Raw genomic sequence first — 239,027 nt, 5'->3', positions numbered from 1 at the left:
TTGCCATTGTGCGATGGTTACTGAAAAGTGCTGCATTTCTCAACGTTGGCAATTTGTAGGAAGGAAATCCTGGGAGTTGAAGTCTACACATCATCATCGAGAAATACTGTCTCTTTTTCTATTACATTTATAAGTACTCAGAACAGAAGATGAGGCAGGTAAGAGTAGGATATACAGAATACTCTCTTTTACTTCATTATAGTTACACCCAGTGGTGGGATTCAAATAATTTAACAACCAGTTCTCTGCCCTAATGATTTCTTCCAACAACCAGTTCACCAAACTGCTAAGAAAGTTAACAATTGGTTCTCCCGAAGTGGTGCGAACTGGCTGAATCCCACCACTGGTTACACCAATTAACCGTTAAAGCTGATTAAGAATGGAACAGCTACTTAGCAAATGAAATGAAAATGAAAACAACTAAATACCTTATCCCACCAGACTTGAAATCCTAGGCTTAGAAAACTTGGAACTCCGTCGCCTTCGACAAGACCTAAGCTTAACTCACAGAATCATCTATTGTAATGTCCTTCCTCTTAAAGACTACTTCAGCTTTAATTGCAATAATACTAGAGCAACTAATAGATTTAAACTTAATGTCAACTGCTTTAATCTAGATTGCAGAAAATATGACTTCTGTAACAGAATCATCAGTGCTTGGAATACTTTACCTGACTCTGTGGTCTCTTCCCATAATCCCAAAAGTTTTATCCAAAAACTTTCTACTATTGACCTCACCCCATTCCTAAGAGATAAAGGGCGTGCATAAGCGCACAAACGTGCCTACCGTTGCTGTCCTATTGTTTTTTTGTTTTTATATATATATATATATATGTTTATTTACTATATAATCTTTTTGTATGATACCTACATATATTGTTGTGACAAAATAAATAAATAAATAAATAAATAAATAAATAAATAAATAAATAAATAAATAAATAAATAAATAAATTGATGTCCATTTAGATCACATAGAGAAGGTGGGGAAATAGTGCAGATTAAACTATGTCTTTAGCACTCTCCTCTATTATGACATAATATTGAGAGCTGGCCTACTTTTAGCTTTCTTCCTAGGATATTTTTAAATAGTTTAAGATGCAAAACAGGAAAGTAAAAGAAAAAAATGGAAAATCAATGCATGCATGTAAATCAGTTTTTCCCCACTGTTAAGTTTTTGCAGAAATGTAGGTTCATTTCTTTGCTGGCTCTCCCTTCCTACTCTGCATCCTGAACTTTAATGTTGTTTGCCTCAGAACTAGTAGAATAGGAGCCAATATTATTGGAAACTTGGGAAAAAATTTGGGTTAGAAATGTTAAATTCACGCAGGCACAGAATCTGAGGGAAAATTTTTATAAAATGTTTTATAGATGGCATCTAGATTCTAAAAAATTATCGTGTATGTATCCAGATATGCAAGCAAAATGTTGGAGATGTAATTGTGATGACGCTACATATTTTCACATTTGGTGGACTTGTAAGGACATAAAGGCCTTTTGGATAAAAATTTGGTGGATTTTACAAAATGTTTTGAAAAAGAAGATAAAGTTCCTGCCGCAATTTTTTTTGTTGGGAATTATTACGGATTGTACAGTAATTGAGACTAAATTGATTTTAAACCTAATAACAGCAGCAAGATTACTAATAGGACAATACTGGAAGAAAAAAGAAGTACCTACAATAGAAGAATGGATATTGAAGGTTGCCAATTTGGCTGAGATGGCGAAGATATCAGCCTTTTTGAAAGACAATACGCAAGAAAGATACTTAAAGGAATGGAAAAAATGGATTGACTATATTCAACGTAGATATCAGACTAAGAGTTATCAGACTGTTTTTGAATGATTATGATGTATTATTCTTGATTGTTTTTGGGGGAAGTTAGGAATTGATGATTGTAGGGGTATAATTAAGTTGGGATGAAAATTTTTTAGCATATGTTTGTTTTATTTTTAACTATACCTTGTGCCCGTTCCGGGAAGTCGGGGGGGGGGGGGGGAGGGGGGTTGTGAGGGGAGGGGAGAGGAGGGGGGGAAAGGGGGAAAAAAATTTTGTAAAACTTTTTGAATAAAAAAAAAAAAGAACTAGTAGAATAGAATAGAATAGAATAGAATAGAATAGAATAGAATAGAATAGAATAGAATAGAATTTTTTATTGGCCAAGTGTGATTGGACACACAAGGAATTTGTTTTGGTGCATATGCTCTCAGTGTACATAAAAGAAAAAGAAAAAAATACCTTCATCAAGGTACAACATTTACAACACAAATGATGGTCATAAGGTACAATTTAACTCTTAATGATAGCAACAAAAAGTTACAGTCATACAGTCATAAGTGGAAAGAGATTGGTGATCTTTTTCCACTAGCTGCTGTGAATTCAGAAGTGTGCTTTGGACATTGTTATGTGGATCTCTTCTTCCTTACCAAATCTTTTCTTCTGTTCCATACAAAAATTATTTCAAACATCTTTTTCATAAATGAGTTTTTCCTAACAAATTTTGTTTCAAACTCTGGACAAATTATACTTCAAATATTAAGTCCTGCTTCCAAGGGATGATAAATGACACACACCTATTCTAACACAACGAAACCCTGAGTCACAGTGCCCAGCCCTTCTGAACCACTGTTAGTACTATTTTTTAATTATAATTAACCAACTTAATTATAAACTTTCCTTGGGCTATTTCAGGACAGACTGATGGACAAATATTTGATTTATTTGCACCGACCTATTTCCCACCCCTTGACTCTGTCTACAAACTTTATTTTGTATTACCAGCCCCATTTAGAATCAGGCATTATACCCTGTCAAAACTGAGGCATTTGAGTGTTTTTTTTCCACTAGCTACAGATACATATTATAAAACCATTCAAGATAGTTATGACTTAATTATTCACTATGGTTTGTTATGTGAATTCCTTTTCCCTAGAGATGGTCCAAAGTCTATCATCATTTTGGATGTCAGAGTTACATTTAACCCAGGGTTTTTCAAACTTGGCAACCTTAAGATGTGGGGACTTCTAGAATTCCCCAACCACGATGGGCTGATTTAAACATATCATGATGTTTCAAGAAATCCTCATGAAGACCATATAGAGCATTAAGAAAAGTTAATGTTGATATAACCTGTCCTCAAGAAAAACATATTAGGGAACAAGACGTATTTAATAAATAAAAGGGAAGGAAGGTATTTATATCTGCTGGCCTAAAAAAGATTAATGGAGCTGTTCTATATATAAAACTCCAATTGAAACCTACTGATAAATTTACTTTTATCAGTTGAACATGGCAGATTTGTAACAAATTAAATTTAATGGAATAAAATCAATAGTCGCTGGACTTTATGTGCCAAATGAGGATAAAAATAAACTTTTTGAATATCTCATGGATCAGTTACTACCCTTTTCATATGAAAATTGACTTATTTCAGGGGATTGGAATGGAGTGATTTCCCCAGTTTTTGATAGAACATATACCAAAGGGATTAAATCTTTCCAGGGTAAACTACCAACTATTTTTTTTTAAATGATGGATAATTTAGCACTAATAGATTGGAGGCTCTGCTAGAAAATATAATTTTTTTTCAGAACGACATAAATCTTTTTCAATTATTATCATGATATGTCTTTCTAAATACCTTGCAAATAAAATTCTAAAAGTTAATATTTTACCTAAATCTTGTTCTGATCCAATCCAGTTTATCTGGTATTTAGAAAAAAAAGAGTCTGAGTTATAGGTGGAGATTAAATGAAACTATTTTATAAAAGGAAATAACTGTAAAGCACTGTAAAAAGAAATTAAATGAATACTTTGATAATAATCTGGGCAAAGGAACAAATTTAATAATAGTTTGGGATGCTAGCAAAGCAATTATGAAGGATTATTTTATATAATACAATCACCTAGAGAAGAAAAAATCCCAGGAAAAGATGCAAAAAATATTGGATGAAATTAAAGTCTACCATATCTTTCTTTCAACAATACTGGAGCATCGGGGAATATCTGAGGATTGGAAAAGGGCTGATGGTTTCCCATCTTCAAGCAAGAAAGAAAGAAAAGGAAAAAAAAGACCCAGGAGACTATAGACCAATCAGTCTAACATTAATACCTGGGAAGATTCTGTAAAAGATAATCAAAAAACACATCTGCAAACTAGAAGCAAATAAAGATATAATTAGTAGCCAGCATGGGTTTATAAAAAACAGATCATGCCAAACCAATCTTATTTAATTGTTTAATAAAGTCACTAAATCAGTGAAATGTTGTGGATATACCGGTAATATACTTAGATTTCAATAAGATATTTGACAAAGTAGACTACAACCTACTTCTTAGTAAGCTAGAAAAATATGGAATAAACAACTTCACCACCAGATGGATTTGTAGCTAGCTGACAAACTGCACTCAGCTAGTAGTCCTTAATGGTATAACATCCATATGGAGAGAAGTAAGTAGTGGGGTGCCACAAGGTTCTGTCTTTTTTTTTTATTATTTGCATTAATATCCCGCCCTTCTCCGAAGACTCAGGGCAGCTTACACTATATATTATATTTATATTTATTTGATTTTTATACCGCCCTTCTCCCGAAGGACTCAGGGCGGTGTACAGGCAGCTATGTTAAGCAATAGTCTTCATCCATTTGTATATTATATACAAAGTCAACTTATTGCCCACAACAATCTGGGTCCTCATTTTACCTACCTTATAAAGGATGGAAGACTGAGTCAACCTTGGGCCTGGTGGGACTTGAACCTGCAGTAATTGCAAGCAGCTGTGTTAATAACAGACTGTCTTAGCAGCCTGAGCCACCAGAGGCCCAGGTCTTAGACCCAGTACTCTTTAATATCTTAATAAATGGCTTAGATGAAGGAATAGAAAGGGAACTCATTAAATTTGCAGTTGACACTAAGCTGATAGGAATAGCCAACACCCCAGAAGACAAGCTCAGGATTTTTTAGAAAAAAAATGGTGGCAAAACCAGATCTGAGGATTTATGGTTAAATAATTAGCCATCCTAGTAATATCCCTACCTACTTGGGCTTTCTGGGCTCTTGCAGTCTCATCGAGAGACTGTGTCATGCTTTCCTCAGGGAGTTGCCACTCTAGGACAGCTCTAACTTTTCCTTGGTCCATTTCGACTCCCTCATTGGAGACCCGATATCCCAAATACTCTAGGCTGGTTTTGTGGAATTCACATTTGGATAATAAATACTATCCTACCTAGGTAGTGAATAAGTTCTGGCTGAGGCATATTTTTTTTCTCATTTCTCAGTTGCCACACAGATGCGGGGAGGATAGAAATTTGTAATGCTATTCTACAAGGTGCTAGACATAACATTTTGGTGATCCTATCATTAAGTTAGTGTCTATCATTGGTTCACATATCTACTGTTGAAAGAAAATTTAAATTAGACAAAAAGAGTTATGGGTTTGATTTTTTGAAAAATGAATTGGAAATCCTACTGCGTGATAGTGATGAATATATTATTGCTAAGGTCTATAAATTGTTATAGAATTTGAATTTGGAAAATTAATATGTAAAGCATTGTATAATTCAGTGAGCAAGGCACTTTGGATATAATATAATGCTTGAACAATGGGAGAATATGTGAATGAAAGGTTTAAAATTTACACTAAAATGTAATTTAAAAGAAAACTTCTATAAGATGATGCATCATTGGTATTTAATACCAGATAAGTTATCAAGAATGTATAAAGATATTTCAAATGAATGTTGGGAATGCAAAAATTAAGAAGGGACCTTTTATAGTGGATATGTGACAAAGCAAAGAAATATTGAAGTAGGATTCACATCTTATCACAGAAGATTCTCCAAGTGAATATAAAGATAAAATCAGAAAATTTTCTTTTGGGTTTAATAAAAAATGCCTTGGGGAAAAAATCTGGAACTTTGATGTTATATATGGTGATGGCAGCAAGGTTACTTTACGCACAAAAATGGAAGGACACTTTGATTCCCACAATGGACAAATAGCTGCAAAAGTTGAGTTAGGAGTTAGATGGCTAAACTGGCTGCTTGGATTAAAGAAGAAAACACAATTATTTTTGTTTCTACTTGGAAACCCTTCTGAACTTTGTGCTTGAGGTAGAAAAAAATTAAACTTTGATTTTGGGTTTTACTGATTAGATAGGTTTGTTGTTATTGAAATGGCTAGTTTATACTATTATGTAAAAAGTTGAGATTTAATGTTATTATCTTATTCTACTGTACCAAAAGGAGTTGGTAGTCAATGGCTTTTACCTCTACTGTGACTCTTCCCAACTCCAAAAGTTCTCTAAAAGTTGTCTTTGCATTCAAGGTCTTGGAGTATCGGTTGTGATGGGATATGGAATATGGGGAATTATATCTCCCCCATCACTTTTCTACTGCAATGAAGATGGTGATGATGATGATGACAGCAGATTATATCAGTACTTAAATATGAAAGCAACAAAAGCAGCAAAGTAATAAAACCACTGTCATGTGTTGATGAGTAACATAGAGAATTGACTGGGGTCTCCTTTTCATAGGGCTGGAAGGCACCTTGAAGGTCTTCGTCCAACCCTCTGCCCAAGACAGGAGTCCTTATTCCATCCCAGACAAATGGTTGTCCAATCTTTTCTTGAAAACCTCCAGTGATCTGAAGATGCTCCTGAAAATGGTAGTCAATGCCAGTCAACTACTTTTCTTGGTTCTCCAGATATCTGGCTCTTGCTTATTCATATGATTCTATCACATTGCTTCTCATCCTTAAATATTCTGAACAGTGCATTAGATAGTGGGGAAAGAGTGTCCCTTTTCACTAATGAGGGTTGATGGCCTATATGGATTAATTCTATTTCAAGACCATCACCACTTGCCTGCCTCTCATACTATCCCATGCGGGGTCAAGGATGTTTATTTCCTGTATAAGGACCTATCCTCCAAGGCACCACCACAAGGGCAGGACTTTCACCCTATCTGATAGCAACAGCCTTTAGGCAGGGTTTCCCCTCTTGCAGACCATGGCATGGTGGTTTGGGGCTGGGGAAGTGGCAGGACTGGAACTATAGAAGGCTTTTACCAAAGTTTCCTCTAAGCAGCTGGGGTGACGCTCTACAGATAAGTTTCCGCTACAGAGGTCCAACAGCAGAGACTCAGAGTTTTGGAGTTCAGCCTTCTTAACTGAAACAACAGATTGAACAGTTACTGCTCCCATCATGCTCAGCAAGTGTCCAGACCTCCTGTGCATTCAGATGTCCATAACCACATAATCAGGTTATGTGATCATACTCAGCTGCAGTTTAGATACCTAAACTGGTGATGGTTGATCACCTTTAGAATGGCAGTCAATTTTTGCTCAGTGACACCACTTCCTTTCCTTGTTATGCTCCTGCTCACCATTTTACGTATGTTCCACTTTGCCCTTGTTACAGATGAAGGTAAGGATAAACATTTGTTATACTTCCCTTTGTTTATGAGGAGAGCATAATTTTTGCTGCTTTTCTAGAGTTCTGCAAATCTAAATGTAAATATAGCCCAGGTGGGAAAATAACTATTATGCTGGGAAGGGGGATGAAAATTTATGGAAACATCTCAGTCGGTTTATTTGACATTGCTAATTTCTGGACATAACTCTGAAACTAGGAAATCCACTTGAGAGAAATTTTCTGGATAAACAGTCTATTAATTGTAAACTGAACTTAGGCACACTCACTTTTCAAACGTATCTGTATCTAGCAAAGAGGCGTCTCTATATCCTTTCAGCAATGTGGGAGAATTGAAAACAAAACTCCATCATTTTATATAATTTAGCTCTCTTTCCAATTTTACGACATCATCAACATGTCATTGTTCCACTCTGAGAGTTAGTGATAACTTGCAAAAGAAGTGATGCTGGAAGGAAAGGGTAACAAAGCCCAGAGAGGAAACAAAATCTCAGTCAATACTGTAAGTGCAAAAAGGTTATGTCTCAATGTGTATCAAGGCAGCATTTTAGGCTTTTGAATTGTTCCCTTCTGCATTGATGTGAAGTGACGTATGTGGCCTGTGGCCTGTATTTAGAGAAAGCAATTCAGAGATAACAGGAGTTGGATACTGAGCAAGAGAAATCAATTCCAGGGGGCCTTCCTTACTTATATCATAAGGCTCTCTTTCTTTAGTCCAAAGGAAAACCTATTTTGTGAATGAAGGTAAATATACTGTCTGTTTATTAAGATTAAGATAAAGATAAGGGATAGGACAATGTAACTTGGAGCTAATGGCTGATATTTCTATTAAAGCCAATTGACCAAAGTGTCTTAGACTAGTGTCTGGAATATGAAACATAATGCACTAGTGGCAAGTAAACAAATTTTCCCCATCATAATCCTGATTATTTTATATTGTACCCAAAAGGAGGGATTCTTTAGGATACAGCACTGTCTACTCTGAAACAAATAAATACATATGTTTCTTTATCTTTAAATCCAGTCCTTGTTTTTAAAAAATGCACGTTGCTTCTATAAAAATGCTAACGAAAGAAAGATTCACATAGATATTGACTCTGCAAATTAGATACTGTACAGATTTTATAAAAGAGCCTGAGTACGATTTTGTATGTGTGGCTTGAAGTTATATATGTAATGAAATACATTAAAGTTTAGAGTGAAAATAAGGTTTGCTATCAAAGTGCCTTGATGATTCTTTTCTGGTTTTCTGCATAGGTCCAGAGGTTGCAAACTTGTTATTGAGGGGCATCCCTATACTAGAATGCTCTAAATCAGGGGTGTCAAATTCAATTTCACTGAGGATCACATCAGGATTGTGTTTGACCTCAGAGGGCTAGGTGGGCATGACCAGCTCAATGTCATTCATATCAGGGGCGCTTGTGGTGAGCCAAGCACTCACGGCTCTCCCGAGCTCCATTTTTGCTGGCAGAGGCACCGCGGATTGGTCCTTCACTACCTCCAGGGCAGCCCCGCAGGCCAGACCTAAGCACCCTGCAGGCTGGATCCAGCCCCTGGGCCTTGAGTTTGACATCCCTGCTCTAAATGCTTTAGTTTATCAGTTAAATAGCTATATTTTTAATCCTACTTTGAAATGCTATATTTCCATCACATGTTGGATGGCAACAAATATATTCCTATTTCTTATTGTTTATGTAGCCCCACCAATCTGCCTCTGGCAAAAGATGCTGGAATTGTACCAGATTCCTTGCTGCTCCTGCCCTTTCTCTTTTGCCCTGGTCTTCCTAAATTACTCACCTGAGCTCAGATATATAATAGCCACTAGAAGAATAAAACACTGTCTCATCATCAACATGAAACTAAGTTCATACTCTCCATTCATAGCTGAAATGTAGGGTGGAGGAGAGAGATGATCTTGTCTTTCAGTTCAGGCAGCAAAATGTCTCCAGGCAGCTCTGCTAATGAGAAAGGAATCTGTTTTCTCTGCTTTCTAAGACAGTTTTTCTATTTTCAAAATTGTATGGGGTTTTTTTTTTTTTTTGGTCTACATTTACATGTAATATGTAATGGATCCTCTTGTTTCCTCCCCACTTCCTTGAGAGCTCTATCTCCCTAATGCAGGAAGCTTTCATCCCCAAGCCCTCAACAAACGCTTATCGCAAAACCACATGGTTATTTTAGAATGTTTGTGAACAAAGGGTCTCCCATGCCCTTACTATAGACCACGAGGGTTTAATAAGCAGCTCCTTTGTTTCATGTTTTCATCATCATAATTTATTTAATTCAGATTTCTACCTGAAAAAGAGAGCAAGTATACCATAAGACCAATGGCACTTAGGTTTATAACAGGACAAGTGGTCAATAGAAATTAAAATCATACAAAGCATAGATTTACAACCACAAAAAGAAAGTGATGCCGAGTATATGTCATTTCACTACATCACAAATGCAACGATATTAATATACTGTTCTGATGCTGCCAAATGCTCTTAATGTTTTCAACACTGCTGAATGTCACTATTCTTTTTTCCACCTTTAAAACAGGGATCTCCAAACCTGGCAACTTTTAAGACTTGTGGCTGGGGAATTCTGAGAGTTGAAGTTCACAAATCTTAAAGTTGCCAAGTTTGGAGATCCCTGCTTTAAAACAATATAAACAAACTCTAAAATGAGTAAAGCAGTTATCAGAAAAGTTTCTGAAGCTTTCAGTTATATATATTAATCAGAATTTTATCTGATTAATCTGATGTGACAAAATTTATAGCCTTTGAATTCAATCATTTCTTTTTCCATTTCCCACAAATTTCCATGAAAAGTAATCTAGTGATTAGCATCCACTTTATCAAGTTAGAATATTCCTATAATTTACAATTAAATTACACATAAAATTGACAGATAAAAAAGGCAGAAATTTTTGGACTCAATTACATAATATAGAATACTTTAAAACTCAAAAATTAGGGAACTGTTTTTATATATGATGCAACAATATTATTATATGCACAAAAGTGGAAAGATTAGACTTTACTGATAATGGAGGAATGGATAATGAAAATGATGGAACTTCTGAAATGGCTAAATTAACTGCTTTCATTAGGATGAACAGATAGGACGTTGTCTAAATTTAATGATGATTGGAAACCCCTTATTGACCTTTTGTGGGAAACATTATTTTACATTTATATTTATAAGTGCTATAAAAGAAAATCAAAAGTCACTTCTTTATAATGCTTTTTCTTTTCTTTTATTTGATTTCCACACTTTTTGTTCTTTTTTACTTTCCTTTTTTCCCTTTTTTCTTGCTAAATATTAGCCTTTGTTAATTTTTATTTTGTATTTAAAGTTTTAATAAAATTTTATATATAACAATAAATCCTGCTAAGTCGTGATATATTTTGCTTGCATATGTTTAATTGAATATGTGAACTCACTTTATGTGTAATATGTAATGGATCCTCTTGTTTCCTCCCCACTTCCTTGAGAGCTCTATCTCCCTAATGCAGGAAGCTTTCATCCCCAAGCCCTCAACAAACGCTTATCGCAAAACCACATGGTTATTTTAGAATGTTTGTGAACAAAGGGTCTCCCATGCCCTTACTATAGACCACGAGGGTTTAATAAGCAGCTCCTTTGTTTCATGTTTTCATCATCATAATTTATTTAATTCAGATTTCTACCTGAAAAAGAGAGCAAGTATACCATAAGACCAATGGCACTTAGGTTTATAACAGGACAAGTGGTCAATAGAAATTAAAATCATACAAAGCATAGATTTACAACCACAAAAAGAAAGTGATGCCGAGTATATGTCATTTCACTACATCACAAATGCAACGATATTAATATACTGTTCTGATGCTGCCAAATGCTCTTAATGTTTTCAACACTGCTGAATGTCACTATTCTTTTTTCCACCTTTAAAACAGGGATCTCCAAACCTGGCAACTTTTAAGACTTGTGGCTGGGGAATTCTGAGAGTTGAAGTTCACAAATCTTAAAGTTGCCAAGTTTGGAGATCCCTGCTTTAAAACAATATAAACAAACTCTAAAATGAGTAAAGCAGTTATCAGAAAAGTTTCTGAAGCTTTCAGTTATATATATTAATCAGAATTTTATCTGATTAATCTGATGTGACAAAATTTATAGCCTTTGAATTCAATCATTTCTTTTCCATTTCCCACAAATTTCCATGAAAAGTAATCTAGTGATTAGCATCCACTTTATCAAGTTAGAATATTCCTATAATTTACAATTAAATTACACATAAAATTGACAGATAAAAAAGGCAGAAATTTTTGGACTCAATTACATAATATAGAATACTTTAAAACTCAAAAATTAGGGAACTGTTTTTATATATGATGCAACAATATTATTATATGCACAAAAGTGGAAAGATTAGACTTTACTGATAATGGAGGAATGGATAATGAAAATGATGGAACTTCTGAAATGGCTAAATTAACTGCTTTCATTAGGATGAACAGATAGGACGTTGTCTAAATTTAATGATGATTGGAAACCCCTTATTGACCTTTTGTGGGAAACATTATTTTACATTTATATTTATAAGTGCTATAAAAGAAAATCAAAAGTCACTTCTTTATAATGCTTTTTCTTTTCTTTTATTTGATTTCCACACTTTTTGTTCTTTTTTACTTTCCTTTTTTCCCTTTTTTCTTGCTAAATATTAGCCTTTGTTAATTTTTATTTTGTATTTAAAGTTTTAATAAAATTTTATATATAACAATAAATCCTGCTAAGTCGTGATATATTTTGCTTGCATATGTTTAATTGAATATGTGAACTCACTTTATGTGTAATATGTGTAAATCAGGCCTTAGGGCATGTTTAACAAACTATGTTTTAAAAGGAACTGTAATGCAGAGCCAAAATCCACAACTCCTATTTTAAGCTGCTCTTAAAAAATAGCAGCATGCTCCTAAAAAACATTTTGTCAAGGATGTCATAATCTTGACTACTACAGTACCCTTGATAAATTTGGGAGTTATAGCTGTTGTTCTTTTCACCTAAAAATGTACCAGGAATTCAATTTATTTTTTGATTTTTTTTAAAAAAAAAACACGTCTCCCCTTATAGAAACTATTCTACTGGCCAAAACAGCTGAAGATGTCTTCTGCTTTTCTCGAACCTTTGAGGATCTCACCTGTTTCTGGGATGAGCCAACACATGTGAAAGGAGCCTATCGATTCTTCTATACATATGAAGGGTAGGAAGTTATTTTCCACATAGACTGTCCAAATTGTCTGAGGTGGAGGGTTTGCCCAAATACTTATAAACTTAGATGCCGATTCTAAGCAAATTACTTTGGTGTCTAGGAAATATGTGGGCATGATGGCTCAATAGTAAAAGATGTTGGCTTTTGTGAGTTCAAGACCTAAGTGCCACACGACAGAGTGAGCTCCCATTACCTGCTCCAGCTCCTGTCCACCCTAGCAATTTGAAAATGTGCAAATGCAAGTAGATGAATATGTATTACTTCGGTGGGAAAGTAACAGCATTCTGTGTACCTTGGTGTATGTTGGTCACATGACCACAGAAGTGTCTTTGAACAATGCTGGCTCCCTCAATGAAGCAACGAAGATGAGCACTGCCCCATAGAATTGGAATGACTGGACAGGGGAAACTTTTACCTTTACCTGTGTTTTTACTACATGTTTTTACTAGGAACTATAGGAAAGGGATGATTGAAAGTCATTTTTGCCATTTCAAAAAAAGATTAGGTTAAGTCACACTGGGAAGGTATCACAATCCTAATTATTCTATTTTACTCCTGCAGAGACAAAAGCCAAGAATGTGCTCTAATCTCTATGAAAAATACAGATGGAAGTTGGCGCCACATCTGCACATTTCCTGAAAACTATTATGGCATTCAGCTCTTTATTGAACTCAATGTTGAAGTGTTGGATAGTGTTAGTAATCACACCATATTCTCACATTATCTCAGAGTGAACACTGTTGGTAAGTTTCTTCCAACAGGTTATAAACTATATGTGAAGCAGAGAAAGAGAACAGGGTAAAGCTTTGAAGAGTCCAGCATCCTAAACACATTCATACTATGACCTTCCTTTGACCCAACAATTTTAGCCAAGTCATATACAAAAATGATTTCTATATTATAATTTTGATGCTTGCTGGAATGAAACTGTGAATCACAAAGACACTAGATTGATGGATTTAATTGAATTTAATTACCACTATGAGTAATTCGGCACCGACAGATAAGTTCTTGTCTGAAGTTAATAACAGACAGTTACAAACTATTTATTTATTTATTTATTTATTATATCATATCATTTCATGACATAAGCAATATGCAGGCTTTTATTTCAATCCATCTTTCAGGGCCTAGAGTTATCAGTTTCTAAGAGGTGTGACCGATCCTACTGATGTCCTCAGAAGACAAGATAACATTTTTCAGAGCAATCTGTCCCCAGAAGAGAGGGTAAAATTTTTGCAAGGAACCTGAGAAAATGGTGAAGCTCAAAATAGGCACAATGGGCCTTCAAAAGTTTAGCACATCTGTTTTGCATCTTATGTAGCACAGAGTTAGAAAATGATAATATCAAATGCTGTTGTTCACAGTCTTTTCAATATGATCTGATTGGTTCTAGAAAATGCAAAGGTTGGGAAAAAAAGGTTGGAGGATCGCATGCGGCTAAGACAGTGTATTTACCTACCAATGAATTAAACTTTTTTTTTAAAAAAACCCTACTTTTACTAAAAAATAACTCACCTATAGTAAAATACAAATGACTTTTGTTTTTCTTTAAAAAAAAAGCAGTAACAAGGCTTTATTTTTCTCCCTGGGAAAAGGAGCTCCAAAAATGAGGAGCCACTACTAAGAAATCCCTGATCCTAATATTCCCAACAGCCTAAACAACTTTTGCTGGTGAAATACAGAGAAAATATTGCCATTTACCCTAAAATGTAACTGTGTAAAGATAAGGCAGAAATGAAGAAGAAGGTGCTAAAATAAACATAGAAAAAAGGCCTTCATCTATAGAATGTGATTATAATTGTACAGCTGTACACTTCAGGGTATTTCTTCTGTCAATGGGCCTGGGAACAATGGTTGCATTGATTTAGGTTTTTTTTCAACCATGGAAATAGGATCATTTGTATGTTGTTGTTCTTTCCTTTATGATTTTTTTCAGAAAACTAATGAAATTATTATTTAATTTATTAAACACCCAGAGTAAGTAATGGACCTGGGATGAGTGGCCATATAAATTGAGACAATAAATTAATTAGTAGATCTTGTAAGAAAGTTCAGCTAGCAATTCTAAGAAAGGCACAGGTGCATTTGTAACAGACATTCCCAATTTCTGCTCTAGCAAATTAGAATGCTAACTCTATTGATCAGACTGCCTTCTGTTCAATCTAGAAAGGCTGTTCTTTCCTATTCAATCATCACATGAATGGCATAGAGATAAGCAAGAGCATTGATTTTTTTTGTTTTGCTTTGTTGTTGTTGTTTTAAGGTCTTATTGCTCCACCAACAAATGTAACAGTTGAGTGGCCAGGGATTGCCCAACAGTTGCTTGTAAATTGGATGCCTCCATCTATGAGCTACGCAGACTTCTTGATTTATGAAGTTCTTTATGGTGTTGAGGATTCCATTCAGCCACCATTCAGGGTATGGCTAATATAGGAAAAAATGGCTTTGCTATAATGGCTGGAGTATATTTTTGCTCTATTACTTTTTTGCAGTGGGGAAATCCAATTTTTTTTACTACCAGTTCTATGGGCATGGCTTGGTGGGCATGGTGTGGCTCGGTGGGCATGGCAGCGGAAGGATATTGCGAAATCTCCATTCCCACCCCACTCTGGGGCCAGCTAGAGGTGGTATTTGCCAGTTCTCCGAACTGCTCAAAATTTCCGCTACCGGTTCTCCTGAACCTGTCAGAACCTGCTGGATTTCACCCCTGCTTTTTTGCTAACTGAAGAAACATTTATACTCTTATTCTATTTTATTGTAGATTGCAGTGAAAAACACCTATATGTGCCAGCTTAAGAATCTACTTCCAGGACAGCAGTACCACATCCAAGTTCGCTCCAAACCTGATGGCGTCTCTCTTGATGGTTTCTGGGGACCCTGGTCTCCAGCAGTGACAGCAGAAACACCCCACCTTCCTGGTAAGTGGCCTGTAGGAAGCAGCTGTCAGTGGTACAACTTTAGGGTGATAGCATGGAAGGATACAGCATTTCTATATGGAAGTAGAACCTCCAGGTACCACAATTGGATGTATCAAGAGTTATATTGCCTCAATATTACTAATGCAAAATGAAAAACTAAAGAAAATGAAATTGTTGCCAGCATGGATTCTATAACCCTATAAAATCAATTTTTCCTCTTCAAGAGGCATGTCTATACCCGAAAGTAGACATATAAGGCTTGGGAATCCGTATTTCTGCTATAGTACTTGCAAATTTTTCTGGCCTGTAGATATTTTCCCATATATAAAAACCACGCCCCATGAAACAATGAATTGCAAATACATTTTACTCTCTCATTCTATATTGCTATTAAATAATTCAATAACCCCCATGGAGATGCAGTATTGAGGAATCTGAAATGATGGAAATGCAAATGTTGCATTTTCTTCAGGAACCATAGCATGAAACTACTGATTATCCTGATACGAAAAAGGAGAACTCAAATCTGCATTTGCATAGCTAGCATGACTGAAAGAAGAAAGGACAGAGAGTCATGAATATTTATTTCCAGTTCTGGAGTCTGTTTGGCTATTGTATATGGGCATGATTAAAAAGCATCAGAGAGCAAGGTAAAGGTTTCTCTTGCCCAGTTCAGAGGTGGGTTTCAGCAGGTTCTGACCAGTTCTGGAGAACCGGTAGCAGAAATTTTGAGTAGTTCGGAGAACCAGTAGTAAAAATTCTGACTGGCCCTGACCCCATCTATTCTCTGCCTCCCAAGTCCCAGCTGATTGGGAGGAAATGGGGATTTTGCAGACACCTTTCCCTGGATTGGGGAGAAAATGGAGATTTTACAGTATCCTTCACCTGGAGTGGGGTGGGAATGGAGTTTTTATATTTTCTTTCTCCTGCCACACCCACCAAGCCATGCCCTCCAAGCCATGCCACGCCTATCAAGCCACACCTACAGAACCGGTAGTAAAAAAATTTGAAACCCACCACTGGCCCAGTAATGTCCAACTCTAGGGGACAGTGCTCATTTTCATTCCTTAGCCCCTCAGTGTTGTCCAAAGACATTTCTGTGGTCATGTAGCCAAGCATGACTCTATGCCTAGGCATACAGAATGCTGTAACATTCTCACCAAAGTGATACCTATTTATCTATTTGCATTTGCATGCTTCCGAATTGCTAGATTGGCAGGAGTTAGGGAAAGTAATGGGAGGTCACACTGTCACATGACACTTGGGTCTTTAACCTAGGATGTCAGCTTTCCAGCTGACAAGCTCAGCATCTTCAACTGCTGAGCCATTGTGCGCCCTTTTATTGGAGAGCATATGGAGGGCAAACTCAACCAGGGCATAAGGTCTAACTTCTTTTCATTAATTCTTGCATGTGTTTCTGTTCAAAATTTGCTTCCCTGCTCAGTTTGGATGTTTACTTCCTAACAGTTCTGCTAGCACTTGACCCAATTAGATATTAATTCAGTCAATTTCCTTACAATGATTCTAGCAATACACAATTACATTAACTGAATCAAAAGGCACTTGTTAAAAAATATTGCCTAGCTTCTCAAATATGTGACTAGTTCACCGGAGTCCTTGTGCCAGGAGAAGATTTAGTAGACTTTTTAACATTACCATCCCCATTTTTATTGTCCAGAGCAAGCAAACAGCAGTTGGCATAGTTTAGATATTACAGCTCATCAGTGTGTAATATGCTTTGTGCCACCCAATTGTGGCAATAATTTTTTCAGTCATTTTGTGTCGGCAGCTTTTTTTCCTGGGAAGGTAGATACTGTAGGCAAAATGGAGCAATTGAATTTAATTTTATGTTCCCCCAAACATGGTGATGGGACAGACAACTGGCTCTGGTTTAGGCTGAATCTGGCTCCAAAGGCAGTAGTTGGTCCTTTGATCTAATTCCCTGCCCCTGCCCCTGTTAAGTGTATTATATTTTTCCTTGTCTGAATATTCTTCTAAATTTGTCATGCCTCATTTATGGAATTTTATGAGAAATCCCTTATTATCTTTCACTTTAAAAATCTGTGCCTTCAGAATAATAGAGTTGGAAGAGACCTTGAAGGTTTTCTAGTCCAACCCCTGCTCAAGCAGGAAAACCTATGCCATTTCAGACAAATGGTTGTCTTAAAAACTTGCAGTGTTGGAGCACCTACAATGTCTGGAGACAAGTCGTTCCACTGATTAATCGTTCTAATTGTCACAAAATCTCCTAGGTTGCTTCTCTCCTTGATAAGTTTCCATCCATTGCTTCTTGTTTTGCCTTCAGGTTCTTTGGAGACTAGGTTGACCCACCTCTTCTTTGTGGCAGCCCCTTAGATATTGGAGCACTGCTATCATGTTACCCCATCACTTCTTCTTGTCACTGAACTAGACACATCTAATTCCTTTACCATTCTTCATATAATTTAGTCTCCAGTCCCATATCATCTTCGTTGCTGTTCATTGCACTCTCAACATCTCAACATCTTTTTTATATCATAGTGACTAAAGCTGGATTCAATATTCCAAGTGTGGTCTTACCAAGTAAGGCATTATAAAGTTATCTTAACATTTCACATGATCTTGATTCTAGCCCTGTGTTTATGAAGCCTACAACTGTGCTGGTTTTTTTGGCAGCTGCAGCACACTGCTGAGTCCTTCGGGAGAAGGGCGGTATAAAAATCGAATAAAATAAATAATAAATAATAAATAAATTGTCTACCAGGACCCCAAGATCAGGGGTCAAATGCTCCTGGTTCAGACCTGATCACCTGATCCAGTAGCGATAGTGGCAGACGGTTTGGAGAACTGATAGCAAAAATCCCGGCCCCACCCCCATGGCCACCTGAGCTGTGCAATCATCAGAGGGTTTTTTTTTAAATTTTAAAAGCATTTTTTCTTCAGCCGAAAAAATGCTTTTAAAAGTTAAAAAAAAAAAACCTCTGATGATCGCGTGGCTCAGCTGAGATCATCAGAGGCTTTTAAAAGCATTTTTTTTACAACCTCTTCGGCTGAAGAGGTTGTAGAAAAAATGATTTTAAAAGGCTCCTCTGGCAATCCTAACTGAGTTGCCTGATCATCAGAGGCTTTTAAAAAAATGTTTTTAAAAGGAAAAAAAAGTTGGTCACACCCACCCAGTCACATCCCCCCCCACCAAACAACGCCCACAGAACCAGTAGTAACAAATTTTACATTTCACTCCTGCCCAAGATCCCTCTCGTAATTACTACTATTGAGCCAGGTACCGCCCATACTATGTCTGTTCTTTTAGTTTTCCTTGCCTAAACATAAACTCTTATTTTTCTCACCACCGAATTTCATTTTGTTAGATAGGGCTTGGTTTTCAGGTCATTTTTCTGCATCTTCTTACTTCTTTATTCGCACACACACAAACCAGAGGGGGAGGAATCTTCCATCTAGATGTGCCCCAACTTTCTACAAATTCAGGTTGGTCCTTTCCTTTCCAGAAAGAGTTTTGCTTCTAAGGCACAGCAATAAAAAAATCTAAATATAATTATTTTTCTTGTTAATGATGGTTTTTTTCACATTTTATAATAAAGAATAAATTCATGAAACATTTCTAAGGGGAAGGAGTTAGCAGGGGTGTCAAACTCATGCCATAATGGCGGCGTCACATGACGTGTTGGGACTTTTTCCCCCTTCACTAAACTGGGCAGGGACGGAGCCAGCACATGATGCATCTGGGCCAAGGGCCATGAGTTTGACACCTTTGAGTTAGAGCCAGTGGTGAGTTTCAAAATTTTTTACTACTGGTTGTTTGGGTGTGACTTGCTGGGCGTGGCTTGGTAGGCGTGGCAGGGGAAGGATACTGTAAAATCTCCATTCCGTCCCCACTCCAGGGGAAGGTTACTGCAAAATCCCCATTTCCTCCCAATCAGCTGGGACTCAGGAGGCAGAGAATAAATGGGGGCGGGGCCAGTCAGAGGTGGTATTTACCGGTTTTCTGAATTACTCAAAATTTCCGCTACTGGTTCTCCAGAACTGATCAAAACCTGCTGAAACCCACCTTTGGTTAGACCATGCAAGAAATGTTCTGAAAAGCATGAAGGACATCTTTAGGATAGATAGCTAGAGCTCTGCAGATGTTCTGAGCCACATTTCCAAGCAGCCTCACTCGGTATGACCAGTAGCAAGAGATTTGGGGAGTGTAGTTTAGTGGCATAGAGTTTTTAGAAGACAATTCTGTGGATAGGCCACTCTCTGCAAAGTGTCATGTGTTGCATGTGGGAACACAAAATAGTACTGAAAAAAGCTGCTGTCAAATTGTTCTGCGTCTGTTTTCCTTTCTGGACAGAGGCAATTGGTCTGCACTGCTTCACTCCAGACTTGTATCAATTGCACTGCCAGTGGAACAAGAAGCTCCTGAGGTCTGGCCCTTTTCACAGCCGCTTGTACTGGATGGAAAGCAACAGCAGCAGCAGCAGCACAAGGTGACTAGATGGACAAATGAACAGTACCGGGTCTTCTCTTTCCTGTTCTGTCCCAAAGTTTGTGTTTTTGCTCCTGTTCCAGGTACCATTCCAAGTAGTGTTCTTCAGTTTTCACATACGTATACAGTATAGGCATTTCTTTTTCTTCCGTTCAATTGTTTCTGATTCTTGGGCATTGCTTGGACAAGTCCCTACAATTTTCATGACAATGTTTTTCAGAAGTGATTTGCCATTGCCTCCTTTCTAGGGCTACAAGAAAGTGACCGACCCAAGGTCACCAAGCTGGCTTTGTGCCTAAGTTGGAACTAGAACTCGCAATCTCCTGGGTTTTAGCCTACACCACTACACAAAACTAGGCATACACGTATAGGCATCGCTCTGAGTCATATTTGATAGCTTAGGTTACCAAGCAAGGTTACGAACATTTAATTAATGCAAATCCCACCCTACTTTCAAATTGTTTTGATGGCATAGATAGTTCTCCTGTTTAAGTTACCTATTTAACATTAGCAACCCTGGGAAAAACATTAGGCTGAGTTGAAGAAGCTGACCAAAGCTTACTAGGCGAATTTCATTCAAGTTGAATGGCAACTTGAACCTGTTTCTCCAGTCCTAACACAGCAGTTAAAAATGATATCACATCAGTCCTGCTTCTTTGTTGCTTGACAGTGACTGGCTTTTTATTTTATTTTATTTTTTAAAATTTGAATTTATATCCCGCCCTTCTCCGAAGACTCAGGGCGGCTTACATTGTGTAAGGCAATAGTCTCATCCTATTTGTATATTTATATACAAAGTCAACTCATTGCCTTTATAAAGAATGGAAGGCTGAGTCAACCTTGGGCCTGGTGGGACTCGAGCCTGCAGTAATTGTAATTGCAGGCAACTGTGTGTTAATAACAGTTTGTGCCACTCGGACTTTGTGCCACTCACAACAACCTCACCTATTTAGTGTTTATTAAGTCTCAAACCATAATAGGTTTAGGAGGAGGCTCTACTGCAATGCCTGTTTCATTTCTCATTTCTGTATCTCGGCCCTGGTAATGCATCTTCTTCACAGGGCCTATATATTTCAAATGGCCTATGGCAGTGATGGCTAATCTTTTTGCCATTGCATGCCAAAAGCGGGGGGGAATGTGGGGGGATTGCACATGTGCATGCCCACACCCATAATTCAATGTTCCCTGCCCCGCCACACATGTTCACATGACCCCCTCGTGCTCCCCCCGCTTTTGGCACACGATGGCATGGTGGGCCCGGTAGGCCCATTTTTTGTCCTCTCCAGGCTCCAGATGCTTTCTAGGAGCCTGGGGAGGGTGAAAATGGTCTTCCTCACCCCCTCCAAGGCCGGTAGTGGCCCATTTCCTGACTTCTGGTGGGACTGGAAGGCCTGAAAATCAGCTGGCCAGTGCGCCCATGCACGCTGGAACTGAGCTAGGGCAACGCTCGCGTGCCTACATGTGCCACCTGTGGCACCCATGCCATAGGTTTGCCATCATGGGCCTATGGTAATCAATAGAAAGGGATGATGGGTAATTATAACACAACAGGAATGATGAATAGATGGAGTGATGGTGGCACATTTTAGATTTTTTTTTACAACTTAACAAATCTCGCTAATCATATTCATTCCAATATGGTTAGTGGGCTCGCCTAAATTGGAGGGAAAGCCTAAACAGAACTTGGGAGTAGAATAGAATAGAATAGAATTTTATTGGCCAAGTGTGATTGGACACACAAGGAATTTGTCTTGGTGCATATGCTCTCAGTGTACATAAAAGAAAAGATACTTCCAAGATGGCACCGACGAAGGCTGCCTCGGTGAAATGCTCTCTAATTGTTTCTTTATTTCTAATTGTTCTCTGTGACTCACTACGGATTTCCTACTCACGAGTACTAACTGTCAAGGAAAATGTAAGTGTGGTTGATAATTTAAGAACTGTTTAAAAGACAAATTCAGATAGTTCTAGCAATCAACTCATCATCATATCACTATCGTCCATTTTAATTTGCAGAGGGCAAATCTGGCACAAATGTAAGAAGAAAGACCCTGCTTCCTGCACATGCACCTTCCAGCCTAGCAACACTCAATACCTTTCGATCCTGGTGACTATCAACCAGAGTGAGCAAGAGATCAGCTACTTTGAAGAGCCATTCAAACTGTACCATGTGGGTAAGAATCTTCAGCATCTCTTGGCCTCAGCACCATCAGGACTTTCAGCTCAAAAGAGTGAGCTGTCCTGGAATGGTCTAGCATCAAAAGAACATCAATATTAGAAAATATGCAATACTGCTTCCACATGAAGCTAAGCTGACCTAACTAGCTCCTCTCTCCTTTTCTCCTGTTATAGTACACACTGCTCCCCCAAGAATACTGGAGGCTTCAATAGACAGAAATATACTAAGGCTGGAGTGGGCCTCCCCACTAGAAGAACTAGCTGAACACATGGTATATCAGATACGGTATACGGTACAGGACACCTTGAAATGGAAGGTATTTTTTCACCAGCAGATAGTCTTGTGATACCCAATTAGCAGTGCAAGATAGTTGCAAATAAATGCTTCTGTAATGCAAATTTAGAAGTATGGCTTCCAAGCTATAAGAAATTGCTACCTTAAATTTATTTTACTCTGCTGGAATGTTGTCCTATTCTGCAACCTCTACAATATCCTACTTATATCATTAAAAAAAAGGTTACAAAGAGTAAAAGGAGAGTGGGGATATAAGAGCATTCTTCATACAGTAGATCCAAATTAGAAACAGTAAACATTTATTTTTGGCTATTCCAAGATTTATTACTACAGAACAGGTTGTCCTCTACCTACAGCTATCAGTTTAGCAATGGAAATTACAGAGAAAAGAGTGACATATGACTAGTCCTCATGCTTACTATAATGGTAGCAGCCCTATGGTCATGTGACCAAATTCAGATGCTTAGCAACTGGCATGTATTTATAATGGTTGTACCATCTCAGGGTCATGTGATCTTCCCAGGCAACAAGCAACAAGCACAGTCAATGGAAAAATCAGTTTTGCTTCATAACCACCTGATTCACTTAACAACTGTAGCAAAAAGGTCATAAAATCAGGTGCAATTCAGTTATGGTAACTATTGCCTTGCCTACTGTTGACAATTATGGCCCCAATTGGGTAATAACTTGAGGATTATTTGTACAGCAGTATCTAGCTATTATTCTGCTGACTAGGTCACGGTTTTTCCTCTGTATGAGACACTCCCCATGCTGTACTTCATTTACTGTAGTATAAATTGTAGTAGTGTTGTCCCTTAGGTTATGGCATGTTTGAAAAAGGGGAGGATTTTCTTTTATGTACACTGAGAGCATATGCACCAAGACAAATTCCTTGTGTGTCCAATCACACTTGGCCAATAAAAATTCTATTCTATTCTATTCTTACAATAATGGTAGCAGCCCCATGGTCATGTGACCAAATTCAGATGCTTAGCAACTGGCATGTATTTATAATGGTTGTACCATCTCAGGCTCATGTGATCTTCCCAGGCAACAAGCAACAAGCACAGTCAATGGAAAAATCAGTTTTGCTTCATAACCACCTGATTCACTTAACAACTGTAGCAAAAAGGTCATAAAATCAGGTGCAATTCAGTTATGGTAACTATTGCCTTGCCTACTGTTGACAATTATGGCCCCAATTGGGTAATAACTTGAGGATTATTTGTACAGCAGTATCTAGCTATTATTCTGTTGACTAGGTCACGGTTTTTCCTCTGTATGAGACACTCCCCATGCTGTACTTCATTTACTGTAGTATAAATTGTAGTAGTGTTGTCCCTTAGGTTATGGCATGTTTGAAAAAGGGGAGGATTTTCTTTTTATTCCTAAGCTTTTTAAAACCTCTTTTGTTAAGCTGTTATACATTGCTGGTTGCTTTAGTTGTGTCTTGAGCCAAATACAAAAGTATGGCATGCATTCATCTCATTCTCTAGTAAAAGTTCCATTTAGACATTATGGCTTGCGCCAGAAAGTCAATCAGTTTTTCTATGCATTCTAAAAACTAGTAGATCAGCTTGTTTGAAGAGATTTCGTGTCCCGTTTCTGGAAATAGTCTTGTCTATTTCTGCAAGCATTGTTTAGAACTTATCAAGATGTATCTATTGTCATGGCTGTTTGACCAAAGTACCCAGTTCAAACATGCTAGCTATATATTTCATAGGATTTTTAAAATGCAATAGAGGAATGGCTCTAAAACAACTGAAAAACCTTTGAGAGAGTGGCTTGAGGCCCCACCTTTTTCTTTGTGTGGTGTGCATATAGAATACATAAAGAAGAGACAAGGTTTCAATCACAGAATTGCAGCCTTAATTGTAATCTTTTGGGACACCTTCCCCAGTGCCTTGAATTTAATGTTTTCCTTTTTTTTCATATCAACCTTCCATTGCAAATTTGCCTCATACCAAAAAAAAACAACCAAAAAAAAAAACCCTGTCAAAACATACAATAGAATGAGTCCAGAAATATTTTACTAGAAGAGTTCTTCACTCCTCCGAAAACAACAAAATACCTTATACCAACAGACTTGAAATCCTGGGATTAGAAAACTTACAACTCCGTCGACTTCAACATGACCTGTGTTTAACACACAAAATCATCTATTGCAATATCCTTCCTATAAAAGACTACTTCAGCTTCAATCGCAATATTACAAGGGCAAAAAATAGATTCAAGCTAAATGTCAACCGCTTCAAACTTGATTGCAGAAAATATGACTTCTGTAACAGAGTTGTTAATGCTTGGAACTCATTACCTGACTCCATAGTCTCTACTCAAAATCCCAAAATCTTCAACCAAAAACTGTCTACTATTGACCTCACCCCAATCCTAAGAGGACTATAAGGGGCATGCATAAGAGCACAAAAGTGCCTACCGTTCCTGTCCTATTGTTCCCTTCATTATATCAAATTAATATAGTTGATGCATATTTTTTTACTTACATATTTATATATATTTTTCTTCAAGATATGTTGTTTTTTCTATGACAATTGTTTGTGTATATTGTTGTGACAAAAAGAAATTAAAAAAAAAAACCTTTCTGCATTTCATCAGATAATTGCATAGAAATACCAGTACTGAAAAAAATGTGGATATGAGGTAGTGACAGTAATTTCCTTTATTTATGAAATGGGACCAAGAGTATTTATGCTAATATCAATGGGACAATCCCAGAATAATGTTTATTATTTTATTCGGTTGGTCATCTGGAGGAAAAGCATGGATGGGCTGATTGGTATTTTGAATTCTTTTCTTAAGCTTGGGAGACAAACTTTGTAGTAGGCCTGATTCCTGAGGAATTGGGGTATGAATCTGCCCTTTACTGCCCAGAAGCTTTTTTTTTTTTTAGGAGCAAAATTTTTTTATTTTCCATAATAATTCCCACAATTTGACCAGTGTACAATACAATCACTTATCCAACAATCAATCCTATACTCAAATTATACTCAATCAGGGCTGCTCGACCGCCACTCCCTCCCTTAATCCTTTCTTCCCTTCTCATCCTTCTTCAACTTTCCCCACCTTCCTTCTCCTCACTTTCCCACTTCCCCACCTCTTTCCCACTTCTCACTACCATCCTTTCTAACCTTCTAATCTTCTCCTTCTTCTTCTCCTCCTATCCTTTCTTCTCCCTCCCTTCTTTCCTACCTACCCACCTGCCTACCTACTTTCTTCCTTCTTTACTCCTCTTTCCTTCGGGAGTGGTTACCGAGCAGTCCCGATTTTACACCATTCCAACTTGTTTAATTCTACCATTATTCCTGTACAATGGCAACCAATCAATTTATAGTCTTCCCCTTCCCCCCCCCCATTTCCCCCGTCCTCCCCCCCCCGAGACTTCCCAGAACAGAATACAGGGTATTGTAACTAACAAACATAATCTAAAATATAACATAAAACATATTCCATTTCACACCATCAATTCCCTTCTTTCTTAAACTGCCCAGAAGCTTTTTAAAAACTTCAGTTGAAACCTTTTTGTAATTTAAGGCTACAGGTAGTCCTTGCTTAATGGCTGCTCTGTTTAGTGACTCAAAGTTACGACAATGCTGAAAGAATAACTTTGCAATTGGTGTTGACACTTATGATGGTCACAGTGCCCCTGCAGTCATGTAATTGAGATTCAGCTGGTTTGAATGATCATCAAAGTGTCCCATGGTCATGCAATTGCTATCTGAGCGCCTCACAGCAACAAGCAGAGTCAATGGACAAGGCGGCAAATCATGTGATTTGCTTAAGAACTATGACAGAATTGATGCGATAAACCTATCTGATCACACAATGTATTGTTTAATGACCACATTGCTTAGCAATGGAGCTGCTTGTCCCAATTGTATCAGTAATGAAACCCAGGAACCTAATTAGTAGAGTACAGATAGTCCTCAACCTATGACTACAATTGAGCCCAAGATATGTTGTTAAGTGAAAAATTTGTTAAGTGAATTTGTCCCATTTTACGACTTTTCTTACCACATTTGTTAAGTGAATAACTGCAGTTGTTAAATTAGTAACACGGTTGTTAAATGAATCTGGATTCCCCATTGATTTTGTTTGTCAGAAGGTCTCAAAATGACTCCTGAACACTGCAACCATCATAAATATGAGTCTGTTGTCATGCATCTGAATGTAAATCACGTGACCATTGGGATGTTGCAATGGTCATAAGTGTGAAAAATAGTCATAAGCCACTATTGTAACTTCAAACGGTCACTAAATGAACTGTTGTAAATGGAGAACTACTTGTACATGATGGGGCCATTTTCTGGGTAGATTCTACAGGTGCAGTACTCAAACACCAGTGAAATTCATCTGGCCATCCAGGATCGCTACTGCCTTCAGCTGCGTACCCAGCCAGATGGCCAAAAGTTCCGTGGGGACTGGAGCACTTGGTCAGAATTAGTGTGTGTTGAAGTCCCACCTGGTGCAGGTAAGCAACATCAGTGGTGTGTACTGGAGAGAGGTTGCTAGATATGGAGAGAAAATACTTGACAAATGAAATAAAGACTGCTGAGCCTCAGGGAAAGAAAAGCCACAAATTCACCACAATGTGCTTCTACTTCAGATTCAGTAGTTATGATCGTAGCCATTGCACTCTTGCTGTGTGCAGGACTTGTGCTGGGATTGGGCTTTACCTGCCTCTCCAACTACAGGTAACTGAGTTCTGTGCAGCTCAGCCATTGAATAAAAAACATAGTTTGGCATAGGAGTTGTTATCCTTTTGCGACCATCTGTGTTTCTTTGTTAATAGTAGTGTGAAACAAAAGCTCTGGCCACGCATTCCAGACTTACATCATGTCCTAGATGGATTCTTCAAGGATAATGACAAACAGCAGCAGCAGCAGGTGAGACTTTCTTTTTATTGTTGTTGGAAGAAATGTCCTTCTGGGTTCAGTTCCAGAGGGGGAAAAGACATGGATTCATGGAAGTTGCTTGGAAAGTGGGTTAATTGATGAACAGAATCACATGGCTTGAGTTCCTGAGCAGAAAAGGGCAGAGATGGTGAGAATGCCTTGGTTTTATGCCCTCTGTTGGGCTTTGAATTTAAGCTTGTATTCTGATTGGTTGTCAGACTCCCATGGAGCCATACAGGGGCAACTCTGTAGGCTGTGTTTTTGAGTCCCAAACTTGGTTGAGCCTTGCTGGGTGATGTAATCTTTCCAGGTGCCATGTGATAAAATGGGTAAAGGGCTAATCCTATCATGTCCTGAGAGCCATGTCTTAATTCCATCACTCTGGAGCTGAAGGTCTTTTGTGTTGTAGATAAGATGTCTTTTGTCTTCCTAACAAAGGTGGGGGCTGTTTTCCAAGAGCATGTTTATCTTTTTCTCATCCAGGAAGGTATAATATTCTACCTTTTTCATATTTCCTAGAATATTTCATTTTTCTAGGAGGGGGTGGGTACTAACTTCTTACAGTGTATTACTTCTAATGCAGTAAGTCAGTAGAAGCAGAATTAGGCCGTCTTTTGACTAGGAAAGAAGAACATTCCTGTTTTTTAACTCCTTCTGATATACTTTTTTGTGAGAATCTTGCATCGTTCTGTGAGCATATTTTCCAGATTTCAGGAATAATATGAACAAAACCATTTCTCATCTGATTTTTCCAAGATGCAGACTTTTTCAGTTCCATCCCATTTCTGAACTGTGATGTATGTGATGATAGAAACAGTATTATGTACAGAAATAAAATGAGGTAAAGTTAGCTTGTGCCTAGAAGTCTCCCTTATCTATAGTAAAGTACAAGCTAAATCCTGGGTGGAATTTTTTGTGATTTTTATCTTTTCCTAGTTGGAGTACATAGTGTTCTTTATTGTCTTTCACATTATTATTTCATGCAGATTCCCATAAAGCCAGAGGTGGATTTCAGCAGGTTCTGACCAGTTCTGGAGAACTGATAGTGGAAATTTTGAATAGTTCAGAGAACTGGTAGTAAAAATTCTGACTGGCCCCACCCCCATCTATTCTCTGCCTCCCAAGTCCCAGCTGATCGAGAGGAAATGGGGATTTTGCAGTAACTTTCCACTGCCATGCCCACCAAGCCATACCCAAAAAACTGGTAGTAAAAAAAATTGAAACTCACCACTGCATAAAGAGAATGTCAGGGAGGGAGGGAATAATTCAGAGGCCCTTCTGAATTTCTGATTGTTTCTTTCTGAACTTTTAGGTAAATGCTTTATTTTGCAACAAAATGTTGGAGGATGTGCCTTTGACTTGCTTGTTGGAAGTACTGTCTGAGAAACCCCTGGAAACACCCAGCTTTGACCCTTTGCTAGATATGAGTTCAGCGGAACAAGCAGAATGGGGCAGTCAGCCTTCTTCCCACCAGCACTACATGGTGCTGAGTACTAACAATCCCCAAAGCAGCCACAGTGAAAATGAATACTTTGATGACACAAATGATAATGGAAATGCTTTCCCACAGTCCTTGGAACATGATCTACATGTAACATCAGAGCCAATGACCGAAATAACTCCCTTTATCTTGTTGAACGTACCGTCAGAGATTAAAGAAGAAAGAAGGCAGGAAATTTCTGATGACCAAACCACATCTGTCACTGACATTTCAAACCAGACATATTTGCTAATGGGCTGATTGGGTCTATCATTTCTCATAGACACTATGAGAAATTATTAGGCCCTGTGGAAGTTTGTAATACAATACAAACAATTTTCAATTGTAAAGCAGGTCTTTAGCCGGCACTCTTCAAATCTATGGACCAACTGAAATTGTACTAGAGCAGATTGGGCAATTTTTCATGGCCTAAAGTTACCTTGAATTTTTGGAAAGCAATGGTGGAAAGTGACTAGAACTGTACTCACACAGGACTCATTTTGGTTTGAAAGGGGAAAAAATTACACTACAACATTTCTGTGTTTTTCATTTCAGAATGGCAGGCAATTATATTGCCAAATTCTGGTACTGATGGCCAAAGGGTACTCTGGTTGCTGCAAAAGGATTTGAGGATTTGTGGCCTCAAATTACCAACCCAGGCACTGGACTGTGAGGTGGAGTCGAATGTGGAACTTTATCCCAAGGAATAACCACATTGTATCTGGTAACCATAGATCTCCAAAAGCAAAGTGATTCCTACGCAGCTGAGTCCCAGTGATTTGTATGTCAGCTAAAAAAAAAGCAAGATTTTAAATATTTTTTCCATTTTGAAGAAATATGCAAAGTATGTTTTATGGAAAAGATGAAAGGGTTGTAGTAATGCAACTGCTTAGCATAACCAGAAATAGAGCTAAATAGAAAATGCACCATGCTGAGCACACAAATACAATTTGTGAGACACCACTCTATGTTACATCACTGTAATATCAGATTTATTTCACTGGTTTTAAATATGGCACACATTACTCCTGACTTGTACAAATTAGGATTCGCTATTACTATTTGTATTGCCATAGTTGCTTGTAAACAAATGTAATGTTATTTGAATAATGCAAGCACTGTAATTCATGGTAGTTAAATGAACTTTTTTTTCATGAGGATCAAATTTAGGTATTCATATAGCACTGATTTACTACAGCTTGTAGTGTCGTAAAAGGACTTCTTACCATCTCCAGAGAGATCTCACCAACCTTTTAAAATCCATTTTGCTTTAAAAGTGGGATAACGATGACCCAATATTTAACGGAATCATACAGTACATGAAATAAAGGATAAGTAAATTCTGCTGGCTTACTCTAGCCAGGACAAGAGGTACTTCTGTTCTGATGCTTCCTTGTAGCAAGCAAATTAAGTGCATGAGATGTATAATATAGCAATTAATGGCACAGATTCCTGGGCTCCTCAGAACTGCTTTCGGTCAAACTAACATAAAACCTCAGAGGGCCTTACATAAGCTCTACTGCTGATAGAAAGTCCAGAGAAAGGACCAAAGCAAAGGGTGTTTTTGAATGAAGTAAATGGACAGCTGAATCATTGTAGCCAATGGGATGAACACAGCCATTTGCCATATATAGGAAGAAAGCAAAACTGTTCTGACGGAAAAATACAAACGGCAGCTTTTTGAAGGTGTAATTGTATATATCACTTTTATAATAAAATGTCAGCTAGAGAGTTGGAGATGCCAATTCCAATGCCAAGTTGAAGATGTTATATTGAATATAAATATACTCTCTCGTCGGTTGGAAGAGAGATTGAAGCAAGGAAAGAAACTGGGATCTGAGACTGCATACTGTAATTACTTCTCATTTTCCTTGTATAAGAGATATATTCTGTTAGAACAATGGCAATTATATCTAGTGTAATAATAAATAAACTCAAATTTCTTCAGCGGAGTTGTCCCAGAAATGTATTTATTAAAAATATAAAGGTATAAAACCAATATAAAACCAATCAAACAGTAATAATCCCTCATTTCCCAGCAAAAACAATCAAATAAGCCATTTTATGGGCTCTATCCCAACTGGGGTCCCCAGGCCCATTGGCAAAGCCAAAGAGTGTCAAAGAGTGTCAAAGAGGCGTGCATAAGAGCACAAGCGTGCCTACCGTTCCTGTCCTATTGTTTCCCTCCATTATATCCAATTAATATAGTTACTACATACTTATGCTTATATATATGCTTATATATTGTATAGTTATTTCATGCTTATGCTTATATATACTGTTGTGATAAAATTAAATAAATAAATAAATAAATCATCTCTGCGGGGATGATGTTCCACACGGAGGCAGCCATCATGGAGAAGGCCCTTCTTGGCCCCACCAGATGGACCTCCTTAGGAGAGGGGATCCATAGCATTCCCTGCCTCCATGCTCTAGTGGATCAGGTAGATTTGATTGGGAAAAGATGGTCCTTCAAATAACCTGGTCCCAAGCCATGTAGGGCTTTGAAGTGACAACCAGCATCTTGAATTGGACTCCAAAATAAATCAGCAGCCAATGGAGCTCCTGCAGATGATGACACATAATGCACATCTAAGCCTGCACCAAACCATGCACGCCATCACATTTTGAACCAATTGAAAGTTCTGGATGTTTTTCAAGGGTGTTTTAATAGTCAAGATGGGAGGGAGATGACTAGGGCATGGGTGACTATGAACAGGGATTGTTGGTCCAGGAAAGGGCATAACTGGCACACAACCTGCATTTGCTCAAAGGGTCTTCTGCAGTGGTGAAATCCAAATTTTTTTACTACCAGTTCTGTGGGCGTGGCTTGATGGGCATGGCAGGGGAAGGATACTGCAAAATCCCCATTCCCACCCCACTCCAGTGGAAGGATATTGCAAATCTCCATTCCCACCCCACTCTGGGACCAGCCAGAGATGGTATTTGCTGGTTCTCCAAACTACTCAAAATTTCTACCGGTTCTCCAGAACCTGTCAGAATCTGCTGGATTTCACCCGTGGTCTCCTGGTCAAGACTGCCACCTGCTCTTTGAGCAGGAGTCATGAATCCAGAACTCCCAGATTATATTGAAATCTTTAAAAATGAACTTTGAAAAATGAATCCAAGATTAAGGTAAGTATCAAATGTACTAATCAACGCACAAAAGGCAGAACATGGAGCATTTTTGTAAGCGAATTCAGAATAAGGCTTTAAAAAGTAACATATAGCAAATAATAATCCTTGTTCATTTCAGCATCTCTATCAACCACGCTAGCAAAAGCACCCTGGAAATAATTGAGCAACATCTGAAGGACTGCAGGGCCTCTGCCTCAGAGGACTTTTTGTCAGGATCCATTTTTCAAATAGTTGAGTTCAAAACTGTATTTGATAAACAGCTTCTTTTCTGTAGGTACTCCCTATTTAGGTCCTTCCTGCAAATAGAGGGTGCAACAGATGCTGATGCTATTGGTTACCAAAAAAAAAAAAGTGTTGAACAAACTGACTTTCTGAATTAAAAATCTATTACAAGTCTCCATTTTAGGACATTATTTCGTTCCTTGGAAAACTGAAAAAATGTAGATTACAACCAGATTAAGGCTGGAGACCCACAATTTGAGCGAGAATAGAGTAGAGTAGAGTAGAGTAGAGTAGAATAGAGTAGAATAGAATAGAATAGAATAGAATTTTATTGGCCAAGTGTGATTGGACACACAAGGAATTTGTCTTGGTGCATAGGCTCCCAGTGTACATAAAAGAAAAGACATAAAAGAAAAGATGTGCTCCACTATCCATAGGGAGGCTCATCTATGAGAGGATGTGCAGTATCGTACGGTATAACATCTCATGAAAAAAGTCCGTTTCTATAAATCTTGCAGTTATCTTTTCTGGTCATATAACCTTTTCTCTGATTTTACCACTAGGATGCTTATCAGAAAGGTTTACAGTTACACCAATGTAAGCCCAGCTATCAAATAAAAAGCTACCCCAATGTAACTTCTTGCGGCTTCCGTTTGACCTGCCTCTCCCTAAGCATCGAGCCAAAGCTGTTTGCTTTAGATTTAGAACGTTGAATATTTTAATTATAGCGTCAAGCGCCATGGAAACGCCCCCCTCCCCTCCCCAACCCGTTCCGAACATCGGCAGAGATCTGCCGTACGCCACTTCCCCCGTTACGACAATGTAAATCATAAAGGAACCATCCAAGACAACTAACCATCCAGGGAAACTTTGGGTAGCAAAGCCACACCCATTTACACTGAAGAGCCAATGAAAGCAAAGGAAGGCGGGCAAGCAGTAAGACGTTAAGTTCGAAATGGGCCAATAGTTGATCAAAGTGGGAAGTTTAAATCCTGAATGGCGGAAGGAGCCGGAAAAGTTGGAGTTAGAGCAGTGGTAAGTAAGAGGTTCCGCCGACCCGAGTTTTTTTAGGATCCTAAAAGCATTTTTGTTTTTCTTCTGGTTCTCGATTTCTTCCCGTCCTTTAGCTTTTCTGCCCAATATTCTTTGCAATGTATTCTGCCGCGGTGCACGAGATGTTTCCCCGCTCCCCCCACCCCTGCCGCCCCCAAGTGTCAAAAACAGACCCGGAAATTGTATGAGGAAGAAAGCCTGCTGCTTTGAATCAGCAAACTTATCGCAGTAAGAGAAAAAATACTATTTTGTCTTGCGATAGTTTTGCTGGTTAAATCTTCAGAAATTAAACCGTTAAGTACAAAGACAGCTCCACCCTGTTGAGCTATTTTTGCCCAGATTGTGGGGACTTTGCGGGAGGGGGAAAAGCAAAATATTAAAGGAGGGTGGTCTTTTCTTGCCACTTGTGCTCATAAGGGCCACATTAATCACCTGAATCTTATCTGGTTTGTTATTCTGGAATAAGGTTTGTGAACCTATAGCTATCCTGTGGATGCAGATGAGTCATTTTTCTGATGTTCTTGTTTTACTCCTTCTCTGAGATCAACTTACTTATTCTTCCCTGGCTCTGATTTCACAGCATTGCATCCCTATGGCACAATTTCTGTTTGAGAGTGATTTGCACGGGCTGTTGAAACTTGATGCCCCGATACCAAATGTACCTCCTGCAAGATGGCAGCGTAAGGCTAAGGATGGTGCTGCACCCAGCACTGGATCGGCCTCAGATGCCATAGCTCCTTCACCTATGAAACCAGCTAACAGGCCTCATAGTACCAGCAAGACTCCTTCCAAAACACCAGGTAAGATGTGTTATAACCAGTAGATGGATAAACCTCACTGTATGTGATGAAATCAGTCATTAAGTGCCAACTTTTTGTTCTCTTCTAGTGTCCAATTTGTTTTCCAGTGCTGGAGACAAACATTAAGATGTTTATCTTAATGACACTGTGAGGAAAGCAATAAAAGAATCGTGCTTTCAGGCTAGCAATTATCCGAGGGGATACAGATTAATGAAATCTCTGTTTTGCAGGCAAGTCTGGTTCCAAATCACAAAATACTCCAAACAAAACTGGAGGTGATAGATACATCCCTAATCGTAGTGCTATGCAAATGGATGTGGCCAATTTTCTCTTAACCAAAGAGGAATCCTCTGAAGAGACACCGACCAAGAAGGTAAAGAGTTTAAATGTCTGGTACAGTGATGGTCACACAAGTTTGTACTTACTGAATTCTGTGATCAAGTACAGTATTATTGATTTCTTAGTGTTTTCTCCCCCTCCAAGGAGCATCAGAAAGCCTGGGCAATGAATCTTAATGGTTTTGATGTAGAAGAGGCAAAAATCCTGCGACTAAGTGGGAAACCTCAGAATGCCCCTGAAGGTAAATCTACATTGGGCTTATTTAACACAAGAGTAAATCGAAAAGTGAAGTGCATGGTGGGTTTCCAGATGCATCCCTTGTGGATAAAAGCTCCTACCAATAATATCTAGCTTCTAAATTGGTATTGCAACAGTGGTCCATAATCCAGTTCATTCAAATTGATTCCATTGTTCTGCTGTTTTGTTTTAATGAGAATTAGTTTAGGGATGTTCAATTAGCAAGCTGACAACTATAGACTTTTTTACAAACTTTTTTATTTTTTTTTATTTTGTTTCAAGTGGCTATTTAGAACCACACTGGAAAAAAATGCTTTTTTTTGCATTTTCTGTAAAACAGCAGTGATGCTAACTTCAATTAGTTTATGTTCAGCTTGTTTTGAAAAAAAGAACAAAACTTGACTTTCTCATAATGCAGTCCTTCACTGCCCTAGAAAATGAACTCTATAGTATCTCTTATATTCTTCTGTAACATATTACCTGTTGAATATGTTAAGATTGATGTCTGAAATATTGAAAGAAATCCAGCTAGCGCCCTCTAATTGGGAAAATTTCCCAAAATTTTCATTGACCGTTAGCTTGGAATTATAGGAACATTGAGTTTTTTCTTGATTTATGCTGATAACTATGTTACCTCTTTTCCAGGATACCAGAACAATCTCAAAGTGCTCTACAGCCAGAAGAGCACACCAGGCTCCACAAGGAAGTTAAACAGATACATAGCCTCTGTGTCAGAGCGGATTCTAGATGCCCCAGACATTCGAAATGATTACTGTAAGTAGCCATGGATTTGGAGTTTAATTTTAGTAGGACTGTTCCAAAGTGCAGAGGACACCTATTTCCTCTGCCATATTACAGCTTTTTTATGCACCTATATTGTAGATTCGATTTAATTCGATTCGAATTCTTTATTGGCCAAGTGTGATTGGACACACAAGGAATTTGTCTTTGGTGCATACGCTCTCAGTGTACATAAAAAGAAAAAATACATTTGTTAAGAATCATAAGGTACAACACTTAATGATAGTCATAGGGTACAAATAAGCAATCGAATCATACTAGGAAACAATATAAATCGTAATGATACAAGCAACAAAGTTACAGTCATGCAGTCGTAAGTGGGAGGAGATGGTTGATAGGAATGATGAGAAGATTAATAGTAATAGTAATGCAGACTTAGTGAATAGTTTGACAGTGTTGAAGGAATTACTTGTTTAGCAGAGTGATGGCATTAGGGGAAAAACTGTTCTTGTTGTTCTGGTGTGCAGTGCTCTATAGCGTCGTTTTGAGGGTAGGAGTTGAAATAGTTTATGTCCAGGATGTGAGGGGTTTATAAATATTTTCACAGCCCTCTTTTTGACTCTTGCAGTATACAGGCCCTCAATGGAAGGCAGGTTGGTAGCAATTGTTTTTTCTACAGTTGTAATTATCCTCTGAAGTCTGTCTGTCTTGTTGGGTTGCAGAACAAACCACAGTTATAGAGGTGCAGATGACAGTTTGAGCTTCCTGAGTTGGCGCAGAAAGAACATTCTTTGTGGTGCTTTTTTGATGACGTTTTTGATGTTAGGTATCCATTTTAGGTCGTGAGATATGATAGAATCTAGAAATGTGAAGGTCTCTACCGTTGATACTATGTTGTCTAGTATTGTTAAGAGGTGGTATTATTGGAAGGTTTCTCCTAAAGTCTACCATCATTTCTACGGTTTTGAGTGTGTTCAGTTCCAAATTGTTCCGGTTGCACCATAAGGCTAGTCGTTCAACCTCCTGCCTGCATGCGGATTCATTATCGTCTCAAATGAGACTAATCACTGTTGTAGCATCTGCAAACTTCTGTAGTTTAACAGATGGATCATTTGAGATGTAGTCTTTAATATATAGAGAGAAGTGGAGAGCACACATCCTTAGAGGGGTTGGGCTGTGCCGGTATCCAATGTGATTCTGCTTAGCTTCACCTGCCGCTTCCTGTTAGGAAACTTATGATCTACTTATAAGTGTGTTCAGGTACTGTTAGCTGGTTTAGTTTAGTTAGAACGTCTGGAATGATGGTATTGAATGCTGAACTAAAGTTGTATTGGATATGGCTACCGTGGAGAGGCAGGAAGGGATTGTATCTTTATTTGACTTGGCTTTATGTTTCCAAACTAGTGTGTATTGTTCTCATTTAGATCTGAACTTAGTTGATTGGAGCTCCCTCAATTTTTTGGCCGTGGCTCTGGATAAATCAGTGTATCTATGGAATTATGATTCCAGAGAAATAATCCAGCTCATGCAAATGGAAAACCCTGATGACTACATCTCTTCTGTTTCATGGATCAGAGAAGGAAATTACCTTGCAATTGGCACAAGTAATGCCGAGGTCCAGGTGAGGCAATTGAGGCTGTATTTAATGACCTAATATTCTGATAATGAGACAGAGAAGAATAAAAAAATAAATATTTTAATATTAAAGCAAGTTAAATTTCTTTTGGAGGGAAACCCGAGAGACATTTGATTTTTAAACCAATGTGGACTTGTTACACTTTGGATTGGAAAACTATGAGCTGCTTCCTTTGATAGTCCTTATGGCCATGATTTGATTGATTTCTCATTTCTACATGTCTGAGATGAAATACGTTCATAACAAGTGGGACAGCCTTGTGCTTGGGCTGTATTCCATGAGACAATAAAAATTAATAAAGTTGGGTATTTGGACTCTGTTTATATTGATTTTAGTTATGGGACATCCAGCAGAAAAAGCGTCTACGAAATATGGTCAGTCATTCATCCCGTGTGAGTTCTTTAAGTTGGAATAGCTACATCCTGTCCAGGTAATAATTTCTAACCAAAACTGGGATATCTCATGGGCACTGATGGGGAAGAGGCATATGGCTTATAATTTTTCATAGTGAAGAGAAAATATATTACATTGGCCTTCCAGTACATTTGACATAGGAGAATATGCTAATTTTCTCTTACAGTGGATCACGGACTGGTCACATACATCATCATGATGTGCGTGTGGCAGAACACCATGTGGCAACACTTGCTGGTCATACACAAGAAGTATGTGGGCTAAAATGGGCACCTGATGGCCGTTACTTGGCCAGTGGAGGCAATGACAATCTTGTAAATATATGGTCTGTTGCTCAAGGGGACAACTGGTCACCACGTCCTGTGCAAACTTTTACACAACATCAGGGAGCTGTTAAGGTGAGTACCTATCTGTATTTAGAGAGTAGCCATACATCTTGGTACAAAATTATATGGTATAAAGCTCAATTAATGGTCATTTGGGTAGCTCTTTAACCAAGTTCTGCAGCTTGCAGTGTGATCTGAATCCAAACCATGGCAATTTAGGTTCTCTTGGAAACTGGAATTTGTAATACAGTAAACAAATCTTGATTGTAGATGTGATTTTTAAAGTCCAAAATGGTAGCCATTTTTAAGTTCCCACAGCAGTTTGTAAAATAAACAAGACAAATTAAAATGATAGCATTTTAATAAAGCTTCTTAAATGATAGGTAGTCCTTGTTTAGCAATTGCCTCATTTATCAACCATTTGTAGTTATGACTGTAATGAAAAAGTAACTTTATGACCTTCACAGGTCTGTAAAACAAAGGAAAACTGAAGTAAGACCATAAGCATAATTGCAATTTCACTTAGTAATCTCTTTGCTTAATGGCCCAGTTGCCTCTGCAAAAATGAGGACTATCTATAGTTTGCAAACACAGTATTGCTAATCACAGATAATGATGACAACAGTACACTTTGCCCCTTAGGCTGTGGCTTGGAGTCCATGGCAATCCAATGTGCTGGCTACAGGAGGTGGAACAAGTGATCGCCACATAAGGATCTGGAATGTGTGTTCTGGGAGTTGCCTCAACACAGTAGATGCACAGTCCCAGGTAGGTTTGCTTAATACATTTCAAAGAATGGTAAGGATTATTTCAACACTTTAAATTTAACATGCTGCATTTTTTTCCACGTAAGGTTATATCCAGTCAATATTTTATTTATTGGACACTTTCTGGTGTTAATAGGTCTGTGCAGTACTATGGTCTACAAACTATAAAGAACTTGTGTCTGGTCACGGGTTTGCTCAAAACCAACTGGTAGTGTGGAAATACCCATCTATGTCAAAGGTCACTGAGTTGAAAGGTAAGACCCATTGTGAAAATACTGCAATTACATCAATGAAGGTACTAAGAAGCCCATGAACATCAATGTGTACCAACAATTTCTCCTGGCACCTAACGGCATCCCTGTCTCACTTTTAAAAGTTTTTTATATAATTACAGGACACGGACATCAGCACAAATCTTAAAACATACTTACAAAATTGTCTTTGGGCCCACCAAACTTCCCACAGGGATAGACTGCATGTTAAGGGCTATTTTCTTGCCTGGTAAATTGATGTTTTAAATCTGGCTGTGGAGCAGCTCTTTTGTAAATGTGTGAGATTTTTTGTTTTGCTCCTAAATACAAATGTGCCAGTGGCCAAAATGATTGCTTTTCCTGGATTGGATTAGTTTAATATACAGGTTATGGTGCTCTATTCCACAAAGAAAAATCCCTATGCCAACTCGAATAGATTACCAACTATCATTTAGTCATTTGTAAAATATCTTTCCTTAGGTCACACTGCTAGGGTGTTAAGCTTAACTATGAGCCCAGATGGAACCACAGTTGCTTCAGCAGCAGCAGATGAAACACTGAGGCTTTGGCGTTGCTTTGAGTTGGACCCAGCACGCAAGAAAGAGAAAGAGAGCAGTACTAAAACCAGCATTATCCATCAAGGAATTCGCTGAGTTTCATCTAACTCCCTTCCAATCTATTGCTTTATGTACAGAATTTTAAACTATTAATAAATATTTCGCTCTCCTTTAGAAATAACGTTGGTATATGGATTGATATATGAATCACAAATGGTGGGAATGACTTTAATTGATATTGGCTGTTTGCTAGGACTTGGCTTGTATACCATTGTAATAAAAATAAACTATCTATTGAAGAAAAATAAAAGACCAGACTCTCCTCCTGATGCAACTGATAGTGTTCCTTTTCTAAATCACTCTGAAAGCTTTATTACTAGGCAAATTGTCTTAGGTTTGGTCTTTTCTTGACTTTCGGGGAACAATTTAGCTTCCCTCTTCCACCCCTTGAGTTGTGGGACAGATTATTGTAGGTTTCAGAACTGAAGTTAACCTGAAATATTAGTCTGGGATTTGAAATAACGTATGTTTTCAAGTTGTAATTGAAGCTGGTGCCCTCATGCACCAATACAAATACTATGTAGGATGATTGTGACAGTTTATCAACCTCAAGATGCAACATCCTGTTACGGACCAACAATTTTATTGGGAAATATGAAACTAAGAATTTTGCTTGCCAACTATTGTTGCCTTACCAAACAGATAGATATTGCAAATTTGCTTAGCTGAACCCAGTGTTTTTACTGAACTATGTGTGCTGATATTTAAGTCTGCTCTTCCAAAACTATTTTCTTTGAAATCAGCCTCAGCAGTTATGGAATAGTTGCTTGACTGAACCTAGCACTTCTATGGTTTTTTTAGCCTCAATCAAATCAACTGTAACTTGAACAGTCTTACAAATGATTTTACTGCCTTCTGATTGAGTGGAAATTGTGAAAAGCCAAGCCTAATCAAGACCAATATTAGCCTCAGCTCATCTTTGCCAAGCACTGGAGCTTTTCCATGATTCTTGGGTCTTATGGAAAAAATGATGAAAATGATCTGCTCTAGGTAATCAAAATGATAGTAGAGGTTATTAGACAATTGCCATTTTAGCAGATAAAATCTATAGGGTAACTATTTTGACAACTGGTTGGGAATTGGGCTGTGTACAAATTTAATAAATAAAGCGATGCAGTAAGATAATTCAGATTACATGAATAAAATATATTTTAATATTCAGGAGTTGGTCCAATTCATCAGTAGGGCAAATAAAGCATTAATATTCCAGGCTTATTTTGAAGTGTAGCCTATTACAGTTATCTTATGAAATCTATCCATAGTTATAACTAAGTGAAACTGCTTGTGCCCAAGGAGGTGTAAACACTTCTCTTCCCATATGTGATAGAGTTCTCTTTTGGATTTCATACAGGTAGTCCTTGACTTAGGATCATTTGAAAATACAATGGGCCTGGAATGGGTTCTTGTTCTTTACGGCCTGTTAAGCATGTCTGCCCATCATAAAATATGCCATATACAGCCTTACAGTCACATGACCATAATTTGAGTACTTGGCAACTGGCTCAACTTTATGATCAACTGCAATATCCCACAATCATGTGATCAGTTTGCTAATTTTTCCTGCAAAAACATTCAGAGGAACAGGTTCACAGGACCACACTGTTCACATAACGATTTGTATAATGATGGTGATTTACTTAATGACCACAAAAATGTAAAATTGGGTCCAGTCACTGGGTGCCTCCACCTACAACCATGACAACTTATGACCGTAAATCAATCCCAATCGCACTTGTAAGTCAAGGACTACCTGAATGTCTACAACACCAGACCTGTAGAAAGCTAATTGAAACTATATTGAAGCCTTATTATCTAGTGTAAGCGAACAATTCTGATACCTACTCATTCAGAAAACTGCAGATAATCGCACTCAAAATTTAGAGCAGTTAACTACATCCTATTTAGAAGGCACGTGGCTATTCAAAAATGCACCACATCAGAAAGACACTAGGGTAACATGAATGTTATTTGACTGACAAGTACTAAAATCAGCACTTGTAAAAAATGCTGAAAATAATAAAACTCCATAAATGCCTGTTCATTAGATTGCATGCGAACCAATGATTCATAGGACAGAAATTTACTTCAGGTTTACAAAAAAGAGCATTTTAGAATGGGTCAGCTATACTGCCTAATTTGGGAACAGTGTCACATATTGATTTTTCGTCACCTTTGCATGATTATCATCGAATATTGATCCATTAAGTACAGCAAAAAATGTTGAGAGTAGGCACACATATAGGCGAACAAACAAGTATCTTTTACTTTTTTCCAAATTATACCCCTAAGTATCCCCTACATTGTAAAAGCTTCTCAGTCAAACATTGTATCAGTTTTAAAGGTTGCCATTAGCATTGTTTTAGGGTTTCTCACACACAGGTGGGGAAACAGTACACAGCAGGATAATCAGCAGTGGAAAGGCAAGTAGTGTTACAAAACCTATTTCAACCTAACAGTGAACTTAGCTTAAAGGCTTTTAAACAAGATTGCCTTATATCAGAATGGCCAATGAATGTATCAAAATATTCTGGGTTATACAAATCTCTTCAATAGTATATACAGCATTGTTTATGGCACATAATCTAGATTCTGGGTTAGTCTACCCCTAGCACTGAGGTAGAGAGACCAATACAAGTTTATTCTAACAACATAAAAGGTATTCTTAGTGCCTTAGCTTTTTATATTTGCCAATATATCCTTGCTTTCATATTTTGGCACTCTAAATTTAGGATGCAATACAGATCTAAGATCTGCTACTAAGATTACTTTTCCAATTTATTCTATTGCAGAATTATTTTGTATGCCCTACACACAGTATTTGTAGCTTTTCCACTTATCACACTCAACCAGACCATAGGCAATAGCACCAAGGACTACAGGTCTTTTCAAGCCCAGGAGGATAATGCCCAGTAGTTTGAGCTTCACCAAGAACCTAAGCCAGTGCAAAGAGGAAAGCATCTGGCCTGAAGGAGTGTCCATATAAGGAGAGAAAGAAATTAACACTGTCCTGCCTGGAATAGCAGACAGGACAAACCAGAAGCCAAGGACTTAAATGCTGTATTGAACTTTGAGCGAAGGTATTCTGTAGACCCAGAAAACTAGTAAAATATGAATTTCAATTCCTGTGTTCTTGAGCAGAAATAATCTGATGCCTGACACAATGCACTGTGGATGAGCCAGAACATAGCCATCACTCTATTACAATGCTTCACAGGACTCTGATCTCAGTTTTTCAGCTCCTCTCATCTAGTAAACCAACTTCAACTAAGACACCAATTCACTGCAAGAAGCAGTAGTCATTGGAACTGAAAATCAATATTAACGTACTACTTACAAGTAAAGTTCTTTTCGCACATCAGGCCCAACCAACCAATGATCAAGGCCTTGAAATCAAGAACAGAATGAGTATTCTCTTTCTATCCATTTATTTCTGTGAATACAAATGGAAAATTCAGGAGGGATATACCTCCTCTTGAGAAGTTCTCCCCAAAATTTAGATTATAGGGAGCCTCTGTTCTTTGGGGCAGATCCAATAATGTTTTAAAAGGCACACAGAGCAATGGCATACAAGCTGGACAATAGGGTCCTATTTCTTCTCCCTGGGCCTCAGTGCAATAAGAGCTTGCAGTCATCAAGCCATATGGAGATTGAAGTCCAGAGTTATTGCTAAGGTCCTGGGATCAAAGCAGCCGAAGCTGCGGAGCAATACAGGAATACAGCCAAGGCAGTAAGACTTGCCTAGTAGTACCCCATCTGCACACAGAGCAGGAAAAGTTATCTCCAGGAGGAATTATTTCCCACCCCCAGCAAAAAGGGACTACTTACATTCAAGTAGGAAAGGAGTAGGAATGGCAGAACACCAATGGTAAATAAAACAGAATTAATAAATGACAACACAAACTTAGGGAGAGCAAAGTAACAAAAATCCCCACCTAGATCACATTGTGTACATAGAATTAAGTGGATAAATGTGTCCCATCTGTCAGGGTTCTGCTTTGGTCCAGCTCTGAAGGGAGCCCAGCCCAGGGCAGACATAGGCACTTTGGAGGCCTTGGGCTGGATTCAGCACCGACAGCCCAGGCAGCCTGTCTCCCTTGGGGAAAGATGAAAGCGAGGCAACGAGGGAAACAGGGCAGTTGGGAAGGTGGTTTGGAACTGCAAGATAACAGTCTGTAGGCACTTGATCTGGTTAAGAAGCCCAGATATGGGGCTAGTTGAACCTACCCCTAGTTGGCTTTGACTTTGCCATTAGCAATGGCACCATTCTCATGGAAACCATTTTGCTGAGGTTGTGTCATGAACTTGGGCAGACGCTTGCCTTTGGTATACGACTGGTACCAGAAGTTGGAGAAGAGAATGAAGAATATAACTCCATAAATCCAGATGAGGTGGATGAAGATTGGGAACTGATATTTGCAGTCAGGCATGAAGTAGTACTGGGAGATGTGGATGGAGACAATCACAAACTGCAGCTAGAAACAGAAACAAGGCACAGATGAAATAAGTAAAGGTGACAGATAGAACTCATTCTACTCACAGGCAATGATGGGTAATCCTTAGAAGAAAAGGGAAAGCTCAACATAGGCAACAAATATCAAATTAGGTTATCAATTTTCTGTAATTAGCTATTCAAAAGAAACAGAATCAGACGAAGTGACCAAAGATGATTTGTATAACTGAATCAAAAATGCTGGCATAATTTGCCTGTCCTTTTCCCTTTCTTACTTACCAGTTGAATGGCAGTGATGTGCTTCTTCCACCAGAGGTACTTTTGGAAAGCAGGTCCTGCAGCTGAGAGCGCATAATAGAAGTACATCACAACATGTACCATACAGTTCACCATAGCATGGAAGGAGCCCATTCCTCCTGTAGAGTAACAGAGAAAAGGAGAAAGGCACACAGTGAGGATGAATGACATAATTAGACCTTACAGTCTATATTAGGGGTGTCAAATTCAATTTCATTGAGGGCCACATCAGGATTGGGTTTGACCTTGGAGGGCCAGGTGTGGGCGTGGCTGTGGCAATTGGGGTGTGGCCATGGTCGGTGTGATACAGGACCGCACCTCCTTAGACATGGTTTTATAAACTTATAAAAATAGGGAGGCGTACATTTCTGAGATTTTGTTTTTTTAATAATTACTTGATCTACTTGATAACCTTATGGGAGAGACCAGATCAAGAAACTGACTCCGTAGGAAGACTAGAACTATAAATTATTGACATAAGCTATAGTAGCAGAATCCTGCAAGCCTGAAAGGTAAAATATTTTACTTTTCCTCCCTTTTATAACCTTCTGAGTCAAGGACAGCCTCCTGGAGCACTCCGGAGGCCCCATTTTGGGCCTGGAAGGCCTCCTGGAGGCCTCCAAAGGCGGTTGCAGGGGGCGGGGGCGCATGAACCCCTCCCACACCCGATTTTTGCTAGCAGAGACACCCGGGGCCACTCCTTTGCTGTTTCCAGATGGGCCCTGCAGGCCAGATCTAAGCAGCGCACAGACTGGATGCTGCCAAAATTGAGTTTGACACCCCTGATCTATATAAATGTTAGAAAAACGAAGAAAATTCATTTGGGGTACCTGGGATCATGATCAAAATGGTATGAGAGAAAAAATGTCAGTAATTTGTATTTAGCACATACAATCAAACATTTTTGCCTGTTATTAGTGTTACATGTAAATGTAACCTAGCTTAGGACATTTAAGTGTTTTATTTCTAAAAAGATAAAAATAAATATACACCAAAATACATTCACAACACTTGAAACAGAGCCAACGGAGTATGCAAATTCTGAAAATTAAAACATTTGGTTAAATATATTGGACTGACTCATGGAGACCTTGTTTATAGATATGCCATTGAGACAGCTAGAATAAACAGAATGAATATATAAATAAATCAAACCAGTTTCCCATGGTATTTGCTTATTTGTGGAACTCCCTGACCTGAAATTACTCTTTTTTTTTTCTTTTTTGGGCAAATCTCAGAGATAGCATTCAAGCTACTTTGAGAAAAGTTCACTTGGTCATTTTTTTAATTCTTCTTTTAACTGTTAAATGTATTTTGTAATATCACTAAGTATAAGGTTCTACTTTTTTTAGATCTTCAGATCATTTTTCACAATTTTTTATATTCTGGATTCAATATTGCATTGTTGCATATTTATTAATAGTAGATTAGTTTGGAAGAACATTTACTGTTTATTTATGAGAATCTCATCTTGCCCTTTCTTCAGAAGGTCAAAGGTTAGGTATTAGGATATTCAATTTTTCCTGAAACAACCCTGTGAAGCAAAGACTAGGAGATAGTGACTGGCCTAAACTCACCAAGTGAACTTACATGGTTAAAGATAGGTTTAACCCTAGGACTCTAGTCTAGAACTACACCACACTGACTTTATTTTAGTCTAGAAAAGCAACATAAAATATCCTAAATAAGAATGCTAAAATCTTTGATGATGTAAGATTCTGTTTGAATTTTCTATAACCATTTATCATATGTTTAACTATTATACTGATATTTGTAGAAAAATTCTAGTATTCTGTGATTGTGTGTATGACTTTTTTATAAAAAATACATCAATTATACATACACACACACAAATATATACATAAATACACACGAATACACACACAGATCTTTCACGTGGAAGCATGGTAAGAAGGGCGGTATAAAATTTAAATAATAAATAAATAAATAAATAAAAAATACTGGAAATAGCACTAGCACTTAGACTTATATACCGCCTCATAGGTGGTTTACAGCCCTCTCTAAGCAGTTTACAGAGTCAGCATATTGCCCCCGACAATCTGGGTCCCCATTTTATTGGCCTCGGAAGGATGGAAGGCTGAGTCAACCTCTTCAAACACATGTAATAGCTAGGACTTTAATGATGACAGGAAAATAAAAGAAGAAAGACTTTAAAATCTACATATATCAAAACAGAAAGGTTTGAAAAGGTCCAGACTTCTACTATCTAAACATTACTTTAATAAAGGAAGCAGATGAGGGCAGATAGTTGAAAGTCCGAGACTGTTTTGTTGTTCCAATAATAACTTGGATAGATAAACTATATGTTCGAGTACATATACCTATAATGAGAAGATACATACACTGCATGTATTCATGTGAGATATCTGAAAATAATTATGGATGCAATTTTTTTTCAAATCTTGGAATCAAGTTCTGGAGTAAATCCTCCTTTAAAATCTTACCTGGACCAAATTTCACACCCCACCACCAGCTCCAAGGTAGCACTGAATGGTGGAAAATATGCAGAAAGGTAACTTGTTCATTCTTTTTTCTTAGGATAAAGATCACCTGGAAAAACAATGCATTGTGAGATGTAGGTTTTGGCTAGTAGCGTATTTCTACGTCTATTTATACCTGATCCATCTATACCAAATTTAAATTAGAGAAAAAAGTCCACAATGCAATCCTCAAAATATGGCCATCAAATTACTACTAGACAATCTTTTAGCAATAATTGTATTTATCAGAAAGCATATAGCCTGACCCACCCAGAACATCCTGCTGCATAAATGCAGCAAAGTGTGCAAAGATTGACCACTATAATTTTATGAGAATATAAATATTGGAAGAATAAGTAGACTTGAGTGGCCACCATGGAAAAATACTGGGTGAAAAACACCTATGCTTTAACTAGAAAAATAGGATCAATCATCAGAAGTTCAGAGTCACTTACTGTATCCATCAGTTCAATGATTTTGGAGAAAATGAAGATCCATGCTACACGGACCATCTAGAGACAAGGTAAAAAGTTAGCCATCACAAAATTAAAATCTCATCTTTCTCTCCCACTTTTCTCTCCCTTTATAGTCTCCCTTCTCAACACTCTTCCTAGAACACCTTCACCAAAGGCTGTATTAAAAACCAAAGAAAAGAGACTCAACATATAAGAGAAAGAGTACAGAGAAAATGAAGAGAGAACAAGACAGGAAAATGAAAAACAAGCTTACCCGAAGAGCCTTAGGATCCTGGGATGTATCAACAGGGTCACATCTCCATGTATAACCATTTAGCCAGCCTGACATTAAAAACTATAAAAAAATGCTGTTAGAAATCATCATTCCCAGACCTCTTCTTCATTAAAACTACATTCCAATAACATCACAGTTCATAGCAGCTTTCTTTTCTAGGTCTCATGTGGTGAGCAGGGTCAGACCAAACATTACAAAAATTTCAAATATCAATGCATTTAATAACTAATATGCACATGTCTTTTTACTTGAGAAATTTTACTTCAAATATTTTAGTGAAGCAATGTTTTTACATATTATACTGCTACAATGCAACCATTATACTTATTCTGTATTAACACCAAAGTAGGTTTTTAAGACATAATTGTCATGTACTATATTTATCTTACTGAATAACACTAACTGATATAATTTTGAAAAAAGAAAATGAAATATCAGAAATAACATTGTATTCTTTCATAGCAAGACAAATCCTGTTATTCTACTTGGGAAAAATGTGAATTCACAGTAAAACATAAAAAGGATTCATTCAGCATAACAGCTGGTAAAAATACGTGACCTTGTATGATAGTGGCCTATTAGTAAAAATTCTGCTGTCTAACTTATAAAATGAGCTTGCAAGATTGCCTATTAATAATCATTTACTTTTACAATGTCATTTGCTAGTACAAAAATTCAAAATTTATGGAAATAAGTCCTCGTATTGCATCAAATTTTAATACCTATCTCAAATATAAAACACTCTCATTTTGAGAAAACATTTTTTAAAAATTTGAAGAGCCTGAAATGTTCTGTTGAACTGAATCTTCTACCTAATCTTCACTGATTTATATGTCTTGGGGTAACTTTCACATATTACAGAAAAGTATAACTATTTATATTTCTCTTTGCTTATAGATCCTAGATGTGAAAATGTTGCATCTGTCTCTTTCATAGAGAAATTGTGTCTAAGTAAGAAAGAATAAATATCTTTCCAACTTATTGCTAAAGCAGGTAATTTGAACATGCAATAGTGAGCTAGTGAGATTTTTAGTCAGAAATTGTGTTTTTTAAATATAATTATTATAGACAATTTAGGTGTATGCTATATATTTCAAAACAAAAATAGGGGGCTGCATTTTTGCAAAACGTTTAGAATGATAAAAGTTTCATATCTCTTTTCTGAACTCATACTGATGTTGGAAAGTCAGTGTAAGCAACAATGGTATATCTAAGAGCTACAGATAAAATTTAATTCAGGGAGAAGCTTACCTCATAAACAATGTAAACTGATAGTGCCATCAAAAAAGAATTATAAAGTATCATGAACTTCTTAAGATTCACAGGTTTCCTGTTGGCCATGAGCCGTGGCCCCAGTGATAATACAAAATAGACATAACCTAGTAATATACCCATCATAGGCCAAGGAGAATCCATAAGTGGATATGAAGCAATCCGGGGGTCTGTGGAAAAAAATATATAAGAATCCTGCAACACATTCAATCTTTTTTTTTAATTAAAAAGTTTTACAAAAATTTTTAACAAATACATGCCCTTCTCCTCCCTCCACCCCCACCCTCTCCCCTCCACCCCTTTCACCCCCCCACCCCACCCCACCCCGGACTTCCCAGAGCAAAATACAGGGTATAACATCTAACAATCATAAGCTAAATTATGCTAACTATTCATAAACTCCAATCCCTCCCATAGAACCATAACTCCCTTTTCCCATACACAAAAGAAAAATATATACAAATACAATTATTACTTTCTATTCATTCATAAGCTATTTGATACTTTTTAGTCTGATATTTATTTTGAACATAATCAATCCACCTTCCCCCTTCCAATATATATCTTTCTTGTGAATGATCTTTCAAGTACGCTGAAATTTTTGCCATTTCCGCTAAGTTCGTTACTTTTAATGTCCATTCTTCAATAGTAGGCAAATCTTCCAATATTGCGCCACCAATAGTCTGGCTGCTGATATTAAATTTAAAATTAATTTAGTCTCTATTGACATACAGTCCGTAATTATACCCAAAAGAAACAGTTGCGGGGTAAACTTTATCTTCTTTTTCAAAATATTTTGCATAATCCACCAAATCTTCATCCAAATTGCTTTGATTTTTTTACAAGTCCACCATATATGATAATAAGTAGCATCATCACAATCACATCTCCAACATTTAGCTTGCAAATTCGGATACATACATGCCAATTTTTTTGGATTTAAATGCCATCTATAAAAAATTTTATAGAAATTTTCTCTTAAATTTTGTGCTTGAGAACACATTCAATCTTTTGTTATCAGTAGCCAATGCACTTGGAGTAGATGCTTTTTTAGCGATAGTGGTATTTAAAGAGTTGTGAATCCTTTTGAACATTTCTGCATAAATATGACCTAAAACATGATTGCTTATCCACACAAGTACCAAAAATAGATAAGAGAAATTAAAACAAATAAGTCAAAAACATTATACTTGCTCATTGATTTATTGAGGAAAATGATCCAAAGCTATGTGGCAAAAGTATCTGAACTTTTGAAGAATTCATTTCAGGGGGAAATTAGAGTCAGGCATTTCAGTCAATGGGACAATAATCAAGTGGAAAGGTAGGAATTCTTGTCTATTGAAAGAACAGAATTCTGGATATTCATTTTCAAAGTATGATCTTCACAACACAGAAATGTGGAAATGTGTCAAGGATCAAACAAAGGAGGTATCTAAGGAACTCCAAAAATAGCTGTTGATGCTCACCAGGCTAGAAGAGCTTACCAACTTTCCAAAGAATCTGGACTCCACCAGTCCATTGTCAGACAATATGTACATTGTCATTGTACAAATGGAAGTAGTTCATTACCACTGTTATCCTCCTCAGGAATGTTCAACTAGCCAAGTTCACACTAAAAGCAAAGTGTCTAATATGCCAAGAGATCTCAAAGAACCCAAGAGTAATGTCTAAGGAACTAAACGTCAGCATTCATAAGACCACAAAACTCTGGACAGCCACTACAATAGACAGTACCAAAGACATTGCTTTGATGCAATTAGTAGTAGTCTACAATTTCTTGCTATGCTGTTTTTGCCAAGGGAAGGCCAAACGTGTATTCTCATCGCGACAATTAGCCAAAGGTCTTGTGCCAGTGCTGGTTCGAGAGTGTAGGAGGCCCCCTCACACTGACTGATAGTGCCAGCTCCGGCTATTACAAGATTTGCTTTTTTAGAATGATTCAGAAGGAGGGTCAGTGTTGGTTCCCTCTATGCTTTGTGTACCTAGGACAAGTACCTATCAGCCTTAGCCTAAAGGTGGTCTTGTCTTGTGCTGTGCTACTCAGCTGTCACCTCCTTTTTTGTCTGCTAATTGTGCAGGTTGGACTGTTCCATTATTTTGTTCATGGATATTTCAAGAAGAGACACTGCCCACAGAATGGGCCAGGACCATATCTAGTATGAAAATTGTTTTTAAAAACCAACACAATTTTCCTATGTCATTTCATAGCTTCATTTTTCTACACATAATACATATACTTTGGCCAGAAAATTGTTTTAATTTCCACAAAGAAATGGTGTGCATCAAGAGATAACCAATTCTCTCCAAAAAATAAGTTGTTGCTCAGCTATAGTTTGTGAAAGACCATATGGATAATCTGAAAGGCTATTGGAAGAATGTTCTATGGAGAAATGAGACTAAAATAGAACTTTTGGGCTTGAATAAAAAGTATTAAGTTTTGCAAAAGACAAATGCTGCATTCTACCCAAAGAACCTTATCCCATGTGCGAAATATGGTGCTGATAATACCAGTTTGGGATTGCTTTGCTAACTCTGGACTCTGGCTTGCCATCATTGATGGAATTTTGAATTTTGAATTGTACTGGCAAATTCTACAGGAAAATGTCAGGGTATATGTGTGTGAACTGCGGCTCAAGAGGAAGTGGTCATGCAGCAAGACAACAATCCAAAAACTCAATCATATAACCAAAAAACGGTTACAACAGAAGAAAGTTAATGTTTTGGAATGGTCAAGTCAAAGTCTTGAACTTAAGCCTGTAGAAATATTGTGAAAGACCTAAAGTGAGCAATTCATGCAAGGGAGCCCACTAAAATCCCTGAGTTGAAGCTGTTCTGTAAGGAGGAATGGGCTAAATTCCTCCAAGAAAATATACTGAACTGATCAACAGTTATTGGAAACATTTACTTGTAGTTATTGCTGCTCAAGGGGAACACTCCAATTATTGAAATACTGAAAGCATAACCTTTGCAATACACAAATATGTAGCTTTAGATCATCTTCCTCAGTAAATTCAATTATCAGCCTAAACCTGTTTCCTTTTGGGGGAGGAAAAGGATTAAAAACAAAACAAAAAATAGTTTCAGTCATTCAACTAAAATCTGCTCACCTGCTCCCTTCATGAAGTCTCGATACCTGTTCACCAACACATCCATAGTAACAGTATTAGTCGCTGTTCTGCATAAGAAGTGAAAGTGTTAGTCAGTGCACTAGAACTGGACAACCTGCAAATCATGCTTTTATTTGGATGCAAGTAATGAATAGTTCTATATTATTACTCAATTCTCAATAAAGCATAATTATTTTTGGGATGAAATAAATGATTTAATTCTTATTTTTGCTGAACACATCTTTTTTTTTCTATAAATGATTTTCACAGTACTGATAGCAAGTACCCACAAGTAAAAAAAAGTACAAGTGAAACAAAGCTATTCAGATACATTCAGTCTGGAGCAGGCATGCCCAACTCATAGCCTAAGGGCTACATGCAGGCTACTAATGTGGCCCAAGACAATTTATCTTCACCCAAGCAAGCAAAAAGGTTGGATCCACCTGTTCTACAGGAAGCAGCTCTAAAGTCTCATTTAACCTTCAGTATATATAAACAATCAGTGCCTGCATGTGTTATACAAGTCACATGACCTTCTCAAGGAGGAACAGTAGGCTTAGAATGGGTTTTATCTATACTGCAATTGATTCATTTGAAATTGCAGCCCAAATTATTATTTGTGGATTATGGGTTACATCTCTCAAATCAAACTGACTGCAAACAGAAAGTACTTTCTAGCTGAGTAAGAAAAGACAACAAAAAACAATTTAGGCACCTTGGCTCCTTCAACAAAAAAATAATAATGAAGTATCAAATATTTCCAAACTAAACACCCTTTTTTAAGAGGAGTGCAGACATCCGCTTTCCCAAAGCAACCTCCTGAAGCAACCATGCCACTGTTCGCTTTTGTTTTGCAGTGGAACAAGGAAGAAAATGAACAGCAGCAGCACAGCGGTGCTACGGGAGGGCAGGAAGGACCCGAGGCAGAGGGGAAGGCAAGCAGGTGGCAGGTGGCCAAAGGACCCATGGAAGCCGAGCACGCCAGACCCAAAAGGCGAGCGAGCCTCGCCATGTCTCTCCGAGGAGCTGAGTGCAGCGGGTCTCCCTCCCCCTGCCAGCATTGGCCTTACCTTCTAGATCCTCCACTGGTGTATTCAGCATGCCCAACAGAGGTAGCGCATTGGTAAGGCTGATGGTGGGCGGCCCTTGGTGGAGATGCAGCCGCTGCTCGGGGCTGAAAGGGGTGGTGGCACCGCACTAATGATCCGGGAAGGCAGGCAGATGTCCTGGCCCCGGGGCTGCTGCACATGTCCTGGAGCAACGCAGCAGCAGCATCTCCACCAAGGGCTGGCTGCCCACCCATTGGCCGGGCCAAGCTGGACGCTGGCCTTGGAAGGCAAGCAGGTGTGCAGGACCGCCAGGAAGGCAGGCAAGCATGACAGGGCTGCAGGGAAGGGAGTAGGCTGTTAGCTCCTTTCCCCGCAGCCCTGCCATGCTTGCCTGCCTTCCATGTGGCCTTCCGTTTGCCTGCCTTCGCAAGCTGACCACCAGGACGCCGGGAAGGCTGCGTGGAAGGCAAGGAAGCATGGCAGGACTGGGGGCCGCGGACCAGTTCGGGGGCATGGCCAGCCAGCGATTGCTGCCCGGTTCAGTGAACCAACCCCAATATCCGCTACCAGTTCGTCCAAACCTGTCCAACCTGGTAGCATTTCATCCCTGCATATTACCCTAACCTGGTTCAAATGATCAGAAAATAATACATGCTATATAAATGGAACTATATGTTACCTTAGACATTGCAACAGTAAAACCAAAATAAAAAATGCTACTGTTTCTTTCTGAAATTTATTTGGTTGATCAACCAAACAGGTTATATATCAGAGTAATTATGGCTTTTAGGACAGCATATTAATTAGTACTCCAACATGACTAAAAATATGTATTTAAGTAGCCAACCTTAGAAACATGCAGAACAAGAAAAATCACAAGTCATTTCCTAAAATATTATTTTTGGTATAGTGACTCAACCTAGAAAGATGCCAAGAAAGACTAATATATCCAACCAGAATACAGATAATTCAAAATAAGGTGTTACTGATGGGAAAAGGATCAACAATATTGGTATACATCATGCAACAAGAATAAACAACGGAATTTAGAACAACCTCACTTTAAGAGGATCCAGCCTTTTTTTTTTTTTTAGAATTTATAAGGGAATGAACAGTGGAAGATCAAGACAAGCTTAGGACTAAGAAAAAAATTGAGAAAGCATACCAGGAGTCTAGGGGTGTCAAGTTGCCAATTGTTCTTGGCTTCTCTTGTGTTTCAGAAATTTGTCAGGCAAGACCAGGAAGAACAGAACAACCCTAAAAGTACAACAGAAACCGAAGATTAAGATAAACAGTCCACATCAATTATAGGTGGCTCATTATACAGGTATATAGGTATCATTATACTGTACTTATTGATCAAATCCCTAGTGCTGCTGTGTAACAGGGTGAGCTCCCATTACTTGTCCCAGCTTCTGTCAACCTAGCAGTTTCGAAAGCACATAAAAATGCAAGTAGAAAAAATAGGGACCATCTTTGGTGGGAAGGTAACAGCGTTCCATGTGCCTTTGGCGTCGAGTCATGCCGGCCACATGATCACGGAGACGTCTTCGGACAGTGCTGGCTCTTCGGCTTTGAAACAGAGATGAGCACCGCCCCCTAGAGCCAACAACGACTAGCACATATGTGCGAGGGGAACCTTTACCTTTTATACTGTACTTAAGAATATACTCTGACAGTGAAGCTAAGTTAGAAGTACAAATAAAGCTGCTTCAAAATATCTAAAGCAGGCATGTCCAATCTTTTGGCTTGCCTGGGCCACATTGAAGAATTGTCTTAGTCACCTATAAAATATATAATATAGCTAATATATATAAATGCACATAATAATGTTGTGGGGTTGCATTACTAGCTGTCCAGGGCCACATGTAGCTCACAGACTGTGGGTTAGACATGCCTGCTCTAAAGTATAATATCTACATGAAAGGAAGACTTAACTTTTTCCCCTGAAACAATTCACCTTTAAAATGGGAGGCATATCATAGATTTTGTGTGAATATGGGAAATAAGACTAGTTTTTTTCTGTCCAAACATTTATGATTCATCCATGTAGTTTTCTTGGCTGTGTTATGAAATTCCTTTAAGCCAAGATACATTTTTTTATCTTCCATCCTTTCCATTCCCAGGTGGCCCCTATACCTGGCTCTAATGCAATGCAAACTCTCCTTACTATTCAAATCATGGCAATTGATGTTGAATTGATGTTGAGGAATATTGTGGTTTCTTATAGAGAAGCCAAGTTTCCTGTCTTTCTGTCTAATCATCTGTACTCCACTGAAGCAATAGGGCAAAACGAGAAATGGCTACTCGTTGACTCACTGGTGTATAACGCCAGAGTTTACTTTCCTGAATAAGAGCTGAGCACAGCACTTGAGGGGTACATATTGCACAAATACTATAGGCATATTAGTTCCTTAAGAGTTTAAGGAAGCAGAACTTGTATGCTTTTGTATTTAATAGGAAACTGATTACTGAGATATCAGTAATAAGTACTCGCAGCATTACTTTTCCCCACTGGACATTCTGTACTATAATGTACATTTTCCTGCTTATAGATGATTACAAAAGCTAAGATTTAATCAGGTATAAATAATTCTTTTTTTACATAGTACACAGAGAAGGAGGGAGAAATGAAGTGTCCAATACACTTTCCTGCATAATCAGTAGAACACGGAGATTGAGCAGTCACTGTCCCTACATGGGCCCAACCTGCTCTGCCTGTTTGGGAGCTGGAGGGAATTCTGCTCAGCATTCTGCCACATAAACAGCCCAGCCCCATAGTCTAGTGTATGGTGCAATTGTTCCATACAAACACCCAGACCAAGAATACAGCACTTTTTTCTCATATCTTAAACAAACTGAAAATGCAACTGAAACCTGCAATATTCTCAAAATCCTACTCCTAAACACTATGGGGCCATACAATATTGTCCGGATATCATTCTGCCCTGGCACCAGTGCATACCAAAGCATTGAACAGGTCAGACTGGAACAGTGCGGTAGGAATTTTCATAAGCAACATGCTACAGGTTGTTAAAATGTCTTTAAAATTGAAATCCCTCCCTCACCCCTCACTGGTGTGAAAGAAAAATGTTTTAATTGGCATCTGCTCACTAAAATTAAACTGCCATCAACTTTAGGTAGAAGAAATAATGTAACAGATTTTTAGTATTATAGAATTCAAATGAGAGTATAAAGAATCAGAAAATCATTCTCCTCCCATCACTTGCAATAGAGCAGATCTGAATATCTACATAGGAACACATTCGCTATGCATTTTCCAACTGGAATCACAGAAATGTTAATTGGAATTATATATTGAAATAAAGCTCAGTTGTGCTTCATCATCTATTATTGTAATCTAATATCAAAATTCCAGTTCCACCCACCTGTACAAACAGTATTCTGGCAAAATTGTAATGTGGCACATCAAGCCCCTACCTTGGCCACACCTCCAACCCACTGACATTCTGAAGTCAACAGCACAAAACCCGACACCCACATGAGTTGCTTGCATAGAAGTGTTGTGCCTGGTACTGCCATGCACGTGGATGCAGAGAAGAATCTCTCAATAGCATATTGATGCATAGAGATGGAGGAGGGGATTGGAATCCTTCTATGCTTGCTCTGCCAAGTGAGGTTGTACAGAACATCCAGATCAGTGGGGAAAATACCCTTGAAATGGAGGACAACACTGAAAACAGAAGTTCTAACTCCCAATTTTATATTCAGAGCATTATGACCACGAACCATACATCCTAATTTCCACTAGTTCAACTGTATATCCATTAGCTAGCTACTTATTTTAGAATAAGTCAGGTTTTTTTAAAATAAATATTTTCCCTAGTTCAGTGAAGTACCATTCAGTAGGCTACAATAAAGCAGAACTGACTTAACAGTACAAATAGATTACAAAGGGGACGTCATGGTTCAAACAATCATATAAAATTATAGAATCTAAAGCTTGTAATAGATGAACAAACTGATTAAGTCAAAAGAACTGGTATATAACTGCCGTTTGAAAGACTGTTATGTCCAAAGGGAGAAGTAAATGGGCTCTATTTCAATCATATTCTCCTCTGGAACCTACACTATTAATAGTTCTTAGTAAGTCATAGCTCCCCACATTGAGATGACAGGTTAAATCCTTACAAATCACCTGCAGGCCAATTTTGATCATGTTGGTGACATCTAGTGAGATAGGCTCAGAAAGGGGATCTAAAATATTTTTTTGTGAAGGAGACAAAAACATTTCCAATTCAGTAAAATGTAATTACATTTGAATAAAAGTGATAAGCTATTATTTGCAATCATAATCAGGTCAAACTATCAAATATGAGCAAGAATCACTACTGTTGGCTTATTATTAGAAACCAAGCTAGCCTGATTTATTTATTTCTATTTGTTTATTTGCATCCTACCTTTATGATTTCTGCAAATAAATCCAAGCAGCAAACATATCCAACACCTCTTCCTCCTATTTTCCCCAGAGCAGCAACCCTGTAAGGTGAGTTTGGCTGTGTGTTTGTGACTGGCCCAAGGTCATCCAGCTTGCTGTCATGGCTAAGGCAACACTTGAACTCATAGTTTCTTGCTTTCTAGCCTGGTGCCTTAACCACTAGCCCAAACTGGCTTTCATTTAACTAGAGCTTGCTAAACGTTATTATAGCAACAACTATATACCCTACCACCCCTTCTACAGGTAGAAATCACAGAGATTGTGTCAATAATAAAAGTCACATGTGTTTCATCAGTGATAATCCAGAATTGAGCAGGCAGTGATCCTACCTGCCTTAAGGCAAACATCATTTCATTGTAATTGAATTGCTGTTAGTCCTGCAATTAAAACTTTTGAATTCTCAAAACACTGAGGTCTCTTTTTAAGTTAATGTTTTAGACAGGGGAAGGAATAAGCAAAAGCGATTCACTAACTTCATCCCATGCATTCACCTCCTGTAAAACTAATGACTTCCACCTAAATCCTAGGCAATATCTTGTGAATTAATAGAAGGCTGCAGTATTTAGAAAGCCGTGTAAAACACTGTATATAAACATAGTGCATATTGGCAGTTTCCTACTAATGACTGCTCCAGGACAATTAAAAGTAGGTCCTTGATTCAAAGAGGACAGCCTTGATGGGGTAGTCATATGAGTCTCTCATGGGAGGTTGAAAAAAACATATCTGCTCCAGGTAATCAGCAAAGCACAAGCAATAGACAGACTGAGACAGATTTGGAACCTAAACAATTGATAAAATCTCTAAGATACACAGAATATTTTTTCTGCTTTTATTTACCAACGTGCCAATTCATATTACAGTAAGTTCCTTGTACATAATGATTTTGACAACAAACTACTTGACCACATAATCTCCTAGACAAGTAGCATGCTTGGCTCCTTTCCTTAACCATTTACAGTCCAAGTGCATGCTAGGATCTATACATTCATATGGCAGATTGTTTCAACTATTAAGGAAATATCCCCTATGAGATACCCTGAGACTCTTATTTTGCAGAATTTAACATTTGCTCAATATCTGCACTTAGACAATCACCCAGAAAGTCAGAGTTCCCCAGTGAATATTACACAATTACAAACATCACTTAAAAATTACATGCATACATTCATCTGCTCTCTTTACATAAAACATAATTTAACTTTTTTTCAAAAGACTAATATACCTATCAGCTGAATTTTGATTTTTCTGAGCTTTCAGAAATGCATTTATGAACAGATGCATTTTATGAAGTTACATTTTAAGCCCACTATTCTCCACCAGTCCTCCACACTGCCATGTTTTTGTCTTATTTGTCATACATTATAAATAAATGAGGAAAAATTATATCCATTTTTCTTGCCCATACTTTTCCATGGCTTTTATTACTACTACTTCAATAGGCTCCTACATGCTACAGCATTGTAAAATAATAAAGGGACTGGAAGAAGTACATTTCTCTCAACTTCATGTTTCAGAAAGGTGAAGGAGGAAATGGTGATAGGGCATATTAGAATGAAATAGCTGGAACTGCATTCAAAACTATTAAACAGCAATATGTGCCTACATCAATATTAGACAGACAGGTGAACAGTGTCTTCTATAGAATGGTGATATTTAAAATGCAAGATGCATAACTTGAGTTTAGTAGAAAAGAAATTAATGGAAAGTCAGTGGAAGACTAGGTAATCAAAGTTATTTAAAATGCAAACTTTTCATTTCCCTGAAATACTGTCGCCATAGAATACAACTTCTTTGATATAACTGAGGTGTCAGCAAAGCACAGTAATGTGCCAGAAATGTGCCCTTCCGCACAACTACATTCCAGATACTCAGCTCTTGTCAGGAATCAGGCATACAAGCTGGGCAGAAAAGGTTTACAGGCCATCTCAATCAAAAGTAATTCTTTGTATCGGAAGAAAACTAATTGAATATCTTCTCCTTGCACAATCCATTCACTCATGATCTGATATCTTCATGAAACTTTAACAACTCCAAATGCAGGATAAAAGCAGCTCAACAAAGAAAATAATTGCTATTGTGCTTAGCTGGGACTTCGGGTAGATGTAAAACAGTTCTAACAAATCAACAGCAATGACATACATTTTAAATATTACATTTATTGTGAAGTCAGATTTATATGTCTTATCTCTAACTGAGCATACAACTGTCTTGATATACAACTGAAATAGAGTAGAACAATCAATGCACCTCTGCCTACTGAATCTAAAAATATAAGATTTGATTATATATTTAATTCACATACATTTTTCTCAGGTCTCATCTTCACTATTCCTAATATCCATAAACAGGAACTAACTTTGGAAGAGAAGGTCCCTTTAACTTTGTATGGCGGAAAGAATAGAAATTTAAGCAGACCAAAACAGAGGAAAAAAATTAAGCAGTCTATGAATCTTTTGCTTAGAACTTTTTAAAAACTCACAAAGAAACATGTGCATTTGATTTTGATTCAATAGTATGAATATTGCAAGAATAACTTTAAACTGAAAGATGAGTAGTGTTGTTATATCTAAATGTAAGCTTCATAAACATGTTTAATACAGAATGTTAAAAAATTAAAAATGCAAACATTTCTAATAAATTTTTCATGAGCCTGATTATTTTTTCAAATTCCAACATCAGCATCAGCTTACTAAGAAGGGAATAGCCCTTTCGTTCTGTTCCAATGAAAATATAGTGTTGCAATAAAAATTAATTCTTATGCATGTAACAAATACATTCATTAAGGTATAACTTTTCTGTACCTTGATCAGATATGATGAAGAGTCTACTCCATAGAGGTTGTGACACAAAATATTGTTAATCTTTATAGTATCATTACATTACATTTATAGTAACATTAGAAAATCTTCAACACTGTACTTTGAGGGAATCAACTTGGGTAATGACTTGCCAAGCAATTTAACACACAGCTGGTAATGTGCATATAGATATGAGAGATTACTGACTATTGCAAATTCTTGTCAAATGCATGCCTCAATAGTTGTTGGTTTTTTGTTCTAATGAAATTCTGGTTTCCTTATTTTTGGTGCTCAGAACATGTTACATAAATGTGTAGCCATATTAATAAATCATTTCCTTGCTTCCTTATCCCTAGTCCTTGAAAACAATGCTCAGATTATCACCCTACATTTGAAAAGAAAGGAAAACAAAGATGGAAGGGGAGCAGATGATTAACTTCCTTCTGTCCCTTTCTAACTGCATGGTGAACTATAAACTATTGTTTACAAATTCTGATATTGCTACTCCAACCCCTCTATTTTTACTGAAGAGTTTGTGCAAATACAGAAGACTATGTACAATAACTTATAACAGGCATAATACAAGTTTGACCGTTTCTCCTGCAGAAACGCTCTGTTTCTTTTTACAATTAATCCTATTTCCGGAAATGATTTTTCTAAGGATAGCAAACAAGAATGAAGAAGGGGAAAAAAGGGAGAGAAGAAACGAATATACAAAATATGGTTAAATTCAACTTCAGCATTCACCTAAAAATGGGGGGGGGGGAACCTAAAGGAAGTCTATGATGCCATTGGCACCAAACCCAAATCCTTATGCTTTTAACAGCTACATATCAACATTAGATTGTTTTATTATCAGACTGCAAGATTACGAAAAGCCTCCACTACTGAATATCTGCCTGTCACACTGACGTCAGAAGCCCTTGAGTTTGTGTACGCTGAGGGGGAAGAGGGGGAATTTCGATTAGCAACTGTGCCTTCTTCCCTTCTATTACCGTTCGACAGTTTTGCCTCAGATTAATCCGTTATGAAGACCGGGGCGAATAGTGGCGCTTCAGTCTCTCCGGCCCCATTTCTCTTAACGAATATATTCTCGGCCTCTTCTGAAGCAGCATGTCGTCGTCGTCGTCTCCCCCGCCGCCTTTCCCCCACTTTTTCAAATCATTGCGGTAGGCGAACCCGTGCTGGAGTACTTCTGAGAAAGGCAATAGCCTCTTTGCCCAGCTCCCGTTGCTTTCAAGTAGAAATGCTCCTGCCTCTTAAAAGACTCGGGGAGCTCTGCTCCTGTCAAGTCGGCCTCTGCGTCACGCGCGCTGCGGGCAGCCGGGAGAGAAAATCACTTCCCCGCCGGCTGAGCGAAAAGAAAAAGAAAAAAAAAGCTCCCGAGTACGCGGAGGGGGAGAAGGCGGCGAGATCGGTCTCAAGCCCACAGCGAATAGGGTGTGGCAGCCGGGGAATGCAAGAACGGGAGGGAGGCAGGCGCCTGAAGCCGGACGGGATGCGTGGCTCTCTCTCTTGCAGGCCCCGAAAAGCAACCTAAAAAAAGTACAGAAAAATTTTCCCCCCTCCCCTCTTTGCAAGACCGCACTCACCCGCCGATGGCTCGGACAAACGGGAGGAAAATGGCGCGTCCCTGAGAGCGGCTCGAACACGTCTTCCTTCTCGGTGGACCCGCTTCGGAGTCACCCCAGAGTTAAAGAGGAGCGCCCCGAGCGTTCCTCTGCCGGCGATTGGCAGAGCCGCACTGACTATAATTTACCTCACTGAGGAGGAGCCAGTGGTTGGACTGCCCCGGAGGGGTGCGCTCTGACAGGTTGATAGGCCAACAGCTCCCGGCGGGTGGTGCACGGTGGGGAGGCCGCGCTGCTGATTGGAGGGAGGTTTCTGTCGGCCTCTTAGCTGAGTCTCTCCCAGGCTCCGGAGGAGGGTTGGGAGAGACCTGACTGAGTCTGGAATTGGCTCGCGAGAGTTCTTGGTCCACCACGCCATTCTGGGCCGTTTGGGTAGAAATGTGACGGGAACTGTGCTGGGGGAACCGAGAAATAAATGTTTCCCGTCCTTACACTTCAAATAATTGCCTTCTCAGGCCAAGGACCTGGTTGAAATCCTACCTCACAGTCTGCCTCTAAACGTGACCATGTATGAAAATGGATTTAAAATAATAAAATTTGTATTATTCAACCCAGTTTAGCAATCTATTCTTTTAATGAATAAATGTGATGATAGATAACACTGGATGAGATAAATGTGATGATAGATAACACTCCAACACTGCAAATTTTTAAGAAAATGTTGGATAACCATCTGATTGAGATGGTGTAGGGTTTCCTGCCTGGGCAGGGGGTTGGACTAGAAGACCTCCAAGGTCCCTTCCAACTCTGTTGTTATATATTATAATGTACTATTAAGTTGACGTAGCTTTTTAGCAACCACATAGATTTAATCTTGGACAATATGTTCCAATCCTGGTCTACAGGTCTTTTTAATCCATTGTCTCTTAATTGATTCCATCCACCTTGCCTTCGGTCATTCTTTTCTTGTGCCTTACCCAATATTAAAGCCTTCTGAGAGGCATGCCTTGACACATTGGATCCAAAGCATGATAATTTGAGCTTGGTTCATGTGTGTCCTGAATCAGAACTCTCGGATGATTTGTTCAATGATCTGATTTCTCGGGTGCCCACGGTGTTCTCAGGATTCTTAAACACCAACACCAAAATACCGATACTCTTTCAATCTTGCTTCTTCAAAGTCCATCTTTGGACTTCCATCTTTCATTTCCATATCCTTAAGGGAAAAAGGTGACTTCCCTCCGTTGTATTATTATGACTGGTAGATTCAGCAAGGCCATTTATAGTACTACATTATCTTAATAGAATGTATACATTGGCTTAATAGAGTACATTTCGATTGCAGTTATCTAGAAAGGCTTGAAACAGCTCCCCCAATTAAAACATAATTTCATAATACATTTAATAATTATATGATTCCATATAAGGATTTATTAATATTTGTTCGTTACCATTATTGTCTTATCTTTTTATTAGGAAGAAGTTATACAGCACATGGAGATGTTCTTTATAGCCATACAGCAACTATCGTAGGTTGATATAAGACAAAGTGATCCAATGAGTTTCCATGGTTGATGATGGTAGATTTGAATATGGATTTTGAGCCTGCCTTTGACTTGAATATACCGGTAATCATAGACTTTTGGAATGAAGTGGAATTAAAGCAAAACTGCTAAAGGTAAACTGGCTCTTAAGGAAAAACCAAATCAAAGACAAAACAAGTAAGAAAAGAATGTAACATTATGAAACTACTCCCCATAACAAAAATACATCTGCAAAGAGTTATCAGTAAAAAGAGACTGATGTGACTGATTTCATTCTTTTAAGAAGCAGGATGGGAGTCAAACTCACCACAAGATTGTCGGGCCATGGCAGAAAGGGCTCTTCTCCTGGATCCCATCATCCAGAATTCTTTGTCTGACAGAATCTACAGAATGCCTCCTCTGCCAGAACGCATGGGGTGACCCTGTCCCATAAGGATGAGACAGTTCCTCAAGTAACCTGTACCCATGCCATGTAGGGCTTTAGAGGTAATAACACGTTGAAGCAGAAAAGTAGCCAGTTCACCTTGCAGAACAGTGGTGTAACATGGGCTGCAAAGTCTGCCCGCACTGCCATACTTTGTACCAGTTTAAGCTTACGAATGCTTTTCAAGGGTAACCCCATGTAGAGGGCATTAGAGTAGTTCAAGTGTGAGAAAACCAGGGCTTGAATGAGTGTGTGTGTGTATAGTATGTGCATATGGTGTGTGCGTGTCTGTGTATCTCTACAGTGTATATATCACTTCTTCATTACGAGAGGCCTCTGTTTTATATATATAACTATTAAATTTAAGAATTCACTACAATAAAATAACATGTCTAATATAAAGGCATTTAAACAACTTATTTAGTTCTTTATCATACTTAATAATTAGATATATTGGGTTTTCTTGTTTTTGTTTTTGTTTTTGTTTGGCATTATGGCACACGTTAGCCGGGAATCACCGAGGTGGCTGATTGCCTCTGTGAAAATAATTTTTTCGGGTGGTGTTACCTTTTACCCACAGGATGCCTGAATGCTGGTAGGCCAACAGGGGAGCCTCCTTTCATGTCCCTATATGGTTTATTTGCTCACGAGAATCAAGCCACTGACCTCAGCGGTGTGCAGGCCCAACATCTTACCATGTGAGCCACCGTGGCCCCTGGGTATATTGTAGTTTAACCTCATACCAAAAAAATAATCCTATTTATAAAATTAATAATAATTCTTCCTACGAAAGGCCTTTATGAAGGCAGATTATCATTACTAGAGAAGGCCTCTTTTTTGAAGTTTGTATAAATAAATAAATTTGGTATATAGGAATTCCTAAGATAGGAATTCCTATCTCAATATAGGAATTTAGACATTGTGGCCTAGCAGATGAAGTCGTGGTTTGATTTCTTAGATAAATCAGTAATAAACCTAATAACTGCTAAGCATTCCTGTCTTAGATCAACTTGGGAAGAGAAAAGGCTGCATTTTTTGCTTCTGTTACTGTAGGCAAAATCAGATGTGAAACGATTCTGGATCTGAAAGTAGCCTCTAAAGACAGAGGGAGTATTGTCCTCATACTGATTAATTTGATCACATAATACATTGCTTGTTTCTTTCTGAAATCAAGTTCTGGCAGCTTTGGCTTTCTTTAATCAGCCTATACAGCATTGCTGTAGTTCTGATGACAGCGTTCAGAAGAAACATACAAAATATTGTTCCAAAGGCTGCATGTAGCTCTCCAGAAGAACCCCAGATGAGAATCTTAAAGCAACATTTCATCTTCCAATAACTGTCCCCTCTCCCTCGCAAAAAGAAAAGAAAAAGTTGGTCCAACAAATCCTGCTGTTCTGCTCCTTAAGAGAAATGGAAATTTCATGCTCCTTGTTTAGGTGATGGCTTCTATAGTGGCATTATAGTAAAGGATTCTGCATCACTCTACTTAGCATATAAGGCTTGAAGTCTAACAAGTGAAAAACAGCGGGAAAGTATTATGGGATTTGTGGCTAGGACACAATGGGACCATATGTAGTAAAAGGATGAGCTTCAAGAAAGAAAAGGCTTATAGACTTAGAATTCATATGCTTCTGTACAGGTTTGATTTAGAATGACATCAATCATAGCCACGAAACATCAGAATTCCCATGCTTATGTGATAACAACGTATCTATTTCAACCTTGATCATGAAATAACCTAACTTTATATTCTTCCTTTTATTTTTAAGAATCTTGATGTTTAGTCCATTCAAATAATCGAGTTGTAAAACTTAATTTATTTTCATTTGTCCTATCTCACAAAATTCTTCAAAGTTTTGTTGGAAGAAATGTTCATCTGGGTTCAGTTCCCAAGTGGGAAGAAAGACCCTGGAAACATGGAGAGTGCTTGGAAAGGTGGTTTAATGGTAGACAGGACCACATGGTTTGAGGTCCTGGGCAAAAAGAGCACATGGGTGAGAGAGGGAGAGAGATTTATACCCTCTGTTAGGCTTTGAACTTGCCTCCTGTTCCTATGACAAGGAATGTATCCTGATTGGTTGTCAGACCATCATGGAGCCATGCAGGGGTAACTTTGTAGGTTGTCTTAAGTCCCAGGCTTGGTTGAATCTTGCTGGGTGATGTAATCTTCTCAGGTGTCGTGATGAGATAGGTAGAGGGCTAATCCTATTATGTCTTGAGGGTGAAGGACTTTTGTGTTGTAGATAAGCTGGCCCAGCCTTTCTATGGCTATTAGCAAAGGTGGGGGCTGCTTTCCAAGAGTATATTTCTCCTTTTCTCATCTAGGGAGGTATAATATTCTGCCTTTTTAATATTTCCTAGGGGTGGGTGCTAACTTCCTACAATTCCCCCTTTCGTGCTAGGGCAAATAATTTTTGCCAAATTATCAGCACAAATCCAGGGTACCGTCAAAGTATATTTGATACTCATGGTCAATTTGAACCAACATTAAGGCAAACTCCTGTTCTTCCTGTTCCTCCTCCTCTTCCTCTTCCATTTCCTAGCATTTTACCCAGGGGGGAAATCTAAAAATTTTCCCTACCGGTTCTGTGGGTGTGGCTTGGTGGGTAGGTGTGTCATGTGTCTGAGTGGGCATGGCCAACTCAATGTCACTCACAGCCATGCCCACTCAGTCACAACCCCCCCACCAAGCCACGCCCACAGAACCCAGTAGGAAAATTTTTTTAATTTCTATTCTGCCTTTTCCCTTTTTGCGAGATGCCTGCAGCTGCAGCCTCTCCACCCGCTTGCCAACCGCTTGCCCTTCACCTTGGGTTGGGGGCCAGGGCCCAGGGATGCGCCATTCCTTGAGGCCCCGGAGCTGCCACCGGCTTCAAGCGGGTCAGGGAATGCATCATTCCCTGACTCCGGCCTTTCCCCGGACCTGCTGCCCACTTGCCACCCGCTCGCCCTTTGCCTTCGGTCAGGGCCCAGGGACGCCCCATTCCCCGAGGCCCCAGAGCCGCCACCTGCTCTCCGCCTGCCTCAACTGGGTCGGGGGATGCACCATTCCCCGACACCAGCCTTGCCCCGGACCTGCCGCCTGCTCTCCCTTCGCCATGCTGCGTGTACTTACCTTCCTCCAGCGGCCGGCTTCCAGGAAAGGCAAGCGTCCGAAAGTTACCAGAGCTACTCTCCTTCTTGAATATGCCACCATCATCGCCGCCTTGTTCCATGTGCCGGCTGCGCAAGCGCACACCCAACCTGCCACTGAGAAATGAATGAAATAAATGGTATGCGCTTGCGCAGCCGGTGCATGGAACAAGGTGACGATGGTGGCAGCATATTCAAGAAGGAGAGTGGCTCTGGTAACTTTCGGATGCTTGCTTTTTCTGGAAGCCGCCGCTGAGAAATGAATGAAATAAATGGTATGCGCTTGCGCAGCCGGTGCATGGAACAAGGTGACGATGGTGGCAGCATATTCAAGAAGGAGAGTGGCTCTGGTAACTTTCGGATGCTTGCTTTTTCTGGAAGCCGGCCGCTGGAGAAAGGTCAGTACATGCTACGTGGTGAAGGGAGAGCGGGTGCGGCTCCGGGGCAAGGCCCGGTTGAGGCAGGTGGCGAGAAAGTTGTGGCTCCGGGGCCTGACCGAAGGGTAATCAGGCAGCGGGCAGATGGCGCAGCTGCCTTCCTGGTGTCCCAGTGTCCAGCTTGCAAAGGCTGGACTGCGGGCCGTGGACTGGTTCGGGGGAGTGGCTAGCCAGCGATTGCTACCAATTCGGCAAACCAGACCCAATCTCCGCTATCTACTCGCCTGATCCGGTTCGATCCCGTAGCATTCTACCCCTGATTTTACCACAGGTGCAGGATCCTTTTTTGGATTACCTGGATCCATGTCTGGATTAATTGTGCATGCCATCTTTGCTTTGGTCCCCTGCTTGGGCATTTGTACCTTAGTCTGTTTATAACTTTCCAAAATCAAAATTCTAATGGCCATTTGCAGTTTATTCCAAAAAAAAAGTAAGTAAGGCCTTGTACTTAAAACTTCTCTATCTAAGGATTGAAGGAAACTTACCTGGTGCTGTAAAACCTGTTGATCTAAGGATCCTAATAGCTGAAAAGCAGTTAAGCACTTTCTGAAAGTGATTAGAAAAGGAGGTAAGAAAACCTGTGTCCTTTTGAACGGACCAACCATGGTTTGAGCAATAAGATAGCTATTCCCTCATCTCTTACAGGCTCTAAACCCACCAGAGACCATGTCTTACAGTCTCCTCACAAGAAGTAGGTATCTGGAGCACTTTTGTGTGACTTTAAGTCATCTCTTTCTATGGAGTGGGATTAATGAAGAATCAGTTTCTTCATTCTCTTATGGTAATCTGCTCTACTGTCTTCAGTTTGCCATTTCTTTCCTGAAAGATCCTTTTCTATATGCGTTTATAAATGCATCCTAAAAGATCAGATATAGTTTGAAAAAGGAGGGAGGAAAGTTTTTTTTAGGTCATTGGTATCCTGATTAACACCTTTTTAAAAACAGAAACAATATGCAAGCAGCTTCATCTCTTGAGAAACGAATAGTTGATCAATGTAATCAAAATCTATGGTGGATTATTGCTATTTGCCTTGTGGTGTTGCCTAAGAAGGACAATTAGAGAATGCTAGTATGCTGAGGTGATGTTGCTGAGTTCTGCTCTTCTAAAACAGCAATTTAATATCTGTTATTAAATTCATTAATACCTGGGAAAAGATAATAAAAAAACAGATCTGCGAACATCTAAAAAAAAATAAAGTTATAACTAAAAGTCAGCATAGTTTTGTTAAAAACAGATCATGCCAAAGCAATCTTATTTCATTTTTGACAAAGTGAGTAAATTAATAGACCAGCGAAATGCTGTGAACATAATATACTTAGATGTCAGTAAGACATTCGACAAAGTAGATCACAGTCTACTTCTTGGTAAGCTAGAAAAATGTGGGATAGACAGCATCACCACCAGATAGATTGATAATTGGCTGACAAACCATACTTAATGAGTAGTCCTTAATGATACTACAGCTGTATGGAGGGAAGTATGCAGCGGGCTACCACAAGGTTCTGTCTTAGGCCCAGTACTCTTCAATATCTTCATAAATGATTTAGTTGAAGGAATAGAAGGGGAACTCATCAAATTTGCAGATGACACTAAACTGGCAGGAGGAATAGCCAACGCTCCAGAAGACAAGTTCAGGATTCAAAAAGATTTTGACATACTTGAACAATGGGCCCTAGCCAACAAAATGAAATTTAATGTGGAGAAAAGCAAGGTTTTACATTTAGGCAGGAAAAACCAAAAGTACAAGTACAGATTAGACGAAACCTGCTCAAAAACAGCAACTGTGTGAGAGATTTTGGAGTCCTAATGGACAATCACTTAAATATGAGCCAGCAGTGTGCAGTTGCAGCCAAAATAGGCAATACAATCCTTGGTTGTATAAACAGTAGCATAGAATCAAAGTCATTTGAAGTATTAGTACTGCTTTATAAAGCCTTAGTAAGTCCACACCTGGAATACTGCATCTACCATATTACAAAAAAGATGTTGACACTTTGGAACAAGTGCAGAGAAGAACAACTAAGTGGATTAAAGGTTTGGAGACTAAAACATATGAAGAATGATTTGAGTTTAGCTAGTCTAGAGAAAAGAAGGACTGGGGAGAGGGGGGATGATAGCAGTGTTCCAATATTTGAGGGGCTGCTGCAAAGAGGAGAGAGTCAGCTTGTTTTCCAAAGCACCCCAGCGGGCAGAACAAGAAACGATGGAAACTAATCAAGGAGAGACGCAACTTGGAATTAAAGAGAAACTTCCTAACAGTGAGAACAATTTACAAGTGGAACAACTTGCCTTTAGAAGTTGTTGGTGCTTCATCACTACAGGTTTTTAAGAAGAGACTGACAGTCACTGGTCTGAAATGGTATAGGGTCTTCTGCTTGAGCAGGGGGCTGGGCTAGAACACCTCCAAGGTCTCTTGCAGCTCTATTCTAATTGAAATGTAAATGTAAAAAAATACTTAAATCTAATTTAATATGTACGAATAGTATTTAATGTAATAATGGTGTAATAATGGTATTACACCAGCAGAAGGAGCATGCTGTGGATACCATTAGCCAAGGAATTCTGACTAACTGGATCCAGGAGAAAAATATTTTTCTGCCATGGCTCTCGCCCTCTGGCACATCATGCCCTTTGATGTAGGTTGCCTAGAGTCACCTGATGATGATTTGGGTAGCATATAAATTTAATAAATAAATAATGGGTCTTTAGTTACCCATTGTTCTTAAACTTGAAATACTCTAATTTATATATTTCAAGCTGTTTGGTATATCTAAATATACACTTTATTCAGTACAAGTATTAATGTTATGTATACACACTCTTGTAGATTTCCCAACTGTTGAAAATTCAGTACTGTTACTACAACAAGAAAACGATTTCCATAACTATTGGATTTTTCTCCCAGTAAAGTTCCGTTTTGATAGTTGTCAGTACATCTTTTCACCCCATTTCTTTAAAAATGTTATTTTAATTTAGACTTATGCTATTATTTATATTGATACTTATCGTGGATTTTGAGCGGTTTTATGAAGTCACAGCTTTGGTTTTGTTTCTTTTCATTGTTTTGGTATGTATTCAATGGTGGATTAAGGCTCACTGGTGCCCTAAGCACAGACAAATCTTGGTGCCCCCCTCCTTTCAATGAAGAACCAATCTTCATTGGGGGGGTTCTTTCTCAACTTTGTGGTGCCCCCTTTGGGCCTGGTGCCCTAAGCACGTGCTTAGTCTGCCTAATGGTTAATACACCACTGTATGTATTGATTTTAGAAAGTTTAATGTACAATTTCATTTTTGAATGGTGTGGGTTGATTTCATTTTTAAAACTGGAGGCTCATTTGAAGTCATGCTATAAATAGAAAGAAAAAATTGGAAACTTTTCAACTTAGCATTTACATTTAGCCACTACCCTATGGCCATGTTGAGTTGATATTTATGGTTTTATTTTAATGTGGTAAGCCACCCTTGCAGCGAGATAAGTGGCAAACAAACAAATTTAATAAATAAATAAATAAATGATACATCTGAATCAACTACTTCTTGGTTAATTTACTTCTCTCTGTTGACAGTGCACGATTGCTGATAACCCAGTCAATTGCTGAGTAATCATTTTCAGTGATGTAAAATAGGCTGAGATATTTGAAAAGATAAAGGTTTCCTATATTTGTTTTTTTTTAAATAAACAAGTGTAGCGATATCCATTCTTTTGCCCTCAGTGGGGAGGAAGGCAAAATATAAAATGGGTCAGGGACAAAAAGCCTACGAAGTCCCATTTTAGCATGGCCACTCTAGGTCAGCTGTGTTCCAAAAGCAGGAAGAGAGGACTAACATTTGGTTATTGCTATTCACATGAACAGATTGACTAGAGGTAAGGAAATTAGTTTAACTCAAAGAACTCCAAGCCAATTTATCCCCCATATCTTTGTTGACTGTATTAAATGTTCATACAAAAAGCTAATCTAATGGTCGAGATAATTGTGTATATATTTATCTATATGTATGTATGGCATACCACCCAGCATGATGTCGTATCTTTGTGCTTAATTTCAAAACAGATTTATCTGAACACTGTAATTATGTTACATCTAAAGCCCAAAAGAATAAAGCTTAATCTTAAGAGAAGAGAAACAAAATTAAATTTTGATATAATATTAAATTATATTTTTAATTATTGTTGTTGAACAAATTGTACCTTTGAATGATTGATAAAGTAAATAGAAACAAACATGAAAAAAGAAATAATATTTTATTTCCCAAAGGAGTTACAGCATGGTCTTATCCCTAAAATTAGGCTATTGCAGAATTACAGTTCAGTCCTATTCCAGAAAGAAACCTGCCTGATGGTGATGAGGAAGGGATGTCTATATAAAATAAAAGTCTACATTTATTGTCAGTATAAGCAATATTAGAGGTTCAGAGTTAATGCCACATGACATCACAAGGGGGTATAACAGTGTTTAAAGAGAGTTTAGGATTTACACCTCTGTCCCTTTATCATCATTCTGCTTGTAAAGATTGTAAAGGAGGAGGTCACTTTCTTTTGTTTTTCTTTCCAGAGATAAATGAGCCAAACACATATTTTTGGATTCTTCCGCTGGTTGTACACCTCTTTCAATAATGTATTTCCTTAACCACATGTTTTTTCTGTTTTGGTTAAAAAATCTGGATCACTAATTATTGCTGCGGCTAGATTCCAGCTGTCAGATAATGTTCACATGCAGACAAAGAAGTCTTTAACTTCAACAAGCATTGTCTAACCTGGCACAGTACTCACTCAGCACATTGCTGTGTAGAAATAGATGCTATGAGATGCAACCTCCGCATTATTCCAATTTAGCTATTATTATTGCATAAGTAAAAGGGATGGGCAAACACAACATTGTATGAGATTAATAAGAAATTACTGACACTACAAGTCCAGTGGGAAAGAGAATTATAATAAGAAGCATAAGGTGTGGGTGAGAATCTGGCATACTAAGTGATACTGATTTTTTATCACCTCAGCTGCAATGGATTCAACTAAATGTGACTGTTGTTGCTTCCTTATTCTATACCATTTAGTACAAAAATCAAATTCAACATTGCAATGATTTAGGGACATCTTCCTGGCCATAAGCATCATGTCATTCAATTTTGTACTTGGACAAAATAGTATATATTTCTGTTAGATAATACTTGCCTTGCTGTTATCATTATGAAAGTAACTCTCTTTTTTTCCTGTGGAATGATGGTATCATATCTATGCTAAGAAGCGCAGTGGCACATCTCCTTAGGACTCTGGGTTGGAGATTAGCAAGTCTGCGTTTGAGACCCGAGTGCTGCTGCATGGTGGAATGAGCTCCAGGGGTGGGTTCTAAATTTTTTTACTACCGGTTCTGTGGGTTTGGCTTATTTTGTGGCCGTGGCTTGATGGTCATGTGACACTGGACATGGCTTGGTGGGCATGTGACTGGGTGGGCATGGCCAATAACAACAAATAATAAAAATAATAAAGTATACAAAACAATAAGAGGTACCAAAAAACAACTTTCACACTTTACACCCACACAACACAACACAACTGACTCACACACAATGTAAAAGCAGCTACACTTCACCCAAAATGGCCCCTGCAACAAACAGGAATCTCACACAGCCACAAAAAGCTCAAAAATCAACTTTCACACTTTACACACACACACATACACAACACAACACAACACAACTGACACACACAATGTAAAAGCAGCTGCACTTCACCCAAAATGGCCCCTGCAACAAGCAGGAACCTCCCTCAGCCACAAAAAGCTCAAAAACCAACTTTCACACTTTACACACACACAATACAACACAACTGACACACACAATGTAAAGCTGCACCTCACCCAAAATGGTCCCTGCAACAAGCAGGAACTTCACACAGCCAGAAAAAGCTCAAAAACCAACTTTCACACTTTACACACAACAACACAACACAATACAACTGACTTACACACACATACACACACACACAAAATGCCACATACAGCTTTGTGAGATTTTATGTGTTTGTGTAGTTAGAGTGAAATACTACAGAAACACCCCAAATCTCAGAAAGCTGCACAAATATTTTATTTTATTATTTTATTTTATTAATATTTTTTTAGATCAGGGGTCTCCAACCTTAGTAACTTTAAGGTTTGTGGACTTCAACTCCCAGAGTTCCTCATCCAGGAAAGCTGGCTGAGGAACTCTGGGAGTTTAAGTCCACAAGCCTTAAAGTTACTAAGGTTGGAAACCCCTGTTTTAGATAAAAGCAGCTAAATTTAAAACTTCCTTAACTTTTAATTGCTGTCTAAAAACCCAACTCCTTAAAAAAAAACCTATTAACTATTTTTTAATAGTTTACTTACCCAATTGAGGCAGGCAGATTGAGTTGCTCACCGAGGAGATGGATTGCAGGTAGGCAGATTGAGTTGCTAGCTGATGCAACTGATTGCAGAAGCCATGGCTTTGCGAGCCCGAAAGGAGCAGTAATTAGGTAACTGAGGAGGGGGCAATTGGATGGGCATGGGTGGGGACTGTTGTAAGAGGTTGTAAAAAAAGTGATTTTAAAAGCCTGTGGTGATCAGGAAACTCATCTGGGATCACCAGAGGAAAAAAAGATTTTAAACGGCTCCTCTGACGATGCCAGCTGAAGTTGCCTCATCATAGCTCAAACCTCTTAAAAGGATGAAGAGCTTGTAGAAAACATGTTTTTTAAAGGTTCTACAGCTGAAGAGCTTGTAGAAAACATGTTTTTTAAAGGTTCTGGTGATCAGGCAATTCAGCTGGGATCGCCAGAGGAGCCTTTTAAAACCTTTTTTTTACAACCTCTTCGGCCAAGGGAACCGGTTCGGGGGCGTGGCCAGCTGGGAATTGTTACTGGTACTGCGAACTTGGCCAGATTTTTGCCAACGGTTCTCAAGAACCGGTCCGAACTGGTAGCAATCCATCACTGATGAGCTCCTGTGATTGGCTCCAGCTCCTTGATGGAGATATGAAAGGAGCCCCCACAGGCATCCCACTGGCAACAGTTATGTCACTTGCAACCCAGAAATGCCTTAAAATGTGCCTACAACACAAGCGGGAATGGGATTCTCTATGCTAGCAGGAGAAGAGGATACCGACTTCCACATGGATGTATGCTCACCTTTCTTTTCTTTGTTCAACAGCTAGGTCACCTTTCTTCCAAGAAGTCAAGGCAATGTACACAGCGCATCCTCCTTCACAGGTTTTGTGCCATAAGCCTGTGAGTTAATGATTATCTCAAAATCATCCAATGAACTGTCATGTCCAAGAATGATCTTGAGTTTAATACCTGAAGTACAGGTAATCCTTGACTTATGACCACAATTGAACCCAAAATTTCTGTCGCTAAGAGAGACCTTTGTTAAGTGAGTTTTGCTCCATTTTACAACCTTTCTTGCTACAGTTAAGTATATCACTGCAGTTGTTAAATTAATAACACAGTTGTTAAGTGAATCTGTTGCCATTGACTTTGCTTCACTAAATAAACTGCTGTAGGTTGAGGACTACCTGTATTCACCACCCTACTGGTTTTCTAGACATTAACTAATCTAGGTGGCTGGAGCTGCATTTAACATTTTGGAGATAGGACTGTTTCACAAATGGGTGTACAACATCAATTTTCATTGGTTCTCTTCATTCCTTTCCATTACTGAATTTTTTTTAATGCTTAACTATTATTTTTATGATTTGTGTTTCAAAATAATGAAAAAACATTCTATGACTTAATTCTGTGATCAAATGTGACATACATGGTATAATATATAAAACCTAAATCTCATAAAAACATAAAGTGGTAGGGTTTTATCACTTTACTTCGTGATGTTTACACATTGTTGAGCATACAAGTGGAAACTGATGATAACAGATTTTTAAAATGTACAAATATTTAAGGAGAATAGTAAATATTAGATGCCCAGAAATAATAAATGCCCAGAATTCCAGGTTCATATTGTCAGAATCATATTCTGCCTAAAAATAAATGCATAACAAGAAGTGACATACAGTGGATATAGAAACTCCTATTAAAATGGCAGGTTTTTGAGATATAAAAAAAACATAGATAAATCACTTCAGAATATTTTCCACCTTTAATATAACATATAAACTCTTAAATTCAATTGAAAAATGAACGGAAATCTTTTTTGGGGGGATGGGGGATAAAAATGTACAATAACAGGATTACATAAAGATGCATACCCTTAAACTAATACTTTATTGAAGCACCTTTTGATACAGCATTCAGTCTTTTGAGATAGGGACCTATCAGCATGACACATCTTGCCTTGGGAATCTTTGCCCACTCTTCCTTGCAAAAGTGCTCCAAATCTGTTAGATTTGCAAGGGCATCTCCTGTGCACAGCCTTCTTCAGGCCACCCCATGGATTTTCAATTGGATTCAGTTCAGGGCTGGGCCATTCCAATACTTTGATCCTCTTCTGGTTAAGCCATTCTTCTATTGAGTTGGAGGTGTGGTTTGGGTTGTTGTGTGGTGAAAGCTGAAATTCATCTTCAATTTCAGCATTTTAGCAGAGACCTGGGGATTTTATGCCAAAATTTATTGATATCTGGAACTGTTCATAATTTCCTCTACCTTGAGTAAAGCCCCAGTTCCAGATGAAGAAAAGCAGTCTCAAAGCATAATGCTGCCATCCCCTGCTTCATTATGGGTATGATGTACTTTCGGTGATGCACAGTATTGTTTTTGCACTAAACATACTCTTTGGAATTATGGCCAAAAAGACCTGAATCTTGGTCTCATCAGATCATGACACATTTTTTTCACATATTTTTGTCAGACTTGATCAGCCCAAATATATATGGAGAATATGGGAGATTTTTGACATATGAAGTATACAACCAGAACTTACCAGAAATTCCCCACAGCTCCTTTATTGTTGCTTAAGCCTCTTGGCAGCCTCTTAGACCAGTTTTCTTCTTGTTTTTTTGTTTCGTTTTTTTGTTTTATCAATTTTGGAGGGGCATCCGGTTCTTGATAATGTCATTGTTATGCCATATATTCTTTACTTGTTAATGACTCTCTTCACTGTGCTCCATGGTATATCCAATGCAGGGGTGGTGTAAAATTTGTTACTACTGGTTCTGTGGGCATGGCTTGGTGGGAGGGATAATGTGACTGTGTGAGCGTGGCCAACTTTTTTTTTTTTACTTTTAAAAGCATTTTTTCTACAACCTCTTCAGCCGAAGAGGTTGTAAAAAAATGCTTTTAAAAGCCTCTGATGATCAGGCAACTCAGCTGGGATCACCAGAGGAGCCTTTTAAAAGCATTTTTTAACAGCCTCTTCGGCCAAAGAGATTGTAAAAAAAATGTTTTTAAAGGGTTCTGACGATCCCGGCTGAGTTGCCTGATCGCCAGAACCCTTTCAAAGCATTTTTTACAGCCTCTTCGGCCAAAGAGGTTGTAGAAAAAATGCTTTGAAAGGTTTCTGTCGATCCCAGCTGAGCCGCATGATCGTCAGAGGCTTTTTTTTTTTTACTTTTAAAAGCATTTTTTCGGCTGAAGAAAAAATGCTTTTAAAAATAAAAAAAAACCTCTGATGATCGCGCGGCTCAGCTGGGCATGCGGGGGGAAGGGGAGGAAGGGATTTTTGTTACCGGTTCTCTGAACCACCCTCCGCCATCACTACCGGATCAGGGAATCCAGTCCGAACCGGGAGCATTTCACCCCTGATCCAATGCCTTGGAAATATTTTTTACTCTTCTTCTGAGTGATACCTTCCGCCAATGAGATCCCTCTGATGCTTTATAAGCTCTTTGCAGAGCATGGCTTTTCCTGTAAGAGGCAACTGAGTAAATGTCAGAAAAATCTGACTAGAATAGCTGAGCTTTATATGAGCTTCAGAGTCACTTTAATTGATGGTGGGTGTATATTGACTACTATTTAACATTAGTTTGAATGTGATTGGTTAATTCTGAACATAGCCACATCCCTACTTTTAAGAGGGTGTGAACACTTATACAGATCACATTATTCTAGTTTTTTATAGTTATTTTTCACCTAAATTTTCAATGTGTTTTTCAATTGAATTATACAGCTTATATGTTATATTAAAGGTGGAAATAATTCTGAAGCAAGTACGAATTTTTGTCAAAAACCTGCCATTTTAACACCAGTATATAGACTTTCTATATCTACTGAATTGTTCTTCTAACTGATTATTATGAGGATAAGATGTTCTGCAAAGATAATGAGGAAGAGAATTACATCTCAAAATATTTTATGTTTTTTTACATCTGTTATTGTACCAAGAATTAAATCAGAGTCAAAGTTATTGATCTAAGATCAGAATTTTAAATATCAACATTAATTATATTAGCAAGAAATAAATGCCTATTTACAAAGTTATATTTGAGGTCCTTTTTGAAACCTAGCATTCATCTTTTTTATTTAAAATGTTTATATGGCTGTCCATCTTTCAACCAACTCTGGACAATCAAAATACCAACCAAACATAAAATAATTTAAAACTATAAATCTTACTAATTAACACATTAAAAAGTAACAAAAATCTGGTGCCAATCAGTTCTAATGTGCCTCTAATCATCTCTCAATGCTTTGAGGTGGGGAGGGAAGCCAGGTTTTTAAAATCTCACAGAAGAATAAAAGGGTGGAGATTTGCTGAACTTCAAGGAACAAATTACTCCATAGAGCAGGGTTGCTACAGAAAAGGCCTACTTTCTAGATCCTATCAATTGATAATATTCAGGAGAAGGAACTATGAGAATGCCCATCCTATCTGACTTGGTAGGATGAATAGATGTTCTTAGAGAAAGATGGTCCCACAGATAGCCTGACCCTGTCCCATATGGAGCTTTAAAGATGATGACCAGTACCTTGATTTGCACCCAGAAAGGAACTGGAAACCAGTGCAGTTTGTACAACAGAGGTGTTAAATGGGCAAACCTATTCTGGACCAGATGGATTTTCTGGATGGTGTTAAGGGTTAGCTCCAAATAGAGTGCATTGCAGTGATATTCAGTAAGCTCAAACTGCCCAAGGAGCTGCTGATTCAGATCTACAGAGGAATTATTGAGTCTGGCATTTGCACCTCTATAACTGTCTGGTTCGGTTCTGCAACCCAACAAGAAAGACACAGACTTCAGAGGATAATTAGAACTGCAGAAAAAATAATTGCTACCAACCTGCCTTCCATTGAGGACCTGTATACTGCACGAATCATGAAGAGGGCCGTGAAAATATTTACAGATCCCTCACATCCAGGACATAAACTGTTTCAACTCCTACCCTCAAAACGACGCTATAGAGCACTGCACACCAGAACAACTAGACACAAGAACAGTTTTTTCCCGAAGGCCATCACTCTGCTAAACAAATAATTCCCTCAACACTGTCAAACTATTGACTAAATCTGCACTACTATTAATCTTCTCATAGTTCCCATCACCAATCTCTTTCCATTTATGACTGTATGACTGTAACTTTGTTGCTGGCAATCCTTATGATTTATATTGATATATTGACCATCAATTGTGTTGTAAATGTTGTACCTTGATGAATGTATCTTTTCTTTTATGTACACTGAGAGCATATGCACCAAGACAAATTCCTTGTGTGTCCAATCACACTTGGCCAATAAAAAAAAATTCTATTCTATTCATACAGATCGGAGGTGACCAAAGCACGTGAGCAAAATCTCCTAGTCCAGGAAATGGCGCAATTGGTGCATCAACACAAACCTGTGCAAAAACATGCCTCCAGCCACTCTGCCACCTGCTCCTCAAGAAGGAGCCATGAGTCTAGGAGGATTCCCAAACTGCACATCAGCTCAGATTAGTGAAGTACTTCCCTGTCCAGAGTTCAAGAGCCTGGGGAACTCCACTGCCAGTTGCAGGAAGGAAGGTAAGTGGGTAATCCCCACTGGACTCAACCTTACAAAGGAAGTCTCACACCTAGTGATTTCTGGGCAGGTCCGCTAATGGCCAGGTAGTGATCATTTCCCTGAGTTTAGCAGAGTATATGCAGCAAAGACTAAGTTACTGCAAAAGGAACCCATGGCATCTATAGTTAAACCTTTTGAATTATTTTAGTGTACAGAAAAGACCACATAAAAGATTACTTTTTAAAAAATAACCTGGGCCTGAGGTGTTACGGCTTTAAACCAAAACTGTCTCATTCTGTCTGGAAACCTATTAGCAGTCAAAGTGTGATTTAGACTACAAATTCTTGTAAAAATGTCTTGTAAGTTAATATAGCAGAACCCCTAAGTATTATCTTTGATAAAGCTTTCACTACCAGTTCTCTTCCCAAACTTTGGTCACTAGCCACAGTCATCCCTATCTTCAAAAAAGGAGACCCCAGCTTAGTCGAAAATTACAGACCGATCTCCCTTTGCTGCGTCACCTGCAAAGTCATGGAATCTATCATCAACCAATCCATTACCTCACACTTAGAAACTAACAACCTACTCTCCAACAAACAATTTGGTTTCAGGAAAAAATTATCATGTAACTTACAACTTCTCCACTGCAAAAACATATGGACTTCAAATCTCGATCAAGGCAAATCAATAGATGCAATCTACATAGACTTCTGCAAAGCTTTTGACTCAGTAGTACACGATAAACTTCTCCTAAAACTAACATCCTATGGCATCTCAGGACCCCTCCACAAATGGATATCTGCTTTTCTGTCTAACAGACAACAAGTGGTCAAAATTGGCAATGCTTTATCAAATCCTGTTCCTGTCAAGAGTGGCGTTCCTCAAGGCAGCGTCCTTGGACCAACACTCTTTATACTATACATTAATGATCTCTGTGACCACATCTCAAGTAATTGTGTTCTCTTTGCTGATGATGTCAAACTATTTAACACCACAGACAATACTTCTATCATTCAAAACGACCTTGATCATCTAACCACTTGGGCTAAAAATTGACAGCTCCAAATTTCAACCAGCAAATGCTCAGTCTTACATATAGGAAAAAAGAACCCAAAAACTAAATACATATTAGATGGACATTACCTTACAGACGACCCCGTTAAAGACCTTGGAGTTCTCATGTCAAATGATCTAAGTGCCAAAGCCCACTGCAACTACATAGCAAAAAAAGCTCTAAGAGTTGTAAACCTAATTTTGCGTAGCTTCTTTTCCAAAAACACCACACTACTAACCAGAGCATATAAAACATTTGCTAGACCAATTCTAGAATACAGCTCGCCTGTTTGGAATCCTCACCACATCTCTGACATCAATACAATTGAACGTGTCCAGAAATATTTTACAAGAAGAGTTCTCCATTCCTCTGAAAACAATAAAATACCCTATCCCACCAGACTTGAAATCCTAGGCTTAGATAACTTGGAACTCCGTCGCCTTCGACATGACCTAAGCTTAACTCACAGAATCATCTATTGTAATGTCCTTCCTGTTAAAGACTACTTCAGCTTTAATTGCAATAATACTAGAGCAACTAATAGATTTAAACTTAATGTCAACCGCTTTAATCTAGATTGCAGAAAATATGACTTCTGTAACAGAATCATCAGTGCTTGGAATACTTTACCTGACTCTGTGGTCTCTTCCCATAATCCTAAAAGTTTTATCCAAAAACTTTCTACTGTTGACCTCACCCCATTCCTAAGAGGACCATAAGGGGCATGCATAAGCGCACAAACGTGCCTACCGTTCCTGTCCTATTGTTTTTCTTTTCTTTTCCTATATATATGCTTATACCTCCTTATACCTCCTTAAACACATATATGTGTTTATATACTATATAATCTTTTGTATGATACCTACATATATTGTTGTGACAAAATAAATAAATAAATAAAATAAATAAATAAAAAGGGACCTGAACTGTTGACAAAGTGAAGTTTCTAGAGTAGATCCAAAAACAGTCTATCATAGAGTATATAATAATAGTTAAGCCTGGAGGATATTAGCATGAGTACAATAGTTTTAGGATATAATCTGAATCAGTCACTAGGACCAGATGTTTGTTCTTCCAAGCTTTCATGCTGGAACCCATCCTCAGGAAACTTCTCAATCTCTAGGATGCACCCTGAGGATGGGCTCCAGCATGAATCTGAAAGCTTGGAAGAACATATCTGGTACCGGTGACCAACTCAGATTGCATCCTGCAATATTATCCTGGGATACATTTTTTGGTTTCGTTCATAATAGTTTTAAGATCATTTTCTTCCAGAAAGGAACAGATTTGGCAAATTGGCAGGAATTGATAAAATATATGCTTAAATATTACTCTCTTTGGGAAACTAAAGAGAACGAGACTGAGAACCAATCTCAAAGTGTGCACCTACTCTTTTGGGAAACTGTAACTCTACCTTCCTGTTGTAACTATCATTCCTCCTAATAATCATTTCCATTCAATGTCAGCATATGGCATTATCTTTAATCCGATTTAATCTGGATTGCTAGCAGTCATTAAAGCAAATCACACCAATACTTGAACTTGCATCACCCTTACCAGACAAGACCTGATAAGTTAACTTGGCTTTCTTGTAAAGCTACATTAATAGAAACTTGCAAGTCTGAGAGCACAATTCTCCCACTGTCTCTTTTATAACCTGAGAATCTAGGGACAGTCCCTTTTGAGGCTCTTGCCCTGCCCACTATCCAGTCATGGACTATGTTGTCCCTTATCTGACTATTCCCTAGACAGTATATCTTCACCCTGTCTTCCAATACCATTACATCACTCTCCCCTTCAGATTCATCTTTCCCAGCTGAAAATGATTGTGGACTGTAAGTACAAAATGAAACTCTGTCATTCCTCTCTTTGGCTGGTAACTCCTCAAGATCATACAAGGTATCTTGTAAATGAACTGTGCCTGTAGATGGGGTAGCCGCCCCTTCATTGGGAATCTGTGTCCTCCCCTCAAGTCCTGAATGCCTGATATGGAAGTAGCTAGATTATTTCTTTTGTCCCCTACTTGGTCTCTTGCTATCCTTGAGGTGCCCTTTACCCCATGGAAAAGCTATTCCTGTTCATCTTGGTCAACACCTAACTCGTAAGGCTGGTAGTTGCCTAGATGTTAGGAGATTGGTCATGAAAGCAGAGCACCAATTGTGGCATGTGCACATCTACAGTATTGCTGCCTCCTAAGACCTCTCCAGCTCTGAATAGCCATTCCAATATATCAAATACTTAGCCATCTTTCCTCTGTATGTAGGAGTCTAGCACTACTTCTACCTCATAGTCTCCCTCCCTGTTTATCAGTATGGGAGGGTTGTCATTTGTAAATGCAGAATGCAGGGGAGTGCCTTTTTTCACAAAGACCAATAGAAGAACTTTCACTAATGCTTGCAATTGCAAACAAAATGTTTCTGTGTTATTTGCTTAATCATTAGGAAACAAATTTCAAGTCTCGTTTCTCATGGTCAGAAATTTTGTAGAAAGCCACATCCAATCCCATTCTGTAATTTTAGCTCTCTTGTCTGCATGGAACTGCTGGGTTTTTTGGTTTTTGGTTTTTTTTTTGGTATGTGGCCTTTGCTACTTTGAGCTATTTCTGTGGGCTGCTTGTTTCTCATGCAGGAAATCTACAACACAAGGACTGGAGCTTTTTTGCCTGGCTGTTGGTAAGACCCATGGATGGAATCCATAAGTTGCCTGTAACAGAGACAAAGCAAATGTGTTGCATTGTTGTAAGCAACTTCAGCAAGAGGTATGAGATCAGTGTGAGATCACTAGGAACACTGGTGTGTTCCAATATTTCAGGGGTTGCCACGAAGAGGGAGAGGGAGTCAAGCCAAAAGCACCTGAGAGCAGGACAAGAAGCAATGGATGGAAACTAATCAAGGAGAGAAGCAACCTAGAACTAAGAAGAAATGTGTCACGTGACATATTGTGATGTATCATGTTTTTTTGCCTTTGAAGAGCTGGTGGCCTGCACGTGACCCATTCGGCCATGGGCTGCCAGGACATGCCTGGTATAGGGTTTACTGTTTGAACAGGGTGTTGGACTAGAAGACCTCCAAGGTCCCTTCCAGTTCTATTTTATTCCATTCCATTTCATTCCACCAGTCTTGTTGGTATGAAATATAGAATCTTAAATATTTCTGCGACAGTTAATTAACTTTCTCAGATTCTTCATTGGACTTCATTGATGTGAGGAAGAAAATGATTTTAATATTTAATAAGTGCAAGAAGGCCTTTCAAAATATGGAGTGAATTATTTCCTCCATCTCCGATCAAATGACTGACTTAATATTGAAAGATGTGATTCAAAAAGAATTGAGAAAAAGAATCGATCTGTTTCCTGGGTCATTGGGAGGCAGTTGCAAACAAACAAACAAACAAAGAAGAGCCAATTTGGTAAATAAACCAAGTATATCTCATACTAGTATATCTCTGCACTGGGAAAAGATCAGTGATAAAATCTAGTGAAACAGTGTCCCAGAGCTGCAATGGGGTGTCTAGTTGCTACAATTTCCCAGCTGTCTAACTAGGGATTGGTTTTGATCTATGACTGACATGACAAGAAGAAATACAGTGCCTTAATGTTGGCACAGATATGAAGCCATAAAAAATTTCTGAAGTCTATGTTGGGATCTCTGAAGTTTATGTTGGGTTTTAAATATCTTCCTGTATCCTGCTATTTTGTTGCTGTGGCACAACCGTAGTACCTTAGGGAAGGGGAACATATAAACATCCATTGTTCAACAGTTGTCCTCCCTCCACTATGAAAGGCACAACAGCATTTTGGAAGTCATCCATCTGGGCTATGGCATATGCATCAGCCCTAATCTGATCAAATATATCAACAGTCTGTCTTCCTACTCCGAGATTTTCATGTTGGTTCAGGTTTATGGTGCAACTCAAAAGTTGTATGGATAGAGTACTTTTGCGGGGTGGAAGAAGAGGTGACTGGGGCAAATGGCTTATATTTGTGTCTGTCTGGAACTTTGCTTTGGGAGCCTGGGATATATGAGATATAAAAACCAGAGGCCACCTGATTTGATACAAGATGAGAGATTACATGTTTTGGAATTTTTAAAAATGCTTATGGTCTATACTAATTTGTATAGGATGGATTGTTCCTTCCATTAGATGTCTCCATTGTTTAAAGGTATTTTTTTAAACCACCGCAACTCTTTATTAAAAATTCCAGAGTTCCTTTCTGCTAGGAAGAGCACTCTTTAAAGGTACACAGTAGTAAATCTGTCCCTTCCACTTTTCCACTTGGAGCAGGACTGCTCCTATCGTTCACATCTGATGCACTTGTCTGCACCACAAAGCAGCAGGAGGGATTGGTGTGACAGTGAAGAGAGTGAGAAGAAAGGAAACATCACTTGCTCTTGGGTCAGCCAAGAGAGTCACTGATGCTTTGTTAAGAGTTGGGATGTGGTCAGCAAAATTAGGGATGCATTTTCCTATAGAAGTTAGCAAAGTCTAGAAAGCATTGCACATTTTTCACATTATGGGGAAGAGACAGGTGCCATGACAGAATAGATTGTACCTTTACTGGATCCATCTGTATGGCTTCTGTGGAGATTCTGTAATCCAAATAGTCTAATTGTGGAAGCTGAAATGTATATATTTCTAATTTAGCAAAGAGCTTGTCCCATATTTTTTGCAATACATTTCTGACATGGGTGACATGCAGGGAGAGATCTTTGAAATAAACTAGTATGTCATCTAAGTATACTATCATGTACTTGTGTAACATTTTTCAAAATAATTCATTCATGAATATAAAGAAAACAAGTTAGCCAGGTCAAAAAACATCACTATGGATTTGAACTACTCATTTCTTGTATCAAAAGCTGTTAAATACTTGTGTCTTTTATCTGTTGTAAGAATTTTTCAAGTTTTGTAAAAATGTATCTTGATGGAGCTATTAGGGACATCATATAATAAATAACGTATTGAGACAAATATCTCAAAGTAATACTATTTAAAATCAATAAAAAGTAAGAACTAGAGCAAAATCATGTTTCTTATTCACAAACCTCTTGGGTGATCCAGAATGGTATGATTAGAAGTCCATGTTCACAATTCATAGTCTTGAAAGCCATTGAGAGATCCAGAACCAAAGAGTCACATTCCCTTTGTCAACTTCAACCATTTTTTCAGATGATCAAAGCAGTCTTGAAATAGATTGAAATCATTTGTTTATTCCGGATCCCTGCTGCTAGAAAACTATCACCCACTTGAACACCTTATTCATGGGAGATGAGTCTATAATTGCTAATCTTTAAAGCATCCAATATAAGCTTCTTAAGAAAGGGTTTACTATTGCTTTCATAACAAGAAGTTATGCTGCCACACCTAAAAGAGCATCATCATCATCATCATCATCATCATCATCATCATCATCATCATAATAAATAGGACATCTTTATTAAATTCCAGATCACAATTTGAACAGGGACTAAGTGTTCTAACATATTGCTCAGTATGCCTTTTTATATCATAAACACAAATGAATATAGTCTAATAATATAATTAACACAAGCTGCTATATATTTGTCATGTTTCCTTTCTTCACTCAGTGCACTGTGGTTATTTTAAAAAAGCCTAATAACCAACTGAAGTTCCTAAAATGAATACATCTGACTGACCAATCCTTACGTGGCTAAAATAAAAAGTGAACAGTCACAAAACCCACAACTCCATCTGCCATCCAGTAGGGTCTCAGAAAAATTTCTTCACTATTAGTTTCAGTCTTAAGGAGACCTCTACTTAAAACATAAACTTTGGGTCTAAACCTGCAAGCTTTTTCAATTTCAGCCTCCCCTCTAGTTAGGGACGGCCCTGTAATTGTCCAAACCTGAATCTCCATTTCCTGAGCTTCTGTTTGAGTAGGGCATGCAGCATATCCAGTGGTTCATTCTTAGGTTCTGATAAGATTTCTTGAAGAAGAGGAATGGCATCCTTGTATTTTCCTATTACTTGAAATTCCCCACTAGCCACAATAAATTACCAGATTTAAATTCCAGATTGGGTACAGCTTTGGGCAAGAATTTCCCAAACAAAGCAAGCTGGAAAGATAGTAAAAAGGAACATGACTAAAGGTTTCGAAAAGAAGATGGAGGCAGATCTTTAATGCAAGCTGATAAACCTTCAAAGGAATATTAAAATGTCGATTAAATCTCAAAAGGAAGAAAACCAGGAATGTCTAAACATTCATTGTATAGTTTATTATTCAAATATTATAAACATTAGATTCCATATAAGCATTTCTTACCAAGGGGAAAAGAAGCAAATGCAGTGGAAAAACAGAACTGAAGAAAGAGAGAGCTTAAGCTAATCTACTTCCTTTATTTTAGCAAAGCCTAATTATATGGTGTCAAACAAAAAATAATTTAAAAATAACCTCAAGTTCTGAGAAACTTAAGCAACTATTCAATTCTAAGAATAGAAAGGATTCAAGTCTTTCAATTGTCACCTGGGACTCAGAGAAATTGTTACACTTTTAAACCAATTATGGCTACTAAAGTTGAGTTCATAATTAGAGCTTCAACTAAACTTCTGATTAAATAATTACTAATAATTATAATTAATTAAATAATTACTAATTTTCAATAATGGTAATAATTACCATTTTCAATAACCATTTGAAATAACAAAGCACTCATTACCAGATTTTAACTGACTAAAAAGTAATGCCACTGCCTTAGTTTAGATATTTTAATAAATAAGAAAATAATCTTTGAAATGAGCTCTTTAGTAATTGTATTTACTTTTCTACATAATCACCATCATGCTCTATACATTTCAACCAGTGATAGACAAGCCTCTTCTACCAATGATGGGCAAGAACTCTACACTTAGTTTAGTTTACTTTGTCGTTGCACCTCATACAATGAAATTAAATGCCATCTTCAGTGTACATTATTATAAAAATAAAACAAAAACATACATCCTTCACATTCTATACAATTGAACTGAAAACCCAATATTGCATTAATATTGCCCTATATAGCAGAATTCAATATAGTTACTGCCCTGGAATAGAAGCTGTTTTTCAGCCTATGTGTCCTTGTTTTTATTATCCTGTACTGTCTGCCAGATGGTAATAGTTCAAAAAAAGGGTGCCCAGGATGAGATGGATCTTTAAAAATGTTTTGAACTTTCTTAAGGCAGCGGAAGCTATAAAGCTCTTCCAAAGAGGGGAGAGGGCAACCTCTGGGCAATGATGTTAACCCTCTGGAGTGCTGTCCTATCTGCCACTATGCAATTGGCAAACCATACACAGGTACAGTAAATTAAAATACTCTCTATGGTGAAATGATAGGTCACCAGCAGTTTTTTGTTCAGTTGTTTCCTGAGAAGTCTCAGGTAGTATAATCTCTGCTGGGCCTTTTTGATGAGTGTTGCAATGTGAGTGCCCCCAGATCAGGTCCTCTTTTATGATAACACCCAGAAACTTAAAACTAGCCATTTGCTCCACTTGGTGTCCATTGATAACCAAAGGCTGGATGTCTGATCTATTCCTTCTATAGTCCATTATAAGCTCTTTGGTCTTATTGGTGTTAAGTACCAAGTTATTGTCTCCACACCATTAAAGCAAACTTTGTCTCTTCAATCAGCTTCTGACAGTCCTTTTCACCCCTTCATTTGAATCAAATAGATGCTCATTAAATTATCCTTTTCCTTTTTCAGTGTTATGTTCTGAGGTATTAGTGGTGCTAGGTTCAAGAAATCCTTGTCCATAACACAATCTGCACCCCCAAAAATGTAACACGAGTTTTCCTACCGGAGTTTTGATTTTTTTTTCCTTTTGCAGGTGAAGCTTTTTGATATTCCATGGATTGATTTTTCATTTCTAGGTCATAATGATGAGCCCATGTTTCATCAGCTGTCAAGATGCTGTCAATAGATACCTTAAGTTTTATTCTTAATAATAATAATAATAATAATAATAATAATATTTTAATTTGTATACCGCCCTTCTCCCGAAGGACTCAGGGCGGTGAACAGGCAGATAAAATATACATACACACAATAATTAAAAACATCCCTTAAAAAACTAATTTAAATGCCCAAAATATTAAAAAACGTACTTCCCCGTAAAATCACAGAATTTTAAAAACCCATCCAATAAAAATAAGAATCAGGCTAGTCCAGCCATACAGAATAAATAAGTTTTAAGTTCGTGGCGAAAGGTCCTAAGGTCAGGTAATTGTCGAAGTCCGAGGGGAAGTTCGTTCCACAGGGTCGGAGCCCCCACAGAGAAGGCCCTCCCCCTGGGGGCCGCCAGTCGACACTGTTTGGCTGACGGCACCCTGAGGAGTCCCTCTCTGTGGGAGCGTACCGGACGATGGGAGATAGAAGCCGGCAGTAGGCGGTCCCGTAGATAGCCCGGTCCTAAGCCATGGAGCGCTTTAAAGGTGGTAACCAATACCTTGAAGCGCACCCGGAAAACAACAGGTAGCCAGTGCAGTCTGCGCAGGATAGGTGTTATATGGGAGCTCCGAGACGCTCCCTCAATAACCCGCGCAGCCGCGTTCTGAACTAGCTGAAGTCTCCGGGTGCTCTTCAAGGGGAGCCCCATGTAGAGAGCATTGCAGTAGTCCAGGCGAGAGGTAACGAGAGCATGGGTGGCTGTGCATAAGGCATCCCGGTCCAGGAAGGGCGCAACTGGCGGATCAGGCGAACCTGGTAAAATGCTCTCCTGAAGATGTTTGCCAACTGGCCTCCAAAGGACAACCGACCACCCAGGAGCACGCCCAAGTTGCGTCCCTCCTCCATCGGGGCCAATGATTCCCCCCCGACAGACAGCCGCATCTGCAGCTGACTGTACCGAGGTGCCGGCATCCACAGCCACTCCGTCTTGGAGGGATTAAGTTTGAGCCTGTTCCTCCCCATCCAGACCCGTACGGCTTCCAGACACCGGGACAGCACTTGACAGCTTCACTGGGGTGGCCCGGGGTGGAAAAGTACAGCTGGGTATCATCAGCGTACAGTTGGTATCTCACCCCAAAGCCACTGATGATCTCACCCAGCGGCTTCATATAGATGTTGAACAGGAGGGGTGAGAGGATCGACCCCTGCGGCACCCCACATGAGGCACCTTGGGTCGATCTCTGCCCCCTGTCAACACCGTCTGCGTCCGATCAGAGAGGTAGGAGGAGAACCACCGATAAACGGTGCCTCCCACTCCCAACCCCTCCAACCGGCGCAGCAGGATACCATGGTCGATGGTATCAAAAGCTGCTGAGAGGTCTAATAGGACCAGGGTAGAGGAATAACCCCTATCCCTGGCCCTCCAGAGATCATCCACCAGTGCGACCAAAGCTGTCTCCGTACTGTATCCGGGCGGAAGCCGGACTGGAGCAGGTCTAGATAGACAGCTTCATCCAGGTACTGGGGTAGCTGACATGCCACCACACTCTCAACAACCTTCGCCGTGAAGATTGGAGACTGGCCGGTAGTTCCCTAAAACAGCTGGGTCCAGGGAAGGCTTCTTGAGGAGGGGTCTCACCACTGCCTCTTTCAAGGCCGCGGGAAAGACCCCCTCCCGCAAAGAAGCATTTGTAATCCCCTGGAGCCAGCCTCGTGTCACCTCCTGAGTAGCCAGTACTAACCAGGAGGGGCACGGATCCAGTAAACATGTGGTGGCGTTCAGCCTGCAGCAACCTGTCCATGTCCTCGGGGTCACAGGATCAAAGTCATCCCAAACCACCTCAACAAGACGGGCCTCAGAACCCTCGCCTGGATCTACCCAATTTTGATCCAATCCGTCCCGAAGCTGAACGATTTTGTCGTATAGATAACCGTTAAACTCCTCGGCACGCCCTTGTAGGGGGTCCTCCCGCCCCTCCTGTTGAAGGAGAGAGCGGGTCACCCGAAACAGGGCGGCCGGGCGGTTATCTGCTGACGCAATGAGGAGGAAGCGTGAGGCAACCGCAGCCCTCATTGCCACTAGGTAGGTCCTACTATAGGACCTAACTAGTGTCCGGTCAGCCCCAGAGCGGCTGGACCCCCAGGCACTCTCTAGGCGTCTTCTCCGGCGCTTCATCTCCCTCAGCTCCTCGGAGAACCAAGGAGCTGGTTGAGACCGACGCCGGGTCAGAGGCCGCAAAGGCACGACACGGTCCAAAGCTCCAGCCGCGGCCCGTTCCCAGGCCGCAACTAGCTCTTCAGTCAAGTCGTGGGCCAGGTGTTCGGGAACCGCCCAAGCTCCGTCAGGAACCTCTCCGGGTCCATCAGGCGCCTGGGACGGAACCAGCGCATTGGTTCCGTCTCCCTGCGGTGGTGGGTAGCGGTCAGAAAGTCTAGACGAAGGAGAAAATGATCTGACCATGACAAAGGTTCAACAACTAAATCATTTAAAACCAGATCATTAGACCACTGGCCAGAGATAAAAATCAGATCTAGGGTACCTCCCCCGACGTGGGTAGGGCCGTCAATTAACTGAATCAGGTCCATGGCCGTCATGGAAGCCATGAACTCCTGAGCTGCCGAAGATGCTACGCCGGCTGATGGCAAATTGAAATCCCCCATGACCAACAGTCTGGGGGTTTCAACTGCCAACCCGGCCAGCAACTCCAACAGCTCAGGCAGGGCTGTAGTCACGCAGCAAGGAGCCAGGTACGTGATCAACAAGCCCACCTGAGTTCTACGACCCCACTTCACGAAGAGGGATTCACACCCAGCTATCTGAGGCACAGTGGTTTCCCTCGGCTCGAGACTCTCCTTAATGATAACCGCCACCCCTCCACCCCTACCCTGGGCCCTCGGCTGATGGAATGCTCGGAAGCCTGGTGGGCACATCTCCACTAGGGGGACCCCCCCTTCGGTGCCCAACCAGGTCTCCGTAATGCCCATAACGTCCGCGGTCCCTTCCTGAATAAGATCTGCAATCAGGGGGGCTTCTTGAGTGACAACTTGAGTGACAACTGCTGTCAAATTTTAACTCTTGAAGCTTTAATACTTTGCTGTCATACAAAAAAACCTACGTTGTACAAGCCTTTTGAAGAACATCAATTATATAATCCACGTATTCATGTGACATGCCAGGTTTGACAGTAATTTCCCTTCAGGTGATCTACCAATTATGCCTAATCAGTTCATCAACTTTTCTTGTGTAAAACTCAATGGTTGCTGTCATCCATTTTGTTTTCATTGCACAGACCAGCTGTTTCTAAGTTTATCTTTCTATTTTTACATTTTTGGCATAACAACACACTACTCATGTTACCATAATCATCAAAACAATCTACATTTGCTGGTGAATTTCAGATGGAGGTATTCCTTTGCCATCAAAATCCAGTCATAGTACACTAAGGAATACTTACTGCATGATTCCATTCCATTTCATGTTATGTAACTGCCAGCTGAAGTGAAATAAGACTGAGCTTTAAATGCATCAATACATTACTCTTAATTCAGCTCTTGTAGAATATATTTATTAGTACTATTTAACAAGATACAACTAACTAATTAACTAAGGAGGTGGGGAGAAACGGTTCTGTTGTTTTCCAATGGATATAGGGAGTTAAGAAATATGTAATACAAACGAACATATTTCTTCATATTTCATCCCATGAAGATGGTCACCCTACAGCTCCAGAGAGCCTTGGAGGACATTGATTATCTGGACCTCATTCAATCTGAATCATAATACTGACATCAATATGCCAATGAACTTTGATGGGCTTGGGGTGGGAATAGCCCATCTGGCCCTCCTTGAACCCTTAGCAGCTTTTGATACAACTGATTACAGTACGATGCTGGCTGGCTCAGGTGGTTGGATGTGGACAAAATGGTCTAGCGGTGATTCTCCTCCTTTTTCCAGTAGCTGGTGAAGGCAGGGAGATCAAGCCTGAGGCTGCTCCTTTTTTTTCTACTTCCACCATGTAACTTTGCTTCTTCAGAAACTGAACTGGTTATCTTCAGAGTATGAAGTGAAGCAATGGTTATCTATAGATTCAGATGTAATGTAAAATATTCTAATCTTTTCTGTATTATGTATGTCGTGAAACTCAAAATACTATTTAAAACAACTACAAAAAGTTTAATTTAAAACTCACCATTTTATTCAATTTCTAATAGAAATACAATATACCGTAACTTTTAATTTGGAATTGTATGTCTTTGTCATGGCAATCAAAAGAAAAAATGTTAGAACGGGGAAAAGCATTAAACTCTTGGAGAGAGTTAAAATGATCTTTCCCAAATTACTATTTTACTACAAGTGATTCCTCCATCTTCAGACAAACTTTCTCCATAGCAAATATAAACAAATTCATTAACACAGTAAACCATTTTAGATTTGTCATGTTATGTAGACTGAAACAACAGGGAAACATTTCTGTATCTAATTTTGAAGTCTTATATAATGCATATCAAGTAAAATAGTTAATTCATTTTGTATACCATAATGGGTCACAGCAGATTTGATTATGGATAGAAGATATGCCATTTACAATTGTAAACTGTATTTTTAATAAAAGACATTGTCAATTCATTTTATGAGGCAGCCTTAATGGTATGGGAATTGTGAATAAAATTTGAGTTTAATTTCATACAAAATTATTTTTAAAAGCACACTTAATAATAACAATTTGCAATATAATTTGACCACAATTAGTTCATCTAGAGGAATTGTTAACACCCAATTATAGAAGTCTAATTGATAACATTTTTTAAAAACATATTACTGAATCATTATAAAAAGGTTAATGTTGTCAAGCTTGTTTTCTGGTGATTAGAGGGACGTATCCATGTAGGGATGTATAAAGGTGATTTATCACTGCATTCTTTCAGGCTTCTCTCTCTCTCTCTCTCTTTGTTTACTTCTCATCTACCATAGTATACAGTTTTTTCTAAGTATTTTCCCATGTTAATCAGTGTCAACCATGTCAAGGCTCCAGGATCATTCATGATCAGTTGTCCCAATAAGATTAACAGTTGTCCCAATTCGTTGAAACATCAAATTCATTATCACATAAACGCAGACTGAATTCCCATGGATGTAAATGTATTTCTTGTATACTTTTAATTTCTGTAGAACACTGTATTAGTGGCAATTTTCCACTATTGTTGTGATAGTTGAGGCTGAGGAAGGGCTATTTCCCAGTCACAAGAGGTTGAACATGAGGCTCCTGTCACAGCTGTTGCTGCTCCCTGCTGCTGACCCAGAAGATCCAACAGGATATCTCTACCACGATCACCAACACCAAATAGAACAAGTTATAGGCCACCAGCATCCCTCATTGGGAATAGTTGAAAGCTTGAGCTTGAAGATCAAGTTTGAGCTCAACCACTGCTAGGAATTAACTCTGTTTCAACCTTGAAAATGTTTAAACATATGTTTAGGTATTACCTAATTTCCTTTCTACTGCTAGCAGCAGTAGATACTCATGTTGTCACTTAATAGTGAGTTACTATTCTTGAACAGAACCTGAATCCAGTTGCTGAGACAACTAACAGATTATAAGTGATGGCTTTGGATAATCACAGAGTAATCAGGTTGTTTCTGACTTCTAGGTCCCCTCACACATCAATTTCAGCAAAAAACAAAACAAAACAGTGCCTTTCCTTTGTCACTGACACAAAGAAGATGTGTCAGGACTATTATCATCCACTTGAGAAACCCATTGTAATATTTACCATCTACCACACTTAAAACATTTTCATATGGTCATATTAATAAAATTTGAGCATTTTTTATCCATTGTGCCTGCCCAGTAGTTGATTATTTGACCAAATTTCTATAACAATAAACCAAGAGCTAGAATGTTACCCCTCCCCCAGTCAATGAAAAAAGGAGTTGAACAGAAGAATCTCAAACAGAAGTCAAAATAGATTATATGTTGGCCTATCTAATGGTACAGGTTTTAAGCACTGTATGAAAACCAGCCAAGACAAAGCCACCAATTTTCCCATGAGCCACCAAAAAACCCTACATGAGAAAGAGCACTTGAACTTTATTATTTTTTTAAAAAAATGTTATAACTTGCGTGTCTCATATAATCTCAGTCACCAACAGGCAATTCCAAAACAGGTGCACCACCTCAAAGAATCAGGTTGCTTACATTAGTAAAAAAGAAAGTTGTTTACCATCTTGATTTAGCTATCTGAACTGGTCTCTTATCTCAAAATTGCCTCTATCATTTGGAATGAAAAATACACGTCTATATTCTTGTATCCTGGATCAATGCAGTTGTATTAATAAATGATCCAAGTGATCTTCAGAGAAGACTCCAAGTTTAATTGCTGAGAACAACTTGAAGAAGTGTTGACTTGGAAATGAAATCCAGGACCAGCAATACACCAGAATACTTCCCACTCATCTTTGATAGGGATGCATTGAAGCAGATTTGATATTCGTTTTTATGCCACTGGGCATCTTACCTGGAGAGATGAAAAAAGCTGGGGTTAGTAATGTAATAAGAATCTGACCAATTTAGGGGGCAATATGTTTCTAGCTCTTCCTTGTACATATTTTTGAGGGAAGTACATTTAATCATTCACTCAAACTCTAACATCACTTTGTGCAAGTTTCTCAGGCATTTTATGCACTAAACAAGAAATCTGATGAATAAGAAAAAAGACTTAACTTCCCCACTATCATATTTTTCTATGGTAAGTAAAAGCATTTTGAAAATACCATCCAGCTGGACATATTGAGGGTAGCCTTTCCCTGATTTAGATTACTAGCCACTTATTCTCAGTATAATGGACATTCCTATATTTAATACAATCCTATCTCATTTCCAGGCTCACAGACACCAGGCTAATGTTAATATAAATGATATGCTGCCATATCCCTTCCTAAAATGATGTGGAAGAAACAGGTATTGCATATCTTGTCCCAAATAGCTGTCCTTTCCTAAAGCCTGTCTGTTTATACAAAATGTCTAATTTTTGTGGGACAACACTTCCTATTGCCCTAACAGTAGCACTACATATTTGTCTCTGTGATTCTTTTTACCTGGTTGCCCTGCTTGTGGCATCTGCACTCCTCCAAGCATAGGCTGCGGCTGATTTGGTGCGCCTGACATTTGTACTTGTTGCATGGTAGAAGCACCAGCTATGATGGCATTGGCAGCTTGCTGACTGGTTGGAACAGAACTTCCCACTCCTGGTGGACGTCTGTTGGACAATCCTTTTCCAAAGGCTACAGCTGCAACTAGGGCATTGGTATCAGCAGGGTTGAATGTCTGCTTGTTCTGGCGTAAACCTATAGGGTAGAAAAGCATTCATACTGGTCTCCAAATTTTCCAGAGGTGTAGGTTTTACTTCTTACCATACTTTAACCTCTGCTTCTGGGATTTCTGTCTCTCAATAGTGTTGTCCCCACTAAATTTATTTGGTTCTCCTCCTTATCTAGAATCATACCTCCACTTTCAGATTCTCGATCTTCTTTGTTGATTTTCTCTAGCAAGTTCGAACACATTTTGTTTAGGCTTTGAATCTGTTTCTGCAATCATAAAAACCATATAATGTCAGAATTTACAAGTGTTTCAGGTTGCCTGGCTTCATGGAGATGAAACTCATTAAAGCTTATACCCAGATATTCTGGAAGCTGGAGACAGTTTGAAACCTCACACTGCCTGGACAAAATCAGAGATAGGCATCATTTTGGATCTGAGAACTCACTGGTGCCAAATAAGGCCCGGGAGTGGGAAAAATTATGCCTATTAGAGTGTATATGAACCTATGTAAACGAGCAATTCGCATATACAGACATACATATCTGTCCACAAAACAGATATATACTGACATAAAGAGAGGCGTACAGCTGCTAACAAGGATAGTGGAATGTGATGATTTCAAGCAACCTTTGCTGCAAGGAAATGTGGTGCAGTAGGATTTGAGACCAGTGACTATCTCTCAGTCCATCCTACATTAAAGAGCTATTATGGGAAAAGTACACGCAGTACATATATATTATATTATCTTGAGACCTGGAAGCCAATGTAGATTAAAGCAACAACAGCACATTAAGTACATCTTGTTTAACATGTAATAGAGCTGCAATTCATTTGCATATTACCAAACAGCAATTCCTGAGAGAGAATTAAAATTAGTGAGGGTAGCAAAATTGTGGTGGTGCAAAACCATGCCTATCCATATATACATTTATCAAGAAAAGATTTTAGATTCTAAGCGTGTTTATTCAGTATTCAATATTTTAGATTTTATTAAAAAAATGTGCTTTGGGGTACGACACGTAAAGCCGACACATTTTTCCCCCTCCTGGATCATGAAGCAACTGCAGAGGATAACCAAACAATCACAGGAAAAGACCCTGTCGTTTTATAGGGCTAAAGACAAGTGCTATGTTTGTGCTCCCTCAGGTTCCAAGTTTGTTTTTTTCTTCCTGATCCTATTAATCAGTCATTGTCCTACCTGTGCCACATCAGTGCCAATACGAGCTGCATCTGTGCTTAGCTGCTTCTCTTGCTCCTCTACCTCAGGATCAGGCTTAGTTCGCAGATGATCAGGTACAACTTCATGGCTGAACACTGGTACTCGTCCTTCTGTCTGCCGCTGCAATATTCAGTCTATTAGAACTCATATCTTGCAACAAAATCAGACAATACAAAGCTAAACTCATAGGTCTCAGGTTATTGGAAATGTACCTTCAGAACATCTACTTCTGCAAGTTTTTAATCTTTCTCTCTTATTATAATAAAATGAAGCAATTAAAATGAATTTCTAAGAGTTAGCATCTTCACCATCTGCAAGTCAGCTGTTATGAAGGAACAGCTTGAAACCTGAACTATAATATCAAACTGCCATAAACAGCATACATCAATGTACATTGTACTACTGTACAATGAGTTTTGATTCATCCTGAAAATAATATTGACTGAAATATAGGGAATGAATGAGCATCCTCTGTTCAGCTCCATGTTCATTTTGGAAATAAGCTTTGGAAAATAAGTCGACTCTTTTCTTTGTGGTAGCCCCTCAAATACTGTTCTGAATTAAAGCAATTACTTGAGAATATGTCTTTCCTATGACACTTTCTCCATTCATGTTTATAATTCTGTCACCTGTACATAGCCCAGCTTCAGAAGCAGGCCCTCCATCCTTAACTTGTTTTAACAAATATGGTATCCATTGGCCCTGGCTTCCTTGTAGTTTTCCTGGTTGCAGTTTTCTGGTTGGGGAGGGGGCATTTTTCCCCTGGGTGGCCCTGCTGTCCAATGGGTTGCCATTATTTTAGTCTCCAGTTGCAAAGAAAAAAAATTTGCCAGAGTCCACATGCAAGGGAAGTGGCCCATGGCCAAAATAAATGTAAAGGGAAAAAGTGAGGAGGGAGGATATATTATAATATAATGATAGATTATAGTCTCTGTGTGTAATATATTACATTATAGCTTGGCCATGTTCTTGTTTGCGTGCAACTGATAGGCTGCCAAATAAAGATTTCAACGTAGATTTGATTTGTTGTTTGTCATTATTTTATTCTAGAACTTTTAACTGGATACTCTTTGAGAGGTTTTAATTGTACTGGTCTTTGACTGTAATAAATATTTGATATTTAAAAGATAAGCAATACATATAAAAGCAATTTTTAAATTTTGTATTTTGAGGAGGAAAAGAATCAATGTTTTAATTGATTAAAGACTTATATTCTGTAATTTAGTAAAGATCTGGATTTAATGTCTCTTGCTTCCATGAAAATCAATTTCAATGAGTTAGTGTCTTCACCATCTTCAAGTCAGCCATTATTACGAAGGAAAAGCTCGAAACCTGGACAGTAATATCAAACTGCTATATACAGTATATACATCAATGTATTATTAATTACATTGTACTTCTATATGATGAATTTTGATTCATCCTGAAAAAAATATTGGCCAAAATATAAGGAATGAATGAGCATTCTCTGATCAGCTCCATGTTTCAGGACTATCTGATATGAGTTGCATAATATGAAGAACTCATTGGGCAATAATATTTTGAAACCTGTCCTAGAGGTGTCAAAAGCAAGTCATTAAACATAGAGTCTAGTTTATTGCATTGCAATGCAACTAATCACAGGACCAGATTAAATGCTAAAAGATATAGGGCAATAATGCTCATTCAGTTTCCCTATTTCAGGGACTAATTAATTGTGCTTTACTGGCCTAGTTTACTGACTTTCACATATAGAAGAGTAGGCAGAATGTAAGTAAAAAGTACCTTTCCAATGCTCATCTCATAATAAAAAAACTGAAAGCATATACGAAAAAATTAGACTGCAGTGAGTTTGGTTGGAGTCCAATCCATTTCCACCTATGCTATTGAAGCTTTCTATGTAAAGCGTACTACACTAGATCTAAATGGCTTCTTTCCTCAAGGCCTTGCACCATTAATCCTCCAAGATAAATTCTGCTCTTCATGGATCAAAGCTGTTGAATCCAACCTTCCTAAACTAGGCTTTTCTCCATCCTCAATACTCGAGTTGGACTATGACCAGGAAAAACAAACGCTGAAACAAAGGATAGAAAAGTAAGCAGACTTAGAGAACATCCATTGTTTCTGGCTCCAGATTCTATTAGATATACTGTCACTCCTGCCAGTTATCTTAGCCAGTTAGAGATAGTGAATCATCAGAAAGTCTTTTGCTTGCACGATGTCATATGCTCCCCACAGCCGTCTTGGATGGCAAATATAAAGGGGATATGGTTGGCTGAAAGAGTGTCCCTGTGATTCTGGAGAAGGGGAACCTCTGGATACATCCTCCTTTGCTGCTCTTTTTATAGAGACATACAAACAACATTTATTTTCCTGATAATTAATAGGTATATTGGCCATTCTGACATCATTTATCTTTAGTGGTTGCTTAAAGATGAATGGATCATAGTCACAGTGCAGGTAGATTGATTCTACGCAGTAGTACTAAAGATTCGCCGGAACTTGATAAATAAACCAGTATAATCATCAATCCGGGTGCGCTTCAAGGTTTTGGTGAACATCTTCAAAGCGCTCCATGGCATAGGGCCGGGTTACTTACGGGACCGCCTACTGCTACCGGATACCTCTCACCGACCCGTGCGCTCTCACAGAGAGGGACTCCTCAGGGTGCCGTCAGCGAGACAGTGTCGTTTGGCGACACCCAGGGGAAGGGCCTTCTCTGTGGGGGCTCCCACCCTCTGGAACGAACTCCCCCCAGGACTTCGTCAACTTCCGGACCTCCGAACCTTCCGTCGCGAGCTTAAAACACATTTATTCATCTGCGCAGGACTGGATTAGTTTTTAAATTCGTGGGTTTTTAAGGGGTTTTTAATGGGTTTTTAATGGGTTTTTAATGGGTTTTATTATTTGCTAAATTTTAATTGTGGCCAAATTGAATAAGTTTTTTAGTGGTATTTTAATAGTATTTATTTTGTAATAGTACTGTTTATTTTATCTGCCTGTAAACCGCCCTGAGTCCTTCGGGAGAAGGGCGGTATAAAAATTTAAATAATAAATAAATAAATAAATAAAATACAATTAATGCACCAAATCTTTTGATATTATCAGCTTGTTATGTTTTAGTACCTAATAAGTATAGGCTTTCACAATTTAAGGATTAAGAAGCAATCAATCAGAATAGAGCTGGAAGGGACCTTCAAGGTCTTATAGCCCAGCCCCCTGCTCATGTAGGAGACCCTATACCATTTCAGACAAGTAGCTGTCCAGTCTTTCCTTAAAAGCTTCTAGCGAAGAAGCACCAACAACTTTTGAAGGCAAGCTGTTCCACCAGTTAATTGTTGTCACTCTTAGGAAATTTCTCCTTAATTCCAGGTTGCTTCTCCCCTTGATTAATTTCCATCCATTGTTTCTTGTTTTGCTTTCTGGTCTTTGGAAAATAAACTGACTCCCTCTTCTTTGTGGCAGGCGCTTACCGTTCTGAATTAAAGCAATTACTTGAGACTATTTTTTTTTTTTTGTTTACATTTATACCCCGCCCTTCTCCGAAGACTCAGGGCGGCTTACAATGTATAGGGCAATAGTCTCATTCTATTTGTATATATTTACAAAGTCAACTTATTGCCCCCCCAACAATCTGGGTCCTCATTTTACCTACCTTATAAAGAATGGAAGGCTGAGTCAACCTTGGGCCGGGCTCGAACCTGCAGTAATTGCAGGCTTTGTGTTCTTAATAACAGGCCTTACCAGGCAGAGCTAAACCGGCCTATTTCCTATGACACTTCCCCCATTCACGTTTATAAGCTTCAAAAGCAAGTACTCCATCTTTAACTTGTTTAACAAATATAGTGTCCATTAATATAATATAATATAATATAATATAATATAATATAATATAATATAATATAATATAATATAATATAATATAATATAATATAATATAATATATTATATAGTATATGTATAATAATAGGATATTATAGCTTGGCCATGCTCTTAAGTGCAACTGCCAAATTATGAGAATTAGATTTGATTTATTTGTCATTATTTTATTCTAGAACTTTTAACTAGATACTCTTTGAGGAGTTTTAACTGTAATGGTCTTTGACCAAATAAATATTTGATATTTAAAAGGTAAAGCAATACATATAAAAGCAATTTTTAAACATGTTACAGGAAAACTTATATTCTGTAGTAACTGAGCTAATTTAGTAAAGATCTGGATTTAATGTCTCTTTCTCCCATGCATTCACCCATAGACTCACAGACTTACCACATGAATGTGTATATGCACACACACACAAGGATGCATATATCTTTTTCTATTATCTGACTCCATATAATGACAAAATGGCTTGACTTCACCTATAAACATATGCTGGCCTCTATTTTAAGGTAACTATTCCCTATATACAATTTTGTTGTGCAACTGAACCTTGAGCTATATAGCATGTGATAATTGCTTCCAGTTTAAAATCCAATCCTGTAATTTTAATGCTTTCTTTTTAGCTGTAAGAGCTTATTCTTAAGCTTTGCAAAGCATTTCTTTAACTGCTGTCTAAAATCTACTATTATTATGATATTCCTTGTCAGACAGAATTGAGTGCTATGGGCAATCTACAAGAGTGGGTTCTGAAATATAAAGTTGCATTTAGATCTGCAAACTATCCGTTCAATCTGGTTTGCACAGCATACTGTAAAGCCTTCATGTTCTATCTTTAGCAAAATTGGACGGATGGTTCATAAAATCCCATGCAACGAAAGAAATTGTTCTTCTTGCCATAATGAACCTGGGACATGAATTTCTTCATTGTTCCGTCTATGTGCCGGCATACCAATACAACCTCCGAGTAGAGATCAAATTTTCAGGGTGGGAAACTCCTATTACAGAGTTGCCAAATTCTTATTGGTAGCTATTGCTAAAATAAGTCTTCAGATGTCCTAATCCTGGAATAATGTTACCAAGAAGTCCTTTTATTCTTTTATCTAAATTTTATTCTATTTACTCACTTTTGCTTTATTATATATTGTTCTCTTTTGCTTAATTCTTACACTTGTAAAGTTTAATTGGCAGTTTATATAGTAATTTTATGGTATTTAAGCCGGCTTTTATGCATTATATTTAGCTACTTAGCTTGTCACTGATCAAAAATAAACTTTTCATACTATTACTATTCAATAATAACATATTTATGTCTTTTTATTCTATTGTCATACAGAGTAGTATCCATAACGCCTATTTCTATTAATCAAATACTTTAGTTTGTAGGAACAAGAAAAATTCTCTTGGTTTCCTACGCCTATATATTTGTCTTTGTGAAAGTTTGCAAGCTTTGCATTATTCACTCAACTTTTTCTTCACTGATAAAAGATTCATTGTTCAGTACACATAGTCCTTGACTTATAGCCATTTGATTTGACTGTTTGAAGCTAAGTGCACTGAAAAAAGTGATATGACCATTTTCACACTTCATACATCCCCAGACACATGATCGAAATTTGGATGCTTAGCAACCAGAATGTGTTTATGTGATGGATGCAGTGTCTGGGATCATGTGATCACTTTCTGCAACTTTCTTACAAGCAAAGTCAATGGGAAAGCCAGATTCACTTAACCACCATGTAACTAACTTAACTGCAGTGATTCAGCTGTGACAAGAAAAGGCAAAACTTACTGAACAACTGTCTTGCTTAGCAAGGGAATGTTTTTGGCTCAATTGTCGTTGTAAATCAAGGACTACCTATATCTTATTTTCTCCTAGAACTAAAATATAATTATTGTGGTCAAGAAAAGGTACAAACTGAGGTCAAATTCTTACCATTATCTCTTCATCCCGATCTGGCGATAATACTAAAGGGATAATAACCTGATTGCGCAACAGTGGAGTCTTCTCATGCTTCAGCACTTTGTTCAAAGTATTAAGTTGCCCTGAGAGCAGAGCAAAACTATCTAGCACAGAGGGCCTAAGGCAGAAAGATGGAAATAGAAATACGTGAATTATATCAAAAGAACATCTATGGATACATTTGAGGGAATTAGATCAGAATGCTGTAACAAAGAAATAGAACTCATTGAGCATAACCACTCTAATTCTAACAGATGTCATGTACAGATTTCCCTATAAGGAATATTTAGTTATACAATATATATTCTGGTTTCTACACATTCAAGGCAGCTAACAATTAAATTCAAAACACAAAACTTAGAAACTCAAAGGCAAATTAAAACCAATGAAAGCATTGAGGACCCAGATTGTTGGGGGTAATATGCTAACTCTGTAAACCGCTTAGAGAGGGCTGTGAAAGCATCATGAAGCAGTATATAAGTCTAAGTGCTATTGCTATTGCTATTGCCAATGATAATTTTGGTGAAGAAATGTGTCTTGCCTATTTTTTAAAGAGACACGTGTACCAAACACTGCTTCTGGGGGAGTTCTTTTTATGCTTTTCTTGTTGCAACACAGGAGAATGCCTTCTTCTGTGTGTCAGATAAATGAACCTTTGACAGCCAGGGAATTTTCAAAAAGATCTTAATAGAAAGACAGATCTTAATGTGAATACTGCGTAGAGCCAAACAAATCTAACTTTGACCATCTTGTTAGGTCAAAAAATTAAAAATGATAACTTGTTCAAAGCCCAGTGAATTCTGAGCAAGTATACTGATTTTATATTGTTATATTTAAAAAAATGTTCCAAAACAAAGAATAGTTGTTACAGGGATCGTTTGTTTACAGCCTGAACCTTTATATTTATTCCAGAATAACTGCCACTCAATTTCATGAAACTCACACAAAGATAATAGATAATAGATTTTTTTATTGGCCAAGTGTGATTGGACACAGAAGGAATTTGTCTTGGTGCATATGCTCTCAATGTACATAAAAGAAAAGATACCTTCATCAAGGTACAACACTTACAACACTTAATGATAGTCATAGGGTACAAATTTAACACTTAATGATACAACACTTAATGATAGTCATAGTCTACAAATGCCTGCCCTCATTCGGGACTACCATCATTCTGGACAACCATCATTTGTCATCATTCTATGCCTGCCCGTATTCAGGACTACCATCATTCTGGACTACCATCATTTTGTCATAATTTTTGCCATTCGGAGATGGACCCCTTTATCGCCGGTTTTATCTTCAGTTGCTATGCGATACTCCTCTTGTGAACTCTTGCACCTGCGAGGTGCCCCCGCCTCGCAGGAATGGCCCTCCACATTACCGAGGGCCGGCCTCTATGACGGGGTTTGGGACCCACAGAGGTGGCATGCGAAAAAAAAGAACCTGTGGGGTTTTTTAGATAGGGAATTTTTAAGGGGTGGGAGGGTAAGGTCGGGTAATGGGGGTAAGCCGTCGGTGGGGGGCTAGTCCCTACATGTGCTCGCGGCGGCTCTTTATTAGGTTCGGAGGTCAGGGGGGAGGACTATGTTCCTATTGATGAGGGTGGTTGTATTGAGACGGTAAGTGGGAGGGGCAGGTATGGCGGAGGTGGGGGGTCATATCGATTTTTGGGAGCGCGTGCTCGATGTTTGAAAGCGATCACGTGCTCTGACCCCTCAGACCTCTCCTGTTCCCCGGATGGTCAGGATCCTCAGAGCTTGGACCTTTGGTTGATGTTGTGCAATGCACGGTCCGTGGTAAACAAAGCCCCCCTTATTTGTGATCTTATACAGGGGGGCTCCGCGGACCTTATGGGCATTACGGAGACCTGGTTGGGCACAGAAGGGGGGGTGCCCCTTGGAGAAATGTGCCCACCGGGTTTCCGGGCATTCCATCAACCGAGGGCCCAAGGTAGGGGTGGGGGGGTGGCGGTTGTGATAAAGGAGAGTTTAGAGCCGAGGGAGACCACTGTTCCTCAGATTGCCGGTTGTGAATCTCTCTTTGTGAAGTGGGGCCATAGGTGTCAGTTGGGCTTGTTAGTCACGTACCTGGCTCCTTGCTGCGTGACCACAGCCCTGCCCGAGCTGTTGGAGGTGCTTGCTGGGGTGGCGGTTGAGACCCCTAGACTTATGGTCATGGGGGACTTTAACCTGCCATCTACCGGCATGTCATCGACGTCGGCTCGGGAGTTCATGGCCTCCAGGCCTTGCACCTGACGCAAGTAGTGGATGGCCCTACGCACATCGGGGGAGGCACACTGGATTTGATTTTCATCTCTGGACAGTGGATGAGTGATCTGGTTTTGGGAGATGTAGTCATTGAGCCGTTGTCATGGTCAGATCACTCTCTCCTCCGCCTGGACTTTCAGACCGCCACTCACCACCGCAGGGAGACAGGACCAATACGGTGGTTCCGTCCCAGGCGCCTGATGGATCCAGAGAGGTTCCTGACGGAGCTTGGGCCATTCCCTGAGGATCTTGCCCACGACACGGCTAAAGAACTAGTCGCGGCTTGGGAACTGGTCGCGGCTGGGGCTCTTGACCGTGTTGTGCCTTTGCGGCCTCTGACCCGGCGTAGGTCTCAACCAGCTCCTTGGTTCTCTGAGAAGCTGAGGGAGATGAAACGCCGGAGAAGACGCCTAGAGAGTGCCTGGAGATCTAGCCGTTCAGAAGCTGATCGGACACTAGTTAGGTCCTTTAGTAGGACCTATCTAGTGGCACTGAGGGAAGCGAGGCGTTTTTACGTCTCCTCCCTCATTGCGTCGGCAGATAACCGCCCGGCCGCCCTGTTTCGGGTGACCCTCTCCCTTCTTCAACAGGGGATGCGGGATGACCCGTTGCAGGGACGTGCCAAGGAGTTTAGTGGTTATCTATACGATAAAATCGCTCAGCTTCGGGATGGTTTGGATCAAAGTTGGGTGGATCCAGGTGAGATGTCGGAGACACGTCTTGTTGAGACTGTTTGGGATGGATTTGATCCTGTGGCTCCCGAGGACATGGACAGGTTACTGGGGAGGTTGAATGCCACCACATGTTTACTGTGGTGGGACCCGTGCCCCTCCTGGTTGGTGCTGGCCACATAGGAAGTGACACGAGGCTGGCTCCGGGGGATTATAAATGCTTCATTGTTGGAGAGGGTTGTCCCTGCCGCTTTGAAAGAGGCGGTAGTGAGACCCCTCCTCAAGAAGCCTTCCCTGGACCCGGCTGTTTTAGGTAATTATCGTCCGGTCTCCAACCTTCGCTTTGTGGCGAAGGTTGTAGAGAGTGTGGTGGCATGTCAACTTCTCCGGTATCTGGATAAAACTGTCTATCTAGACCCGTTCCAGTCTGGCTTTCGACCCGGATATAGCACGGAGACGGCTTTGGTCGCGTTGGTTGATGATCTCTGGAGGGCCAGGGATAGGGGTTATTCCTCTGCCCTGGTCCTATTAGACCTCTCAGCGGCTTTTGATACATCGACCATGGTATCCTGCTGCACCGATTGGAGGGATTGGGAGTGGGAGGCACCGTTTATCGGTGGTTCTCCTCCTATCTCTCCGATTGGTCGCAGACGATGTTGGCAGGGGGGCAGAGGTCGGCCCCGAGGCACCTCACTTGTGGGGTGCCACAGGGGTCAATTCTCTCGCCCCTCCTGTTCAACATCTATATGAAGCCGCTGGGTGAGATCATCAGTGGCTTTGGGGTGAGGTACCATCTGTACGCGGACACTCAGCTGTACTTTTCCACCCCGGGCCACCCCAACGAAGCTATCGAAGTGCTATCCTGGTGTCTGGAAGCCGTACGGGTCTGGATGGGGAGAAACAGGCTCAAGCTCAATCCCTCCAAGACGGAGTGGCTGTGGATGCCGGCACCCAGGTACAGTCAGCTGCACCCACAGCTGGCTGTTGGGGGCGAGTTATTGGCCCCAATGGAAAGGGTGCGCAACTTGGGCGTTCTCCTGGATGGACGGCTCTCTTTTGAAGATCATTTGACGGCCGTCTCCAGGAGAGCTTTTCACCAGGTCCGCCTGGTCCACCAGTTGCGCCCCTTCCTAGACCGGGATGCCTTATGCACGGTCACTCATGTGTTCGTGACATCTCGCTTGGATTACTGCAATGCTCTCTACATGGGGCTCCCCTTGAAGGGCATCCGGAGGCTGCAGTTGGTTCAGAATGCAGCTGCGCGGGTGATAGAGGGAGCCCCTCGTGGCTCCCATGTTACACCAATCCTGCGCAGACTGCACTGGCTACCTGTGGCCTTTCGGGTGCGCTTCAAGGTTTTGGTTACTATCTTTAAAGCGCTCCATGGCATAGGGCCGGGTTACTTACGGGACCGCCTACTGCCACCGATTGCCTCCCACCGACCCGTACGCTCTCACAGAGAGGGACTCCTTAGGGTGCCGTCCGCCAGGCAGTGCCGACTGGCGACACCCAGAGGAAGGGCTTTCTCGGTGGGGGCTCCCACCCTCTGGAACGAGCTTCCCCCAGGGCTGCGCCAACTTCCCGACCTCCGAACCTTCTGCCGCGAGCTTAAGACACATCTATTTATTTGCGCAGGGCTAGCCTAGCGTTTTTAGTTTTAAATTTAGTTTTAATGGGGTTTTATACTATTTTAGTGATATTTTAATTTTGACCTAATTAATAAGTTTTTTAATTGTTGTTTTTATTTGTATTATTCTTATGCTTTTTATTTGGCTGTACACCGCCCTGAGTCCTTCGGGAGATAGGGCAGTATAAAAATTCGAATAAATAAAATAAATAAATAAATAAGCAATCAGGAAATAATATCAATATAAATCGTAAGGATATAAGCAACAAAGATACAATCATACAGTTGATTGTAACAGTTGTAAGTGGAAGGAGATGGTTGATGGGAACGATGAGATTAGTAATAGTGCAGACTTAGTAAATAGTTTGACCGTTTTAAGGGAATTATTTGATTAGCAGAGTGATGGTGTTCAGGAAAAAACTGTTCTTGTGTCTAGTTGTTCTGGTGTGCATAGCATCGTTTTGAGGGTAGGAGTTGAAACAGTTATGTCCAGGAAGGGACTGAAGGCTTTGCTAAAAACATAATAGGCTGTTACATCCTGAAATCAGAAAATTTGCTTCATTCTCCAAATAAACTGGGAACTAGTAAGGATTAAGTTTTGAATTGCAGCATATTGAGTTCAATGTATGTTGACAGATATCCTAAATAAGGTGAAATGTTACATGAAATACTGTCCCCTATCATCAGTACCAGCTGGCTATGAAACCTTACCAAGTGAGACGGTCATATTCATTCTCCAGCTTGTAAATGAAACTGACCAAGGAGTTCTTCAGGTCAGCCACTTGACTGATAAGACCCTCCAGGGATAGCTCAAGCTGCTTTTCCTCTCTCTGGAAACGACATACAATACGATTGAATGTATTTTAAAACAATAATCCGTCTGTTGTTTTCAGCTACAGATACGTCATGACAGCTAGCTTCCCCATGAAAACTTAAAACAACAAAAAGAGCTTTTTTGGCTATATTACTGTAGTAGTAAAAGGAAGAAAAGGGAGAAGTGATGGGAGAAAATGGAAGACAAAATAATAATAGGTGCTGAGGAGATGGCAGAACTCTTCAGTTCTTACTTTGTTTTCTTTGTTTATTGGAATTGTGTTCCAATAGACCTAAATAGAACAATTGACAGAAGGAAGAAATGGCAATCCATGGAATATAAATAGATTGTTAGAAGCTACCTGGCTACCATGATTGAATTTAAATCTCTAAGACCAGACCAATTATATCTAATAGTTTTGAATAGCTTTTGGATCTCATGTTATCAGTAATGTTTCCAGATACAGTTCAAGCCTATGATGGCGAACCTGTGGCACGCAGTGCCCTTTCTGTGGGTATGCGAACCATCACCCCAGTTCAGCTCTGCCACGCATGCATGTGCACCTCCCACTGGCTAGCTGGTCTTTGGGTCTCTGCCGCACATGTGCGGGTGGGGGGTGCATGTGTGGGGCACGTGTGCATGTGTGGGCAGTGGTGCACGTGCAAGGGGACCACACGTGGTTGTGTGTGGGTGCAGGGTGCATGCATGGGGCCCACATGTGTATGTGCGTGCAAGTACGGGGGCAGACCATATGCGGGGGCGTGTGCATGTGTGGGGGCAGGGCACATGCACGGGGCACACTGCATTTTGGGGGTTCGGGCGCATGCATGTGAATTGCGTACTTGGTCCAGAGAAGGTTAGCAATCACTGACCTGGTTATTTGAGGGATCACCTACTCTAACAATTTCTGTCTGTTTTATATTATAACAAAGTAAGCATATTCTGGGTCCCATTAAATAGTGTCAGCTAATGGGACTCATAAAAACTTTTTCTGTTATAATAATAATAATAATAATAATAATAATAATAATAATAATAATAATAATAATAATAATAATAATAATAATAATAATAATTATAATTATAATTATTATTATAATTATAATAATAATTTAATTTTTATGAATTAAAAATTATGAAACCTGCCCACTGAAACAGCATTCCTCTTTTTTTAAAAAAATTCTTTTAAAAAAATTCTTGTGAAATAATTTTTTCTTAATTAATTCTTGTGAAATAATTAATTTTTAACACTATAAAATTAGAAAAGAAACAAAAGAAATAATGAAGAATAGTGTAAGAAAGAAAAAAGAAAAGTTGTTAAGGAAACAGCTTTTGATCTTTTTGACAGCAGTTATAAATATATTTATATTTTACTCCCTCTCCCTCTCCACCATTATAATTTCCTTTCCATAAGCTACCTTTTCTAATGTTCAAATCTTTAAAACCCAAGCTCATTTTTCTTTGTTGTCATAAAAAAAGGCTTATAAAGGGTTTCCAATCATTGATAAATGTAATTGTTGATCTTTTTCCAATCAAATTAATTTTGCCACTGTGCTACCTTTGTCCATCTTCATCAACCATTGACTACTCCAGGTATTTGCCAAGAGTGAACACTGACTGAAAGAGACATACCCACATATAAACACAAACACACAGCCCCTCCCCCCCAAATTGGTAAGGTACCTTTCTATAATTCAACGGTTATTCATGGTCAAATTATCACAATCACATTCAATTGCAAAAACAGCAGGAATTCAGTAATATGAAGTAATAAATTACTCAGCAATAAAACGTTACAGGCTGAGTAGCTGTCTTAGCACTTACCCCCAAGCAGTAATTAATAAGGAACTTTAGTTTTATAAAGACCAGCAATCTGTAAGCTATGTGTAGCAATGTTGAAATTAATTTAATATTGGTTTTTTTTTGCTTCTAAATGTACTCTCCACACTGAGGTGATTGATGTTAGAACATTTTCACCTCCATTTGCAACTGTGTAATCTTATACTCTGTATTTTTCTGTTTGATAATATAATGTGAGACTGATTGATTAGATCTGCATCAATACTTTCTATAAGTAAAATTGTTCTTAAGCTTTATTATTATGTCTTACATTAGAAGTAAATTTGTTTTGAAAAAAATGAAGTAATTTGCAGCATTTCTGTTAAAATCCTGAGAGCTAAAGATAAAAATAAAAATCAACTAGTGATTTATCTATTTTCAGCATCTTTTGGGGTTTTCCAAATTACTATGCCTGAAGTTTACTCAACTGTTCATCTTAACTACACACACCAGAATATGACATCTTTTAATGTTCTTTCTTTAATTTAGCCAATACTATAAACAATCACATACTAATGATATTCAGGATACACTATAAAACATGTGATGTACTTTTTCGTCCCAGGTCAGGGAGGGCAAGGTACAATAAATAAGATGGTTGGAATAGCAACTGATATATTTGGTCCATGTGTAGGAAAGGGAAACACGGAGATTTGATTCAGTATATCACTAGATATATCATACATTATTCAAGTAGCCATGAGCATTTGGTTTATGTTAATTCCCAGAAATCATGATACATAAGCTACAATAGTTCCAAGTCAATTTAAATCATATTTTTAAAGAGCAACTGTCATCGCTGTCCCATAGCAGCTCCTCCTCTTACCCACCATTGACTCACTGACAGTCCTATTCAGTAGTTGTGTGAACAGAAAATATTAAGCTGTAACTAAGCAAACTGTAAACAGTATGAACCCAGTCAGTATTTGCGTTTTGAAATATGTCTTCTAATGCACAAGGAATGTATTTCAAAAGCACTTGTAATCAGGGTCACAGTATTTTCAAGATAAGTGCTGTCTGTCATGTAATCTTCCTAGCAAGCAGTGATGAACTTGCTGGAAAAGAGTCTTCACTTTTTCAGATTTAAGAAAGGCGGGATAAAACAAAATATTAAAAATGAAGATGTATGGCAAGATCACTGAATTGTGAAAACTTATTTAGAATGGGAAAAAGATCATTCAGAGTGGGACTATGTTCTGGAATAAGATTTATGAAGACCTAATTCTGCCAGCCTGAGGAGTTGCCAAGTAAGATGAATTAATGTAGAGTTAGTATGTAACTCTAAGAAAAGAAAGCAAAGGCTAGGGGAGGTCAAAATTGTTAGGTGGCAACACTTATCCATGTAAAAGCTCAAAAGATTTTCCAAGCAGGACAATAATTTACTTAGTACACTGAAACAGGAATAGTTGTTTAGATATTATTTCTATGGTGGAGCAACTTCCCCAGAGGGGGACTAGATTTAAAAATATTAATATCCTGCTAAATTAAATCCCCAAATCTAGTATTTGTCCACTTATTAAGAGATTTAGACATATCAAATTGTCTTGAAAGAGTATTGGCAGATGGATATCAGGGTACAAAGACCCAGAGGATTTCTGGAAGAAGCAACTTGGAACTGCCATCTTTTCATTCTGTAAGCCACAATAATTTGCTGCATGGCGAACCACAACACTATGTCAAAAGCCAGCTGCAATATTTCAAATACGACCCAACCTATTGAAGTGGTAAGCCTTCAATGGCTTCAACTGCAAAAAAAATTGAGTTTTTCAAGACTATCTCCAAGTGAAGACCCAAGTGAAGAGGTCAAATCTAAATGAAATGAAGAATTTTCCAATAAGAGAGCGTGGATACTCTTTCACCAAGCAGTAAATAATTGCAATAGTAAATGGATATTCAGTAAGGGCCCGGGGGGGGGGGGGGAAACTGAAATCATGATTTCCATTGTAAAGGCCATATTCCTTAATGACCAACATTTGGCTTAGGCATCACAAGTGCAAATGCTGTTTGCCTAAGCTATACAGAAAGTGCAGGTAAAGCTACATTTTAAATGGAAAGTGGGAGCCTGCTGTGCTACATAGAGATGATCTAGCAGAACACACATGGAAGACAAATCAGAAATGAAAGAGGATTAACAAAGATGGATCTGCTATTCCTGACTGCAAGCAATTCTTCAAAGTCTTCTGTAGAAATCAGGGACATAGCTGTAGTAGACACAATGACTATAAAGCAGCAGAATCAAGTTCAGGTCCAGACTCTGAGAAAATTAACGAGGTGGCAAAGCAAGTACTAAACTTGCCCACCTAAGTTGCTGTCTAAGAAGTAGACACCGTAGAAGAAAGAAAATCTGCATAGATGCCAGAGAACTGTCCTCAGTTGCAACAGAGTAGTTCAAGACAAAGCAAGAAGAGGAACAGAGTCTGTAGATTATCTGGGAGAAGGTGGAATGCAATCCCACTCCCTTAGGCAATTTCAGATTTTGAATTTCATCACAAACAATAGATGATTGTATCACGAGTATTTTTCAGAAGGACAGAGGGAGAAGGAGAGAAAGAGAGAGACAATGAAACAGCTGGTTATGCTCAGATTTTGCAGACTATTTTAAGCTTGCAAATAACCATCCACATGGCCATATTAGAAACAAGGAAAAGTTCAGACAAATTTTTTTAGGTCTGGAATTGGTAGGAATGTGGCCAAATATGCACAATTCTGAGGTTAAGAAAAGCAAGAATAAGTTGAATAAAGGCAGATACTTAAAAGAAGCCATTATTAAAATGTTCATAAAAATTCACATTTTTAAATAAACATATTGAACATAGAACTAGGAATTCTATGAAACTCAAGGCAACTATTAGAGTTTATTAAAAAAAATAAAATCAGACTATAAAAAATGAAAAATAAAGTTAAGCATTTCTTGAATAATTATATAACTCACCCAAAATCATATAACAAAATTATGATACTGATCTCTTACAGTATCTGTTAAAATGGAACTCAATTATTTTTAAAGACCTGACGTTTTTTAATGTTTCGTGAGCAAAGGAAAAATCAGAGTTGATGGACTCAACTTTTAAAAACCATTTATTTATAAATCACCAAATGATAGGTTTGGAAGGGTAAGAGGTTTTCTAGTTCAATCTCCTGCCCATAAAACAATCCTCGTACAGATAGTCCTCAACTTATGATCACAATAGGGATTGCCTAATTTGTTGTTAAGAATGTAGTTGTTAAGTAAGGCATCATGTGACCACACTCAATTTTACAATCATTTTTGCCATGGTGGTTAAATGAATCATCCATAGTTGTTAAGTGACAGATCACATGATCATGACTTGAAACCTTCCCCAGTGACTTTGCTTGTTGGAAACCAAACTGGGAAGTTTTCAAATGGCGATCAGGTGATTGCAGGTTACTGCAACTGTCATAAGGAGTGCAATCCCATGACCATTGGGGCACTGTGACAGTATTAAATGTGACGATCAGTCACTATTTTTCAACACTGTCGTAACTTCAAATGGTCATTAAAGAAACGTCATTAAGCAAGGACCACCTGTTCCATCCCAAATAACTGACCAATTTTTTTCAAACCAACTTTAGAAACAAGTTGTACTACTGATTTACAACTGTCAAAGTTAGGAAATTCCTCTTCATTTCAAACCTGGTTCTGCTGTAAAGCTTTCAGCCACTTTGGAAGCTGTAATGAATAAATCTGTGATTTGGTGATCACTAGGGATTCTGTTTCAGAAATTACCATAACTGAGGCACTCTATTAGAGATTAGGATGTAGGGGTCATTAGGAATTGCTGCTCACTTACTTTTCTACCTGCAGCATAACAGCATCCCTGCCTGTGCCACTGGACTGCATTCAGGTTGGCATTAAAGTTCCCCAGGCTTATGGTTACTGACTTGACTGGAAAGAGGTGGGTGGTACTCTCTTCTCAGAAGATTATCCTTGAACTCAGTAGTTTTAGATAACTTTCAATCAGTTTCCAACTTTGTCTTTTAGGGAAGGTTGTTGAGAGGGTGGTTGGCACTCAGCTATAAAGGGTCCTGGATAAAGCAGGTTATCTGGACCCTTTCAATTTGATTCAGCCAGACTACAGTACTGAGATGGAATTGGTACTGGCCTCTGGTCTCAGGACAGGGAGGTACAACTATCCTGGTCCTTCTCATCTCTCAGGGACTTTCAATGCCATCAAACATGGTGTCCTTTGGAGCCAGCTTAGGAAGCTAGGAGTGGGAGGCACTGTTTAGCAGCAGTTCTCATTTCTCTGTGGCCAATTTCAGTCATTGCAATGCAAGGTTCCTTAGGGCTTAGATCTATCTCCTCTCCTCTTTAACATTTACATGAAACTGCTAGCTAAGGTCATTTACTGGTATGAGGCAAGGTATACATCTCCATCTTCTTGCTGAGCAGGGGATGCTTCCAGAATCTGAATAGGAAGCAACTGACTTCAACTGAACACTCTCATGGCAGAGTGGCTTTTAGTCTCCCAGGGTCTGGTAAGATGCCATTTTTGACTCTGGACATGACGTACATTTTGGGGGTTCTTCTAGACAAGGGGTCTCCAACTTTGGTCCCTTTAAGACTTGTGGACTTCAACTCCCAGAGTCCCTCAGCCAGAAAAACTGGCTGAGGAACTCTGGGAGTTGAAGTCCACAAGTCTTAAAGGGACCAAGTTTGGAGACCCCTGTCCTAGACTCACTACTCAATGAGCAGGTGACAGTCCTGGCAAGAGAGAGATTCACACAAATTTGTCTTTTCTTATGTTTATACTTAATCAATACTCTAGGGACACCCAGATTCTCCTCATAAGTACTATTATTAAGCCGGATATCGCCTATCTTGTACTTGTGCATCTGGTTTTTCCTGCCTTAGTTGCAGAATCTTATATTTCTCATCACTGAAAACATGTTGTTGAATAGGGCCAATATTCAGGTCTATCGAGATCCTTTGGAACCTTGAGACTGTCTTCTGTCAGCAGTATCCCACAGGTTTGTGTCATCCACAAATTTTAGGAGCATCTCCTCTATACCTCCATTTAAGTCATTTATGAAGACATTGACCAGTATGGGATCCAGGAGATAACCCCGAGGTACCCCACTGCATACCTCCCTCCATGGAGATATAGTCCACTATGGATCACATGTTGGGTTATAGTGGTTCTGCTAACTGTGAATCCATCTGGTAGTTGGACCATCCATCCCATAACTTCCCAGTTTATCAAAAAGAAGGCTATGGACTACTTTATATAATGCTGTACTGAAGTCTACTTCATTCACAGCATTATCCTGGTCTACTAATCTAATCACATTGTCAAAGAAAGCAATAATATTTGTCTGGCATAACCTGTTTTTAATAAATCTATGCTGACTTCTGGTCATCACTTTATTTCCAAATACTTGCAAACCCAGTGATTGATTATCTTTTTAAGATTTCCCCAGAATAATATTCCTGGCACTGGAAATAATGCAGCATTTAAGTCCAAAACTTTCTGGAACAACCAAGCTTTTTACAAATTACCAAAAACCACAAGTAGGAGATATCCTTTTTCCAAAAAGGGAAGCCTCATGAAAAATACCCACTGGGAGGGAGGGCTTATTGACCCTTGAATTTTCATTTTGAAATGTATCATGAGTTAGTGCAGCTCCCACAGCAAAAATGTCATTGGCAGTAATAGGACTGTGCAGTAAACATACTAAAGTTTTCAGTGGTATTTGAGGACAGTTCTATGTAAAAAGAATTATAGCAAATGGACATTGTAAGATGACAAAGCTGTGAATGAACTAAGATGTTAAGACATTCATAAAAAGATTAATTTTCGTGATTTTCATCTATACTATTGGGCTTATATTTTAACATCTATTATTTCCTAGAAATCAAAAGAATTACTTCAAAGGCCATTATGGGCACAATTAGAAAATTATTATTAAATAACCGGTACTTAATTTGTTACATGACTCTAGTTTTACAAACAGTTGCTTTTCCTATATATAAAACTATAGAAATTTTTGGAATATGCTGCAAAAATCAGGTTTTATCTAAATTTTCACGAGACTTTATAAGGAAAACAAACTTTAAAATGCCTGCAAATCATATTTCTGAATTGAAAAAGGACAAACATTTCATTAATAATTTAGATTTGATAGTTGGACAGTTTTTCAAAATGTTTGAGACTTTGCAAAAACAAATAGACTATGCAAAACTGCTCATAATATAAGCAATAAAATATATCTTTATTACATATTTTGCATCATATTCATTATTCTACTTAGAATATGTTTTAATTACCTTAATTACAGTTAAATTTATTCAAATTAGAAAAAATTGAATTGGCAGATCCATCTGAATGAACTGCCATTAAAATTTGAAATAAGGTAGGATATTCTATTTCAACAAATCAGCTAGGATTTTAAAGAACGTTGAATTACTATTGCATGATCTTGAGATAAATTCAACAAACAGTTTTTGAGACTATTGGGCACTTCAGGGGATATACAATAATGATTGGCTTTCAAATTTTGTATTTTGGAAATGTCATATGCCAGAAGGAACTCTCAGGTGTTTTGGACTTGCCCTCACATTGGCATATGTTGGGTTTGTAAGGTTGTGAATAGGATGTTGGGAAAAACAAAGGTCAAAGATGTAAATGTGTCGGTGATTTATACTGTGAAAATTTGAACCCTATATAACTTATAAGAAATATTGTATGGGCAGCAATTAAGATAATTGTGGGGTTCTTAGTGTTCTATGAGCTTATTTTCTTGCAAATATTTCCTTACCCAACTAGGTAATATCATCAGTGGTCAATGGGAGTGGGATTTACTCTCTATTTATATATGAGTGGCTTGTCCTATCAGTGTTAGTGGGAGTGTTCTTGGTGGTTCCTTGACTAGGCCATTGTTTACTACTTGATTGTTGGTCTAATATTAATCTTGGTGTCAATCTCTGTTTATAAGCAGAAATTAAACCTCACTCCCTTCCCTTCTAATCCAGATGATATTACCTAGTTGGATAATGACATGTCTGGAAGAAAACAACAAGCTCAGAGAGCACCAAGGACGCTGAGTGAAACCTTGAACTATAAATATTTTCTTCTATTGGCATTATGATGATTGTCCTACTATAGTAGAAAGAATGCACCCCTCAACATCCTGGATGGAAGACATACTTATATTTTCTATATATGAACTGCTTTTCTATGGGGTCAAAGTTTAATTTATTCTTTAAGACCAGACACTCTCGCATGTTTTATCGTTCTATGTATTTCTATGTACTTTCTACTATGCATTAACGTTTAATTACTATATTTTTCGGAGTATAAGACACACTTCACCCCCCCCCACAAAAGTGGGTGGAAATATTGGTGCGTCTTATACACCGAATAAAGCCATTTTTGGCCTCCTAAAGCCCTGCCCCGCTTGTCCCATTTTTGTGAAAAATGGGCCTGTTTTTGAGAAAAGCAGGGTGCACAGAGGTTTGGGAGGCCTGCAGAGTGCTCCTGGGGCACGGAGAGCAAAATCTTTTTTATCTTGGTGTGTCTTATACACTGGTGCATCTTATAGTCTGAAAAATATGGTATTTTTCTTTGTACTTTATTTTTTGGCTTCTCTTTTTTCTTCCTTGTATTATCATTTGTTCTTGTGTCGTTATTTTCCTTTTTTATTTTATTACACATTAAAAAGCAATAGAGATAACTCCATTGCAACCAGACAATTGTGGCCCCTACCCCTAGGCCTTTTTCTGATTATATTAAATAACTCCTGTAATTAATGGGTGCCATCTAGTGGTACTCTAAATTTCTGCAACCCGGATTGTGGAGTGTGGAGAGGTACCCCTAGGTCAGTTTACAGAACGTATATAATTTTGTATTTATTAAAAATGTCTCAAATACAGTAAAATATATTTTAAGCACAATTTGAAATTGGGGGTTTAACATTATTTTAGTTGCAGTCATTTTTCTTGGGCAGTTCTTCCCGCATTTTACATAACTCATCAGCTGTCAAAATCCTGCTATCGTTAATTGAGCATTGCTTGTACCTGCAGTTACCTAAAATGTATGTATTAATATTCAGTCATCCCAGATGGCATACAGATTCAAAATGTCTGACTTAAAATAGCTCTTTATATTGACTATTTCAAAAGACATGTTCTAGGATTCGGTCAGCAAATCCTGTTGTAATTTTCTTCAATCTGATAATAGCTGTTAAGAATTAACTGCAAACCAATCAGTGATATATCAACAAACCAGGCTAGAAATTCTTAAAGCTGTCTATTGCCACACAAAGGATTTATGGAAAATTATTATAGTATATAGCCTTTATTATTGAACATCATGTATACAATGAAATTGATGCAATCCATGCCTCAATGATGCAATCCATGACAAAAAAATACAAACAACATAAATAGTATAAAGAATAATCCCTATGCAAGTGATTAGGGAGAAAAAAGAAAAAGAAAAACTAGTCATACGTTTCCACATGTGTGTGCAGTGATTGTGGTTGTGTTTAAAAGTCTGACAGCCCAAGCATAGGAACTATTTTAAACCTATTTGTTCAGCTGGCTATGCTTCGATATCTTCTGCCTGATAGTAGAAATGCAAAGAGACACTGACTATTCTAGTCTGTGTGGGATTCTTACTTTCATCTGCTGTTAGGGAATGCAACCTAGATCCATTCAGGCAACACTGGCAAAAGACTAATTACAAGGTCGGCTAAGATTATAAAATAAATCACCCAAAAGGTCAATGTACTAACTAACTAAATCGAGCAAAAGCACAGCCAACAGGGTAGCAGCAAACCAATAGACAGACATATTGCTTCAGTTTTCTGAACCAATAGCTTTCACAGCTATACTGTCAGATCTCTTTCAAGGTTCATTGTGGTTGCCAGTTCTGATCAGCGTTGTGCTCTTTGCACGATTGGACCTCAGTGTGTTGTTCTAGCTCCCAAATCCTCTGCCAACCCCCACCTCAATCTGCTGCTACAGGAAGTTCCTACATCATTTCTGATCGACACTGTTAATGAAACAATCCATTACCCTCCACCTAGAAACAAACAACCTACTCTCTAATAAAACCATTTGGTTTCAGAAAAAATTATCCTGTAATCTACAATTCCTACACTGCAAAAACATATGGACTACAAATCTTGATCAGGGCAAAGCAATAGATGCAATTTACATAGACTTCTGTAAAGCCTTTGATTCAGTGGTACATAACAAACTACTTCTAAAATTAAAATCCTATAGCATCTCCGGACCCCTACATAACTGGATAGCTGTATTCCTGTCAAACAGACAACAAATGGTTAAAATAGGGAGCACCCTATCAAATCCTGCACCTGTTAATAGTGGTGTCCCCCAAGGCAGCATTCTAGGACCAACATTCTTCATACTATATATAAATGACCTTTGTTATCATATTATAAGCAACTGTGTTCTCTTCACCAATAATGTAAAAATATTTAACACCACCGACAATACTGCTACCCTTCAAAAAGACCTTGACTTTGTGTCGGAATGGTCAAACAATTGGCAACTCCAAATCTCAACCAACAAATGCTCTTACACATTGGCAAAAAGAACCAGAACACAAAATACAAGCTGAGAGGACACGACCTTGTAGATGACCCTCACTCTGTCAAGGACCTTGGAGTGCTCATATCTAATGATCTAAGTGCCAGAGCCCACTGTAACAACATCCCCAAAAAGGCATTAAGAGTTGTAAACCTAATCTTGCGTAACTTCTTCTCCAGTAATATCACACTACTAACCAGAGTATACAAAACATTTGCTAGACCAATTCTCGAATACAGCTCATCTGTCTGGAACCCACACTACATATCGGACATTAATACAATTGAATGTGTCCAGAAATATTTCACAAGAAGAATCCTCTACTCCTCCGCTCACAACAAAATACCTTATGCCACCAGTTGAAATTCTGACCCTTGAAAACTTAGAACTACGCCATCTTCAGTATGACCTAAGTGTAGCTCTAAAATTATCTGCTACAATGTCCTACCTGTCAATGACTACTTCAGCTTCAACCAAAACAACGCAGCAGGAGCACACAATAAATACAAACTTAAAGTGAACAGCTCCAAACTCAATTGCAGAAAATATGACTTCACCTATAGAGTGGTCAATGCCTGGAATGCATTACCTGACTCTGGGGTTTTATCCCAAAACCCCCAAAATTTTAACCTAAGATTGTCTACTGTTGACTTCACCCCATTCCTAAGAGGTCTGTAAGGGAGGTGCATTAAGAGCACCAGCGTGCCTACCGTCCCTGTCCTAATATTCCCTTTAATTATATTCATTTTATGTATTCAATTCATGCTTATACTTCTATATATTACCTAATACATACTTGACAAATAAATAAATAAAATAAAATATTTAGGACCAGGCTGGCGAAGCCCAGTGGCTCAGAATGTAACATATGATCAGTGTGTGTTGAAAAAATGCAGGGTAATAAAAAGAAACCGCGGATTACCGCGCTCCCGGAGCCTAGATCGTTTTCGGATCGGATCTTTTAAATTACTATTTTTTTTTAAAGCAACCCCAAACTCTATTCAATCTTGCAACCTCTAGGAGAGCTGGGTCTTTAAAGAACGCCGGCGTTCCCGTCCACTCTCCCCCTCCCCTTCCCCCCACAAGAAAACCAAACCCGGCGCGGCCACTTCACCTGCATGGCAACGAAATCCGAGGTCAGCGATTAAAAAGCAAACACGGGCGGTTCACGCCATTTCCTTTTTTTCTCTTCCGGGTCAGAGCATCACGAGGCGAGGGCCAGGAGGAGGGAGAAGAGAAGGAGGAGGAGGGAGTGAGGGAGGGGCGGTCGGAGGGCCAGCGATGGCGGCTCCAGAGCAACCGGAGGCTGAGGTACGTACGCCAGGTTCGCACGTGCTGCGCCCGCGGGAGCATGTTGTGGCAAGGGTGGTGGTGGTTGCGCGCGGCCGGCCGCGGGGCGTGCCTTCCTTTGAGAAGCTCCGAGCCTAATTGGTAGAGATGCGGAATGAGAAGAGGGGTCGCCAGGGTTTTTTTTCTTTTCTTTTTTTTTTTTTTTTTTTGCGGACGCAAAGGACGCCGCTGGGAGTAGCCGCTCGGTTTTGCAGACCGAGGGAGGGTTGCAGCGGGGTGCATTTTTCCCAGGGACCGATGCCAACGCCAGCGCCAGCCCTGCTGAATGGGGAGGCAGTTGCACACCTGTTGCATGGAGAAGGTCTGAGGACGTCCGTTTTAAAAAAGAAAAAAAAAATGCAGTTTCCAGCTTTCCCAAGCGAAAAGCTTTTTGTAAGACACGAGTTGTGATGCCGTTTTCTATAGTTCCGCAACTGGGTTTGATACAGAGCCTGTTGAGAGGAAGTGTTAAGTTAGATGGACTTTTCAGAATAATTTGAGCACGAAAGATGAGCGGACGGTAAACTAATTGCAGATTGGACTTTCCAAAGAAAGTCCATTTGCCTCTTGAAAAAGCACCTTTGGGACAAACATGACCCGGATGACTTAGAATCTCCATAGACATTATCTGCAGATATTATCCTGTCCAAGTCAGAAACTGTCACTTCTAACTGCCCATCTTCCCAGGGTCTTGCTCTCCATAGTGCGGTGTTGTATATCATTCACTTGCCTCCTGTTCTTATTAGCTAAAAAGTTGTATGTAACTTTACTTGGAAATGAGTTTGTCTATGTCTCAGTTTACTACTGCGAAGGGGAAAAAAGGTGCTTGAATAAAATTGTCTCATTTAAGCCAGTATATCTGAGAAAATGTTAGCATGTATTTGCTTGATGCTCTTGGCTGTCATTAGATCATCTTCTGTCACTTGTAATGTGCAAATGATTCCATGGAACATGCTTGCTGGAAACCTGTTTGCAGCAAAAAGATTTAATATGATTAATTTTATTAGCATTTTAGAAATTATTATTGAAATGATTTTCTAAGTCATTGACATAGCAAAGCAATAGAAACCATTACTTATCACAATTAGCCAATTAAATATACCAAGAGCCAGCCTGTTACAGAAGGTTTGTGTTGGAGAAGGATTAGAGAAATTTGGGTTCTCATCCAGCCTTACCTGTGGAAATGTTTTTGTTTTCAGTCAAATCTGTTTAAGCCTCTAATCTCTGTGAAATTTTCCAAAGCTAACAATCCTTTTGTATATTAAAAAGAAAATACAAATCCAATTTACAGCTAAACTCTTTTTAAAGGATATTCACTCAATTTTAATAACACTTGCCAATCCAGAAGATCCTGATCTTTAAAGAAAGCCAAAGAATAAAAAGGTCCAAAGTGATTAAGAGATGACCTCTTTAAGAGTCCATATAGGCAAATTTAATACTATAAGCACAATGGAATTCTGTGATTCTGAGCTGATTAACAAACTGATTGCAAAGACACAGTTCCCACCTCCTCCCCCAAAAAATACAGTTTATGGGTAATCTATCTTTAACTCAGCCACCCAATTCCTGAAGTTGGAAGCTCTTTTTTTGGCTACAATGTGTTCCATTCTCTTCACTTCACCATATATAAATAAAAAGGTAGGTTAAAAAAAGAAATAATACATGGTCCTGAATGCTCAGGTTCCTCATGCAGTACTCTACTGTCTTTGTCAAATTTTCTACGATTTAATGGTAGATATCATTTTCAATCTCATTTCATTTCTAACTTGATTAATTTTTCACTTTTTTTAATCCAGTAATTTACCTGCGGTTTTTTGTTATATCTGTCAGAATTACTTTATAAAGTGGGAGAAAAAAGTCCAGTTAAATACATTGTTTTATACATTCAGTAATCCCCCCCTTTCAGCCTTAGAGCATGAAATTAAGTATGAATCATGTGATAACTTCTGTCATATAATACAGGTAACAATTTAAATACTAAATAGCTTTTTAATTATTGAAAAAACAGATGGGCATATTTCTTTTCCAAAGGCCCAGATAGTTGGGGGTAATATGCTGACTCTAAACCACTTAGAAAGGGGCTGTAAAGCACTGTGAAGCGGTATATAAATCTAAGTGCTGTTGCTAATGATTTTTTTTTTAATTTGCAGGTAGAGGAGGCTGGACAGGTGTTCCTCTTGATGAAGAAGGACTATCGGATTTCACGTAATGTGCGACTAGCCTGGTTTCTTGGTCGTTTGCATCAGGTTATCTGCTCAATGTCTGAAGCTGAATTGGTGAGTAAATTTTACTGCAAAGCTTCTAAACTTTTTTGTAATGTGAGAGAAGCGGAAAGGGGTTGTTCTTGTGATTTTAGGAAGAGTAATTCATGTATGGAATTCTGTGATTTCTTTCAATTTTTGTTCTTAGCTTTGTCTCTATTTGATTTTTTTGTTTTGTTGAAGGTAAAGTCAGACAATGAGTTAGATATTCTCAGCATCCTGCCAAACAGCTGGCAACCTGATGAGCCTTTGCAAACTAAGCCGTACCTCCTAGTGCCTTCAACACATGTCACTTTCCTTGCACACCGGTACCGTTTTGTGATTGAACTGGATTTGAGTCCATCTACAGGGATTGTAGTAAGTATATTAATCTCTCCAAATTGTAATTTAAGTTTCTCCATCCTTTTTCTTTGGCTGAGAGTGCTTCCTGTTCATTGTCTCAAATATATCCTCTCTGAAGAATAACCTGCCTACTAGCTCCTATTTTTTAAAATCTATCTTATATTTATGGAGATGTTTAATCTGCATATCTTCACTGGTGAAAATTATTATGAGTTCTAAATATTTACATTGTAAAATTCTTAAGACATACTTTCAAGTGAGTGGAGATAATTACCTCTGAGGCAAATTAAGGAAAACTTGCATATCCTCTCTTTTTTTTCCAGGATGACTCTCCTGGGGAGATAATTTTTGATGAAGTGTTCTATGCTCTCTCAAGGTGTTTAGGAGGATTGTTAAAGCCCTTTAGAATCCCAGGTTCTGATATTATATTTCAGCCTGAGATTTTCATCACTATCCAAGCATATTCTTCTATCATTAGCCTACAGATGCATCAGGTAATTCTTACATCTTCAGTTTTGAGATGTGTAGGTGAAATGCTTAAACTGTTTAGAATTAAAACTACTTGTTGCCAATGAATACAGTGATGGACTGTAATCTGCAACATTTTAAAATGGGCTAGGTAGCCTGAATTACTTGTGGGCATTTTGAAGTTCATTTTCCACAGTCTGTAACATTGACAATAGTCAGTATGTTTTATGAAAAACATAGTCTAAAATATTCAGTTTGCCTGTCTGTGTTGTAAAAAACGTTTGTTGACTAGAACATGTTGCATGTAGATACATCTTCTGGGTAACCTTTTTATATGCAGTTGGTTTGATCAGCAAGAAATTGACCCAGGTGAACTTTACATCTTTGGTCTAATTATATCAAATATAGATGTAATTTATGTTTTTGAAAATAAAAATATTTGTTGTTTAATCTAATATAACATGTGAGTTCTTTGTGTTGGAGTACTTGTGCAAAATAGCAAAAAAAATGAAACCACAAAGAGGTACAATTTGCCAAGAAGATGAACACTTTAGTTACTGTTTTGTATGTATATATGTTTGAATCTGCTTTTTAAAAATGTTCTTTGTTAGTGAACTGATATAGTTCCCTTTTATAATTTTTTTGGATTTCGTTAGTATAGCATTTGCAGGATTTCATTGCCGAATAAAACTCACAGATTTTTTTTTCCATGGCCCAGGTGCTGTTCCAAGGTTGCCTGTCGAATGGAACAAAGACAGAAACCTTTTTGAACCAGGTTTATACACAGTTGTGCGCCTTTGAAAACAAAGTGGCTGAGATGCTCCAACACCAATATGAGGCCAAAACTCAGGTGAGAAGCCATAGTAACTGTTTTCTTCTTGAATCAGTGAGAAATATCTTCATATTCTTTCCTGTTGTTAGCTCTTTCTGTTTTTCCCAGCAGTCCATGCTAGGACTTTCCCCTGGGGGGGGGGAACTAATTTTTCTACACATAGGGATTTTGTTGAAGCTGACTTAATAAGGCTTGCAAAAATGGTTTTGCTGTATATTCTAATTACCATAATTTGCTTGTATATCCATGGCAAATTGATCAGCTAAAAAGGAAAGGGAAGAAAACCAACATATAAATTCCAACTCAAATTAGAAATGTATAATTAATAAATAATTATTATAAATACTATAATATACTATTTACATACAAAATAGTATAGTAAAATGTGTTTAAAAAATACATTTATAATTATACATTATATAAATTGAGACTCTATTTTTGTTCCTATTCTGTTTCTATTTTATTCTATTCTAGAGCCTCTTATGCAAATTATAAGCCTATGATGTACAGATGACATGTTCTGCTTTAGCCGTTTGCAGAAAGGAATACTGAGATACTATGTTTAATATGTTGTGAATGTATTGAAACATTATAGAATATTAAATCTTTTATGACTTATGTAAATTGTCTTAATTGTATAAAAGAAACTGGCTTTAATTATTTCAATACTTTATTGGAATATAAAACTTGAAGGTACCTGGAGTGGATGACAATGTGCTTTGTATGCCTTGGAGTTCAGAGGTAATAATTGTTCGTACTTAATAATAGTATATAAAATTGTTGCCTGAAAGGGCAAGACACATGAATGTTAGAAGGAACCCAGAGGTGGGTTTCAGCAGGTTCTGACCAGTTCTGGAGTAGTTCTGGAGTAGTAATTTTGAGTAGTTAGGAGAACCAGTAAATACCATCTCTGAGTGGCCCTGTCCCCATCTATTCTCTGCCTCCCAAGTTGCAGCTAATCAGGAGGAAATGGGGATTTTGCAGTAACTTTCCCCTGGAGTGGGGTGGGAATGGAAACTTTAGAGTATCCTTACCCTGCCATGCCCACCAAGTGACACCCATCAAGCCATATCCACAGAACCGGTACTAAATTTTTTTGAAACCCACCACTGAAGGAACCTAATAACTATAATCAAGGGCATATTTGGAACTCTAAAATAGAGATTTGGAAGTTGAAGTCCACAAACCTTAAAGTTACTAAGGTTGGAGACCCCCTGGTTTACAATATCAGAAGGATATGGTCTCAAACAGCTGGCAGAGCCCATATAGTGAGGAAGGTTTCAGAAATTTGTCTTGCAAGGAAGCTAGGTAAAAGGGCAAATCTGCTTTTTCCCAACTCCCTCTCCCTTTGAAATGCTCACCCAGAGGCAGGATAATTAGCAAGAAGGAAATTAATGTTTGAGTTTACATTAATTGGTGAGGGATTGTAAAAATAAATAGGCACACAATGGAGAATGCACATTGAAAAGAATGTGCTAGTGCTCAGCTGGAGAGTCACAAATTACTTGGGCAAAAATAGCCTTCATTGTGAAATCGATTATATTTGTCAGAATGAGGCAGCAGGCTGAGCCAGCCAGGGAAACTAACCAACTAGAGTCACAGCTGAGTTTGTTAGTTTGCACTGGGGACAAAAGCAGCTCAGGAAGAGAGAATTTATTTGGACAGTGTTTCTGTGAGAAGGGAAAAAATGGGTCAGTCACAGGCAACACGTACTAACTTAATGGCAAATGTGTGACTACTGTGAAGATTGTAAATGCAGGCATTGGTTGCAAAATTACTTTTACATCGTTATAATTTACAAATGGTTGCTGTCTGAAGCAGTCACTGAATGAGGACCACTAGTACCTTCATTCTTAAAATGGGTAGGAATCTGGTGAAAGAAAGCTGGGTTTCATGGCATATTCGCAAGTATTTACTCTTTCCTGCTGACTGTTGTTCTATATTGTTGATTTTCCTTTGCAATTTCTAGAGCATTTTCCCATATTTGTTTAGAAAGCTGAAAACCTTTCTCAGCAAAGGATCAGTAACAGTGAATGGGAGACAGCTGCTTGATGGAGATGAGCTCAGATAGGAACTATAACAGTAACTAGCAAAAGTTGATGACTCTAGTATTTCCTAACTGAAATCCTACTATAATTGTTCTGTTGCTTTTTGCTGACATCTTAGTTCAAAGAGGTTTCAAAAGAGGTATGGTTTTATTAATATTTATATTTGGCAATACTATTTTTTTAGGTATCTCAAGCATTTCTTAGTATAAAGACACTTTGGCTGTCTTAACTACAGGCTGTGGTCCAGCCAACATTGTGCTCAGGCAAGCTTTCCTCTTGGGAATAGTATACTATAAAATTTTCTTAGTGCTCAACAAAATAAACGGAAATAGATGCTGCTGAAAACTAGCTGTACAATATAAGTACATACCAACCCCAGCTACTAAATCTTTTTTTTAAAAGTAAAAAATGTTATTCATTATACAGCAGACAAGGTTATTGAAGAAAACAAGCAAAGGCTGGGGAAGTTCTGAAACAGTTATCAGTTCAGAGGAAACCAGCTTTAGCCAACTAAAATTTATCGAAGGCAAGAAGCCTGGTTTAGTGTAAAAGCAAGCTACTCAAGGTAATATACTGTATTGCAATCACAAAGCAACAAAATTAGAACAATCAGGAGAAAAAGGAGAATTGAAAACTATTTCAGCTGATGAAAAATCTAGTGAGAAAATACACTCCTCATTTAGCTGTTTTGTATCCATTCACAAATAAGAGGGTATTGAAACATTTTCTGGCCACTACACAAACTTGCAACCAAATTTTGTCTGCCTGACAAACACAAGTTGGGGTGAAAGTAATGCTGGAAAAGGTGTACGAGAGACCTTTATCTAAATGAGATGGCAGCAACCAGTAATCTTTGCAATACATCTGTGTGTCACATGTTTGCTTAACGGTCATTTGACTTCAAATTTAGGGAACAATCTGGTTGCTAAATGAGAGAATGTGTATAGTTTTGATTAATGATATTATAACAGATTAAAATAGCAAACTTCTACGTAACATGACAAATTAGGACAACAGAAGTATTTTAAATAAATTTTAAACCATCCAGCCCCAACTATTCTAAATGCTAGCATTATTTATAACTTCATAAATAGAAAAACTAATATATTCTATAAAGGTTCACCAAGCCTGGAAAAATCCAAAAAGCCGTTAGATTGTTTGAAATATGGAAAGACATTAGATCAGATGAACTTGGTCCAAAAATATATTTCTTCAAAAGATATCCTGCCTGGTATCTTGATTTCTGTATTTGAAGTTTTATTCAGGAAAATATGGGAAGCTGAAATCTTGTCAAAAACATAAAAAATGGTGGTTTCCGATTACACAAGAAAGAAAAAACATAACCACATAGTTATTTCTCTGCTGGGTGCTGTATTGGTTAGAAAATTATTGAAAAATATTTCTCAATTGTCATTTGAAAGTGATAAAAGAACTAGAAAAATCAAGTTCAGTTTAGATCTGCATGTGTAGTTGCAATGATCAAGTAAGTATTAGAATTGCACTTTACATTTTGTCAATAAATTTATATAGTATTTATTCAAAGTAACAGTTGTTAATATGCCCTATGACAGCATCTTGGGTCAAGTTTCTAGCATATGGAATTACACCTAAAATATGCTGAAGGTCTTTTTTTAATCATGCTGCAAACTGTTAGTTAAATGATAACATATGGAATCCACAGTCAAGATTTCTCCATTAAAACTGAATTCCATTAGGATGGTATCTCCTCTTGCTACTTTTATTCAATATACACACGGATTATATTTTGGGAAAGCTTATTGCCTGGAAATGGTGGTGGCACTCTTATGTATTAATCTAGTTCAATAATTATAAATTTAGCCTCTATTGATAATACCGTCGTCCTAGCCAACATTTGAGAACTACAAGAAAGTATTAGTCATGGTCTGTATATAAGAAGGCAAACTGTTGCACAGGAACGAGTCACCATTGAGAAGGTCTGGTTCTGCTGTTCTGATCAGGTTCTGCTGATGGAATTCTATAGAGGACAGCAGGACCTGTCTCCTCGTTCTTACTGGAAAGCCGGACCTTGAGTTTTAAAGACTTAAAGATAATAACTAGCATCTCAAATTATTCTTGGAAGTTGACAGATAGGTGAAGACATGTTTTGTAAGTAAAACTAGATGTACCCATCATTATTTAGACCATTGACTGCTGATCAGGTTTAAGTTGTTGAAATGATCTTCAAGGGCAGCCTCAGTATAGAGAGAATTCCAGTAGTCCAGTTGTATTTATATGGACCAATGGATCAGTGAAAACTGACTTTTGAGAGGAATTAATAAAAAAGGCTTGAGGTACTTGTAATGAAAAACATATACTTCTGAGGTATAGTTAATAGAGTTTCTTCTGTTCTTGCAGGCGGACTTGTCATCCCTTAACCAGGAGCATGTTTGTGACTCTCAGGAAATGCCAGGGAAGAAGTTGGGGGTTTCAGTGGTTACAGCTGATGTTGGACTTGTCAGTATGATTCGACAGGGAATTTTGGCATTGCAGCTGCTTCCTTCCAACTCCACTGCAGGTGAGTGGGATCTTTTAAAAAACTGTTTCAGAGTCCATCTCTTATGTTTATTAGAAAAAGGGAGACAACGAAGGGAAACTAAGTTAGTCTTGTGTACTCTTGTCTGGAGTCAGTTCTGTTAAATTTATATCCTATCTTTCCTCCAAGAGCAGCAGAATTACTGCAGAATTACTCTTCTGTTTTTCCTCTGTAGTAATAACGTCATTTGCAACATTGCAAGGTTTTGCTTTGCTTCTCTGAGCTTAGAAGTAAATTAACTCCAATGTAGGGAGTTGTTGAGCTCTTTGTTTAGGAATGCTTATTGAGGTTTTTCTATAGTTTCCAACCACCTGCAACAACCACCTGTACTGAGCACAGTACAGATTATAACTGCAATTGTCTAATTGTGAATGAATAATAGATTAACAAAATTGGAAGGGACCTTGGAGGTCTTCTAGTCCAGGGGTCTCCAACCTTGACAACTTTAAGACTGGCTGGCTGAGGTATTCTGGGAGTTGAAGTCCACAAGTCTTAAAGTTGCCAAGGTTGGAGACCTCTGTTCTAGTCCAATCCCCTGCTTAACACTATGCCATTCTGGACAAATGGCTGTCCAGTTTTTTCTTGAAAACCTCCAGTGATGGAACACCCACAATTCTGGAGGCAAGCCGTTTCTCTGATTATTCTCACTGTCTACAAATTTCTCTTTGTATTTATTGTAGATGTAAAAGTAATAAAACTACGGTTGTAGTATTATAAAGTGCATAGTGGAAATCAGTAGAGTTGGGGGGAAAACTATTTACTGCCAATAATTCTTTCGGTGCCATCAGCCCTATTTAATTGCAAAAGGGTTTTGCAATTAATAATAGGATCAAATTTATTTATTTATTTATTTATTTTATAAAAAAAGTTTTATTTTTACAATCTTATCAAATAATTCATCCAATGTACAGTTATATACAATTAGTCGGGCCTGCAATAATAGGATCAAATTTAGAATATAACAATTACAGTGGACCAACAAGTAGGTTTTTTAAAAAAAATTTAGATTGGTCTTGTCATCAGTTTTGTTTAATATGTATCTTGTTATAGATTCAGGAAAAGGGCCATTGCTGTTTTCTAGTTAGTTATTTTTCCTCAGCACTGTCACTTGCAAATCTCTCTCAGAATTTAATTCTTGCCTTCCATGATGGAATGTTCTTGTCTATTTAGTGCTGATAATTGTTTTTTGTTATTTGAAGGGATCATTGTGATCACAGATGGTGTCACCAGTGTGCCAGATGTAGCAGTCTGTGAGACTCTGCTCAATCAACTACGCAGTGGGACTGTGGCCTGCTCTTTTATTCAGGTGCTGTTGAAAGTACATGGGCTATGGGCCCATGATTGCATATTTGTGAATGTACTGTAGTTAGGGCCATCCTAATACTAAAGACAGAAGCCATCTGCCTCTAATGGCAATATGAAAGTTAGTGCTTGCTTATTAAATATATTGACCTTTTCAGTATTTGGTCATAACAGAAGGAGAAATTATTTATGATGATACCAGGAGTCTAGTTGTAGTACTTAGTTCGATGAGCAAAATGCTGATTCATGGCTTGATCATTAAGGCTGTAACTCACAGTTACTTAACCAGGAGTAGTTCCTGTTAAATTTACTTCTGAGTGGATATCTGTAGAAGTGCACACAATGGTTTTGAATTTAAATAGTGACATAGCTCAAGTCTTGGCATATAGTTTGTTCATATGTGTGTATGTTTATTTGCAGGTGTATGTGATATGTGTAGAATAGAATAGAATAGAATAGAATTTTTTATTAGCCAAGTGTGATTGGACACACAAGGACATATGTCTTGGTGCATATGCTCTCAGTGTACATAAAAGAAAAGATACGTTCATCAAGGTACAACATTTACAACACAAATGATGGTCAATATATCAATATAAATCATAAGGATTGCCAGCAGCAAAGTTACAATCTCTTTCCATTTTTCATAAGTGGAAAGAGATTGGTGATGGAAACGATGAGAAGATTAATAGTAGTGCAGATTTAGTAAATAGTTTGACAGTGTTGAGGGAATTATTTGTTTAGCAGAGTGATGGCCTTCGGGAAAAAACTGTTCCTGTGTCTAGTTGTTCTGGTGTGCAGTGCTCTATAGCATCGTTTTGAGAGTAGGAGTTGAAACAGTTTATGTCCAGGATGCGAGGGGTCTGTAAATATTTTCACGGCCCTCTTTTTGACTCGTGCAGTATACAGGTCCTCAATGGAAGGCAGGTTGGTAGCAATTATTTTTTCTGCAGTTCTAATTATCCTCTGAAGTCTGTGTCTTTCTTGTTGGGTTGCAGAACCGAACTGTACAGTATATTCATGTATATACATTATTTGGCTGAAGCTTCAGTTTTTATCAGTTACAAATAAGGTTTGCATTTAGATTTATGCAAATATATAAACCCATTGGAACCTTTGCACATTTCAGTGGCAGGGCAATTTCATGCAGCAATTCAAGGTAGAGGAAAAATACTGATGGTAAGACTTGCTTCTCTCTTTCATGTTTTTCTGGTTTAGAGACCAGACCCAAAGATGCTTTTTCAAGAGGCAACTGGACTTTCTGATTTGCCTTTAAAGACGTTTCACTTCTCATCCAAGAAGCTTCTTCAGCTCTGACTTCTTGGATAAGAAGTGAAATGTCTTCAAAAAAAACCTCCAGAAAGTCCAGTTGCGTCTTGAAAAAGGACCTTTGGGACAACCATGACCTGGATGACCAAGAATCATTTAGAAACCGTAGACATTTAGAAACCAGAGTAAAAGTATCCTATGTCTAGAAATATTTTCTGTCACTACAACTACATCATTGAAGATATCCCTAATATCTAAATTGAAATAGAGCTAAGTTCAACATAAGAGGGAATCTGTTTTTGACAAATGCTTCTGTGCATTCTTTTTCTCTTTTGTAGGTGGGAGGAGTCTATTCTTATGACTGCAGCTTTGGTCATGTTCCTAATGTTGAGCTCATGAAGTTCATTGCAATGGCAACATTTGGCACATACCTTTCCACATGTCCTGAAGTTGAGCCTTCTAGTTTAGACATGAACGTCTACCATAAAGCTTTTCTCCCATATTCCTTTCTGCGCAGTGGGGAATCCTTGAATCCTGAATATTACTGTGGTAAGTTTACCTTCCGTGGACCTAGATGTAGTTTCTCAGTTTTATTTACCCTAGCTTCACCTGTGCCAAGAAAACAAGAATCTTGGGCCAGATTGAAATGTGGGACTAAACAGTAGTCCATTTTTGCCAATATTAGTGAGAATAATGGGTTTTGCAAGAGGTAAAGGAATAGATGGGTTTTTATAATTCTATGAGCTCTTCGCCACTTGCAAGTTTTGAGAGCTATATTAACTAAAGCTAAATAAAAATGGTAGTTAGCTATAAGCAGATTGAAGGGATTCAGTTTTCTCTTTAGATGCTTTGAGGGTTATAGTTATATTCCTGGTGTCAGTTTTGGAAGGCTTTTTTTTTGTTTGGCTGCTTAACTGCCACATATTTTAGCTGGGGAAGTTGGGAGGGGGTTGTTGTTGGAGCGGTAGAAAGTTAGTCATAACAACATTCCGTATTCAAGGACATCCTGCGTCTGATGGAGACTGCCTGAAGATTGTATCCAATTGAGTGTGAAGAGTTGATTGGGCAATGTGATGAACTTGTGGGTGTGGGGCAGGGCTGTGAACTGTTAACTGGGTGTGGAAAACCTGGAAGCTTTCAGTTTTGGGTTTTCCCAGCTGTGCCAACATGACATCTCTAATAAATTGGAACTTTGAGGAACCTCAAGCCTCAGAGCTTTATTTCGTTGGGGGTGTTCCTTGGAACCCTGACACCTGGCCTTCATTATTGCTACAAGTGATGATGTGCAGGATGAGGAAAAATAATGCTATATTTACTGTTTACACAGCTACATTTGTCACCCATGTGCAAAGGGACATAATACAATGCTTGAATTCCTGCATTGAGATTCCTGAAGTGGCTCATGGCCTTGTAGGAGGAAGAAATAGTTTGCGGGATAGATCAGTTTGGAAATAACACTTGCATGGTGTTTGCTATCATTGCAGTCTCCCAGCACAGATTATTCAATGAACATCTTGTTTCTGCAAGCAGCAACCCAGCCCTTGCCTTGAGACGAAAGAAGCATACAGAAAAGGAGGTCCATGCTGATCTTATTAGTATAGTCTCTGTGCGGCTACGAGAAGGCTATAGTATCCGTGAAGTCAATATTACAAAAGGTGGTTATTCGGTGTTTTCTTAGTCCGTTTTGGATAGTGTATGTTGCCAATTATGCATTATTATGTCCCGGTGTTTGGAAGCTGTACGGGTCTGGATGGGGAGAAACAGACTCAAGCTCAATCCCTCCAAGACGGAGTGGCTGTGGATGCCGGCATCCCGGTACAGCCAGCTGCAACCGCAGCTGACTGTTGGGGGCGAGTTAGTGGCCCCAAAGGAGGTGGTTCTCAACTTGGGTGTCCTCCTGGATGGACGGCTGTCTTTTGATGAACATCTAGCGGCTGTCTCCAGGAGGGCCTTCCACCAGGTTCGCTTGGTGCGCCAGTTGCGTCCCTTCCTTGACCGGGATGCCCTATGCACAGTCACTCACGCTCTGGTTACGTCTCGGCTGGATTATTGCAATGCTCTCTACATGGGGCTGCCCTTGAGGTGCACCCGGAGGCTGCAGTTGGTCCAGAATGCAGCTGCGCGAGTAGTAATGGGAGCCACCCGAGGCTCCCGCGTAACACCTCTGCTCCTCAGTCTGCACTGGCTTCCTGTGGTCTTTCGGGTGCGCTTCAAGATTTTGGTTACCACCTTTAAAGCGCTTCATGGCTTAGGACCCGGGTACTTAAGAGACCGCCTGCTGTTACCTTATGCCTCCCACCGACCTGTACGCTCTCACAGAGAGGGTCTCCTCAGGGTGCCGTCCGCCAAACAATGTCGGCTGGCAACCCCCAGGAGTAGGGCCTTCTCTGTGGGAGCTCCGACGCTCTGGAATGAACTTCCCCCTGGCATACGTCAGGTGCCTGATCTTAGGACCTTCCGTCGTGAACTAAAAACATATCTATTTACTCAAGCGGGACTGGCATGAATTGGTTGATTTTATTGGGGGTTTTAATCTATATTTTAAATTTTAAATTTTAAAATTTAAATTTATTTTAATTTGTCAGCCGTCTACTAATTTGGTCCATTTTAAATATGTTTTAATTGTATATATTTTGTATTTTACTTTGGCTGTACACCGCCATGAGTCCTTCGTGAGAAGGGCAGTATAAAAATTCAATAAATAAATAAATAAATAAAATAAATAAATTTTCCCTCTGGGGGCTGCACTTTTCACAAAATAGCTTTTAAGACCCGTAAGTAATGGCTGGCAATGCACTAGAAGTCATTGAAGAATGTAAGGCTGAAAATAACTGTTCTTTTTGGGATTGAGAAGTTATTTTAATGCAAATTAGGGGGTGTTGCAGAGGCTTTAAGCACCCAACACCCCAGGGGTGGTATTTATTTACCTTCGCTACCAATTCGCAAATGTGAGCGCAGGTGCCACCTCCGGACATGCGCAGGACCTTCTGCGCATGCGCAGAGCATCAAAAATGGGACGTGATTACATCCAGGTGGGTGAGCGGAGCCTCCTGCCGCTGCCACTAAAGGTTCACCTGAACCGGATAGAACCGGCTGAATATCACCACTGCAACACCCCTCCCAAACACAAAGTCTAGAAAGAACCATGTGATCTGAAATCAGTGATGCTGAATTTCACAGTATTAAGCATTCTGAAGGTTGTAGAAATATTGCTAAGAGATGATCCCACTTCTAATCTTGAATATAACTCGTTTGTGCAGTAGCTTTTAAAATTATTTCTGTAAAATTTATTGTCAAATTCCATCTCATCTGGGAACTCCCAATTAATTTATCTTAAGCTAACAACTCAAAAATTACTGTGAATACAAGCAGTGCTTTGAGTTCCATAAAAGAATAGTGGGATAGAAATGTGCCAAAACAATTTTTTGCTTTATGGGGACTGACTTCCAAATGCATATTTTGTTTCTGAATCCTTGTGGTGCCTGATTCATGCTTAAAATATATGGGTAGAGTAAGCAAAATTCCATCTTCTTGTTCAACAAATGCCATTTAGTAGGATTCTGCTTAAGGGCAGTATTCGTCTGTTAATATAGTAGCCTGTTTATTGGTAGCTTTATTAGTTACTGTATTGAGTTGTAATTGCTAAAAGCCCCATTGTTGATCTGCATTTCTTTAAATCTAGTGTATAAATGTAACATAAAAAATGAGAAATCTTGTTTTAATCTACTTTTCATAAAAAAATATTTCATAGTAAAGATGGCAAGCAAAATAGATCATAAGCTACACTGAGATTGAAATTGTTACTTTAGTTGGTTTATAAAAAATGACTGCCATTGCTGTGCTTCCCATCCTAGAAAACATTAATAGGCTGTTTTCAGAAAAGCATTTCATAAATATTAGCTAGGTATTGGAACTCCCAAGTTCTGAGATCAACTAAAAATAGAAATATTAAGTAAGTATGGAGTGTATTCCTTCAGAGTCTTCTCTGGTTCTTCCAACATCACTATTCACTGGAGCAATAACATTAGAACAACCTAGTTAAATAGACATCAAAAACAGAAATAGGCAACAGAATATAGAAACTAATCAGGCATATAAATGTGCTGATTTTAGCACAAGCTGTGCCAAAATTTTAATATTTTACAAAGGCGGACTTTGTTAAGGAGAGGGGCTAATGCTTTTCTATTAAAACACATTCCTCATTCCTCTGGCACATTTACAGGTGGTACTCAACTGGAAGTGAAGCTCATCTTGCTATGGAAGCACAATATGAGAATTGAGTATTTGGCTGTGGCCCCCTGGCCCCTAGATCCTTCGAAACGTAGCACATGGGTGGAAGTCACTATGGAGGGCAGCTATGACATTTTGCACGACATCAGCTGTACTGTACGGAAGCCCATCACGAGCCTCTATCGCACCACTGTGATACGCCGCTTCTGGAACACCCTACAAAGGTGAAGATTTGGTGTGCCTTTTCAGTGGGGCTTTCCCACCCACCCCAAGGACTAGGGGCCATATGTAACACTGCCCTTTAGCTTGTTTAAATGTTTGTTCAGTCCCAATATGGAATGTTAATGTGAACAGTGTTTATAAATTAGGAACTATTGTTGATCATGATCAGTTTCCTCATTTCTGTTTGGACATTAGAAAGAACTTCACTGTAAGGCATAAAACACCAGTTTATTTCTAGAGAAACCTCTTTAATGGGAGTTAGGAATTGTCTTGAATTGATCTCTAATAGGATACAAATTGTGACTTAAAGATCCTTGAGAAGGATTTTTGTTGTTGTTGTTTATTTTTCAGTATCAACCAAACTGACCAGATGCTGGTTCATCTGCAGTCATTTGACAGTGTCCCAGAGCATTTCACCATTCCTGAAAGCACTCGAAATGGGGTGCCACTGTTCTATATTCCTCCAGGATCTACTACACCGGTACATTATTTGTATATTACTAGCCAATTTGCACTCAGTTGCTGCCTTTTTAGCAGCCTTTATCTAAGTTGCTGCCTAAGCTGCTACATTCCTTTTTCTGTTTAAAACTTGCTGTATATTTATCTCTGTTAAATCTCAAGTTAGGAAAATAAGGCAGTTGATTGTGTGACTTAATGAGGAAAGGGTGAAAGGATGAAAGAGAAAAGACAAGTCTATTTCAAATATGTGCTGTGTCTATTCTATATCTTCAGCTCTGAGTATGTACAGTATTCTAGCTCCTCAGCAATTCTATATCTTCAGCTCTGCTTTCTCACTTCTGGAGGAAAATGTATCTGCTGTTACAGTAATAATTAAACAAGGGTGCTCAGATTCTTGATTATTTGGAATCATACCTTGGCAGCAATAGGTTAGAAGCAAGAGATTCAACATACTTGCTGTTACCTTAAGTTAATGTAGCCAAACGTTGCAGTAAGAGCAGCTATGCTAAATTAACATGCCAAACAAATATATGTATCGTTATTTACTCTGCTCTTTGTGTTGCTCATTAGAGCTATCATGACTGGCTATTGTAGTATGCCATTAGTTAAAATGAGGGAAATGAGATTATACAGCTTATATTCTTTTTTTAAAAAAATGGGTGGACTTCAACTTCTAGACTTTCCCAACCAGCAGAGTTGGGATTTCATAAACTCATAAACAAATGCATTGAAAATACTAAGATACTAATAACAATAAAAATTAAATATAGGCTATAACAGTGTTTCTCAGCCTTGGCCACTTTAAAATGGATAGACTTCAGCTCCCAGAATTTCCCGGCTAGCAGAGCTGTATAATCTCATAAATAAATTGCAAATATTAAGGTACTAATAACAATAAAAATTAAATATAGGCTATAGCAGTGTTTCTCAGCCTTGGCCACTTTAAGATGGGTAGACTTCAGCTCCCAGAATTTCCCGGCTAGCAGAGCTGTATAATCTCATAAATAAATTGCAAATATTAAGGTACTAATAACAATAAAAATTAAATATAGGCTATAGCAGTGTTTCTCAACCTTGACCACTTTACGATGGGTGGACTTCCAACTCCCATAATTCCTGAGCCAGCAGAGCTAATGACAGGTAGTCCTCGACCTATGATCACGATGGAGCCCAACTTTTATGTTGTTAAGTGAGACATTTGTTAAGTGACTTTTGCTCCATTTTACCACCTGTCTTGCCGCAGTTGTTAAGTGAAGCACTGCAGTTGATAAGTTAGTAACACGGTTGTTAAGTGAGCCTGGCTTCTCCATTGACTTTGCTTGTCAGAAGGTTGCAAAAGGTGATCACATGACTCTGGGACACTGCGACCATCATAAGTATAAACCAGTTGCCAAGCATCCGAATTTTGATGACATGATCATGGGGATGCTACAGAGGTCATAAGTGTGAAAAATGGTCATAAGTCACTTTTTTCAGTGCCATTGTAACTTTGAACGGTCACTAAATGAACTGTTGTAAGTTGAGGACTACCTGTAGCTGCCTAATATGGTTTTTCTGAGCTAAAATGTTTAAACCATCAGTTGCACAGATGCAACCAGATTCATGAAATACGATTTCTGCCATTTTCAGGTCTTGTCTTTGCAGCACAGTAGCTCAGACTCCAGTCACTCACAGTTTGCAGCCTACTGGAAGCCCATCTTGTCGATGGATGCCAATCTCTGGCAGAGATGGTTGCACATGCACCGCATTGTTATCCTCTTGGAACATGACATGTACGTACAAGAAAACATAAATGTATCATGGCACGGTATTTAACATTTCATGGTTTCAGAGTTTACCAGCCATTATGTTTTTTATTGACAGCTGAGACAACAGTGGTTGAGCAATAAGGTCTTGCATGTGAACTTTTCCTGGGGTAGGGATAATGGGGGATAATGATATAACAGGCACTTACTTATTGTTTGATCTGTTTGACAGGCCAGTCCCAAAGCATTTGCACACCCCAGGCAACAATGGTCGTTACAGCACCATCCAGTGTCGCATTTCCCATTCAGCTCTGACTTCTTTGCTGCGTGACTGGAGTAGCTTTGTGCTGGTAGAAGGCTACTCTTATGTCAAGCTCATGCACAGGTGAGGGAATTCAGGGGCAGAGGGGAGAAAGAGCTGAGCCTGAGCTATTGAAGGCCATGATGATGTAAAAGATGTAAAATTTAATGGGGATAGAAGGTTTTTGCATAAGATTGAGCCAGTCGTGTTGAGTAAATAAGAGGAAAATCTCATTGAGCATTTTATACTCATTCATTGGTACAGATAGTCCTACACTTGCAGCCATGACTGAGCCCAAAATTTCTGTGGGTAAACAAGACATTTGTTAAGTGAGTTTTGCCCCATTTTACCACTTTTCTTGCCACAGGTATTAAGTAAATCACTGCAGTTGTTCCCAAAGGAAAATCCTATGGTTTCAAGTGATACTTTAATCTTTAAATTCTTCTGAATTAGTGCATGTATTTGTGTCCAAAAACTCTTGGCTTTTTTTACACGTGTCCCAACAAATATGATAAAATGTCCCGTCACTTATTGTTGGTACCACAATAAATTTATTCCGTTTGCTATTTCTTTCTTATTCTGTAGCTCTGAAGATCTGCCTCCTTTTTCATTTTATGTGGTGAGGATTATTTCCAAAGCTCCCTGCATGGTTCTTCGGCTGGGTTTCCCCATTGGGACACTTGCAAAACTCAGGAATAAAGTGAGTGCTTAATAAGTTTGCCTGAGTCACTGTGAACATTATTTAGAATTGCAAAAAATACACAGCTAAAATGTGGTTGGTGGATGTCAGTCTTGGAATAAAGTTTTAGGATTGCCAAGAAGCATGTTTCACATCTGTATTTTTAGGTTGCGTACAAAAAACTTGGGGTCACATAACAAACTTTTCTTCCAGACCTTAAATAGCATTTAGGAATCACTACCTGAAGGTAGCTGGATGAAGCATTTTCCCTATGATAAGATTTTACAAAACAGGTCATTTGTAACTAGAATGTGTTAGGAAGAGACAGGATTTGGCCTTTTAGGTAAGTTTTAAGGTTCCATAAGAAATATCCTTACGGCACTGATGAATTTATTAACAAAACATTTAAGGCATTGTTGTTGACAAGAGCAGTCTTGCTCCTCTGGGGGAATTATGGGACTGAATATGGCTACATTGCTTTTATTATTTAAATTTATTTTCAATATATGTGCTTTTCTCATTATTTTTACAACATTCAAACTACAATTTAACTTTTTAAAAGCAAAATAAAGTTCATAAGATAACGAAAGCCTAGACCAGTGTTGGCAAACCCATGGCATGTGTGCCGGAAGCGGCACACAAAACCATTCTACAAAGAATGCGTGGCCTCGCAGACTCCTCTTCCGCATTCCTGTGATCACATGCACGCCGGTCAGCTGGCTGTCGTGTGTGTGGGAGCATCGGAACCCGAAAGAGCGGCATTCCGGCAAACGTGCAGGCCGGCACCCGAACTTCTGGGTTGACGTTGCTCACATGCTGTTCGTCGGACGCTGTTCCATGCCGGTATCCCGGTGTTTGGGTGCCAGCTCACGAATGTGCGATGGACTGCCGCTCTTCCAGGTATTGGCGCACCCACGTGCGCGAAGGCAAGCGGGGCTGCACATACCTCGCAGGATGGTTTTGCGTGCCACTTACAGCCCACAGGCCGGCACGTGGGAACTTCAAAAGTTCACCATCACGGGCCTAGACAATAAATACATGTACATGTTACAAAAATTAAGCCACTACCATAGGAATGCATTAAAATATGTGATAAAATGTTGGAATGCAGGAGAATGTGTGCGGCAAAGGAATTTGGGGTCTGCAAAAGTTGCTGTTCTTATAGGTGGTGCCAATTCCTTATATAAACATGATTTCTTTCCAACTACTTACCTTTCAACAGATAGTAGAAGAACTGAGAGACTGTATCCTTCAGCTACGTTTCCCCCACAGAGTACAGAGCAAAGAGGCAACTCCAAAAGTAAAGCGAAAGGTCCTTGGCAGCAGTTCCCCATCAAAATCATCTTGTTTGCCTTTGGCCCAGCCACTCCTCTCAGACAGACCTTGCCTTATAGTATTGCATAAACCTCTGGAAAAACTTCTTATCAGGTATTATGTATGGAGCAGATGTACATGCACACTTACTTATATCCCTATGGGGAGAATGTTAATTCCCAGAGATGAAGTTGCTTTAGCCTAGCTGCTGTTTTCCAGATGACTTCGGCTGTAGTTTTTGTATTCCTTTATCCAATGGACAATGGATGGCTGTGGGTAATGGGAATGTCTTGGAACATTGCCTAGTTCAAAAGAAAAAATGTTTGAGAGCTTCCTCTGTGCTATGACCTTAATTCATTCACATAAATGTATCTCAAGATATTATTAAAAGGATTACATACAGCATGCACTGCAAATAGACCACTTAAAATGTCTCTGAATTCATAAAATGTGTTTGCGGTACAACATTTCCCTGTACACATAGTGTGCAAATCTGGATTCAAGCATGCGTGGAGAGGGACGTTTGTTTTCTCTGCATAGTCCCTTTGATTCTTGAATCTTAGAAAGCTAAGTACTTTTTAAATTTTAAAATAAAAAGGAGGAGATTATGCAAAAAGAGACAGGGACAGATAGTATAAAAAAAACAGTAAATCATTTTCTGGTCATGCTGGTTAGAGATACTGGGAATAATTCAGAAACATTCAGCTCACAAGTCTTGCACAGGTAGTGTATTAAGCTTATAATGAGAAATCCAACTCCATGGTTACCTGTTGTCTCAATCCTTCTTTCTCATTCTCAGATATGAAAAGCTTCCCTCTGACTATCATGTTCCATGTCTTTTACCCTTGGAGAATCCCATGTCAGGTCCGCTTACTATGGTGGCCACCCGCACAGCTTCCTCTACCCTGGCCTCTTTATCTCGCTATTTTTATCACCAGCGCTGGATCTGGTGTGTACAATCAGGGCTGGTCCCGGCAGTGCCCATCACAGCTGTGGCCCAACTACTGTCCACTCTCACTGAGTAAGTACCTATTTGGTCTTGAGATACATTGGAATCAACAAATAGGGGAGCTATAAAAGTAAAAACAAAACAAAAAACAATTACATCTGAGTCACTTCTTTCTCTGAAGATCAGTTGCTTTTACCAGTACAGGTAGTCCTGAACTTAATGACCACAATTGAGCCCAAAATCTACGGTGCTAAGTGAGAAATCTGTTAAGTGAGTTTTGCCCCATTTTACGACTTTTCTTGCTGCATTTGCTAAGTGAATCACTGCAGTTGATAAATTAGTAACCTGGCTGTTAAGTGAATCTGGCTTCCCCATTGACTTTGCTGGTCAGAATGTGGCAAAAGATGGTCACATGACCTTGGGACACTGCAACCGTCATAAATGTGAGTCAGTTGTCAAGCATCTAAATGTAAATCACGTGACCATGGGGATGCTGCAGTGGTCATAAGTCTGACAAATGGTCATAAGTCACTTTTTTCAGTGCTGTTGGAATCTAGAATGGTCACTAAGTGAACAGTTGTAAGTCGAGAACTATCTGTATAAGAGTTAAAGTGGAAAGTGGGTGGGTGTTGCATTTTCACTGTGGGAAAAGAACATTGTGCTGGGTGAACAACATTTCTGTCTCGTGGGAGACCAGGATGCAAAATAGACGTGTAATTTATTCTTCTCTTCGGAATTATGCAGGATACGCTTGTCTGAAGGCTTCCATTTTGCTTCTAGTGGTGAAGGCATTGTCAGTATGGTCCAAGAATTACCTATGAAGGTAAATCCTGTAGCTTGTTTTATTTTGTTATCTTCTGTGGTGCCACATTTTCCTGTTCACGAGGAAATTGGTAATAGCAAAGTGCATAGAAATATGATATATGTGCCTTCGAATCAGTGTTGACTCCTGGTAACTTCCTGGACAAATCCATGCAGTTTTCTTGGCAAGATTTCAGAAGTGATTTATGATTGGCTCCTTCCTAGGGTTGAGAGAGAGTGATTGGACCAAGTCATCCAGCTGGCTTTGTGCCTGAGATGGAACTTGAACTCATAGTTTTGTAGTTTCTAGCCTGATGTCTGAACCATTTCTTCAATTTGGCTCTTTTAATAAAAATCTTAGCACTTGGTATATCAAAATGTATTATGGTATATCCTACCCAAAGTGGTATAAATATTGCCATACATAGAAGATCTATGACAAAAAATATTTATTTAGGTATGATAAAGGTAAGGAAAGGATGAGGGAAGTTTAGCAACAAATGGGTGTAGAGCAGGCCTGTCAAACTGGCGGCCTGCGGGCTGGATGGGTAACGCGCAAGCCAGGGCCACCTTGGGTGTGCAAAGACAAAAAACATCGTGATACATCACAATATGTCACATGATGCGATCGAGTTTGACACCTATGGTGTAGAGGAATACTATGAAAGGGATATTCATAGATAATTATCAAATAAACATGCCCTTTGTTTTTTCTCCGCAGTCTCTCATCCAAAAAAGGCATATTAAATTACATTCTGAGAAATGTAATTTCATTCTGTTCTTGATTTGACCAAGAATTTTATGGCAAATTGGCACTCCTTCGCTTCTAGCCTGGGAACCTCATTGTGCTAGGAAAGAAGTGGCAAAGGAGCATGACAAATTTACGATTGGGTTTTTTCCACAGAGTGATTCCACCAGAGTGAGTGGCAATGAGAAGCACACCTGCATTGTCCAATATGTGATATTCCCGCCACATGCTACATCTACTAAAGACAGGTAAGAAGTCCTGACCCTAAAAGAAAGCACGCAAGGAGTAGAATCACCCAGGTTCTGTGATGTCATGATAAGAATGTGCCTGCCTAGAAGTCTCCCAAGAGGAAACTAACTGTACCAATCAATAGCTTTTATCTACTGCAAAGGAGCCTTTGGTGCACACAAGATTAACAGTAACAGAGTTGGAAGGGACCTTGAAGGTCATCTAGTCCAACCCCCTGCTCAGGCAGGAGACCTGTACTAGGGATTCAAACCGCCGAACACTGCTGATCTTTCCGATTGACAAGCTCAGTGTTTTAGCCACTGAGCCACCTAGTCAGGGTATTCTCCACCTCACTCCTCCCTAGAAAGATAACACTGACTTGAAGATCCCATGGTTCTTTATTTGTTGTTTTTATTTAAGACAGTGCTGATTTACAGAATTAATATTACCATATAATCCTTGCAATAAATAACTAATATTTAGGTTCTCATATCATCCATTCTGAAACCAGTAAATGTCTATGAGTATATCATGAAGTATAAACTTGTGATGATATTCACATCTTAGTTTTTATTCTATTGATCAATTAGGCCCCCTCTTCGTTGCAAATCCGAGGTTTTGGTATTTACAATTTTACTCACATTACTGTACCAAGTTGTATTTGCTTATATGCCTTTCTGAATTCCAGACTCTGGATCACCTCACTTCTCTCCACAATGAGCACAAATGAATACCTATTTCTTTGTACCTATGGACTAACATTCCATAGGCCTCCTGAACTTGAAGCGTATCCTTGGGTAATCTTTGCCAAAGACCCACGGCTGTGTTTCTTCAAAATCTGAAATTAATCAAAGTGCTTTAAAAATGAAATCATCATTGGATTCATGTATAAAATTGTTGATTGGCTTGTCATATTTTGCTTTATTTTATTTATTTATTTATTTATTTGCTTTTTACATGGCGCTCTGTGCTAATTCCATAAAATGAATTGGGAAAACATGATGCAATAAAGAATCTATAGAAATTTTATAATGAATATGTAATAACTAATATACTGTATATTCATCCTGCTACCAATAAATTGGCCAGGAGCACAATTGCTTTATGTTTTGTGTTCTATAAACCAAGCAAGCTTGATATATAGCCTAAGACTGCTGAAGTTAATTTATTTTAGTCTCAAGCTCAGAGGCAAGGAGGGTTGGAATTGAACTGGAAAGCCAACTAAATATGTTTAATATTTAAGAATGATTTGGGTCTTTAACTTCTAAAGAATAGAAATACCTGTATCAGCCTGCTGAAAATGTGGGTGAGGCTAGAGCATACTAGATTTGATTTTATCTAAATTGCATTAAAGTAATTAAATATAGTTATTATGACTATTCCTTTTGTATTTAATGCCAATTTCTCCCGCCTATAGACTTAACAATGTTTAGCAACTTCTGGAAAAACCTTTTGTGATTCATTCCCCTTTTGGGAAGTCTCTCACATTACTTGCTTGCTTTCAAGTTTCTCTACAGATGAAGATAATGATACAGAAGTGGAGGCAATTGAGGTGGACATGGAATTGAACATTGTAACAGAATGCTGGGTTGAACCTCAAAGCGGCTATGTGGATGGTGTTCAGGAGAGTTGGCAGTACCTACACGGCTTATCCTACCAGAAAATCCCCAAAGCGGTATGTTTTTGTGCTGGGGAGAGGCAACATTTGCAGGATGTTTGACTGGCAGCCAATCTGCTGGTTTCTACTGAATCCCTTTTGTTGAAAGGGATTAAGACAGGAACTGCTTCCTGTATATGGGCAGCAGGTGAAACAATTGCCAGCAACCTACGCATTCAAATGATTGGGAAGGTTTTGTCTCACTGAGGAGTGAGACATGGCTTATGTTTGTATAATTGGCTCTGAATTAGCCTTGTATTACCGGTATCATTTTGAATGCATTTTTGAAACTTGTTTTGAATCCTTTTGAACAGGTTTTCCAGTCTATTTTATTTCAGATTCCTTTTTCAGATCTATCCTCGAGATCAGTCGTGTATCCATACTGTGCTTGCTTTTGAGTATATCAGCCAACTTTGCCAAAATAAGGACTGGGTTTTCCCAGCATGTGATTCAAGGCCCATTGTGGTTGAAGGTAATTGATTGATTTAATGCTTTCTAGACATTCCTTTATTAGGTCCTATGGACTTAATTCTGAATATGACATTTTATTATTATTTTTTTGCTGTAGGTCGTGATGCTCGAAGTGGGTCCCGTGTACATGAGATTCCTTTCCAGTTTGACCTCATGAAACTTCTACCAAAATGCCAGCAAATTGAGATGGGTTTTTTGATGCTGGCAAGAGGCAAGTTGTGTGTATATGCATCAAGGAAAGGATATCAGTTCATTATATCTTCCCAGAGCACTTCTTACAGCGCACATCTGTAATGTGTGTCATCCTCTTTTGAACATCCCCATCTCACCAACATTTGGCCTTAATAAGAGTTTTCTGTTCAAATGTGTTTCTTGAACAAATTTGACATTGCTGTCATAATTTGATGTTGTTGAAAATGTAATGATGAGCTTGATGGGAAGATCTCTACCAGTCAATATTTCTTACTATGTAATTTCTATTGTGTGGGATTTATTTTTAATTGGGTAAGGAAACTTTAGATGTTGTTTGCAAAGCTAGGCTATCAGTTCTAGATAATGTGAATTGCTATATTTTCCTAGCAGCAGGAGAAAAATTTACTCATAGTTTTTATCGTCTTGTAGAAAACGATGGAATCATAAAGGATTCTTCTTTCTTGCCCAATGAAATGCTTCTTGGCCTTTTTCATGGCTGTCTCCAGCATGATCTCAGTGACAGGGAAATTACATTGTTGGACACAGATCATGCAACTTTCATGGAGCAGGTGCTTCAGCGAGACAGAGATGGCCACCCACCCCCATTTAAGCTCTCTATGGTCCAAGGTAAGAGAGACACAGTAGCTAATTTTTCCTTGAGCCGTTCCTATGATGGTTTCCTCACCAACGTGTTTTTTCCCAGAAGAACTCCCAAAGGCTCCCATTCCTTCTGAATGCCAGAATCCGAAAAATACTTATCACTCTTTTGGCAACAAAGATACAGCTTCCTCTGCAAGTACATTTCAGGTACAATGATCTTTTGAGCTCAGTGTCAGCATTCCAAATATGTCACAGAAATTCTAGGCCTGTAAACTTCCTTGCTTCTTGCAAGTTGAAATTGGGGGGGGGGGTGTTTGAAGTAATCTAAAATAGGTCCCCAAACCCCGGGCTATGGCTCACTACCGGGTCGTGGCTATTTGCAACCGGGCTGTGTGAGCGGCGATTCAACCTGCGTGAAGAGTGCAGCTCAATTTGCACAACTTGAACTGGGTGTGTGTGCATTGGCCTGCTGCTCGCACAGCCCAGTTCCCCTCTCCCCCGCCCACTTGGCCACCAAGCTGCAAAGTTTGGGGAGATAAGTGAATGGAAGAGTCTGACTTATATGTAGAAGTCTAGCAGTTCCTTGATGACTTAACGTTCTGCAGCCTGGCCCTTTTCAAGATGAACATATTTTAGTTACAGAGGTATCCCAGGTTGGATAAAGCTATGTATTAGTTGAAAGTGATCCCTTAATTTTTTCCAATGTAATATCTTAGTTTTCATAAGACAGTATATGGGTTCATCTACCATTAAAGCCTCAGCACAGTGTACAAGGTTTTGTAGTCCAGGTTCATTTTTCATGCATAATATTAAATCATTTGTGATTTGCAATCTAGCAACTGAGTTCATACAATATTAAGCCAAAATGAACCATGATAGCTTTATGTGATCTGCGAATGTAGTAGTTACTATGTTCATTATGTAGGAGGGATGAAGAATTTGTGACCTTCGGATATTTTTGTACCACAGCTCCCTGCAGCAAGAAATAGAATAGCTAATTATGAGTCACATTTAAATGCATAATTCAGCATCTGGAGAGCCACAAGTTTCCCACTCATGGATGTTAAGGTCTAAATGACTAAATGATGGGAGCAATTAACTTCTGGTACCAAAAAATAACAGTACATTTTGCTTCCTGATTAGGATGGAGAATGAGACAGCCATACCTGAAAGCTATGTCATAATCCAATTATGTTTCCTTTTTTAGACTCCAGTTAGTATAAAGGAGTCAAAAAATGATATCTCACCAACATCTGTTACACTCTTTCCCCAATGGAGATGTTATGCCAAGCTGGTAAATCCACAGCATCTTTTCCTTACCTTCTTGCCAGCTATGTTCTCAGGTAAAGGATTCTGCTTTTAAAGCTATCTAGGGAATGCAAGAGAAGTTTGGTGTTGGTTCTTCTGTTGTAAAGAAATGCAACAGGTATTTGCCTGTATATTGTAGTGAATGATGTGAACAGAATTTAAGCTTGCAAGATCTACTTTGCTTTTTAATTATAAGCCTAAAATGCTTCAGGTACAAAGGATGTTCTTTTTATTAAAGAAATTGGGGCTAGATAACTTTATTTTTATATAAACTGGGCTCATAGAGCTCAGCAATAACAGTCCTTTCCTTATCTTTTCACTTCATTGAGTTTTCTTCATTTCAGCAATGAAACTAGGTTTGATAGCAGAAATTAAATAAATGTGGGGGCAGTGTGTAATTCCTTTCTGGTTAATTCAGATTACACATATTTAAGTGCATGTGTGCTATACATTTGCTGTCCCGCTGTGCTACATAGTTTCTATTTAAAAAAGGGTATGTTAATCAAAGCTAATCCTGCATTCATATAAACAATGCAACCTGTGTTGCTGAATTTACTTTGTGCTTCAAAGATTCCCTTTTCTTAGTGGAATGTTCGTGCTTTTTAAAGATGTATCTTGCCCTTTTGATTTACCCTCAGAAAGTGTTTGTATATGTTACCTTGCAATATAAGTTATAATATAAATGGAATCCGTTAGGCTGCCTAACAAATGAGTAATGATATGTGAAAAGCATATATATACCAATTGCCAAGAATTATAAGTTTAAATAATAAGCCAATTAAAAGCCTGCCCAGAAAAGTATCACAGAGTTACTACTTTCCCACTTATAGCCCTATGGGGAAAAGGGACTTTCTTGTGGCTAACATTTCCTAGCTGCCTAATAATGATGTTCATTTCATCCATTTCTAGTGGCAAAGACAAAACATCAGTTATATCCCATGGATCTATTTTGGTATTGTAATCCTTAACAATTATTTTGCTTTGCAGATGTACAGAGATTGATGGCTCCTGGGCCAGACCAAACCTCAAAAGAGACAGACCTTACATTGCCCCAAGAAGCACAAGAGCTGAAGCCTATGGCCTTGCTTCCAGCTGTCAGCATAACACCAGTGGATGGTATGAACCTTCTTTGCCTTGTTTGGCTGTGCTATAAATGCTGGCTTGGGAATGTTGAGTGGAGAAAGCACATTAAATTATAAGCATTCGTGACTAAATACTAGAGTCTAGTACAGCTATTTATATGAGCTTGGAACCTCACTCTTCGTGTCCTGGAATCTAGTCATGCAGACACTAGCTGCCATGAGGCAAACAATAGTAGACCATCAAAGGCAAAACAAATCAGACAGTGCAAAGGCATGGTGCCATTTTGGGAAAGCTGAACTTAGACTAGATCATGTTAAAGCAGGGAAAGATGCTTTAATTAAGCATCTCTAGCTATCATACTTTTGACCTGTGTTGATGCTTGGGCTTATTTGTTTAAGACCAATTTAGGCATGAACTTCCAGTTACTGATCTATAATGGCCAATTATTTATTTCTCTTATATACTGAGTCATACTTGCATGTATACATTTATAAGCAGCTCAGGGAAGAGGAATAGTCTTCAGAGTTCTCTCTTCTTCCCTCCTGTAGGAGAAAGAGCAACAAATCAGCCTTCTTCCATTCCTCAGAGGAACTGGAAGCAGAATTGATGGGCCTCTGCAGTTCTTGGTCATTTGCCATAGAAACTATATATTTCTGACCAAGAATGATTATGGATTTTATCTCTTTAATTCACATAATCTCATGTGGTTTAATAGCAAAGACCTTTGTTGTCACCTTTTCATAGTAAGCCAGAATAAATCTTTGTGGTAGTTTAGCATATATTCTCTACCATTGCCCAAGAGTCATGGCATATGAAGAGTGCTTCCTGCTACAAGGGGTCATTTTTTCTAGCGCTATACAGCAGTCACCAGCAATAGTTACCTTATGGAGGTGAATTTAACTTGCAGGTAATTGTAAATACTAGTACTCATTTTGGTATTTATTTAACTAATGAGTATAATTAAGCAATAGAAAAGGAAATCTGCCTGAGACCAAACCACACCTGGCTTGGTCTTCTTTTCAGTCTTCTTTCACCCATATGCTTAGTTGACAATCAGACCAAGTACAAATTAAAGATTCAGCCTTCTCTTTGACACTTAACATGATGGTTTGAAGAGCAGAAGTTGCTTAATATCCAGTCCAATGATTTGTCAGTTTAGATCTTTATTGGCTGACTAGAAGTAGCTCTCTGTGGTCATAGGAGACGTTTTCTCTATCACTTCTTTGATCTTCTCTGGAATAGAATAGTCAAGAGATTTGACCTAGGTCCTTATGCTTGGAAAGCATGTGCTCTGCTACTCCTAGTATTTTACAGTGGATAACAGATGTTGAATGTTGGGCAGGATAAAGAGATTGCACGGCTGCCATGCCAGGTCACAATTATTTTCAGAGACATCAGGTAAGAGACGCATTACTAGATGTTTGGGGGAAAATAAAGAGAAATCATTATACAAAAATCCTGAGATGGTTATCAACCATGGAAGCCATGATATACCCCAACATCTTAGACTGGAATAAGGTGGTGACATATAATGAGTTATTGGATGGACAAGGAGTATTAAAATCTAATCAAGACTTAAACTCACAAGGATTAGAAACAGCCATATTTACAAATTCAAACAAGATATAAAAAAGATTTAGAAAATTATGGCTTCCAAAGAGAAAAAATAAGAATTGGATAAAATACTATTAGGGACAGAGGAAAGAATGATTTCTAAAACTTATAATTGTCTCTTAAAATTCAAAATGGAGGAGGAAACAGTGAGAGAGACGATGATAACTGTGCCAAAAATTTTGGATACAATATTGATTTGGAACGTTGGGAAAAAATATAGGAGAAAAACTATAAATTTACGATGTTGGCATCATATAAGGAGAACATTTATAAAATGCTTTATCGTTGGCATTTACCACCGGCAAGGTTAGCCAAAATGTACCCCAACAGATCACCAGAGATGCAGTCTCTTAGAGATGCAACCACCAACAAGGGACATTCTATCACATTTGGTGGACCTGCCCGAAAGCCCAGAAATATTGGATGAAAATTAAAAAATGGTTAGAAGAAATTATAGAACAACAAATTGAGATGAAGCCAGAGCTGGTCTTATTGGGTATTATAAAAGGAAATATAAGTAAAAGGACTCAATATATTATACTTCATATTATAACAGCAGCAAGAATTACATTTGTCCAGAACTGGAAATGGGAAAACAAGTCATCAAATGCAATGATAATGAAGTCCTCAATTGTGCAGAAATGGATAAATTAACCATGGAGTTAAAAGATAGAGAGGAATCAGAGTATTACAAAACTTGGAATATGTGGTATCAATTGCTTGAAACGAGATGTAAAATTAATGCATAAAGATAATATAGAAAGTACATTAAATTGAAAATTGTATATATTATGAATATGATAAAATTTGTTAAAGGGTAAAATGAATATGTAAATACATATATATATATATATACTACATATATGAAGAATATACTAAACTGATGTTAATGAAGAACAAATGTAGAATATAGCAAAAGATACCATATATTTAAAGGTGTACATAATGTATAAAATAATAGATCACAAATTGGAATTATGAAATTTGAATTGTTACTGATAGTTGAAAGCTGTAAACTAAAATTTTATCCAACATTTTAGTTTATTCAACTAAAAAAGGTTGAATAAAGATTATTTTTTAAAAAGTGACCATTACGCCTTAATATTAACTATACATGACTGCCATTTTGCTCTGAATGCCTGAGGTTCAATGTGAGTTTTATCCAGGTTAAAGCGAGAACACTTTTTATTTGTATTTTAAACCATTGCTAAAAGGGTTTTTAAACCACTTGTATTTTAATTGTTTCATCCCAAAGATATGTTTAATTTGCAGAAACTGACCAGACTATAGGAGATCCAGATGCTGGGTCCAAAAAAGAAGGACGCATCTCCTTCGGCCGCCAAGCATCTCAGCCTGACCTGAGTGAGAACTGCCGAGTTCGCTGTCCTATCTTTGTCTACAGTTGCTCCTTGGAGGTGCTGCGGGAGCAGATGATAAATTCTAGGACAGAGAAATCTCTACGGGATATCTTTTTCAGGTGAGGAAGCATGCAAGAAATTCAGGAACATCTATATATGTAGCAAGTAGATCTTGAACTGAGGTAAAGGAAGATGTAATCAGGACTCAGTATCCTAAGAGTGGACAGAAAAGCATGTATAAAGCTATGTATTGTTAACTGAGTGCTTGCGTTGAAGTCAGGACCATTAAAACATGAATACAACATCTAGAGATCAATCTTATCTCCAGGTGTTGCATTCATGTTTTAATGGTCCTGACTTCAACACAAGCATTTGGTAGACATTTGGGGCCTCCTTTAGATTATGAATTTCTTAGGCTTATTGGGTACTTTTTTCCCCCAGAAGCCAGTCTATGGAGCGCCCCACTAGTGCTCCTTGGCTAGATTCCAAGCACAAGGAAGTGGTGAGTTACTGCACTTTGCTACAGGAACATTCTCACCAGTGCTACGTGAAAGGTAAGGGACAGAATTACCCTGCTGGGGGTGATGAGGTTGGAAAAAGTGGGATGTTGCACTTTATGTAACAAAGTCACCTTACGTTTGTCCTGGGCTTAACCTAGTGCCTGGGGTACCTGTAAAGACTGGACATTGCCATATTAATATAACAAATCTATACTCCAGTAAGCCTCAGACAGTAACCCTGGGATGCCTTCTCTTTAATGTTTGTCCTTCCTGCTGCTTGGTTGAAAAACTATCAGAGGCACATTTGCATGGCCATTTAATATTTATGTCCCTCATTTGACAGGACTATTTCGGAGTCTTCAGCAGGGTCACAATATTAGCTCTCCTGATCTGCTAATAGCCATGGATTATTGTGAGGAACTTCTGCAGGAGATCGATATTACTCGCTTCCTGTTGACACTATGTAATCATGTGCGCTTCTTCTGTGAGCGCCACCAGCAGCAACTGTTTGTCAGCTTAGAAGGAAATCAAGCATCCAAACCACGTGGTGTACTAACTTCGGTTTCCAGGTAGAATTAACATTTGATATAAAGAAGAAAAAAACAGAAGGAATTGCTTGTAGTCTTATACTAATAAAGGTAAAGATAAACATTCCTCTCGCATATAAGTGCTAGTCGTTCCCGACTCTAGGGGGCGGTACTCATCTCTGTTTCAAAACCAAAGAGCCAGTGCTATCCAAAGGCGTCTCCGTGGTCATGTGGCAAAAAAATAAAATGAAATAAAAAAATACCTAGTCTTTTGTTCCTGAGCCAGAGGCCACAACACCAAAGCTCAGGAACAAAAGACTAGGACCACCCCCCCACAGGATGCTGCAAGGCAGCCGACCAATCTGCAAACACCCACTCCATCTACCAATCAAGATGCAACCACACAGCCAACCAACCCGTTCACAGCAACACGCCCCACCTCGACCAATCTGCAAACACCCACTCCATCTACCAATCAAGATGGAACCACACAGCCAACCAACCCGCTCACAGCAACACTCCCCACCTCCCCACCAGTATTTATAGAGAGATGGCAGCTCCGACCACGCTTTGCCCACAGAAGCTCGAAGCCAAAAGCACTAGCCTAAAGATGATGAGTGAGACCTCATCGAAACGTCGCCAAGATACTCTCAACCTTACACGGGAAAAGACCCGAATATGCCAAGACCTATATACCTATACCCGTGAAAACCTACAAAAATATATGTGTGTGTGTGTGTGTGTGTATATATATATATATATAAAATAGTATATAATATATACTATATTGCTTATACATTATTTATTGCTTATGGGGACACAGTGGCTCAGTGGCTAAGATGCTGAGCTTGTCGATCGAAAGGTCGGCAGCTCAGCTGTTTGAATCCCTAGTGCCGCATAATGTGGTGAGCTCCCATTACTTGTCCCAGCTTCTGCCAACCTAGCAGTTTGAAAGCACGTAAAAAATGCAAGTAGAAAAATAGGGACCACTTTTGGTGGGAAGGTAACAGCATTCCATGCGCCTTTGGCGTTTAGTCACACTGGTCACATGACCACAGAGACATCTTCGGAGAGCGCTGGATCTTCGGCTTTGAAATGGAGATGAGCATCGCCCCCTAGAGTCGGGAACGACTAGCACATATGTGCAACGGGAACCTTTACATTTACCTTTTTCTATTGCTTGCAGAAATAGCATCAATTATTAAAATATATGTATGCATAGCTTTTTACTCTAATATTTGAATGATATTAATTTATAACTTGGACATTTTTATGTGGAATTCTGTATTTTCAAATTGCTGGGGTAAAAGTTATTCAGAACTTTGTGAAAAATAATTATTTTTTTAATTGATACCTAATCTTTCTTCAGTAGGAAAAATTGATTCATTGCTACATTCCTTAACTGTGGTTTAGCACTGTGTGCAGAGCAAAGAGTCCATGTACTTTTCACATTTCTCTTCTTTATGGTGCCAAGAAGAGGAATATTGCAGAAGTGAATTTCCCTTTAGCAGATCTGTAAATCCATGTTGATAAACAAGCCCGAAATAAACTGTTATGCTGTTTTATTTAACAAGCTAGAGTTTGACCAAGTGTTTGATTATTCCTCCTCTGAGTTCTGGAATATGGAAAATGCATGAGCCCAGGCTTTGCACAGGATGGTTTCTAGGCTCCATAAAATAGGTTTTGATTTAGCGTTATATGCAAATATGGATGGTTTTCAAATTATCTTAGAAAAATATACTAAGTTTTATTTATTAGATTTTTATCCCACCTTTATTCCTTATAGGTAACTCAAGGAGGTGGACATACTTAATACTCCTCACTCCTCCTACTTTCCCTACAACAACAACCCTGTGCAGTGGGTTGGGCTGAGAGAGAGTGACTGGCCCAACGTCTCCTATCCAGCTTTCATGCCTAAGTTGCACATTTGAGGGTTTTTAAAATGATTGAAGATTATAGATGTGACATGTTGTGGATAAATTAAACTTTCTGGGACAAAAGACTATTTTATGAGAAATAAAAGGAAGTGCCTCTGTCATTTATAATTTCTGATCAGAAATTTCAGGATGTCATGCTTTTTATCAACAAAACAGAGAAATAGATTTCATATAAATTGAGCTTCTAAAATTCATATTTCATTACCAGTGATAACTTTCCAGGCCTTTTAGAAAGATTTTAGAAATAACTCTTTGGTCATGGGAATATATATATATATTAATTTTAGTTGTATTATTTTATAACTACAATTTATTTGGTTAACACCTGCGTGGATGGACTGCCTAAGGTTCACATCTTGTGCTAAGCTTTCATGTGATCTGCTTGTTTATGTCTTATGAGAACCAAATTAAGATTAAGAAGAGTTGAATTTCAATTTAGTTTGTATTAAAGTAAGCAACTAATTTACCATGTGTTTGACTGACAGATAACTGTGTCAACACCGCATATGCTTGTTCTATCTTTAAATCTTAATATTTTAGCAACACATGCAACTGTAGTAGAGAATTTTTTTCTAATTATGGATTCCCAATCTCTTATTATTTATGACAACTTATTTGGTACTATATTTGAGATACTGTATAAGGAATATAGAGCTAGAAGCAATATTACAATATTATGGCTGCAATGTTCCTTTTCTGACTCCAAAGAGACAGCTGGCTCACATAATAAATGATATTTTCAGGGCTACAATTAAGATTACAGTTTCCTAAATACTACAAGCAAGTTCTAGTTTAGAGAATTATTACAAATAGATAATGAAACCATTAAAATACTGACAATTAGAACAAATTAATGAGGAATAGAAAAAATAAATAAAACATGTATCTAGAGAGAAAGAGAAACTGTCAATAATTAAGAGTTCTTGAAAACATATTTGAAGAAAAATGGCTTTCTTTGTCTGAATAGGGAAGAAATAAAAATAAAATAAATGAATATTTTTATACTGTTTATAAAATAGTAGCATTTGTATACTGCTATTATTATTTCAAAATAATAGCACTGTTCAGCAATGACTGTTCAGTCATCGCCTATGCCCATTACTACCCACACTGCATTCTGGACCAATTAGAGCTTCTGCATTGTATTGAAGGGCAACCCCATGTAGAAGATATTGCCAAAATCTAACCAGGAAATAATCAAAGCATGTGAGTGCGTCTTCCAGCAAAATAGTTTCCCTTAAAGCAATCCTGTAAGCCTCTGTGGGTATACTGTTATGTCTTAACTACTAAGAAAAGTTATGCCGGGGGAATGGTTCTTAAGAAGGGCTACACAGACATGCTGGTGACCGGGTTTGTTCTTCTGAAACCTGCCATAGTGTTGAAACGGAGGATTTCAGTGAAGCAGATTCCCACGGCTCTGCCTGTCCTTCCCAAGAGCCCCACCAGAGCTGCGACTCAGAGTTCCCTCTCTCGCTACTAGACAGCAAGCAACCTTGCCAAGTGCAACCTGATTTACAAGGGATCATCCAGGTGAGCAGAAGGCAGGTTCATTTGAAGTGAGGTAATATTTTAAAGCTTTTTAATAGTTGAGATCGCTACCTTTATTTTGCTTTCTTCTTTTCCACCCAGGAGAAATTCTTGGAAATTAACAGCTTATATTTTAAACCAGTGCCATCCAATCCTCATTACTATTTCTATTGCCCGCCTTCCACCAAAAAAGAGGTAGGAACATATGTTTATAGCTTTGTCATCATCCCCTATTCTGGGGAGAGCCCTGTGAAACTTGAACTTGAAAGAAGAATTCAGTACAAAGACTTTGGATATGTTACACAGACAGATTTTCTTTTTTTAATTTTAGGAAGAGGTTTCACGGGACCATCAAGACCGAAAAGGCAGTGAAGACGTGGAGAGTTCAGAAAATGATCTGGTAACTGATGAAGGTACTAAACTTTTCTGTACCCACTGATGTGAGATTTGAAGCTGGAGATGGTGTGCTTGGTGCACTGTGATAGTTTGATCAAAAATATTGCAGTTGTGGACATGTGAAGTAGGGCAGCGGCCGCCCAGATTTAAGTGTATCTTTCAGTCACAGAAGCTCCTTTTGCATTGGTGACTACTCTCAGCCCAAGTTATATCACAGTGTGGTCATTACGGGGAAAAAATGGAAGAGTTAACAGAAAAGAGATGGAATATAAATTAAACAACTAAAAATAAATATAGGGTTTTCCCATCACCCCCTTGATTGAATGAACTTTGCTGTGAGAGAATGTCTGACTACCCAGCATTGCTGAATCATATTTTTGTTTGAGTAAGCAAATTAGCTGTAGAGAGAAGGATCCTAGCTGAACAGTGCTTTGGAAGAATGAAGGCAAAGAGCCAGTAAGAATACCCCTACCTGACTGTTTTCTTTGTCTCCTCAGCCATACTTATATTTCTTGCTTTTGGCCACAATATGGTCAGTGAAGGTAGCTGTGTGTTTCAGTTTTCCTAGACTAATTTGTTTCTGAAAGGAAGATTCCTAGTTCATTTAACTCACGTAAATTATCTTGGAAGCCTGTAGCAGAAACATTGCCCGACATAATCTTATATTAATAGTGAGAATCTGTAGCCTTGCAGATTGGATTGCAGAGCTCATCATTCTCTGCTATCGGCTGTGCTGAATATGGCTTATGGCCAATGACAGCACCCAGGGAGCAACCCATTCCCTGCCCTTATCTTAAAGGCTGGAACTCAGGTAAGAGGGCTCCTGTTACTCTGAAGCAATTATTTGTGTGTATCCATAGACTTGCAAGGGTGCTTTTGATGAGTCCAGAGAGCAAATGTCAATCATAACTGATTTTCTAGGACACATACTCTCCATAAAGAATCCTGTACACATCCAACCATATATACTTGCTGGTTTATAAAAAAATGAAAAGCTAGAGTCAATAGAATAGAAGTGGGCAAAATAGTACAGAGAGGATAGATATGGCCAGCTGTACTGTATTGTACTGTACTGTACTGTATTACACTGGGAAATACAAGCTCTCTGGACTCATCAAAAGCATGTTAATCTCATTTGTAACAGAATTACATGCCATGTTATCAATCACTGAGTGGCTAACCATACAGACACTGCTGGGCTATTGTTTAATCAATCACTGTAATTATTTTAGTTCATATTCACTTACAACTTTATATTTTTGATATAAATTACGGTTTTGTGTACTTTTGCATGTGATGGTTAGTGCTGTCCTTTTTTATCCAAAGCCAATTTATCTTGCTAATGTACACTGTTTGTTTAAACTTTTTAGGCTACACTTTTAAAAGAGGACTAACCCAGTTTTATAGAATAAATCCCTTTTGGTACTTTGACAACTTCTTTTGCATTTGATAAATGATTTCTTTTTAAATAGGGAACACATCCAGCTATGCCATTGGCACTGAGAGTGACCCAGAGCTGGAGGTAGAATATCGGGAGCGCTTGGACCAAGAATTTTTAGAAGCCGGCTCCTTGTCAGACTCCAACACTGTTAACCAGGATGATGATTCCTTCAGTGTCCTGGGAGACTCCCTGGCAGAACAGGAACTCCTGGAGCAAGACATGCCTCCCCTCTTTATGCACTTGACCTGTTCTGTGAAGCTACGCAGCCAGCACTGTTCCATGCCTGTTTCCTCGCTGCCCACCTGCCTAGGTGAATAAAAATGAACAAGATGAAGGTTTGGGGGTGGGAATGATGGAAGTCTAGTATGGGAGACGTTGCTTGTGGCCAGATAGAAACTCCCAAAAGAAATGTGGATTGATGGAGTCCTATGATGGAGTCCGATGACATCCAACTTCTCCCTGAGCATTTTGGCAAAGAAGCATAAAGAGGGGTCTCTGTGAGTAATATCTGCTGCTTTCTGTAGGAGATGTGCTGGGCGGCCTTGAAAGCTCCAAGGCACTTCACACAATTGACCTTTCTGACCTTTGTGTGACCCTTGACATTTTTGTCCTGACTGTTCCTCTGGAGATCGAAATGGTGAACGATTTACATCACAATAGGTGGGAATTCATGATTATCAAAGGGTTGTGGAGTTTTGAAGCCTTGGAAAAAAGTTCAGACGTTATTTCCTCTCTTTCCACAGATACACCTCTGAGAGCAGCATCTCCTTCACCCGTTCCCCAGGACAGCCCTCCTCTTTCCGTTCAGATGATGAGCTTATGCACACCTTGGACAGAATGCCATCCTCCTCCACTGATTGGTATTAATTTTTTTCTATCAAATGTCTGTGCCGGGATGTACTAATTGAAGACTCTTAGGTTCAGAATGTGCATTCTCATCTTATTTTCAAGGCATCCAGCACTCTCCAATCTTCCTGCAGTGCACAGGCAAGCTGTTGAAGCCACTATGACAGAAGTGAGTCTATCTGCCCCTGGGATTGGGGCAGCTGGAAACTTTGGGCATTATCCTTGTTCCTCTGCCTTCCTCTGCTCTTCTGTATTAGAGCAAGCCTTACTTACTAACCATTCTTGGTAGGAATGCAGTTGCTAGAAACGTACTCTTACTTGAGAGTATTCCATTCCATGATATGGATTTTCCTCTCTCCTTTCTCAGATCCGTTGGCTCCTGGATGACGAGATTGTGTCAGCATTACGTTACTCACAGCCTGTTACCACTAGCATCTTGAGTCAAGCAGCTTCTCACATCTACAGTTCCCAGGGCCGCCCAAGCTGCCATTGTGAGGTGGTCCCTCTGCAATTTGTATTTGGACCTGAGAATTCTCTGGAAAGGTTTCGTGAGGTAAACAAGATTCTATCCGTTTGCCTTTTCATAGTTTTTTGGATAGATTTCATGTGATTTCGATAGTCTGCAATCCTTAAATAATGATTGAACAGGCTCTGTGATTACACATAATCCCTAAAAGCCTGAGCTACGATCCTAAGGAAACTCCAAAATGTTCACCAGCAAATAGTGCACAGAATCCAGATCACAGTATCCAGAACAAGCAGGGGCATTTGAATCCACCTGCAGTTCCTTCTCTCTGCCCGGTGACTGCTGCTAGAAAAAAATCTTCCCTTTTCCAGGGCATGCATAATAGTTGCATATGTTAAAGAAAATAATTAAGTTGTATACAACAGAAGAGAATAAAGATCAAATCATCACAAAGAAGAGGGAGTCAAACTATTCTCCAAAGCACCAGAGGGTAGAACAAGAAGCAATGGGTGGAAACTAATCAAGGAGAGAAGCAACTTAGAACTAAGGAGAAATTTCCTGACAGTTAGAACAATTAAGTGGAACAACTTGCCTGCAGAAGTTGTGAATGCTCCAATACTGGAAATTTTTAAGAAAATGTTGGATAACCATTTGTCTGAAATGGTGTAGGGTTTCCTGCCTGGGCAGGGGGTTGGACTAGAAGACCTCTAAGGTTCCTTCCAACTCTGTTATTATAATATAAAAATACATGGCAGGCTGGAGTATTTTATTTTAATGAATTGTAAATTAAATTAAGTCGAATTTAAGGACTTCTTTAGGTCTTTTTTTTTACCCCAGCCCTGCTTATTTCTGAAGTAGGCATTTGGATTTTAAATGCAGCCTTTGGTTTGGAAAAGTTACACATCTCTGCCTTGGATGTTAAACCAGACCATGGTTGTCATTTCACAATAAAAAAAATTCAACAGTATACATGGACTGATTAATGTACAGTAATGTACAGTAATTTTCGAAGATATGAAATTAAAAAATTTAAAATGATATTGGGGATGCTCAACTGCCATTTCAGGAAGAAAAGGAGAGAGGAGTAGAAGGAGGGAAGAAAGTAGATAGGAAAGTATAGAGAAGGAGGAGGGGAATAAGAGGGTTAGATAGGGTGGAAGAAGGGAGGAGTGGAGAAGGAGGAGAGGAAGTAGTAAAGTGAAGGGGATGAAGAATAAGGGAAAGCAGTAGAGGGTAGAGAGGGAAGTTGTGTAGTAAGGAAGTGGCAGTCGGGCAGGCCTGAATTAGTAATAAATAAAAATGAATGATTAATGATGGATAATAGTTTGTACATAAATATGATGTTGAAAAATGGAAATAAAAAATTATTTATAAAAAAAAAAATTCAACAGTACATGTTACAACTGTAAGAAATAATACAATGAAACGTCCCAGGCCAAAATTAAAATTACTGAGTAATAAAAATAAAACAAAAACCCAAACTTATCTGCAACCAAAAAAAAAAAACCCTGATGGAACTACTTCATTCAAAGAATCTGTAAAATAGATCTGTTTTTATTAACTTATAAAAAGCAAACAAAATGGAGCACAGATTTCCAGGGGAATGCTGTTCCATAACAGCATACCCACTGAAAAGCTACACCTGTTAATTTCAGTTCCTCTTCACTTCAGAGAAGTGAGGAGTGATTGTCAATTTCTCCTGGGATATATGAGCGTGACAGGTTGACTCTGTCCAGAGAAGATAATCCTGCAACTAGCATATAGTTTAAAATCAGCTCTTTGAATTATACCTACAAGCCAATGCAAGCCCTGAACCAACAATCTAGTACTCTCATGCCAATATATGATAATGAATGCCAATTACCAAGAGCTAATCTTCTGAATTGGTGGCTTCTTAGGTCTCCTGCATGAGCAGTGGGATGGAGTAGATGACCTCCAAGATCCCTTCCAACTCTGTTACTGTTACTGAATTAGTTGTAGCTTCTGAATTGTCTTCAGAAACAGCCTCACGTGGAATACATTATTGTAAGATAAACAAATAATACTGAAAACACAAGCAACTTTTGTAAGGTCCTTTACTTTATGGTTGCAACTGTCATACCAAGCAGCTAAATGAAAACCTCCATCTGTCATGTGGTAATAAGTTCAGGAGGACTGCTCTTTCAAGGGTAGCGGTGCTTTACCAATAGACAACACTGCAATTGTAACAGTGCCTCAGTGCACTGTACAAAGCCTGTTTTGCCAAGGTTTTGTTAGCTGCCCAGAATCACTTCAGTGAATATAGAAAATAACTGGAACTTACTACAAACTCTTTCAAAATTGCCAGCATCACTTTCTCCCATAATGAGCCCTACAAAACTGTCTGGATCCCTGGAAGTAACTCCTCACTTCCGTCAATATATTCCCAGACATTTTGCTATTTGTGCCATAACCTCAGTAGCCACAGCAGTACTAGCAGTTTGACAAAACTGGCTTCCCAACCATCCACCCAACTATGCCCTTCCTTCACTTACCTTAGGCCTACAAAGTAGATTCCCCTCCGGCTCTCTCTTTTTTGTTTGGATGCTTCTAGGAGTTCCAGAAAATACCCTTGCCTGGCTATGTCCTCAATCCTGAGGGAAGTGATTTCTACTATGCCTCCGTCAGTCGCATACACGCCTCAGTAAGTGGACCCAGCCCTTCTGTTACTCTTGAGAGCACTATGACAGGAGGCAGATGTGACAGCAGCAGCAAAACAGAAGGCTCCCTACCCTGTTCTACTCCCCCTGTTGAAGCTCAAAGTCTCTGGACATGGTCAGCAAATGAAAACAAGACTGGAGAATGTCTGGGCATAAGTAACCAAGTACCTGTTGAGGTAGGTGTTAGACATGATTGAAACAGAGGAGAGATTTAATGGTCATTGATATGGGACCAGAAGGGTGACTATTGAGGAAACATCCTGGACTATCTTATCAGTAGAACTTTGCTCTGCATCTTTTCTACGATGCAGGTGTCAGACCAATTAACATCTGTGGATCAGCAGACCAGTATTTTGGAGCAGGGTTGCCCAGGTGAGGAAACTACTTTGACGCAGGCACAACCTCAGGCTTCCTTTACAGACAAATGGAGCAGTGAGCAATCTCCGTTAGCTACACCATCTGTACCAAATCCAACAGAATCTGTGATCCCCAGCAAGGAAGGTGAGAAACTGAGAGAAATTATGAAATGAATTCCTAAGCTTTTTTCAAAATGAAATGTAGTCTTTTGAAATAGGCATGGTACTGAACTTTTGCAGCTTTTTGGGCTGCTCTTTTACTTATTTCATTTATTTGTACTTACCTTTATTATTTTTACAAATAATATTTTTACTTATCCAACACACCTTCCTCCTATTTTCTTCACAACAACCACCTTGTGATGTGGGTTGGACTGAGAGAAATTGACAGGCCCAAAGTCACCCAGCTGATTTTCATGGCTAAGGCAGGACTTGAACTCATGGTCTCCTGCTTTCTAGCCTGGTGCCTTAACCACTAGACCAAACTGACTGCTTTTGTTCTGCTTGTTTCAGTAGAACTAATTATAATCAATGTGAGCTTGGGGTTACTTTGATTTTAAAGTATAGTAAATCTTTTATCGGTTGGCTTTATTCTTGATGTACTACTATATGAATGACAATTAACATTACAGATCTGGAAGGCTTTTACATGTTTGAACTGTTTTTATACACTGAAAATTCAGTTTTCAAGTCAAATCTACTTTTGTGTGTGTGAGAGACAGGATCTAGCATCTTTATGTTTTGCATTCATATGCTGTTGCATGTCTGCATTTCTCCCTAGTATTTTATATGGCTTACTGGAACTCTGAACAAAAATGTGGCATTTCATGCGTATAAAAACTCCATATTCAGGTCATCATCTTTTCCTTAGTTCTGACTGTTACAGCAAAAGGTGTGATCTTCAGTAGGTGTCCGTTAAAATGCTTTTCTTCATAACGTTATTCCAAGATTTATTTTTTTAATAATCAAAACCATTTTAGTACCATTGAGCTCATGAGACTGCAGTTCTAGAAAGCTACTGCATGTCTCGCATTTCAATTTTGGTATGAAGTGACTCTGCTTAATTTCTGAAATCACACAATCTCTGCAGCAGTCAGGATTTTTAAAAAAATAATACTTTGTGTACTTTTAGTATGCTTGCATCCTTTTCTTTTCAGGCTCAGTTCTTGATGCTTGAGATGCCAGATTGTCAATTTTGATGCTTGGGCCAAAGTTTTTCCTCAGGGATGTGAGGAATCTTTCACCTTGGGAGAAGTCTCTTAAGGGCATCTGGCTCTTTCTTTACAGGTTGTTATAGGAAGCAACAGCTTAGTCAAGTTCAAAGTTTGGTGTCAAGCCAGGGAAGCATGGATTCTGATCTTCTTGGTGAGTGGCTGGGTTGCATCTTTGGGGAAAGTCAGTTTTGGAGATCTGGGGAAATATCCATCTGGGATTTCCTAACAACATAGATGTGGACTATCATAGAACCATTGGACTGCCCAGGAATCTTCTGATATGTTTAGGAAGAATTGACTGAACCCTTCACAGTTAGCAGGATACATTTTCATTTCCCAGGATATGATGGAGGTAGCAGTGATTCTGGAGGCGAGGAGGCAGTGATGAGTGACCTAGAATCCAGGTGCCCTCTGATACCTGACTTCTGGCTGATCATCAAGATCCATCAGGATCGGATTGAAATTTATTCCCATACGCGGTAAGATCCTAATCCTCATGGCCCCTAAGCAGAGATGAGAAAGTGATTCCCCTGAATGATTTTTCTGACATGGAATTGGACTATCTGTGAATGAGTGATTTGGGGAGCTCAAATTGGGAAAGAGAAAAGGAGATAAGCTCTTATTGGCTGTTAATTTCACACCCAAAATCAATTATAATATAAGCATCTGTAGGTGTGCTTCTTTCCTATCATCCTTGTTTTACATTTATCATATTCATTCAGTGATTTAATGAAAGAAAGTGGTGTGTGTGGGTGTTGCCCAAACTTTGTGTGTGTATTGCCCAATCTATACCAACTATATATTACTTTAGATAGACTGTAATTCGTATAATTCTACTGGGCCGAAAAATTAAGTAGTATAGTTTAGTGGAGTTCTGCTGACTGAGGAATTCTGGGAGTTGAAGCCTACACTTCTGAAAGTTCTGATAGTTGAGAAACACTAGTCTAGTTCATCTAGAGGACACCAAAGTGGAAGCACTTTATGCTTGGAAATGGAAGTTACCTCATGAGTCAAGTTCTAAGACTTCTCTTTTCCTCTCTATAGCAGCTACAATGCAGTAAAAGCAACACAGAATGAGGAAGGAGAATGCCTACAACTTCACCGGGCAATGATAAAAAAGGTTGGAGAGATTTGTCGTGTTGTTAACCAGGTAAGTATGGCACATTCAAGCTATAAAGCCTGCTCCTTAAATGATAACAAGCTATCCCATAGTTTCCTGGAGGAATAGTGCTTTCTTGTGAGTAAGAAAATGTAACTACAAGCTTCTTTTTAAAAAAAATTGTCCCACAAATCAGTTAGAAACTAGAAACCAGATTGAGAAATTGTAGGCCAATCACCTTAATGCTTTTTCTCAGGTAGAGGAAAGGGAATTCAGCATAGATTCTGCAAGAACAAATCCCATTGGGGGAATGACCCTATTGACACTGTGTACTTAGATTGTGCATCTGTTGTACATATTCCTGGATTGGTGGGGCCTGCTCATAGTCACTTATGCCCTTGTGATCTCAAGATTGGACTGTTGCAATGCAATTTATATGGGGCTGAAGAAACTTCACCTAGTGCAGAATGCGCTGGCATGGACAGTTACTGACACAAGTTACTTGGTGCCTGTGATAATACTGGTCCACGTGGCTTCCTGCATGCCTCCACATATCATTCAAGATGTTAGTTATCACTTTAAGTCCATTTGTGAGTTTTGACCAGATTATTTATGAGTCCAACCCTCCCCAGTGTACTCTACCCCTGAACCCGGAGCCCTGAGCATGTGATAGAGTTCATCTTTTGGCTATGTGGTACTTACTTGGATAATGCTCAGCTAGTATGCGTTTTATTTTTATTTTTTATATTACATATTTTATGTATTTTATTGTAAACTGTCTAGAGTAGTGTGTAAAATGGGCAGCTTTATAAATCAAATAAATATAGAACAGATGGAAAGGTTAAAAAAAATACGTTGCGGAAGAAGAGAGTGCAAACTACTTTTAGCGTCACCAAGAATTGAATTCAACTTAAAGAAAACTTTATTTATTTATTTTTACAAACGTCTACTTCTTTGAGAAGTTTTTAACAAACAACACTGAGGGGGGGGGGGGGCCAAAAATTGTTTCTGAGGTGAGGAAACAATTAAATTAATGCTTCTTGCCCCATTCTCTTTAAAGCGGTTGCTGCTACAAGATCTGCATGATAGCCACATTTGTAATTCTCTGTTGGTCGCTGAGAGTGAGGAGGATATCTGGAAAAGTGAAACACCTTATACCTATCGGCAGCGCACTGGACCTGATGGTAGGAGCTTAAAGATGATTCTTGCTTAATGACTGTCCTGTTTAGCAACCATTCAGAGTTATAACAATGCTGGGGAAAAAAGCTTTTATGAGGGGTCCTCCTTCTTAACAACCCTTGCAGCAGTCACCTGATTGAGATTCTGGCACTTTGAAACCAACAGACATTTATGACCATCACAGTATCTCACAGTCACATTTGCCATTTGCACCGTTTACAGCCAGCTTCCAACAAGCCGACTCAATAAAGAAACCAGCAGTAACACTGGAAGTTGTGGTCTTGTGACAGCTGATTTAATTATTGCAGGTGATTAGGTTAACAACCATAGCGGAAGTGAGGTTGTAACTCTGTTCTGGTCACATGATGTCTTGCATTTGAGCTTAATGAAAGATTCGGTGGTCCCCCTTATGGTTATTAAACTAGGATTACCTATATTCTACCTGTATTCTAGTTGCTTACATCAACAGACTTCTCATCAATAACAGAAGAACATAAGTCCCCTCCCCCTCCCTTTTTATTCTGTAAGATTTATGGCAGTATCTTGAGTTGAAAATCTTGCTTGTTTCCGTTACTGGTTACATATTTCCATACCTTTGTGCAAAGCTAACAGTATCTATTGTATGTTTGGGTTTTGATTGAGATTGGCGTATGTGTAGAAAATTTTTGGGCTATTTGTTGAAAAGTGGGGGAGAGCAAATCTGTGAAATAATCTCTCTCCCCCCCTCCCCCTCCCCGTTCAGATTATCCTGGAGAGGAAAGCTACCAGCCCCGTGACTATCTTGCAGCCACTATGCAGTTCATACCTGGACATTTTGCCTGTGAAGCAGTCTGGAGTACCACCATCCATGTGCATTCAAGGCTCAAGATGGGGCCCAATATGGGTGTTGCACGTGGTAGGTATTTGAAAGAAAGCTAGTCCTAGACTGTCCATTCTTGGACTAGGCCTTGTATCCTAACATAATAATTCTCTCCTTCCTGTTAGTTGGCAGTCCCTAGGAAATAGGAAAGGTATTGATAGGGTAGGGCCAAACAGGATAGAACTTCATGCCAGACAAGATCAGGCAGCAATACATCAGTCTCTTGAAAAGAGTGGGCTGCCGATATGGAATGTGGGGATGGTGGTAAGTGGTATCTGGGAGAATGCATCATATAATTTTAAAAAATGAGTTAATTTTATAGGAGGGGATTCTGACATTAGAACTAAAATGTTTTAGTATCATGATTTGAGCAAAGCAATTGGAAGAAATCGAAGCAGTGAGATGAGGTTGTACCTCCACAGTAATTAAAAGAGATGTGTTAAAGTACTACTACTTTTTAAGAAATAACTTCCGTTTTTAAGATTGTATCTGCTAAATACTGTAGATGTAGTTAGCATGTATTTGAAACATTCTCTAGTGAAGAATTTTGTCCAAATGTTCTGATACATAATACCTTAATTGAAACTCTGCTGGCATTTACTTTTTTTTCACATATTGCTTCATGCCTATTAATAATATCAAATTAAGACAGTTTTCAAATATTTGTGGACACATCCAGGAGATTGGTAATTAGGCAGTTGGATTTAATGAGCGGGCTATAACCCTGAGAGACTGGTGGGTCAGCTTCTGAAAATTCCTACAGATTAATTGGGCATTAAACTAAATCTGTCTCTTCATAAACTTGTGCTTCTCACTCTCTCTCCGGCAGCTATCCAAGCCCTACGTTCTGTGCTCAATGCCTTCTCAGTTGTGAACAGGAAAAATATGTTTGTTTACCAGGAGCGTGCAACCAAGTCTGTTTTTTACTTACGGTAAGTTCATTAGGTCCTTGGACATGCCCACCACATTGTTCTCAAAGTTCAGAGGAGCCTGCTTGAATCATAGCCTATTACTGACTTGGGTGCTGCCTTCCTTTTGCCTCTCAGAATGTTTTTCATTCATTAGAGCACACTTTTTTCCATTTGTTATTCTAACCCAGGCTCTCTGAAACTACTTCTGGTGGGAAGACTGGGGAAAATGAAATCCAAAGTCTTGTGTACCGTTCACTGGCACTTTCACGCAGCCAGGAGCCCATTTACAGTGAAGATTTGAGTGTAAGTATCTGTTACATTCACATGGAACTGTGTGTTCATGGTGCTAAGACAGAGTACAGGTAGTCCTTGACTTACGGTAATTGAGACCCGAATCTCTCTTTCTAAGCAATATCGTTGTACACTGCAATCCTCTTGCTTAGTGACAACAATCCTTACAGTTATGATTGTTGCTGTTAACTGCATCTAATGACTGAATGGTCATTAGGCAAGGCAACTTCCCACAGCCAAAGAAGGAAGTTGCAATCCTGCTGACAGGTAGATGACAGCTACCAGATTGAGGGGAGCACAAGGTGGGGTGGCATGGCACGAGGGTACAGGGGAAAGTCAGTCAGGGTGCAAGGGGGTGCAAGAGGCATCTTACAGGTCAGGGAGGTTGCACAAAGGTGTGAGGAGGTATGTGAGAAGTATGGGGTGGGCGCACAGGGATGTGAGGGATTGCATAAGAGGCACCATTGCAGAAGTTGGTGAGAGTGTGCAAAATAACACCATGAAGGTTTGGGAGGGTGTGTGAGGGTACGCAAGTGGCCAGCACAGAACAAGCACAGAATGGCTATGGAAGGGTGCACAGGTGGGAGAGACATGTGACCAGGGTTGAAATCCAGCCGGTTCTATCTGGCTTGGGTGAACCGGTAGTGGCGGCTGCAGGAGGCCCCGCCCACCCGCACGGACGTCAAGCCGTCGCTTTTTTGCAACATTTTAAGCCTCTGTGGATGTATGGACGACAGCGTGTGCTAGCAGAACAAGCGCGTGCAGTGCACACACATTGGTGAACTGGCGGGAAGGTAAGTGAATTTCACCCCTGCACGTGACCTTTCCTGCCAGCTTTCCAACAGACTTTCTGGGGAAGGTAGCAGGGAAGCTGACAACTGGCAATCACTTGAAAGCGGTGCCCTTGGCATCTAGTTGTAACTCTGAGATTGGTTATAACCACCATTGGTTCAACACCATTGTAACTTGGAAGGGTCAGTGGCCAAATGGTTGTAGGTCGACGACTGCCTCTATACTGAATGCTTACAGTGGGAGCTTTGCTCTCTTCCCACCCAGGCATTGTGATGTTGCTTTTCTTTAATAGGGCTCTCACTCATCCTTGGGAACAGCCTTTTGCCGCAGTGTGGATTCAGCTCGTCCTGTAAGCCAAATTGATAGGCACATCCAACTAGTGGTTCATGGAGTAGCACCAGCAGGTAGGTTGGGCACACACTTCTAATCTGGTAATCGATAAGACAGAAGGAAGAAATGCCTGTGGAGATGCTGCTGTTGCTGGCAGAATAAAAGACACAACTAGAGAAGTTATATTCTTTTATTTTTCTCCTTAATTTAATAACCTCTTGTGCATATCTCCATTGTAGCTTCTTTGTTCCCACTTTTCCTCTAGCCATCCTATAAAGGCACTTTGGGGATCATATCACAAGTCACAAGTCACTCCTCACTCTAATAAATGCAACTATTTGATCTGGAATTACAATTAACATAGCAACAGCAGATGAAAGAACAGAGGAATGGCAGGGCAGATCTCAAAAACAATTAAATGGGTTAATTGACGGGCACTATAGCAGACCCAAGAGCTGTAGTGGAGTTCAGGTATAAGAAGCTCAGACTACTTCTCCTTTCATAGGACCTGAGATCACGGACGAGCTGGTGAAGGTTCTGCGTAGGCGTCTGGATGAAGCCACCCTGGATATCATCACAGTTATGCTTGTGCGGAACTGCAAACTCACTCCAGCTGATGTGGAGGTATTGGCTGAAGGAAGTACTGAACTTGCTTCCTGAGATGGTTGTAACTTCCGACTGAAACAATTTTTTCCCCTTAAAATAAAAGCTTTACTCCTTTTTTTTTTAATTGAAAAAGTTTTACAAAGTTTTTTACCCCCCTTTCTCCCCTCCCCCCCTTCACAAACCCCCCTCCCCCCCCCCGACTTCCCGGTACAAACACAAGGTATAGTTAAAAATAAAACAAACATATGCTAAAATAATTTCCTTCCTAACTCAATTATACTCCTACAATTTTCATCAAATCCTAACCTCCCCCAAAACAATCAGAAATAATACATCCTAATCATTCAAAGGCAGTCTGATAACTCTTAGTCTGATATCTGGTTTGAATATAGTCAATCCATTTTTTCCATTCATTTAAATATCTTTCTTGTGTATTGTCTTTCAAAAAGGCTGAGATTTTTGCCATCTCAGCCAAATTGGCAACTCTCAATATCCATTCTTCTATTGTGGGTACTTCTTTTTTCTTCCAATACTGTCCTATCAGTAATCTTGCTGCTGTTATTAGATTTAAAATCAATTTAGTCTCAGTTACTGTAGAGTCTGTAATAATTCCCAGCAGAAAAAATTGCGGCAGGAACTTTATCTTCTTTTTCAAAACATTTTGTAAAATCCACCAAATTTTTATCCAAAAAGCCTTAATATTCTTACAAGTCCATCAAATATGGAAATATGTAGCATCATCACAATTACATCTCCAACATTTTGCTTGCATATCTGGATACATACATGATAGTTTCTTAGGATCTAAATGCCATTAGTCAAGGAGCTTTACTCCTTGACTAAAATCTCCCACCTTGGGGACTTTGAGATCTCAAAAATATCAAACTATTGATACCTATTCCTTTGGCAGTTCATACAACCTCCTGGCAGCCTGCCCACTGAGGTACTGCAATTTACTCTTCCTACTTCATGCCTGCCTTGGCTTCCAGCTGTAGCCTGCTATCTGCGACAGAATCTGCTGATCTTTCTACACACACCCAAATACACAGATAGCAATGTGGAGAACCACTTCAAGGTGAGTGTGTGGTTACCTTGAACTGCATGTTCAGTTTTTGGAGCTGAGTGGACCTTTTTAGGTTGCCAGGTTATTTTGGTTCCAGTCACTGCAAACAGTTATGCTGGAAGGTAATTTTATGTCTAAAAGTAAATGTTTGCTTCATTGCTATATAATCTCACATTAGACTGAAAATCATCCCTGTGATCTGGTAATACTATTGTATTAAAAGGAGCTACAATTATATATTACTATACTTTTAACTTCTGAAGAATCAAGCTGTGGGATAGAATCAAGATCAAATGAAGTGTTAATACCTTCATCTGGTAAGTGTAGCCTTACCAAGGCAAGTATAATGCCTTGGTAAGGCTACACTTGGAAAACTGCATCCAGTTTTGATCGCCACGATGTAAAAAAAGATGTTGAGTCTCTAGAAAGAGTGCAGAGAAGAGCAACAAAGATGATTAGGGAACTGGAGGCTAAAACATATAAAGAAAGGTTGCTGGACTTGGGTATTCTAGTTTAATGAAAAGAAGAACTAGGAGTGACATGATAGCATGATATCTCAGGGGCTGCCACAAAGAAGAGGGAATCAAGCTATTCTCCAAAGTACCTGAGGGCAGGACAAGAAGCAATGGATGGAAACTAATCAAGGAGAGAAGCAACCTAGAACTAAGGAGAAATTTCCTGACAATTATAACAATTAATCAGTGGAACAACTTGCCTCCAGAAGTTGTGAATGCTCCAACAGTGGAAGTTTTTAAGAAGCAGTTGAACAACCATTTGCCTGAAATGGTACAGGCTTTCCTGCCTGAGCAGAGGGTTGGACTAGAAGACTTCCAAAGTTGTTTTGTTCTGTTCTATTATTTTCAGCTTTTTTTTGTAAGGAGGCATTTCTGAGCACTAGCTTGAAGTAACCACTCTTTTCTTGTTTTTCAGCACTGCCTGAACCAGAATAGCAGCAGCAGCAGTCCTGAATTGGATCTCTATTTATATAATAAGCCAGGAGGTCAAGGCACTGGTGGCAAAGGTACTAAGCATATCTGCTGTGTTGCAACAGGATAAAGACTAAACACTCTAGCAATACACTAGAGCACTTTGGGACAGTCTTAGATACCTGAGAATAAAGGCTAGTTGGGCTACCAAAAAATAGAAGATTCAGTGAAGAGCCATCTGTCTATTGTTTGGTCCATATGAACCAAATTATGAAACATCCATGCATCTATATACTGTATCTTGCCGCCTTTCCAAAATCTGTTGTTCTCCAGATGTGTTACCCATTCTTTTAAACCAGCAGAGTCCATAGCCACGTTGGTTATCTGGGTTATTGTCAGAATGGAAGTATAGTGTAACTGGAGGATTAGTAAAAGCAGCTCTAATGCTATGTTCCTATTATGATGTAGAGACACTACTTTTTTTTTAAAATCCCTCTCTGCCATTTGTGGGTTGTAATTTGGTGAAATTTGTTGTTCATTACTGACTGCACATTTTTTGATCCATGGTGATTAAAATGAAATGACATGTAGAAGTCAATACTGTATTCTTGAATAGGGAGCCAGAATAACTAGAGATTAAAATATCTGCTTGAAACAAGACATTTTGGGTTTTGGCCCATTCATTTAGCTGGTAATGTTGATTGGTGTTGATTGGTGTTGCCTATATGCAGAGAGAATAATGCATGTACTTTGACATACTCTTGCCTCCTTTTCCACCTGCACTGTGGTTTGGTTGTGTGGGTAATGCATCACATCAAAGTGTGTCTGACCATTCTTCTGTCGTGTAGGTTCCATGTTGGATCTTGTGCAGCACCTGCTTCCACCTTCCCAGTTTCAAGGTAGCTTCCTGTAGATTCCAGTGGGCCACTGAGTTTTCTTCTAGTGCTGCTTCCCATCCTCATTTTTGATCCTATGCCTGCTGTGCTGTTGGCTTTTGCTCAGTTGTTTACTGTGTCACCCATGTTTCCTCTTCAGTGTTATCACCCAGACTTTTTTCCAGCTCTTATCCTTTCTTCTTGGTTCCAAGGAAAACCTTCCCCCCCCCCTCCCAGTAAGGATTATTTGTCAAAGTTAAAGAATCCACAATAATAAATGCTAAGCTTGGGCAAGAAATTTTCCTGGTGACATGTTTGTTCAGGGTCTTAAAACTGCTGGATCAGTGGAAATGGGACTGGAACACTTGAGTGCCTTCAGTATTGTGCATCTTTTGAAGCAGGTTCTTTACATGTAGTTTGTCAGATGGATTTCTAAATATTTTTGGCAATTTTGAGCTTTATGGTTCTAAACCTAACAGAGAATAGATGACACTACTAGCTCTTCCTTTATCTTTGTTCTCATGTGGTTGTTGAGTCAATAACAGGATTATGTTTCAGCCGCGCTGGGAGTCAGTATAAACTTAAAGGATCAGTTTGCTTCCATAAGAGGGCTTATTGCATGCCTGGAATAGGCTCTCTTTCTCTTTCCTAGGCATGGTTTAGGAGACATATCTCCACGCGATCTATTTCTTCCATGCAAAGGCTCCATCAGGCCAAGGTCATGCTAATAGGAGGTGCTGAGCATGTTATGATTACCTTTGACGATGGGGTGCATGATTGAGATAGTATCTACAGTGTCTCTACCATCATGCATCTTCTGCACGGAGGAAACTCACTACTTCTGTCTATAATTGATGTCATTTTAAAAACCTGGACTGCTAGTGTCTGCTGATGCTATCTGTCGAGTGTGTCCTTACCTTTTTGCACACCCTTCTTAGGAACTTTGGCATGCAGATATTAATAAGAGATTTTGCTTGGCAAAGTGTGATTCCTATAGAAATACCATTTGTCATTATCTTGGTTTTTTTTCCATGGGTACTAATTAATGTGGTGCATTACAGGCCAGAAGAAGGTTAGAAAAACTGAAAGAGTTACCACCACAAACCTTGATCCCCAGTTTTCAAGGGATCCTGATGCAGTACAGGAAAGGAGCTGCTTGCTTGCTTGCTTGCTTGCTGCTGTTTGCTGGAATAAGTAAAAGTAATCTAGAGAGGGCTGATCTGTTGTCTGGTGCTTTTGCTGGCTGAATTTTGCTAAACCTGTAATGAATGCCACTGTTTTGTAGGTAAGCCCATTCCTAGTGGGAGCAGGTCTCTTTGTTATCCAAATGTATGTTGATTTCCTTGTTCACATTTGTTTCACTCTTTCTCTCTGCACATACTTTTTTTTTTAACCTTGCCAAGTAGCATCCCAAGGATGCTGAGTTTCTGTAGCAAGTAACTAGGGTGAATGGACTCAAGCAGGTCTTCTGTTTCCCTGCAGGTGTCGCATGCATTGCCCTGTCCTTTGTGGATGACTGTGGAAATCCCATTTCACTGGCTCGCTGGGTGAGGCCCTCCAGTGTCCTGCTGAGCACTTCATTTCTTCCAGAGGCGGACTTTGAGAGCTTGACTACAGCCAACAAGCATGAGTGTGAACCTGGCAAATCACAGTCAGGTAGGAAGGCAAGATTTCTGCTTCCCAAAAAAGTTCATAAGCAAAATAATGAGACCTGGTCCACAGTCCAAGTTCAGGGTTCATTTGGGAATTGCCGTAGTTTTTTCTAAGAGGCATTCTCTTGAAACAGACTTTTTCTTTACAGCTCTCTCTCCTCTAGTACGCTTTGACATCTGGGAGAAGGGGAACATCAGCTTGTTGCAACTGTCTGAAAGACTACGCCATGCCCTGCGCCATGCCCTCTGTGATGCCCTCATGGAATTTCATGTGCTCCCCAATCCGTTGTGTGTTGAGACATCCACTGAGCTGGAGGATCCAGATAATGTTGGTAAGATCTGTTGCTAAATTCTGCAAAATTATTGCAGCCAAGGGTTTCCTGGATCTCATATGACTGTTCTTAGGAGCAAAGGAAGTTGCCTTTGTGAATTTAATTCTGTATTATCTAAATGTTCTCGAGGCTTCGGATAAGAAATGGCTTCCGCCATTTCTGAACTTTATTGAATATAGCAGGGCTTGTGCTTAGGAATAGTCACGTGCAAAGGCACACAGCTTACCATGGTGTTATAGCTCTTTTTGGAGATTTATGATTGCCTTTTGTGGAGTTCTTTTTCACTGGCTGTCACATAAAACAATAAGAGATTCATTAAAGCTAAAGCAGCTTCTAAAAGACATAAAACCATGTGGCTTCAGACAGTTCTTCCTATGGAGAAGAGTTGTGACTGGAAAAAGAGGCAGTTTCTGATTTGAGTAGCGTGGGATTTTCACTAGCTGTAATAGAGACTGTACTTTCAGGAGGCCTGCGGCGGACAATGTCTGAATCAAAGGGACTGACTCACAATGCCAGAGGCAGAGCATGCCCTCCGCCTCTGCCCTTCTCAGTGCCCACCACAAGTTTGGGTGAACCTGTCACACCTACAAGCAAGATGGGACGACGGAGCTTCTGGGATAAGCTGGTAATGACTATGGAAAATGGAGGGGGAAGCTGTTTTGAGTGCGAAGGGGAAGGGTCAAAACTCACAAACAGAAACTAAATTGAGGAACTGTTACAGCAGAGCGCAAACCTAATAACTTCTTAAGATAGTCAGTACTCTAGTCATAATGTTATTATCCACTACATGCTTTATAATTCAATATTATAATTTTTCAGCCCCAGACTTTAAGAAGTACTTTTCAGCCTAATGCCTCATAGTTCCAGGAAATACTTTGAAATTTACCCCGTAAAGCAGGGGTGGGCGACTATGGCAACTCTGGACTTCAACTGCTCCATGCTGGCTCAGGAATTTTGGAAGTTGAAGTCTACAGTTCGTAAAGTTCACTTAGTTGCCCACTTCTGCCATAAAGGATCTCTAGAAAAGGCTTCTGGCCTGGTGGCGTAATTGTATACCTGTCAAGTTAGACCAGGGATATCCAAATTTGGCAACTTTTAAGACTTGTGGACTTTTAACTCCCAGAATTCTCAGCCAGCAAAGTCTTAAAGTTGCCAAGTTTGGACACCCCTGAGTTAATCCAACAATATGTGTTGAGTGCTATATTATTATTTTATTATTATTTTTATTTTTATTTTTATTATTATTATTATTATTATTATTATTATTATTATTATTATTATTTATTAGATTTTTATACCGCCCTTCTCCCGAAGTACTCAGGGCGGTTCACAGCCAATATAAAACAAAGACAATTTACAACTAAAACATAAATTAAAAAACTTATTATATGTTTTGGCAAAATTTAAAACAATTAGACCTAAAAACCCCTTAAAATTTATGTTAAATATAAATTAAAATTCAAACCCTATTAAAATATAAAATTTAAAATTCCTAAGCCAGTCCTGTGCGAATAAACAAATACGTCTTCAGCTCGCGGCGAAAGGTCCGGAGGTCAGGCAATTGACGCAAGCTAGGGGGAAGTTCGTTCCAGAGGGTAGGAGCTCCCACAGAGAAGGACCTTCACCTGGGGGCCACCAGCCGACATTGCTTGGCGGACGGCACCCTGTGAAGTCCCTCTCTGTGTGAGCGTACGGGTCGGTGGGAGGCGTGTGGTAGCAGTAGGCGGTCACATAAGTATCCTGGCCCTAAGCCATGGAGCGCTTTAAAGGTAGTAACCAAAACCTTAAAGTGCACCCGAAAGACCACAGGTAGCCAGTGCAGCCTGCGCAGGAGTGGTGTTACATGGGAGCCGCGTGCGGCTCTCTCTATCACTCGCGCAGCTGCATTCTGAACTGACTGGAGCCTCCGGGTGCACTTCAAGGGGAGCCCCATGTAGAGAGCATTGCAATAATCCAAGCGAGAGGTAACAAGAGCGTGAGTGACCGTGCATAGGGCATCCCGGTCAAGGAAGGGGCGCAACTGGCGGACCAGGCGAACCTGGTAAAAAGCTCTCCTGGAGACAGCCGTCAAGTGATCTTCAAACAACAGCCGTCCATCCAGGAGAACACCCAAGTTGCGCACCCTTTCCATTGGGGCCAATGATTCGCCCCCAACAGTCAGCTGCAGCTGACTGTACCGGGGTGCCGGCATCCACAGCCACTCCGTCTTAGAGGGATTGAGCTTGAGCCTGTTTCTCCCCATCCAGACCCGTACGGCTTCCAGTACTTCGACAGCTTTATTGGGGTGGCCTGGGGTGGAAAAGTACAGCTGTGTATCGTCAGCGTACACTTGGTACCTCACTCCAAAGCCACTGATGATCTCACCCAGCGGCTTCATATAGATGTTGAACAGGAGAGGCAAGAGAATCGACCCCTGCGGCACCCCACAAGTGAGGCGCCTCACGGTCGATCTCTGCCCCCCTGTCAACACCGTCTGCGACCGGTCAGAGAGATAGGAGGAGAACCACCAATAAACAGTGCCTCCCACTCCCAAACTCCCCAACCGGTGCAGCAAGATACCATGGTCAATGGTATCAAAAGCCGCTGAGAGATCTAATAGGACCAGAGCAGAGGAACAACCCTGGCCCTCCAGAGATCATCCACCAACGTGACCAAAGCTGTCTCCGTACTATATCCGGGTACATATATATAGTTGCAGAATAATATATTTATATCGTATTATGTGTGGATTATTAGAATGCTCTTTGATTTTTGAAAAAGACCATATCAAAGCAGAACATGGCAGTATCAAAGCTTGTCTAATACAGAAGCTTAATGGACATTTTTCCCTGTGCTCTGTCTTAATTGTCAGAGCAAACCAGAGATGGCAGACCAAGGAAGCCCCAAAACTACAGATGACATTGTGTTGGAGCGACCTGAAGAGAATCGCAGTCGCCGTCGCCATAAGACTGAAAGTGTAAAGCAGCACTCAAGCCAGGAACGTGCTGCTTCCGAGCAGGAGCAGAGCCAAAGGAAAGCATGATATCAATAGCACTTAGATTTATATACTGCTTTACAGTTCTTTACGGCCCTCTCTAAGTGGTTTACAGAGTCAGTTGCCCCCAACGATCTTTCTCCTCATTTTACCCACCTTGGAAGGATGGAAGGCTGAATCAACCCTGAGCCTGGTGACATTCAATCTGCCAAATTACAGGCAGCCAGCAGAAGTAGTCTGCAGTTCTGCATTCTAACCACTGGGTCACCACAGCTCTTTTGATAGCTTCCATCCACATTATAATTTAGGAAATTGTGGGAGGGGGTTCTTTCTTTCATGCCAAATCCTTCACTTTTTTAATGTACTGGGGTGCATGAAACTCCCACATCATTAAAAGGGGCCTAATCTGATAAGTAATAGGACAACCAGGTGCTAGTAGGTACAGATAATAGTGTCAACCTTGGGCACAAGATGATAGTGAGCAAGAGATCCACTTCTCCCTCACTCAATTATTTCTCCTCCCTGGGATCTGTTTTATCTTTCAACCATTTGGACTTTGATATTTTCTCTTCATAGACGTCGGACTTGCCAGCTAGAGGAGGGAGATGTTGGAATTTTGCACCCAGTTTTCAGTCAGACTTGCCAGACCTTGATGGCTTTCATGAACCGTTTGGGTATGTTTATAGTTTTGGATCCTGATCATTTCTCTTTTCCCTGGTTTCAGCTTAGCTTGGTGTGGGCAAAGAATGGGACGTGGTGGCTAGGATGGTGAGCTTGTCGATCGAAAGGTCGGCAGCTCAGCGGTTCGAATCCCTAGTGCTGCCGTGTAACGGGGTGAGCTCCCGTTACTTGTCCCAGCTTCTGCCAACCTAGCAGTTTCGAAAGCACATAAAAATGCAAGTAGAAAAAATAGGGACCACCTTTGGTGGGAAGGTAACAGCGTTCCGTGCACCTTTGGCATTGAGTCATGCCGGCCACATGACCATGGAGACGTCTTCGGACAGCGCTGGCTCTTCGGCTTTGAAACAGAGATGAGCACCGCCCCCTAGAGTCGGCAACGACTAGCACGTATGTGCGAGGGGAACCTTTACCTTTACCTAGTGTGGGCAGATTCTGCTTTTCTTTCTGTGTTGATATAGTATTTTAAATCTGGATCTCCATACAAGGAAAAAAACTCCCCAATAGGAACAAAACACAAATCTTGGATATTGTTCCTTGAATCCAAGTCCCCTAGTTGGGGAAAAAATAGCTTGCTGTCATGTGAATGATAAAGTCCCCTAGTTGGGGAAAAAATAGCTTGCTGTCATGTGAATGATAAAAACTTAACACCCAGAACAAGGTTAAATAATAAATAAAACTTACTGACGGCCACAAAGCATCTTGGTTTTTTGAGAAATGTTCTGAGTGAATTTTTTTCAGATATATGTTGGTTTCTTCTCTGTACAGGATGTCCATCAGTGCAACAATGTGTCCTGGAAAGTGTCTCCCGCTTCCTGCTGCCTTCTATCATGCTGCAAGTAGTGAATCTCGTTACTACTTTAGCAAGTGACACCACTATCAAAGTGTTTGAAAAAGTCAGGTAAGTGCTCAACTGCCCAGATAATAGGGAGATGCTTACGGTTTAAGAGCTCCTTTACGAAGTTGGGAATAATGTATGTGGGAGAGGAAGATGGAATTACCAGATGAATATTTGCATACCAACATGTAACATCTTACCTTTTGCTGCAGTGGTCCTCAAGGCATGTCCTTTGCGCCATATTCTCTGACCCCAGGCACCAGTGCCCGACCAGCTGTTATTCGACAATTTACTCTGCTTGGACGGAGTTTCCACCAGTGGCGCTGCAGCACAGAACAAGGTGAGTGGCGCATCGTAGGGAAATGAAAAAAAAAATAGCCTGATTCCTTTTACTGCCTTTGGGGTTCAGGAACTATATTTCATAATGCAATCTTCCTAGCTGTCAAAGGATTCCAGCGTTTCGAGAGTACTGAGCTTAGCTCTGCAGATAAGGGTTGTGATGTTGCTCCCCGACAAAGATTCCTCTTCATGGAAATCATTGACAAAAAGGTATGTGTTTATGAGTGAAAGCTAGGAAATAATAATTTGGTGGTCTGAAGTCTGATCCAGCAATGCTGAAAATGAATTTTTCTTGTCCCGTTTTTTCTTTCCAGTTGGTGCTGTACACTTACAATTGGTCCGTGGACCTGGGCAGTGCCCTGAACAACTCTCTCACTCGCTTACTACAGTGGCAAAATGCCCGAGCCCACGTAGTACATTGCCTGCTTAGCCAGAAGCTTGGGCTGTTCCATCATTACTGTTATATGGACACCCCCTGGCATGAGGACAGCAAGCAGGTATTTGCATTCTTTGCTTCTGTTTTCATGGATATTCTGCAGCCTCTAAACTAATGCTGCATCTCTCTTTGTCCAGGAGCAAAATCCCTTCCTAAACTCTACCCTGGAAATTGACGCCCTGATCCGGAGCCCTAGTGTTCCTCCAGGGAAGGAGCAAGGTCGTCTCAGCAGTTCTGCACGCATCTTGCAGCCTTTGCACTTTCCTCCAGACATGGTGCCCTTTGACGAAGCTCTTCGAGATGTTTCAGTCATCCAGCCTATTGTTCACAACCCAGAACAGGGTGTTCATGACCCTGTAGCCCAGCATGGAGCTCAGTTCCTAGAGATCAAGAACACAGAGAGGAAAGGTAAGTACAAAGTTAAGTGTAAAGGGGAGTGATAAGAAGGATCTGGCATTATTACAGTTCTGGGGCTATCCTGAGAATCCCTGTGTGAAAACTGGCCAAGGAAGAATTCATCAAGGCAATAAAAATAAAGCTATAGAATGCTATAGAGCCAGATTAGTTCCCATTTTTGAAGATGTCAAACCTATAGTACAGGCAAATGTGTATGAATTCTTAAAAGCATAAGTTTTCAGTTGGGAATGCTCTGGCAAAGAAGACCCTGATAGTCCAAGAATCTCAGAGCCCTGCTCTCTTCAGCTCCTGCTCCTGTTCCCGTTCCACAGAGCTGGAGAAACAGATGAAGATTGAGAACCTTTTTGTGACATGGCAACAACGTTCTGCTCAATCCAACATGCCCATCAGTGTGAGTTTGGGGCTGGGACATGGGGCTGGGATGTGATAAACTACAAGAATGATGATGATAATCCCATAAAATGTTTTTCACTATAAGGAAAGACTGTAAATTAAACCAGTGAAATCTTGAAATATAGTTCTCTGAGGATCACTTACATTGCTGGAGTTCTCATGTTGGTATAAATTCATTTTTATTAATTACCAGTGTTCATCACTTGTTTGGACATTATTAGCTGATAGACTATAAACTAGTTCATCCATAGGAATGCTCTCCTTTCCTGCCTCTTATACTGTTTCTAGGTGTGGGCATTGTGTGGAGCTTATGATTCTTGTACTTCTCTTGTAAATTGTGTGATCATAGTGATTTTAAAAAGTGCCAGTGTTTTTATGCAAATAATAATACTGTACAAATGTAGAAATGAGTCACTCACCCTTAGGAAGGAGGCTGTGGCAAAGAACTTCTGAATAACCTTGCCAACAAAACTACAGGACCTTTTCCGGGCAGTTACCAGAAGTCAATAGTGACTGAAAAGCACAAAATAAAATATTAAGGACAGCCTACCAGAAACTATAGCATACCAGGAGGTCACCGTCTCTCTGTCCAAGAGCCACAATAGACTTTAGCTGCGTTTGCAATCTAGAAGCCAACAAGAATAACTATGTTCAGAAAAACAAATGAAATGACTTTCAACTGCTCTGTTTTAATATATTTAAAAGGCAAAGAAAAGCCAGAATAATAACCCCAATTCAGGCTCCATTATTAAATCTTACATGCAAGAAATTAGTTTTTCATTAAATATTGACAGATTGTTGCTTGTTAGGTTCTTAGTGCTCTCTGAGCTTCTTCTCATTTTGCAGATGTTTAGTTACCTTACTCAGTAACACCATCAGCACATTAATATACAGTAGGGTTTGCCTGTTTTTATGTAGTTTATAGAACACCAAGAACCCAGCACCTGAGCTTACATATATTCACCACTAGTGCAAGGAAAAATAATTTTCATACACTGTCTTGGCTATGTCAGAACAGGTCTGATAATCGTTGATAGTTTTTCTTTCCATTTGAAACAGCCCTTTTTTGCAAGATAAGTACGTTTCAAGCAGCAGATAAATTTATTTCTTGTTCCTGTTTGGTTGTCTGCATACATTTAATAGAGCATACATTCACATAAGATCAGTGGTACGCCATAGCTCCATAGGTTGCTTGTTGTCCAGAGAAAAATGCTTAAGAGGGAGATTATGGCACCTTCCCCTTTGAAACCTTCCCCTTTGTTCTTGTTGTGTCTTGCCCGCCCTCAGAGCAGCCGGGGCCTTCTTATCTGCTCCCGAACACGGAGGAATGTATGCCTCCCGGCCCCAGTCCTGGCTCCATGCCCAGACAAACTGCAGAAGAAGGAGCACCTCCCGGCCCCAGCCCTGACTCCATGCCCAGGCAAACGGAGCAGCTAGACCTCCTCCTCCACAGCATGTGAGCCTGAGGAGGTTTATTACCAACAGCTGATTGGGTGACCTCGCATCAGAAGATTGGATAGGCGGAGGCAACAGAAGGAAGGAGGCAGGCCTTAATGAGTGCTGAGTCATGGAGCCACACCCCATGGCCTATATAAAGGATCTGCTTTCTGGCAGTCTCTGAGTCAGGCAAAAGTCGAACTTATCTTGCTGAAGTCACTTACTGGTCTCCTGCCTGCTCTGAGGACTTTGCTAGGACTTTGGGCAGAGCTGCAGAGGCAAGCCTGATTCGGATTTCCCTGACCCGGCCGTCAGCGGAGGAGTGGGACACGACAGTTCTCCAGCAGTGTTATATCAGTGGGGTGTTAATACATGAAAGGCTTAGCAATATGCAAAAGTTTTCTCCTGTGTGTGTGTGTGCAGCTTGCAGACCTAGACACCCTGAAGCAGTCATCACGATTGGTCCATTACTGTGCTACACCCCTGCTCTTTGATCCAGGCTTCCGGCAGCAGATTCAGGCAGACCAGCAAAGCAAGCTGGAAGGCAAGGTGAAACAAGGGGGGAGAGGGAAGCACCTTTTGTAATCCCTTTCATCCTCAAGGCTTACGATGGTGGCTCAATCTTCTTTTCTCAGATTGAACTAATTGAGTAAACGATTTGATAAGAGCCCGATAAATGAGATTAGAGTAAAACTTCTATTTAAAGAGTCATTGGTGGTGGGTGATCCTTAAAATCCTATTCTCTATTCATTTGGGGAGATACTTTTGCATAGGTATAAGCAGACTATCCGCCATTTTATGGTAGTCCTTGACCTTCATTCAGTGACCATTTGAAGTTACAGTGGCACTGAATGAAGGGACTTGTAACATAACTGTTGCTGAAATTGCAGCTGTTGCACCATCCCCATAGTCATGCAATCATGGGGCACTTGGCAGTCTGCCCACATGTATGACCTCAAGGGCACTTCAACTCTCCCCACCCGCCGAACTCCACTTACCTATACCCTTTTGGTCCATATGACCCCTGACCTTCACCATCTTCTACATTTGCTGACCAAGAACGCCTGGTCTACCCGTCGCAAGGCAACTGCTGGCACACAAGGTTTTCTTCCCTAGGTCATGCATGGTAGTTATCTCATGAGCCTTGAGAAAGATGGCCTCAGGTGATGAGCAATTTCCTCATGAAAGGCCAGGCTGGGCAGGGCTTATTAGCAGCAAGAGCAAGAAGGTAATAAGGTCAGGTTGGGTAGCAGAGCGTAGGGCAGTGGGGGCCTTGGAGTTCAAGGTAAGAAGGGTGACTGCAGCTGGGATTTGACAGAGGGGTAGGGCCACTTCAGGCTGGGGCTCAACTTCATGCTATGCTATGCTGTGGCAGAAAGACTTTCTGCAGATCCAGAGCTGTGGTACACCAGAAAGCCCTGTCATCCATAGCATTTTCTTTCTCCAAATTCCCTGCACTTGTACACTCTTTCCCTGCCCTCCCTGAGTTGGTCCTACACTTCAACAACACACATACACCCAACTCCTGAAGAGCACGTGTCAGGCTTCTCCCACCTCTTTGCAGCATCCCTGCACTCATTACCTGGAACTCCCTCCACTTCCCACATAGCGACCTGCACATCTGGAGTTATGACTGTAACCAAGACTGCCAAGATTGCTGGATTAAACCGCATTGCTTAGCAATGGAAATTCTGGTCCCAGATCTGGTCATAAAGACTAGAATACATGAACGTGTGCATGAAATTATACCTCAGATCCCCTGGTGCTTTCAACATGGTTCTCAATGGTTCTCTCTGACTTTTTATTCTTTCTGTTCTTCTCAGAAACAATTTCACGAACATTGTCTATTATTTGGGGGGAATATCTAGACTTAGTTTTTGTCCATTGTATCCAAAATCCTTTCCATGAAGGTCCATTGAATCCCATTATTACTTTATATTCTTAACAAGGAAGGGCTGAATTTATATGGTCTGATTCTCTCCTAGTTATCGAAGTAGTTTTGAGGGCTCACTGCAAGACTGAAGCCCAGATATCGCTGTAAGGTTATTACATTACATAAATTCAACTTTTTTCTGAGAAAAATATCATTGTCTGATTATTTGCTCGCATTCAGAAGCGCCATCGCTCCAATGACTCCACAGCATCCGGTAGGGACCGTAGCCACAGTTGTGACTCTGCAGAAGGGCTACCATGTCGATCCAAGGATGAGCCCTGGCTCCTGGAACTATGTCATGCCTTTCTTCAGCAATACATACAGTATCTGCAGAGCATGGGCTTCATCTTAGTACAGGTGCGCCCAGCCTCACCTGCTCGCAGGTTAGTATGATTTATCAAGGACAGGAGATTTACAAGTGAGGTGGGAAGAGGTTTTTTTTTTTTCCAACTGTTCTGGGTTGCACCAAAGCAATGGTGGTATTCAGCTGGTTCTATCCGGTTCGGACGAACCAGTAGCAGCTGTGAGAGGCTCCGTCCACCTATCCAGACATCATCACATCTTGTTTTTGATGATCTGCACATGTGCAGAAGGTCCTGCACGAGCATAGCGAGTGCACGTGCACGCTCACATTCGCAAACTGGTAGTGATGGTAAGTGAGTACCACCCCTGCACCAAAGCATATGGCAGAGACATGCTTTCTTTGGGAGAGAACTTCCTGCAAAATGAGGTTGAAAAATTATCAGGTTAAAGTAACAATTTGAACAATTATTATTGTTAAAAGTAGACGTGCAAGATTTTGTTTACGATATATTGAATAAAAAAGAGAGGATATCCTGGTAAGTCTTTGAACTTCTTTCTGCATTATTCTGGATTTCCAGCAGCACCAGCCGGATTAGAGCTCTGGCATCAATGGCTGGTGAGACACGGGGCTCCTTCTCATACTCCAGGCCAAAGGTGGATGGGAGTCCAAAGGTAAGAAAGCTAATTATGGGCAGGGTGCTAGTAGGTTCTGTTGGCATTGTTGCTTCATCATAGATAGGTGCTTAGTTGGAGGGAGAATGGGCTGTCTAACAGAGAGATTGGATCTCATGTTTCCTAGCCAGTGATCTCTTTGGAAGCATATTTTCTAGGTAACCATCTTGGAGACGTACTCCTGAAAAAAAATGTATTGATTTTCTAGACCACGAACCCTCCTGTCACAGCATACCATTTGCAAAGAGCTTTGCCTGGGGGCATTGTACTAATGGAATTGGCTTTCCAGGTGAGTGGAAATTGCCTTTTGCCATGACCAGACCACATGGTTTAACAACAGTAAAGGTTCCTAGGTCAGCACATTCTCAAGATGAATTGCAAGTACAATGGGGAAACTAAGGGTATAGCCAACTATTGTGAGATAGTGCACTAGAATTGCTGGCGGTGTGTGTATCTATGAGTTATGTCTGCGTGTCTGTGTGTGTAATCTTCCTAGGCTGAAGGCCTTGTTTCAGTTAAGTGTTTTTTTGGATTGGCACCAGAGGTGGGTTTCAGCAGGTTCTGACTGGTTCTGGAGAACCGGTAGCAGAAATTCTGAGTAGTTCGGAGAACTGGTAGTAAAAATTCTGACTGACCCTGTCCCTATCTGTCCCTGTTCTCTGTCTCCCAAGTCCCAGCTGATCGGGAGGAAATGGGGATTTTACAGTATCCTTCCCCTGGAGTGGGGTGGGAATGGAGATTTTACAGTATCCTTCACCTGCCACACCCACCAAGCCATGCCCACCAAACCATGCCACACCCACCAAGCCATGCCTTCAGAACCGGTAGTAAAAAAAATTGAAACCCACCACTGATTGGCACGCTAAAAATTATGGTTTGAATATGAGACAAACTAATCTTGATTTTATTTCATTTAAATTTATATTCAGATGTAATTAAATCAAATATATTGTTATGATGCCTTAATATCAGATTAAACACTATCTTTTGTAACAAGTTTTGGAATGTTCTGGGGCCATATGCAGCAGTTGAACTATAGAGGGAAAAATAGAGTTGAGATAACTCTATTTTAGAGTTAGAGCAGTTGAGATAACCATCATAGATGGAAGCAATATCAGTGAATTAGCTGTTTTAAGGAATAATAATTATTTTGTTTTATAGTAATAATTACTTGGATTTAGATGCTTTTATGCCACTTTATTTTTATTAACCTTCTTTAAGATTTATATGGCATATAGCTACATCTCTTTTTTGTTGTTGAATGCAAATTCCCTTTGGAATTTGGACATATTTGAAAATACGATTTCTCTTTTTATAGATTTTACGCACACACACTGTGTTTCTGCCTCACAGTTTCTAAATAAATGTTGTAATACTACAAGAAGCAAATAGGATAAACTCCAAGGATAGTTTTCAGAGTGAGATAGTTAATAAAAGTAACTGTAATGTATGGCTGTTATGGACAGATGAAAATTGATATTTCATCTTTCGTTCCTCTTAGGGATGCTATTTTTGTGTCAAACAATATGCACTGGAATGCTCACGAATCCCCATGGGCCAGACTGTCAACTCACAGGTAATACTGCCATGATTAGGGTTTCCCTAATAGGTAAAACTCGGTGGATGTAGAAAATGTCATCAAAATATATGCATAGGAGGTAGCTTGAACCTTGTAGGCTGTCTGTTTTCTTGATTTTTGCATCTTAGGCATTCAGAATCCTGCTCATCAAGTGACCACTCTCCTGTGATTGGTTGGTTGGTTGGTTGGTTGGTTGATTATTTGTTTTCAGCTGAGTGGTAAGTCTTAGTGGCCACATAGGTAAACCTTCTCTGGGACTATCTGCAACCTAGTCCTTCAGGCCTTCTAACGGTGCACCCATTGTTGATATAATTTGAGGCCATCCACCTTGCGGCTGGTTGTCTTTTTCTTGTTTTTCCTTCCACCTTTTCAGCATTACAGACTGCTCCAGAGAACAAAGTTATATAACGTGATCGAAATACGGTAGCTCAGATTGTTCTATCATCCATTGTATGGTTTTCTTGGCTATTTCATTCTCAAGGGTCTTCTCCAACATCAAAGTTCAAAAGCATCAACAGTCTTTCTATCCTGCTTCTCCAAAGCCCAACTTTCACATCCTTCAAGTGTCACAGGGAAAATCATTCCCTGCATAATATATAGATGGGTCACTGCATTGGAATATCATTTCCAAGGCCTTATTTGCTATTTGTTGATATTTGGTCCTAAAAAGTAGAAACTAACCACCATCCAGAATCTTTATTGTCAGTTCTAAAACTATTTGCTCTACCTGCCGTCATTAGTTTGTTCTTTTGTACTATATATTCAATATTGGTTCTATTTTTTACTCTGCTCTTTGACTTTTATTACCAGAACTTTCAGGTTATTTGCATTTTCAGCTACCAGGGTAATGTCATTTGCATAGCACAGGTTATTAATGTTTTTCACTGAAGTTTTAAAACCACATTTATCTTCTTCCAATCCAGCCTCCCTCATTATATATTCTGCTTCTGGTTGAATAAATAAGGAGTGGGTATGCAGCCTTTTCTCCTTTGCCTAGCTGAAGCCAATTTTTTTATGTTTCACCCTTCTTCATTCAGTCTTTGGGATCCCAACCTGTGTATAGATTGTCATAAGGGGACAATGGGAAGTTCCAGAATTCCAATTTTCCTAAGCATATCGTGCAGCTTGAAATAGTCAATATAAGCCTAAGTCTTCTTGTCTTCGGATAAGTCTTCAGATCATGAGTTTCTTGTTGCAAAATTTAGACTTAAATTGAAGAAAGTAGGGAAAAGCACTAGGCCACTCAGGTATGAACTAAATCATATCCCTGATGAATATACAGTAGAGGTGACAAATAGATTTAAGGAATTAGATTTGACAGACAGCGTCCCTGAAAAACTATGGACGGAGGTTTGCAACATTGTACAAGAGGTAGCAACCAAAACCATCCCAAAGAAAAAGAAAGGCAAGAAAGCAAAATGGTTGACTGTGCAAAGAAATAGAAGAAAACAATAGAATAGGGAGGACCAGAGATCTCTTCAAGAAAATTGGAGCTACGAAGGGAACGTTTCATGCAAAGATGGGCATAATAAAGGACCAAAATGGCAGGGACCTAACAGTGGCAGAAGAGATTAAGAAGAGGTGGCAAAATTACACAGAAGAACTATACAAGAATGAGTTTAACATTCCTGATAACCACGATGGGGTGGTCACTGACCTTGAGCTAGACATCCTAGAACTGTGATGGCGAACCTATGGCACATGTGCCAGAGGTGGCACACAGAACCCTCTCAGCTGGCACGCGTGCCGTTGCCCCAAGTCAGATCTCTGTGACGTATCTTTCGTGAGCTTCTGTTTCCCTGCAAATGATGAAACAGAAGATCACAAAAGAAAAAGATCTTACCTATTGCCACGCTGCTGGTTTTGGGATACCCTGCCTCCCGCCAGCCAGCTGGTCTTCAGGCCTCTGTTATGTGTGCGTGCATGTTCACAGATGCATGTGCGGATGTCTGTGCATGTGTGCCCATGCCCGCACATGCGCTTATTCGCACGCACCTTTCAGTTTGGGCATGCACACACACAGTTTGGGCACTCGCTGTCTAAAAGGTTCGCCATCACTGTCCTAGAATGTGAAGTCAAATGGGCCTTAGGAAATCTGAGCAACAACAAAGCTAATGGAGGAGACAAAATTCCAGCTGAGCTATTCAAAATCTTAAAAGACGACGCAGTAAAAGTGCTATACCCAATTTGCCAGCAAATTTGGAAAACTCAACAATGGCCACAGGATTGGAAAAGGTGAGTTTACATTCCAATTCCAAAGAAAGGCAATGCCAAAGAATGTTCAAACTATCACACCATTGTACTCATTTCTCATGCTAGTAAGGTTATGCTTAAAACCCTACAAGCTAGGCTCCAGCAGTATGTGGATTGAGAACTATCAGAAGTACAGGCAGGATTTCGAAGAGGCAGAGGAACTAGAGATCAAATTGCCAACATATGCTGAATCATGGAAAAAGCTAGGGAGTTCCAGAAAAACATCTATTTCTGCTTCATTGACTATTTTTTAAGCCTTTGATTGTGTGGATCACAAGAAATTGTGGCAAGTTCTTAAAGAGAATCAGACCATCTTATTTGTCTCTTGAGAAACCTGTATGCAGGTCAAGAAGCAACAGTGAGAACTGGACACGGAACCACTAATTGGTTCAAAATTGGGAAAGGAGTCCGGCAAGGCTATATACTATTGCTCTGCCTATTTAACTTATATGCGGAGCATATCATGAGAAAGGCAGGGCTAGATGAATCAAAAGTTGGAATTAAGATTGCCGGGAGAAATATCAACAACCTCAGATATGCAGATGATACCACTCTAATGCCAGAAAGCGAAGAGAAACTAAAGAGTCTCTTGATGTGGGTGAAGGAGGAGAGTGCAAAAGTTGGCTTGAAACTCAAAATTAAGAAAACTAAGATCATGGCATCCGGCCCTCTCAATTCCTGGCAGATAAATGGGGAAGAAATGGTAGTAGTGACAGATTTTATTTTTCTGGGCTCCAAGATCACCGCAGATGGGGACTGCAGCCAAGAAATTAAAAGATGCTTGCTCCTGGGGAGGAAAGCTATGGCAAATCTAGACAGCGTACTAAAAAGCAGAGACATCACCCTGAAAAAAAAAGTATGTATAGTCAAGGCTATGGTTTTCCCAGTTGCAAGGTATGGCTGTGAAAGTTGGACCATAAGAAAGGCTGAGTGCCAAAGAATTTAGGCCTTTGAACTCTGGTGCTGGAAAAGACTCTTGAGAGTCCCATGGACTGCAAGGTGAACAAACAAGTCAGTCCTAGAGGAGATCAACCCTGAATGCTCCTTAGAAGGCCAGATCCTGAAGATGAAACTGAAATACTTTGGCCACCTAATGAGAAGGAAGGACTTACTGGAGAAGAGCCTAATGCTGGGAAAAATTGAGGGCAAAAGAAGAATGGGACAACAGAGAATGAGGTGGCTAGATGGAGTCACTGAATCAGTCGGCATCAGCTTAAATGGACTCCAGAGGATGGTAGAGGACAGGAAGGCCTGGAAGAACATTGTCCATGGGTCGCGATGGGTCGGGCACGACTTCGCAACTAACAACAAAGCATAAGTCTATATTCAATGAACTGATTTCTTTTTTATATTCTCCGTTTACTCAATTATCAGCAATTATATTTCTTGTTCATCAATGTTTTCTAAAGCAGGGGTCTCCAACCTTGATCCCTTTAAGACTTGTGGATTTCAACTCCCAGAGTCCCTCAGCCAGCTTTGCTTTGAATTCTGGGAGTTGAAGTCCACAAGTCTTAAAGGGACCAAGGTTGGAGACCCCTGTTCTAAAGCCATCTTGAGCCTCTGGTCTCTTTCTTCCCATATATTGTTTTAATTTACATTGGATGATCATATTTTGTTGGCCTGTAAAATTTATCATATTGTGTAATAGTTTGCCCATTCTGCTTTTTTTCTTTGCTATTGGATATATTGACTTCTACTTTGTGGTCAGTGTGTCATTCTCTAGATTTGTTGATAGGGTCCTATTAAAACATTTACTGATTCTTTTTTCTGTTGCTTGCTATATTTCTGTAGATTTTCCATCAATTCCTACAGTTTTCTGACTTAGCTATAACTGGAATGTTGATCTGAGTTCATCATCTAGTAGTAGAGATTCTTATAAAACAGGAATATATTCTAAGATAACTTGGCTGTTGACATCTCTACTGTACAGTGGAGGAAGTGTGGAAAAATAATTTGTTTCATCCTTTTTGAATAATCGTTATCAGTCCATTGGGGTCCTTTAGTAGACAAGTTCAAGGTTAGAACCTTCTCCTAATTTTGGAGATCTTTAGGAGGACTATCTTTGTTCTATGTCTGTTTCCATTTTTCAGTGTCTTTATAGATGGCATTGTATTGCTTCTTTTATCTTCTGACAGATCTCTGAAGTTCTTGAAATTCCTTCTTGAGATCATTCTCTTTCTTGGCTTCAGTTTGTCTTCTCTTGGCAATGTCACCATTAGTAGTTGTTTTGTAATTGCCTAATTGTTGATCATCTGCTCCAAGTTAAGCACCATTCAACCTGAGAGGTCTGTCAACTAGCACTATATCATTAATCCACTTAGGTTATCCATCCCCATGGTTTTATGATAAGATGCAAAATGGTTTGCCATCTCCCTCACAGTATGAAATTATGCCTTTGCCATTTTCACTAAAATGCGTAAAATCTACCTTGAGCAGTTTCCTTTATTGCTGCTGTTGTATAATATTTGCTTTAGCTAGGTAACTGGGATGATTTGCAGACTTTGACCCAGCTGGGATATATACTCCTGGCACTCTTTGCTCTTCCCTCCCAGGAATACCCCCTCCAACAAAGAAAAAACATAGCAGAGCTTGAGGGACCATCCTTCCATATCCCAGTATTTTTAAAATTCCTGTTCCCTAAATTCTGTCAGGCCTGGGATTCTATGATATTGAAAGGCCTGACTTCTCCCTCTTTTCAGCATGCAGCAAACTTGATTTGTTGCTGCAGACTTTCTCCAATTTTTATAAATGCAGGGTTTTTTTCTCCTATTATGTTACACTGACAATCTGTTCAGTAGTCCTTAGCTTTGATTTCTAGAATGGAGTGCATCTCAGTTGCATCTTGGTTCCTCTATTATGCTGTGGTTTTTGCTGGAAAAAAAGTTCTGTACCAGCAATCCTCAGAGTGCAGAGTTATAGACCACCTCTCATTATCTTATTAGGTGCAGACGTGGACTGAGTTTTACAGGATGCAATTTCTCCTTTGGGTTGGTTCTTTCTTTGGTCAAGTCTACATACAGGGTCTCTTACTGCACTGGGGAAGTTGGTCTGCCAGAATAGTATGAGCACAGAATATAGATCCAACTGAGTGACATTCCTTCCTTCGAATCCAGGAAATAACATTTATATCATGTGTCCACCGCATGGGGCATCACAATGTTAAAAAAAATATTTTTGCAAGTTCCTTTCTATAGATGGGTGGAGTTGGATTCTCTAGTTCTTGTTGGATTCCAATTTCATAAGTCTCAACCACCATAGCTAATGACTGAGGAATTGGCCCAATAATATCTAGAGGGACTTTCCTGTTCCCAAGTAAAGGTTTCCATCTTTGAATCTGCTCATTAATTGCCAGTCAGAAACTGACATTCTTTAATTTGAAACTAAATGTAACCAATTTCTGGGATATTGAAGAAACCAAATAAATATAAAACTGTATAATCTGGTAAATATTTTTACCAGATCCATGTTGCAATGTTGTTGTTTTTCTTAGTCTAAGTAGTAACTTTTGGGATAGAGGAGGAGGAGGAAGAGGAATGGCACTCATGGGACATTAATTGTAGGAGTTGTGATTAGGAACCATAAAAATGAACAGAAAAGTATGTGAAAAGTTACTTAAAGGCACACATTTTCTGAGCATTTAGGAGATGCTACCTTCTACCTGTCCAATTTCGAAATTATCCTTCCAGTCAAAAATTCAAATATTGGTCCTCTTCATAAAAGAAACTACACTGTAGTTATTTTAAGTTGGAAAGTTTTAAGTAGTGAAGGGCAATTTTAAAAGATGTAATGATGACACCACTTGCATTTTGTGAAATGCAAATACCCATTTGCATTTGGGGAAGCTGCACTTATTAGTTGAATCTGTTCACAACTTTCTCTATTCACAATTTGTTCATCTTAAGAAAAGGCAGATCCCTCAGATCCTTTCTGTTTTCCTAAAAGTGGCATCTCTTAATATTTTCCTGATAAATTATATCAAGCCAGCAACTCGCAACATGTTTTTCCTCTCGTATATCCTCATATAAATTTTGCTATATGCACATTTGAGATAAGACTAGGTCCTCATATGTTCGTTATCTTTAACAGTTTAAACCTTCGGTGTCTTCAACCACTGCTGTGACTAGTTAAAATGTTCCTTTTGGTATATTACTTGGTAGTAACTTAAAAATCACAGTCCTTCTTTCTTATGGAGCAGCGTATAAATCAGAGGCCTTTCAGCTTTCATACTTGCTTGATGCATTCTCATGATATGGAATATGAGCTATACCAGAATTCTTCCAGGTTTAGTAAGTAAAAAATCCTGCCTAATTCTCCTAAAGCAGAGATTAGAACAGACTTACTCTGTATAATTCAACTTTTCCTTCAGAATGTATCCTTTATGATTATTGATTATTTCTACTTACATTGTAGATATTTTTCCCAGCATAATTTGTCTATACTGCTTTTGCAAAATGAGCAATTTATGAACCAAGATAGATTCCTGGCTGGATAAAGATTGTATAGTTTGAATCACAGAAGTTTCTGTTGGTAAATGAGCAAAAGCACACAATCTTACCTAGCATTTCAGCCCCAGAATTCAGTATACTAGGACTACTGATCAAACTACTTTCTGTTCAAATCAAATTTCTACAGTGATTATATGTTGCTTAGCTTGGTAATGAAATGAGTATTCATTCAGGTATCTTCCATCATTATACCTTTCTCGGTACTGTTTGGATCCATTGCACCTAAACTGTCCAATGATATACTATTTTTGCTAGGCTCTCACTTCCAGTTGCTCTCTCTTCAGCTTTCCATGCTCTTCACAGAGGAGTGTGACAAAGTACGTGATCTTATGCACGTGCATTCGTTCAGTTATGATTTTCACCTGCGTATTGTACACCAGTATCTACTTGGATCTCACATGGCATTACGGCAAGGTTATCACCTCACAAGCTTCTTGGAAGACTTCATCACCCAACATCCTGACATCCCCAAATTTGGACGCAACCACATTTTTCAGGGTAAGGATTCCAACAGAGTGTTTGGGGAGATCTTTCAGAAAGAACAGGCCCATCTGAATAGTTCTGTGTCACTCTGCAGGTTTACGTTCAAGGGAAATGGGTGGAATATCACAAGGACACTATCAATATTTTTATTGCCATTTATGTTTTGTGATTCATTGTCTTTTTAGCCAACTGTCTGAGGACAGTTTATAAATGGATAAGAAACAATCCACATTTATTTTGTATCTCATTTCTAGGTAGCTACTAAAGTAATTTTACGTAAATCAATACATCATATAAACAGGACTATCCAATACATAAAACTTTATAATTGCCCTTATATCTTGTAAATATTTTAATACAAATGAGAGGTGATTTAGAGGCTAAATCACCTCTCATTTGTATTAAAAGACCAAGGCTCTTAGTCATAAAAAATACATTGAGGTTGCTCAATGTACTTTTAATCTTCCAGAATATTTCCAGCAACTTCTATGTTGGTTGTTCCATGGCAAGTGGAACAGTTCTAAACATAGTTTAGAACAGTGGTTCTCAACTTGTGGGTCGGGACCCCGTTGGGGGTCGAATGACGATTTGCCAGGGGTCGCCTAAGACCATCGGAAATATGGGAAGTATACTTGCGAGTCGAAGAATCGCACTCCAATGGTTGACTCCACAAGCCAGCTGCAGGCTCTTCAAATCGCTAGCCGAATTCGGCTTCAGGCACGATGAATTAAAAAAGAGAGAAATCTTTGCTCTGATGTCTCCCTTTCAAGCCAGCTGCAATCACTCCCAATCGCTAGCCTAATCTGGCTTCAGGCGCGATAAACTTACTAGGGGAGTAGTCTCCGTTTTAATGCCTCCGTCCTCAAGGCAATCGCAAGCAGTTCAGATCGCTAGCCAATATGGCTTCAGGCGCGATAAATTCAAAAGAAAAATAATTTTACGGTTGGGGTCGCCACATCGTGGGGAATTGTATTAAAGGGGTCGCAGCACTATAAAGGTTGAGAACCACTGGTTTAGAACTATGTAGCCATCCAACCTCTTTACTTATAAGACAACCTAATGGGTTTACACTTCAGAATTATGTTGAAGACTGGTAATTTCTTTGCATCATGTTAGCCTGCAGTGCTGCATTTCTAACCACTGTCAGCCATAACATAAAATATAAAGCAAAATAGCTTCACTCTGAAGTTTAGAATTATTTAGATTAAAGAAGCCTTTCATTCTCACGTATTCCTCCCCACCCTGATGGGGAGGAATATTTAATTTTAGTTTTCTTTCATGCTGATAAACAACCCACCATATCTTTTCTTTTTCAACAGGTACATTAGCTTTGCCTACCAACACCATCACAGCCCATCAGCTCTATAATTATATAACTGATCATGCCAGTACCTACCATATGAAACCCCTGCGCATGGCTCGGCCAGGAACTACTAATGAGAGTAAGAAAGGGACTCCTGGCTCTGAGCAAAATGAATATGCGCTGGTCTCCATTTGGAACAGGTGTGTGAGTCTAATGCATTTCTAAGGATTTGGTAAAAGTTGCTATCACTTATTTGCTCCCAGAATTCCACCTGCGATGTTTGGGCAGTGAATTTTCCAGTGAAGTCATGTAAAAGGCAATTTCTCTTTACATTTATCAGGCACCTAGTACGACTACAATAACGTCAAGCCATGCCTGAAACTTACAGTGTAGATTCTTGGGTTTTCTTGGGACTAAATGACTAGGTAAAAAATACATATTTGAGACAATATGAATGTATCATAATTTTTTTTTTATTTGCATTTATATCCCGCCCTTCTCCAAAGATTCAGGGCGGCTTACACTATGTCAAGCAATTTTGAAGCATTGTTTATTGAAAGTAAAACTGGCTCTGTTCAAGTTATTAGAATTAGAATTCTAATAAGTTATTAGAGTTAGAATTCTGTTAGAATTCAAGTTATTCCTGAAATAACTTCAGGAATATGCAATCTTTTGCTGGCTGAAAAAAAGATATCCTTGATTTCTAAGTGGTATACTAGAATCACATTTACAAAAGTAGTTAGGTGGGGTTAAAACAAAAATGGAATTCGATTTCATTTATATTTAAATGAAAGCTTAATATAGTTACTGTTATAAACTCTACTGGTGAGTAATGGCAACTTTATGACACTTTTTACTTAATTCACCCTCCACAATTTCAGCAACAGAACCCTTATTTTTGTTTTAAAAAACAACAACCCACACATAATTTATTTAGAAGGTTGCTTTAATCCTGGTCCTTACATTTTACATTTGATATGTCCTCCGTGAGACTAAAATAATAAAAGTTTAACCTATCATTCTCTGTGTACTATTGCAAATAGCTGAAGAGAGAAAGATAAAACATTTGCTTCCTTTCCTAAACTAATAATCTTTGATCCTTTTGAAAATCCCACGAGAGCAGCATGATTTTCAGATTGCTTGCAACTATTGCTTTCCACCCTCACATTCTTCCTACTTCTGTCTTTTGGTTGACTTCTTTATTGCTTCTGCTGGAGTCTAAATACCCACAGGGTGCTTTATTCTGTTCAAAACCTGTCTCGTCCACTTTCTTTATAATAAAACAAGGCCTTCTGCCTCCCCCTCCAGTTGTGGCACAGGGTAAAGCCCAGTTCTTGCTGCCTGCATTTTAAGCTCTCGCTTCAAAGCACCAGGCAGTCTTTTCCAAGTTGTCAATTGCTTTGATTTCTAATAGGTGAGTCAAGCACCTGTGTAACTGAAGTGCTGAGTCTTTATGGTTGTATTCCTTTGTTGACTAATCCTTAACACATAATGCCCTAAATTTGCGTTACAGTAGTTCATATTGTCCTGCTTCTAACAAGTCTAGCAAGAATTTGCACCCTTTTGAAATGCTGATGTTTGTATTAATGATAGTGATATGTGATTAAGAATTTTGATTATTCAGGATTGAGTCAAGAAGGAAAGCCAGTCATCTTTTACAAAGCATATTAGTAGACTTGCATCTCTTCTGGCACTCGAGGATGTTATAGCTGAATTTAACGTATGCACAATAACAGATACGACTACATGAGAACATAAATACAAAGTTTATCCTGCTAGTTGAATGGTTTCAAGGTGCAACAACAGAACAGTGGCCCACACTCCTCATTTATCCTTTGCATTAAATTCACTTAAGATTTTCCAATTAGTCTTTTCCTTTGTAACTCCATTCTTACTGAACTGTTCCTAGAGAATGTCTTTTAATTCAAGCTGAACAATGCAGAAATAATGTTACAAACTCCAAATATTCCCTATCTCTATTGGAAAAACCCATAGTTCTAGTTAAAGGCATACCAACACTCAAGCTGAGGATTAATTTCTTGTCTTTCTGCTGTTAGTTATGTCGAGCAGCCTACTGCAATAGTATCCTATCCATTAATAGTAAACATTGTGGAGGAAAGAACTGCAATTGCTTTTTTTCCACTACTGAAAGAATTCCCACACTTCTCTCTGCTCACAGCTCTGGTTCCTACAAAGATTCAGAGGGATTGCGTCATCATGATGATTTTGATGTGTCCCTGCTTGTGTGCCACAGTGCTGTGCCCTTTGAAGACCAGAATGAGGCAGACCGACACATGTTACGGTAAGAGTGAAGGCAGGCAGGGAAGACTAACAAGTTGAACAACTGTTCAGGCTTCCAGTTTAGAAGATGGAGGGGGTGATGCTTACAATGTTAGACAAAAGATAAGCAGAGATACAGTTTAGCTATAGTACATTGGTGGATAGATGGCCCAGGACTATCCAGGGGAAGACCAAAAGATATAGAGGGAATGGCCTTGAAGGACAAGAGAAAGAACTGCTACTAAAGCAACGGTCAGAAAAGCAGGGTGGCATCTAAGTTAAGAAACTAATATCTCAGACAGGCCTTTCCCTAGTTCACACAAAGGTAGAGTGAGGGAGAGAAAAAGTACATTCGGACTTGCAAGACTCTGATGCTATCTCTAACTGCAGTGAAAGTAGTCCTGACATATGTAGCATTGGTTTCTTAGTCTGGTTTAGACAGATTATGGACAAGTCAGAGAGCAGGGAAGACGTCTTCAAGTTTTGCTATTGGATGCTGTGCATAAGGTTGTCGTTGAACAGGGTCATCTGGGAAAGGCATGACAATTGTTTATCCTTTTCCAGGTTGCAATATTATGTAATCATGACAAGCCAACGGGAGCTCTTCCCTCGACTAACAGCGGACATGCGGCGCTTCAAAAAACTGCCACGCCTACAGCGAGAGGCACTAGAACCTGTCCTTGGACGCTCGGCATGGGAGACAGCAGAGGGTGGGCGGCAGCGAAAGGAAGTTCCAGATCCTTGGGAGGAGGTAGACGATCATGGCGAGTTCTATGCAGGTGGCCCCCAGGTCAAGGTGGGCCCGGGACTCTTCTACACCTCCCCACTATTTCCATTACTTGCCTCTGAGGTTGCTGCTGCCCAGAAACAGCTCAGCACCATGGTACAATGTGCCAAGGGCCACTGTCGCCGGGACAACCTCTGGAAGAGGCTCTTCTTGCTGGAGCCTCTGGCTTCTGACAAGCTTAAGCTGGGCAAGCTGTCTCTAAGTGAGCTAGAGGAGCTGTTGGATGCTGTGCATAAGAAATCCATTGCTGACATTGATCCCCAGTTGGTAAGTGGCTGAACTCAATCAAGGGTACTTAGTTTAATGATGCTACTGCGTATGCATTTGTGTTGGCCGCCACAATAAGCAGTAGGCAGAAGCAGCCTATGAGCAAGAAAGGATATGAAAGTAAGAAATGTTGATGGCCTGTCTCCAATACAAACAGAGACTGAGAGAGCACCAGTGGATTTGGGGTGGGTAAGTTTACCCATTGGCTTAAGAAGGTCTGTGTTAGTCAAAAGATAGATTGGGGTGATACAGTTTTGGATGGCCAGGTCCACCAATAGGCTGATAGATCCACCCAACAAGTAGATAGAACAGGGTAAGAATTTTACTGTGAGGTGGCTTTTGTCCAATATATTTTTCTATATACAACTTTAAATTTTAGTTACGATTCTTAAAGTATTCCTTTCTGAATGCATGGCTTTAACCTCTCACTTTGCAGGAATCTATCTGCCAAAGTTAATCTAGGGCTGGTGGAGAGCCTTTAAACCAGTGGTGAAATGTAAAATTTGTTACTATGGGTTCTGTGGGTGTGGTTTGGGGCAATGTGACTGGGTGAGTGTGGCCAAGTTTTTTTTTCTTTTAAAAGCATTTTTTCTACAACCTCTTCAGCCGAAGAGGTTGTACAAAAAATGCTTTTAAAAGGCTCCTCTGACGATCCCAGTTGAGTTCCTGATCATCAGAGGCTTTTTTCTTTTCTTTTAAAAGCATTTTTTTTTTGCCTTTAAAAGCAAAGAAAAGCCTCTGACGATCTGGTAACTCAGCTGGGATCGTCAGAGGAGCTTTTTAAAAGCATTTTTTTTACAACCTCTTCGGTCAAAGAAAAAATACTTTTAAAAGTAAAAAAAAAAACTGATGATTGAGCGGCGCAGCTGGACATGGGGTGGGGGCAGAGATTTTTGCTACTGGTTCTCCGAACCACCTGCCGCCATCGCTACCGGATCGGGTGATCCGGTCCGAATTGGGAGCATTTCACCCCTGCTTTAAACATGGTGTCGTATTGGCCTCCCAAATTCCGTATTCATCATATTTCACCTTAAGGAAACTCGAAAGAAAATGCTAATAATACTATTATAATGAGGAAGACCCCTTTTCCAACCCAGTGAAACGTTGGAAAGCAAGGAATCAGAACTCTGGCCACAAGCATGATAGTCATCCAGAAACAGAGCAAACTAAGACCACATGTGATATGTTAGAAGAAAGCATGTAGCAAAAGATCCAAGTTCAAAAATGAGTTAGATACATCTTGCAGCTACAGAGAGAACACTTTAGAAAAGTGTAGGAAGGAGCTAGGCAGCGGCTTGGGCCATGCTAGGTTCCCCTCTCTTCTTTTTGGTAAATGAGCCAGAGTGAATGTATATAGGTAAAGGTAAAGGTTCCCCTCGCACATATGTGCTAGTCATTCCCGACTAGCATATACATAGCCCATCCTAAATACAAAAATAGCAATACATATGCATTCATCCAGACACCTCCCCACAAACACATTATTTCCTTATATGGAGAAACGTAACACTTTCTATGGCCACTACTAGTAAAGATGTTGGAAAGAATTCCAGAAATCATACTCCATCTATTTCACGTTCTCTCCATGCTGCAAAGGATCTGCCCTCACTTTTCCCGTTTTCCCTCTCCTGGCAGAGCTGCTTCCTCACTATGACTGCCTCCTGGTACCAAAGTCTTATCAAAGTCCTACTCAGTCGTTTCCCACAGAGTTGTCGCCATTTCCAGAATGCTGATGCTGGTACCCAGTACCTGGTAAGACATTTCCAGCTGAATTGTGCCCTGCTGGACCTTTCTAGTTAGCTTGCTAAAGTTCAACCAAAAATAATTCCTGATTATCCACCCTTATGAACTGGTAGTATTTTCACTACTAGGATTAGAAAATTGTATTTGTTGCTTTTCTAGCACAGTACACAATGCTGTTTTAGACCAGTTTGTATAGGTGTATATCGATAAATCAATGTTTAGGTTTTCTAGAAAATCTCTAATACCTTAACCATATTCTCCGTTTCCCTATCCTTTTATTGACTAGAACCTCTTTGTATATCATGACTATAATGTAGTGTTGTTGCATTTTCTCTACAGGTTGTTCTGAATCAGAAATTCACAGACTGTTTTGTGCTTGTATTCCTTGATTCGCATTCAGGAAAAACAGTAAGAGCTTTATCCTCTGTAAACCTGAAGGTTAAGGGGAGGCAATAGAGTAACTCCATCAGCTTGAATGTTTTAACCACAGAGATTTCTTGTACTCAGAATTGCAGACCCTAATCCAAGAGTTTTGAGTTTATACTTCTGGATTGGAACAACTGCCTTTAAAAGCTCCAATTTTCTCTATGGCCTGTCTTGACCGTAATCATGCAGTCACATCTGAATCTGTTCTCCACCCCTAATAGGGACTGAAAAACAAATATATAATATTTGGATATTTTTGGGCACTAGTCTTCCAGAAGTACTCTTGGCAACAGTTTATCCAGCCATCCAGCCATCCAATCAATTCTATAGCCACCCTTCTCAGTCAATGACATTGGGTGGTTTACAATTCAGAAAATATGTGTAACAATACAAGATCTAGATCTTGTTGGTTTTGCCTTGCAGAGCCTGACGGTGGTCTTTCGAGAGCTGTTCCCAGTTCAACCCCAGGACAGTGAAAGCCCTCTGCCACAACTTGTGTCCACATACCACCACCTGGAATCCGTTATTAACACAGCTTGCTTCAACCTCTGGACAGGGCTGCTCTAGAATCAGCTGAACCTTCTGACTGCTCCACAGGCATCTACAACAAGCCTAGAATGGAGGTCCACTGACAGGACTGCTATCTGAGGCTGTAGCTTGCTAGATAAGAAGTTGGAACATTGAATCTGACCGGGCCAAGAGGGGGAATGATGAAGAGAAAACAACATGGCTGGCCCACTTAAAAGGGCAGGATATGCTTATCCAAAGAAATTACTCTAGGAGGCATCTGAAGGATCGGCCATGTTTCTGGGTCTCTTTGAGATGAAAGGCCAAGACTACTGGAGTCGCTGACCTGGCTGATTGGCTAGAGTGACACTATTAAAGCATATGGGAAGGGTTCTGCACAATGGTGGGAATGTTTTATATGAAGTGAATGTACAGTAAATTAAATAAACGGATTACATGAATTTATTTATTAAATAAATTAAATGGCTTACTAAGGACTTTGTTACGGATTGCCTAATAGGCTGTTGCACTGATCTTTAAGGAGAAGCAGAGTAGGTTTCTGTTTACTTGCCCAAACAATTTTGTGTCAAGATAGGTGGAAGCACTGTCAGATTCTTATCCTGTTGTTATAGAATATGCTAATGTATTCTCTAAGACAGCTGGCCTGGATTCCCACGAGTTCTGTCAAACACTTAACAGATTTTAATGCTACATAGTGGATCCAGCTGTTTTTCTGAGTAGAAACAGGACATGATACAAGGAAAAGGCAAATTAAAAAAAATAAAGGATTTCTTTTTCTAGACCCACCAAGTGGCACTGTTGGGCTACTTCTGGAGTGACATGACTTTCTTTCCTTTGGACCAAACTGTTTCCCATTAATTATTAGCAGGGAAAAAAATGGGATGCCAGCATCTTTGGGAGTGCTCACCATAATTTTGCACTCCTTTGGCCAGTCTTTGTTATTCAGAATGTGGGGGTAAAAATGCTTTGCATCTTTAAAAAAAAAAAAAAGTAGAATATGTAATTAAGAAAACTCCCAGCAGGAATGTCGTTTTATCACGGAATACTGAGTGACATGATTTTCAGCTTTAATCCAGGTAAAAATAAACAGACTGAGCATCTTACTTTACTAAGAAATATCATCCTATTAATGTAAAATAATGGGATGCTTTTGGTAGCTCAAGCAGTAGCAAAAGGGTGGTTGTTCCCTCTGGGGGGAATGCAGCAATTGTTGCTGTTGGTTACTCCATCTACAATAGTCTTTTATTTCAATTTTTTCCAACTTTTCACATACAATGATCTTCCCAGTATGAGTACAGCCAGTTTAATCCATCCAGTGTGTTACCTGCAGAGGAATCATAAAGACTTACATTAAGCAAAAATAATATTTTGACAGCTAACCTCCAGCCTTTGAGGTTGCAGAGCTGGCCAAAGCTTCCAGCATGCAAAAATCAATTTCATATAACAAGATTCTCCCCGTTCGCATAAAATAAAACTTGCCTTTTGGTTTATATTCGCAGCCTATATAACCACTATAATTCATTGACTCCAGTAACTGGAATAAGTAAGGGAAGTTCAATTCTCCAGGGCTATCAGGCTCATGTCGTTCTGGTACTTGGGCAATTTGAATATGTCCTACAGAAGACGACAATAAATATCAGACATTTCTTATTTACTCTACCTGACTCTACCCTTGTCCCCTTAATTTAAAAAAACTGAAATAAGCAACAGAGCATATCACTCTTTCTAGCTTACCAATAATTGGGAAATACGTCTTTAAATTCTGTGTCAGGTTACCATTCATGATCTGGCAATGGAAAATATCCTGCAGAGCAAAAAGTAGATCTTCAGCTCAAGGCATAATCTGTCTTCTTTTTCAAGTTCAGTATTACCTCTGAATTGAGATGGGGGGCAGAAAGTTTCAAATAGGGGAACAATAAGAGAAGTGTATATCTCTGACTGTGAATGCGTGATCACAGTCAGCATGAAAAACAACGCTGTGTAAAATGGGCTTTGCCCTGATCTAGTAAGACCACAGGTGTAAAACTCACCATGTCACGTTGCTGTCACGTGACGCACCACAATGTTTTTTCCCTTCGGGAACTGGGGTGTGTGTAGCCTGTACGTGACGCATCCGGCCCATGAGCTGCCCCTTATTAAGACTGTTCTCACATGGTATTAGAAACCAGCAATTTAATTTTGCAGATTACATAATGCACGTAGTCCTCGATTTAAACCACAAAAAAGTTTCTGTTACTGAGACATTTAATTTGCCCCATTTTTATTTTTATTTTTTTGTTTACATTTATACCCCGCCCTTCTCCGAAGACTCAGGGCGGCTTATAATGTATAAGGCAATAGTCTCATTCTATTTGTATTTTTTTTTTTACAAAGTCAACTTATTGCCCCCCCAACAATCTGGGTCCTCATTTTACCTACCTTATAAAGGGTGGAAGGCTGAGTCAACCTTGGGCCGGGCTCGAACCTGCAGTAACTGCAGGCTCTGTGTTCTAATAACAGGCTTCTCTGTTGCCTGAGCTATCCCGGCCCCTAATTTTATGACCTTTCTGGCCACATTTGTTAAGTGAATCACTGCAGTTGATAAGTTAGTAACCCAGTTGTTAAGTGAATGTGGTTGCTCCATTGACTTTGCTTGTCAGAAGGTCGCAGAAGGTGATCACATGACCTTGGGACACTGCAACAGTCATAAATAAGAACTAGTTGCCAAGCATCTGAGTTTTGAGCACATCATCGTGGGGATGCTGCAAGGTGATAAGTGTGAAAGACAGTCATAAGTCACATTTTCCAGTGCCGTTGTAACATTGAACGGTCACTAAATGAACTTGTAAGTCAAGGATTACCTGTACACCCTGCCAGTCCAAAGTGGCACCCAGGAACCCCATCTTAAGTTTTTATTTTAAATCCAGGTAATCCTCTCATTATAATGGTAATTGCGACTGGGATTGCTGTGACTGTCATATGGTCATAAAATGCAATGTCAGATGACCACATGCATCATTTAGCAATGGCAATCCCCACTACCATCATAATGCCAAGAGATGTGGCCCATTAAGCAAGAGGAAACCCCAGGTAACGAGTGCAAGGGTGGGGGAAGATTGAAAGAGGTCCTGAAAGACTGCCATAGAGTCCATGTGAGTCAGAGAGGCCCTGGGAGGGCTAGCACAGGCTGCATGTAAGTGGAAGGGGGGAAGGCCTGGGGAGGGGGACAATGCATGCTGGTAGGGGTGGGCTGCAGGAGGAAGAAAAAGCAGGAGTGAATTATTGGAGCAACTTGTACCCTCTGCTGGCTTCCCAGGTGACTGGAATTCTTGGGCAGTGAGCAGGCTATTCTGAGTTACCTAGACTAGGGGTCTCCAACCTTGGTCCCTTTAAGACTTGTGGATTTCAACTCCCAGAGTTCCTCAGCCAGCTTTGGAGACCCCTAACCTAGACAGTAAAAGAGCCCAACATTTCCTTAAAAAACATATCTAATGGCACTCACCAACTGTAGCTTTAAACTGGGTCTTCCCACCTTTTCCAAAATGGCAGCAGCTGAAAGAATACAGATTTAGGTTATCAACTGATTTTATCCTCTACATATCTTAGCACTACTACAGCCAACTCTAAAACACAAATAGGAACCTATGGGCCATGTGTAATTCTGCAGATTATTGATGTAGCCAATCCAAACATCCTAACGACCCTCATTCTGTTTTATTGGCTGCTGCCAGCAAGAACCAAGTAACCATAACATTATTCATTAGAGCACATCTATCTTCTGCCTTTAAAGCAGGGGTGTCAAACTCAAGGCCTGTGGGCCGAATCCGGCTCTTGGGGTGCTTCGATATGACCCACAGGGACACCCTGGAAACAGCAGAGGCCTGGCCCGCAGTGCCTCTGCCTCTGCCAGTGAAAACGGAGCTTGAGGGCTGTGCCTGGCCCTCCCAGGGATGTCCTCCTGACACCCTCTGCCAACAAAAAGAGAGCTCTGGAGAGTGCGCTTTCTGTTTTCACCGGCAGAGGGCTGCAGGAGGCCATTGTGGCCGAAAACGGAGCTTGGGAGCCCGTTTTTGCTGGCAGAGTGCTCGGGTCACTACAGACACCCCCGACATGAGCAATGTCAAGATGACTACACCCAACCTGGCCCCTAAGGTCAAACACAACTCTGATGGGGCCCTCAATGAAATCAAGTTTGATAGCCCTGCCTTAAAAGATTCACTGGGAATTAGCAAATGGGATGGTAGCTGGGAAGGGTTTTAATCTCCTCTAATTGAAATGGAATCCAGAGGGTGGTAGAGGACAGGAAGGCATGGAGGAACGTTGTCCATGGGGTCACGATGGGTCGGACACGACTTCACAGCTAACAATAACAAAATCTCAGTGCAATTGAGAACTGTTGAGGAAAGAGAAATTCCAATCACTCTATGCCAGGGGTCTCCAACCTTGGTCCCTTTAAGACTTGTGGACTTCAACTCCCAGACTCCCTCAGCCAGCAAAGCTGGCTGAGGAACTCTGGGAGTTGAAGTCCACAAGTCTTAAAGGGACCAAGGTTGGAGACCCCTGCTCTATGCAGTTCTCTGCCTATGAAAGGGAAGTTTCACATGTTGTCTTACCTTGCTGAGGTGTGGTCAAAAAATAATTGGGATCACTAATCCGGTTATTAATAGGCTCCAGTAATCCAATCAAATTTTCCTGCAGAGATAGACACAGAAAGGGAATTGTAATTTGGAAGTTTAAGAATAGCATATCATGGAAAGTTTGCTTTTAGGCTTCAGCCTTGTGTTTCAGTTCTACCTAATCTCACGGATAGTTCCATATCCCTTGTGTACAACAATTTTCCCTTGCTGCCTGTCATCCCGGAGTTAGTAACATAAACTTGGGAATTACAGGTAGTTCTCATTTAGCAACCACAACTGAGACTGCCAGCTTGGTTGCTAGGTGACACAGCTATTAAGTGGAAAATCACAAGAGTGAGACCGCTTACAATTTTACTTACACTTTATCCCCAATCCCTCACCTTTTGGAATGCTTACCCCAATGCTGAGATAATTAGCAAAAGGGAAATCACATTTGCATTTACATTCATTGGAGAAGAAAGGATTACAAGAGAGTAAGGCACACAATGGGGAATACATATTGAAAGGAAAGCGCTAGCTTACTATGCAAACAACTTAGCATGATGGGAGGAAAGAAAAATGATTCAGACAAAGGGGAAATTGCCTAAACAGATCACTTGTTTAGGCAATGTCCCCTCTCCACAAGGGGAGGAAAACGGATGAGAGATAGGACAGTGTCTAGTACTGTCTACTAACTGACTGTAATGGCAAATACATGACTGAGAGAAAGACTGCAAAGGCTGTAAATATGTGCCTTGGTTGCAAAGCTGGGGTGGGTTTTTTTGCAGCACTACTAAAGCTTTAAACATAACACAAGGTAATAAGCAAGGTCTATCTGTAATTGGATTGTGGCTTTTCTGAGCAGTCTGTTCTTGCTGTTCTTTTGATTCTTTGGAATTCTTGGAAATTGGAAGTTCAGGAAAGTTTAACTAACAATCCCCAGTAGCCAGTCTGGCTTTCACAGCGGGAAGAGTTGCAGTTCAGCAACATCTGGAGAGTAAGATATCTTTCTCCACCCCCCCAAATAAAATCAATATAATTCTTTCCCTTTCTGGAAAAAGCATGGCAATATGGCAATTCTCCCGTTTCCACTCAGTCCGTACTTGTTCCAAGATGTCAGCAGCATATTTGAGGTTTTCAATAAAGGTGGCTTCCATCTCAGTTGACGCAGTATCCCTTTTAGCACCTGTAGGAAATCGGCCAGCCATAAGATGGATCCTAAAAGCATAGAGCTGCATCAGTGCAGAAGAAAGCTCAGTCAACTGTTTCTTGTACAAACTAGCAGGGGTAGGAATGAGGGAAGTTGTGTCTTTTTGTACTTGGATCAAGATATCTCGGCTGCTGCTACAATGTGACTATGGTAAAAGCTCTTTTATTCCAAGTTTAATTATGCCCTAAGAGGCAATGATCCATGAAGTGCTTTAAACAGTTAGCATATATCACCGCATGCGGACTTTCTGTGAGTGAATCCACTCCCTCTTGAATCATGTAATTCAGAACTATACAAGATGCAGTTAGTTTATCTAATGTAAGATCGCCTAGCTTCACTTAGATTGGCGCACAGACACCATGAACTGTACATACAAGCTCACTCTAGGAAGATTAATGTACCTTTGTGCCATTTAACAAGCAAGTGGGACATATACAATTGGGTAAGAAAGACTGATTTTCTCCCTCGCCATTTTCATTCCTTGCTTTACAGATAAAGAATAGGTACTAATCAACAAAGCTATATAAGATTAGGCTTGTGTAATCATATGTGGCAATGCTGATCAGAGGCTTTACTTTGTAATGATTGGTATTCATTTTTCCCAATCAATTAAAATAATATGAAAGGATGAAGCTATATGTGCTTCACTACTTTTTTTTTCCTTCTCAACCGGCAAAGAAAAAAGAAATATAGCGTGAAGAGCATTAAACTTGGGAATCTGTCATTATCAATGACAGATGCCATATATCCCAGTTCCCCAAATGGGATTTCTACTTATAAGTCATATGAGTACATATTTCCGGCTTTTCTATTAATACAAAACAGACAACTTAAAAGCCACCAGTGTGATACAGGGGAGGCTGAGCTATGGAAGCCCACTTGGGCCAATATCTTGAGGCCAACGTATCTCACAACGTGATAACTATGAGGAGAACCTGGACGACGAAATGGCAGGAAGTACATTTAATAAAATGAGTAGGCCTTTGCTTTTAATAAAAACTACCAATAACCCTGCTGTCAGCCCTTCAAGATGGGCAAAGTCAGACTGTGTTTTTCAGAAGTTAAGAAGATTTAAAGTGAATATTAAGTTGGAAATAAATAAATAAATAATTTTATAGAAGATGGCAGCCAAACAATTAAAGTCTACTGTAACAAAGAGCTCTGGAACTTTATCAGCTGGTGCCTCTCCAGCTCATACAGCAGAGACTAGAACATTGAATTTAGAGGCGTTACAAGAGAACTTAAAAGGCTTTATAGAAGAAAAATTTAAAGTTATAACTGATGAGATGTCTGAAATGAAAGAGCAGATATCAGAAATTCAAGTGGGAAATAAAGAAGTTAAAGAAGGATTTGTAATGGCAGTACAAAGTTTGGCAACGAATGTGATTTTATTAGAAGAGGAGGTTGAAGTAATTAAGCAATGTAATTTAAAATTAGAAAATAAAATGGCTGAATTTCAAAGTAAAATGGAAAAGACAGAGGATGAAATAGTTTTGATACAATACAGAAATATGGAATTTGCTCTAAGAATTCGTGGTCTGAAAGAGAATAAAGAAGAGGATTTAAGGGAAATTTTATCTGAAGTATTTGCTGAGATATTAGCAGCTCGTCCAGCAGATGTGGCTTATCAAATTGATAAAATATATCGTGTGAATTCTTGGATAGCAAGGCAAAAAAAGTTGCCAAGGGATGTTGTTATTTATTTTACAAATAGAACAGTGAGAAATCAGATTTTGCAAGCCTCATATAAGGGGGAGAAGATTCAGATTGCTGGTCAGGATATTTTAATATTAAAGGAAATTCCACCAAAATGTTAAGAGCTAGAAAGGAATTTGCCTTCCTGGTGAATGAACTTAAAAACGTCAGATTGAATATAGATGGGATATTCCAACTGGTATAATAGTATATTATGCAGGAAAGTACATCGTCTCAATACAGTTGGAAAAGCAGAGAATTTTATGTTGAGGCATTAAAGTTGGAAGTCTTTCTCCACTGGATGCTAGAAGAAAGGAGACTGAAGTGAAGGAAAGAAGTGAAGCAGGTTCAAGAACAGATTGCGATGGAAGAAGATTTATTACAAGTGTTGGAAATACCTATGACGGGTCCAGATTCAAAAGAACAAAGGCTGACAAGAGCTGCTGCTAAACGCAAGGAACAAGAGATGAAGGCACAACAACAACTGGCAACTACTACAACGGAAACAGTGGGAGGAGCAAGGCCTAAAGCAAAATGTGATTTGCGGCTAGTGTTCCAAAAGTTTCCTTTGGCCGATAATGGCAATTAAACTATTATCTTGGAATGTTAATGGTTTGAATTCACCGCAGAAGAGAAGGAAAGTATTTCACTATTTGAAACAATTTAAAAATGACATTACTTGTTTACAAGAAACACATATTAGATCTTTAGACCAGAAATATTTGATAAATTCAAAACTGGGAGTACATTTTGTTGCCTCCTCTTTGAGATGGTTGAACCACTTAAAGAGTTATTTAATAAAATTCAAATGGGAGGAGATGTTTAAGCAAGGAGATACAGCCTTTATTTCGTTAATACAAGGAAGATCGAGATGGTATTAAAGCAGAGAATTATAGGCCTATATCACTTTTAAATACTGATTACAAGATATTTACCAAGATATTGGCTAATAGATTAATGCCAGTGATGAATCAAATAATTCATAATGATCAGTCAGGATTTATTAAGGGTAGGCAGATGAGATATAATGTGAGGCAAATCGTAAATTTACTTGAATATTTGGAACGAAACAACCAAGTATCAGCGGCATTCCTTTTTGGATGCTGAAAAGCTTTTGATAGATTGGATTGGCAGTTTTTGTTTAAAGTAATAGAAAAAATGCAATTTGGGGATTATTTTATTCGTGCAATTAAAGCAATATATCAGAAGCAAACAGCACAAATAATAGTAAATGGTGGGTTAACAGAAACTTTTAAAATTGAGAAAGGGACGAGACAGGGATGTCCCTTGTCCCCATTACTTTTTATTTTAACTTTAGAAATTCTTCTGAATAACATACGTGGTTCCGATCGAATAAAGGGAATTAGAGTTAAACATCAAGATTATAGATTAAGAGCTTTTGCAGATGACCTGGTTGTTACTGTATCTCAACCAATATACTCAGTAACTGGTTTAAAAGATATAATTGGTCAGTATGGTAAAGTATCTGGATTTAAGGTGAATCAGCAAAAGACAAAGATGATAACTAAAAATATGAATATACAACAAAAAGAAGAGTTAGAAAGAACTTCAGGTTTTGAAATCGTTAAAAAGGTTAAATATTTAGGAATATATATTACAGCTTCAAATGTTAAATTATACAAAAATAATTATGAGGTATTGTGGCAGAAGGTATGGAAAGAAATGGAGAGTTGGAAGAAGTTACAACTATCTTTGCTGGGAAGAATAGCGGCTATAAAAATGAATGTTTTGCCCAGGTTTTTGTTTTGTTTCAAATGATACCGTGTTTAAGAATGATATTAAATTACAGGAATGGCAAAAGGGATTAGTAAATTTGTATGGATGGGCAAAAACCAAGAATAAAATTAAAAGTAATGCAGGATATAAGGAAAGGGGGTCTTAAAATGCCTAATTTAAAATTGTATTATGAAGCAGTTGTTTTATCATTAATTACTGATTGGATTAATTTAACTGAGGAAAGAGTTCTGAATATAGAAGGTTATGGTTTGTTATATGGGTGGCATGCCTATTTATTATATGATAAGAAAGTTGATAAAATATTTAAAAATAATATAATTAGAAATGCATTATTGAGGGTTTGGAGGAAATATCAATACAAATTAGATGGAAAGATTCCAATATGGGCAAGACCGAGACACATGATAGAAAATATAAATATATATCAAAAGATGGAGGTAGTTACTTATAAAGAACTTCTTTGTATGGAAAAGGGGGAGTTACAATTAAAATCTAGAGAAAAGATGGGGGAAGAAGGGAAAAATTATACATGGTTCCAATATGGACAACTACAAGCTAGATGGAAATTAGATCAAAAAATAGGTGTTAAGCAAATTGAGGATAATTTGTTAAAACAAATGAGAGATCAAGGTCAACAGCATATTAAGAGGTTGTATAATGTATTAGTAGAAATAGATTCAGAGACTGATTTGGTTAAGGATTGTATGATTAAGTGGGCACAAAATTTTCAGCAACCAATAATGTTGGAAACTTGGGAAAGAATTTGGGTGAGGAATGTTAAATTTACACAAGCGCAAAATATGAGAGAAAATTTTATAAGATGTTTTATAGATGGCATTTAGACCCCAAAAAATTGTCATGTATGTATCCTAATGTACAGGCTAAATGCTGGAGATGTGATTGTGAAGATGCTACTTATTATCATATATGGTGGACTTGCAAAAAAGTTAAAGCATTTTGGATTAAAGTATGGTGGATCATGCAGAATATTTTGAAAAAGAAGATTAAGTTTACCCCGCAGTTCTTTTTACTAGGAATAATTATGGATTGTACAGCTATAGAGACTAAATTGATTCTGAACTTAATAACAGCCGCAAGACTTTTGATTGCTCAATATTGGAAGAAAGAAGAATTACCTACAATTGAAGAATGGACTCTTAAAGTATCAAATCTGGCAGAAATGGCAAAATTTCTGCTTACTTGAAAGACTATACACAAGAAAAATATATTTTAGAATGGAAAATGTGGATTGATTATATTCAAAATAAGTATCAGATAAAAAATATCAAATAGCATATGAGTAAATTTAGGAATAATTTGTATTAGATATATTTTTGAAGGAGAGGGAATTGAGAGTGTGAATAAGCGTGGAGAGACTAGAGATTATAATTTAGGAATTATTTTAGATTATGATTGTTAGTTTTGATACCCTGCATTTTGTTCTGGGAAGTCGGGTGGGGGTGGGGGTAAAGGGAAGGAATTGGGGGTTGAGGTTAGTGATGGAGTGATGGTTAATGTACAGGGATTATTGAAGATGTATAAATATAATTAATGTAGGGTCGGGTCTGACCAGTTGCCATTTTAGAACGGTGGGGAGGGAAAAAAGAGAGAGTAGGAGGTAGGAAAGAGGAGAAGAGGAAGGAAGAGGGGTAGAAGAGGAAGAAGAGTGTAGGGGGGAGGAGGAAGAGGAGGTAGATAAGAGAAGGAGAGGAAGGTTTGGAAAGTAAAAGAAGGTAGAAGAGGGAAGAAGGTTAAAAAGGGGGGTGGTGACTGGGCAGGCCCGACTAATTGTATATAACTGTACATTGGATGAATTATTTGATAAGATTGTAAAAATAAAACTTTAAAAAAAAAAAAAAAAAAAAGATGGGCAAAGTCAAGAAACAGGTGGGATAGGGAATCAGAATGCTCTTGATTGCTGTAGAACCCAGAAACTTGAAAGCCTACCAGTATATCTCTTTGTTTCATCGTATGTCAAGAAAATTCAAGGTGGGCTTATTTTCCCCAAGCGTTTGAGGAAGACGTTAGGTGGGCCTTGGTGCTGCTGATGTGCTTTTTTGCAGTTATTGTTTTAACCTTGGGCATTGTGGGTTGAGGTTTGTCTTTTAATCCTGCTACCCAGAGTCATAGCTGTGATGTGGGTGGCCATATAAGCTATTTAAATAAACACATAAATTTATTTTTTAGTTTCTTTCTCACATTTTCCTCTTTCTTGGGACCGAGTCATCTTTCAATGATTTGCTATTCTCCCCCATGTCCAAACTCCACATTCCTTCATATTTGAAAGAAAACATTTGAAGACTGCTAGAATTAGATGGCAGCCATCTCTAGGCAAAGCAAAGTAGTCGTCATTTTTTTCACAATTTTCCTCCCTCCCTTTCTCTATGTCCAAACATTCATAGACAAGAGCAAGAGTACAAAGTTTATATCCTCTTGTTCACCAGAGCACAATGAATCTGTTACTGATTCCTGGAACTACAGAAGGTGGCATAATTGCTTCTGCTCTGGAAAAGAACAGGCTCCAAGCTCCACTAATCACTACTGACATGGTTACTGGTATATGTTGTTACCCAGGTTTCCTTCTATCAATTTTGAAACTCAAGATATCTTGGTTCCTCTGGATCATTGCAGTTGCTACAATTTATCCACCTTAAAGCCTGTATACTGTCAACCTAAACTGAACTGCCTACTTTAGGTCATCCCTGTGAGGTACTTAAAAGAGCCTCTTTCAAAATCCTTCAGAAGAATTGCATTGGACCAAACATTAAAGCAGCTCATCTTTCTCAGGCTTCACAACCAATCTGAAAAAGATGCTTTGCTTAGGGAGTTGGCTCAGTGCAACTGTTGTAGAGTCAACAGTGGTTCACTCAATCCCATTATTTGAGTTTATGTGATATTCAGAAAACTACATGTGCTAGCTTGGCACAGCATGCTAGTCTAAAATGCAATGGTAGTTCAGTGTGTTGTGGAAACATAGCCAATTACTTTAATAAGGTAATTTCCCTACTGCAGCCTTCTCAAAATGGTGCTATTGAGATTGGTAGCAATGTAAGTCTGATAAATTCTAGTACCTTGGGAATATTTTTGCTGCATGTAAATTGGTACATGTGAAAAGAATCTGAATATTTTAATGGATTATAAACTGAAATGAGCTAACAGTGTGGTGTAGTTGAAAAAAATGCAGTCCTATATTCACTATAAACAGTAATTGTTCCTGCTAATTCTTAACTGGTCAAACAGAATATTATATTCAGTTCTGGGCAACCGCATTTAATAAGGACATTGGAACATGCCTGGTGAAATGCTACCCAATATAATAAAATGTCTGTAAGTTTATGAGGAATGGATAGAAGCATTGGGAATGTTTAGCTAGGAGAACACTGCAGAGAAATACCATAGCTGTCTCTTGAACATCTGAAGGGCTGTCAGATTGAAGACAGGGTAACATCGTTCAGAGTTGTTCCAGAAGACAGAATTTTTTTAAAAAAGAAGGTTTAAACCACTAGGAAGGAGATTGGGGTGAAACATAAAGAAAAAAAAGGCTAAATCAAAAACTATTCAACAATGGAATAGATTGCCACAAGAAATTGAACTTCCCTTCACTGGAAATGCATAAGCAGAGGCTGGATGTCTATTTATTCCTGCTTTAGGTAGAGGACTCACACTAGATGATCTCCAAGGTCTCTTCTTCCCCTTCCATTATGGGACATGGAAAGCTCCAGATTCTCCCTTCCCCCACTTCCAAGAAGCAAGATAAAAGCAAGTAAATCTGTCTCTTAAAACATACATAAAGGCTGCTGCCAGACACAGTAAGTAACAGACACATCCATTTATTCTCTGATTCCTTCCCAGTTATACATTTTTGCTTGGATCTGGGAGGAGCAAGGCTGCACCTGGCTGTATTATTCCCTTCTGATGTGCCACAGTGAGGAGATTTATAAAAATTCCCTCTTCACTAACAGAGCAGCAAGCCAAAAGGAAATGTATGATTGATCGTTTCCTGCATAGAAAAAGGTATTTTATAACAAACCATGGAAGAGATGTAAGCGACAGTTTGCTGTAGTGGTCAGGCTAGGAATCAGGAGAATGTGAGTTCTAGTCCCACATTGGGCACCAAGCCAGCTGGGTGACCTTGGGTCAGTCACTCTCAGTCCTGGGAAGAGACAAGCAACCCCGTTGCTAAGCTATCTGCTCACTAAACAAAACATCACATGACCACAGCGGCCTTATGTCAGCAGTTTCCAGCAGTCCCATTTGTGGTGGTTAAGTGCATTGTCACGTGACAACTTTTTTTTTTTTTATTTACATTTATATCCCTCCCTTCTCCGAAGACTCAGGGCGGCTTACAGTGTGTAAGGCAATAGTCTCACTCTATTTGTATATTTACAAAGTCAACTTATTGCCCCCCCAACAATCTGGGTCCTCATTTTACCTACCTTATAAAGGATGGAAGGCTGAGTCAACCTTGGGCCTGGTGGGACTTGAACCTGCAGTAATTGCAGGCTACTGTGTTTTAATAACAGGCTCCTTACAGCCTGAGCCACCACGGCCCTATACTTGCAACCTTCTGCCAGCTTCCTTATTGATTCTGCTTATTGGAAGCTGGCTGGAAGCTTACAAATGGCTATCATGGGATTGTGGGTGCTTGGACCATCCGAAGTGCAACTATCAGTCATAAGTCACTTTTTTTGGCACTGTCATAACTTTGAACAGTCGCTAAATAAATGGTTATTAAGTGATGACTACATATAAAAAAATTTGCCCAGATTTCCCCAACTGGACATCCTCTGGAAGTCCTGGAGACCAGACTTAGTCATCATGCTCCCTGACAAAACATGGTGAGAGTATTATAGTAGCCAGTATTATGAGCCACCGTGGCGCAGTGGTTAGAGTGCAGTACTGCAGGATACTTCTGCTGACTGCCGGCCGCCTGAAATTTGGCAGTTGAAATCTCACCAGGCTCAGGGTTGACTCAGCCTTCCATCCTTCCGAGGTGGGTAAAATGAGGACCCAGATTGTTGGGGGCAATATGCTGACTCTGTAAACCGCTTAGAGATGGCTGTAAAGCACTGTAAAGTGGTATATAAGGCTACGTGCTATTGCAATTGCTATAGTACATCCGGAGTGTATCCAGCTGGTAAAGGGACACATCTATCATTGGTTCAAGGTTTATCTTCATTATTACCTTGGACATTTCAGTTCTTTGGCATACTTCACAGCCAAAGCCACAGCTTCCCGGAATTCAGGCTGGCGTCCAGGCACTGCTCCTAAACCCATATCACCCTTCTCTTGGTTCCCTGGAAAAAAAGGACAGCACAAATTGATCTCTACATATTGGCAAGGACCATTGCTTGGTCAACCCACTGCCGAGAAGAGCAAATTTGTCCGCTTTTCCTCTCATCTACCACTATTTTGAAGAGAGGGGGTTTTTTTTAGAAGACAGATGGTCAGCTAAAGTACAAATTCCAGACCTTTCAAAAAATTTGGAGTATAAGTGGTATTGATCCATACAATAGAACTGGCAGATGTTTGTTTCCCAGTGGATGAAGCAAGTAACAAATGTGCTAGTGATTTTCCCCCCTTTTGTTTAACAACCCGGTGCCTGTAATAGCTGGGTGGCTTCACAAACAAGGAACAGTAAATTATTTTGGTTGTATGAGATACAAAGCAAAGAAGACCTCCGTGATTTTCGTCCGATCAACACGGGTGGCACCGGTCTACTAACCGCATTCTGAGGAGCCCACTGAGATTTCAGCAGCTGCTACCCAAGTCAGGGGAAGAAAAAGGGGAGATCGGGGGAGGCAGGCAAAAAGCAGACGAAGTCCCTGAAAAGCAATTAACAAGGCAATCGCCTACCCGGCGGAGTATTGAGCAGCACCACCTCCAGCCGGTCCCGTTCTGCAGCCGCGCGCAGCTCTGGGGCGCCGGAGGCATAAGGGAAGCCCAGCTCAACTGCTCGGAATCCGACCCGCGAAGCCGCCTCCATGCGCTGAACTAGCGTCGGCTCCTCCTGGAAGAGCCAGGCCAGGTTCGCCGCAAAGCGCAGCGGGGCCATGGCACAGTCGGTGAAGCGGCGTCTGAGGCCCAGCGCACACCGCGCCCGGGAAGGAGGAGTTTTCGCTGTTCCGGGAAGGAGCAGCCGCAACTGGGTGGGGGAATCGCGTGAGGAGGGGGGGGTTTGTCTATGCGGGAATCTCGAGGCAGGTTACTCGGTTGCTTCTAGGCGCAATGGGAGGCCACACACCACGGGTAACTGAGTCCAAGAGCTTCTTCCTGAGCTGCAAATCGTAGCGACAACGCATTTTCCCTTCCCGGGAAGGACCAGAGCGGGAGGGGGGTGGGGAGAACCTTGTTATTTAGTAAGTAATCTTCACTCCGCGTTCTGCACACCAGAACAACTAGACACAAGAAGAGTTTTTTCCCGAAGGCCATCACTCTGCTAAACAAATAATTCCATCAACACTGTCAGACTATTTACTGAATCGTCTCATAGTTCCCATCACCAATCTCTTTCCACTTATGACTGTATGACTATAACTTGTTGCTGGCAATCCGTATGATTTATATTGATATATTGACCATCAATTGTGTTGTAAATGTCGTACCTTGATGAATGTATCTTTTCTTTCATGTACACTGAGAGCATATGCACCAAGACAAATTCCTTGTGTGTCCAATCACACTTGGCCAATAAAAAATTCTATTCTATTCTATTCTATTCTATTCTATTCTAATCTTCACCTCCGCAGAGATGCCCCACACAATGTTTCACACAACTGAAACTGAACAACAAACGACTTCAGCGTTTTCTGGCATTTCAGTTGCGTTCCCGCAGGCAATTCACCATTAACTGAGTGAAGCCTGGGCAAGTCAGCTCTAAATAGGGGTATTGTACCAACCCCAGACAACAGCTAGAATCCCACGGTTGGCTGAGGTCAGTTAAAGGTTATTGAATCGACCTCCCTGCTCATTTCAGAAATTCAAATGGAAGCATCCCGGCTGTTTAGCCTCTACTTGAACACAAGGATCACTTCTCGGAATAATTAGCTGCTTTTGTCAGACTGTTTATAATAGGAGGTTGTGTTTTTTTTTTCTGGATTCAATTGATATCTGCCACCTCATACCGTCTTAAATCCATTTTTCCATGTGCTACATTCTTGAAAAATAGATAACAAGAGCTTGACCTCCTTCCATGTGACCTTTTAAGATGCTTAAAAAGTGCTATTAGACTTCCTTTGCCAGTGACCATGGCAATCTGCCTGGATACTGTTTAGCCTTGTTGGTCATAGATAATGCACACTCATCCTGTCAGAGCTCAGTGGTTACTTGTATAGAGCTGGAAGGGACCTTGGAGGTCTTCTAGTCCAGCCCACTTCTCAAGTAGGAGAATCTATACAATCTCAGACTGTCCAGTATCTTTTTAAAAACCTCCAGTGATGGAGTGCCCATGATTTCTGAAGGCAAGCTGTTCCACTGGTTAATTGTCCTTACTGTTAGGAAGTTTCTCCTTAATTTCAGGTTGCTTCTCTCTTTGATCAGTTTTCAACCATTATTTCTTGTCCTCTTCCCTGGTGCTTTATTTTTGTCCCATTGTCTTCTGAGGACCATTCTCCATGGTCTTTGCATCTATCTGCTTGTTCTGGTTCTCATTTCACTTTATATGCTGCTTCTCCAATGGAGGAGCTGGTCCTGCTTTATAGGGATGCAAGTAACTTTTGACAGGGTGAGCTCCCATCAGTTGCCTCAGCTTCCGCCAACCTAGCAGTTTGAAAGCATCCTACATACAAGTAGATAAATAGGTACGACTTCGGTGAGAAAATAATGGTGCTTCATGTGGAAGTACAAATCCAACCGATGCTGGACTTGCCCGAATGCGACACTCAAAAGGTGAGGTGACATCAGTGGTGGGGGAGAAATGCCAGATGTGTCAACCGAATGGACTAGTATCCTTAGGCAGCCAAACCCTGGCTGTAATAACTCTGTATTAACACTGTAGTCTCCTGGCTAATGTGCCATCGCCATAGGCTAAAAAAAATAAATGTGCATCTTATATGTTATATTAAAGGTGGAAAAAATTCTTTCTTGGACTGATTTTTTTTTACATATCAAAAACCTGGCATTTTATCAGGGGTTGTAGACTTTCTATACTGAGTATATATAAGCATGAAAGACCAAAATAATCAAAACAGGATCAAAACAGTGCAGAATAAACAAAACAAAAATGGGGCTCCACAATCACTGTTTCCAAAGCCCACAACAGCCAGGTCTTCAATAATTTCATGAATGATATTAGGGTGGAACCACACAGTCTCTGGGGGAGGGAGGATCATTCCAGAGGGCAGGAATTGCATGAGAGGATGCATGCTTTCTTGATCCTGCAAGATGAATGCTTAATTGATGGGATCAGAGTGCATCTGCCCTGGTGGACTGGCATCTGCCCTGGTGGACTGGCAGAGACAATTGGAGAAAAGTGGTCCCTATGTTCATGACTCTGAAATCTCCCAACCTGCTACAGTCCAGATGTTTTGCCCTGCAGCCCTTATTTCTACCAAACATGCACACAAGTTTAATGAATGATAGAGTGATAGTATTGTAGCCTAGCACGTCTGGAGTGTGTCGGGTATGAAAAGCTACACTAAAACCTATCTATCTAAAATCTATTCTGAGACCAATCCGAGATGTTGAAGAGCAACTTTTTTAGAATAGAATAGAATAGAATAGAATAGAATAGAATAGAATAGAATAGAATAGAATAGAATAGAATAGAACAGAATTTTTTATTGGCCAAGTGTGATTGGACACACAAGGAATTTGTTTTGGTGCATATGCTCTCAGTGTACATAAAAGAAAAGATACCTTCATCAAGAATCATAAGGTACAACACTTAATGATAGTCATAGGGTACAAATAAGCAATCAGGAAACAATATCAATATAAATCGTAAGGATGCAAGCAACAAAATTACAGTCATACAGTCATAAGTGGAAGGAGATGGGTTATGGGAATGATGAGATGATTTTGTACCTCAGAATACAATTTAAGCAGGAAGGAAGTACAGATTAGAATAAATAGCCCTGCATACATCATGTGTGTAAAGCCAACCAAAAGGGAAAGTAAATGCCAATTTTCTTTTACAAGATGTTGTAGCCCTTCATGCCCCAACTTGCTTGCCCTTTTTCCCATCTTTTCTTAAGCATTTATGGAAATCAAATACTTTTTAGAGACTGAATCTAAGGCTTTTTGCTCAGTTTCCTGCACAAAAACATACTACGCACTTTCCTGTCTCTGCAGGTTGCAGTTCTCCGCTGCTCTGCGGCACTGCTAGCGCTAGCCTCTGCTTAGCATTATGCACACGACTCCTCTGTGGTCTGATGCATGCTGTTTGTTTGCTTTGAAGTGATGTATAATCTGCGCTGATAATTAAAGAACGTCATTCCAGGGTTAGTATTTATTGATACCAATTTAACTCGCCTCATACATCAAACTCCAACCATCCATTGAAATCCCTGGTGAATTGTTCCATTCCAAGAGACCTTGTTTTCATTACCTAAAATGACAGGACAGGCTTTGGGGGCATTGGCTCCTGTTCTCTGCCTGCATAACAGCCACCTTTACTTCCTTCGTTGAAAGTTTGGGTAGAAAGGCTGCAATTCAAATTCAAATGGGACTGGGACAAGAGTGAGACTTTGTTATTACAGCATAGCATATAATGGCACCTCACTAAGATTATGATTTTGAATCCCTGAAAATCAGATCATGCCATTTTTAGAGATTAGGAGACGTCTAGACTAAAATTTTCCAAGGTGATGTCTGCTAAATCTATGTATCTGCCAACCCTAGTGATCATAGAGGACCGGTTTTTGCCAGTTGAACTATGAATTCTCAGATCTGTTTTTTGGACTAACTCAGAACTGGCCAAGAATTCATAGTTCTACTGGCAAAAAAACAGTGCAGCATGTAATTGCCCTTAAACCAGACTGCTACAGTTTTGCAGACTTCTCCCACCCCATGCTTCCAGCTGGATCTTATGCAGATCTTACGCAGTAATTAATTGGACAACAACCTGAGCAACAAGCTTAGATGACACCTAATTCTGCTGACCACAGGGCATCTACAATGGATTGATGATAAGTGTGGACCATTTGAAGCGCAAGATCTGATGTGTGTCTGATCTTCTTTTCTGTTACTCTGATTGTTATCATTGTTTGCTACTGTGATTATCGTAGGACGGAAAACATAATTCATGAAATTATTGTGTCGACTTTTATTTATTATTCTGCCACTGCAGTTTTAAAACCCAGGAGGCTCTTGGCCAGCAAAAGGGGGCAAAATACCAGCCTTCAATATAAGGCCGGTTGTTGTTTATCTAGTATCTGATAACCTGCAGCCAACCTTATCACGTTTAAATGGAGTTGGATTTAGCTAGTATTTGGCTAGAAGAGCACCTCAATTCCCAAAGTTAACTGCCATCCCCTCCACCCAAATCCAAAATGAAGGCAGCACTGACCACTTGCATTCAGTTGCTAAGGAATCTTTCTGAATTTATACATAAAGTCACCAGGTCAACTTCAAGGTAAATTTAATAAATAAAATTAAATAAAATAAGGTAGAAGCAAGGTTTTGCTTCTTATTTACACATAGCCACATCTTTCTGTTTTCTCCAGAATGACATACACAATTTAAAATAGACAACAAATATGCCACCTTTCTGGGTTAGATCAAAAGTCTAGCATCTTTGTTTTTCAAAGTACAAAACAGCACTTCCTATATACTTTAATTTAAAAAAAATATTGTTTTAATACTCAGCAATAAGAAATATTAAAAGAAAAAAGGGGAAGACAAATACAAAAGAATTATCATGCCTATAATAACTCAAATTTTAAATTTCAGTCACAAAAAATAATATTGATGGATCTGTCCATTTTGCCATAAAGAGACTATCTCAAAAGTAAAGAATAAACCCAGTACATCAATCTAAAATGATAAATCAGAGCTGCAATACTCTTTCCATAGTAACTGAATGACCTTTACAGTATTGCCACATCCCACTCTCAACACATAGTTCCACATATTGAAAACTCTACTTTCTAATTTCTGATGAAATAATTCAAAATCACATTCACAAATGTTTAAAATTACCATTCTTTCTCCTATTAAGGTTAGTTTTAAGTTTATGATTATTAAACACAATCAGGACCATATACAGTTTGTGTCTTTCTTGTTGGGTTCTGCAACCCAACAAGAAAGACACAGACTTCAGAGGATAATTAGAACTGCAGAAAAAATAATTGCTACCAACCTGCCTTCCATTGAGGACCTGTATACTGCACGAATCAAGAAGAGGGCCGTGAAAATATTTACAGATCCCTCACATCCTGGACATAAACTGTTTCAACTCCTACTCTCAAAACGATGCTATAGAGCACTGCACATCAGAACAACTAGACATAAGAACACTTTTTTCCTTGAAGGCCATCACTCTGCTAAACAAATAATTCCCTCAACACTGTCAAACTATTTACTAAAACTGCACTGCTATTAATCTTCTCAACGTTCCCATCACCAATCTCTTTCCACTTATGACTGTATGACTGTAACTTTGTTGCTGGCAATCCTTATGATTTATATTGATATATTGATCATCAATTGTGTTCTAAATGTTGTACCTTGATGAACGTATCTTTTCTTTTATGTACACTGAGAGCATATGCACCAAGACAAATTCCTTGTGTGTCCAATCAGCCTGGAGGACTTCAAGTTCCAGAATTCAATCAATTCTATTCTATTCTATTCTATTCTATTCTATTAAGTGTTATATAACTAAAGTTAAATTGGAGAACCCTGTTCTAGTCCAACCTTCAGCTCCCTGCTGGAGCCACCAAAGCATTCCTGACAGACGACCCTCTAACCTCCGTTTCAGGACTTCTGGAGAAGGAGGATTTACCCTGTCACATGGCAGCCTCTTTCACTGGGTGATATTTCATGCTGGAAAGAAGCTCTTTCTGAGCCTGTACCTCCTTCTTTATAATATTTCTGCTTCTGCTGTAGGAGCAATAGAATCCATCACTCCTCTTCTGTGCAACAACCCTTCAGATTTTGGAAATATGATAAAGTATCTGCACTTAGTTGTATTTTTTTTTTGTAGATTAAATATAATAAGATATCTCAGGAGTTGCCCCAAAGAAGAGGGAGTCAGGCTATTCTCCAGAATACCTGAAGGCAGGACAAGAAGCAACCATGGAAACTCAAGGAGACAAGCAGTGGTGAAATCTAAAAATTTTTTTTACCAGTTCTGTGGGCATGGCTTGGTGGGTGTGGCTTGGTGGCGTCATGCGACTGGGTGGGTGTGTCTATGTAGTCATGTGACTGGGGGAGTCAAAAGTCATGAACCTCTGGTGGCTCAACAGGCTAATGCAGTCTGTTATTAACAGCAGCTGCTTGCAATTATTGCAAGCAGTTCAAATCCCACCAGGCCCAAGGTTGACTCAGCCTTCCATCCTTTATAAGATAGGTAAAATGAGGACCCAGATTGTTGGGGGCAATAAGTTGACTTTGTATATAATATACAAATGGATGAAGACTATTGCTTGACATAGTGTAAGCTGCCCTGAGTCTTCGGAGAAGGGCGGGATATAAATGCAAATAAAAAAAAAAGATAAAAGTGACCACAGAGATATTCTGTTCAGGGGACCTTGGCAACTTTAAGCCTGGGGGACTTCAACTTCCAGAATTCAATCAATCTAGCAAAGCTGGCTAGGGAATTCTACGAGTTGAAGTCTGCCAGGCTTAAAGTTGCTAAGGTTGGAGACCCCTGTTCTAGTCCAACCTTCAGCTCCCTGCTGGAGCCACCAAAGCATTCCTGACAGACGACCCTCTAACCTCCGTTTCAGGACTTCTGGAGAAGGAGGATTTGCCCTGTCACATGGCAGCTTCTTTCACTGGGTGATATTTCATGCTGGAAAGAAGCTCTTTCTGAGCCTGTACCTCCTTCTTTATAATATTTCTGCTTCTGCTCTAGGAGCAATAGAATCCATCACTCCTCTTCTGTGCAACAACCCTTCAGATTTTGGAAATATGATAAAATATCTGCACTTAGTTGTATTTTTTTGTAGATTAACTATAATAAGATATCTCAGGAGTTGCCCCAAAGAAGAGGGAGTCAGGCTATTCTCCAGAACACTGAAAGCAGGACAAGAAGCAACCATGGAAACTCAAGGAGAGAAGCAGTGGTGAAATCTAAAAAATTTTCTTACCAGTTCTGTGGGCATGGCTTGGTGGGCGTGGCTTGGTGGGGTCATGTGATTGGGTGGGTGTGTCTATGTAGTCATGTGACTGGGGGAGTCAAAAGACAGAAACTCACTTTAACAATGTCCTGCTGGAGCAGGGGGTTGGACTAGATGACCTCTAGGTCCCTTCCAGCCCTGGATTGCTTGTGCTCTTTCAAGGTATCCTCTGAAGCTGTGTCTAGTGCCAGGTTTGTGGTCCTTCCTTCCTCTCCTTTTTCCTTCCCTTCTTCCTTTCCTTCCTTCTTCCTTTCCTTCCTTTCCTTCCTTCTTCCTTTCCTTCCTTCTTCCTTTCCTTCCTTCTTCTTTCTTTCTTTCTCAGCACCCCCCTTCACCCGCCCCCCCCATTTTTGGCCTAGCAGGCCTCAGGAAAACCTCCTGGGAGCAAAAACGGACCCCCAATAGGTAGTAAAAAAATGCTTTAAAAAGTAAAAAAAAGTTCCAAGGATTATGTGGCACAGCTGATTGTCGGAATCTTTTAAAAACTTTCTAAAAGCATTTTTTACTATCTATTGCCCGAACGGTTAGTAAAAAAATGCTTTTAAAAAGTTTTTTAAAAATTCAGATGATCAGCTGTGCCGCATGACCTTTGGAACTTTTTTTTTTTTACTTTTTAAAGCATTTTTTTACTACCAGTTCGGGAGAACCAGTAGCATTTTCACTACCAGTTTGGGAGAACCTCCCCGAACCAGTAGCATTTCACCCCTGGAGAGAAGCAACCTAGAACTAAGGAGAAATTTCCTGACTCTGAGAACAATTAACCAGGCTTGCCTCCAGAAGTTGTGAATGCTCCAACACTGCAAGTTTTTAAGAAGAAATTGGATAACCAGTTGCCTGAAATGGTATAGGGTTTGCTGCCTGAGCAGGGGGTTGGACTAGAAGACCTCCAAGGTCCCTTCCAACTCTGTTATTCTATTAAGAGCCTTTAACCACTTCTCACAGGGCATGATTTCCCAACTTTATCCTTCTTCAAAGCACTCTTCAGAACTTCTTTAAATTTTTAACTGCAGTGGTCAGGATTGAACACATGGGTCTGCCCTAAGAAGAAGAAGAAGAAGAATAAAAAATAAAAATAATAATAATAATAAGTAATAAGTGGAACAATAGATAGATTAACACTCTATATTCCTTTTAATGTACCCCAAGCTAGCATTTATCTTTTTAGTAGTTGCATCGCTCTTGCTTAATCTGTGATTGACAAGGACAATTAGACATTTTCATGTGTATTATGCGGCCAAGACATATCTCCCCATCTTATAGATGGACTTTGCATTTTCCCACCCAAATGAGAATTTCACATTTCTCCCTATTAATTAAATCCTATTCACTTTTCTCACTTCTCAAGCTGTGTACAGCTTTTAAAATCTGTCTAGATCTTTTTGACTAAAAGCAGAAATAAGCTCTCTGTCAGGCCTGGAAACCATATTAGACTTTAGGGTTCCAGACGCTGCCACATTTTTCCCCAGAGGGGAGGAAGGGGGGCTGAGGGGTATGGTAACATTCTTCAAGTGGTCAAGGTCGGATGGTGTTCACATATGCAGGAAGAGTGGCAAGAAGATATTCGAATGAACTGGGAGAATGTGGGACCATGTGACCATCAAAGGGGTCAGGGGGATAGGACTCTTGGGGTTTGTATAACTGGGAAAAGAATCCGGAAATTCAGTTTTGGAATTTCACTCATCGTGTGCCAGTTTCCTCATGCTAGTAAAGAACTCTGGAAAACAATGGCTTCTGAGTTTTTTTTATGCAGAAGAGGTTTTTCTGGAACCTTGACACTCTCTACCATGTTGTCTAAGAGGGTTATGTAAAAACTTCTTTATTGTGCCCTACATTTCCCTTTCCCTTTCCTCCAAAACAATAGGAATTTTAAACCATTCATTTATCAATATTAATATCCATGGGACAATTTGAAATATTTAACTCACAATGATATTTTCTTGGAATAATTATTGCAAGAAGAAATTCAACATTAAATAAATTTTTTATCGATTTCTGTAGATACATTATATTTTTAATGTCTTGAATAGTTAATAGTATGGTCATGTTGATCATGTCATGCTATGGAATGTGCTTCCTTTGGAACCCGATTAGGGCATCTGAATTTAAACAATTTCTCTCTATATATTAATGACAACATTCCCAGAAACTTGATCTATGCATGGATACATTAATTTTCCTCGTAACCTTTAAACTAATTAATATTCCCTCTGCTTTACAGTTTTGTGGATTCATACTGAATCCTCAATATACAGTAATACTGGGAGGCAAGTACTTAAAATGATTTTTGCTATTCCAGAGACAAGCATTTCCTACGTTGATATTTTCAATTTCCACCTATTTCTGATATCTCATATACACAATGTTAACTTTCTGTAACCTGAAGCAAGGAATAATCTAAATGAATGTTACTTGTGTAAGCTGATACTTTGCTTCTAAGTGAAAATATTTGCATTATTATATCACAAAAACAGGATTTAAAATATAGTTGAGATTTATTTAAGCCAGTTTCTTCAACCTGTCATCTTCCAGTTGCATCGGGACTGCACTGACAACAAATTCTGCTAGCACAATCAAAGCTGCCAAAGTTGCTGGGGGAGGCAGATTTAGGCTTTAAATGCACATCTTGCTCAGAAAAATGGTTGAAATACTGTTTATAACAGGGAAGATTCATCAACGTAATTAGATTAGAATTTGACAGTTCATAAACACATATCTGTACAGTTGAGTTTATGTTGACTTTCTATTGTTGTGTTAATTAACTACACAGGGATTCTACGTGCATGTGGTTGGCATCTGGTAATTTCTAAGCTGCGTTGTGGTGACTTGCTGATCAATTGCCCTCTGTTGGCTCTTCTTCTCCCTTGGCAGCAAACATGTGGATATTTGCCAGGAACCACTTGTGCTGTCCTGTCAGCTCCCCTCTTCAATATATTCATATGTATTCAAATATATAGGAAAAGCAGAACAATGTTGAATTGTTCAAAGATGAATTTTGTTTCCATGAGACAGACTTCGTCTGCTGTTCTCTGTCAGTGGATATAGCCCATTTGTCCAATGTTTGGCCCTTGATGGAATTTATCAGCTAATTAAGGAACTGACTTCAGTCTCATGGCAAGCCTTTGTTTTCTGTTCTGGTACCCTTAAGAACCTTAAGTTGTTCCATGGGCCTGCCCTCCTTTTCTCTGGATTTGCTGATACATGGGTAATCAGCCATTCCTTTGATTGTGTTGCCCTCAGAGAGGGCATAATTGTGAAAGCAATTTCCTTTCTGACTTAGGGAGGTTCATTGCGCATTGTATGAGAATCCTGCCGCGAAAGGGTAACTGCTCTATAATTATGTAACTAGGGTAAAAGCTCACCGAAATTAGAAGATATTGTTTGAACTTATTTCATAAGGCTGCTGGTTGCTTTTAGCACTACAAAAAAAAAAAAGCTGCAATATTGTTCTCTAATATTGGGGACTTAGAGAGAAGATTGCGAGCTTGTCAGTTTACTGGCAATGAAACAACTTAAAAGCTGTAAAAGGGAAGCATTCATTCCTTAAGTCTACTTCTTTGTGGAGGGGGGGGGGAAAAAAGAAACCACCAAAAGAGAAGGCTAAAATAAGTGTTGGGGTACCAAATGTAAGCATGCTCTTAAAAGAAATTAAAGGCCATCGGGTGCAATATGGTGGGAAAGACAGTAACTGGCGAGAACACAGAGTGGAAAGATACAGAGACTTGGAAAGAAGATAGGAAAGGGAAAAATGATTTTACAGAACGTAGCAAGATAGGAAAGCTTCATAACTGAAAACAAGGGTACTTATTTGCTCCAAAATTCCATTTCTGATATTATTAATATTTTTTTTTTGCATTGCTTGTTGCACCACCTACCTGGACATCTCAGGCTGTTTGTTTATATTTGTGTGTATGTCTGCAAGTGCATATGAGTCTACGGTATTAATTTTGAACATACAAGATACACAATCATATTGAGGATGTTAGAATAGGCTGCATTAAAATTTTCCAAACCTAATCATAACCCCTTCAAAAAGTCGACGTTTTCTTTAGAATATTTTAGTGGTACTACTCCCTTTCTGCCTCCTGTCCAAGCAGGTCATCTTTGTATTCCTAGATTCCAGGTTCTAGAAATAAATGAGAGAACCTGTGACTCCAATCATTATTAGGGTTAGACAAGCTTTGCCACTCATAGCACTAATTATACTACTGCCTGCTATGAGATACAGTAGCTTAGCCCTGTCCATCAAAGATGAGGAAGACTGAAATAACCCACTTTGGCCTTTGTCAGCTCATTACAGCAACACCTGACAGCCAAGCAAAGAAAGGTGGAGACAACAAAAGACTCAGCAGAGTCTCCAGGGCAGCTGGCTGATCCATGCCATCTAGTTTATCTCCAGTAATAGGCAGTAGCCCATAAATGCCAGCATTCCAATTAGTCTGACTTTTGGCTCCATCACTAAGGAATACCTCTTTCAAAACTGTATGAAACAAGAGTTCACTTGGCACACACAGGCACACGGAAAAAAAAATCTTACCAAGGAGATGGCAAGAAACTCCAGTCAGGGGACAGTTCCTTAGAGAGCAACATAAAGGTGGATCTGGGATCCCCTTTTCCTTGTATGCCTCAGTCTATAGGAGATAAGTAACAGCCTCCCACATTTAAGAATTCTTCACTTGGGCTGGACCAGTTTCCACAAAGCCCAGGCTGAGAATTATTTCCTCTGCAGAGCACCAAGATGGGAGAAATCCACATGACCACATGACCAGAGAGGCTGTTTTTCACAGCACTTTCAAAGAAGACTTCATTTTCCCATTAGCACTGGCGTCATAAACACTTTCTTTCTTTCTTGTATATACTTTCTCCCAATATTTCCATTTTTATTAATAGTATTTTGGTAATGTCTCCTGAGATGTCATTTCAGGTTCTGCTTTCAGTTTATCTCCTTTTTCTCCTTTGCCATTATCTCAGTCCTATTATCTCTGTCTCCATCACTTCCATCTCCTAATCGGATATTTCTGTTCTTAATTCCACTCATCATATTCTACTAGGTTCTCACATGATTATTCCACATGATTATGAAGAGCATGATGTCAGTATCAAAGCTATCTAGGAAGATGAAAAATAGAAAAGGGGATATTAAATCTGCTTGTAAAATGTTAGTACATTGGGAGGACATTGTAATTTCTTTTCCAAATATTCAACGCATTGCAGAAGAGATTGTAGGTGGCAGCATCTTTCATTATGCCAGTCTCCAGGAAGACTGAGAATGCATTGCTGCTTCTGACTTATCTGGAGTCCATGTGAGATAATAAACTCTGACCATTTTGCAGTTGCCTTTGGTCTACATTACCAGTGGTAGACGCATCTCTGTGAAAAGGTTATACAGTAACGTAATCTAGAACAGGGGTCTCCAACCTTGGTCCCTTTAAGACTTGTGGACTTCAACTCTCAGAGTTCCTCAGCCAGCTTTGTTGGCTGAGGGACTCTGGGAGTTGAAATCCACAAGTCTTAAAGGGACCAAGGTTGGAGACCCCTGATCTAGAACAAACAGGCAGGACCAGGTTTTAAACTGTTATGGTTCTCACTGATGCCTACATTTTCTTGCAAGAGTTTGTCCCATTAAGGAATATAAGAAGAGCACAGCATTTTGGAAAGAACTGTATTTCTGCAACAGGCATTTTTAGCCAGGTGTTAGGCAGTTGTCTCCAAAGAGAGAGATATTAATTAGTTTCCTAGGGAGCAAGTTCAAAGCAACATTTTCATTAATGGAAAAAATTCTCTTTTTATTTTAGCACTGCATATTTTAGCATGAAATGAAATGCCTCGAACATCATAAAATGAATGTGTGCATGAAAGTTGTTTCTTTGCAAGTATGCAAACCTTTCAGTAATGCAGAACTCCTTCCTTATTAGGCCAGCATTATTAGGCCATTATTATAAGTTGCATTATTAGGGCAGCATAGAAGTTGCATATCAGATTTCATTCTACTTTTTTCTATATTGGAATTAGACTCTTTAATTGGAATGAAACAAATGTATTTGTTTTTATCAAACTTATGTGGCCAACTATCTCACAAAAAGTGACTTTAGGCAGCATACAATTAATTTAGACAAGAAAATTGCTGCATTCTGCAATAGTTGAAACTTCTGGATAATCTTCAAGAGCAGGTTGCTGCCGGTTTGGGGGTTGCTACCTGTTTGCCCTGAGTCGGGCGAACTGGTAGCGGTGACAGCGGGAGGCTCTGCCCACCCACCTGGACATCTCTGCACAAGCATGCATGCGCGAGCATGTCCATGAGCGAACTGATAGCGACAGGATTTGAAACCCACTACTGAAGTAGACCACATTAAAGTAATCACCCCCCAATAGGGTGTAAAATAAAAAGTTGTGCAAAGGATCCCAACCACAACTGCCACATGATCTTCGAACAAGAGTTGTGAGACTAGGAGGGTCCCTAGATTGCACATTGTTTATTTTTGGGACAGTGCAACCCCATTAAGCACCAAAGATGGCATAGTCCTAGAGCCAGCAGGCCCCAAAGCCACTCAGTCTTGCTAGGGTTCAGTTGAAACCTGTTGTTCTCCCTCCAGACCTCTCAGTCTATAGCACTGAGATAAGTCATTCATGGCACCATTTAATTCACACAGGGTTGAGATCAGTGGTGGGATTCAATTTTTTTTACTACCGGTTCTGTGGGTGTGGTGTGACGAGCATGGTTTGGTGGGCATGGCAGGGGAAGGATACTATAAAATCTCCATTCCCACCACACTCTAGGGGAAGATTACTACAACATTCCCATTTCCTCCCGATCAGCTGGGAGTCAAGTGGCAGAGAATAGATGAGGGGAGGGCCAGGTCAGAGGTGGTATTTACTGGTTCTCCAAGCTACTCAAAATTTCCACTACTGGTTCTCCAGAATTGGTCAGAACCTGCTGAATACCACCTCTGGTAGAGATACATAAGTGGGTATCATTAGTGTACTGAGGAACCTCAGCCATGGTGATAGATGAGTTCACTCAGCAGCCTCATGTAGATGTTAAATAGAAGGGGGGAAAACACTGAACCCCTCACATCAGGGGTGAAATGCTACCAGATCGGGTGAGTAGGTAGCGGAGATTGGTTCTGGTTCACCGATCCGGTAGCAATCGCTGGCTGGCCATGCCCCCAAACCAGTCCACGGCCCGCAGTCCAGCCTTCGAAAGCTGGACACCGGAACACCAGGAAGGCAGCTCGCCACCTGCTTGCCCTTAGGTCAGGGGCCGAGACCCATTTCCCGAGGCCCCGGAGCCACCGCCTGCCCCAACCGGGTCAGGGAATGCACATTCCCCGATTCCGGGCTTTCCCCAGAGGCGCCGCCCGCTCTTCCTTCGCCCACTTGCTGCCCACTCGCCATCTGTTCGCCCTTCACCTTTGGTCAGGGCCCAGGGATACCTCATTCCCCTGAGACCCCGGGGCCACCCCCTGCTCGCCACCTGCCTCAACCGGGTCAGGGAATGCACCATTCCCCAACACCAGCCTTGTCCTGGAGCCGCTGTCCGCTCTTCCTTCGCCACGCAGTGTATACTTACTTTCTTCCAGCGGCTGGCTGCCAGGAAAGGCAAGCGTCCAAAAGTTACTGGAGTCCCTCTCCTTGAATATGCCGCCGCCATTGCTGCTTGTTCCATGCACCGGCTGCGCAAGCGTTTCTTTCATTTATTTATCAGTGGCAGGTTGGGGGTGCGGTTGCGCAGCTGGCGCATAGAACAAGGCAGCATATTCAAGGACAGCAACTCCAGTAACTTTTGGATTCTTGCCTTTCCTGGCAGCCAGCTGCTGGAGGAAAGTAAGTATATGCTGCGTGGCGAAGGAAGAGCGGGTGGTGGCTCCGGGACAAGGCTGGTGTCAGGGAATGGTGCATTCCCTGACCCGGTTGAGGAGGCGGCGAGCAGGGGGCGACTCCGGGGCCTCAGGGAATGGGGCGTCCCTGGGCCCCGGCCCCTGATCAAAGGCGAAAGGCAAGCAGGCGGCGAGCGGGCGGTGAGTGGGCGGCAGCTCCGGAGAAAGGCCGGAGTTGGGGAATGGTGCATTCCCCGACCCCGTTAAGGCAGTGGTGGCTCCGGAGCCTCGGGGAATGGTGCATTCCTGGGCCCCGGCCCCCGACCCAAGGTGAAGGGAGAGTGGGTGGCAAGCGGGCAGAGAGGCTGCAGCTGCAGGCATCTCGCAAAAAGGGAAAAGGCAGAATAGAAATTAATTTTTTTCCGCACTGGTTCTGTGGGCGTGGCTTGGTGTGTGTGTGTGACTGAGTGGGCATGGCTGTGAGTGACATTGAGTTGGCCACGCCCACTCAGTCACAGGACACACCCACCCACCAAGCCACACCCACAGAACAGGTAGCAAAAAAAATTAGATTTCACCCCTGCCTCACATCGTAGGGGCTGGGGGCAGAATCTCTTTTCCACAGTCATTATTGAGGAAGAGGAGGTGAACTCTCATGAAAGGGGAAGCCGGACACTCCACTAGCTTGTAAAGTTATCAGAGTCCCCAGCCACAACACTCCTGTTAAATACTGGTTTTTTTAAAAAAAAAGCTGTAAGAAAATACAAAGAAGCATACACATTTTGCCTAATGTTTTTCTACACTTATTATCCATTACTGAAAAATGTAAAACGAGGCCAGTGCCAATTTCCTTTGTGCTGAACAAAGCTATATATAATAATGTATGTTTCATTACACTGAATAGCGTCTGATCATAAATAATTTGAAAGACATGACATAGCACGTTCAGCAGTAGCCCTATAAATTGTAGTGATGAGCAGGAAAAAAAGAGAAAACCTTTTTTATGTCATGCGGCATAAGCCAGAAACCAAGGCTCACGATATATGTGACATTTGTCACCATGTGTCAAGTAATTTAGAGTTCAATTAAAAAGTCGCTATTGGTGTATTTAATCTAGTCGGTACTCTGGTGTGAAGGGTAGGCATATCTTTAACCCTTTAGCTCCCTTCTGGTCCCACTCAAAAGCAGCACATTTTGATCCTCACAATGGAAAGATCGGGTTTGTCTGTTTTGCAATGACCAAAGTACAGACCCTTTCCTAAATTTGCACTTATTTGGAACTGGTACCACGCTCAGGGGTTTCCATGACGTTTTGGGGTGTCTTTAGCTCAGCTAATCAACTTCTTGCAGATCTTTAGTGCTGGAATAAATACTGCAAAAAAGACCAATTGATTCCTGAGTCACAGGGCAGCAGTTGCCATTGGCAGGGATTAAGACTTTATCCTGCCTAAGGCTCCTCAGATCCTTCCTCTCCCTGCTGAAACCAAGATACCGTAACACCTTGACACATTTACACTGGGTTTAAACTGAACAGAAGACAGCTTTTTCTTCTACACTGATGGCTAGATTTCAGTTTTTCATTCCCTGGTTGGTCCACTGGGAGACAGAAAGCTCTGTGATCACCAAGTACAGCAGTGTTGAAGGCACTTGGGGAACAATGCAACAATATTTCTGATGGCTGGGGATAAAAGAGGTGACTGGATATAAGTGTCCTGGGGGGAGACGGGGAAGTGCCTATCTTAGCACTTATCTTAGAACAAAGAAGAACTTTAGGAGCAAAGGACCACTAATTTTGTTGTGAGATCACTGACTGAGTTCTCAGGATACACACATATGGGTTCCTTGGGGTTTTCATTTATCAGAAACAAATCTCTCCTCCCAGGCACCCTCCATATTTCTCATATTTTACTACTTTCTGGGGACACAAGTATCTGCAGCCCTACACATCTTGAAGTCAATAGGTGGTAGGAAAGTATTCTAGGGCTACCTTTGATGTAATCTTATCTTTGTTAATATCAGAGTAAGCAGCTGAGGATTGGAAACCCAATTGAGTAGACTGATGTCCGCAGATAACTAGGGCTATAAAAGCTCACGTTAGATGGTACTAGAACACCACAATATAACCTTGTCATTGCTGCCCTAATCCTTATCCAATTGTATCCTTAGCTTCTCAGTAAACTTGCTCTGAAATATTATTTTCTTCTAGCCTGGCTGTTTATCAGGGCCAAGTCAAGGAATTTCTCTTTCTGTTCTTCTCTAATGATGTTGTCTTATTCTACTCCAAGCAGATCCACTGAGTTCAGTAGGATCTTAACCCAAGTAAATAGAACTGTAGCCTTTTTTTTAAAGTTGACCAGAAACTGAACTGAAACAGTTTGAGCAGTGATTTATAAATGACTAGAATGAACCTTGACTCTTACTATTGCTCTTTTAAAAGGTGGCTATAGCCCTCTATTTGTGAGGGTTTGGAAAAATGCCTGGCTTTTGAGAAATATTTTCTTGTTTTTTATCTTGAACTTGGGCTCAGGCCAATGCCTGACCTTCATGATCTCGGCAGCTCTTTCTACTGCATAAGCAGTTTTCGACAGGTGAGTGGCTTGGGTCAATGTGTGCAAGGAGATTAAAAAACAAGAGCCAGTGGGCTATCCATTAAAGAGCTGCAACTCAATTAAGGCTATTGATTAATCAATGAGACTAAGCATGACTCCATTCCTCAGCAATAATAAAAATCTTGGCTAGTGATGGACATTTGCAAATTACAGAAAGAGAAGCTGTATTTCAGGCAAAACATGAATGGTGGTAAACAGGATCCATTGAAGATCACCAAGGGTATAGTTAGCATGACAGACTCTTGCCAGCCATACTATCAGATAGGAAAGGAATTGTTGCCCAGAAATGTCACTTTCTGGCTTGCAAAAGTTTGCAAATTGTGGCATGCAATGAATATTCTTGTAATTGTTTAGGGATACTCAGGCTGGGTCTTCAGCATTAAAATGGATTAATGTGAAAAATGTGATTTTCCTGTTATCTCTTAGATATTGAGGGTTGCACTGGAAAAATTTAATGATTAAGCAGATCCTAGGACAAGAAACATATTAATTGATTCTGGTTATTGTTGCCATTTACCATCTACAATGGCCTAGAACAGTGATGATGAACCTTTTCTTCCTCGGTGCTGAAAGCAAGCGGTGACACTTGTAATGCAATGCCCCCCCCTGCAGCTGCCCCTGCGCATGCATGTGTGACACCCCCCTCCCGTGCTCCCCCTGCATGTGCACGTGACACCCCCCTGCACTCTCCACCCACTGTGCATGCGCGCGTGACCCCTGTCTTGGTGCCTCTTTGTAACCTCCTGGAACCAAAAATGTGGTTCCCCCCCACTCTTCAAACCCCGTTTTTCTGCTAGCAGGCCTCCCTGAAGCCGCCTGGGACTAAAAACAGGCCACAGTGGGGGCGGTGTACCCCCCACCCCCCCATGTGTGCGCACACAACCCCCCTACCCCACCACCGCCTCCCGGTAGAGACCCGAAAATCAGCTGGCCGGCAGGAGGCGCACGTGCCCACAGAGATGGCTCTGCGTGTCACTTGCGGCATGCATGCCATAGGTTCGCCATTACGGCTCTAGAATTTCTCTCTGGAAACAGAGGAAGCTTTTTATCCTTAGTGCTGATTATTTGATTAAACCGGCTGACAGTGACAAATGCCAGCTAAAGACAGATAGAAACATCAAAGAAAGGCTTCAACTGATCTCACCAGCACTCCAAGCCATAAAAGTGCCCTTCTTTTGTTTGCTTTCATGGAAAAATTCTCAATTTGGAAATTACAAACAAGCAATTATCCTAGCCAGGTTTGTTCAAAAATCAGGCTCATTCGTTTCAGCATACGGTACTTCTGGTTAGCTTTATTTGTATTTAGGATTGCAGCCCAGGGGTCATATTCACTTACCTTCCACGCATGCACAGAGCATCAAAAACCTGGATAAATGGGACGTGATTACATCCGGGTGGGTGGGCGGAGCCTCCTGCAGCCACCGCTATTGGTTTGCCGGAACTGGATAGAACCGGCTGAATACCACCACTGTTGCAGCCCAAATCTGAATTGTTAGAAATGTAACAATGCTCAAAGATGCAAGACAAGAATGTGCGTTTTCTGCCCTGTTCCTTACCTGGTACTCCTGTTAGCCCTCCTCTCAATGGTCCCCTTTTTCCTTATATTTATTCTTACAGATTTCAGTCCTGCATTTTAGAGATAGATCCCTACAAGGTAGCTTTCGTATTTAAGTAACTTTTATAATGCACATTGACTAATGTCAGTCTCTCAAATTCATACTGAATAGCAATGAAATGGCATAGACATAAGGGCTTCTCACCCTAGCACAAATTATATGTGTATTTCTAGCATAGCATGAATTTGGCTCAAAGTAGGCAATTTGGGGCTCTGTTTCTTTGCCATCTGCTACCTAGACCTGAGAGTTTATCTGCTTTACTTCCCCTGCTGATGCTGTAGCCACCTGTTGCATTAAAGCTTTCCAGGAATTCTTACTCGTCCGGAATGTGTCTTGAGATCTTGGATTTTTAAATAGCTTCTGAAACTGTGGGACTCAGTAAAGCTATGGCCGTGAACCCAAGGTGATGCTCAGCAGACGCCTGATCCAAGAGCCTAATCCAACATACAGCTAGACGTATCTAAGCCAGCTGACATCAATGGGCTTTCTAACTTTGCATAGAACTAGGCTGCAAAATTCTGGAAGCAGAAATAAATGACAGCTTTAGCCGAAGATGAAAAGTCCACTAACACTTTGGTCATGCTGGCAGGGAATTATGGGAGCTGAAGCCCAAGACATCTGGAGTTTACCAGGTTGTAAAAGGCCCAAAAGCAAAAGATGTTGCTCCAGACCTTGGTTTCCTTTGACTATATTCTTTGCAGCTCTCAGCAAATATTTCCCCCCTTTTATTAGCTGAATGATATTGTTTGTATTGTTCCAACTTAGCTCTTCTCTCTTTAAGAAGAATATTAAAAATAAATTGTCAGGTTGCCCTGAGCTCCCAGTTAGACAGTGGTAGTGAATCCTAATTTGAGAGATCTCTGTTTATGCAACATAATTTAGGTCCCACTCCCCCCAGCCCCATTTTCCTATTATGCAAGTAATAGGTTTGGTAAAGAACTGATTCCAGTATACTGATTTGTTATTGTTAATTGCGAAGTCATGTCCGACCCATCGCGACCCCATGGACAATGTTCCTCCAGGCCTTCCTGTCCTCTTCCATCCTCTGGAGTCCATTTAAACTCACGCCTACGGCTTCAGTGACTCCATCCAGCCACCTCGTTCTCTGTCGTCCCGTTCTTCTTTTGCCCTCAGTCTTTACCAGCATTACACTCTTCTCCAGTGAGTCCTTCCTCCTCCTCATTAGGTGGCCAAAGTATTTGAGTTTCATCTTCAGGCTCTGATAGAAGAGGCCAGAAAAAACCTTGCATGGTTAAGGAACAAGAGGACAGGACACAATGCTGTTGCTTTTTTCAAACTGCCGAGGGACAAAGTATGTGTTATCCCAAACTAGACATAAGAAATCATCCTCAACAGTCTGCTGTTTGGCTGAAAATGGAGCCATTTTCAGTAGGTAGAATGGAGATCTGAACCCCTCACTCACTTTCACCATGTAACATTTCTACTGCTCCTTTGCTGAAAAATACTCACATTGAAAAAGTAACTTCGAGAAGCAAATTGCTAGAGGTTCTTCTTTACTATCTTGTTAGAAATTAATATGCTACGGTGGTTTTCACATGATAAGACAATAGGGCCAACATATTTTTAAATGCTTTAATCGAAGGGGTCATACATTTCATTATTTTTTCTCTGTGTAGATTTTTTTCTGTTTTGAATAAGGTGCTGTTGTGGCATCTGTTCTTATTGTAAAAATACAGTGAGATATTATAGTTAATTGGTAGATTGCCAAAAAACTTTGAATATTGAATTGAATATTGAATATTTTAATTTGTATACCGCCCTTCTCCCGAAGGACTCAGGGCGGTGAACAGGCAGATAAAATACAGATACACACAATAGTTAAAACATCCCTTAAAAAACTAATTTAAATTTGCCCAAATGTTAAAATAACATACACCCCCATAAAATTACAAAACTTTAAAAACCCATCAAATTCAATTAAAATTTAAAGGTAAAAATCAAACTAGTCCAGCCATACGAAATAAATAAGTTTTAAGTTCGCGGTGAAAGGTCCTAAGGTCAGGTAGTTGTCGAAGCCCAAGGGGAAGTTCGTTCCACAGGGTCGGAGCCCCCACAGAGAAGGCCCTCCCCCTGGGGGCCGCCAGTCGGCACTGTTTGGCTGACGGCACCCTGAGGAGTCCCTCTCTGTGGGAACATACCGGACGATGGGAGATAGAGGCCGGCAGTAGACGGTCCCGTAGATAGCCCGGTCCTAAGCCATGGAGCGCTTTAAAGGTGGTAACCAATACCTTGAAGCATAGCTTGAGGTAGTAGTCTTATCTCAAATGACTGTACAACAGTTTTTTCTCTCATCTTTTCTACTTGGGATTTTTCAGCTGTGTTCAAAAAAGAGACAGATAAACGGGAAACACAATTCAGGTGATTCAAGATTTGCAAAAAAAAAAAAAAAAAAAGAGGGATGGTTACCACATGTTATGCAACCCTGGTGGGAGACCATCATTCTCAACCAGCTATGTTTTGGCTATGAGCCAAGGTTGAAGAAGATTTTTGCAGCATTCTTTGAGATTGGAAAATACGTTTTTCTTATATAAAAATTCTTTCTCCCTTTTTTCTCTTTACAGAACAGTCAGGATGGCCACGAGCACTTTAGCTGACAGAAACAAGGCAGGTGGGCAGTGGCCAAAGGCTAAGAGCAAAATTCCTCTAATCCGATTTGTAGTGATCATGGATGCAATCTTGGCAAAGCCATTGCATTTTTGCCTGCAGAAAGCAGAGATGTGGCTTTCCTAGGTGTGGTAATAGCTTCCAGCTCTCCACTCAACAAAGGATTATAACTTTCAGATAAAGGAGGACTGTAGGTTGGACGTGTAAAAAGTGGGGGGGGGGAGGAAGGGGGAGGGGAAGCAAAGGATCTCATGAAGTTTCCTATAGTTTGGTAATAGGACATGTATTCAACATAATTGGAAGTTAGCAGAATGGGAAAGGCTGCCTTAATTTATTTCAAACGATTATGGGATAACAATGGTTTTTTATCTCCTCTTTTCTGCTTGGGATTTTTCTTGGTGTATTTTGAATGGCTGTGTTTAAAAAAGAGAAGGATAAGTGAGAAACACAATTCAAGTGGTCACCAAAGCAAGACTCACTTGTTCTCATAGAAGCCGTGAGACCACATGACTTTGTACTATGAGAGAAGAAGCCAAAAAGATGCAAAGTATATTGTCATTGTCATATTTTAAGCAAGTCAGTCTTTCCTAACTTAAGATCGATTGGGCTGCAAATTCAGGAATTTAATTCAATATATCCAGAGGGAACTCATAAGAAGACTGTTGTAGAATAAGACCCATCTGCTGCAAAAGCTAACATAACAAATAGGAGAATAATTCTCTGCCTGGACTCTATTGTTTCAAACTGGGGTACAAGAGAGATTTCCCATTAAGATTCACTTTACTTAATGGAAATCCGAATAAATAAGAGAACAAATATTTTCCTTTCCTTTGCAGAGAAT

The 239,027-nt window shown here is 39.6% G+C and overlaps 6 protein-coding genes and 1 long non-coding RNA gene across 19 annotated transcripts; 4 read left to right on the top strand and 3 right to left on the bottom strand.

Moving 5' to 3' along the window:
* Positions 1-7,057: 7,057 nt before the first annotated feature.
* MPL (MPL proto-oncogene, thrombopoietin receptor) lies at positions 7,058-31,251 on the top strand. 2 transcript variants are annotated; one of them, XM_058177709.1, is made up of 12 exons: positions 7,058-7,427; positions 12,534-12,663; positions 13,234-13,415; positions 14,939-15,093; positions 15,437-15,593; positions 19,927-20,062; positions 22,078-22,235; positions 22,414-22,556; positions 26,864-27,020; positions 27,156-27,243; positions 27,342-27,435; positions 28,757-31,251. In XM_058177709.1, exons 1-12 carry the CDS (start codon positions 7,328-7,330, stop codon positions 29,183-29,185), a joined length of 1,929 nt encoding a protein of 642 aa, XP_058033692.1. In that variant the 5' UTR covers positions 7,058-7,327; the 3' UTR covers positions 29,186-31,251. The 2 variants fall into 2 exon arrangements, with proteins under 2 accessions (XP_058033692.1, XP_058033693.1); XM_058177710.1 differs by having other exon boundaries at positions 29,480-31,249.
* A 1,960-nt stretch (positions 31,252-33,211) lies between these two features.
* CDC20 (cell division cycle 20) lies at positions 33,212-39,717 on the top strand. The gene is made up of 11 exons (XM_058175211.1): positions 33,212-33,319; positions 33,918-34,137; positions 34,368-34,510; positions 34,621-34,717; positions 35,359-35,487; positions 36,879-37,075; positions 37,426-37,520; positions 37,671-37,902; positions 38,473-38,598; positions 38,734-38,851; positions 39,329-39,717. Exons 1-11 carry the CDS (start codon positions 33,281-33,283, stop codon positions 39,499-39,501), a joined length of 1,569 nt encoding a protein of 522 aa, XP_058031194.1. The 5' UTR covers positions 33,212-33,280; the 3' UTR covers positions 39,502-39,717.
* An 879-nt stretch (positions 39,718-40,596) lies between these two features.
* Positions 40,597-61,898, bottom strand: ELOVL1 (ELOVL fatty acid elongase 1). Of its 2 annotated transcripts, none has more exons than XM_058175212.1 (9): positions 61,741-61,898; positions 54,057-54,148; positions 51,843-51,910; positions 48,715-48,905; positions 47,443-47,523; positions 47,169-47,225; positions 46,678-46,783; positions 44,195-44,331; positions 40,597-43,937 (listed from the first exon to the last, which is right to left on the bottom strand). In XM_058175212.1, the coding sequence occupies exons 3-9, from the start codon at positions 51,886-51,888 to the stop codon at positions 43,692-43,694; spliced, it is 864 nt and encodes a 287-aa protein (XP_058031195.1). In that variant the 5' UTR covers positions 51,889-51,910; positions 54,057-54,148; positions 61,741-61,898; the 3' UTR covers positions 40,597-43,691. The 2 variants fall into 2 exon arrangements, with proteins under 2 accessions (XP_058031195.1, XP_058031196.1); XM_058175213.1 differs by lacking the exon at positions 61,741-61,898 and adding an exon at positions 61,144-61,510.
* Positions 61,899-67,333: 5,435 nt separating this feature from the next.
* On the top strand, positions 67,334-85,529 carry LOC131194339 (uncharacterized). 2 transcript variants are annotated; one of them, XR_009154146.1, is made up of 4 exons: positions 67,334-72,599; positions 74,426-74,582; positions 78,925-79,161; positions 82,824-85,529. It is a non-coding gene; the product is annotated as an uncharacterized LOC131194339 (long non-coding RNA). The 2 variants fall into 2 exon arrangements; XR_009154145.1 differs by lacking the exon at positions 82,824-85,529 and having other exon boundaries at positions 78,925-79,664.
* An 8,623-nt stretch (positions 85,530-94,152) lies between these two features.
* Positions 94,153-120,472, bottom strand: MED8 (mediator complex subunit 8). Its single transcript, XM_058174321.1, has 7 exons — positions 120,355-120,472; positions 107,722-107,840; positions 102,413-102,557; positions 96,597-96,737; positions 95,583-95,664; positions 95,176-95,424; positions 94,153-94,595 (listed from the first exon to the last, which is right to left on the bottom strand). The coding sequence occupies exons 1-7, from the start codon at positions 120,358-120,360 to the stop codon at positions 94,531-94,533; spliced, it is 807 nt and encodes a 268-aa protein (XP_058030304.1). The 5' UTR covers positions 120,361-120,472; the 3' UTR covers positions 94,153-94,530.
* A 30-nt stretch (positions 120,473-120,502) lies between these two features.
* Positions 120,503-201,446, top strand: SZT2 (SZT2 subunit of KICSTOR complex). Of its 9 annotated transcripts, none has more exons than XM_058174318.1 (72): positions 120,503-120,551; positions 122,720-122,845; positions 123,014-123,187; positions 123,496-123,666; positions 124,359-124,490; positions 128,897-129,056; positions 130,274-130,380; positions 131,984-132,194; positions 133,130-133,300; positions 135,868-136,099; positions 136,449-136,578; positions 138,186-138,328; positions 138,534-138,686; positions 139,188-139,302; positions 140,504-140,709; positions 141,395-141,616; positions 142,289-142,367; positions 143,250-143,341; positions 144,828-144,996; positions 145,330-145,450; positions 145,547-145,660; positions 146,071-146,268; positions 146,348-146,448; positions 147,449-147,584; positions 148,537-148,665; positions 151,519-151,723; positions 152,046-152,158; positions 152,448-152,673; positions 155,945-156,098; positions 156,198-156,290; positions 156,427-156,508; positions 157,964-158,242; positions 158,457-158,592; positions 158,676-158,792; positions 158,884-158,947; positions 159,146-159,331; positions 161,817-162,098; positions 162,234-162,423; positions 163,566-163,643; positions 163,833-163,971; positions 164,537-164,642; positions 165,652-165,775; positions 166,513-166,665; positions 167,459-167,561; positions 167,729-167,843; positions 168,916-169,027; positions 169,459-169,577; positions 170,470-170,634; positions 171,553-171,643; positions 173,906-174,079; positions 174,225-174,407; positions 174,872-175,032; positions 177,259-177,419; positions 177,958-178,055; positions 178,828-178,960; positions 179,110-179,237; positions 179,337-179,446; positions 179,551-179,733; positions 179,810-180,080; positions 180,401-180,480; positions 182,343-182,468; positions 184,033-184,235; positions 184,734-184,827; positions 185,036-185,116; positions 186,329-186,403; positions 193,449-193,662; positions 194,967-195,150; positions 197,130-197,252; positions 197,795-198,284; positions 199,920-200,036; positions 200,367-200,435; positions 200,877-201,446. In XM_058174318.1, the coding sequence occupies exons 1-72, from the start codon at positions 120,522-120,524 to the stop codon at positions 201,018-201,020; spliced, it is 10,656 nt and encodes a 3,551-aa protein (XP_058030301.1). In that variant the 5' UTR covers positions 120,503-120,521; the 3' UTR covers positions 201,021-201,446. The 9 variants fall into 9 exon arrangements, 7 of the variants coding, with proteins under 7 accessions (XP_058030301.1, XP_058030299.1, XP_058030296.1 ...); XM_058174316.1 differs by having other exon boundaries at positions 146,345-146,448; XM_058174313.1 differs by lacking the exon at positions 120,503-120,551 and adding an exon at positions 120,781-120,891.
* Positions 201,447-202,034: 588 nt separating this feature from the next.
* HYI (hydroxypyruvate isomerase (putative)) lies at positions 202,035-216,354 on the bottom strand. 2 transcript variants are annotated; one of them, XM_058174319.1, is made up of 8 exons: positions 216,096-216,354; positions 215,425-215,536; positions 206,680-206,794; positions 205,574-205,652; positions 204,463-204,512; positions 202,716-202,785; positions 202,461-202,595; positions 202,035-202,305 (listed from the first exon to the last, which is right to left on the bottom strand). In XM_058174319.1, the coding sequence occupies exons 1-8, from the start codon at positions 216,292-216,294 to the stop codon at positions 202,247-202,249; spliced, it is 819 nt and encodes a 272-aa protein (XP_058030302.1). In that variant the 5' UTR covers positions 216,295-216,354; the 3' UTR covers positions 202,035-202,246. The 2 variants fall into 2 exon arrangements, with proteins under 2 accessions (XP_058030302.1, XP_058030303.1); XM_058174320.1 differs by having other exon boundaries at positions 216,121-216,259.
* Positions 216,355-239,027: the final 22,673 nt, after the last annotated feature.

This window comes from Ahaetulla prasina, chromosome 3 (genome assembly GCF_028640845.1).
Source record: "Ahaetulla prasina isolate Xishuangbanna chromosome 3, ASM2864084v1, whole genome shotgun sequence".
Lineage (NCBI taxonomy): Eukaryota > Metazoa > Chordata > Lepidosauria > Squamata > Colubridae > Ahaetulla > Ahaetulla prasina.
Note: the sequence above shows the minus strand (reverse complement) of the source record. Positions and strands in the feature narration are given on the sequence as shown.

Excerpts from the sequence above, each read along its gene's own strand:
- MPL (XM_058177709.1), top strand. The coding sequence starts at position 7,328 with ATGGCAGTCAATTTTTGCTCAGTGACACCACTTCCTTTCCTTGTTATG. Across the intron at positions 20,063-22,077 it reads AGCAGCAGCAGCAGCACAAG|AGGGCAAATCTGGCACAAAT; the intron begins GTGACTAGATGG and ends TTTAATTTGCAG. Across the intron at positions 22,557-26,863 it reads AGGACACCTTGAAATGGAAG|ATTCTACAGGTGCAGTACTC; the intron begins GTATTTTTTCAC and ends TTTTCTGGGTAG.
- CDC20 (XM_058175211.1), top strand. The coding sequence starts at position 33,281 with ATGGCGGAAGGAGCCGGAAAAGTTGGAGTTAGAGCAGTG. Across the intron at positions 37,076-37,425 it reads CAAGTAATGCCGAGGTCCAG|TTATGGGACATCCAGCAGAA; the intron begins GTGAGGCAATTG and ends TATTGATTTTAG. Across the intron at positions 37,521-37,670 it reads AATAGCTACATCCTGTCCAG|TGGATCACGGACTGGTCACA; the intron begins GTAATAATTTCT and ends TTTCTCTTACAG.
- ELOVL1 (XM_058175212.1), bottom strand. The coding sequence starts at position 51,888 with ATGGATGTGTTGGTGAACAGGTATCGAGACTTCATGAAGGGAGCAG. Across the intron at positions 47,524-48,714 it reads CAGTTTACATTGTTTATGAG|TTTTTAATGTCAGGCTGGCT; the intron begins GTAAGCTTCTCC and ends ATTTTTTTATAG. Across the intron at positions 43,938-44,194 it reads ACATCACTGCCATTCAACTG|CTGCAGTTTGTGATTGTCTC; the intron begins GTAAGTAAGAAA and ends TTCTGTTTCTAG.
- MED8 (XM_058174321.1), bottom strand. Across the intron at positions 102,558-107,721 it reads GAATATGACCGTCTCACTTG|GCCCTCTGTGCTAGATAGTT; the intron begins GTAAGGTTTCAT and ends TTTCTGCCTTAG. Across the intron at positions 96,738-102,412 it reads ATCGGGATGAAGAGATAATG|CGGCAGACAGAAGGACGAGT; the intron begins GTAAGAATTTGA and ends TGAATATTGCAG.
- SZT2 (XM_058174312.1), top strand. The coding sequence starts at position 120,856 with ATGGGGAGGCAGTTGCACACCTGTTGCATGGAGAAG. Across the intron at positions 179,238-179,336 it reads GCGCTGCAGCACAGAACAAG|CTGTCAAAGGATTCCAGCGT; the intron begins GTGAGTGGCGCA and ends CAATCTTCCTAG. Across the intron at positions 198,285-199,919 it reads CTGACATTGATCCCCAGTTG|AGCTGCTTCCTCACTATGAC; the intron begins GTAAGTGGCTGA and ends CTCTCCTGGCAG.
- HYI (XM_058174319.1), bottom strand. The coding sequence starts at position 216,294 with ATGGCCCCGCTGCGCTTTGCGGCGAACCTGGCCTGGCTCTTCCAGGAG. Across the intron at positions 206,795-215,424 it reads AAAGAACTGAAATGTCCAAG|GATCCATCTTATGGCTGGCC; the intron begins GTAATAATGAAG and ends CTATGCTTTTAG. Across the intron at positions 205,653-206,679 it reads CTGCTGACATCTTGGAACAA|GAAAATTTGATTGGATTACT; the intron begins GTACGGACTGAG and ends CTATCTCTGCAG.